This window comes from Rhinolophus hipposideros (genome assembly GCF_964194185.1).
Source record: "Rhinolophus hipposideros genome assembly, chromosome: X".
NCBI lineage: Eukaryota > Metazoa > Chordata > Mammalia > Chiroptera > Rhinolophidae > Rhinolophus > Rhinolophus hipposideros.
In genome coordinates this window covers 81080984-81369341 of record NC_138046.1, presented here as the reverse complement: position 1 = coordinate 81369341, position 288358 = coordinate 81080984, and the positions used below count along the sequence as shown (strand labels likewise).

The 288358-nt window shown below is 39.1% G+C and overlaps 3 protein-coding genes across 7 annotated transcripts; 2 read left to right on the top strand and 1 right to left on the bottom strand.

Annotated features, from left to right (window-relative positions):
* The first annotated feature begins 24853 nt into the window (after nt 1-24853).
* Nucleotides 24854-61000, top strand: ZC4H2 (zinc finger C4H2-type containing). Of its 2 annotated transcripts, XM_081042290.1 has the most exons (5): nt 24854-25011; nt 48774-48945; nt 50683-50855; nt 51724-51886; nt 58798-61000. In XM_081042290.1, exons 1-5 carry the CDS (start codon nt 24866-24868, stop codon nt 58909-58911), a joined length of 768 nt encoding a protein of 255 aa, XP_080898416.1. In that variant the 5' UTR covers nt 24854-24865; the 3' UTR covers nt 58912-61000. The 2 variants fall into 2 exon arrangements, with proteins under 2 accessions (XP_080898416.1, XP_080898417.1); XM_081042291.1 differs by lacking the exon at nt 51724-51886 and having other exon boundaries at nt 58798-59072.
* A 29040-nt stretch (nt 61001-90040) lies between these two features.
* LOC308495068 (profilin-2-like) lies at nt 90041-90502 on the bottom strand (the record flags this gene model as incomplete). The annotated part of the gene is made up of 1 exon (XM_081043032.1): nt 90041-90502. One exon carries the CDS (start codon nt 90500-90502, stop codon nt 90041-90043), a length of 462 nt encoding a protein of 153 aa, XP_080899158.1.
* Nucleotides 90503-95148: 4646 nt separating this feature from the next.
* On the top strand, nt 95149-277383 carry ASB12 (ankyrin repeat and SOCS box containing 12). 4 transcript variants are annotated; one of them, XM_081042042.1, is made up of 15 exons: nt 95149-95287; nt 128253-128375; nt 134861-135023; nt 142717-142874; nt 147323-147451; nt 148618-148752; nt 163144-163276; nt 164630-164739; nt 171217-171342; nt 173080-173129; nt 175946-176146; nt 183657-183785; nt 239255-239381; nt 275456-276305; nt 277110-277374. In XM_081042042.1, exons 1-15 carry the CDS (start codon nt 95264-95266, stop codon nt 277241-277243), a joined length of 2592 nt encoding a protein of 863 aa, XP_080898168.1. In that variant the 5' UTR covers nt 95149-95263; the 3' UTR covers nt 277244-277374. The 4 variants fall into 4 exon arrangements, with proteins under 4 accessions (XP_080898168.1, XP_080898169.1, XP_080898170.1 ...); XM_081042043.1 differs by lacking the exons at nt 134861-135023; nt 164630-164739 and having other exon boundaries at nt 95172-95287; XM_081042044.1 differs by lacking the exons at nt 95149-95287; nt 128253-128375; nt 134861-135023; ... (8 more) ...; nt 183657-183785; nt 239255-239381 and adding an exon at nt 246692-247852 and having other exon boundaries at nt 277110-277383.
* Nucleotides 277384-288358: the final 10975 nt, after the last annotated feature.

Below are 288358 nucleotides of genomic sequence, written 5' to 3'. Positions count from 1 at the left end.
CCTTCCTCCTTACCAATTTGAATGCCTTTTTATTTCTTTTTCTTGTCTGATTGCTGTGGCTATATTTCCAGCACTATGTTGAATAGAAGTGGAGATAGTGGGCAATCTTGCCTTGTTGCTGATCTTAGGGGGAATGGTTTTAGCTTTTCCCCATTGAGTATGATGTTAGCTGTGGGTTTGTCATACATGGACTTTATTATGTTGAGATATGATCTGGCTATTCTCACTTTCTTAAGGGTTTTTATCATAAATGGTTGCTGGATTTTATCAAATGCTTTTTCTACATCTATTGATATGATCATGTGATTTTTATTTTTCATTTTGTTAATGTGGTGTATCACATGAATTTGTTTGCAGATGTTGAACCACACTTGCATAGCAGGGATGAATCCCACTTGATCATGGTGAATGATCTTTTTAATGTATTGATGAATTCTGTTCGCTAATATTTTGTTGAGAATTTTTGCATCTATGTTCATTAGAGATATCGGCCTTTAGTTTTCTTTTTTTGTGGTGTCATTGTTTGATTTTGGGATCAGACTGATAGTGGCTTTGTAAAAAGTGTTTGGGAGTCTTCCCTCCTTCTAGATTTTTTGGAAGAACTTGAGGAGAATAGGTGATAATTCTTTTTTGAACGTTTTGAAAAATTCACCTGTAAAGCCATCTGGTCCAGGGCTTTTGTTTTTTGGGAGATTGTTGATTACTGATTCAATTTCCCTGATGGTAATCAGACTGTTCAGGTTCTCTGTTTCTTCTTGAGTTAGCATTGGAAGGTTGTACGCCTCTAGAAAATTGTCTATTTCTTCGAGATTGTCAAATTTGTTGGCATGTAGTTGCTCATAGTAGTTTCTTAAATTTTTTTGTATTTCTGTGGTGTCTGTTGTCACTTCTCCTCTTTCATTTCTGACATTATTAATTTGGGTCCTCTCTCTCCTTTTTTTAATGAGTCTGGCTAAAGGTTTGTCAATTTTGTTTATCTTCTCTAAGAACCAACTCTTGGATTCACTGATCTTTTGTATTGTTTTTCTGGTTTCTATTTCGTTTATTTCTGCTCTGATCTTTATTATCTCCTTCCTTGTGCTCCCTTTGGGCTATTTTGCTGTTCTTTTTCCAGATCCCTTAAATGTGAATATAAACCATTTGTTCCGTCACTTTGAGTATCTCCTGCCACTCCCTCCTAGACTGCAATGTTTCTGTAGAAAAGTCATTTGATAGTCTTATAGGAGTTCCCTTGTATGTAACCCTCTGTCTTTCTCTTCCTGCTTTGAGGATTCTCTCTTTGTCTTTAACGTTTGCCACTTTAACTATAATGTGTCTTACTGTTTGGGTTTATCCTGGTTAGAACTCTCTGCACTTCCTGGGCTCGTATGTTGGTTTCCTTACCCAGGTTAAGGAAGTTTTCAGGCATTATTACTTCAAATATGTTCTCGATCCCTTGCTCCCTCTCTTCACCTTCTTGTATTCCTATCATCTGTATGTTGTTGCGCTTGATGTTATCCCACAGGTCTCTTAAACCATCTTCATTTTTTTTTATTCTTTTTTTCTTTTTGTTCTTCCGTTTGGGTGATCTCTGCTAACTTGTCTTCTAAATTGCTGATTTGATCCTCTGCTTCATCTAACCGTCTGGTAATTCCTTCAAGTGTGTTCTGTATTTCAGTTATTGTATTCTTTAGTTCTAACTGGTTGTTCATTATGATTTCTCTGTCCTTCTTTATGTCGTCACTAATCTCCTTAAACATTCTTTTCATCAGTGTTCTGAACTCTATCTCTGATAGTTTGGTTACCTCTATTTCATTTGGTTCCAATTCTGGAGATTTCTTTTGTTCTTTTATTTGGGACATGTTTCTTTGTTTTCCCATTCTGGCTGACTCTCTGTGTTTGCTTTGATGTATTAGGTAGATCCCCTAGGCTTCTTAATTTTTGCTGGGTGTCTTATGTAGTATGTGTCCTTTATTTTTGACTTGCTCCTCTTTCTTCTTCTCCTCTGAGTGTGCTCCAAAGGTGACTCTTGTGTTGTGTATATTGTCCTGTTAAAGTTGTTCTTTAATTACTTTTAACTTGCGAGTAAGTGGGATTGACTCCTACCTGACTAGTTGTGTGGCTTGGCTCTGTCCACAGCAGGATGTTCTGCTGCGTGAGGGTTGACCACTTAAATGAAGCTTGGCCTCTATGGGCTGTTGTGCCTGTAGAGAATTCCCTCTGGGTGTGTCACTTGTAGGTCAAACCCGTTAGGACTCTGGTTTGGTCTGGAGTTGGTCTCTGAGTGTGTTGAATCTTGTGCCTCTTGATCTGGGCCCCGGTGTAGGGCAATTTCAAAACAAAGCAAATCAACAAGAACAACAACAACAACAACAACAACAAAGAATAACCAATACATTCACATGTAAAAACAACCGATAACCCACACTCAACACAGGCAAAAATATCAAACAGACAAAAATAAAACAAAACAAAGAAAGCAGCGCCAGCCTTGGCTTAAGCCCACCAAGTAATCTCCAGGTTGTCCTCTGCTGTACCAAAGAGTCCTTGGCGTATTGTGCAGGAAGGGCCGGTCACCTGGTGCCCAAAGTGACCTTGGGACTGCAGATTTAGATGAGTAGTGCTAAGAGGTCTGGATGGTAGTTTCTACAAAGTCAGTGCAGTTTCTGCTGTTGCCTACAGATATGTGCACTGGGAGTAACACAACCAGCCCTGTGTCCAGTTCTCCTGAATCTTAGGGCACTTGTGTGTGTGTTTGTGTGTTTGTGTGTGTGGTGGGAGGGAGATTTCTGAGCTCCTGAAAGCCCAGAGCTGCCTCTGCCACCTACTGCTGATTCCTGGGAGTGTCTCCACAGTTGTAATTGCCCTGCACTAGGCAGGCCAGGTAGGGTGGAGGCTGGGGAGGGAGGGGCCTAGTCTCTCCCAGCACAGCAGTGACACCCTTCCCACAAGCCAGAAAAGGTGGGGGCTAGGGGTGGAGGAGTCTTCTCTCTCCCAGCCCAGCAGTGTCACGCTCTTCCCAGCCTTTTCCCTGTGTCACAGCAGCTGCAAACCAGGTCCTTCCAGATCCTGAGCACCATTGCTCCTCTGTAATCTGACAGTTCTCCTCAGTTCGGGGGCTGCCTTCAGTATCTGAAAGGGCGAGGGTAGGATTGGAATTGGGGGGGAGAGGCCCGGGTGTTGTATTTACTTCCTTTGTCCAACCTAGGTCCCAGCTGGAGGTCCCAGCTGAGGTTACTGCCTCAAAGTCTGGATATACTGCTCTCTCTGCAAGAGAGATCAGCTGTGGGACACAGAGAAAGAGTCCACCTCCTGGCTCTTGTGGTCTCTGTTCCGTCCTGAGATCCCCTATGTCTCCACAGCCGTGCATGTGGGACGCGTCTCTACTCCGCTCCTTTCCCTCTTGCCCTGCTCGCCCAATTTGCCCACCTTCAAGCAATCCTCGTAGAGATCTCTTAGCAGTTCTGTGTGATGAGCTGAGAGTCCTTTAATGAGTTAATGATGTTAACTTTGTGATAAGCTCCGGAGGAGAACTTAGGAAGTCGGCCTTGCTGCCGCCATTCCTATCTCATAGTATTCTGGATGATCCTTTGTATTTCTGTGGCATCCGTGATAACTTTCTCTTTTTCATTTCTGATTTTGTTTATTAGTGTCTTCTCTCTTTTTATGTTAGTCAGTCTAGCCAAGGGTTTGTCAATTTTGTTAATCGCTTCAAAGATTCAGGTCTTTGTTACACGATTTTTTCTATTGACTTTCTGTTATCTATTTCATTTAGTTCTCTCTGATATTTACTATATCCTTTCTAATGCTGACCTGGGGTTTCATTTGTTCTTCCTTTTCTAGTTCTTTAAGGTGTAACATGAGGTTATTTATTTGGGATTTTTCTTGTTTCTTAAGATAGGCCTCTAATGATATAAATTTCCCTCTTAAAAGTGTTTCACTGCATCCCAAAAATTTTCGTAGGATGTATTTTCATTGTCATTTATTTCTATGTATCTTTTGATCTCTCCTCTTATTTATTCTTTGGCCTGGTCGTTCTTTAAAAGCATGTTGTTTAATCTCCTTGTATTTGTGATTTTTTTCCAGCTTTCTTTTTGCAGTTGATATCCAATTTCAAAGCCTTGTGATCACAGAATATGCTTGGTATGATTTCAATCTTCTTAAATTTGCTGAGACTAGTTTTATGTCCCAACATATGGTCTATACTTGAGAAAGTTCCATGTACACTAGGAAAAAATATATAGTCTGATGTTATAGGATAAAGTGCTCTATAAATGTCAGTTTTGTCCATTGGATGTACTGTGTCGTTTAGGGCTTCTATTTCATTATTTATTTTCTGTTTGGATGATCTATCCATAGCTGTCAATGATGTATTTAGATCCCCTAGTATAATGGTGCTTTGGTCAATTTCTCCCTTTAGTTCTGTTAGTACGTGCTTGGAATATTTCGGTACTCCCTGATTGGGAGCATAAATATTGATGACTGTTATGTCTTCTTGTTGTACAGTCCCCTTTACCATTACGAAATGTCCATCATTCTCTCTTGTTACATTTTTCACCCTGAAGTCTGTTTCATCTGATATCAGTACGGGTACACTTGACTTTCTTTGGATACCATTTGCTTGGAGTGTCAATTTCCACCCTTTCACTTTGAGTCTATGTTTGTCCTTGTAGTTGAGATGTGTCTCTTGGAGACAGCATATGGTTGGGTTTAGTTTTTTGATCCAATCTGCTACTCTGTGCCTTTTGATTGGTGAGTTCAGTCCATTTACATTTAGGGGTATTATTGATGTGTGAGGATTTCCTGACATTCTGTCTTTAGTTTTCTGGTAAGACTCTGTCTCCATTGTTTCTTTGCCTTTTTGTTGTCTATTATTTCTGTGTGGTGGTACTCTATGATGTTTCCCTCTGTTTCTTCTTTTATTACAGTATATATTTCAGTTCTAGATATTTTTGAGCGGTTACCATTAAGTTTATGGAGAAGTAATTTTGATGTTTAGAGTATTCTATTTTCTTCAGCATGCTTACTTTCTCCATTCCCATGTTCCGGTTCAGGCCTTTACTCTCCCCCTTTTTACGTTTTGGTTGCCACAAATCGTCCCTGTTGATGGTGGTCAAATAGCCTCATTTATTATTTCTTGTGGTACAGGTCATGTATTCGAAATTTCCCTCAGCTTCTGTATGTCTGGAAAGGTCTTTATTCTTCCTTCATATCTAAAGGATATCTTTGCTGGATATATTATTCTTGGCTCATGATTTCTCTCTTTCAATAGTTTGCATATTTGGTTCCACTCCATCCTGGCTTGTAGAGTATCTGCTGAAAAATCAGATGATAATCTAATGGGCTTTCCTTTGTAGGTTACTGTCATCTTTTCCCTGGCTGCCTTGAGGATTCTTTCTTTGTTGTTGATTTTTGACAGCTTCAATACCATGTGCCTTGGAGAAGGCCTATTGCGATTGAGGTAATTAGGTGTTCTATTTGCTTCTTGGATTCGAGATTCCAGTTCTGTCCACAAGTTTGGGAAGTTCTCATTGACTATTTGTTTCAATATATTCTCTGTTCTCTTCTCTCTTTCTTGTCTTTCTGGTATGCCCATAATCCTTATATTGCTTTTTCTGATGGAATCAGGAAGTTCTTGTAGAGTTGTTTCATTTCTTTTAAGTCTCAAGTCTCTTTCTTATTCCATCCGTGTCATTTCCAGGTTTCTATCTTCGATGTCACTGATTCTTACCTCCATCTGGTCAACTCTACCTAAGCTGACTATTTCATTCTTCATTTCTTCTATTGAGTTCTTAATCTCCAGAAATTCTATTTGTTTCATTTTTAAATTTTCAATCTCTTTGGTAAAATGCTCATGTTGTTCTTTGATTGTGTTTCTGAAGTCATTAACCTGCCTTTCTGTGTTTTCTTGCATCTTGCTGAGTTTTTTCAGAACTGCAATCTTGAATTCTCTGTCATTTAAGTGACATATTTCCACATCTTTAAGTTCATTTTCTGGAGACTTTTCACTTTCTTTCTGAGCTGTCTTGTTGCCTTGGTTATTCATGGCCATTAATGATTTATTATTTCTCTTCCTAGACATCTTCAAGAGTGGGTTCTACCACAGGTTGATGTGAAGAGTTCTTTCTTTTGTTTTCCAGTGGGTGTTGGTAGAATGTTTTATTTTATCTCTGACTGCAGCTTTTTTTCTCTCTCACACTGTAGTGTTATGTTTTCTCTTCACTATTCCAGCTTCTCACACAATGGGTGGATTCCCTGGAAGGCGGGCTTTTTCTCTGTTAACAATTCACCTGGGTCATAAGGCGCCGCATCCGTGTAGGGATGCGGTGAGCTTTTGAATTTTCAAAGCTCTTCCTGCGCCAGATTCAGAACCCTTGTGTTTCAGCAGTTCTGTTTACTCCTGCAGGGATCCATCCAGATAGGTGTGGACAGGAGCGGGTTGGGTGTGAGTAGTGGCCCAGGGCAATGGGGGCGACCTCCACCACAGCCAGTCCTACTTGCACAGCTTTCTCCCCTTTGCCAGAACTAGTTGGGCTGAGAATCTGTGTCTGCAGACCACAGTTCTCAGAACTGCAAATATTCTGTTCTTTTGATCTGACACTGCTACTCTTCTGCCTCTAGCACTGGGCAAGTGTGGGCGAGGTGATCTCTGGGAGGGTAGCGAGGAGGCAACTAGTCTCAGTGACTAAGGCTTCTGTTCTCTGCTGGGCAGTGAAGGCTTAAACCATGGTTTTCAGCCTTCTTCCCTCAGTCTTTGCTCCAAGGTCTCTGCCATGAGCCTTGGGTTCAGCAGTGTTATATGGTGTCCCTTCAGTCTTGTGGCCCATAAGTGGAGCCCTAGCAGTCCGAGTTCTTCCCTCTCCCCCACTGCAGTAGTTCCAGGATGCAGTGAGCTCGCAGCACTGAGCTAGGTCTGCGTCCTGCTACTGCTAGGCTACTTCTCTGCACTTCTTCCTTCCTTCCTCCCCTGCTCACTCAATTTGCCCACATTTAGGTTCTTTCTGTAGTGTGCCTCTTAGTCTTGCCTGTGTGCTGCACAGGGAGTCCTTTGTGGATTTATAGTTGTTCAATTTGTTGTAAATTCAAGGGAAGATTTCAAGAGGCTCACCTCACGCCACCATTTTTATGACCTCAGTTCTCACCATTTACTATTTTTCTCCTCTCAGGGAACAATTGAGGAGAAGAGTAAGGAAGAATCTGGGCATCCTTGGGTATTCTAGCCAATACCAACAAAATCTCTTCACATCCCCAATACTATTTTCTTCTAACATTTTTGTATCAAGTACCTATGGGATTTTCTACCCAAAAACTTTCTCTAGGAGTTCTGCTCTCCTTATGCTGTTCCTTTACCCTACCATCTACAAGGTTGAACAACAGCTGCCATGCTCTTGGAACATAATCATAACTCTTAAGCATACTTGAATGGACCAGGGATGACCACCTTATTTCAGGTGGTCTTTTCTTCAGGGTAAGAAAGCAGCACCAGCTACATCTTTCCATCTTATTAGAAAAGCAAAAGCTTTCCTGGGAGCCCCCTTAAGCCAATTCCCTTATTATCATTGGTCAAAACTGGGTGCATGGCCACCCTGAATTTAAGGAAGCTGGAAAAGTGAATATCTTGCTTGGGGTCAGTAACATTACTTCTCAGAACAAGTTTCGGATTCTGTTGGCAAGGAAAAAGGAGGAAAGCAATTAACAAGGTCGGTCACACTCATTCATTTATTTATAGATATAATATAAAATTAGATTTGCTAAATATAAACCCAACTTTCTTGCAAAGTGATCTATTTAAAAAGGAGGCTCTTTTGTTGTTGAGTTGTATGACTTCTTTATATATTTTGAATATTCACCGTTTATCGGATGTGTTGTTTGCAAATATCTTCTCCCATTTGGTTAGTTGCCTTTTTGTTTTGTTGATGGTTTCTTTTGCTGTGCAGACATGTTTTTAGTTTAATATAGTCCCATTCATTCATTTTTGCTTATACTTCCCTTGCCTTTGAGGTCAAATTCATAAAATCTTTTCTGAGACCAAGTTTCATAAGTTCAGTACTATATTTTGTTGTATGTATTTTATTGTTTCAGATCTTATATTTTGGACTTTGATACATTTTGAGTTAATTTTTCTATGGTGACAAATAGTGGTCCAGTTTCATTCATTTGCATGTAGCTTCCCAATTTTCCCAGAACCCTTCTCCATTGTATGTTTTTGGCTCCTTTGTTGAAAACTATTTGCCCATATATATGTGGGTTTAAAAAATGGGCAGAGGACCTAAGCAGACACTTCTCCCTAAAAGACATACAAATGTCCAACAGATATATGAAAAGATACTCAGCTTCAGTAGCTAGCAAATCAAAACCACAATGAGATACCACCTCTCATCTGCTAGAATGGCTATCATCAACAAGACAAGTAATAACAAGTGTTTGGAGAAATTATAGAGAAAAAGAACCCTGATACACTACTGGTAGGAATGTAAATTGGCACAGCTACTATGGAAAACAGTATGATGTCCCTCAAAAAATTAAGAATAGAGTTACCATATGACCCAGCAATCCCTCTTCTTGGTATCTACCCCCAAATTTTGGAAACATTTATTCATAAAGATATATGTACCCCTATGTTCATTGCAGCATTATTCACGGTGGCCAAACATGGAAACAACCAAAGTGTCCTTTGATAGATGATTGGACAAAGAAGATGTGGTACATATGTACAATGGAATGCTAATCAGTAACAAGAAAGGATGAAATACTTCCATTGTCACAACGTGGATGGATCTTGAGGTTATAATGCTAAGCAAAGTAAGTCAGACATAAAAAGTCAAGAACCATATGATTTCACTCATGTGGGATATAAAACTGAATGCAACAAAGGAACAAGACAAACAAAGAAACAAAAACTCATAGACACAGACAACAGTATGGTGGTTACCAGAGGGAGTGTTGGAGGGGGTTAGAAAAGGCTAAAGGAGGTCAATATATGATGATGGGAGGAGATTTGTATAGTTGAAACCTATATACTTTTATTAACAAATGTCACCCCAATAATTTAATAAAATTAAAAAAAAATAAACAGCATTCTTGTCTTAAAAAATAAATTAAAATGGGGCTCTTTTTTTGGCCACATATCTTTTATGAATTGGGTAAGCAAACTAGCAGGGAGGAGCCAGGGAGGGCAGATGTGGTCTGCAAAACAGAGGAGTGTTTGAAACTAAGGGAGAAATCTGGGAGCGACAGGGTTAAGAGAAGAGATGAGTGGAGGAGAAAGAATATGGTGGAAAGCCATATTCATTTCCTGACCTTTTCCTATTACCTCCAAATCTTTAATAAAATATAGAACTCATGAAAGGATTTTTGTGAATAGATTTCTTATGAAAACTGGTGAAGGACTGAACTGTATGTGTAAATTTTATTGGAATAAAACACAGACAGCATGTGTAGATAGTAGCTATAGACCAGAGTCCAGGGAAAGCAAGAAGGTATTAAGTCCCACAAGTGAGCATAGAAATCACGGGAAGAGTCAGGAGTTCATATATCATGGAATGACAGAGTCAAAACCAATTATTGTAAGATCTCTGAGAAGTAAGGCAAACCCAGCCAATATCTGAGTTATGTGTGTTTCTTGTTCCCACTAAGTGGTGAGCTCCTTGAGAACTGGAATAACATCTTACTCATCATTGCATCCCATCACTCAGCCAGATGCCTGGAACATAGTAGATCGTCTATAAATATTTCTTTAATTAAATTGAACTGACCTGTCCTATATTGTAATTCTCAATATTCCTATCTTAACTCCCTTAGTACATTGGAATCTTTATTAAGAGTATCTCTGATTCATCCTTTTTATTGAATAAGGTGCCTTGAACATAGTAGGTGCTCCAAGGGCCAATTTTCAGAGCCCTGCTTTCATGGAGAGGGATAAAGTCTCCAGTAATCTGAGTCCCATTTCTAGCAGACCAGCTCTGATTTCTTGGCAGCTTGTTTCCCTTAGGCCAAAATGAAAATGAATTTTCATTCCCAAGCAAATATTAAATGATGACAGGAGAAGGGACCACAGACAAATGCTGTGTGGCAGAGGGAATCCTGCTTGGGATTTCAATTTGCCACTAATGATCCACAAAGTAGATAGTCAAGCAGATAATCAAGATTTGGCAGTGTATAGCCATTACTCACAATTGAAACTGTAGTTTATTTATTATAAGTGTAACAGGATGTAGAAAAAGCACTGGAACGATAGACACTATAATGTTGAAAGTGAAAATCTTTATGAAGTGAAATTATGGGTTATTTTTTTTTTCTTCCTTATCCTTTCATGCAATTAGTAAACTGCAGAATATGTTCATAAATGCTCCTTCAAATCAATTCAGTTCATTTTTGTCAACAAAAATAGAATTAACATTTTTTGGGGGGTTGGGGGAATATTGGAGAACAGTGTGTTTTTCCAGGGCCCATCAGCTCCAAGTCGTAGTCCTTCAATCTAGTTGTGGAGGGCGCAGCTCAGCTCCAAGTCCAGTTGCGGTTTTCAATTTTTAGTTGCAGGGCTTGCAGCCCACCATCCCATGTGGGAATTGAACCAGCAACCTTGTTGTTGAGAGCTCGCACTCTAACCGACTGAGCCATCTAGCCGCCCCAGAATTAACATTTATTGAATGCTTATTATATATCAAGCATTACACTATGCTCTTTATAAATGCTATATCCTGTAATCCTTCATAATGTCTTATTCAGCCAATTTTATGGATGACGTAACTGAGTTCTAGAGAAGCAAATACATTTCCTCCAGACTACAGCCGGAAAGTTCAAGGGTAAAAATTTAAACCCAGTTTTGTCTGGAGGACTTGGTGAAACAAGGGTTGCTGGGTCCCATCCCCAGAGATTTACATATAAGTTTACATATATTATCTTACAGTTTCTGTAGGTCAGAAAATCAGGCACAGCTTTATTTTGTCCACAACTTCAGGGTCTCTCACAGGTTGGCCTGAGAGTTTGCATTCTACCATGTTCTCAGATTATCCTGACCCTGCTCTTCTGAGGATCACATCATGAAAACCATTGCTCCATTGTGAAAGCCTTAAGTCTCCAGTCTCGAGCTCCCAAATCAGTGGATTAAGGCACAGTAGTGTGCCATGAATGAACGACAGGTATGCAGAGGTATTGCATCACTTTTGCCCTCGGAATGGTTGAGTGGAACCTGGAGTAACTGGTCACTTTGGGCCACAAGCAGCCTTATTGTTTATCTGCAGTGTGCCATAAAAACACTATTTTCTATAATGTGAAAAGGATTAGAAAGCACTGATCTTGTCCAACCATTCATATGATGCCCTAATCCTTTCCACAAAATCTTTAGCAGATGGTCACATAGCTTTTGCTTGAATACCTCCAGAGATGGGGAACTCATTTACCTATTTTTTTATTTAGTTCCACTTTAAGATTTCTCTAACTTAAATATTAGAAAGTTTTTTCTCTACACAAGCAGACAGCTTGGGGAAGAGAGATTAGAAGAGAAGTCATCTGATTCATGAGTTGTCGGTCCATGGCAAAAAGTTTGATGCCCAGGAGATGTCCATCGTTTCTTTCCTGTGCCATTTTTTATTGTGAAACAAATTGCCCTTGAAATTTAGCAGCTTAAAACAGTTTACATATATTATCTCATAGTTTCTGTAGATCAGAAAATCTGGCACAGCTTGATTTTGTCCACAACTTCAGGGTTTCTCACAGTCACTTAATTATCAAGCTATTGGCTGGGCTGTGGTCATCTCAGAGCTCAACTTTGGAAAATCTACCTCCAAATTCACATAGCTGCTGGCAGGATTCAATTACTTGTGGACTGGGAGTGCCTCGGTTTCTTGCTAGCTATTGGACAGAGACTGCTCTTAGTTCCTTGCTACATGAGCCAGTTCAACATGGCAGCATGTTTCATCAAAGCTGCAAGCTAAGAAGAAGATAGAGTCTGCTAGCAAGATGGAGTCACCATCTTTTGTAACCTAATTTTGAAAGAGACATCCCATGATTTTGACCACATTCTGTTCATCAGAAGCAAGTCACTTGGCCAAGCCCTTATTCAGGTGGAAGGGGTTACACTGGAAATGGATACTAGGAGGCAGGGATCATTGAGAGTCCTCTTAGAAGTCTACCTACTACATAGACCCTTCTATATTCCTTCTTAGAGAAGTTATCCTGATCACAGACCCAATAAGGCAGCCCTTCTCTCTGTTCCCTCATTTCCCTGGGTTGGACAATGCCTTTGATTAGGCTAAACAGAGACTGGGTTTGCTGCAGGGAGTTGAGCTGGCAGGTCATTGTAGAAGAGATCTTTAGCTATCAATATAGTATCCATTTTCATATTCTTCCTTGTTAGCAGACCAGAGCAACAATGCACTTAGCTCACTTTCCCTGCCTCCTTTGCAGCTAGGGGTAGCCATAAGACTTAGTTCTGGCCAATGAAATATAAGGGAAAATTTGATTAACATTTCTGTGAATGCTTTGCTTTCCTGATACAAAGGGACAAAACTGTTAGCACTTTCTTTTATCAATTTCCTTCTTTATTCTTCTATGATCATGGCTATGATGGCTGAAGTTCAAGCAGCCATCTTGCAACCATGAGAGGAAGGTCACTGAAATATTGGCTCTAACATCATTAAACTATTCTATCAATGCCAGTAATCCCCTATATCTAGACTTATTAAATGAGAAAATACCTTATTTGTTTAAGTAACTGTAGCTGGATGTCCTGTTTATTGCTACTGAAAACATGTGTACCTGGTGCAGTCACGCAGCCTAGAGGGCTGAAACTTCCATTCTTGAATAGCCATGATTGGCTATGATAAACTGATGATTAGCTATGATAAATAAGAAGAGGAAGCTGGTCTTCAAGAAGTGGGTTGTTGAGCAGATGTTTAGAAAGAAAAGGTAAGGGACTATGCAGTCCAAGGGAAAATAAGTGAGGGCCAAAGATAGAAAGGGGTTTCCAGTTCCCTGAGACATGCTTGAACTTCTCTGATTGGGTTCCACAAGATTTTCTGCTGTATCATTCCAATAACCTCCTTTTTGCTTGAGTAAATTTCTATAACTAGTAACCAAATATACCTTGCATGAACACTTGAGTGAATTTTAAAAAACAGGATACTGAAAGATGGCAATTAATCTAATGCATTAAATTTCCCAGTGGCTTTTATAGCTCTAGAGCCCGCTGTGACGGAGGTCTACTAAAGAGTCATAACATCACTACAGCTTCTCAAAGATGGCATACTTTATCCCCTGCATCTGATCCTCACTCGTCCAAGTCACTGCAGATTGATTCAACAAGAAATTCTTCAACCTCCACAGAACACTCATTTCCTCGATGTCCATCTGTAGATCTCAATGTCTGTCCATCTCAATTTCTGTCCCTGATCTAGAGGGGTACCACTTTTTTTTACTTCCCCTAATCTGATGGTCAGACAAAGACCATAAACTGAATTTTGGGAGATTACCTTCACTACTTCACACCTTATACAAATAACAGGACTAGGTCCCAGATCTCTCCCTCTTCCAGGGCCTCTCTAAATCCAACTGATTGTCTCACAGACTACTGTGGCAGGAATCAGATCAGAAGAAACAAGCTAAGAGAAAGGGCTGAGCAAAGGGGAACATGTTGTAACGCAGTGGGAAAAAGCATGGGCTTTAGAGTCAGAAAGACTCAAAGCCAAGCTCATCTACTTCTTAGCTGGGTGACTCTAAACAAGTAACTCATCCCTTTGAGCTTCAGATTCCTCAACCATAATGTAGTAATAATTACATTGAGAATTAATAATAGGGATACTAATAGTGAGAATTAAAAGTAGCAATGTTCGTACAAAGCACTTTGCCTTCTCTTATGCATGGTGTAATTAGATGTTCTTTTAGTGAGAATTTTGTCTAAATCTGAGAAAAACGACTGCTTATGATGTTTTTTTCTGCCTCGTGAATTTCCGTCCAACTCTCAAGACCCAACTCAAATCACATTTATTCTGAAAGTCTCAGCATTTAAATTGGAAAAAGACTAATTTCCCAAAAAGGTTATCTAAACTATTGAATTGTTCCGAGTTTAAGTGATTGGACTAAATTAAGTACTACTTTTAATGACTGAAATAATAGTTTGAAAATAGTAACTATAGAAATAAATTCTGTATTTATATAAAATAATCTTTTTATGTTCTATCAAAGATATTTTCTTCATATTGGCTTTAAATTATATGTTTTACTGAATATGTCTAAGGAAATGCATAATCTAAAAGCTGTCAATACATGAACATATATTTTTCTGTAATTATATTAAATGATTTTCTGTGGTTAAAAATAAATATTTTGGAAAACATTTTGCTGACATAGCCTCTGTAAAAGACTAGGTAGAGATTCTCTGAGCTCCAGTAACAAAAAGAGAGATTTGGAAATGAAAACAAGCTAGTTTGTGGGATCTCTTAGAAAGCACCCCATGCCCTAACCCTACCTTCCTCCTACCAAAAAAAGGCTTCAATAACAGTGGCACCTTAACAAAGGTTGGGAATCAAGAACAGAGCATATTCATGCCTGCTTTTCATCTGAAAACATGAGGGTGAGGGACAACCTTGCAAGAGTTCCTGTGACATCATGATATAAGATCTCAAAGCAAATAGGGCTAAGTATGGTTACAAAAGCAGAGGTAGCATGAAGCAAAATATTCCATAGGCCTGGAGTGGTAGGAAGAGCACCTGAACTTTCCTGTGTTCCTAAGAAGGATGTGTAACTTAATTAAGAAGAAGAGCTAAAGGGGTCTTGACTTCATGATGAGTTATTTCTACAATAGAGAGCAACACCAGCCTTATTACTAGAGACTAGGATAAATTGTCAAAGCATCAGAAGATTGTACTGTGATGATATGACCATCCCCAAGGACCAAAAAGACATTCCCCTCAGCAATGCCAGCACAGAACACCAGATGTCTTCCTGTGTATGCTATTGGAACTTAAATCAAATCCAATGAAAAACGAGAAGGAAGATTAGAAAATCTTGAATTGTTTGAGGATAACTGAGGAAAAACCCTGATGTGGGTCCGGCCCGGTGGCTCAGGCGGTTGGAGCTCTGTGCTCCTAACGCCGAAGGCTGCCGGTTCGATTCCCACATGGGCCAGTGGGCTCTCAACCACACGGTTGCCAGTTCGATTCCTCGAGTCCCACAAGGGATGGTGGGCTGCGCCCCCTGCAACTAGCAACGGCAACTGGACCGGGAGCTGAGCTGCGCCCTCCACAACTAAGACTGAAAGGACAACTTAACTTGGATAAAAGTCCTGGAATTACACACTGTTCCCCAATAAAGTCCTGTTCCCCTTCCCCAATAAAATCTTTAAAAAAAAAAAAAGGAAAATCTTTAAAAAAAGAAAAACCAAAAAAAACATGATGTGACTTAATATGTCAGGGCTTGACTAGATTAAGTTTTGTGCCACTAGACAGAAAGGGGGCTTGAGGTAATGCTAAGTTTGGTTGTGGAAAAGTAAATTTATATTTTTTGCACATGTGAGTATGCAGATTAAAAATATCATGTCTCAGACAATAATTTAGTGGTTACCAGAGGGTAAGGGGATGGGGGTTGGGTGATGAGGGTAAGGGGGATCAAATATATGGTGATGGAAGGAGGACTGACTCTGGGTGGTGAACACACAATGGGATTTATAGATGATGTAATACAGAATTGTACATCTGAAATCTATGTAAATTTACTAACAATTGTCACCCCAATAAATTTAATAAAAAAAAAGAAAATAGCATGTCTATCATGCATATGAGCAGAGAAGCAAACAATAATAAGAATCGTGAACTAATAAGACAACCAATTCTAGGGAGGAGATCAACAGAACCATAGCAAAGAGAAGAAATTTAGATAGGACCAAAAGAGAAACTAAGGGTATAAACTAATTTGTGAGTGACGAGCACTTAGAAGTTTTATGATTTTTTAAAAATATACGTTAGCATAGGTTAATAGATATTAAAAATTCATATTGTTCTTATTGAAGAATATGAGTTCAATAATTGTCAATATATTCCATTGCTATCTTCACAAATTCTAGAGTTAAATGTGACCTCTCCAGGCTTTCATGCTTAGGTTGTTTAGTGTCAAGAACTATTAAGAGTCTGAGAATTTTACCATTTTGCAACATAGTAATAAGTTATCTTGACACAGTTTCATAGGTGCTGAAAGAAGACATGAAACTCCTGGGTTAAAGACAAAGGAATGTATTACAGCACAGCAAGCATCATGAACATCATATTTGTGTTGGTTCCCCTTGCCACCCAAGTGCTACAGCGGTCACCTAAAAGGATCCAGGTGGGTGTTGCACGTGCAATGGGCTTGCATCAAACATGAGGAACCCTGAGCTTAGTTAGGGAACCAATCTTTTATAATGAGCAGTACGCAAACCTGTCTGACGTTTTCTTTGGAGGGAAGCATTAACTTTATTATACTGGACAGTAAACCAACCTGCCCTTTGCTCTGGAGGAAGGCTTATTTCTATTTTTCAAGGTTGTTCTCTATATAAACATCCTGGAAAAGATAGTTGAAAACAAAAGATTCATTAGTACCTCTGCTTGCAAAAAGTGCAGAAGTATGAGAGACCCATAAAGAATTATCTCCTAACATGTAGGCTCTTCCTTACCATTATGGCCAACATTCTAATTCCCAGAGATGATAAAACTAGGTAAGACCATTTTCAGGATGGTGTCATAATGGAGTCTAATTCTGTTTGGATGTCCCATGTAATAAAAAAGTAGTTACTTGTGGCTGGAGATAAGGGGTTTTCTGGGAAGAGATATGAAATGAGGCTAGAGAGTTAGGCAAACACCAACAAATCAGACACTCTAGATTTTAAGCTGAAAGCTGTAAGGAGATGGAATTTTATGGGCAGGAGAAGAGGAATTAGATAGAAGCAGGTAGATTACAGAATTAGTAGAAGGGCATAATAAAATTAACATTTTAGAGAGAGCACTCTGACAATTGTGTGAGGGATGAACTGAAGGCAAGAAAAAGCAGGTAAGCAAGACTGGAAACTGTCTCAATTAATCAAGATGTGAGATGATGGGGCTTGAACTAAGGTACTAGGAGTCAAGGTAGATAGAGGTGGGTAGATTTGAAAGAGGAATAATGAACAAAACTTGAGATTGAAAATGAGGCATGAGGGCAAAGGAAGAGTCAATGATGACTCTCAGGTTTCTTTTTTGGGTGCTATGGTGGATCTTTGTGGGTTTTTGTTACCCAGCATTCATTGCCCCTTCCTTTGGTAGTGTCATTTTCATTTTATTTTAAAGAATGGCCTCTGCACCATTGTGTGTAGACTTGGTATGATTATCAGTCAAGGAAGGTGCCCTGCCTACCCTAGCTAAAGGGTAGGCTCATGACCAAGGCTTGGACAATTAAACTGTCTTCAGAAATGATGAAACTTGAATAAAGTGATGCATGAATAGGGAAAAACATTTCGAGTTGATTCGTGTAGCACTGTGAGGAAACCTTCAGTTAGTTCTTGGTATCTGATCTCTGGATCTACCCTAGTTCTTATGCTTCTGCAATTTTCCCATTGATTCTGTAGCTCCTCGGTAGCTTTACATTTCCTTTTTATTTAAATTAGTCAGGGTCATTTTCTGTTGCTTGTAACCAAAGAAACCTTGATACAGGTGTTTTGATGAAGATCCTTGATACTCACCATGCTGGTTATTATCTCTCAGCTCCAAACCCACCCATATAAACTCTGCTTTATGAGCTGGGATACTGCAAAACGAATTTTCCTTTGCCAACTGGCTTTCTGTTAGGCTTTGCCAATAGGAGGCACCAAAAGGAGGGAGAAGTGACATTTCCTTCTTGTTATGATTTCTGTTCCTCTTCATGTTGTCCCAGCAGTGGCCTTTCACTAGTCTGTGGCAGTTGGTTTCAGTAGCAAATTGGTTCTAGTCTTCAGTTTCTGCCACACTCCCAAAACTCCCAGAACCAGCCTCATCGTGATCCCTCAGAGACCCCTACACTAGTAGAGCAGGGTACTCATCTCAGGGAACTGGGTGTTAGCTCCCCAGAACTCCTTCTTTAAATTTCTAAAGTCTAATAATCCCAGCCTCTTCCCTTTATTCTTCCAGCCCTAGAGATGATAGCCGCTTCTAGTGGTTACTACCTCTGTGATATCTCAGTGTCTCCTTTTATTTTTATTTTTTTTTTGCCTTTCCGTTTTCCAATACAATTCTTTATATTATATTTTTTGTATAAATGACTGATGTGCTTTCTGGGTATAGTCACTGATATTCAGGAGAGGAAAAGAAGTAAATGTATGTGGGAGAGAAGAGAATTGATGAATTTTGGATACGTTGAATATGTGATGTCTATAGGACATCCAAATGAAGATGGACAGCAAGCAGTTGGATATATGAATGTGAAGTAAATAGAGTTCTAAGCTGGAGATATAGATTTAGGAGTTATCAACAATACAAATAGTTATTAAATCATGGGAGTGGGTGAATCATCCAGGGAGAGCATATAGAGTGTGCACAGTAAATATCTGTTGATTGAATGGAATCCAGGGCACAGGGCTTGAGGCACTGTGCTGTGGGATACCTCTCAAGCCCAAAGTTCTCCGCTCAGTTACTTAGGCTCATTTAAATATACTTTAAATTCTTATTGACTGATGAGAGATTGACTTTTGCTATTATGCAATCAGTAAGTCTTTACTGATTTGACTTGGGATTCTTCTGGTGTTGGGTTTTAACTCAGGAAGGAAAGATACAAGAAAATCTGTTTTAAAATTATGTCAATTGTGGAGCTATACACACATACACACACACACACACACACACATATATATGTATATATGTATATGTAATGCAATTTAACCATTGTTAAGTGTACAATTCAGAAGCATTAATTATTTTCACAATGCTGTGCAACCATTACCACTATCTATTTTGATAGCTTTCTCATCACTCCAAATAGAAAATATCCATTGAGCAATAATCCCCCATTTTGTGCCCCCTCCACCCAGCTCTTAGTATCCTCTAATCTACTCCCTATTTCTATGAACTTGACTGTTCTAGATATTTCATATAACTGAAACTATACAATGTTTGTCCCTTTGTATCTGGTTTATTTCAATAAGCATAATGTTTTCAAGGTTCATCCGTATTGTAGCATGTATCTCAACTCCATTCCGTTTTATGGATGAATAATATCCCATTCTGTGGTTATATTACATTTTGTTTATCCATTCATCTGTTGATGGGCACTTGAGCTGTTTCCATCTTTTGGCTATTGTAAGTAATGCTGCAGTGAACATCGGCATACAAGTGTCTGTTTGCATCCCTGTTCTCAATTATTTGGGATATATGTGTGCCATATGGAAATTCTATGTTCAACTCTGAGGAAACAGCAAACTGTTTTCCACAGAGGCTGTACATTTTACTTTCCTAGCAGCAATGTATGAGGGTTCCAATTTCTCCACAACTTCTCCAACACTTCTTATTTTCTATATTTATTTTTATTTTTACTGAGCTATAATTTACATATATTGAGTGAGTTTAAGGTGCAAAATGATTTGATACATTTATATATTGCAATATGATTACCATTGTAGCATTAGCTACCACCTCTATCACATCACATAATTATTGTTTGTTTTTTGTGGTGGGAACACTTAAGATCTAGTCTCTTAGCAACTTTGAAGTCTATCATACAGTATTATTGTCTATAATCACTATGCTGTGCATTAGCTCTCCAGGATTTAATTATCTACAGGTTGTAAGTTTGTACCCTTAAATAACATCTCTTCAATTCCCACTCCTCCCTAACCCCTGGTAACCAACACTCTAATCTCTGTTACTACAATTTCTGCTTTTTTCAGATTCCACGTTTAAGTGATACCATATAGCATTTGTCTTTCTCTGTCTGATTTATCTCACTTAACATAATGCCTTGGAGACCAATCAACGTTGTTTTACACACACACACACACACACACACACACACACGAGGTCGGACAATTAAATTTGTGAACTCATCCTAGAAAAAGTGCTACATACCTCATTGCTGAATATCACTATGGTCACCTTCGAAGTCCTCCCCTTGGGAAGCTATGCATCGACGCCAGTGCCTAGTCCACCGTTCAAAGCAATTTTGGATCTTTTTTTCTGGAATGGCCATCAGAGCTATTATCATATTACCCTTGATGTTCTGAATGTCATGAAAAGGTCTTCCTTTCAATATTTCCTTTATCTTCGGGTAAAGAAAGAAGTCATTCGGGGCCAGATCAGCTGAGTAGGGAGGGTGTTCCAATGAAGTTATTTGTTTACTTGCTAAAAACTCTCTCACAGACAGTGCTGTGTGAGCTGGTGCATTGTCGTGATGCAAGAGCCATGAATGGTTGGCGAAAAGTTCAAGTTGTCTAACCTTTTCATGCAGCCTTTTCAGCACTTCCAAATAGTGAACTTGGTTAACTGTCTGTCCAGTAGGTACAAATTCATAATGAATAATCCCTCTGATATCAAAAAAGATTAGCAACATCTTTGCAACAAGTTTGTGAACTTAGTTGTCTGATCTCGTATATATAGATATATGTATACTGGGTATCCCCAAAAATAAGACCTAGCCAGATAATCAGCTCTAATGCATCTTTTGGAGCAAAAATTAATTTAAGACCCGGTCTTATATTATATTATATTATTATAAAGACCCAGTCTTATAGTAAAATAAAACCAGGTCCTATATTAATTTTTGCTCCAAAAGACACATTAGAGCTGATTGTCCAGCTAGGTCTTATTTTTGGGGAAACATAGTATTGTTGATACATATATATGTCACATTGAGATATATATGTACACATATATATTATATACATATATGTATATATATGCAAAACACAGCTTATTTATCTGTTGTTTCTAATAGTTTTTTGGTGGAGTCTTTAAGGTTTTCTATATAAAGAATCATGTTTTCTGCAGAAAGTGATAATTTGATTTCTTCATTCCCAATTTGTATGCCAGCTTACATAAATTTTAAGAAAGCAAAATCATTTTAATTAAATGTTTGAATAGAGCTGACAAATTAATTTTGTATCTGATTTCTGATATAGTTGACATATTTTATGTGCTAGTATGCTATATGTAGGATTTATTTGACATTATATTTGATTAGTATGAATAGTAGATCATGCAATCAATCTGAACATTTATGGCCATTTTGTAGAACTAGGGATATAATTTTCCTATTTTTAAATGGTGTCAGAAGTTTAAATTTTTTGTGTCCTCAATTTTATGACAATTGGTGACCATACCAAATATCACTATTATTTGATATTTCCATTCCTAAGCAGATAGATCTGTTTCCTATCAACCCTTAAGATTTAGAGCATAAGGGGAACCTGCCTGGTGGGATAGTTAGGCTGCCAATAGTAGAAAACAAAGGGGTTTTCTTTTTCTATTATTAGTATTCAATATATTCTTCAATAAGAATATCTATCTTTATAATAATAGCAAATATCTCTATCATGCTTACTATGCCAGCAACTAAAACTGCTTTTAAGCCAGTTCCAAATATTAATTTAATTCTCATTGCAACACTTAGTTAGTTATAATTAATATCATCCCCATTTTGCAGATGAAAACACTAAAACTTAGAGAAGGGATGTGATTTGTACATGAGTTAAACAGCTAAAAATATTAGAGCCCAGCCATGAACGCGAGAAGGCTGATTGCAGAGTCTGGGTGCCTTACTACTCTGCATACTGCCATCTGTGCTAAGAAAGAAAGGGATATCTGGGGCAGTTAAGCTGGGCCATCATATGGGCTCTATGCAGAGATTTGGAGGGTTCATGGAAGAGACATTTGCCTTTCCACTCATCTTCCAGTCCATTGCTGATGCCTGATATTTCATTCATTGAGATTCATTCCTTTGACTCAAGATTTAATTCACTGTTTATAATACAACCAATTGGTGAGTGATGTAAACCCAAGACATAGGGGTTATTTATATTTTCCCGGTCTGTTTTCATTTTTATTTTATGAGTGTCACTTTTCATGGTACAGTTTCAATCTTTCTATGGTTGAATTCACGAGGCAGGTAGAAATATAGAAGGAAGGCTTATTAAAGTAAGAGGGTCAGCTGGGCAGAGTCTGCTGGAAACTACTGCGACAAGTCTTTGGTCTCAAGTTTTATATTTTCTAACCAGGATGTAAATTGCTTCGGATATAGTGGAACTTTCTGAGTTTGGCTTTGTCCGTTGGGGTGGAGGAAGGTGTAGTTAAGCTGGTTTCCGCAACCTTTGCATATGTTATGTAGATTTAAGTTGGAGCCGATCCCATACAGATGCAAAATCTCTCCCAAGTCACAGGGCCAGCACTGGGCCCAAGCAAATAGAAACATTGAGACTAGTATGCATAGTAAATGTATAGGAAGCAGAATCAATAAGTCCTGGCAGAAAGGAAGCGGAGAAAGAAAAGCTTTCAAAAAGTCCCAAGCTGAATTACACTTGTTAAATCAAATTATACCATAGAGCCAAATCTCAAAATAGAAGATATATAATGCCACCATTACAATCTCTCTGTCTTACCACTAATCATATCAGTTCTGCATCCAATACTGATGTTTCCAATTAGTCTATATATTTTTTTCCATATCCACTGTTAGTACTACAATCCAAGCCACCATCATCTATTTCCTGGATAACTGCAATAGCCTCCTCGCTAGTTTTCCTGCTTCCATTCTTGCCCCAGTACAATCCATTCTCCTCATAACAGTCAGAGTGATCTTTAAAAACTAGATCATGTTACTCCCCTACTTAAAACGATCAATGGCTGCCTATTGTAATTAGAATAAAATCCAAACTCCTCACCAAGGTTTATGAGACACTGTAGTCTCTGTCTACGCCCCGCCCCCCACACCCCAATCTACTACTGCTCCGCTCAGTCAGCTAGAGCCCTGCCATCTTTCTTTCATAGGCCAAGCATGTTCCTGCCTCAGGATCATTGCACTGGCTATTCCTTCTGCCTGGAATACTCTTTCTCCAGATCATTGTGATGTAGGTGATGTTGGATCTGCTAGCAGTTTCTGAGTGTGGGCTGGGATCTTGTCTCATGAAGCCGAAGAATGAAAACAGGGACCAGGGAGAGGCAAAAAGTTTTAAAAAGAGGATAGTTTATTAGAGGCAAGAGAAGAGGTTGCAGCTCCCGAGAGGGAATGGGTGGTGCCCCATGACTGAGGCAAAAGCTCTTACTTTTATAACTTTCCTTTTTCTGTTTGGGGAAGGGAACTGTTTGAAGAAGAGAACTGGCGCTTTCTAATGAAATTCGTCTACCAGGTTTGTTCTGCTTGCCCATCCTGGAGGAATTAGCCAAGTAACCCACTCTTTGTCTATCAGATCAGCTCCATTTGTCAGGCCAAAATGAATTTTATGATTAACCTCAAGGCCTTGTTACATTATGTCCTGGAGCAAAGGAGTGATTTCAAAACCTGAAGTTTTAGGATATGACTGTCTGTTTATTCCACCAGGGACCTCCCTGTCTACCTAGGGACATGCTAACTGTCCTGTATCAATTGCATGGCTGACTCCCCCTCAGGCCTCTACTCCAGTGTAGTCACTGAAGAGAATCCTTCCCTGACTATCCGATCTAAAACATTCTCCCTTCTGCTACCACTCTATTCCATTATTCTCTTTTAGTTCGTTTATTGACCCTATAGGTACCTGAAATTATGATATTTGTTTTCTTTTTCTTTTCTGTGATTATTGTCTGGCTCCTCTCACTATAATGTAAAATCCATGAGGATAGGAATCTTAGGGAAGCAACAGAACATAGTGGTTAAGAGCATGTTTTCCAGAGCCAGACTGTCTAAATTCAAATCCCAGTTCTGCTACTTATTAGTTGGTTGCTCTGGGAAAGCTACTTAACTTCTCTATGTCTCACCTTCCTCTTCTGTAAAATGGGAATAACAGTAATACTTCATAAGGTCATAAATCAGATTAAACTAACTTAATACATGCAAAGCATCGCATCCTCAGTACCTAGAAGAGTGTCTGGCATGCAGTAGGTGCCTAAGAAATAGTTGATGGCTGATTGCATAAATGAATCCTTGATGTCTCCTGCTCCTTCCCTTCTTTCCTGCCTAGTTCCCCCCTCAGAACTCTTCCTTCAGGAAGCTTTTCCCCCCCTGACTTTTCCCTTGCTATTCCTTTATTGTGGCAGCACACTGAACTCTAATGGGTTACCTTTCAGTCTCTCCTGCTACTCCAAGACAAGGACTTGCTTTTATTTATCTTCGTCTCCCCCAGTAACTCCTTCATTGACTGGCAAAGTCTAAGCTCAGTAACTGTTTTCTGAAAGGATAAAGGGCCTGAAGGAATGAAGTCTCCCTTCCAACCCCCAGCTTTAGCAGCTGCTCCCTTTTCCCGCCTGCCTTTACTCCACCCCCACCATCTCCATCTGAATGCCAAAGCCGTTAGTTCCTTGGCAGCATTCAGCCTAATCACTCAACATCTCAAAGCGAATTCCCCCGCAGGGTACTTCTCTCCAGCCCCGAAGTATCCACTTATTAGCAACTCCTGGTAACCTTTTGGGGGTGAGTAGGCTTGAGGGCCCGAGGAGGGGTGTGTGTCTCTCGTCTTTCCAGTTGTCTCCTGCTGTATTTTTTTCCCCATTTCTTTTGCACACGGGACAGATGAATATCACCCTCCTCTTGCACTTCTCACAACCTTTGACATAATTATTTGTGACAAATTGATTTAAAGTGCGGCTGCAGGAAGAGAAACAGGCATATCTCGCTTGGCCTTCTGGGATTTGTAGTCCTTCAGGCCCTCGAGCTGCCTGGCTGGCCCTGTAACTGCGGACTACAGCTCCCAGGCCTTCTCCGATTCCAAACTGCACAGACTCAGAGCCTCATGCCTGGAGGACGTGGTTACATTGTGTCTATTGTAATCCCTGGACTTGTGTGTTTGTACATTTCTCGGGACGTGAAATTGAGACTGAAAAGCATGGCAGATGAGCAAGAAATAATGTGCAAATTGGAAAGCATTAAAGAGATCAGGTAAGTGGAACGTTGAAGCGCCTCCCAGGCTCCCTCGAAGCCCCTCAAAATCTCTCATTGAGGGAGAGGGCTGAGTTACCTTGGAAAGTATCTATTGTTGGACTACTTGCGGAGGGGGCTGAAAGGAGCCCACATACCACGGATTTCAAGGATGGGAAGGAGGTTGGGGAGAGTCGAAACTGAGACTAGTAGAGAGACAGCGAGACTGACAGAGAAAGACCTCGCCAGATGGTCTGAGAAAGCCAGAGAGAGATACATCGCGGGGCGGGAGCTGTTGATCCCAAGACAGCTTTATTCTTCTTGGAGTGGGAGTTGGGGGCGGCATTCTTGGACCCATTATTTTTTTTCACTGCTTGTTGGCCCCAAGGTGTATGTGGCACCTTGCTGTTTAGGAGTCGAAATTTTTTTCAGTCTCCCATTCAACTTCAGGACGTGGAGCTCGGGTGAGCCTTTTGAGAGCAGAGTCTAGCGCCTTGGGGCTGGTCGCATCTACCAGTGACTGCTGGCGGCGGTTGGGAGGGGTGCGGAGGAATCCCAGCAGGCCGGGATTGGGAGGACAGCGATCGCTCGCGCGTGTGTTATTTCTTGCTTTCACTCATTCAGTACTTTCTACCTCTCCTATCAGGGTAGGGGTATGGGAGCGATGGAAACTGGGGAGGAGGTCGCTGCATCAGATTGTGGAACCGCAGCTGCTGCTCCGAGGCGCCAGAGGTGAAGGGCAGGCAGGCAAAGAGGGAGTTGCCTGCGTCCCCCAACCCCTCCTTTGCTCTGGGAGCGGCTTTGGCTAGGCGATGATGTCCTTGCTTAGAACACAATAGTGCCGGGCAAGTGTATTGCCTGGGCCGGCACCAGGCCTTCCTTCACCTGCCCTCCTCTGCCCGAGCACCACCTCTCCCCTCACCCCAGCTTCCACCCTCATTTTGAGGGTGGTATGGTTCGGGCTATCTCCCGTTAGTGTTTTCCAGGAACCTGGAAAAAAAAGAGGAGAGGATTAGCAAATGTGTCAGTTTAAGAAATAAGACTTTAACCAAGAGATTTAAATTAACCCTTAGAGTGAACATCTAGGATAAGACTCACAAGTTATGGTGGTGGGGAAGCAACTTGACTTTTTTTGTCCTTTGGAGGGGATGCATCTTTACTTTTGCAAACGAATGAAAGGAACGGAACTATTATTTACTGAACTCTTGGTGTGCCAAGCCCTTTGACCTACTATCTCTCATTTCAGCAAGAGTCCTGAGAGCTTCCTGTACCTCCTTTACAACTGGGAAAATAGAGGCTCAGAAAATTTAAGTAACTTTTCCAGAGCTAAACAGCTTGAACATAGCAGATTTTGACAGGAACCCAGTCAGTCTGCATGGAGAGGCTCTGGTCTTCCCACTTTATCCCATGGAGAGTCTGTCCGAGAGGGGGCATGTTTCAAATTATTTTCTGCAAAAGTATCAGGAGATAAAGAGTCAGATACCTTAGTGCAGGAAATGGCCAACTGTCATAATAACAATGCAGCTAATAAGAAGCTTAGGTGTGCAAGTGGAGAGCCTAAACTTCTACTCTTACTGGGCTTTAAAGGAGCCCCTGCCCAACCCCAAGAAAAGGAAAGTTAGGAGCAAGGAAAAGTGATCCCTCCCATTGGGGACTAAATGGGGGCTATGACTTCTACTCTCCCCAGTGGTAAACCAGGCATTCCTACCTCTACTAGCTGGGATGGGATCATCAGAGGCCTGGAGAGAGAGCTGAATTCCCACCCTCAACTAGCAGTAGCAAAACACCCCCGCCCCAACCTGATGTCAACCAGAAACCCTAGACTCCATTTCCCGGCAAGGGAGAATTTAAGAGGAGGCCTGCAAAAGCAAAAGATTTAGAAGAGGTCCAGAGTGTTCAAATTTAATAAAAAAAGATCACTTGCCATGCCAAGATTATCAACTTAAATGACAAAAGACAGTAAACAGATGTCAGCATTGAGATTGAGTATTAGAATTATCTGAAAAGGATTTTAAAGCAGCCATCACTAAAATGCTTCAATGAGCAATTGTAACACACTTGAAACAAACTAAAATAGAAAATAGCATATAAATAGAAATCTCAACAAAGAAATACCAGGGATACCAAAAAAACGAATATACATTGTATTATTCATCTTGGTTATTGGTATATACTGAGTATTACAATTTTAATACTGTTTTTTTCCTTTCTTAAAATGTGTATACATTTTTTTGGGCACCCTCTTTGTAAAACAAAGAAGAGCCATATGGAAATTTGAGAACTGAAAAAATGTAGTAGCCAAAATAAATCTCTAAAACTCTAAAATCTTGCTTAATAGCAAGATAGAGGAGACAGAGGAAAGAATCAGACAACTTAAACATAAAACAATAGAAATCACCCAATCTAAACAGCAGGGGGAAATTAGATACTAGATTTAAAAGACAGAGGAAGAGGGAGAAGAGGAGGGGCAGAGGGAAAGGAAGAGGGTGAGAGAGAGACAGAGAGAAAGAAGAATGAAAGCATTGAGCAGAACCTCTAGACCTGCGGTAGTATTTACATTGAAGAAATAATGGGTAAAAACTTCCCAAATTGAGCAAAAGACATAAACCTCCAGACTAAAGAAGCTAAGCAAACACCATCAGGATAAACCCAAAAAAATTCACACCGAGACACATCATAGTCAACTTTCTGAAAGCAAAAGGCAAAGAAAAGATCTAGGAAACAGCCAAAGAGAAACAACACTTTACCTATACTTTCAGAGGAAAAAAAAAGAATAGAATGACATTAGATTTCTCACCAGAAACTGACGAGGCCCTAGTGTGAAGTGCCACATTTTTCAAATGATGAAGAAAAAGAACCATTAACCCAGAATCCTATGTCCAGTGATAATATCTTTCAGGAATTAAAGAGATAATCAACACATTCTTAGATGAAAGGAAACGGAATTTATTAGTAGGAGATCTACTCTATAAAAATGACTAAAGTAAGTTCTTAAAACAGAAAAGAAACAGAAAGAACCTTGGAACAAAGAACATAATAAGCAAAAATATGGGTAAAAACAATTTCTTTTCCTCTTGAGTTGTCTGAATTGTTTGATAATTGAATCAAAATTTATCAGTCTCATGTTCTCTACGTAGAAGAAATATTTAAGACATTTATATTATAAACGGGAATGTAAAGGGTTGTAAAAGGTTGGTAAAGTTTCTATATTGCATTTGAACTGGTAAAATGACATCAGAAGACTGTGATAAATTATGTATATATAATGTAATACTGAGAGAAAACACTAAAAAAGCTATAGAGATGCACTAAAAAAACATTATAGATAAACCAAAATGGAATTTGAAAAAATATTCAAGTCATCCACAGGAAAGCAGGACAAAGAAAACAAAAACTGAAAACAGAACAAACAGGTAACAAAAAATAAAACAGCAGACTTAGCCTTAACATATCGATCATTATGTTGACTATAAATGGTTTAAATACACCATTTAAAAGACAGAGTAGATTTAAAAAACATGACTCAACTATATATTATTTATGAGATAAACACTTCAAATATAATGATCAGTTAGGTTTAGAGTAAAAAGGATGAAAAAGATGCCATGCAAACAATCAAAAGAAAGCAGGAGCAGATATGTTAATATCAGATAAAGCAGATTTCAGAGCAAAGAACATATTCAGGGACAGAGTGGGGCATTACATAATGAGAAAGGGTCAATCCCCAAGAAGACATAACAATTGTAGATGTGTATGCACCAAAAGTGATTTAAATTACCCTGCTTTTAACAATTTTACAGTATTGTACAAAGGTTACATCACTTAGTTTAAGAATTTAAAATGGCGCTAAAGTACTACAAATATGTACTTGATGTTCACATGTGGACAGGTATACATGTATGAGGTGGCGAGAAGGAACTGGAGAAAGGAACTAACGTTTGTTGGACAGCTACTAATTTAAAAGCTCCTGGCTCATTTAATACTTAATCTTCCTAATGGAAATCTGTGGTAGAAATTATCCCCATTTTACAGATAAGGATACTGAGGCTCAGAGAGGTAACACATCTAGGAAAGAATATATTTTATTCACATGGCATATGCATTTCCGACAAATGCTGATAATCTGATTAACCATTATTCACAATTCTTCTATTGCTCTACTGCTAAATCCCATAAAAGGAGCTGCCTATTTCTGTTAAAAAATAATGTTATTTCTGGGCTGAAGTAGTAAGGATGATGGCAATAGCACTTAAAGACCTGATTAAGTCAAACAGAGCCAAACACAGCCCCAGGCACAGGCCCAGAAATATACATGTTCAGTGCTCACATACTCCAATGGCAGAATTTGAAGTGGGAAATGTTTCAGGAATGGATCCTCCCACTACAGACCATTCCCTACTCCTGACTCTGACCACGTGCCCAGCCTTGTTTATCCTCCCAATCCCAACCACACTCCAACACTGCTCCAGACTGGTCTATTTTACTCATCCATTCCTTAAAGTTTTAAGTGGTGATGAAGGAACATGTGGAAAGGGAAAGAGAAGACTGGAACAAAAAAAGGAGATGGAAAAGGGGGAAGAAAGGGAGAAGAAACCATGAGGCAGAGAAAGTAATTTCAGTCACCACTACATGAACCAGAGCCCTTCACCGGCTCCCCAAATGGATACTAATATCTCCTTAACATGAACATGCCATCTATACACACACATTGCATACACCCATACCCTGATGCACACATAGCCATACACTATGAGTTTCCCTCACTTAAGAAAGGAAAAACTCATTTTGGAAGTAAATATTGTGGTATTAAGTAGATGCTCTGAAGTGTAAGTTTCTGCCGAAGGTGCTCTTTTTCTCTCTGCACATTTTTTTCTGTGTGACTTCCTTTATTCCCATGGCTTCAGATATCCCCCAGATCCCCAGTCTCTCTATCTACCCCCTAACTTCCCAGCTTCAGGCCAATAATCCCACAGCCTACTGAGCTTGTCCACCTTGTGCCACAGACAACTCAAATTTGCCAACTCTTAAGACTTTGTCTCCTTGCCCCAATCCGCCCCAAACCTCTGGTTTAATGCTATCATTCTCTGCACAGTTACCTCAGACTGAAACCTGAATGTCAGTGTTGATTACCTTTTTTTTTTATAACTCACCTCTGATCATTTAGTAAGTTCTACTGTTTCTACCGTCAACATCTGACTCAAATTCCTGCCCCACTTTCCACCTCCACACTCACTGCCCCATTTTAGGCCTTCATCATGACTGGCCTGGATATTTGTAATGTATCCATTTTCACCTATAGAATTACTTTTGTCTTCATTCCCCCTCCCCCCACCATCCATGCCATCCACACTGCTATGAGAACGACCTTCATAAAGCACTGGTGTTGTTATATTATTCCTTGAACACATTCATTGACTTCCCATTGCCTGTAGTAGTATTTTTTCAAAACACAGGTCATAAACCATTAGTAGATCATGAAATGAATTAGTTGCTCATAGCAGTTTTTTAAAAGATTTTTTAAATAGAACAAAGTAAGATAGAAAATACCAGCATAGGCTGCATAAGAAACAGTAGGTATTTGTGGAAACTTTTGTTTCAATTTTATATCTGTGCATGGGTGTATTGGGTCACAATGTGAAATTCATTTTTCACTGTAGATCATTTACTGTGTATCAATTGGACAGGCATTTGCCTATAGTTGTTGCCATGATATTCATGCCCCTCTCCCCACAAGTCTGGCCCAGACCCACCTTTCCAATCTTATCTGCTACTGCTCCTTTCCATTTACCCTATCCTTTGTCCACACACAAGTTCCTAACTGTTTCATACATTTCCATTCCTCTAGGCCTTTGCCAATGTTTATCCCTTATTCTTGAATGCCATGCCTTCCTTCCACGGCTGTAAATCCTAATTCATTCTTCAAGGAAGACCCAGCACAAACACCACCTCTTGTTTAAAAACTTCTCAAATTCCCATGTCAGTGAATATCTACCTGTTTGGGTTCCCACAGGGAGATTTATTATAGCACTCAAGTTATTCTGCATTATGCCAAGTTTTGAATTGACATGGGTCTCCTTCCTTCCTTCATTCAGTTACTGCTGTAGCAGTTTCAGAAGGTTCCTCTGTCTTCTGGCTTGAGAATTGACTCAGCTCCCGTTCTCACTCAACAGCAAGTCCCAGGACCACTGGTACCTCTGGGACTTAGGCATGGGCAGGTCAAACCAAACAATGCTAACCACAGGAGAGAATGGAAAAGCATTGACATTTTGTAGTGATCAATAAGAAATTCTTTAAGGCGAACTGTTCTTAGAAACCTGCTGTTTTGACAGTAGCTGTTTTCTCAGATGAGCAAATATGAAATGGAAGAACACTTGGTATTTAGGCAGTGTTCTCAAGAAACTACAGGAAGACGGAAAAGCTGGGGTTTTTCTTCATTTAATGACATTTATCAAGCACCTGCTATGGGTCATACACAAGGCTGGGATATTATGTGGGGACCGCTAACATGAATTAGACCTGTTCTCAAGGCTCAGCACACTGGATTTTCCACTTCTTGGCTCTGTGATCTTGAGCAACTCATTTTTTTCTCAGCTTCAAATTTTTCATCTGTAAAAATGAAGCTAAGCATACCTTTTTCATACAGTCACGATTAGGATTAAATTAGCATGAAAGTGTCTAGCACACTTGCATTAATGTAGTAGACCCCCCCCATAATAATAAATATTGTTATTAAATAAAGACTTTCTTAACACCCAATTCCTTCCCAGTTCCTGGCACTTTATATAATAGACTCGTAATGAATGTTAACTGAATGAATGAACGCCCCTCCCCCATGGTAATGTTTTTCATTCTCTGAGTCTACTGAAATTACAATCAGTACCCTGGATTTACCACCTGTTTGTATTCATTTTTATCCTCCAAATGTAATTGTTGAGCCCCACTGATGGCCAAAGCAGTGTGATAGATGATATGGAGTTTACAGAGAGAAATACGGTATAGTGCCAGTCTCTCGAAGGCTCTTGTGTATGTAATTATCTGGATTTCCAATTGCTTCATGCATAAGTCTGTACATTTAGAAGATCCAGATGACCGTACCTGCATGCTCTTGGGCTAGTGCCTTTTTCGTTCTGGACACTTGTTTCTTCAGCTCTGAAATGAAGAGGATGGAGCTGATTGGTGGCTTGGAACTAATGTTCTGAGGAGCCCTGGGAGTGCCAAGGTGGTATATCAAGGGCCACTCTGATAGAGTCAGCCAGGGTTAGATTTGAAGAGAGAACTCTAAAGGACTCTGGGAGACTCACTTCCACTTCAACCATAACAGTTATGATTTGATCTACTTTCTGTATTGTATCACAATCAATTATTTTATTTGAAAGAAAAGGGTCTTATCTGTCATCCACAGGATCCACATTGTTGGGTAAATGGTGCTTGCTTAGTGAAAGTTTTTGGTCTGGTTGATTGGTAGAAAATGGAAAGAGAAGGAAGTTAGTGTGTGTGTGTGCATGTGCGCTCATGTGTGCAGTTAAGCAGTGGCTGGCATGATGCCCACTGTAGATTTGAGAAAGGAAGGACATTTTATTTAGATTTAGTCTTAGCCCAGACAACCCAGTTTCTGGACAGAGCATGGAAGGCGGGCCATTAGATACTAAGCCTGAAGAGCACAAGGGCAATGGGTCCCCATTTCTGTTTTTCATTATTAATCCTCTTCCCATTCCTCTTGGGGACCTCAATTGACTAACTCAATTAAAAATCTATTTCCTTTACAGAAACCTTTGACAAGTCATTTATTGTCCTGGGAAAACAGGAGCAGAGGAGTAGAAACAGCTTAGAATTTGGGTTTAGGTGGTGGTGTGTGCTTAGATTTAATTCTGTGTGTAGTAACAAGCCATTAAAGGATATTTTATTAACAGCTTTATTGGGTTATAATTTGCATAGCATAAAAACCATCCATTTATGTGTACAATTCAATGACTTCTAGTAAATTTAAGAGTTATGCAACTATCACCACAGTACAGTTTTAGAACATTTCTATCATCCCCAAAAGAATCCTTATGACCAGGTTCAGTCCATCTCTGTAATCCACTCACAGCCCCAGGTAACCAGTAATATACTTTATACAGATCTGCCTTTTCAGGACATTGCATATGTTAGGTTGGTGCAAAAGTAATTGGGGTTTTTGCAATTGTTTTTAGCCTTTTAAACCGCATTTACCTTTGCACCAACCTAATAACTTAGCATATTGTTTTTGAGGCTCATATACATAGTGGCATATATCAGTATTTTCTTTCCTTTTTACTGACCAGTTGTATCCCAGGCTGTGGGTATACCACATATTGTTTATTCTCTCACCAGTTGACAAATATTAGGGATGTTTCCACCTTTTGGCTCTTACGAATAATTCTGCTCTGAACATTTGGATATAAGACTTTTCATGGAGATATGTTTTTATTTCTCCTGTTTAGATTCTTAGGAGTGAAATTTCTGGGTCATATGATAAGATATACATACACCTTTTTGAGATACTGCAAAACTGTTCTCCAAAGCAGTGGTGCCAGTTTCTGTCCTCAGAGACAGAGTATGAAGGTTTCAGTTTCTCTACCTGTTTAACACTTGTATTGTGTGTCTAAAAAGGACATAGCCACCCCAGTGGTGTGAAGTAGTCATTTTTGTCATTTTAACTTGCATTTCCCTAATGACTAATCCTGTTGAGCATCTTATTCATGGGTTTATTTGCCACCAATATATTTTCTTTGGTGAAGTGTCTATTCAAACCTTTTCCCCATTTATCAATTGGCTTGTTTGTTTACTTATTGTGAATTTTGAGTGATCTTTATATGCGTATTCTCGATACAAGTCCTTCATCAGACACATGGTTTGCAAAGATGTTGTCAGTGTGAGATTTCTTTTCATTCTCTTAACAGTGCCTTTTGAATTGAAGAAGTTTTTAATATTAATGAAGGAGTCCAATTCATTGGTATTTTTTATGGAGTGATGTTTGTATCGTAAGAAAGAAATCTTTGCCCAAGCCAAAGTCATAAAGATTTTCTCCCATGTTTTCTTCCAGAAATTTTATTTGTAGGTTTTAAACATAGGCATATGATCCATTTTCACTTAATTTTTGCACCTGATATAAAATATAGGTTGAAGTTTGTTTATTTATTTATTTATGCATGCAGATATCCAGTTGTGTCAGGACCATTTGGCAACAAGGCCATCCTTTCTCCACAGCATTGCCTTTGCACCTTTGTCAAAAATCAGTTGTCTATATATTTGTGGGTTTATTTCTGGACTCTTTATTCTGCTCCATAGGTCTGTTTGTGTATCTTTATGCCAGTACTTAACTGTTTTGATTACTGCAGCTATAATAATTCTTGAAATCACGCAGTGTGAGTTCTCTCTGTAATTCTTCTGCAGAATTGTTTTGGCTGCTTTAGGCTCTTTGCATTACTATATGAATTTTAATTCCAGTAGCAATTTGTACCCCCAAAAAAGCATGCTGCAATTTTGATAGGGTTGTATGCATTACTTATATAGATTAATTTGTTGGATTTCACTAGTGTTTCAAATAATGTCCTTTTTCTGTTCTACGATCCATTCCAAGATACCACACTGCATTTAGCTAGCTTTCTTTTGAATACTGTTAGCATGGTGTGTGTTCTTCCATCCTTTTACTTGGTTTTTTATACTTAAAGTGGGATTCTTACGGGCAACTCATATTCTTGTTTTTATTTTGTTTTTAATCTAATCTGTCTGCTTTTTAATTGGGGGGTGTTTATGTTTAGTCCATTTATATTTAATGTGCTTGGTGATACGGTCAGGTTTAAATCTACCACCTTGTTGCTTTCCATAGATCTCATCTGTTTTTGTTCCTTTTTCTGTCCCTTGCTGCCGTCTTTTAAATTAAATATATTTTGTGGTTCCATTTGATCTTTCTGACTTACTAGTTATTATTCTGGGTTTTTTGTTGTTGTTTTTTTTCTGTTAGTGATTGCTTTAGAGTCTATAATATACTTATTTAACTTGTCATAATTTATCTTCAGTTGATGTCATACTACTGCAGATATACCATGTTTCCCCGAAAATAAGACCTAGCCAGATGTGTCTTTTCAAGCAAAAATTAATTGTAATATAATATATTGTATTATATTGTAATATAATATTAGACTGGGTCTTATATTGTATAAGACTGGGTCTTATAGTAAAATAAAACCTGGTATTATGTTATGTTATATTTTATTATGTTGTACCCGGTCTTATAGTAATTTTTGCTCTAAAAGAGATGTTAGAGCTGATTGCCAGCTAAGTCTTTTTTTTCGGGGAAACATGGTAGTGTAAGAAACTTACAACATTGTACTTTCATTTCTTCCTTTCTGGTTTCTGTGCTGTTACATTGATGTACTTCTTGGTTGATTATCTTTTTTAAGTAATTTAAATAATGAGAAAAAAATGTCATTAGATTTTTTTCATGTTCAGTACTCTGTATTCCTCTGCTATCATTTTCCTTCTGCTTGAAGGACATCCTTTAACATTTATTGTAGAGCTGGTTTGCTGGTGATGTAGCTTTCCAGCCTTTTCAGATCTGAAAAAGGCTTTGTTTCACCTTTGTTATTTTCATTGTGTAAAGAATTCTGTGTTGGCAGGGTAATGTTTTTTTTTTTTTTATCTCAGTACTTTAAGAATGATGTGCCACTGTTATCTTGCTTCCATTGTTCTTTGTCCTGTGCCTGTTTTCCTCTGGCTACTGTTAAGATTTTCTTTTTATCATTGGTTTTGAATAATTTGATTGTGATATGACTTGGTGTAGTTTTCTTCTTGCGTCCTGTGCTTGAGGTTTATTGAACTTTTTGGTTTGGTGCATGTATAGCTTTCATGAAATTTGAAACTTTTTGTTGATTAACGTTTCAAATATTTTTTATTATTTTCTCCCTTCTTCTTGATCACCAGTTACCTGTATTTTTAGCCACTTGAAGTTGTCCCACTTTGCTGATGCTGGTTTTTGTAAATCTTTTTGTCCTCTACATATATAATTTGGGAAAATTTCTAGTATTGCTATGCCTTCATGTTCATTAATCTTTGCTCCTTTGTTGTCTAAATTGACTAATGTAGTTTTCATCTTAGAAATTATAGTTTTCATATCTAGATATTTCGTCTTTTTTTCATCTCTCTCATGTCTCTACTTAATGTGGCTGGTATTTCCTCAAGCTTTGTGAACATATGAAATGCATTCATAATAACTATTAGTGTCCTTGTTGTCTAATTCTATCAAGTACTGTGTTTCTCCAAAAATAAGATCTAGCTGGACAATCAGCTCTAATACATCTTTTGGAGCAAAACTTAATATGAGACCCAGTATTATATTATGTTATGTTATGTTATATATATTATAGTATATTATATTTATTATACCCAGTCTTATACCGTTTCCCCGAAAATAAGACCTAGCCGGACCATCAGCTCTAATGTGTCTTTTGGAGAAAAAATTAATATAAGACCAGGTTTTATCTAACATAATATAAGACTACGTCTTATATTAACTTTTGCTCCAAAAGATGCATTAGAGCTGATGGCCCATCTAGGTCTTATTTTCGGGGAAACATGGTATCACAGTAAAATAAAACTGGGTCTTATATTAATTTTTGCTTAAAAAGTTGCATTAGAGCTGATTGTCTGGCTAGGTCTTATTTTCTGGGAAGCACGGTATGTCCACGTTGGTCAGTTTTGATTTATTATTCTCCGTTTTATGGGAATGCTTGCGGACGATCTTCTGAAGCTTGTAGCATGCTCTCTCCACAGGTCTCCCTTCTCCAAAACTTGTTCCACTGAACTCCAGATGCCCTTGGCTTCCCCAGACTCATAGGTCCATTTCCTTAATTAAGGTAGATCACCAGACTGTCTATATAGGTAGACACCAGACTGATTAAGGTAGATCACCAGATTGATCACTTCCCTGTCCCTGTCTTGTAGCGTAGACTATTTCTCTAGGCAGAAAGATGGGGCAATCTTTGGGCCCATGTAAGCTTTTTCATCTCTCAAAATCACTGACCTTTCTTGCCTGATGTCCAGTGACTTGAGCACTGTTGTTTCATATATTTTGTCTGGTGTTTTTGTGGTTTGTTTTGTTTTAGCTATTTTGCATGAGAAGATAAGTCTGGTCCCTGTTACTCTGTCTTGACCAGAAGCGGCAGTCAAGATTATTCCCCAAATTTGGTTTAAAAATACCATGCTTCTCCATCTAAGATACACATATTTTATAATTTAAAAACATAAAGTCACAATGTGTCTTAAATACAATGCTACCTTTCAATTGCTGTTGGCCAAGAGGTAATTATGTTGTTATCATTGAGAGAGCACATGTGAACCTGGCCATGGCTGTTCATATTATCATTCTTTTAATTGACTTATGCGCATGATTGCCACTGTATGTGTTTAGTTTAATTGTCATTTAAAATATCTTCAAAAAGAGTTCACCGTGGTTCTCCTTGAAATGAAAAGTTATTGTGTAGGAGGAATGACTCAGACTAGAAACTTGAGATAAAAATAGTGTCTTAAGTAAGTCTACAAGAGCTCTTTCAACAAGTATCAAATTGACATTTAAATAATAAGAAAACATTTTGTCATAATATAATTGGTCGCATTTTTTCTCAGTAGTGAATAAAATAATGTGTACCTTATGTTCAGTGTCATCTTAAATTAAATTTAATACAATAACCAATTAGCCAGGGTATTGGTAAAGCTAATGCAACAGGGTTCCAAAATAACAGTGGTTAAAACAAGAAAGATTTTTCTTTCACATAATCAATCTGGGAAAAAGCTGGTTTGTTGATTGCTCAGTGTTGGGGACTCAGGTTCTTTTTATTTTGTTGCTTCACCATGTATAGGGTGTTACTCTCATCTCCATGGTTTAAGATGGCTAAATGTTGTGTGCACATTTTAGGCAGTGGGAGTAAGGCAAAGGTGAAGTGAATGACATGCTTCCATTTAGTAGAGTCACAGCCTAGAAGCTGTACATATCACATGTGTTTTCATCCATTGGCCAGAATGTTGTCACATGGCCACAGATAGCTGCAAAGGAGATAGGGAAGTATAGTCTTTATTCCAGGCAGCACATGCCCAGTTGAAAATCAGCGGTTCTATTACTATCGAAGGAGGGGAGAATGAATTTGGGGGGACAAGGGGCATTTGTGTTCTATGACCCTAGGGTTTTTAAATTGTTGGAGCTGCCTACGGATGGAATATATTGTCTAGAGAAGTAGTGAGAGCTCCATGACTAAATTGTTTAAGGAAGGCCTAATTAAACTCTTGGCAGTGGTATTACAAAAGGCATTTAAGTAGTGGTTGGGGAAAGAACAATAGATGCCTTTGAAGGTCTTTCCCAGCCTGGAGATTCACATGTGCTCAGGTCCTACCCACAGTGATCTGGAAGTCCCTGGAACAACTTTCTGCGTGTGAATCACTTGGCTGCTGTCAGAGTCCAGCATTGTCCTCGTTTGGCTTCACTGCAGATATCCAAATAAATACAGAGACCTTTGGATAAAATTCTTATTTATCCCTCAGGGATTAAGGATTGGGCAGTGGGGGGCAGAGCCACAATAACTAGGCAAAGTTCTTAATCAGATCTTGGTGGTGGTGAGGTAGAGCTACTAGGTGAGTTGGGCAGAGGTTATGTAAGAAAAATGAGACCAGCTCAGGGTGTACTCTGTTACAGGTGTCCAGTTGGGTGGATCCCCCAAGCTTCTCCATTGCTTCTGCTTTCTGAGTACAAACACAGATACAGGAACTCACACGCGCTACTGGTAGGAGTGTGAACTGCTCTAGCCATCCTACAGAGCAAATTGGCACTGCTTAGAGGAAATAAAAATATGCATTACCTGTGTCCCATAATTCCCACTCCTGGGATACATCACCTTAAATTTACTCAGAAAAGTACAAGGATATGCATTGAAGTGTTTTATGTGGAGGGGGTAAATGAAAGCAAAGTGAGTCCATCCTTGGAAGAGTGGACAGGTAAAATGTATGGATGGCCACACTTAGAGGCAAATAATCCTGGATCTTAACATCAGAGTGCTATTTGAAAATTATATATTATCATTTGTCTACAGTGTGTGTGTGTGTATGTGTATATAATATTAATCTGCTTAGTCTGCCACAATGAAAGATATCATTGTAGTTTTAATAGCAGACATTTATTTTCTCACAGTCCTGGAGTCTAGATGTCTATGATATAGGCGCCAGCAATTTTGTTTTCTGGTAAGGGTTCTTCCTGTCTTGTAGATGGCTGCCTCTTTCCTGTGTCCTCACATGGCTTTTCCTTTGTTCTAGTGTAGAGATAAAAAAGCTCACATGTCCCTACCTCTTCTTATAAGTGCACCAATATTATCATATTAGGGTCCCCCACATTAGAGTATCCTTATAATTCCCTAATAGTCCTCTCTCCAAATATAGTCACATTGGAGATCAGGGCTTGAACATATGTATTTTAGGGGAACACAATGCATTTTATAATATTCCACCGTTCCCCCGCAATGCATGTCCTTCTCTCATGCAAAATTAATTTATCCCCTCCCAACAGCCCCAAATGTCTTAACCTATTCTGTCATCAGTGTCCAGTCCAAAGTCTCATCTTAATATCATCTAAATTAGGTTTGGGTGAGACTTGAGGAATGATTAATTCAGAGACAAAATTCCTTTCTAGCTGTGAAACCAGACAAATTATATGCTTCCCAAGTATAATGGTAGGATAGACATTCTATTTTTAAAAGGGGGAAATCAGAAAGAAGGTAGGGATGACAGGCACCAAGCAAGTGCAAAACATAGCAAGGCAAACACTATTAGATTTTTATGGCTCAAGAATAATCTTCCTTGAGAAAGAAATTGAAGAAAATGCAAATAAATGGAAGGATTTACTGTGCTCAGGATGGGAAGAATTAACATCATTAAAATTTCCATGCTACCCAAAGCAATCTACAGATTCAGTGTAATCCATATAAAATTATCAATGACATTCTTCACAAAACTAGAACAAATAATCCTAAAATTTATATGGAACCATAAAAACCCCCAAATATCCAAAGCAATCTTTAGAAAGAAGAAAAAAGTTGGAGGTATCACACTACATGATACCAAATTATAATGCAAGGCTGTCGTGATCAAAACAGAATGGTATTGGCATAAAAACAGACGATGGATCAATGAAATAGAAAACAGCCCAGAAATAAACCCATACTTGTAGGTTCAATTAATCTATAACAAAGGAGGCAGAAATATACAAGGGAGAAAAGACAGTCTCTTCAAGAAATAGTGTTGGGAAAACTGGACAGATACCTGCAAAAAAATGAAACTAGACTACTTTCCTTCACGATATACAAGAATAAACTCAAAATGGATTAAAGACTTAAATGTAAGACTTGAAACTATAAAACTCCCAGAAGAAAATAGGCGGTAAACTCTGAAATTGCTCTTAGCAATATATTTTTGGAATGTCTCCTCAGGAATGAGAAACAAAAGAAGAAATAAACAAATGGGACTACAACATCAAAGTAAAATATTTTTGCATAGTGAAGGAAACCAACAAAATAAAAAGACAGCCCACTGAATGGCAGAAGGTATTTGCCAATAATCCATCCAATAAGGGGTTAATGTTCAAAATGTACAAGGAACTCATACAACTTAACACCAAAAACCAAAAACAAAAACGAAAAAACAAACACCCCAAAAATACAATTGAAAAATGGGCAGAGGACCTAAATAGATATTTATCCAAAGAGGACATACAGATGGCCAATAGTCATATGAAAAGATGCTCAACATCACTAATCATCAGGGAAATGCTAATTAAAACCACAATGAGATATCACCTCACTTCTGTAAGAATGTCTATCATCAGTGAATCAAAAAACAAGTGTTGGAGAGGATGTGGAGAAAAGGGAACCCTGTGTACTGTTGGTGGGATTGTAAATTGGTGCCATCCTGGAAAACAGTATGGACATTCCTCAAAAAATTAAAAATAAAACAACCATATGACCCAGCAATTCCACTGCTGGTATTTATCTAAAGAAATCCAAAACACTTATTCGAAAAGACATATACACCCCTATGTTTATTGCAGCATCAGTTTCAATAGTCAAAATATGGAAGCAACCTAAATATCCATCGATAGACTAATGGATAAAGGAGAAGTGGTACATATATACAATGGAATATTACTTAGCCATAAAAAGAATGAAATCTTGCCATCTGCAACAACATGGATAGACCTAGAGGGTATTATGATAAATGAAATAAGTAAGACAGAGAAGGACAAATACCATATGATTTCACTTATATATGTTTTCACTAAAAAAAAAACAAAACAAAATAAATGAGCAAACAAAACAGAAATAAACTCTTAGATACAGAGAACAAATTGGTGGTTGCCAGATGGGAAAAGACATTGGACGGATGGGTGAAAAAGGTGAAAGGGATTAAGAAGTATAAATTGCCAATTACAAAAATAGTCAGAGGGATGTAAAGAACAGCATAGGGAATATAGTCAACAATATTGTAATAACTGTATGGTATTAGATGGGTGTTAGTCTTATTTGGGTGATCACTTTGTAAGGTGTATAAATGTCTAATCACTATGTTGTGCACCTGAAACCAATATAATATTGTATGTTTTGTAATCAGATTTTATAATTGGAAAATAAATTAATTGAAAAAAAATGTTTGGCTGGATGCTTTGAGCAGCATCACACCCATGACTATTTGTGGCAATCCCACCCCCACAGCTCTTCAGTTGCCTTTCTTCTGAGGCACGAGTCAGAGACATCTTGACCCGCTGAAACTGAGGAGTGGAGCTTATCTTCTGAAACTCAAGAGGAAAATTCCTTGCCCCTTGGGCCTGTTAGGTGTGGGCCTACAGTGGGAGTGGCATACCTGATAATTGAATGAACTTAACTTTAAAGAGAAAGCATATTTGCAGCAAAATAACGTTATTATCTTGTCCTGTAGCATCCCAGAAATCCAAAAACTTTTACATACTTCATCCTCTCCCTGCTCCCCTTGGTTCATACTGATAGTGTCTATACCTCTATAATCCCATCTCTATTCCTGACTTCTGCTGAGATGCCTGATTAAAATCATGAGGCCTCTCCTTATGGAGTGATTTTTCCATCCCCACACTTAGTGTTCTCACCAGAACATGCTTTATTATTTTTTGCAATATCAATAAAATGAGAATTTTCCAAATCTTCAAGTTCTAGTTATTTTTTGCTTAGTGATTCTTTTGATTTATCTCTCTATATATCACATTGTGTGTTCACCACCCAGAGTTGGTTCTCTTTCCATCACCATATATTTGATCCCCTTTACCTTCATCTACCACCTATCTCTCTATTCTTGCATTTTACTGTGAGCAACAAGGAGAATCCAGTCCTCATCTTCACACTTGGCTTAAAAATTTCATCAGCTAAATACCTAATTTTATTGTTCACAAGTTATATCTTCCACAAAACACTAGAACGACATTCAACCAAATTCTTTGCCACTTTATAACAAGGATCATCTTTTCTCCAATTTCCAATAGCATGTCCCTCTTTTCTCTTTGAGACCTCACCAGAAGCATCTTTAATATTTATATTTCTATCAGCAGTCCCTTCAGTGCAATATAGGCTTTTTCTAGCATGCACCTCAAAACTTTTCCAGCCTCTGCTAATCATCCTGTTCCAAAGCCACTTCCACATTTTCAGGTATTTATTAAAGTAGAACCCCACTTCACAGTACCATAATCTGTATTAATCTGCTCAGTTTTACAAAACAAAATACCACAGGCTGGATTACTTAAACAACAGACATTTATTTTTCTCGTAGTTATGAAGGCTAGAGGTCCATGGTCAAAGTGCCAACAAATTTGCTTTCTGGTGAGGGCTCTCTTCCTCGCTTTTAGTTGGCTACCTCTTGCTCTGTTCTCACATGGTCTTTCCTCTGTGTATGAACAGAGGGAACAATCTCTGGTTTGTATTCCTCTTCTCATAAGGGCAGCAGTCCAATTGAATTGGGGTCCCATATTTATGACCACATTTAACCTTAATTACCTCTCTGAAGACCCTCTCTTCAAATGCTTTCACATTGGGGGTTACAGCTTCAGCATACAAATTTTGGAAGAATACAATTCAGTCTATAAGAATCAATCTCTCTCTCTCTCTCTCTCTTTCTCTGTCTCTCTCTCCCCGCATCTGTGTATGACTATGAAGTCTGACAAGTTTGCGAACTTGTTGCAACCATGTTGCTAAACTTTTTTGATATCAGAGGGATTATACATTATGAATTTGTACCAACTGGACAAACAGTTAACCAAGTTTACTATTTGGAAGTGCTGAAAAGGCTGCATGAAAAAGTTAGATGAAAACAACCTGAACTTTTTGCCTGCAATTCATGGCTCTTGCATCACGACAACGCACCAACTCACACAGTACTCTCTGTGGGAGTTTTTAGCCAGTCAACAAATAACTGTATTGGAACACCCTCCCTATTCACCTGTTCTGGCCCCCAATGACTTCTTTCTTTACCCAAAGATAAAGGAAATATCAAAAGGAAGACATTTTGATGACATTCAGGACATCAAGGGTAAACGACAACAGCTCTGATTGCCATTCCAGAAAAAAAGTTCCAAAATTGCTTTGAAGGGTGGACTAGGAGCTGGCATCGGTGCATAGCTTCCCAAGGGGAGTACTTCAAGGGTCACCATAGTGATACTCAACAATGAGTTATGTAGCACTTTTTCTAGGATGAGTTTGTGAACTTAATTGTCCAACCTCATATATATTTGCACGTGAAACAATATTATACTGTTCAGAACAACAAATGAAACAAAGAACAGACATTAAATACTTTTGAATGGTTGCCTATGGTGGGGTGGTAAATGGTATAGGGAATGAGGATAAAAGGGAAGGAAAGAAGGAAGGAATTAGATAACAGAGAGGTCTTGTCTGCAGAGGAAAAAGGGTGGAACTGAAAAAGTACTTGAAACAATAGCATAAAACTGCCCAAATTAAGAGACATAAACCCACTGATTCAAATACCTTTATGAAACATAAACAGGATAAACCCATAAAAATCCATTCCATGACACATCATAGTTAATGTCTGAAAACTAGAGAAAAATAACTTGTTAAACCAAAGAGAAATGACACCTTACCTATAGGTGAAACTATTGGAATGACAGTACTTTTCTCATCAGAAAATATAGAAGCCTAAAGGAAGTGGCACATGATTTTTCAAGTCCTGAGAGAAAAGAATCAGCAACCCAGATTGTAGCAAAAATATGTAGCAAGGGCCACCGGATGGCTCAGTTGGTTAGAGCGCGAGCTCTGAGCAACAGGGTTGCCGATTCGATTTCCACCTGGGCCAGTGAGCTATGCCTTCCACAACTAGATTGAAAGCAATGAGCTGCTGCTGAGCTGCTGGAGGGGCGGCTGGATGGCTCAGTTGGTTAGAGCGTGAGCTCTCAATAACAAGGCTGCCGGTTCAATTCCTGCATGTTATGGTGGGCTGTGCCCCCTGCAACTAAAGATTGAAAACGGCAACTGGACTTGGAGCTGAGCTGCGCCCTCCACATTTAGATTGAAGGATGACAACTTGGGGCTGATGGGGCCTGGAGAAACACACTGTTCCTCAATATTTTCCAATAAAATTTTTTTTTAAATGTAGCAACAATATCCATCAAGAATGAGGAACAAATCAGACATTCTCAGATGAAGGAAAACTAAGAGAATTTGTCACCAGCAGATCTACCCTAAAATAATAGCTAAAGGAATTCCTCTGAAAAGAAAGGAAGCAATTAAAGAAGAAAAGAAAAACCAACAGAAAGAGTAGAAATATGATTAAAATACAATATAGTTTCTTTCTGCTTAGTTTTCTAAATTATTTCTGGTGGAGGTAGCAATGATATAGTGCTGTCCAGCATAGTTCTCAATGAATGTGGAAGGAATAGTTAAGAGAGTTATAAATGTTGGAGGGTAAAGGCATTAAGGGGAGGTAATGTTTCTAGCCTTCGCTCACACTAATAAAATGATGACACAGTACTCTGATAAATTATGAAATATACCTAGACCAACCATTACAAACCATAAAAAGAGATACAGTTAAAACACTGTAGATAAAATGTAAAAAAAATGAATCACAGGAACTCAGCAAAAAATAATCAAATAAGGAAGAGATCAAATAGTAAACAAAAATACAATGATACATTTAAGCTCTAACTTATCAATAAGTACCCTACATATAAATAGCATAAATACTGTAATTCAAATATTGATTACACAAGAGGATTAAAGAAACATGGCACACTATATGCTTTCAACAAGAAACTTCAAATATGAAGATATAGGCATGTTGAAAGTACAAAAATAAGAGAAGTTGTGCCATGGAAACATTAATCAAAGGAAAGCAGAAATGGATAGATTAATAGTAGATAAAATAGACTTTAGAGCAAAGGAAATTACTAGGTACAGAGAGGTACGTTACATAATGACAAAAGTGTTAATCCATCAAGAAGACATAGTAATCCTAAATAAGTATAACTAAACAACAGAACTGCAAAATATGTGAAGCAAATATGATAAAACCAAAGGAAGAAATAGACAAATTCACAATTATAGAGTCTTTAACATGCTTCTGTCATTTGATAGAACTAGGGTATAGATCTCCACAACACCATCAATGACAGGATCTAATTAACATTGATAGAACACACCATTCAACAGCAGGATACACATGCTTTTCAAGTGCCCATGGAACTTATACCAAAATCGATAGAACATATCCTGGAATGCAAAATAATCCTCAACAAATTTAAAAGAGTAGAAATATAAGACTATTCTTCGATATTAATTAATAAAATCGAACTTGAAATCAAGAAATCAGAAAAAAATACCAGGAAAAATCTACAAACATTTGGACAGTAAACAACATATTTCTAAAATCTATATTTCAAAGATAAAGGGAAATAAAAATACATTAAACTGAGTGAACGTGAAAATACAACATAATTCAAAATTTGTGGGATGCCACAAAAACAGTCATGAGAGGGAAATCTTTAGTAATAAATGCTTAATTAAAAGAATAAATGCCTTAAATTAGTCATCTAAGCTCACACCTCAAAAAAACTAGAAAAAGTTCAAGTAAAGTCATGGCAAGCAGAAAACAGGAAATAATATAGATAAGAGCAGAAATCAATGAAATTAAAAGTAGAAAAAACAATAAGAAATCAATGAAATACAAAGCTGTTAGTTGAAAAATATATAAAATTGAAAAAAACCTCTAGCGACACTATCAAAGAGAGTAAGTAAAGAGAAGACACAAATTATTAACCTCAGGAGTGAAACAGGATATTCACTGTATACCCCACAAACTTCAAAAGGGTAACAAGAGAGCACTATGAACAACTCTGCTGATATAAATTGAACAAGTTACATGAAATAGACTGATTCTCAAAAAACTCAAACTACCACAACTCACCCGACGTGAAATAGATTCTTTGAATATCCCTGTAACTATTGAGAAAGTTGAATTTGTAATTTAACAATCCCCAAAACCAGAATCTTCATGCGTATATGCTTTCATTGGAGAATTCTACTAAGTAGTTAAAAAATAATTAATTTCTTCTGAGGCCCCTCTCCGTCTTGCACTGGATGCTCTAGCCACACTGACCTTTGTTCAGTTCCTCTAATGTGCCATGTTCTTTTCTGCTCCAGGGCCATTGCTCATGTTAGTCTCTGCCTGGACTGCTCTCCTCTGTGTCTACCTGCATTCTCCTGCTACCTCCTACTCATTCTCCAGGTGTTAGCATACTCAGAGATGTCACATCCTCAAGTCTCAGGGAAGTTTCCAGCGACTGCCCCCTTTATTCTACGATGTCCCTCAGACTGTTAGATCCCTTTGTTGTGGCCTTCTGTTGCATTCTCCATCTTATCCCTACTTATCACATAGTTTTACATGTAACAGTGTATTCAGGATCTTTGTCCTCATTGGATGAAGCTTCCTGTCATAGACTATTCTCTGCTTTATCCCTAGCACCTAGTACAGTGTCTGGCACATGATACATGTTCCATAAATACAGAGGATGCCAAAAAAAGTATACACATTTTAAGATGACATCTCTTTAAATGTGTATACATTTTTTGGCACCCCTGGTATTTGTCGAATTAATATTTGTTTAAGATATCTATAATTGTTACATAATAGATCCTCAATATAAACTATAAATTAAACTATAAATATAGTTATTATTGTCCACGGGCAAATACCTAGTCAGGGGCAGAACCAGGATTTACACCCAGGTCTGAATCTAAAGCCCATGTTCCTGTCACAATTTGGCTCTGCCTGCAGAAATGGGTTCTAGGCTCAGCACTGCCGCAACCTGGCTATATGACTTGGGGTAAGACACTATATCACTCTGAAATTCAATTTTCCAGTTTGTAAATTGGGGTATGGATAGGCAAAGTTCAGATTGTTCTTCATGTAATCGAGAGGAGGAGAATAGAAGTCTAGATAGGAGAGGCTCTAAATAGTTACTTAATTGATGAACACAAAATCAGTAACATCCCTCTGCAAGACAGTTAAACAGGTATGCCAAGAACCCTCAGTATGTTTATGCCCTTAGCCTGGGTAACCCCACTCAGGCAATGTGGAGTAAAGGGTGGTGTTAGAGAGTCCTGGCCGTAAGTCCTAACATCCCTTTTGCTAGCTCTGTGGTCTTGGGCAAGTTAATACCCTGCACCTGAATTTCCTTCCTTATAAATGGTATAACAGCATCTATATTTTTACCCTTTTCTAAGATAAAAACAATAACATGAAAATGAAATTTTCAATATAGAATGAAAGATTTCTCCCATGATCCTAGCCACACAATTTTTGTGTGGTTCTGTGCCATTGAGGGCCACCTCATGAGTGAGAAGCCACAGGCAATACTGAGAAAGGAGAGAGAAACTGAAGACAGAAGCAGGCTGTGGTTTGAGGCCAGAATCTAGGGTGTGTAGCAAGGGCCCCCATGGTATGGGATGGAGCAGATGAGAAAGCTAGCTATTGAGGCAGAAGAAAGGAAATACCAAATCTGAGTAATGGATAGTGGCTAGGTTATTTCCATAGAATAAATTCCCAGGTATAGGATTACTGAGTCAGAGGGCATGCAACTGGGATGTAACAACCAGAAACAGGTTTTATTTTTCTAAGAAATGAGTTATAGTTCTTCTTTTCCCCTTCCATTTCTGGAACTGATGAGAGGACCTACAGAGCTGTGCTGTCCAATATGAGAGCCGTTAACCACATGGCTGTTTAAATTTAAAATTTGATGAATTAAAATTAAATAAAATTCGAAATTCAGTTCCTCAGTTGCACTAGCCACGTTTCAAGTGTTCACTAACTACATGTGCCTAGTGACTACTGTATCAGAAAGTATAGATACTGTTCATTTCCATCATTGTTGAAAATTTATTGGATAGTGCTGCTCTAGAGTTTCTCAAGAGGTGATGGATGGCATCTGGGGTGGGAGCTAAAACCTGTCCAGTGTTTGCAAATGCCCCATAAAGGAGCAAAATTATATCCATTTGAGACCCAAGAGCTTTTATCTTAGAAAAAAGAATCTCCTAACTTTTTTGGGATGGCTTCGGGTTGGTTCTATTTGGAGAGAGGGAAGCTTAGAACGACGGCTTAGAAAGATAGCCCTGGCTCAGAGTGTAACTCTATACTTCATTCCCATTTTCCTCCCATCTCCTGTTGGTCTGTATCCTTGTTTTGGGGAATTGCAGGAACAAGACCCTGCAGATGGAGAAGATCAAGGCCCGTTTGAAGGCTGAGTTTGAGGCCCTTGAATCAGAGGAGAGACACCTGAAGGAATACAAGCAGGAGATGGACCTCCTGCTACAGGAGAAGATGGCCCATGTGGAGGAACTCCGACTGATCCATGCTGATATCAATGTGGTATGTGGCTGGCTGCCTGAAGTCTATCTCTGGGCCCTTTGAGGAATAAATAATACTTTGTTTCCCCGAAAATAAGACCTAGCCGGACAATCAGCTCTAGTGCATCTTTTGGAGCAAAAATTAATATTTTACTATAAGACGGGGTCTTGTATAATAGAAGACTGGGTCTTATATTAATTTTCGCTCGAAAAAACACATTAGAGCTGATTGTCTGGCTAGGTCTTATTTTCGGGGAACCACGGTAGCTTTTCTTTAAAATGTGGCAGCTTTGGGGAGTAGACATCAGACTATGGTGGAGTTGAAGTATCTAGGAGTTCTGAGATCCAGCCCTGGCACCTTTACTGATTGACTATATATCACTGGAAAAGTCCCTTCTTCTCTCTGGACCTCATTTCCTCTTTCTGTACTATGAGACGGATTCAGTCATATCTAAGGTCTCTTTCAGCTCTGATATGATTATTCTGAGAGTCTGGGAGTTAGGAGCTAGCCTTGGTGAAAAGCAGAGCAGGCAGCTGCCTCTGGGATCTAGCCTAAAGGGTTTCAAGTCTTCTAACTGGGCCAAACAAATCATCTCTGCCCCCTGCCAAAGTGGGGCCACTCATTACAGTCTCTGTTTTGGAGACTCTTCGAACATGGGGAATGAACTGTCTGCTAAGGCGGTAAGTTTGCAACTTTTTGGAGTTGCTCAAGCAGAATCTGAATGATTACCTATCTGGACTGCAGTACTAATGATTCCTTCACCCAGAGAGACGCGGGAGGTGCTGATCTATAAGGTCCTTTCCAGTTCTTAGAGCCTATGACAATCAGAAGTCTATTTTAAAAAACTACATTTGAGTGAGTTAAATTTCTATTCTCAGGAAACACATTTCTGTGGCAATACTTATTTCCTGATTTGCCAGGCCTAAAATTTTTTTAAAGAAAATATAAATGCAATTTGGGCAGTAGGTATTTGGGATTTTCTGTGTCATAAGATCACAGGATTCCAGGGTCTCATGGGGAGTTGGCAGTTCTGCTGCCAGATAACCTAAGGATACAGAGCCAATGAAATGAACAAGAGGGGCTGAGAATCTAGGCCATTGGGTCTCAAACTTGAACATGCATGAGAGTCACCTGGAGGTCCTGTTAAAACAGATTGTTGGACTCCACCCTAGAGTTTCTGATTCCGTATGACTGGGGTGGTACCTGACAATTTACATTCCTAGGTGATTCCCAGGTGATGCTGATGCTGCTGATCTGGTGACCACATTTTGAGAAACATTGATCTAGAAGAAAGGCCACTGGCTTGGGAGGCAGAAGCCCTGAGTTTTTAATCTAGTCTTTGTCCCTAAGAAGTATTTCTCCGAGGAGGTTTCTTCTCTGAGTCTCAATTCCCTGATCTGTAAAATGATGGTGGGGTACACTAAATGAGCTCTAAAGGCCATCCCAGCTCTAAGATGCTGTATTTGAATAATTGCCATTTATTGTCTTTACTCTGTGTTAGTCCCTGTACTGAGAACTTTATAAGAATTCAATCATTGAATCCTCACCAAGGATTCACCAAGGTAGGTACTATTATTATAACCATTATACAGGTGAAAAAAACAGGCTTGACAAGAGTCACATAGAATACATAGCAGATTGAGGACTTGACTATATATTCGTATGGCTCTGGAGATTGTGCTATTATCTACTCACATGTACAGCTTCATCGAATATCGTGGAGTCTTTTCTCTATGCTTACCTCACTCTGTGTTCCAGATGGAAAATACCATCAAACAGTCTGAGAATGACCTAAACAAGCTGCTGGAGTCTACCCGGCGTCTACATGATGAGTATAAGCCACTAAAAGAACACGTGGATGCCCTGCGCATGACTCTGGGCCTGCAGAGGCTCCCTGATCTATGTGAAGAGGAGGAAAAGCTCTCATTGGAGTAAGTTGCCTGTCCCTTGTCCCTGTAACATACACACCACACACACATATACGCACACGAACATACATAGAGCCTGGTCTGAATGTCAGGGTACTCAGGCCTGGCCCCAGGCCTGTCAGTAGCTAACTCATTGCATGACTTTGGGCATGCCTCTGTGCTGGGTTGTTAAACCAGAAGGAGGATGATTAGACTTGAATTACTAGATGGCTTTTAAAATTCTTTGTGCAATTTTAACAATACAAGAATATGTCTATGACTCTGTGTGTGTGTGTGTGTGTGTGTGTGTGTGTGTGTGTGTGTGTGTATGTATATGGCTCTCGAGATTACTTCCCAAGTGAACGCCTAGAAGGGGTGTCTAGAAACTTGAAAACACAGAAGGCTGAGCTTTCATGGTCTCTAGGGTCTAGCCTGGCACTTCATGTTAAGACCCAGAGTTAAGAACTAGGCTCACCTTACAGAGAGACAGTTAAGTTCAGTCGAAGGAACTTCCTTAAGATAGAGCAGGCTGCCTGTGGAAGTGGTGAGTTTCTTATTTCTAGAGGTATGGCAACAGAAGCCTGAGGACAGACACTTAATAGAAATACTGGAAAGGAACGTAGGATGGACGGTAGTTGAATACCTTTTGAGGAATTTGCTAGCCTTGGAATTCCTTTATTTTTCTGGATCTGTCAGAGCCAAGGAGCAGGAAGATTACTAGCAGGCAATGGGTCTGGTACCCAGGGAGAAGAACCTTGTGCTGGGGAGCGTGCAGGAATCTTCTATAATGAGCCACAGCCCAACACCCTTGGTTCTGTGGCATAGAGTCCTTAAGAGGGGCAGGTTCTCCTTGTTTTCAGAATGATCCAGCTAATGTCTCTCATCTCCAAAGTTACTTTGAGAAGCAGAAAGCAGAGTGGCAGACAGAGCCTCAGGAGCCCCCCATACCCGAGTCCCTGGCCGCTGCAGCCGCTGCCGCCCAACAACTTCAAGTGGCTAGGAAGCAGGACACTCGGCAGACAGCCACCTTCAGGCAGCAGCCCCCACCTATGAAGGTGAGTGAGCTGGGTAGTGGCTGTGGAAGAAGCAAGTTACCCTTAAGTAGCCCCATGGAAGGCTGATTTGGGAGTATAGGCTTTACTTATCTGGGGCTTTTCTAAAACAGTCTTTGCTTGGGACACAGAAGAAGGGGTGTGGTGTATGTGCTGGAGTGGACCTTCTGGTTTTGTTCCTCACATTCCCAGAGAAGTTAGAATGCAAGAAGACTGGCAAGCTCTGCTAAAATATAATTTTCAAAAAGTTACAAAAATGATTCTTACAAATACAGAGGGTTCCAAAAAATGTATACACATTTTAAGAAAGCAAAAAGGTGGTACTAAAATTGCAATACATAAAAAATTCCATTGAGTGATGTCATCAAAATGGTGCTGTGAAGTGAGCCTCTGGAAATCTCCCATGGAATTTACAACAAATTGAACAACTATAACTCCAGAAAGGACTCTGCACAGCAGGCAGGCAAGAAGAGGCTTACTACTGCGTTCACCTAGAGGTGGGCAAGTTACCGAGCAGGGGAGGAGGAAAGGGAGAAGTGCAGAGATGGAGCCACACTGGTGCAGGACACAGACCTAGCTCAGTTCTCGAGCTCGCTGCATCCGGAAACTAGTGCAGCTGCGGGAGAGGGAAGAAGTCAGACTGCTAGGGTTTCACTTATGGCCCACAGGGCTGAGGGGACAGCATATAAACGGCTGAACCCAATGCCCATGGCAGAGACCTCGGAGAAAAGACTGAGGGAAGGGGGCTGAAGATACTGGTTTAAGCCCTCAATGTGGAGCCCAGAATAGAAGCTTTAGGCACTGAGACTGGCTGCCTCATCCTTACCCTCCCAGAGCTCGCCCCGCCCCCACCTGCACAGTACTAGAAGTGGAACAGTGGCAGTGTCAGATCAAAAGAACAGAATATTTGCAGTTCTGAGAACTGTGGTCAGCAGACACAGATTCGCAACTCAACTAGTTCCGAAAAAGAGGAGGGAACTGTGGAAGCAGGACCAGCTATGATGGTGGTCGCCGCCATTGCTCTGGGTCACCTCTCACAACTCACCCCGACTATGTCCCCACCTCTCTGTGTGGATCCCTGAAGAAGTAAACAGAACTGCTGAAACACAAGGGCTCTGAGTCTGGTGGAGGAAGAGCTTTGGAACTTCAAAAGCTCTCTGCATCGCCACAGGGACGTGGCTCCCCATGACCCAGGCGAACTGTTAACAGAGGAGAAGCCGGTCTCCCAGGGAACACCTCATTGTGTGAGAAGCTGGAATAGTGCAGAGAAAACATAGCACTACCGGGTGACACAGAAAAAAAGACTGCAATCAGAGAGAAAATAGAACATTCTACCAACACATACTGGATAACAAAAGAAAGACCTCTTCCTATTAACCTGTTGCAGAACCCACTCTTGCAGATATCTAAGAAGAGAAATAATAAATCAGTAATTGCCATGAATAACCAAGACAACAAGACAAATCAGAAAGAAAGTGAAAAGTTTCCAGAAAATGCACTCAAAGATCCGGAAATATGTGACTTAAATTACAGAGAATTCAAGATTGCAGTTCTGAAAACAACTCAACAAGATGAAAAAAAAACAGAGAAAGGCAGTTTAATGAACTCAGAAACACAATCAAAGAACAACATGAGCATTTTACAAAAGAGATTGAAATTTTAAAAGAGAACCAAATGGAATTTCTAGAGATTAAAAACTCAATAGAAGAAATTAAGAATGAAATAACCAGCTTAGATAGTAGAGTTGACCAGATGGAGGAAAGAATCAGTGACATCGAAGATAGAAACCTGGAAATGACACGGATGGAAGAAGAAAGAGACTTGAGACTTAAAAGAAATCAAAGAATTCTACATGAACTTTCTGACTCCAGAAAGAGCAATATAAGAATAATGGGCATACTAGAAGAAGAAAGAGCGAAGGGAACAGAGAATATATTCAAACAAATTGTTGATGAGAACTTCCCAAACTTGTGTACAGAAATGGATCCTCGAATCCAAGAAGCAAATATAACAACTAATTACCTCAACCCCAACAGGCCTTCTCCAAGGCACATTATATTGAAGCTGTCAAAAATCAACGACAAAGAAAGAATCCTCAAGGTAGCCAGGAAAAGAAGATGGTACCCTACAAAGGAAAGCCCATTACATTATCATCAGATTTTTCAGCAGAAACTCTATAAGCCAGGAAGGTGTGGAAACCAATATTCAAAGTATGGAAAGAGAAATTATGAGCCACGAATAATATATCCAGCAAAAATATCCTTTAGATATGAAAGAGGAATAAAGACCTTTACAGACATACAGAAGTTGAGGGAATTTTCTAATACACGACCTACTCTAACAGAAACACTAAATAAAGGAGTCTATTCGACCACCATCAACAGAGACAGTTTGTGACAACCAAAACTTAAAAAGGGGGAGAATAAAGGCCTGAACTGGAAAATGGGAATTGAGAAAGTAAGCATGCTGACAAAAATGTGATACTCTAAATGTCAAACTTTCTTTTACATAAATTTAAGGGTAACCACTCAAAAAAAAATCCAGAACTGAAATATATACTGTAATAAAAGAAGAAACAGAGGGAAATAGCATAGAATACCACCACACAGGAATAGTAGACAACAACAAAAAGGTAAAGACACAATGGAGACACAGTCTTACCAGAAAACTAAAGGTAGAATGAAAGGAAATCCTCACATAGCAATAATCACCCTAAATGTAAATGGACTGAACTCACCAATAAAAAGGCACTGAGTAGTAGATTGGATCAAAAAACTAAACCCAACCATATGCTGTCTCGAAGAGACATCTTAGCTACACGGATAAGCATAGACTCAAAGTCAAAGGGTGGAAATTGACACTCCAAGCAAATGGTATCCAGAGTAAATCAGGTGTAGCTATACTGATATCAGATGAAACAGATTTCAGGGTGAAAAAGGTATCAAGAGACAAAAATGGACATTTCATAATGGTAAAGGGAATTGTACAACAAGAACATAACAGTCATCAATATTTATTCCTCCAATCAGGGCGAACCAAGATACACCAAGCATCTACTAACAGAACTAAAGGGAGAAATTGACCAAAAGACAATTATACTAGGGTACTTAAATACATCATTGTCAGCTATGGATAGATTATCCAAACAGAAAATAAATAACGAAATAGCAGCCCTACATGACACATTAGATGAAATGGACATAATTTACACATATAGAGCACTTCATCCTAAAACATCAGACTATACATTCTTTTTGAGTGTACATGGAACATTCTCAAGGATAGACCATATATTGGGACATAAAACTAGCCTCAGCAAATTTAAGAAGATTGAAGTCATACCAAGCATATTCTCTGATCACAAGGCTTTGAAATTGGATATCAACTGCAAAAAGAAAGCAAGAAAAACCAGAAATACATGGAGATTAAACAACATACTTTTGAAGAATCACTGGGTCAAAGAAGAAATCAGAGGAGTGATCAAAAGATACATAGAAACAAATGAGAATTAAAATGCATCCTACCAATATTTTTGGGATGCAGCGAAAGTAGTTTTAAGAGGGAAATTTATATCATTACAAGCCTATCTCAAGAAACAAGAAAAATCCCAAACAAATAATCTCATGTGACACCTTAAAGAACTAGAAAAAGAAGAACAAATGAAACCCAAGGTAAAAGGAAGAAAGGAAATAACAAAAATCAGAGCAGAACTAAATGAAATAGTGAACAAAAAGACAATGGAAAAAATTAATGTGAAAAAGAGCTGGTCCTTTGAAGAGAGTAACAAAATTGACAAACCCTTGGCTAGGCTCATGAAGATAAAAAGAGAGAAGACACTAATTAACAAAATCAGAAATGAAAAAGGGTTTGTTATCACGGGTGCCACAGAAATACAAAAGATTGCCCAAGAATAATATGAAGAACTACATGCCACCAGTCCATTTTTTCTAAGTTATTGAACTGGGAAATAAGAAATAAAAGGCATCCAAATTGGGAATGATGAAGTTAACCTGTCACTCTTTGCAGAGGCATGATGCTATATATAGAAAACCCTAAAGAAGCTGTTAGAAACAATCAATGAATACAGTCAAGTTTCCGGCTACAAAATCAACGTACAAAAGTCCATTGCAGTCCTATATACTAACAATGAAATCTCAGAAAAAGAAAAAGAAAATTCCTTTTGCAATTGCAGCAAAAATAATAAAATACCTAAGAATAAACTTAATCAAGGATGTGAAAGACCTATATGCTAAAAACTGTAAGACATTTTTAAAAGAGATTGAAGAAGACACAAAGAAATGGAAAGACATTCCATGCTCATGGATTGGAAAAATCAACATCGTGAAAATGGCCATATTACCCAAAGAAATATACAGATTTAATGCAATCCCCATTAAAATCCTAATGGCATTTTTTTTCAAGAAATAGAACAAAAAATCATCGAATATGTTTGGAACCACGAAAGACCCCGAATAGCCAAAGCAATGTTAAGAAAAAAGAGCAATGCTGGAGGTATCATTCTCCCTGACTTTAGCTTATACTACAGGGCAACAATAATCATAACAGCATGGTATTAGAAGAAAAACAGACACGTAGACCAATGGAATACAATTTGGAACTCAGAAATAAAGCCACATAAATATGGACAGACAGTTTTTGACAATGAAGCAAAAAACATACAATGGAGAAAAGACAGTTTCTTCAATAAATAGTGCTGGCAGAATTGGAAAGCCACGTGTAAAAGAATGAAACTGGACTGCTGTCTGTCACCATGTATCAAGATTAATTGAAAATGGATCAAAAACTTAAACATAAACCTGAAGCAATAAACTGCATAGAAAAAAACATAGGTACTAAACTTATGGTCCTTGGGTTCAAAGAGCATTTTATGAAATTGACTCCAAAGGCAAGGGAAGTGAAAGCTAAAATAAATGAATTGGACTATGTCAAAATTAAAAGCTTTTGCACAGCAAAAGAAACCATTAACCTAATAATGAGGCAACAACTGAATGGGAGAACATTTTTGCAAACACTGCCTCTGATGAGGGGCTAATATTCAACATGTATAAGGAACTCATGCAACTCAACAACAAAAAAACAAACAACCCAATTGAAAAATGGGCAGAGAACCTGAAGAGACATTTCTGCAAAGACGACATACAAATGTCAAATAGACATATTAAAAAATGCTCAACATCACTAACCATCAGAAAAATGTAAATATAAACCACAATGAGATATTGCCTCACTCCAGTTAGAATGGCTATCATCAACAAGACAAATATTAACAAGCGTGGGAGAGGCTGTGGAGAAAAAGGAAACCTTATACAATTTTGGTGGGAATGCAGACTGGTGCAGCCACTATGGAAGGCAGTATGGAGGTTCCTCAAAGTTTACGAATAGAATTACCGTATGACCCAGCAATCCTTCTCCTGTGTATCTACCCAAAAAATCTGAAAACTTTTATACATAAAGACACTTGTGCTCCAATATTCATTGGAGCTTTGTTTCCAGTTGCCAATACATGGAAACAATCAAAATGTCCTTTCATAGATGAATGTATAAAGAAGTGGTACATATACACAATGGAATACTCTTCGGCAGTAAGAAAAGATGATATAAGACCATGTGACAACATGGATGGATCTTGAGAGTATGATGCTAAGCGAAATAACTCAGACTGAGAAAGCAGAGAACCATTTTATTTCATTGATGTGTGGTATATAAACCAAAAACAACAAAAGAACAAGACAAACATGAAAAACAAAAACTCATAGACACAGACAGTAGTTTAGTAGTTACCAGAGGGTAAGGTTGTTCAGGATTGGAGATGAGGGTAAGGGGGATCAAATAAATGGTGATGGAAGGAGAACTGACTCTGGGTGGTGAACACACAATGAGATTTATAGATGGTGCAATACAGTATTGTACACCTGAAATCTAGGTAACTTTATTAACAGTTGTCACCCCAATAAACATTAATTTTAAAAAATTGTAATACTCATTATATATGAATAACCAAAGATGAGTACAAGTCATGTGTATACATTTTTTGGCACCCCTGGTATATAGTAAGCATGTATGATTAATGAGGGAGCTGGTAGGATCGCAAAATTTGTTCCAAGAGCACTTGAGGAACAGATTATTGTACAGTCATGAAAGGAAAAGAATGCTGAAATAGTTTGCAAAGTTAAATACAGACCTCGTTAATGTCCTACAGGCCAAAACTGTAACTGTAGTGATTGTCTTTTCTACACCACAGAAATTGCATCTCTACTGGGCAAAAAGCATTTGTAGTTTATCAGCATAAATCACAGAGTCTGGGCCCTGATCAATAGTAAAAAGTCAAACAAAAGGACATTCTCCTAGAGCAGGGTCAGCAAACTAGAACCCACTGGCCAAGTCTGAAGTACTCCCTGTTTTTATAAATAAAGTTTTGTTGGTCCACTCACATGCCTGTTTATGAATCGTCTATAGATTCTTTCATGTAAAACAGTTAGTGTTAAGTAGTTACAACTAAGACCATATGACCTGAAAAGTCTGAAATATTTACTATTTTGGCCTTTACAGAAAAAGTTTTCTGATAGATATCCTAGAGAATTGATACTTATGGGCTTATTAAACCATGGTGTAGTATAATGCTAAATGGATACGTAATTCTCATTTTGCCTTATTTCCAAGTTTTGGATATTTTCCTTCAATATCCCTTTTTGACCCTCACTCCCTTATATTTTTTACATCCCTTACATCCAGCACTGATCTCTCTACTTGGGTGTCACTTACTGATTACTGCTCCTTCCTGTCGGGAAAATCACAATTGCTTTCTGGACCTCTGGGGATCAGAAGGCTGAAGTACAGCCTAGAAAAATCTACTGACAAAAAAAAATCTTTCTTTGTCTTGTGTACCCCACCAGGCCTGCTTGTCATGTCATCAGCAAATTCATCGGAATGCACCTATATGCCCTCTGTGCAAAGCCAAGAGTCGGTCCCGGAACCCCAAAAAGCCAAAACGGAAGCAGGATGAATGAAGAGAGGGAGAACACATAGAGCTCTGCTGCTCATAACCCCTCCTCTTGTTCAGTGATTAATGTCCTGATGTGAAACAACCCTTCCCCACCTCTACCAAATCTCCCATTTAATGTGATAGAAGCACAACCCCTCTCTCACTTTTCTTTCTTTCTGCTCTTGGGAGTTTCTGTTTAGGAAGAGATGTGGTTCAGGTGCTAATGACAGTGTGTCTGATGATCCCTTCTCTGCCGCCCAATTTCAACCCTTGCCCTTGTTTGGAGCTAAGGGAAGGGCAGAAGGCCCAAATTTGATTCTGTTTCTTGTGCCTGAGACCTGGAACCTAAGGTCTAAGGGTTGGGGGAGGCCCATGTTTTGTTTCATGTAACGGTTCCAGTCTGCCACCTCCTTGTACTTTTGCTTTAGGCTCTGAAAGGACAACAGTCATCTTACTGGCCTTTACAGTAGGCTTATATATGTATCTCCCCTACTCTTATCTCATCCTCAAGGCCCAGAGGTAGCTTGAACCAGCTCTCCTCTTTATACTCATTTTGGAAGCCTGGCTGTTATTCTAGAGTTCATCACCCCACCTCCACCCGAAGTCTCCCAGATATACGAAAGTTCTCATGTACCAGGCTGTGTGTCTGCGGATCCTGAGATCTTACAGGCCTTTCTCCCATAGTCCTAGTTTTTACAAATTAGTAGTAGAAGTTCCCCCACAAAATTAGGGAGCTGGAGCTATACCCACTCCATAAGTTCTGCCTAACTTGCTGCCTAAGTCATTGGGCTGAGGGCTTTGCAGTTGGGGCTGCCTTAGGCTGAGAGGGGCCCAAGGCTGATAATAATTGCCTTTTGTTCAACACTGTTACTCTGGTACTTACTCAATGGTAAATCTTAGGCTTCAGAGGAGTGGGTTGAGATTCATGTGAGTGCCAGTTACTTTACACACGCGAGTGGATGGGACTTCCCCTCCATCCCTCCTTCTCTTGGGTCTTCCCTCTTCTACAAGGCAGCCTCAGCTCAGGTCAGCTGCTGGCCGCCTCCTCTCCTGTGGATTGTGCAGGCGGGCTTTCCTCCCAAAGGAAAAAGGCACCAGGCTCCCCAAGCCCTGCAGCTCTTTATTCCACCAAAGCCGGATCTCTAGTAAAGTCACCCTCTGACTTAAGGGACAGGGATGGGGTTGGCTGACCAAAAAAGTTTTAGCTCCAGGTTTCAGTCCCTGGCTGGGGGAGGAGAGATATTTTTCCTTCCTTACTTAACTGCAGTTGTAAGTTGCCACAGTGTCTGTGTTCATAATAAGAGATTCCTCTGCTCTTTGAAAGTAAGAGTGTTATGTCTACAAATCCTTTTAAATAAACATTTGTTCATTGGAGTAAATGCTGACTGAGTGCCTATAAGTACCAGGTAATAGAAAAGATGTAATGCCCTTTCTCCTTCTGGGTAGCTCTTCTTCACTCCACCCTACAAATGAGGAAACCAGGCACACCAGTGCACAATAATTTATCTTACTATTATAATTTCCATTTATTCAGTGCTTACTCTGTGCCAGATCTCTATGCAACATGCTTTATATAAAGGATTGCATTTGATCTTCAAAACAACCTTTCAAGCTAAGTATTCTTATTGCCATTTCCAAAAAAAGTAAACTGAAGTTCAGAGAAGTTCAATAGCTTGTCCATAGTTAAATAGCTAGTAAGACAAGTTTCAGGATTTGAACTTAGGTTGTCTGGTTTCAGACCGTTTTCCCCCCACTTTTTCTGCATAATCATTTTTCTTTAAACTTTTCTCCCTTTTGGGATGCCTTGATGATAGGGGTAGTTGAAATAACTCCAAAGTAGAAATCAAGGACTAGGGTATAGTGGCTGATGCAGGGAATATAAAGGCCTGGTTCCCTGTAGAGATACAATAGGGAACATTGTAACTCTGGAAGGGCCATTCCAGGTTCAGAGCTCCTTCTAGGGTGGCCTGTGGTTTCCATTAAGACTGTTGCAGTCCAACAGCTCCCCCTGTCCAATCCTGCTTCCTTCTCTTCTGCGACTGTCGATCCCAAGGGCTCCCTAATTTATATCCTGTACATTAAACTGTCCTAGTGCTTCCCAGGAAGCCAACAGCTGAAAAAAAAATTGTGCCTCAGTGTCCTCATCTGGATAAGGGGGTAAATAATAGTAGCTACTTCTGGGGCTATTGTGAGTAATACCAAGCACGTAGTAAGCACTCAATAAGTATGAATTTCCTTCTTCCCCTTGTGCCTCTGGCATCAAGGAGATTGAATTATCCTTTGACTAGTACCCACATCGCATTCACTATACGTAGTTATATTCCTTATGCTGTATTTTCTATCCCTGTGACTATTTCATAACTACCAATTGGGAGTTATAATAGAATTTACTTCATTGGACTGTTATGAGGATTAAATGAGATAAAATTTATAAAGTGCACAGAGAAAGCATTATTTGAGTGCTGATAAAGTAAACAAATCAAATCTTAGCAATACTCAGTGTCATCAACTAGAGATGAGAAAATTGAGGCTGGTAGAAGTCAAGTGCCTTCAAATTTGAGTCTGACTACTAAACCACAAAAATGCTTAAAAGAGTTACTGATGTCTGCAATTTATTTTGAAAGGCATCAAAATTTAGGTGCATTGATGGATGAATAGAAGGAGAGATTTATGATAAAATCCAGTAAAATGCTAATTGTAGAATCCAGGTGGGGGTATGCGGGTGTTACATATAAAACTTGCTGTATAGTTAAATATTTTCATAATAAAATATTGGGGAGATAAAATATCTATATGGGGGCGGCCGGGTGGCTCAGTTGGTTAGAGCGCGAGCTCTCAACAGCAAGGTTGCCAGTTCAATTTCCGCATGGGATGGTGGGCTGTGCCCCTGCAACTAAAGATTGAAAACAGTGCCCTCCACAACTAGATTAAAGGACAACTTGGAGCTGATGGGCCCTGGAGAAACACACTGTTCCCCAGTATTCCAAATTAAAAAAAAATTCTATCTGGTAATGTTACTCCTTTGCCTAAAAGCCTTGTGTCGTGCGGGGCAGCCTGCAGGGTCTCTGGTCCAGCTCCCCACATAAGAACACAGGAAACGGTGAGGCCAAAAAGGAACACCCACGGAGCCATAAGTAGGGGAGTCATATTACTATATTCTCGCTGGCAGCATCTGCCTCTCTGCAATCCCGCTCTTGCTAACCCCCATTCTTTTCTGCTAGCGTAGCCACGGCAGTTATATTAGTGGCCAATGGCTCACTGGTTACAGCTGACGGCCAACTAGCCACAGCTGATGGCCATCCAATCACAGTTGATGGCCATTTACTACCTGAGCCAGCACCTTTCTATGTGAGGCCGAGAGCCTGGAAACTGCTTTTTGGGGCTTTGTCCCCACACCTTGGTTTGTTCCTTAGCATACCCATTTTGTAATGTGACCTCTTGTAAAATCAGCATAGCATTTCACTGATCCCAGCGGAAGTGGCAAAGCATCAGGGAGAACAGATGATAATGGAGTAAAAGTCTACAGCTCTGCGCTCCCACTTTTGGTGAACTTGTTCCAGTTTTCCCAAGACTGTTCTGGTTTTAGAACTGAAAATATTACATACTGGGAAACCCCTCAGTCCTAGGCAAACTGGGATGGTTGGTCACCCTACTGCACTTTTGGGCCCAGCTGTGCTAGTAGTTTTAAGGGCAGCTGTCACCAATTGTTTCTAATCCATGCCATACCATGCTCAGGGGCTGTGGGTAGACGGTTTGATATCTGACCCTGACATACTCTGCCATCTGGGCAGACGCTGCCTACTGCTGGTAATGGGGTACACTTGTTACAGAACCTTCCCCACATTACTATTGTTCAGATTGAGCCCAAGTTGTTCCAAGATTTGTGCCTGAGAAGCTGCAAACCCAAAGAACACATCAAGTGGCTCAGTGTGAGTGTGGGGACAGAGCCAGGAGTGTAGTTTCCAGGCTCTCGCTCTCACGTGGAAAGGTGCACACTCGGGTAGTAAATGGCCATCAACTGTGATTGAATAGCCATCAGCTGTAACCAGTGAGACATTGGGCACTAATATAACTGCCATGGCTACGCTAGCAGTAAATGGGGGCTAGCAAGAAGATGGTGGCTTAGTTAGCAAGAGCGGATTGCAGTTAGCACGGTGGATTGCAGCTAGCCAGTGAGGTCGGTTGGCAAAGGAAAGTGGATGGCAGGTTGCAGATAGTGTGGCTTCTGCTTCCTGTGTCTCCAACGCAGCCTCCAGTGAGACTGTAGTGGTGTGACTCCCCTACGTATGGCTCCGTGGGTGTTCCTTTTTGGCCTCACCATGTCCTGTGTTCTTATGTGGGGAGCGGGACCAGAGATCCTGCATGACACCCTGCATGACAGTGAAACGTAGGTTTATTGAGACTTACAGAGTGGGAAGAGTTTCAGGTGGTGGCCGGCCGGAGTGATAGTGCTCTGTGCACAGGCGGAGCAGTGAGGTTATATAGATACAGCAAAGCACGTTCCGTGAGAAAAACCACTTGGCAGGCCCTGCTGGTCTGGGCTCATGCACACAGCGTCCCCATGGAACTGGGAGACCTTGACTGCCTGCTAGCTTATATGACTATGGGCTAGGTCTCTACAGCTGTGCACACCCAGCATGGTGGCAGTCATGCCTGCTCCCTTCTCCATATATCACTGCAGTCCTAGCCTTTTGAGCTTGAAATCCCATATTCCTAATGTTTACAAGGGCACTGAGACACTGCCCTTGATCTCTGGGTCCTACTGCCAACCCTGATTCCAGACATTCTTTCACATCCTGACCAAATAACAGCAATACCCACCAGGAGACATCTGGGTTCCATCCAGAAAGGAGAAGGGATGCCTCCACAGCAGGCAGCTGGCTATATTTGTCCAAAAGGAACAAGGAACAGATACACATATATGGCAGCACCTGGGAAAACTGAAGAGCCAGCCTGGGGGAGCCCAAAGATAAAAATGGCTGCTAATGTGTTTTCAAGAGAAGCCTACAGAGAAGTGCATCCTTATGCTACTACCTAATACTACTGTGACAGGGCACCTACATCCCTTAAAAATATTGCTTGCCAAGACTTTAGATGGCTCCGTATTTAGCCTGATGCCTTCTAATATATTTTCTCCTGTGACAAATGCATTGAGGTGAAGACAGATCTGAAAGAGCCAAAGTATAGTAGCTTCTCTTTATTGAGTGAGCATTTGCTATGATCCAGGTACTGAAATACGTGCTTCACTCAATGCGCACATTTAACCCTTACAGCAGTCTGAAAAGATACATGCTATTCATTATCCCCATTTTACAAAATTCTGAAGCACCAAGTGGTTAGATTTGTTGCCCAAGGTTGAAGAGTGCTACTGGATACAATCCCCATGAACTTAATAACAGATTTGAGTGTCATCCTAAAGCCATAGTAGGACAGGGCAGTGATGATACAATGGAAAGTACTGTTCAGTACTGTCACGCAGGGGACCCTGCTCGCTGCGCTATTTGTCATGCACGGCGTCCGGCGGGGTCTCAGCTCCCGCTCCCCACATAAGAACGCAGGACATGGTGACGCCAAAAGGAACACCCACGGAGCCATAGATAGTGGACTCAAACCAATATATTCTCGCCAGCGGCATCCGCCTCTCTGCAATCCGCTCTTGCTAGCCCCCATTCTTTTTGCTAGTGTAGCCACAGCAGTTATATTAATGGCTTTCGGGATACAGCTGACGGCCAACTAGCCACAGCTGATGGCCATCTGATTACAGTTGATGGCCATTTACTACCCAAGCCAGCACCTTTCTATGTGAGGCCGAGAGCCTGGAAACTGCTTTTTGAGGGTTTGTCCCCCAAGTGCCCTCTTCCTCTCTCATCTAGCCTGTCAACCACAACCCAGGAATAGTCAGAGCCTACAAAGAATGCCTCAACAGTTAAACCTTTTTTTTTTTTTTGACGAATAGAGATTATTTTGAAGTGTGCTACAGAAATTGACCTTGCTACAGAATTTTTTAAAAAAGGACATTCTTCCTTTTTGTTTTTGTTGTTAGAATGGAGAAGACCGTGCAATTTTCCTATAACCACTTGGTTCTTTTCCTCTGTTATGGAGACAATTTCCCAAGAGAGGAGCAACACTCATGGTAGTCGTAGCAAGGAAGAAAAACTTCACTGGTCCCAGGAAAAATGATGCATTCTTCACTCTTCTCCTGATGAAAGGAAATTATGGTTCCATTACTGATTTAAGAAGCTGTCTTTCACAAATGTGGCAAATTTATATCTGTAAGAAATTTAGCTCTTAGTTTCCTGTCCTGGGGAGAGATTTACTTTTCATTGATCATTTCAAGGACAACAGTACCAATTCTTCAAGACTCACAAACCTGCCCCACTATATTTCTTTTCTTCAAGGATAGAATGATGATCCATAATCAAACTACCAATAATATTTTAAAACTTTATGTAATATTGCTGTATGCCAAGCCCTAGTCTAAAAAGTTATACATATTAACACATTTAATTCCCATAAAACCTTTTAAGGCAAGTACTATTATTATTCCCATTTCATAGAGAAAGAAATTGCAAAAAAGTTAGGTATCTGCCCAAGGTCACAAAGAGTCACAAAAAACGCAAATGTTATAGAATTCTCACACTTACTAGATTATAGAATACTATTTCTTTCTTGACACCATCAATAATGCCTTATAAAGACACATGATTAAAGTTATATGAAATAGCCCCCAAAGAAGCAAATAAAGAAAGACAGAAATATGTTGAGACAGAAAAGTAGATGAGTTGTAACCCAGGGATAGAACAGAGAATAACTGTAAATGGGCACGAGGTTTCTTTCCAAGGTGATAAAAATGTTCTAAAATTAGATTGCAATGATGGTTCTACAACTCTGAATATACAAAATATTATTGACTTGTCTCCTTAAGTGTACATGAATTGGATACTTTAGAGGCAACTTTTATTATAGATAAGTTATATCTCAATAAAGCTCTTTAAAAACGTTTAATTAGTACATTTTATCCCAACCACTGTACAAGAGAAGGTAGCACAGTACTTCTTCCCTGATCATGATGGAGATGTTCTTGAAAAATTTCAATAGGTAAAATCAAAGTGTAACAATTTTACACTTTATTGAAGTAAGGAAAGTTACAGGGAAGAAAGTATGACTGTGATTTAAGGATTCCCTTTCTCTGGATAAATAAACAGTTGGGAAACATGTCAAAAAGAAAAAGTGCGGTGTGTGTATGCATAAAAAGACATCAATGCCATTTTATACAGACTGTTTTAAGAAGTTGTAATAATAGATATTTTACTATTAATTTGTATTTACCACTCCTTATTCCCTACAAATATTCTTCTCCCACTTTCTACATAAAGTTTGTAACTGTGTTTTGTGTTGTTTTAGATAACATGCAAACCAAAAAGTATCTTTCCTGTGTTGTGATTCTTCCACTAAATGTTCTACCTCAACAAAGGAACAAGACAAACAAACAAAGAAACAAAACTGATAGACACAGACAACAGTCCCGTGGTTACCAGACGGAAAGGGAGTTGGTGAATGGCAAAAGAAGGAAAAAGAGGTCAAATATATGGTGATGGAAGGAGAACTGACTCTGGGAAGTGAACACACAATGCAACATACAGATGATATATTACAGAAAGTCAACGGTTATACTTACTGGCAATAAGCTTGGTCTACCTATCTTACCACTGATGAATCTGTAAGTATAAATGACTGCTATTTTCCATTCCACACCAATGGTGGCATTTACCCCTGCTACTACTCCATCCCACAGCACACCACCAGCAGCCTGCCAGTACTTACGTAAGCAGCATAGCCTCAAAAATTTCTATAAGACCCGTTGCAGTTTATAGGTAAATAGTATAAAACCAACACTCATCCCTGAACACCAGAGAAGACAATCTCCCTGCAGAGGTCATCTTTATCAACCCCACTCTACAAAAACTGAAAAACAGTTACTAAGGAAACAAACCCCATGGCATTCTATTTTTAGCTGCCAATATCATGAGGACTCGCTTATCTGCTACTGCTGCTCTTCCACCGGGCTTGCCTAGAGCACAGCCCTCTTCTAGCCCAGTGTTCAGCCCCAGTTAAATGAGATGTAGAACTGTAAAGCAGAATGGAAGAAATCTGATCTTACACTAGCACCATAGTCAGCCCCAATTTCTGGTTCAGTAAAAAGTTAGGGGTGACATGAAAGCTTGTGAAAAGCCACCTTCCATCTCAAGAATACCTAAGAACCTATCAAATTCCTTCACTAATAAATCCAAGAAAATCCAGGGCCAGCCCCTAGCAGGGAATAACGTGTGTGTTGGAGATAAGGGTGCTCCATCTTTGCTATGATCATTTAAGCCAAATGGAGAAATGCACAAACTAGGCACCCCATGCCTCATAAATGCTTCTAGACTGTTTATGACAAGCCTCCGCAGCATCCCCTACTTGTTTCTGACCTACATTGGCTTCAATTTCATCCTTTTGGGACACACATTCTTGGCTCTTGACCTTGATTCTACCTCTAGTCTTCCTTGGGTCTTGGGGTTTGAAGTTATTGAGCAATGCTAGGACCTCAGCTCATCCCCTGACATGCTGCCTTGGTGCTTTGTGCTCTGCTTGTGGCCTCTCTAAATACAACTTTGATCTCAGTCACTAGACTTTGTAGACAAGCTGGGCCAGTCCTGGCCTTGTCTTATGAGGGGAATGTTAATCAAACACCCACTCCTTTCCCCTTCCCCTGCCCTGCTTCCCATCATGCCAAGCACTGACCCAGACAAACAGTGGTACAGTTCTGGCTGGAGATACCCAATATCTCTCAACCCTTCCCCTGACTGCCTCTCTGCTTTGACAATTAGTGGCAGGGGGATAGAAGCTGGTAGACATCCAGGTTGATTCTAGGTCTTGCCCTGGAAAAAAATCTCTCCCCTGTACCCAAGTAGGCAACTCTAGAAACCCTATAAACTCCCTTTTGAATTTCCCCAGAAGCATTCTGCAGGATGGGTCACGACCAACCACAATTGTGGAGGAGGCGTTGAGTGAAGCATATAAGGCTATGCTGGAATGCCAACTGAAGAGTGATTACTGCAAGGTTAATGAGGTTTCTTAATGCATCTATTTAGTCCATCTTCTAAATGTTCATTTAGACACTCATCCTTCTCTTACTGAAGTTCAGGGTTGGAGGAAGAAGAGAAGAAAACCCAGTTTCAGTTTTGCCTGAGAGCCTGAGAATACGAAAGGAATTCAACCAACCTAGGGCTTTAGCAGACTCTACTATGTTATCCAACCAGCTTGATCAACTTTAGCATGAAGAAACTCCGCAGCTGTTCCCACCCAACAAGGAAAGCGAACCTCAACATACCTTAAAGCTTCAAAAATAAATTCAATAATCCCTGTATGATCCCACTCAAATTCCTTTAACTTTCCAGACATTAGATCCTGATTCTTACATAGGTGATCCCTTATTAGATTCAAGCTAGGAATTTTAAGCTGGAAAGATACTTAGAGTAATTTAGTCTAACTGATCCTTGTACTAATGGGAATGTTAAATCCAGGGTGGGGAAGGGGCTGGCACAAGGTCATAAATCAGTCCATTGCAGAGGCAGAGCTAGAACCGAGGTCTCCTCCTGAGTACCAGCCCATTACAGGTTCCTGATGCCACTTTTGCCCTGACATCTAAACAACCAGCTGTCCTTCTACTATATCCCCTCTTCTCTGGTGCATCCCTAAACTGTCCTGTTCCCAACATGACCAAAGGAAGCCTCTGGCCATTGTTGCTGCATGCCAGTGAGCTGTGATGGGGAGTCTGGCATAAAGGAGCTCAGCCCCATGGGACAAGCCAACTATGCTTTTGGGGAAATCCAGCCCCATATATCATATAAGAAGACTGAGGCTAAACGAACCCCTTCCAGGGACGGGATGGTCTTTATTGTCTGAGGCTCATCTCTCAAGAAAAGGCAATGGTTCCCTCCAGTTACCGATCAAAGCCTGTTGGACCTTCTGTGCTTCGTCCATCTCAACTCCCAATTCCCAGATCTGTCCACACCCAAAGCGCTCTGTCGTGTGGGAGACCCTGCTCGCTGCACCAATCTGCGGGGTCTCTGGTCCTGCTCCCCACATAAGAACGCAGGACATGGTGAGGCCAAAAAGGAACACCCACGGAGCCATAGATACGGGAGTCATACCACTATACTCTCTCTGGCGGCTGGGTTGGAGACACAGGAAGCAGGAGCCACAGAATCCACAATCCACACTCTGCCACACTCCACAGCTTGCTAGCTCAGCCACCATCTTCTTGCTAGCCCCCATTTTCTGCTAGCATAGCCACAGCAGTTATATTAGTGGCCAGTGGCTCACTGGTTACAGCTGACAGACAACTAGCCACAGTTGATGGCCATCCAATCACAACTGATGGCCATTTACTACCTGAGCTAGCACCTTGCCACGTGGGGCCGAGAGCCTGGAAACTGCACTCCTGGCTCTGTCCCCACACTCCACCCCTACAGGGTCTCGCCTCACAATCTACGTGACAAGCGTCTTCCACAAGGGGCCCTCTGTGAGGAGCCTAGAGGTGAATACAATATCCTGGAGACAGCCAGGCTCTCTGGGCACAGCCAGGGTTTCTCAGTGCACCACCAGTTCTTCTGGGCACAGCCAGATTTCCGGGGCTTCTTAGAGTACCACCAGTCACCCCAGGCACAGCCAAGGCCTCTCAGGGTACTGCCACTCTCTCTGGGCTCAGCCAGACTTCCTAGACAGAGCCAGGGCCTCTCACATATTCTCCACAGTGGCCTGTCGAGACACAAAAGCAACATCTGCCAGTTCCATTACATGGTGGTACGTTCCCAAGCAAACAGTCAAGTGGTCCATTAAATTAGGGATGGAAGGCAATTCCCCATAGTTCATAGTTATTCTCCAGGGCTGTCCTGGGGGTGAGGGACGACCTTGACATCACCCTCATCTCCCACGGAGGACTCAGCATGCGTTTCCTCCTGGGACAAGTCCTGCTGGATGCCTCAGCAAGAACTTCCCAGCCCACAGGACCGCAACGACCTTCGCTTTCTCTGGCGTATGCTGGTTGGGGAACCGTCCATGTCTTTTCACCCCTCCACAGGGCTCCAGCTCTCCAGCAGCTGCTGCTCCTGGTCTTCCTGAGACTGAGTGTTCATACGCACAAACTGTTCCACCACCCTTTGGGGAGCTTTGGCCGGCACCGTACCCTGCTCGCTGCGCCATTTGTTGTGCGGGGTGGTCTGCGGGGTCTCTGCACCCTCTCCCCACATAAGAACACAGGACATGGTGAGGCCAAAAAGGAACACCCACTGAGCCATAGATAGGGGAGCCATACCACCGTATTCTCGCTGGCGGTTGGGTTGGACAGACAGGAAGCTGGAGCCACAGAATTCTCAATCCACACTCCGTCACACTCTCTACCTCTGAAAGCTTATGACTCCATTTCCCCTTTCTGCCTCACACCTCTACCATGTTTACCAGTCTCCCTCTTCTTTCTCTTAGTTCTTCCGGCCAAGCTACTTCTGGACCTACAGAGGCCCCAGGCCTGGGACCCTCACCTGGACAATCTACCCCATCCTGCCTTACTTCTCCAGCCTAGACCTCCTAGTCCATTGCTTCAACACTTCACTTGCCGAAACCTTCAGCTCTTCTTGTACCTGCCCTTCTTCCATACTGCCTGGAGAACCTCAAATCAGTGATCAATGCTGCTGTTGTCTTGGGCAGCCAAATGCTGCTGGTATCACCTCCCAGCCTTGTGTAGCCTGGCCCTGCTTAGCATTCATGGTCCTCACCTTCATCTGGGCATTTAGCACTACACAATTAGCCCCTGATCACCTTCCTTTCCTATTTCCTCAGTGAAAAGGAGTGAAGGATATTACCTAGAGGCCACATGGGTGCTTAGAATTGCATATGTTAAAGAAGCTTAAGTAGGGGAGAAGGGAAGTTTACAGTTAGGCTGATCTGAGTTTGAATTTGTATCTTCCTCCTATTGATTCTGTGACCTTTGACAAGTCAGTAATCTCTCTTAAGCCTCATTTTCCTCTTCCACAAAGTGTGGGAAATGGTGTTGTGAAGCATACATCTAAGGGCTTAGAAGGATACTTGGCAAATAGTTGGTGCTCAATAAATGGTAGTTGTTGTTACTTAGTGCCTTGGGCAGAACTCTGATTGGCAATACATCTTAATTCCAAGTCTGATTGCTTAGTAGGAAGAAGCTGCTGACCAGTTATTACCATTATGGAGACTGGTTCAGGACATGAGGAGCTTAGGGATGACATGGGGGGACCTAAGGATGTAAAGAGTCTAAGGTCATACAGATCGGAAATCTTTGTGACCTAGAGTAAGCCAGGTCACAGGTAAGCTTTCTTTTTCTGAGCTTTAGTTTACCCACATGTAAAATGGGGACAATATTATTGCTTAGCACTCCTGCCAGGGCTTTGGGAATAATCAAATGGTATAATGGATGATAAAGTGCTTTTGCAAATTATAACAAACAAACTGTCCTCTTGTTAGTTGTGTGTGTGTGTGTGTGTGTGTGTGTGTGTGTGTGTGTTCTCTCACAAGGGCTATCTATGCTCTTGGATCCTGACTCAGAATATGGCAGGAGGCAGCACTGGGGTTATCACCTTAAGATGTCACTCTCAGCAAGACCTTCTCTAGATGAACAAATCAAAAAATTTGCCAGAGTCCAGATAAACTAACTGTTCTTTTTTCTATTCTGACAGCAATTTAGGGTGAAAGACTTGAAACCGTTTTCCAATATTGAGGTTACCCTATGAGCTAAAGGCTGACTCATCTAAGAAGCTGATTATGTGAGTTCTGCCTCAAGGGCTAAACTAGGTGACCTTTTGAGGATCCATCTAGCCTCAGGATCTGGTGGTATAATGAAATTCAAATTACAATTATAGTTTCACATCTGCCACTAACTTTCTGTGAGATCTTGTGTGGGTCCCATCTTCTCCCTAGGTTTCAATATTCCTAACTTCAGAACAATAAGAGTCATAAAAAAATCTGTGGTTTCTTTTTTTTTTTTTAATTAATTTTATTGGGGTGACAATTGTTAGTAAATTTACATAGATTTCAGGTGTACAATTCTGTATTACACCATCTATAAATCCCATTGTGTGTTCACCACCCAGAATCAGTTCACCTTCCATCACCATATATTTGATCCCCCTTACCATCATCTCCCACCCCGCTCCCCCATTACCATGTGGTAACCACTAATCTATTGTCTGTGTCTATGAGTTTTAGTTTCTCATTTGTTTGTCTTGTTCTTTTGTTGTTTTTGGTTTGTATACCACATATCAGTGAAATCATAGGGTTCTCTGCTTTTTCTGTCTGACATATTTGGCTTAGCATTATACTCTCAAGATCCATCGATGTTGTCACAAATGTTCCTATATCATCTTTTCTTACTGCCGAATAGTATTCCATTGTGTATATATACCACAACTTCTTTATCCATTCATCTATGGAAGGACATTTTGGTTGTTTCCATGTCTTGGCCACCGTAAACAAAGCTGCAATGAACATTGGAGCACACGTGTCTTTATGGATAAATGTTTTCAGATTTATTGGGTAGATACCCAGGAGAGGGATTGCTGGGTCATATGGTAATTCTATTCGTAATTTTTTGAGGACCCTCCACACTGTCTTCCAAAACGGTTGCACCAGTCTGCATTCCCACCAACAGTGTATGAGGGTTCCTTTTTCTCCACAGCCTCTCCAACACTTGTGACTATTTGTCTTGTTGATAATAGCCATTCTGACTGGGGTGAGGTGATATCTCATTGTGGTTTTTATTTGCATTTCCTGATGATTAGTGATGTTGAGCATTTTTTCATATGTCTATTTGCCATTTGTATGTCCTCTTTGGAGAAATGTCTCTTCAGGTCCTCTGCCCATTTTTCAATTGGGTTGTTTGTTTTGTTCTTGTTGAGTTGCATGAGCTCGTTGTATAATTTGGATATTAGCCCCTTATCGGAGGCACTGTTTGCAAATACCTTCTCCCATTCAGTTGGTTGTCTCTATTTTGTCGTGTGTTTCTTCTTTTATTACAGTATATGTTTCAGTTCTGGATTTTTTTTGAGTGGTTACCCTTAAGTTTATAGAAAAGAAAGGTTGATATTTAGAGTATTCCATTTTCTTCAGCACGCTTACTTTCTCCATTCCCATAGTCCAGTTAAGGCCTTTACTCTCCCCTTTTTTATGTTTTTGTTGCCACAAATTGTCCCTGTTGATGGTGGTCGAATAGCCTCCTTTAGTATTTCTTGTAGTGCAGGTCGTATATTAGAAAATTCCCTCAGCTTCTGTAGGTCTGGAAAGGTCTTTATTCCTCCTTCATTTCTAAAGGATATGTTTGCTGGATATATTATTCTTGGCTCATGATTTCTGTCTTTCAATATTTTGAATATTTGGTTCCACTCCCTCCTGTCTTGTAGAGTTTCTGCTGAAAAATCTGATGATAATCTAATGGGCTTTCCTTTGTAGGTTACCATCTTCTTTTCCCTGGCTGCCTTGAGGATTCTCTTTGGTGTTAATTTTCGACAGCTTCAATACAATGTGCCTTGGAGGTGGCCTGTTGGGATTGAGGTAATTAGGTGTTCTATTTGCTTCTTGGATTCAAGGATCCAGTTCTGTCCATAAAATTCGGAAGCTCTCATGAACAATTTCTTTCAATATATTCTCTGTTCCCTTCTCTCTTTCTTCTCCTTCTGGTATGCCCATTATTCTTATATTGCTCTTTCTGATAGAGTCAGAAAGTTCTTGTAGAGTTCTTTCATTTCTTTTAAGTCTGAAGTCTCTTTCTTCTTCCATCTGTGTAATTTCCAGGTTTTTATCTCCGATGTCACTGATTCTTTCCTCCGTCTGGTCAACTCTACTACCTAAGTTGGTTATTTCATTCTTTATTTCTTCTATTGCGTTCTTAATCTCCAGAAATTCCACTTGGTTCTTTTTTAAAATTTCAATCTCTTTCGTAAAATGCTCATGTTGTTCTTTGATTGTGTTTCTGTGTTCATTAAATTGCCGTTTTGTGTTTTCTTGTATCTCGTTTTTTTTTTTTTTTTTTCAGAACTGCACTCTTGAATTCTCTGTCATTTAAGTCACATATTTCCATATCTTTAAGTTCCTTTTCTGGAGACTTTTTACTTTCTTTCTGAGCTGTCTTGTTGCCTTGGTTATTTATGGCAGTTACTGATTTATCATTTCTTTTCCTAGACATCTACAGGAGTGGCTTCTACAACAGGTTGATAGGAAGAGGTCTTTCTTTTGTTTTCCAATACTTGTTGGTAGAATGTTTTATTTTCTCTCCGACTGCAGCCTTTTTTTCCCCTCTCTCACACAGTAGTGCTATATTTTCTCTGAACTATTCCAGCTTCTCACACAATGGGTGGATTCCCTGGGAAATGGGCTTCTCCTCTGTTAACAGTTCTCCTGGGTCATAGGGTGCCATGTCCCTGTGGGGATGCAGAGAGCTTTTGAAGTTCCAAAGCTCTTTCTGCACCAGATTCAGAGCCTGTATGTTTCAACAGTTCTGTTTACTCCTGCAGGGATCCGCCCAGTTAGGTGAGGCCAGGGGCGGGGTGAGTTGAGAGAGGTGGCCCAGAGCAATGGCGGGGACCACCACCACAGCCAGTCCCGCTTCCACAGCTCCCTCCTGTTTGCCAGAACTAGTTGGGCTGTGAATCTGTGTCTGCCATCCACAGTTTTCAGAACAGAAAATATTCTGTTCTTTTGATCTGACACTGCTAGTGTTCTGCTTCTAGCACCGGGCAAGTGTGTACAGGGCGAGCTCTGGGAGGGTAGGGAGGGGGCGGTTAGTCTCAGTGCCTAAGGCTTTCTTCTCTGCTCGGCAGTGAGGGCTTAAACCACCATTTTCAGCCTTGTTCCCTCAGTTTTTTCTCCGAGGTCTCTGCCATGAGTGTTGGGTTCAGCCGTGTTATATGCTGACCCGTCAGCCCTGTGGGCCACAAGTGGAGCCCTAGCAGTCTTAGTTCTTCCGTCTCCCTCAGCTGCGGTAGTTCTGGGATGCAGCGAGCTAGAAGCACTGAGCTAGGTCTGCGTCCTGGAGCCCACGAGGCTCAGTCTCCGCACTTCTCCCTTCCCTCCTCCCCCGCTCGCGCGATTCTCCCACTTTTAGGTGAATTCGGTAGTGGACCTGTTCGTCTTGCCTGTCTGCTGTGCAGGGAGTCCTTGTGGAGTTATCGTTGTTCGATTAGATATAAAAACCAGGGGAGCTTTAAAGAGGCTCACCTCACGCTGCCATTTTGATGACGTCTCCTGTTGATTTATTGATGATGTCTATTCTGACAGGAGTGAAGGGGCATCTCATTGTGGTTTTTATTTACATTTCTCCGATTATTAGTAATGCTGAGCACCTTTTCATATGTCTGTTTGCCATCTGTATGTTCTCTTTGGAAAAATGTCCATTCAGGTCCTCTGTCCATTTTTTTAATTGGATTGTTCTTTTCTTATCTTTTTTTTTTGTGTGTGTTGAGTTAGATGAGATTTTTAACAAATTTTGGATATTAATCCCTTATCAGATTCTCATTGGCAAACATCTTCTCCCATTCAATAGGATGTCTTTTCATATGTCTATTGGCCATCTGTATGTCTTTGTCTTTAACTTTTGACAGTTTTAATATAATGTGTCTTGGAGAAGGTATTTTTGTGTTGAGATAGGTGTTTCTGTTAGCTTCTTGTATTCAAATACATCTTTTCATAAGTTTGGGAAGTTCTCATCAATTATTTCTTTGTATAAACTCTCTGTTCCTTTCTCCCTCTTTTCTCCTTTTAGTATACCCATTATCCTTTCTCTTTCTAATGAAGTCAGATAGTTCTCATAGAGTTCTTCATGTTTTTTTAACTTTTATTTTTCTCTCTTCTTCTTCCTGAGTCATTACTAGGTTTCTATCCATAATGTTGTTAGTTCTCCCTTCCGTCTTGTGTACTCTATTTCCAGCGCTCTCTAATGCGTTCTTTGTCTCATTTATTGTGTTCTTCAGCTTTAGAATTTCTGTTTGGTTCCTTTTTAAAGTTGTAATATCTTTGGTAAAACATTCTTTGAACTGCCTGTCTGAGATCATTGAACTGCTTGTCTGAGTTTTCTTGTATCTTATTGAAGTTTTTCATAACTGCAATCTTGAATTATCTGTCATTTAAGTACAAGGCTTGCATGTCTTTGAGTTTCATTTTTGGAGACGCTTCAGTTTATTTCTGTGCTACCTTGTCATCTTGGTTATTCCTGGTATTTTATGGATTGTTTTTCTGCCTGCGTATTTGAAGAGGTGAACTTTTTTTTTTTTTTTTTTAAATACATTTTTAATTTAATGAGATAAAGAAGAAAAACATTGAATTTAAGGTATTTAGGTTTTAACAATTTAGCAGGCTGAAAAGTAGAGGTCTTTCTTTTGTTTTCCAGTAGATGGCGATATAGCACAAGTTTTGTCCCCCTCCCCCCCTTTTTCGATGATGTCTTTTTAAATTAAATTTATTGGGGTGATATGGTAAATAAAGTTACATGGTTTTCAAGTGCACAATTCTATAATACATCTATATACTGCATTGTGTGTTCACCACCCAAAGTCAAAACTCCTTCCGTCACTATATGTTTGACCTCCTTTACTCTCTTCCACCTCCTCCCTTCCTCTCTTACCCCTTGGAAACCACTAAACTGTTGTCTGCGTCTATGAGTTTTTGCTTGTTTGTCTTGTTATTCTGCTGCTTTCAGTTTTATAGTTCACATACGAGTAATGTCATACGATTCTTAACTTTTTCTAACTTATTCACTTAGGATGATACTCCCAAGATCCATCCATGTTGTCGCAAATGACAGTATTTCATCTTTTCTTATGGTTGAGTAATATTCCATTGTATATATGTACATCTTCTTTATCCAATCAGCTGTCGAAGGACATTTCAGTTGTTTCTAAGTCTTGGCCACTGTGAATAATGCTGCAATGAACACAGGAGTACATATCATTATGGATACATTTTCAGATTGTTTTGGGTAGATACCCAGAAGAGGGATTGCTGTGTCGTATGGCAATTCTATTCTTAATTTTTTGAGGGACCTCCATACTGATTTCCATAGAGGCTGTACCAATTTACATTCCCACCAGCAGTGTATGAGGATTCTTTTTTCTCTGCAACCTCTCCAAAACTTGTTATTACTTGTCTTGTTGATCGTAGCCATTCTAACAGGTGTGAGGTGGTATCTTATTATGGTTTTGATTTGCATTTCCCTAATAGCTAGTGAAGATGAGCATCTTTTCATATATATGTTGGCCATTTGTATGTCTTCTTGGGGAAATGTCTGTTCAGGTCCTCTGCCCATCTTTAATTGTATTGTTTTGTTGTTGTTGTTGTTGTTGAGTTATATGAATTCTTTATATATTTTGGATATTAATCCCTTATCAGAGGTTTTGTTTGCAAATATCTCCTCTCATTTGGGTGATTGCCTGTTTGTTTTGTGGGTGGTTTCTTTTGCTGTGTAGAAGCTTTTTTGTTTGACATAGTTTCATTCATTTATTTTTGCTTTTATTTCCCTTGCCTTTGAGGTCAAATTCATAAAATCCTCTCTAAGACCTAGATCCATATGTTTAGTACCTATGTTTTCTTCTCTGCAATTCATTGTTTCAGATCTTATATTTAGGTCTTTTTTTCCATTTGGAATTAATTTTGGTGTATGATGACAGATAGCAGTGTAGTTTCTTTCTGTTGCACATGGGGGCTGAGGTGTTGGATTAGCACCTGGTGGTGCCCAAAGGCCTGGTGGAGAGATCTGTTAGTGGGTTAATCCAAGAGGCTTGTGGGTGGGCTTTTTGCTGGAGTCCTGAAGCAATTTTCCCAGCATCATTTATTGAAGAGGATTTCTTTTCTCCATCGTATATTTTTGGCTACTTTGTCAAAAATTGTCTGCCCATATATATGTGAGTTTATTTCTGGGTTCTTAGTTCTGTTCCATTGGTCTGTGTATCTGTTTCTCTGCCAATAACGTGCTGTTTTGATTATTGTTGCTTTGTAGTATAATTTGAAGTCAAGGAGTGTGATACCTCTGGCCTTGTTCTCTTTATCTTAGGATTACTTTGGCAATTTGGAGTCTTTTGTGATTCTATACAAATCTGATGATTTTTTGTTCTATTTCTTTAAAAAATGCCATTGAGATTTTTTTTATTAGTTTCAGGTGTACAAGACAAGGTAATACTTAGACGTTCCTCATTTATATCCCTCACACTGTGGACCCCCCTCCCTCAATCCCCCCATCCACTATCCCTCCGACCTCACACTGAGCCATCACATCATATATATAAAATTATAGTTGGCATTCATTAATGTTTAGCTTCTGGTGTACAATGCTATGACCAGGCATCCACAGTATCCCTGAGGTGGTCTCCCAAATAGGACACATGTCCATCGGATACACAACAAAATCTTTACAACATTATTGAATATGTTCCCCAAATTAATTTTCAAAAAAACCCTGAGGCCATCTTATGGTTACCAGCTGCTTCCTAATCCCTCCACCTTTCCCCTTATCCCCACCCCCCCACGCCCATCTAACAACTCTCGGTTTTTTCTTTGTGTCCTCAAAACTGTCTCTGATCAGTTCATTCACATATTCTTTTCTTTAGATTCCGCATATAAGTGAAATTATATGGTACTTGTCTTTCTTTTTCTGACTTATTTCACTTAACATAAAGTTCTCTAGATCCATCCATGTTGTTGTAAATGATAAGATTTCCTTCTTCTTTATGGCTGCGTAATACTCCATTGTATAAATGTACCCCAGATTCTTTTTTTAAATCTTTTTTTTATATATTTTTTTAATTTATCAGTTTCAGGTGTACAAGACAAGGTAATACTTAGACGTTCATCATTTATATCCCTCACACTGTGAACCCCCTCCCCCCATCCACTATCCCTCCGACCTCACACTGAACCATCACATCATATATATAAAATTATAGTTGTCATTCATTAATGTTTAGCTTCTGGTGTACAATGCCATGATCAGGCATCCACAGTATCCCTGAGGTGGTCTCCCAAATAGGACGCATGTCCATCGGATACCCAACAAAATCTTTACAACATTATTGAATACGTTCCCCAAATTAATTTTCAAAAAACCCTGAGGCCATCTTCTGGTTACCAGCTGCTTCCTAATCCCTTCACCTTTCCCCTTATCCCCAACCCCCCCCGCCCCCACCCATCTAACAACTCTCGGTTTTTTCTTTGTGTCCTCAAAACTGTCTCTGATCAGTTCATTCACATATTCTTTTCTTTAGATTCCGCATATAAGTGAGATCATATGGTACTTGTCTTTCTCTTTCTGACTTATTTCACTTAACATAATGTTCTCTAGACCCATCCATGTTGTTGCAAATGATAAGATTTCTTTCTTCTTTATGGCTGCGTAATACTCCATTGTATAAATGTACCACAGCTTCTTAATCCAGTCATCTACCGATGGGCATTTTGGTTGTTTCCATATCTTAACTATTGTGTAAAGTGCTGCAATAAACATAGGAGTGCATACTGATTTTTGAATTGGAGTTTTGGATTTCTCCGGGTACATGCCTAGGAGTGGAATTACTGGATCATAGGGTAGTTCCATTTTCAGATTCCTGAGATACCTCCATACTGTTTTCCATAGTGGCTGCACCAATCTGCAATCCCACCAACAGTGCACTAGCGTTCCCTTTTCTCCACATCCGCGCCAGCATTTGTTGTTTGTTGATTTATTGATGATAGCCATTTTGACTGGAGTGAGGTGGTATCTCATTGTGGTTTTTATTTGCATTTCTCTGATGGTTAGTGAGGTTGAGCATTTCTTCATATGTCTTCTTGCCTTCTGTATGTCCTTTTTAGAAAAATGTCTCCTCAAGTGCTCTGCCCATTTTTCAATTGGGTTGTTTGTTTTTTTGGAGTTGAGTTGAGTAAGTTTTTCATAGATTTGTGATATTAATCCCTCATCAGATATATCATTGGCAAATATATTTTCCCATTCAGTAAAATCCCTTTTTGTTTTATTGATGGTTTCCTTTGCTGTGAAACAACTTTTTAGTTTGATGTAATCCCACATGTTTATTTTTTCTCTTACTTCCCTCGCGCGAGGGGATATATCACTGAAAATCTTACTTCGGGTAATGTCCATGAAGTTTCTTCCTATATTTTCTTCTAGATATTTTATGGTTTCAGATCTTACATTTAAGTCTTTAAGCCATTTTGAATTTATTTTTGTATATGGTGTAAGGAGGTGGTCCAGCTTCATTTTCTTGCATGTGTCTGTCCAGGTTTCCTAACACCACTTATTGAACAGACTGTTCTATGTATCTTTTGATCTCACCTCTAATTTCTTCTTTGACCTAGTCGTTCTTTAAAAGTATGTTGTTTAATCTCCATGTATTTGTGTTTTTTCCTGCTTTCTTTTCATAGTTGGTATCCAACTTCAAAGCCTTGTGATCAAAGAATATGCTTGGTATGATTTCAATCTTCTTAAATTTGCTGAGGCTGATATTATGTCCCAATATACGGTCTATCCTTGAGAATGTTCCATGTACACTCGAAAAGAATGTATAGTCTGATGTTTTAGAATGAAGTGCTCTATGTATATGTCAATTATGTCCATTTCATCTAATGTGTCATTTAGGGCTGCTATTTCGTTATTTATTTTCTGGTTGGATGATCTATCCATAGCTGTCAATGATGTATTTAGGTCCCCTAGTATAATTGTGTTTTGGTCAATTTCTCCCTTTAGTTCTGTTAGTACTTCCTTGGTATATTTCGTTGCTCCCCGATTGGGGGCATAAATATTGATGACTGTTATGTCTTCTTGTTGTATAGTCCCCTTTATCACTATGAAATATCCATCTTTGTCTCCTGTTACCTTTTTCACCCTGAAGTCTGTTTCAGCTGATATCAGTATAGGTACACCTGATTTACTCTGGATACCATTTGCTTGGAGTGTCAATTTCCACCCTTTCACTTTGAGTCTATGCTTGTCCTTGTAGCTGAGATGTGTCTCTTGGAGACAGTATATGGTTGGGTTTAGTTTTTTGATCCAATCTGCTACTCTGTGCCTTTTTATTGTTGAGTTCAGACCATTTACATTTAGGGTGATTATTGATACGTGAGGATTATCTGTCATTCTATCTTTAGTTTTCTGGTAAGGCTGTGTCTCCATTGTTTCTTTGCCTTTTCCTTGTTGTCTATTATTTGTGTGGTGGTATTCTATGACGTTTCCCTCTGTTTCTTCTTTTATTACAGTATATATTTCAGTTTTGGATTTTTTTTTGAGTGGTTACCCTTAAGTTTATGTAAAAGAAAGTTTGGAATTTAGAGCATTCCATTTTGTTCAGCATGCGTACTTTCTCAATTCTCATATTCTGCTTCAGGCCTTTATTCTCCCCCTTTTTATGTTTTGGTTTCCACACATTGTCCCTGTTGATGGTGGTCGAATAGCTTCCTTTAGTATTTCTTGTAGTGCAGGTCGTGTATTAGAAAATTCCCTCAGCTTCTGTAGGTCTGGAAAGGTCTTTATTCCTCCTTCATTTCTAAACGATATGTTTGCTGGATATATTATTCTTGGCTCATAATTTCTCTCTTTCAATAGTTTGAATATTTGGTTCCACTCCCTCCTGGCTTGTAGAGTTTCTGCTGGAAAATCTGATGATAATCTAATGGGCTTTTCTTTGTTGGTTTCCGTCTTCTTTTCCCTGGCTGCCTTGATGATTCTTTCTTTGTCGTTGATTTTAGACAACTTCAATACAATGTGCCTTGGAGAAGGCCTGTTGAGATTGAGGTAATTAGGTGTTCTATTTGCTTCTTGGATTCGAGGATCCAGTTCTGTCCACAAGTTTGGGAAGTTCTCATCAACAATTTGTTTGAATGTATTCTTGTCGGAAGCCATAGAAATCCCCAGGCCTTGCCTAGGCAGAACTTCCTGGTCACAAAACCCAAAGCCCGCGCGCGCCAAACCCAGAGCCCGCGCGCGCCAAACCCAGAGCCCGCGCGCGCCAAACCCAGAGCCCGCGCGCGCCAAACCCAGAGCCTGCCCATTTCCTTGTACCTCATATGGCATCGCCCTGTCCTAGCCTATCAGCCCGCGACAAGTACCTCGCCACCCTATGACATAGCATATCCCACCCCCATCTGACATAGCTATATATATAACCCGCCATCTTAATAAAATTTTGAGGCTTGATCAGATCCCTGTCTTGCCTCCATTCTTCGCGTCTCCTGTCTCCCCCTTTTTTTTTCATCCTCAACAGGTTTCTTCCCCTCGTCCCACGTTGCATTGTCCTGCCGGTCGGGACATATTCTCTTTTCCCTTGTCTTTTTCTTCTTTTTCTGGTATGCAAATTATTCTTATATTTCTCTTTCTGATGGAGTCAGAAAGTTCTTGCAGAGTTCTTTCATTTCTTTTACGTCTCAAGTCTCTTTCTTCTTACATCCGTGTCATTTCCAGGTTTCTATCTGCGCTGTCACTGATTCTTTCCTCCATCTGGTCAACTCTATTACCTAAGCTGGTTATTTCATTCTTAATTTCTTCTATTGAGTTCTTAATCTCCAGAAATTCTATTTGGTTATGTTTTAAAATTTCAATCTCTTTCGTAAAATGCTCATGTTTTTCTTTGATTGTGTTTCTGAGTTCATTGAACTGCCTTTCTGTGTTTTGTTGCATCTCGTTGTGTTTTTTCAGAACTGCAATCTTTAATTCTCTGTCATTTAAGTCACATCTTTCCATATCTTTAAGTTTGTTTTCTGGAGACTTTTTACTTTCTTTCTGAGCTGTCTTGTTGCCTTGGTTATTCATGGCAATTACTAATTTATTATTTCTCTTTCTAGACATCTACAGGAGTGGGTTCTGCAACAGGTTGATAGGAAGAGGTCTTTCTTTTGTTAACCAGTACTTGTTGGTAGAATGTTTTATTTTCTCTCCGACTGCATCCTTTTTCTCTCTCACACGGTTGTGCTATATTTTCTCTGCATTATTCCAGCTTCTCACCCAATTGGGAGATTCCCTAGGAGATGGGCTTTTCCTCTGTTAATAGTTTGCCTGTGTCAGAGGTCGCAGTGTCCATTTGGGTATGTGGAGAGCTTTTGAAATTCCAAAGCTCTCCTGCACCAGATTCAGAGCCCGTATGTTTCAGTAGTTCTCTTTAGTCCTGCAGGGATCCGTCCAGATTGGTGGGGTCAGGGGCGGGGTGAGTTTTGAGAGTTGGCTCAGAGCAATGGCAGCGACCACCACCACAGCCGGTTGTTTCCACAGCTCCCTCCCCTTTCCCGGAACTAGTTGGGCTGCGATTCTGTGTCTGTGGTCCACAGTTCTGAGAACAGCAAATATTCTCTTCTTTTGATATGAGTCTGCTACTGTTCCGCTCTAGCACTGGGCAGGTGGGGGAGGGGCGAGCAATGGGAGTGTAGGGAGGGAGTGGTTAGTCTCAGTGCCCAAGGCGTCCGTTCTCTGATTCACAGTGAGGGTTTAAACCATTGTTTTCAGCCTTCTTCCCTCAGTCTTTTCTCTGAGGTGTCTGCCATGAGCGTTGGGTTCAGCCATGTTATATGCTGTCCCCTCAGGCCTGTTGGCCATAAACGAAGCCCTAGCAGTCCTTGTTCTTCCCTCTTTCTCAGCTGTAGTAGTTCCGGGATGCAGCGAGCTCGGAGCACTGAGCTAGGTCTGCGTCCTGCGCCTGCGTGGCTCTGTCTCCATACTTCTCTATTCCGTCCTCCCCCACTGGCGCGTTTTCACCCACATTAGGTGAATTCAGTAGTGGGCCTCTTCGCCTTGCCTGTTTATTGTGTAGGGAGTCCTTTGTGGAGTTATAGTTGTTCGATTATTTGTAAATTCCAGTGGAGATGTACAGAGGCTCAGCTCTCGCCTCCATTTTGATGACGTCTAATATTTTTTCAATTTAAATATTCACCATATATATATATATATATATATATTTATTTATTTATTAGTTTCAGGTGTACAAGACAAGGTAATACTTAGACGTTCATCATTTATATCCCTCACACTGTGAACCCCCCTCCCCCCATCCACTATCCCTCCGACCTCACACTGAACCATCACATTATATATATAAAATTATAGTTGGCATTCATTAATGTTTAGCTTCTGGTGTACAATGCCATGACCAGGTATCCACAGTATCCCTGAGTTCACCATATATTTTTAATCACACCATGTATATCTGACTCACATAATCAAACACCTATTTAACATTTATCATTTCCACTTGGATATCTAATAGGTATCTCAAGCTTAACATGACCAAAAATGAGTTTCTTATCAGCAACTCCCACACCTTCTTCACCACAGATCTTTTCTTCCTGTTTTGTTTATTTCATTAAATGGTTAATTTCTCCTATTGCTCAGGGCCAAAACATTGGTGTTATCGAGGAATATTGTTTCTCTCACTTCCCACATTCAATCTATCATAAAATTCTGCTTGTTTTATTTTCAAAACATGTTCAGAATCTGACTGCTTATTTCTATCTTCCCTTCTACCACCCTACTTGGTCCGGCCACCTTCTCTCACCTGGATCATTGCAGTACTCCTGGAATGGTCTCCATGCTTCCTCCTTTGCCCTCCTTCAGTCTATTCTCAACATAGCAGCCATTTGGTCTCATTAAAACACAAGTCAGATCATACCACCTGCCTGCTAAAAATTCTCTAAAAGCTCTCGATCTAATTCAGCATAAAAGTTAAATTCCTGAAAGGACATGTAAGATCTAGCTCACATAACTTTTCTGATATCATCTCCTACCTGTCCCCTCCTCTCCTTGCTCATTCCACTCCAGCCTTCACTCTAGCTTCAAATATATCAATTCTGCTTTCACCTCATAGCTCTTGCCTTTTCCTGAAATACTCTTTCCCAAGATATTCACAAGACTTGCTTCCTTACCTCCTTTAGGTCTTTTCCTCAATGTTGCCTTTGGGTGACATACCAGCTGTGGTCTGAATGTTGAAATTCATAATGTTGAAATTCATATATTGAAATCCTAACTCTGAAAGGTGATGGTATTAGTAGGTGTTGCCTTTGGGAGATGACTAGTCATGAGGGTGGAACCCTCATGAATGGGATTAGTGCTCTTATAAAGGATACCATAAAGCTACCTAGGCTCTTCTACCAGGTGAGGGCACAGTAAGAAGTTGCTGGCTATGAGCCAGGAAAAGTGTCCTCACCAAAACACAACCATGCTTTTCTTTCTGTCTTGACACTTAATCACCATCCGATGTACCTTGTAATTTACTTAATTTTGTGTATTATCTGTCTCGCAGACTAGAATGTAAGCTCCATGAGAGCAGGGGCTTTTCTCTAGTTTGTTCACTGTTGTGTTGTCAGTGCTTAGAACAGTGCTTGAAACATAGTGTGTACTCAGTAAATATTTGAATGAATGAATGAATATACTCTCTAATACCACTGACTACATTGCATTATCATTTATCTATTCACAGTAAGTACATGGTAGGCACTCAATAAATATTTTTTGAATGAATGAATGACAAAAGACTTTTATAAACTGTAAAGCACTCAGTGCTTTATCATTAGGAAATGGCCACTCTTTTCTCCTCTAGGCCACAAGGATATGTTTGCTACTGTTCCTAAGAACCACCTCTACCCTTCACACAAGAGGCAACCCTTTATTCTTATCCCCTCACCCCCACCCCCTGGCCACCTCAAAATCAGTAAAGACCTCTGATATAACTGGCACTTCAAACCCAGTCTCCAATTCTGTTGTCAACCACATAGGAACTCAGCTTGTGCCCCAAACCTATTTCTAAGTACCTTCCTGAAGACAGATGGCTCTAATTTAATCCCCACCCCCACCCCCATGGTTGACCTGATATCTAAAGCATTTTATGCTTTTCAAAGCACTTAGTAACCAATTTTTTAAAAATTTGATCTCCACACCAACCTTGCAGGTATCAACATCTCCATTTTCTTGGTGAAGAACCAGAGGCCTATAAAGGTAAGTGATTAGCTCAGGATTATGTACCTAATAAGTGATAGCTCAGGATTGGGATTCAGATTCTTAGAATTCAAGCCTTTTCACCTCACTTTAAATGCTGTTATGAACAACCCAACAATAAAATAAATAAACATATGAATAAATGAGTATACTGCATGTAAAACTCTTAATTCGCAGAGAGTATGCACATTCCATACAATAATGACCAAGGACAGCACCCAAATGGAATTTTTCACTCAATTCCTATACCATTACCATTCACTTGGCATGCAGCTCACCCTATGCAAGGAACATAATCATATAAAACCTCAAAACCAGAGCTAAAGATTTCAGAGAGTGAGATGCCCCACTTCCTAGAGGCAAGGGAGTTAGTGACTGGTGCTGGGGAGAAGGGGAGATGAGGGACAAAGAACAATCATCAACAACTTACCTTCATCTTCCAATCATTTAAACGGTGGGAAACCAAGGAAGGAGTTTGGCTGGAAACTTATTCGTTTATCCATTAATTTGTTATGTCCGTCATTCATTTAATCATCCTGCAAGTTGTGTATTCATTGAGAACTTCCTAGCGCAAAAGCCTGCTATGGGGTTTACAGCCAAATAGTCATTTCTAGGGGAACTTGCAGGTAATAAGGGAGAGGAGGTATGTACCATGTTTCCCCCAAAATAAGACCGGGTCTTATATTAAGATTTGCTCCAAAAGAGGCATTAGGGCTTATGATCAGGGGATGTCATCCTGAAAAATCATGCTAGGGCTTATTTTCCAGTTAGGTCTTATTTTCGGGGAAACATGCATAGTAATGTGAAAGAGTTAAGTGTCATAGGAGAGATGCAAAGAAGGAGGTGGGCGATTCCAAGGCACTGAGGGCACACCTCCAAACTTGGGGAATAAGGAATATCCTTAGAGGAATGGGTCTGATGGCTGGGCCTAGAAAAATGAGTAGAATATGGGCTTGAGATTGTTAGAGAATGGGAGGGGGAAGGCAGGTGGTGAATTCTGAGAACACCATGGGGGAAATTGTGAAGCATGTCGTCAAAACAATGAGTTTTTCAGTGTGGTTGGACTGCAGGGTGCAAGACAGGAAATTTAGGCTCCAAGGTTGCAGAGGAAAGTTAAGATTAGCTTCTGAATCCCACTGTGAGCACCCCAAACGCTACGGGAACACAGGGTGGGTGGAGAGGTGATGGGTCCTCCCAACAAATTTTGAGCTTCCTTGTCTTGACCCTGAACCCTGCTATGATGGCCTCCACCTGATGTCTTTTGGGAATAGAACAGCCTGAACAAGTTTCTCTCCTCATTCAGTTCCAGTTTATTTTTATGCAAGGCACATTCAGTCTCTAGGGAAAGACTTCACCATAGCAACAGGCCATGGCCATGGCCTTGTCCAGTGCTTCTCTCTGGCCAGGAATGGCAGGATCTCTGCTGGGTGGTCACTACCTGGGCTCCCTTCTCCTTCCCAGTTTATCACCTAGGGACTTGGTCAGCCATAGGCCCAGTGGAATTTCTTGTTCATCAGTGCATCTGGGTCCTTTAGCTTGTCTTCAAATGAAGGATTTGCCTGGGGCCCTCTAAATGACAAGGCCATTTTACCTCAGTGGCCTTATCTTCTGAACACATCTCTGCTTGGGAGATCCAGGCTGCAAAGAATAATGTAGAAGGCTCAATTACCTTAAGGATTCACCTTCATCATCCATTAGCTCAACTCCCTCTCTTTCCCTTCAAGGATATGTATCACGCCACAGTGAAATTCTGTCCAAGATGAAGGCTCCAGTGAAGCCACTTCCATGTGTAATGTTTTCCCCTGGCTTACTGCCCTTCCACTATTTCAAACTCTTTTCTTAACAGCAGCCAGAATGAAAAAGCCTTAGGGGTTTTAGTTAACTAGGAGCCCAATGTGAGTCAGAAGTATGATGTGGCTGTCAATTTAATTAGAAAGAGAGGGCCCAGAAGGAAGGCAATGAGAGCTTTTGTATTGCTTTGCTGCTCCACCCTGGGAGGCAGCATCAGCACCATGTCTGAGGATGCGGCAGGTGGGGAGGGAAAGGGGGCATTGTTATCGGAGGCTACAACCACATTGGCCTAATGATAGTTCCTCAACAGACCAGACACACTTCTGCCTCAGGACCTTTGAATGGCTCTTCTCTCTGCCTGCAACACATCTTCTGGTTCTTGGCATTGCTCACTTCCTCATTAGGCCTCTGCACAGATATTGTTTCTCCAGAGAGGCTGCTCCTTACCTGCCTATGTAAAATAGTCCCCGCTGTCTCTCTCTATCTCCCTTTATACTGCTTTCATTCTTTTCATGACACTTATCATTTCCTGATACATATTATCTGTTTCTCCCATTAGAATGTAAGCTCCGTGAGCAATGAATTTTTGTATATTTTGTCCACTTCTGTGTATAGGACAGTGCCTGACACATAGTGGGGCCTCAATACATATTTGAAAACAAAAACTTTTTATAGCATTTACTTCATTGTACTGTAATTTATCTTTTCACTTGTCCCCACTAGAATTTTACCTAAGAAACCTCTTTTTCCTCTCTTGTTATTTTAATTAGTTACTTAGTCAATATCTGGCGTGGAGTGTGTTGGTTGGATGGATGGATGGATGGATATGTTGGAAAGGATGTTGCAGAGCCTAGACTATGCTGCACAATATGGTAGCCACTAGATACATGTGACTATGGAACACTTGAAATGAGGCTTATCTGAATTGAGATGTGTTGCAAAAGTAAATACACACCAGGTTTTGAAGTTACGACATAAAAGCATGTAAAATATATCATCAATAATATTTTTATGGATTGCAAGTTTAAATAATAATATTTTGGATGTACTGGGTTAAATAAAACATGTTCCTAATATTAATTTCACCTGTTTGATTTTTTATGTTGTTAACTAAAATTTTTAAAATTATATGCGTGACTAACATTATATTTGTATTGAATCGCAGAGCTGTAGAGATTTTGACAAACCCCATGTTGAAACCCTGACCTCTACCAGCTTATGAGGGTGCATGTTGGGGGGGTGGTAAAAGTGATTCCTTGTAATTAACACAGAAGAAGGTTCTCCATAACCACTGCTCCTGAGGACGGGTGACAACAGAGTCAAATAAGCTTATGTTTTTTTACTAAACCTCATCTTCCTCATTCCTTCCTTCTCTCACCCCAGCTTACCTAAAGTTGCTAGCAACAAGGCAGATCAAATAGTTATAATTTTCCACCTCCTTTCTTAACTCCTGCTCACCCATGCTTTCCCTGATGGTGGCAACAATAAATAGATAAATGGTCCCAAGGTGAGCTATAAATTGGAAGAGGGAAATCTGGCCATAAGCACCCTGGATCATCCCCACCCAGCAGAATCCCCACTTAGGGAAATCTCTCTTTTGCTGATAAGTGGTTTTATGCATATACCCAACACCCCTGGCAGAGCCCCATGCTGGGTTATCCCAAGAGGGAAATACAGAAGTAGAAGACAGGAAGAGGATGTTGCAGTCTTGCCAGACCATCTGCCCTTTGGGGGATTATAGTCAAGTTGGGAAACAAAACTAACATGTATGTGAAAAGTTAAAAAAGAAAATAGAACAGTCATCCAAGAAATGTTGGGCAAAGTGTGAGTAAGGGCCAAACAAATGACCCAGAGAGTTGTTGCTCTGGGAGTTAAAATCAGGATTAGCCTCAAATATTGAGGCAGGTGAGAAAGCTTCCTTGAGGAGGTGGTACATGAGCTGGACTTTGAAGGATGCGGTAATATTACAAAATTATAGATTTCCAGAGCTTGAGGGCCCTTAGAAACATATTGAACTCCTCATTGAACAGATAAGGAAACTGAGGCTAAGAGAAAGAAAGATCTCAGAGTAAGTCAGGAAAAAAATGGTGTTAAAATCAAGGTTTTCTAGTTCCCTGTCCGCTATTCTCTTCTCCAAATGCTAAGAAGGGAGGGGTCATGTTTGAGGTATAAAATAGGCCCAGAACCTCAAATGCCTGACCATCCCCAATACACACACCAACGCACATACACCATCTCCAAACCAGATCTGGGATCTCCCTTTCTTTTTACCTCAAGATCATGTTAATTTAGCAGGTGAAACAGGCAATACTGAACTCAAATTCCAGGTCAAACATCATCTCCTTTTTATTTAGAGGCGGGCCATGTGTTGGTGAATGGCCTCTTTGATGTAACCTGCCATCTCAAAAGCCTTGAGGTTGAGAGGCCCTCCTTCAATTCCTTTTTGTCCTATCACCACAAAGTATACAGACTCCATTTGAAGTATCGTCACTGCCTGGCTGCTCCAACTCTGGCCTTTGGTGCGGAGGTCCATGGTGTTGTTGCCCTCAGTGTACAGGTTGTCTCGGATCAACAAGCATTTAGTCCCCGCAAGAGTGACTCCCTGAAGAAACAACTTCTCTCTTTCCTCTCTCGCCAGCAAGATCTGAATTTCTTCCTGGGTCAACTGGAACAAGTTGCCTTCGGGATAAGAAGCTAACAACCAGGGTGGAGAATTGGTGACAATTGCTGCATCACAGCAGATCCCAGTCTGTAGGAAGAGGGTGATGCAGTCTTGCCAGACCTCTTTGTTGATATCCCTCATGCACTGCATGATTCAAGTAGGCTGTCTATAAAAGATAAAGTGCTTTCTAGCAAGATGGTCTTCGAAAGACGTTGGTTGGCAGTTGACTCAAGATGACTGATAAGCAGAGACTGAAATAAGCTTAAAATGCAGTCTGTTTCTAATGATCTCTTCCAGCAGCAAGGTGGAGGAGGTCAGCTCCTCTCTGCTGTGATTTATAAAGCTACCTCTAGAGCAGGAGTGAGGTCACAAAGGCTCTGTGACTTTTTAAATAGTCATCATCCACCACATCACGGGTGACCTTTGGCAGTAGGTTTCCGAGGCTGTATCTCTAGCTAGTGAGATAATGGGACAAAATACACTTCCTTCTTTCCTTGGATACCATGGGAAGAACACCAAACCCCAATAGTAAAAAAACCCTCAAAGTAGAACATAAATGAGCAACAAATGAGTTGGAGGTTTGTATATAAGGCAGGACAGGTGAGATTTACTGCAGCAACTAGTATGTCAGATAGTGGCTAATCATGCTGAGACCCGAGATCTAGGTACAAAGTCCCAAAACCCACAGGCTCACTGGTTCACAACTTCCTTTAGTATGACCAAAAAGCCTCCAAATTGTTTCCCTGCCTCCAGACTCTCTCCCTCTAGTCTATCTTCTGCCCCACATCAGCTGTGAATCTAGAGTCATTCATCCTCATCTAGTCACTCAACAAGTATTTATCGAGCATCCACTATGTGCCAAATACTTTTCTAAGCACTGGGGTGCAATAGTCAAGAGAAAAACGATATGGAGCTGACATCATAATGGGAGGAGACAAACAAATAAATAGATAATAGTAGTATCCCTTTGACTGAAAATATTTTATGAGTCTAATATTTTCTTCTTCCAGATTTTCCCTTTTATTCCCAGGCTTCCTCTACTCCTGTGAGGTCCAATCTGACTTCTGACTCTTGTATAGCCTTGGGAAAATCATTGCCTGTGCCTTAATTTCCTCTGAAATGACACCAACTTGCCTTAAGGAGGGAAAGTTAGGAGGATGGCTAAAATTAATGGTGGCAAAAACCTGGGATAGCTTTGAAAATTCATTTATTCAACAAATATTTATTGAATACTTACTGTGAACCAGGTGTATAGAATTTGGAGATCCAGCAATAAACAAAAAGTCCCTGCCCTCATGAAGCTGCCATCCGAGAGGGGGAGACAAATCATAACTCACAAAGACATTTATAATGTATCAGGTGGTGCTGATAACTATAAAGAAAAAGGGTTAGGAGGGTAGAATGTGTAGGGCTGAAGTGGTGGTGGTTTTATATTATATCAGGTGCTCAAGGAAGGATTCTCTGATATGGTGACATTTGATCAGAAACCTGGCAGAGATGAGGGAGTGTACATGTGGATATCTGGGGGAAGGGCATTCCAGGCAGGGGGTTAACAGCAAGTGTAAAGGCCCTGCGGCAAGAGCATGTCTGGAAAATTTGAAAAACAGCAAGGAGATCAATATGACTTGAACAGAGAGAGAATTGAGTGATAGAAGATGCAGTTAGAGAGGCACTGGGCTTAGATCATATGTAGGGCTTCACAGGCCATAATTAAGGGTTTGGCTTTTACTCTGAGATGGGGAGCCATTGGAATGTTTTGAGAAAAGGAGTGACATCACTATAGATTCTAGAGTCTAGAAGATGCTACGTAGAGAATAGATTTTAGAGATGGCAAGGACAAAACATAGAGACTAGACTGTGACAATAATCCAGGAAAGATAAATAGAGGCTTGGGCTAGGGTACAGGGTTGAGAAGTGGTTGGATTTGGAGAACATTTTGAAGGATTTGATGATGAGTCAGGCTTGGGATATGAGAGAAAGAGGATGTCTCTAAGGCTTTTGGCCTGAGCAACTGGAAGGATAGAGTGGTCATTTCCTGAGATAAGAAATACTATGGGAAGAGCAGATTTGAGGATGCAGGTAGAAATCAAAAGTTCTGTTTTGGATATGGTTAAGTTTGAGATGCCTCTTAAACATCCAAGTGGACATGTAAAGTAGGCTATTGGATATTGTGTAAGCTTAAGAGTTAAGGGGGCAGATCAAGACTAGAGACAAAATTTTGACAGTTGTCTAGAAATAAATAGTATTTAAATGCATGAGACTGGATGACAGCACCCAAGAAATAAGAGTAAACAGAAGACTACGGTCTGAGCCCTGGTAGCACTGCAACATGTAGAGATAAGTAAGATGAGGGATAAACAGCAAAGGAGATTGGCAAGAGAAGTCAGAGAAATAGGAGAGTAGTATCCCTGAAGTCAAGTGCAAAAAAAATGTGTCAAGGGAAAGGGAGTGATCAAATACTGCTAAGAGGACAAGAAGAGGTGAGAATTGACCAATAGATTTTGCAATATGGAAATTACTGGTAACCTTAACAAAGGCAGTTAAGTGGGGGTAAAATCTGGTTAAAGTTGTCTCAAGAGAGAATGGGAGGAGAGGAAAAGAAATGGGGGGAATGAGTGAATTTAGAAAAATCTTTGGAGGAGTTTTGCTATAAGGTGCAACAGAGAAGTGGGGGCTGGTAGATAAGGGAGAGTAATGTGGATCAAGGAAAGTTGTTTTTTTTTAAAAATTGGAAATACTATAGTATGTCTTTTGTGCTGATGGAAATGATCTGGTAAAGTAGAAATGTTTTGTGATAAAGGAAAGAAGGGGCAACTGAATAGATGAAGGAATATGCAATTGAGTAGACAATTGTCTTAGGAATGCTCAGGAACAGCTGAGTCACTGAAGGCAGATTATAGGTCCACATGCAGAGCAGCAAGATTTGGTTGTGAGAGGATGTGAAAGTTCCTTTCTGATGGCTTGCATTTTATCAGCAAACTATTAGGAAGCAAGGTAATCATCTGAGAGAGAGAACAGACATGTTTAATAATTGAGTTGAGGAAGGGAAGGTAATCACCAATATTCATTGTGCCCCTATGATGTTCCTGCCACCTTACTATGTATGTTACCTTGTTGAATCCTCACAAATACTTTATTAGAATAGGTTTACAGGTGAGAAAACTTAGACCCAGAGAGGCTGTGTAACTTGCCCAGGATCATGTACCATTAGCAAATAGCAGAGTCCATACACCCCTTTTCACTATCCCAAACAGCATGGAAATGAGGTTTTGAGTTTGAGAAACTGGGTGTATCGTGGTGGCAATAATAGGGATAGGGAAACCTTGAGAAAGAGCAGGAGTCAGGAGGAGGGTGCCTTCAATATGCTAGTGGGAACATCCAAAGAGAACTCTCAGGGGGACAGTTGGAAGTTTCAAATTTGAACTCAGAAGAAAGGTCTCCAGACTTAAGATATAAATTTGGGAAATCCCTACCAGGGGGTAAGAACTGAACTTGAGTAATAGATCAAGATTACCAAGGGAAAGAAAATAGTGAGAAGAGGAATGAGGACAGAAGCCAGGCAAATGGCTAAAGAAGGACAAAGAGTAGCTGGGAAGGAGACAGAGAAGGAACAGTTAGGGATGTAGGCATTGAGTCTGCTTTATAACATAATCCAAGGGAGGAAAGAGTGTCAAAAAGGAATATGAATCGACAGTGTTAAATGCTGCAAACAATTGGAGAGGGAACACTGAGAAGAACTATTGAATGTAGCAATTGGAGTTCAGAATGACACAAAAGAGCTAACTGATTGGAATGGTTAGGAAGGAGTGAGTGTGTTATGAAGAAGTGGAGGCAATGATAAGTGTAGACTACTGTTTTGAGAGGCTTGGCAGTAAAAGGACTGATATTCATGGAATGACTGCTCAAGGGATAATTGGCCAATAGATTGAGGGAAGGGCTTTTAGGCTAGGGAAGAAGGCAGAGTATGATGAATGAGTAGTTTAACTAGCCAGTGTTATAGACACTCAAAAAAGAAAGAAATCACTTTGTAGGGGAAGTGAGATTGCAAACCATAGCATCACAATAGCAGAGCTAGAATTGACCCTAGAGATAGTGGCCAATACCCTCGTTGTAACCTTGGTCAGCTTAAGGCCCAGAGAGGTGATATGATTTGCTGAAAGTCACAGAGCAAGTTAGTGGCAGTCCTGAGAGTAAAACCCAGGTTTTTCAACCGTCAGACTTCTTTTCTCCATCACAAATTTGATTCAGAGAACACCACTGAGGGACTGCACCTATTGTCACCTCATCCGAGATGTGGCCCAGTGGGCCATTGGTCCTTTTCCCATATCTGTGATGACAAAAGTTATGAGGCTACTGCAATTGTCCAGGCCTTAACTAGGTTGATGGCAGTAGACTTGTAAAGGAGGGGAGTGAGAGGAGGATATGCTTACAAACAATTTCAAAAAATATTCTAGGGTGACTTGCCCAAGGTCTTTCAGCTAGGAAGCTCTTCAGAAATTCTGTTGCCACCAAGGGACAGTCTTCTATCTCTGCAGGGTGCCTTCACTGTTAACATTAAAGAGTAGTGAAATTATATCGGTGCTCAGAATCCTTACAGCATCAAGGGGTGTGGGAAGGGTGGCGGTGCTCGAGTCCGGGGCTTAAGAAGCTCAGGGCGAAACCTAGAGCTTGAACGAGAACAACTCCCCCAGAGAAAAGGGCATTTACCAGAAAGCAAGATGGCGGGAGAGCCCACAGGCGAAGTGTCGCGATAGGACTTTCCGCGAGGATCAGGTGACGAGATCTCGAGCCAACATAGGGAAGGCGGGGCCAGGAGCCCGGGTTTGACAAGGAAGGCAACCGCAAAGGCGACGCTGGCGGTGGCGCTAGCTTTAGGAGCACTGAGGGCTTCAGGTGGCGGGAACCACGATCATGGACCATATCACGGTGCCCAAGGTAAGGAGAAGAGTTAAGCGAGGTTGGGAGCCGAGAGCTCCCTCTTGGTGCCTAGCCCGTAGCTTAGGCACACCCCCTCAAGCCTTCTCCGGGTGCTCTGTGACGCCCCCTTCCCGCGCCGAGACTCGCGTTCTCTTCTCGGTTTACATACCATTTCAACCAAACTGAACTCGTCTCTGGGCGGGCTTGCGTGCGGCGGCGGGCGGAGGAGAGGTGGTATGCGCCAACCGTCCCCTTTCGGACGGTTGCCTCCGCGCCTGACGCGAGCCAGCCGGGTCCCTCCCTGCCCTGTGCCTCTGACCCCAGCTCTTCCGGGTATCCCAGCCGTTACTTCACACACACCCGTTTTACACACACTCGCCTCACTTTTAACTGCCTTTCTTTTTTTCTTTTTATTTATTTTTTATTAGTTTCAGGTGTACAAAACAATGTAATAGACATTGTTGAATACCCCACATGGCGTGGCCACTCGGACAGTTACTTCCTTTATCCAGCGTTACCCTACCCTCCTCTTGGCTCCCTCTGCCCCTAAGCTGCTGGGAGGGCTGCCGAACCACTCACTATCACTGTCCGGACCCCAGCTCTCCCCGGCGTGCGTGTGTGGGTTTTGGGGGTGACAGCATCTCTCTAGCCCAAGCTGGACTATGTGAAAAGAAGGCGGTGCAGTAGAGTGGACCTGGCCCTGCTCTGCTAGGAGGAAAAACCCAAAAGGTGGCATTGCCGGGCCAGTTGGCGCCTGTTTACAGCAGGCTCCCAGTTAGAGCTATTTCTGCTTTTCTTTCCAGATCCTACTCTTCCTCCCCTATGACAGTCTCTTTCCAAAGCTACCGACCCCGTCAGTTTTCTTTCTACCATCTGAGACTGAGGATCAGGGAAGTGTTCACACCTAGTCTCTGCTTAATTTTTTTTCCTATCGGTTGTAACAGACATTGCCCAGACTAAGTGAAGTCCTCACAAAAGCCCAGTATGTTGTAAACAAAAGAGCATGGATTTTGAAGCCAGAAGACTTGAACTAGAATGCTGGTCCCCCCAACTACTATTAGGTTGGTGCAAAAGTAATTGCGGCTTAAAAGGTTAAAAACAATTGCAAAAACCACGATGACTTTTGCACCAACCTAATAGCTGATGATTTTGGACAAATCATTTAACCGCTTTGAGCCTTTCCTCCTCTATCAAAGGGGGATAATGAAATTTGCTTTGCTCACTTAGGGTGGTTGTGAGGACTAAATAAAAGGATGTGCATGAGAGCTTTTTTATTTTTATTTTTAACTAGAAAAGTGTTCTGCCCACTTGTTGACTTAAGATTATGATGCTGCCTGATGGCAAAGCAGGAACTCCAACCTTCAAACCTCTTCTTTCCTGACACCTTCGGGCTCTGTTGAAGATAACCACATCCCTTGCAGCATCCAGCCTTAGCTTTTTCTTGGTCCCTTCCTTTCTAGGTCATGTCATCTGCGTCAGTTTCCCTGGCATGGTATAGGAACGTGGCACCATCAAAGCAAAGGGGCTTCTGCTATCCAGCCTCCCTTTTTTATCTATGCACCTAACCCTGGGCCACCCTGTTTGCTCAGTTCAAAATTAGCTCATCTCAATACTCCCTTTGTTCTTTCCCTGGAGAAGAGGGGGATGCAAAACTGCCCTTATGCTTGAGTGTTATAATATTCAAATATTAAAATCCCATTATTGGGGGATTAAAGCTATATACTGGGCTAGCTGTATGGTAGAAGAGAAGATACCATTATCCTGCCCATATCAAAATAATAATAGCAAGTAACTCATTGAATATTTAGCTATGTGGCAGACACTGTGCTAATTGCTTTACATGAAATAGGTCTTAAATCCTTACAATGATTTATAAGGGAGGTACTTTTATTATTTCTATGTGACGCATGAGGAAACTGAGACCCCTTGAGGTCAGGTAACTAGGAGTGCTCAGTGTCAGGCTGGTGTGGAGATCGGGTTCGTGCTCAAGAAAATTTTAACTGGCATCCTGGCCAGATTCCATTTGTACTGCATGGATGGTATTGTGAGTCTTGGAATACAGATTAAAACTCCAAATGAAGACTTAGTTTTTAAAAATAAAATTGGTATTTCTTTTGGTGCCTGGCAGGGCTACAGCAGGAGTAGGTATGCTGCCACAAGTCTGTTTCTTTTGTTATAAGTTTCTGGGAAGGATTAGGGTTTCACTAATGGCTAGGGATTAAAATGCCCTCTTTCTTGTTAACTCATTGTTTCCACAAAAGGGAGAGAGTTGTCCATTTCAGGACAAAGAGATAAACATGAGCTTCTAAGTTATTAGTTCTGCATGTCAAGTGCCAAAGTGACTTTTATTTTTGGTTCTTGCTTGAATCTTTTTCTCTTCTTTGGAAGACTTTTCTTTTTAAACTGTATTAAAGTGTAACATACATATAGAAAAGTTTATAGATTGTAAGTTTATATTCCATGAATGTTCACAAACTGCACATACCCATGTAATCAGCACCCAGATCAAGAAACAGAAGTCACCTCATTCCTCTTCTAGTCAATAACCCTCTTAAAGGTAACCATTATCCTGACTTTTAACAGAATACATTGGTTTGCCCTTTTTTTGTACTTAACAAATGAATTCATATAGTATATACTCTTTTGTGTCTGGCTTATTTTGCTCAAAATTATGTTGGAAAGATTCATCTATATTGTTCCTTATAGTTACAGATAATTCTCATTGCTGTATAGTATTCCATTTTGGTAACATGCCCCATGTGATTTATCTAGTCTTCTGTTAATGGGGTCTTTCCTGTTCTGGCTATTACAAAATAGAACATTTTTTTGATGGATACATATGCATTTTTCTTGGGATATATTATATAGGAGTGGAATTTCTGGATCATAGTGTATATATACGTTCAGCTAGAGTAGACACTATCAATTCACCTAGAGTAGACACTATCAATTTTTCATTCCCACCACCTATGTGTGAGAGGAACTGTCTTTTTAAGTTATAACCATACGATTTAACAATGACTTTTGTGGCACCACAGGCCTACCCAAAAGTTCAATGACTCCTATCTGAACCAGAATTTGTTCTCTGTACTTTTCTCTACCACTGACACTTCTGTGTCAGTTAGCACCTAGAATTTTTAATTATTTTCCTTTCTGGAATGGAACATTATTAATTAGGATTTTTCAGTTAACATTAATTGAGTTTCAGCTGGCATGGAAATTTATTGTCATGGTTAAATTAAGAGTGTATGCTTTGGAGCCGGACTGTCTGACTTTAAATTTCAATTAGATTTTGTTGGGGGGAACAGTGTGTATTTCCAGGACTTTATTGGGGAACAGTGTGTTTTTCCCAGAACCCATCAGCTCCAAGTCAAGTTGTCCTTCAATCTTAGTTGTGGAGGGCGCAGCTCAGCTCCAAGTCCAGTCGCTGTTTTTCAATCTAGTTGCAGGGTTGGGGGGTGAAGTGGGTGAGGTGCAGCCCACTATCCCATGTGGGAATTGAACTGGCAACCTTGTTAAGAGCATGCGCTCTAACCAGCTGAGCCATCCTGCCACCCCTTGGCAGCTCAGCGGCAGCTCAGCTCAAGGTGCTGTGTTCAATCTTAGTTGCTGGGGGCGCAGTCCACCACCTCATGCGGGAGTTCAACCGGCAACCTTGTTAAGAGCATGCCCTCTAACCAGCTGAGCCTTCTGGCCCCTCAGGGAGCTCTGGAGCTCCGCGGCAGCTCAGCTCAAGTTGTTTTCAATCTAGTTGCAGAGGGCGCAGCTTACACCCATGTGGGAATCCAACTGGCAACCCTGTTGCTCAGAGCTGGTGCTTTAACCAACTGAGCCATCTGGCCGCCCCTCAAATTTCAATTCTTATACTTAAATAACTTTGTGATCTTGAGAAGTATGTAACTTCTCTGTGCCTCAGTTTCTTCATCAATAAAACGGTGGTGATAAAAGTAGTATTTATCTCACAGGGTTGTTACAAGGATTAAATGAATTAATATCTGTAATAGTGCTTAGTCTAATGCCTGGTGCATCATAGATGCTTAATTTAGCTACTAATAACTATCATCATCATTATTTGTTATTATTTACAAAACCCCCCATTGGGAATAGTTAGGGATACATAGCTGTCTTAGATACACCAACTGCCTTCTAGGAACTCTTAATCAAGTAAAGTGATGAGATGCCAAGAATGAAAGTGAGAGCTTTCATAAGACGGACAAATGAAATAGTATTGGAGTTTAAAGGCAAATATGGTTGAGTTCTAGATGAATGGGAGGAGTATGAAATGAAGAAAGCTTTATGGAAAGCTTTATGGCATTTAAGCTGAGTCTGAATAACAGATAGGATTTCACTCTTCAGAGACTGGGGAGGTGAGTGGGACTCGCTACCAAGGGAATCTCAAGAGCGTAAGCTCAGGGACACTTAGCTCACTAGGGCAAGGCAGTGAGAGGAACGTTTCAAGGAATTAAGATGGAGAGAGAGGTTTTGTAGATTGTAGAGGAGGACCCTGAATTAACATTAATAAATTGAGAAATCTGAACTTGGTTCTGTAGGTAGCAAAGAGCTGCTAAAGCTTTGTAAAGTCTAGAAACGTAGAATATAAAAGAAAGGACTTTTTAAAAGGTTATATAAAAGAGGAATGGGAATACAGTTTCTTTTCAGCGTGATGGGAGTGTTCTAAAATTATATTGTGGTGATGGTTGCACAACTCTGTAAATTTACTAAAAAATCAGTGAATTGCGTACTTGAAACAAGTGAATTTCATGGTCTGTAAGTTCAGTAAATCAATCAATCAATCAATCAATCAATCAATAATAAATAAAATCATCTAGTGATAGTCCAAGCCTCTCATTTCACAAATGTGAAAGCTGAGGCTCAGAAGGCTGAAGTTTCCTGTTTTAAAATTCATTTTTATTTTTTTTACTTTTATTATTTTTAATTTTTTATTAGTTTTAGGTGTACAAAACAATGTAATAGTTAAACATTTATCATTTATATCCCTCACACAGTGATAACCCCCCGCCCCCATCTACTACACTTCTGACATCGCATACAGCCATTACATTTTCAGTCTCTATTCCTAATGCTGTACTCCACTTCTTGTAACTACATATATATATATGTATATATATATATATACGTATGTGTATATATATACACATACATACATACATACATATATACATATATATGTGTATATATACATATATATGTATATATGTGTGTGTGTGTATATATATATATATATATATATATATATATATATAAACTTGTAGTTGACATTCATTATTGTTCAGTTTCAGGTGCACAGTGCAGTGATCAGGCATCTACATCATCCCTGAGGTGGTCTCCCAAATGAGACAAGTGTCCATTGGATACCCTACAAAATCTTTGCAACATTATTGATTACATTCCCCAAATTGACTTTGGTAACCCCGTGGCCATCTTGTGGTTACCAATTGTGCTTGAAGTCTCTTGTCTAAGTTCAAACATTTAGCAAGCAGCAGAGCCAACATTGTCTTTTTGTTGTTTAGTACGCATGGCTGGTTCGGACTATGATAAATTGTGTGTAATTATCATTGAAACAAGCGCCAAAAATAATTGGAAGTGCCAGGTGGGTACAGAATGCTATTCTGAATAATAATAATAATAATAATAATAATAATAAACAATAAAAACATGTTATAGTACTTAATGTTTAAAAAGTACTTTTCAAACCACTCTACATACCTGTTCTCAAGATTACAATTTAAGTGAAGTTTTCCTAAAGCAGATAATTTTTGGCTTGACTTCAAGGAAACTAAGAAACAAATTTAGTGTTCAAGAATATTAACTACATTAGTCCTTGTACTTAGCATAATTGCTTCCTCTTCCTTTTCATGGCTTTGATTTTCTGTCCTAATAACCTAATTGTAGACTTTTTATTATAAACCACCTCAAATTAATTTAGGAAAGAGGCACGTTCAGAATAAATGAAGATAAAACTAGGGAAAGTGTTTTTTGTTTTTTTTTAAATTTGTTGGGGTGACAATCGTTAGTAAAATTACATAGATTTCAGGTGTACAATTCTGTATTACATCATCTATAAATCTCATTGTGTGTTCTCCACCCAGAGTCAGTTCCCCTTCCATCATCTTATTTTTTTTTTATGCTGACTTTTTATTTTTTGTTTTATTTTTTTTTACTATTGAATCTTTTTTTTTCCTTTTATTAGTTTCAGGTGTACAAGACAAGGTAATACTTAGACGTTCATCATTCACATCCCACACACTGTGAACCCCCCTCCCCCCACCCACCAGCCCCCCGACCCCACACCGAGCCACCACACCACGTATATAAAATTATAGTTGGCATTCATCAATGCCCAGCCTCTGGTGTACAATGCCATGATCAGGCATCTACAGTATCTCTGAGTCCATCACCTTATATTTGGTACCCCTTAACATCGTCTCCTACCCCCTACCCCCCTTACCCTCTGGTAACCAGTAAACTATTGTCTGTGTCTATGAGTTTTTGTTTCTCATTTGTTTGTCTTGTTCTTTTGTTGTTTTTGATGTATATATCACATATCAATGAAATCATGTGGTTCTCTGCTTTTTCTGTCTGACTTATTTTGCTTAGCATCATACTCTCAAGATCCATCCATGTTGTCACAAATGTTCCTATATCATCTTTTCTTACCGCCGAATAGTATTCCATGCTGTATATATACCACAACTTCTTTATCCATTCATCTATCGAAGGACATTTTGGTTGTTTCCATCTCTTGGCCACCGTGAACAAACCTGCAATGAACATTGGAGTACACGTGTCTTTATAGAGAAATGTTTTCAGATTTTTTGGGTAGATACCCAGGAGAGGGATTGCTGGGTCATATGGTAATTCTATTTGTAATTTTTTGAGGAACCTCCACACTGCCTTCCATAACGGCTGCACCAGTCTGCATTCCCACCAACAGTGTATGAGGGTTCCTTTTGCTCCACAGCGTCTCCAACACTTGTTACTATTTGTCTTGTTGATGATAGCCATTCTGACTGGGGTGAGGTGATATCTCATTGTGGTTTTTATTTGCATTTCTCTGATAATTAGTGATGTTGAGCATTTTTTCATATGTCTATTTGCCATTTGTATGTCCTCTTTGGAGAAATGTATCTTCAGGTCGTCTGCCCATTTTTCAATTGGGTAGTTTGTTTTTTTGTTGTTGAGTTTGATGAGTTCCTAGTATATTTTGGATATTAGCCCCTTATCAGAGGCACTGTTTGCAAAAATCTTCTCCCGTTCAGTCGGTTACCTCTTTATTTTGTCCACGGTTTCTTTTGCTCTGTAGAAGCTTTTAAGTTTCATGTAGTCCCATTCATTTATTTTAGCTTTTACTTCCATTGCCTTTGGAGTCAAATTCATAAAATGCTCTTTGAACCCAAGGTCCATAAGTTTAGTACCTATGTTTTCTTCTATGCAGTTTATTGTGTCAGGTTTTATGCTTAAGTCTTTGATCCATTTTGAATTAATTTTGGTACATGGTGATAGATAGCAGTCCAGTTTCATTCTTTTGCACGTGGCTATTCAATTTTGCCAGCACCATTTATTGAAGAGGGTGTCTTTTCTCCATTGTATGTTTTTAGCTTCTTTGTCAAAAATTATCTGTCTATATTTATGGGGTTTTATTTCTGGGTTCTCAATTCTATTCCATTGGTCTATGTCTCTGTTTTTCTGCCAATACCATGCTGTTTTGATTATTGTAGCCCTGTAGTACAAGCTAAAGTAAGGGAGTGTCATACCTCCAGTATTGTTCTTGTTTCTTAAGATTGCTTTGGCTATTTGGGGTCTTTTGTGGTTCCAAAAAATCTGAGGATTTTTTGTTCTATTTCTTTAAAAAATGCCATGGGGATTTTGCCATTGATGGGGATTGCATTAAATCTGTATATTACTTTGGATAATATGGCCATTTTAACTATGTTTATTCTACCAATCCATTAGCACGGAATGTCTTTCCATTTCTTTGTGTCTTCTTCAGTTTCTTTTAAAAATGTCTTATAGTTTTCAGCATATTGGTCTTTCACATCCTTGGTTAAGTTTATTCCTAGGTATTTTATTCTTTTTGCTGCAATTGCAAGGGAAATTGTTTTTTGTATTTCTTTTTCTGAGATTTCATTGCTAGTATATAGGAATGCAATGGACTTTTGTATGTTGATTTTGTAGCTAGCAACTTTACTGTATTCGTTGATTGTTTCTAACAGCTTTTCGGTGGAGTCTTTAGGGTTTTGTATATTTAGCATCATGTCATCTGCAAAGAGTGATAATTTAACTTCTTGATTCCCAATTTGCATGCGTTTTATTTCTTTCTCTTGACTGATGGCTCTGGCAAGGTCTTCCAACACTATGTTGAAAAGCAGAGGTGATGGGGACAGCCCTGTCGTGTTCCTGAACATAGAGCAGAAGGCTTCAGTTTTTCCCCATTAATTATGAGATTAGCTGAGGGCTGTCATAGATGGCCTTTATTATGTTAAGGTATTTTGCTTCTGTACCTATTTTGTTAAGTGTTTTATTCATAAATGGATTTTGTATCTTGTCAAATGCTTTTTCTGTATCAATTGATATAATCACATGATTTTTGTCCTTTATTTTGTTTATGTGATGTATCAAATTGATGGATTTGTGGATGTTGAACCATCCTTGTGCCTCAGGGATGAACCCCATTTCGTCCTGATGAGTAAACTTTTTAGTGCATTGTTGTATTCGATTTTTTAGAATTTTGTTTAGAATTTTTGCATCTGTATTCATCAGAGATATTGGTCTGTAGTTTTCTTTTTTTGTATTATCCTTACCAGGTTTTGGTATCAGGGTAATGTTGGCCTCATAAAACGAGTTAGGGAGTACTGTCTCTTCTTCAATTTTTTGGAAGAGTTTGAGCAGGATTGGTATTAGGTCCTATTTGAAGGTTTGGTAGAATTCACTAGTGAAGCCATCTGGTCCCGGACTTTTGCTTTTGGGAAGGTTTTGGATGACTGATTCAATTTGTTATTGGTTATCGGTCTGTTTATTTTCCAGTTCTTCATGGTTCAGCCTTGGAAGGCTATATGGTTCTAAGAACTTGTCCATTTCTTCTGGGTTATTGAATTTTGTGGCATATAGTCCTTCATAGTATTCTTAGATGATCCTTTGTATTTCTGTGGTGTCCGTGATAACTTCCCCTTTTTCATTTCTGATTTTGTTAATTAGTATCTTCTCTCTTTTTATCTTAGTGATAAACAGCCAAAGGTTTGTCAATTTTGTTAATCTTTTCAAAGAATCAGCTGTTTGTCACATTAATCTTTTTTATTGTTTTTTTGTTCTCTATTTCATTTACTTCTGCTCTGATTTTTGTTATTTCCTTTCTTCTGCTGAGCTTGGGTTTCACTTGTTCGTCTTTTTCTAGTATTTAAGGTGTAACATGATGTTATTTATTTGGGATTTTTCTTGTTTCTTGAGATAGGCCTGTAATGATATAAATTTCCGTCCGAAAACTGCTTTCGCTGCATCTCAAAAATTTTGGTAGGTTGTATTTTCATTGTCATTTGTTTCTATGTATCTTTTGATCTCTAATTTCTTCTTTTACCCAGTTCTTTAAACGTAAGTTGTTTAATCTCCAGGTACTTGTGTTTTTTCCTGCTTTCTTTTTGCAGTTGATATCCAATTTCAAAGCCTTGTGTTCACAGAAGATGCTTGGTATGATTTCAATCTTCTTAAATTTTCTGAGGCTGATTTTATTTTTCAATATACCATCTATCTTTGAGAATGTTCCAGGTACACTCGAAAAGAATGTATAGTCTGATGTTTTAGGATGAAGTCCTCTATATATGTTAATTATGTCCATTTCATCTAATGTGTCATTTAGGGCTCCTATTTTGTTATTTATTTTTTGTTTAGATGATCTATCCATAGCTGTCCATGATGTATTTAAGTCCCCTAGTATAATTGTGTTTTGGTAAGTTTCTCCCTTTATTTTTGTTAGTGGTTGCTTGGTATATTTTGGTGCTCCTTGATTTGGGGCATAAATGTTGATGACTGTTATGTCTTCTTGTTGTATGGTCCCTTTACTATTATGAAATGTCTCTCTTTGTCTCTTGTCATCATTTCACCCTGTAGTTTGTTTCATCTGATATCATTGTGGCTACACCTGATTTTCTCAGGGTACCGTTTGCTTGGAATGTCAATTTCCACCCTTTCCCTTTGAGTCTATGCTTGTCCTTCTGGCTGAGATGTGTCTCTTTGGAGACAGCATATGGTTGGGTTTAGTTTTTTTATCCAATCTGCTACTCTTTGCGTTTTTATTGGTGAGTTCAGTCCATTTACATTTAGGGTGATTATTGATACGTGAGGATTTCCTGTCATTCTGTCTGTATTTTTCTGGTAAGGCTATGTCTCCAGTGTCTTTGCTTTTTTTGTTGTTGTTGTCTATCACATCTACGTGGTGGTATTCTATGATGTTTCCCTCTGTTTCTTCTTTTATTACAGTATATATTTCAGTTCTGGATTTTTTTTTTGAGTGGTTACCTTTAAGTTTATGTAAAATAAAGTTTGATATTTAGTGTGTTCCATTTTCTTCAGCATGCTTACTTTCTCCATTCCCGTATTCTCGTTCAGGCCGTTACTCCCCCTTTTTATGTTTTGGTTGCCACAAATTGTCCCTGTTGATGGTGGTCGAATAGCCAACTTTAGTATTTCTTGTAGTGCAGGTTGTGTGTTAGAAAATTCCTTCTGCTTCTGTGTGTCTGGAAAGGTCTTTATTTCTCTGTCACATGTAAAGGATATCTTTGCTGGATATATTATTCTTGGCTTGTAGTTTCTGTCTTTCAATAGTTTGAATATTGATTCCACTCCCTCCTGGCCTGTAGAGTTTCTGCTGAAAAATCTGATGGTAATCTAAATGGGCTTTCCTTTGTAGGTTACCGTCTTTTTTTCCCTGGCTGCTTTGAGGATTCTTTCTTTGTCGTTGATTTTAGACAGCATCAAAACAATGTGCCTTGGAGAAGGCCTATTGCGATTGAGGTAATTAGGTGTTCTATTTGCTTCTTGGATTCGAGGATCCAGTTCTATCCACAAGTTTGGGAAGTTCTCATCAACAATTTGTTTGAATATATTCTCTGTTCCCTTCTCTCTTTCTCCTTCTGGTATGCCCATTATTCTTATATTGCTCTTTCTGATGGAGTCAGAAAGTTCTTGTAGAGTTCTTTGATTTGTTTCAACTCTCAAGACTCTTTTTCTTCCATCTGTGTAATTTCCAGGTTTCTATCTTCGATGTCACTGATTCTTTCCTCCATCTGGTCAACTCTACTACCTAAGCTGGTTATTTCATTCTTAATTTCTTCTATTGAGTTTTTAATCTCCAGAAATTCCATTTGCTTTTTTTTTTAAATTTCAATCTCTTTTGTAAAATGCTCATGCTGTCCTTATATTGTGTTTCTGGGTTCATTAAACTGCCTTTGTGTTTTCTTGCATGTTGTTAATTTTTATCAGAACTGCAATCTTGAATTCTCTGTCATGTAAGTCACATATTTCCACATCTTTAAGGTTGTTTTCTGGAGACATTTCACTTTCTTTCTGAGCTGTCTTGTTGCCTTGGCAATTACTGATTTATTTACATTCATGGTAATTACTGATTTATTATTTCTCTCTAGACATCTATAGGAGTGGCTTCTGCAACACGTTGATAGGAAGAGGTCTTTGTTTTGTTTTCCAGTTCTTGTTGGTAGAATGTTTTATTTTCTTTCGGACTGCAGCCTTTTTTTTCTCTGTCACACGGTAGTGCTATATTTTCTCTGCATTTTGCAGCTTCTCACACAATGTGTGGAATTCCCTGGGAGACAGGCTTCTCCTCTGTTAATTTTTCGCCTGGGTCAGAGGGTGCTGTGTCCGTGTTGGTATGTGGAGAGCTTTTGAAGTTCCAAAGCTCTTCCTGCACCAGATTCAGAGCCGTGTGTTTCAGCATTACTTTTTACTCCTGCAGGGATCCGCCCAGATAGTTGAGGTTAGGGGCGGGATGTGTTGTGAGAGATGGCCCAGAGCAATGGTGGCTACCACCACCACAGTTGGTCCTGCTTCTACGGCTCCCTCCCCTTTTCTAGAACTAGTTGGGCTGCAAATCTGTGTCTGCCGGCCACAGTTCTCAGAACAGGAAATATCTGTCCTTTTGATCTGAGGCTGCTACTCTTCCGTTTCTAGCACGGGGCACGTGGGGGCAGGGTGAGCTCTGGGAGGGTAGGGAAAGAGTGGCTAGTCTTAGTGCCTAAGGCTTCCATTCTCTGCTCGGCAGTGAGAGCTTAAGCCACCGTTTTCAGCCTTCTTCCCTCAGTCTTTGCTCCGAGGTCTCTGCTTTGAACCTTGAGTTCAGCTGTGTTATATGCTGCCCCCTTAGCCCTGTGGGACACAAGCGGAGCCCTAGCAGTCCGAGTTCTTCCCTCTCCCGCAGCTGCGGTAGTTCCGGGATGCAGCGAGTTTTGAGCACTGAGCTAGTTCTGCGTCCTGCGCCCGAGCGGCTCCGTCTCCATGCTTCTTCCTTCCCTCCTTTACCGCTGGCGCGATTCGCCCATCTTTAGGTGAATTCATTAGTGGGCGTCTTCGTCTTGCCTGTCTGCTGTGTAGGGAGTCCTTTGTGGAGTTATTGTTGTTCTGTTAGTTGTAAGTTCCAGGGGAGCTTTACAGAGGCTCACCTCACGCTGTCATTTTGATCAGCTGGTAAAATGTTTTTTATTGTCAAGCAAATGTGATTTTCAGAAGTGAGTATTGTATTCCCCTTCCAGTGCTCAAAAGTCCAAATTCAGTTGGCTTCACTTTGATTCTTTCAGTCTATGAAATAAAATAGTACCTCGGTTTTCTCTGTGACTAATGTTTTGGTTTACGAAAACTGTAAACCCGGAAGTAAATGCTTTGGTTTTCGAACATGCCTTGGAGGTCAAACATGTCATGTGGCTTCCACTGAGTGCCAAGATCCTGAAGCCTAGTTGTTGGCTGGTTTTGAACGTTTTAGAAGTCAAACGGTCTTCCAGAGCAGATAATGTTCGAAAACCGTGGTATCACTGTAGTGTCATGTAGTAGGGGGAAATAAAACACGAAAACAGCTGGGTTTGAATTCCGGATACATTATTTCTTAGCTTTGAATTCTTGGCCAAATCACTCAAACGATGTGAATATCATTTTCTTCATTTGTAAAATAGGGATGATATCTACTTCTTGAGAGTATGATGAAGATTAAGATAAGGTATAATTAGGGCCTGGGAAATATTAAATGCTCCATAACTGTGTATACCTTTCTGTTTCCATCAGAGCCAAACAATGATAAAGGCTTTAGTATACATTAGTTCTGGGAGTTCTCAAAGATCAGCCTGTCTCAAAGAGGGAGAGTTTCCTGAGCATCCAGAAAGGCTCTTGGTACTATAGTGTAAAGAGACAGGCTACCCAGGAAGCCCTGTAGCAGTGGTCTGGCATTTTGACCACTATTTCATAGGCTTTGGAATCGTTTTTCTTACCATCAAAACCTCCTCCTTTGACCTCACTTTTCTTGGGAAACCCCACCTTAGCCATTACTCCTAGAAAACCATTGGGATTTGTTTTAGGGGTGTGTGTTTTCTTAGATATCGTTCTGTGGTTTGTGGTACAATACTTAAATGCTTTAGAAATATTTAAATTTTCTTCAATTACAGTTGATATTCAACATTATATTAGTTTCAGGTGTTTTACATAGTGGTTAGACATTTATATAATTTACAAAGTGATGCCCCCGATTAGTCTAGTACCTACCTGACACTATACATCGCCTGACACTATACATAGTTATTACATTGTTATTGACTATATTCCCTATGCTGTACTTTACATCCTGTGATTATTTATTTTATAAATTTTATTGGGGAACGTTAGGGGACAGTGTGCTTCTCCAGGGCCCATCAGCTCCAAGTCGTTATCCCTCAATCTAGTTGTGGAGGGCACTGCTCAGCTCCAAGTCCAGTTGCCGTTTTCAATCTTTAGTTGCAGGAGGCACAGCCCACCATCCCGTGCCGGAATTGAACCGGCAACCTTGTTGTTGAGATCTTGTGCTCTAACCAACTCAGCCATCCAGCTGCCCCTCTGGTAGCTCAGTGGCAGCTCATTGTCTTCAATCTAGTTGTGGAGGGCGCAGCTCACTGGCCCATGTGGGAATCGAACTGGCAACCCTGTTGTTCTGAGCTCGCGCTCTAACCAACTGAGCCATTTGGCCCCTCCATCCTGTGACTATTTTGTAACTACCAATTTGTACTTAATCTCTTGACCTTCTTCACCCAGCCCCCCAACCCCTTCCCATCTGGCAACCATCAGTTTGTTCTCTGTATCTATGAGTGTGTTTCTGTTTTGTTTGTTTATTCTTTAGATTCCATATGTAAGCGAAATCACATTGCATCTATCTTTCTCTGTATGACATACTCCACTGAGAATAATATTCTCCAGGTCCATTTGTGTCGTCATAAATGGTAAGATTTCATTTTTTTATGGCTGAGTAATATCCGTGTGTGTGTGCGCGCGCGCGTGCGCCTGCGCGCGCACGTATCTTACATCTTCTTTATCCAGGTGTCTATTGATGGGTACTTAGGTTGCTTACATATGTTGGCTATACAGCTGCAGTAAACATACAGGTGCATGTATCTTTTCTAATTAGTGTTGTGGGTCTCTGGATAAATACCCAGAAGTGGAATTGCTGGTCATACATAGTTCTATTTTTAATTTTTTGTGGAACCTGCATACTGTTTTCCATAGTGGCTGCACCAATTTGCCATTTCACGAACAGTGCATGAGGGTTCCCTTTTCTCTACATTCTCGCCAATACTTGTTTGTGGTGTATTGATGATAGCCATCCTGACAGGTGTGAAGTGATATCTCATTGTGGTTTTTATTTGCATTTCTCTAAATGCTAGTGCAGTTGAGCATTTTTTTCTTATGTCTATTGGCCATCTGTATGTCTTCTTTGGAGAAAGGTCTGTTCAGGTCTTCTGTCCAGTTTTTAGTTCGATTGTTTCTTTTGATGTTGAGTTGTATGAGTTCTTTATAAATTTTGGATATTAACCCCTTATTGGATGTATCATTGGTGAATAACTTCTCCCATTTAGTAAGTTGTCTTTTTGTTTTGTTGCTTGTTTCCTTCGCTGTGTAAAAAATTTTGGGTTTGGGCCGGCCCGGTGGTTCAGGCGGTTGGAGCTCCATGCTCCTAACTCAAAAGGCTGCCGGTTCGATTCCCACATGGGCCAGTGGGCTCTCAACCACAATGTTGCCGGTTCAGTTCCTTGAGTCCCGCAAGGGATGGTGGGCTGCGCCCCCTGCAACTAGAAACAACAACTGGACCTGGAGCTGAGCTGTGCCCTCCACGACTAAGACTGAAAGGACAACAACTTGAAGCTGAACGGCACCCTCCACAACTAAGACTGAAAGGACAAACACTTGACTTGGAATAAAAAGAAAAAAAAAGTCCTTGAAGTACACACTGTTCCCCAATAAAGTCCTGTTCCGCTTCCCCAATAAAATCTTAAAAAAAAAAAAAATTTGGGTTTGATGTAGTCCCATTTGTTTATTTTTTCTTTTGTTTCCTTTGCCCAAGGAGTGATATCAGAAAAAATATTACTAAGAGCAATGTGAGAGAGTTTACTGTTTATGTTTTCTTCTAGGAGTTTTATGGTTTTGGGTCTTACTTTTAAATGTTTAATCCATTTTGAGTTTATTCTTATGTAAAGTGTAAGGAGGTGGTCAGTTTCGTTTTTTTGTTTGCATGTATCTGTGTAGTTTTCGTAGCACCATTTATTAAATAGACTCTCTTTACCCAATTGCATGTTCTTGCCTGTTTTGTCATAGATTAAATGACCATATAGGCATGGGTTTATTTCTGGGCTCTCTATTCTGTTCCATTGATCTATGTGTGTGTTTTTATGCCAGCACCATGCTGTTTTGATTACTATAGCCTTGTGGTATAGTTGGATGTCAGTAGTGTGATACCTCCAATTTTGTTCTTTCTCAAGATTGCTATGGCTATTCTGGGTCTTTTGTGGTTCCATATAGATTTTAGGATTATTCTAGTTCTGTGAAAAATGCCATTGGTATTTGGATAGGGATTGTATTGAATCTATAGATTGCTTTGAGTAGTATGGATATTTTAATGATGGTAATTATTCCTCATCATGAACATGATATATGCTTGCATTTATTTGTGTCTTCTTCAGTTTCTTTGTTCAGTGTCTTATAGTTTTCCAAGTACAGGTCTTTTACTTCCTTAGTTAAATTTATTCGTACGTATTTTATTTTTTTTGATGTAATTGTAAATGGGATTGTTTTCTTAATTTATCTTTCTGATAGTTTGTTATTGGTGTATAAAAATGCAAATGATTTCTGGGTATTAATTTTATATCCTCCTACTTTATTGAATTCATTTATCAGTTTAGAAAGATTTTTTTTGATGAGCTCCATAGACATTTTCATTATTTGAGAAACCTATGCTAGACAGGGTGTCAGGAGACCTGAGTTCTAGTCCCAGCTCTGATACTGACAGGTTGTGTGACCTTAGATTTCATTTTCCTCATGGGTAAAATAATATCTAACCTTTGTTGAGCAACTACTGTGTACCAGGCAGTATTCTAAGTGTTCTACATAAATATTACAAATTTATATACTCATTTAACACTTATAACAGTACTATTATTACCCTTATTTTAAACATAGGAAAATCAAGACTCAGAAAGCTAGAGCAACCTCCTGAGAGCCAGAATATGAAGCAGACAGTGTGTGACTCAAAAGCCTATGCTCTTAACCCCTGCACTGTACTGCTTCAATAAAATGAACAGATTGAATTATACCATCAATTCCTAAACCGTGTTCCTGATGACTACTAGTCCCACAGGATAACTAGTTTAAAAAAAATAAAGATTCTAAGGTGTGTGGAGATTCATAGTGAATTTTCACTTATTAGTCTCTGGGAAACTCTGCAGTAGAGAAACCTGCTTTTATTTGTTTAACCCAGTGTTTTCTTAACCTGACTGCAGATGTGTGTGTGTGTGTGTGTGTGTGTGTGTGTGTGTGTATGTATATATATGTACACACCGATTAAGGTCCTTAGGAACCAGGGTTCATAGAATATGCTTTGAGAAATGCTGGTTTCAATCTGGAAAATGTATTCTAACTTAAGTGCTTTGAGCACTTAATGATGATAGATGTGTGGACTGAAAAGTAGCATTCCTTTCTGAGTCTCAAATTTGCTTTAATTGGAAAGATGCTGAAAAATAGAGTGTAAGGAGACAGAAATTGAAGGCTAGTTTGGTTTGTGTTTTTAACACTTGGCTCGAATGACCTTGTACATCTTGACACAAAAGACTTCATTTGCCTTTCCTTCCTCCTTAGTTATTACTTTAAAGAAGAGACCTAAATCAGAGATGCTTGTTGCAAAAGTAGGAGAAAGTCTTTTAAATAAATGCAGGGTGCAGTAGTTGTTTTCATGAGGAATGCCCTCTGTTGTCAGAAGGGATGCCACACGAGGCGGGTCTTATGTGGGACATGTGTACGGCTGATGGATATCATTACACTGTCAGTCCTCCTGGAGTCAGATGTCTCATCTCTATTTATTTTTGCAGTGTATCAAAGTTATTATCAGTAATTGTGACAAATCAGAATAGTAAATGGATTCTGAGATCTGAAGTACACCTGATTTCCTCCCTTCCTGGAAGGGAAATGGGAAAACAAACAAAAGACAACAGGATATATTCTATGGCCCATACCTTCTCCAACAACAAAGAGCTTAAATGTCAGTGCTGTCTACACCGTAGGAGTGCAAAACTAACAAAGCAGTTAGGTGGTCTGCTTGGTGGTCAGCTTCTTCCCTCCCTCCTTCCCTGCCTTCCTTTCCTCCTCTGTCCTTCCCTCCCTCCCTTTCTTTCTCTTCTCTGTTCTGTTTACTTTCTTTCTCTCCTTCCTTTTTGTCCTCCTTCTGTCCTTCCCTCTCTTTCCCCCTTTCCATTCTCTCCCCCTCCACTCCCCTCCCCTCATGTTTCTTCTCTCTTTCTCCCTCTCTCTCTCTCTCTTCCCCCTGCCCTACACAAAGACACACATACACATATTCTATGGGATCCAGGTTTCTATGGGATAAAAGCACAGCAGGCAGCGGAACCCTCTTACCACACTCTCAGAACCAGAGGGGACTCTGGTGCCCATGAGTAGAGAAAGGGGAGCGTCTGAGTAACTGCAGGTCTCCTACAAGATCCTACCAACTGATGGACACAGGTTCCCTGAAGTGTGAATCCCTAAGGAAGTACATACCGACACTTTCAATATCAACAGTTTCCCCCTCCTCTATGGCTTCCTCTGGGACTATCCTCTAAGAGGAACATAACACACTTCATACGTGGGCATTGTAGCATTTTGATACGTAGTGCCCTGGCCCTTGGCAGGAACTCCTTCCGAGTGGTCAATTTTTCTCCTTGTCGAGCATGTACTGCCATTCAAGGCTGCCTGTCCTAAGACAGGAGAGAGCTAAAGATGCTTTTTAGTTTAAATTTCTGTTCCTCACCATTTGCCCATTCGTTTCCTGAAGTGTGACTTCTGAGTGTGAGACAGTGAGCCCCTATTCCACCTGGCACTGATTTCTTCTGTTAACCTAACTACAGTAAAGTTTCAAACAGCAACAGCAAACCTACTTTTCCTTTTAACTTTCCTTTTTTTTAAATTAAAAAAAAAATTTTAAATTAGAATTTATTAGGATGAGAAATTCTGTAATACATCATCTATATATCACATTGTGTGCTCACTACCCAGAGTCAGCTCTCCTTCCATCACCATATGTTTGATCCCTTTTACCCTTTTAACGTTTGACGCAATCGTGTGCTTTTACCAAACTATTCCTATCAAGTTTATATAGTCACCTGCATTCAGATTAACAAATACCTACCTGTAGCTTCCCCATCAGGAAAGGAAATGGTATGCACTCATGTTTCTTTTTCAACATTACTTTGTAGCTTTTCCCATGTGCATTTTCTGCCCCGCCCCTCTCTCCTCCCCCCAGCACCCCAACTCCTACTCTTCTGCTTGTTCTGGTTGGCTGATGATTATTGTGGATACCTTTTTTTTCTTTTCTGTTGTAGTCCATTTTGGCTGTTATAACAAAATACCACAGACTGGATGACTTATAAATAGAAGAAATTTATTTCTCACAGTTCTTGTGGCTGGAAGTCAAAGGTTAGGGTATTAGCATGGTTGGGTTCTGGTAAAGTCCCTCTTCCAGGTTGCAGACTGTGCACTACTCACTGTGTCCTCACATAGCAGAAGGGACAAGGAATCTCTCCGGGGCCTCTTTTATAAGGTCACTAATTCCACTAATCCTATTTATGAGGCTCTGCCCTCATGGCCTACTCATCTCCCAAAGGCCGCACCTCCAAATACTGTCATATTGGACATTAGGATTTTAACGTGAATTTTGGGGGGACACAAATATTCAGACCATAGCACCTTCTTTTTTTTTTTTTTTTTTTTTTTTAGTTTTATTTTATTTTTACATCCCTCACACCGTGAACCCCCCTCCCCCAGCACCTTCTTTTTCCATTTGGGTTTTTGGCCTTAAAATGTCTCTTGGGTTCTAATAGTTCTTTTTCCTTAACTTAAACACCAGTCCTTCTCAGTCTGGCTTTTCACTTAATAACTAACTACTCCTTCTCTGGTCTTGTCCTTCTGCCCTACCTCCCTTCTATAATTGGATACATCTTGCTGTCTTTCCCTTCCTCCTTTTTCTCCAGCCACCCCTTAGTCACCTTCTGTATCTGTGCCTCTAACAAGGGTGACTCTGGTGGAAATAAATGCCTTTCTAGCCTGTACAGGAAAATAAGACTAGTTTTTCTTGGCATTAGAAAATAGTGTTTTTTTTTATTGTGATTAAGAAAATAACATTAAATTAACCGTCTTAACCATTTTTGTGTACAGTTCAGTAATGTTATGTATATTCACATTATTGTGCAACATATCTCTAGAACTTTTTCATCTTGCAACATCAAAACTCTGTACTTACTAAACAGTAATTTCCTCTCCCAGCTCCTCCCAGCTCTTTGCGACCACCTTTCTACTTTCTATTTCTGTAATTTTGACTACTTTAGAATACTTTGTATGAATGGAATGATGCAGTATTTGTCCTTTTATGACTGGCTTTCCTGCACATGGCAGGATGTCCTTTTTAAAGGACATGATGTTGTGTATAAATACTACATTTTCTTTATCCATTCCTCTGTGTATGGACATTTGGGTTGCTTCCACCTCTTGGCTACTGTGAATAATGCTGCAATGAACATGGGGGTGCAGATATCTCTTGAAGATCCTGCTTTGAATTGTATGGATATAAATCCAGAAGTGCATTGCTTGATCTATTTGGTAATTCTATTCTTAATTTTTTGAGGAACTTCTGTACTGTTTTTCATAATGGCTGTACCATTTTACATTCCCACTAAGAGTGTACAAGGATTCAAACTTCTCCATATCCTGGCCAACACTTATTTTCTGTTCTTTTTTAATAGTGGCTATCCTAATGGGTGTGAAGTAATATCCTGTGGTTTTGATTTGAATATCTGTTGTAATTAGTGATTTTGAGCATCTTTTCATATGCTTGTTCACCATCTCCTTTGGAGAATTGTCTATTAAGTCCTTTGCAGATTTTTAAGTCAGGTTATTATTATTATTATTTTTTTGGTTGAATTGTAGAAGTTCTTTATATATTCTGGATGTATGATTTGTACAATTTCTCCCCCATTCTATAGGTTGCCTTTTCCCCTAGTTGATTGTTTCCTTTGATATACAGTTAGTTTTAAACTTTGTTATATTCCCATTTGTCTATTTTTACTTTTGTTGCTTGTGCTTTTTGTGTCATATCCAAGAAATAATTGCCAAATCCAATTTCTTAAAGTTATCCCCCATGTTTTATTGTAGGAGTTAATGTAGTTTTTGGTCTTACATTTAGGTCTTTAATCCATTTTGAGTTCATTTTTGTAAATGATGTAAGGGTCCAACTCAATTTTTTTTTTCCAGGTGAATATCCAGTTTTCCCAACAACATTTATTGAAGAGACGGTCCTTTCCCCATTGCAGTCTTGGCACCCTTGTCAAGAATCATTTGGCCATATATACAAGGGCTTTCTATTCTGTTCCGTTGTTCTGTATATCTTTTTTTTATGCAAGTACCACATCATTTTGATTACTGTTGCTTTGGTAGTATGTTTTGAAATCAGGAAGTGTGAGACCTCCAACTTTATTCCTGTCTTTCAAAATTGATTTGGTTATTTGGGATCCTTCTATGAGTTTTAGGATCATTTTTCTATTTCTGCAAAAAATTCCATTGGGATTTTGGTTGTTGGAACTGCATTGAATCTGTAGATCACTCTGGGTAATGTGAGTATTTTAACAATATTAAGTCTTCCAATCCACAAGTATGGGATATATTTCCATTTATTTGTATGTTCTTTGACTTCTTTTAGCAATGTTTTCTAGTTTTCAGTGTACAAGTCTTTTACCTCCTTGGTTAAGTTTATTCCTAAGTATTTTACCTTTCTAGGTGCTTTAGTAAATGGAATTGTCTTAATTTCCTTTTTGGTTTGGTTATTATCAGTCGAAATGCAACTGATATTTGTATGTTGATTTTTGTATCTTGCAACTTTCTGAAAGTATTTATTGTTTACTGTTTTTCAGTTTTCAATATATAAGATCATGTCATCTGTGAACAGAGATAACTTTGCTTCTTTTCTAGTTTGGATGCGTTTTGTTTCTCTTACCTAATTGCGCTGGCTAGGACTTCCAGTACTGGAGAACAATTTTAAGAATGACTTTTCAGGATAGAGTCCTAGGGACAGGTGATCAAAAGAGATTTTTTTCCTCATAATTGCATTGCGTTGTAGTAAGAATCAAAATGAAGTATGACATGTAAAACACAATACTTGGTGTATAGTAACTTCTCTATTTTGTTATTGTAGTTGCTATTCCTATATTTGGGGGTGAATCTTGAAACCTTGCCCTGGAAAATAAGAGGATGAAGTTCTAATACCCTAAAGGTGTGGTGCTCAACCTTGGCTGTACTAGTCACCTGAGGAACTTTTTCAAAATCCTGAGGCCAATTACTTATATATTAAAATGTCTAAGGGTGGAACCCAGGCATCACTATTTTTTTTTCTTTTTCTTTTTTTTTAAATTTATTAGTTTCAGGTGTACAAGACAAGGTAATACTTAGACGTTCATCATTTATATCCCTCACACTGGGAACTTTTGTTGCCCCCATCCACTATCCCTCCGACCTCACACTGAGCCATCACATCATATATATAAAATTATAGTTGGCATTCATTAATGTTTAGCTTCTGGTGTACAATGCCATGATCGGGCATCCACAGTATCCCTGAGGTGGTCTCCCAAATAGGACACATGTCCATCGGATACCCAACAAAATCTTTACATTATTGAATATGTTCACCAAATTAATTTTCAAAAACCCCTGAGACCATCTTCTGGTTATCAGCTGCTTCCTAATCTTTTCACCTTTCCCCTTATCCCCAACCCTCTCCCCCCCCCCCCGCCCATCTAACAACTCTCAGTTTTTTCTTTGTGTCCCCAAAACTGTTTCTGATTAGTTCATTCACATATTCTTTTCTTTAGATTCCGCATATAAGTGAGATCATATGGTACTTGTCTTTCTCTTTCTGACTTATTTCACTTAACATAATGTTCTCTAGATCCATCCATGTTGTTGCAAATGATAAAATTTCTTTCTTCTTTATAGTAGGCATCACTATTTTTTAAAGTTCCCCATTTGATTCCAATATTCGACTAACGCATGAGAACCACTGTGCTAAAATATACAGTGGTACTTTGGTTTTCGAACGGTCTGTTGATGAACATTTCAGTGCATGAATGCTGTAAATTTTATGGATCTATGGCATCATTAGATAGTAAAATTCATGCTAAAATTTGCAGTTTTAGGGGTTGATTTTAAAGGTCTGGAAGGGATTAATCCATTTTGCATTATTTTCTATGGGAAAACTGTGCCTTGGTTTTTGAACGTTTCAGAACTTGAACAGTCTTCCTGAACGGATTACATTAAAAACCCGAGGTACCACTGTATATTTTTTAATGATTTCAGATTCCATGGATTTTCCATGTCTTAAGTTTTTGTCAACCACAAATTTTATTTAGACATGTTTGGAATATTTCAGTGGTTCTCGATGATGACTACACATTAAAATCACCTGTGGAGCTTTTAAAACATTTCATTGCCTCACCCCAAACAATTAAATCAGTTTTTGGGGGGTTGGGCCTGCATATTCCTTTTTTATGCTTGTTTTGTTTTCTTTTAAAGATCTCCTCGTATGTAGCCCAAGTTGAGGACTGTTGCTTTGCATGAAAGGAGGTTTGTGAGGCTAAAACACTGTAGGGTTTTAATTGCTACAGCCATATAAGAATTCTTTTTTTTCTTCTTTTTTATTTTTATTTATTGGGGTGACAATTGTTAATGAAATTACATAGATTTCAGGTGTACAATTCTGTATTACATCATCTATAAATCCCATTGTGTGTTCATCACCCAGAGTCAGTTCTCCTTCCGTCACCATATATTTGATCCCCCTTACCCTCATCTCCCACTTCCCACTCCACTTACCCTCTGGTACCACTAAACTATTGTCTGTGTCTATGAGTTTTTGTTTCTCATTTGTTTTGTCTTGATTTCTTGTTGTTTTTAGTTTATATACCACATATCAGTGAAATCATAGGGTTCTCTGCTTTTTCTATCTGACTTATTTCGCTTAGCATCATACTTTCAAGATCCATCCATGTTGTCACAAATGTTCCTATATCATCTTTTCTTACCACCGAATAGTATTCCATTGTGTATAAATACCATAACTTCTTTATCCATTCATCTATGGAAGGACATTTTGTTTGTTTCCATGTCTTGGCCACCGTAAACAAAGCTGCAATGAACATTGGAGCACGTGAGTCTTTATGTACAAATGTTTTCAGATTTTTTGGGTAGATACCCAGGAGAGGGATTGCTGGGTCATATGGTAATTCTATTCGTTATTTTTTGAGGACCCTCCATACTGTCTTTCATAACGGCTGCACCAGTCTGCTTCCCACCAACAGTGTATGAGAGTTCCTTTTTCTCCACAGCCTCTCCAACACTTGTGACTATTTGTCTTTTGATGATAGCCATTCTGACTGGGGTGAGGTGATATCTCATTGTGGTTTTAATTTGCATTTCTCTGATGATTAGTGATGTTGAGCATTTTTTCATATGTCTGTTTGCCATTTGTATGTCCTCTTTGGAGAAATGTCTCTTCAGGTCCTCTGCCCATTTTTCAGTTGGGTTGTTTGTTTTTTTTGTTGTTGAGTTTCATGAGTTCCTTGTATATTTTGGATATTAGCCCCTTATCAGAGGCACTGTTTGCAAAAATCTTCTCCGATTCAGTTGGTTGCCTCTTTATTTTGTCGATGGTATCTTTTGCTGTGCAGAAGCTTTTAAGTTTCATATAGTTTCCTTCATTTATTTTAGCTTTTACTTCCATTGCCTTTGGAGTCAAATTCGTAAAATGCTCTTTGAACCCAAGATCCATAAGTTTAGTACCTATGTTTTCTTCTCTGCAGTTTATTGCGTCAGGTCTTATGCTTAAGTCTTTGATCCATTTTGAATTAATTTTGGTAATGGTGACAGATAGCAGTCTAGTTTCATTCTTTTGCACGTGGTTATCAAATTCTCCCAGCACCATTTATTGAAGAGGCTGTCTTTCCTCCATTGTATGTTTCTTGCTTCTTTGTCAAAAATTATCTGTCCACATTATTGTGGTTTTATTTCTGGGTTTTCAATTCTATTCCATTGGTCTATGTGTCTGTTTTTCTACCAATAACTTGTTGTTTTGATTATTGTAGCTCTTTAGTACAAGCTAAAGTCAGGGAGTGCGGTACCTTCAGTATTGTTCTTTTTTCTTAAGATTGCTTTGGCTATTTTGGGTCTTTTGTGGTTCTAAACAAATCTGATGATTTTTTGTTGTATTTCTTTCAAAAATTCCATTGGGATTTTATGGGGATTGCATTAAATCTGTATATGGCTTTGGGTAATATGGCCATTTTAACTATGTTGATTCTTCCAATCCATGAGCATGGAATGTCTTTCCATTTCTTTGTGTCTTCTTCAATTTCTTTTAAAAATGTCTTATAGTTTCAGCATATAGTCTTTCACATTCTTGGTTAAGTTTATTCCTAGGTATTTTATTCTTTTTGCTGCAATTGCAAAAGGAATTGTGTTTTCTTTTTCTTTTTCTGAGATATCATTGTTAGTATATAGGAATGCCGTGGACTTTTGTACGTTGATTTTGTAGCCAGCAACTTTACTGTTTTCCTTGATTGTTTCTAATAGCATTTTGGTGGTTGTCTTTAAGGTTTTCTATATATAGCAATAGATATTAATTCTTTTTTGAATGTTTTGGAAAATGCACCTGTGAAGCCGTCTGGTCCAGGACTTTTGTTTGTTGGGAAGTTGTTGATTACTGATTACATTTCTTTGGTAGTAATGGGTTTGTTCAGAATTTCTGTTTCTTCTTGATTCAGTTTTAGAAGATTGTGTGCCTCTAGAAATTTATCCATTTCTTCCAGATTGTCTACTTTGTTGGCATATAGTTTCTTGTAGTATTTTCTTAAAATTTTATGTATTTCTGTGGTATCTGTTGTCATTTCTCCTCTTTCATTTCTGATTTTTTAAATTTGGGCCCTTTCTCTCTTTTTCTTGGTCCGTCTGGCTAAGGGTTTATCTTTTAAAAAAACCAGCTCTTGGTTTCATTGATTTTTTGTATTGTGTTTTTGGTCTCTATTTCATTTATTTCTGCTCTGATCTTTATTATTTTCTTCCTTGTACTCCCTTTAGGCTTTTTTTGCTGTTTTTTTTCCAGTTCCCTCAGGTGTAAAGATAGCCTGCATATTTGAGTTTTTTCTTGTTTCTTTAAATAGTCCTGTATTACTATGAATTTCCTTCTTAGGACTGCTTTTGCTGCGTTCCCATAGATTTTGGGTTGCTGTGTTTTCATTTTCATTTATCTCAAGGTATCTTTTTATTTCTTCCTTGATCTCATTATTGATCCACTCGCTATTTAGTAGCATGTTACTCAGCCTCCATGTATTTGTGTGTTTTCTGGATTTCTTTTTATAATTGATTTCTAGTTTCATAGCACTGTGGACATAGAAGAAGCTTGATATGATTTCAGTCTTCTTGAATTTACTGAGACTTATTTTGTTGCCTAGCATGTGGTCTATCTTGGAAAATGTTCCATGTGCACTTCAGAAGAATGTATATTCTGCTGCTTTGGGGTGAAATGCTCTAAAAATATTGATTAAATCCAACTTGTCTGAAGTGTCGTTTAAGGCCACTGCTTTTGTGTTGATTTTCTGCCTGGAGGATCTGTCCATTGGTGACAACGGGTTGTTGAAATCCACTATTACGATAGTACTGCTGTTGTTCTCTGACTTTATGTCGGTCATAAACTTCTGTATATTTAGGAAGTCCTTTGTTTTGGTGTATAGATGTTTATTAAGTTATGTCCTCTTGTTGGATTCATCCTTTTATTATTATGTAGTGCCCTTCTATGTCTTTTATTGTAGTCTTCGTTTTAAAGTCTGTTTTGTCCGAAATAAGTATTGCTACCCCAGCTTTTTTGTCATTTTCATTTGCATGAAATATCTTATTCCATCCCTTTACTTTCAGTCAGTGTGTCTTCTGATCTGAGACGAGTTTGTTGTAAACAGCATAGGCATGGGTCCTGTTTTCTTATGCACTCAGCCACTTTGTCTTTTTAAAAAAAATATTTTATTGGGGGATTATTGGGGAAGGGGAACAGGACTTTTATTGGGGAACAGTGTGTACTTTCAGGACTTTTTTCCAAGTCAAGTTGTTGTCCTTTCAATCTTAGTTGTGGACGGTGCCGTTCAGCTTCAAGTTATTGTCCTTTCAGCCTTAGTTGTGGAGGGCGCAGCTCAGCTCCAGGTCCAGTTGCCGTTGCTAGTTGCAGGGGGCGTAGCCCACCATCCCTTGCGGGACTCAAGGAATTAAATTGCCAACCTTGTGGTTGAGAGCCCACTATCTCATGTGGGTATTGAACTGGCAGCCTTCGGAGTTAGGAGGCTGGAGCTCTAACCCTGTGAGTCACCGGGCCGGCCCCCTACTCTATGTCTTTTGATTGGAGCATTTAGCCCTTTCGCATTTGAAGTGGTTATTGATAGGTAAATATTGATTGCCATTTTGTTATTGGTATTTCTGATCTTCCTTTGTTAGTTTGTTTTCCCCTTTATTCTGTTTAGAAAAGCCCTTTTCACATTTCCTGCAGTGCTGGCTTGGTGGTAATGAATTTCTTTAGCTTGTTCTTTTCTGAGAAGCTCTTTATCTCTCCTTCAATTTTAAGTGGTAGCCTTGCTGGGTAGAGCAATCTTGGTTGTAGGCCTTTGTTTTTCATCACTTTGAATATTTCCTGCCACTCCGTTGTGGCCTGCAGAGTTTCTTTAGAAAAGTCAGCTGATAGTGTTATAGGAGTTCCGATGTATGTAACCCGCTGTCTTTCTCTTGCTGCTTTTAGGATTCTCTTTGTCTTTAACCTTTGCTCTTTTAGCTAAAATTTGTCTTGGTGTGGGTTTGTTTGGGACTCTGCACTTTCTGGGCTTGTACGTTGATTTCCTTCACCAGGATAGGGAAGTTTTCAGTCATTATTTCTTCAAATACGTTCTCGATCACTTGCTCCTTCTGTTCTCCTTCTGGTATTCCTATGAAGTGCATGTTGTTACGCTTGATGTTCTCCCACAGGTCTCGTAAACAATTTTCATTGTTTTTTCTTTTTTCTTTTTCATTCTTTTATTCTTTTTTCCGATTGGGTGATTTCTGCTATCTTGTCTTCTAAATCACTTATCCAATCCTCTGCTTCATCTAATTTACTGGTAATTCCTTCGAATGTGTTCTTCATTTCAGTTATCGTGTTCTTTAGTTCTAACTGGTTTTTTTTTTAAATGATTTTTCTATCCTTTTTTATATTCTCATTAAGTTCCTTAAACATTCTCATCAGTGTTCTAAACTCCGTCTCTGATAGGTTGGATGCCTCTGTTTCATTTAGTTCTATTTCTAGAGGTTTCTTCTGATCTTTTATTTGGGACGTGTTTCTTTGCTTCCTCATTCTGGCTGTCACTCTGTGATTGCTTCAATGTATTGAGTAGATCACCTATGTCTCTAAGTCTTTTTTGGGTGGTCTTATGTACTATGTGTCCTTTATATTCTGATTGCACATTCTCCCTATTCTCTTGTGCCATGTGTTCCAGAAGTGTCACTGTTATAGTTGACCTTTAATTGCTTTTGGCTTGTCTGAGGGTGGGATTGACCCTCAGGCTGATTAGCTGGGAGAATTAGCTCTGCTCACATTGTATGAACTGCTGTGTGAAAGTTGACCTTCTTAGAGGAGGCTTTGCCCTTGTGGGTTCTTGTGCCTATGGAAAATTTCCTTTGAGAGTGCTGTTTGTATGTTCAACCAGGTAGTGCTGTGGCTTGGTCTGATGCTGGCCTCTGGGTGTATTGGTTCTGGTGTCTCTTGTGCGGAGCTCCCTCTCAGGGCCATTTCAGCCTTGTCTGTTACTGGCCTGGTGGTACCTGGTAGGTGCTCAAAGCTGTATACAGTTGGCTGCTCCCCTTGCTGGACCTGGAGTCATATTAGGGTGATCTCTCTCTGAATTGAGGCTGGCTGCCACCAATATTGGTCCTGAGGTAGTTTAGCAAAAGGCCCAGTGCCCGCTAGGCCTGTTGCCACCTGTCAGTTGCCCATAAGGCCCTACTATTGAAAGAGTCCTCTTTAGTAGCTGGGCTGTTTCACTCGGTGTTGAGGGTGCCCTTGGAGATGCGGCACTAGGTGGGCAGGATGGTGTTCAAGTGAGTTACAAGAAGTGATTAGTGGTTTTTTAGATATTAATGCTGATTCAGATCTTACACAAATGCCTGGCCTGTGACCCCCTTGTACAGTGTCCTGAGGGCACTACAGCCAGCCTCTGCCTCAAGCTCACAAGTTCTTGAGAACTGCTCCCAAGTGGCTGTGGTGCTGGTTTGGGGTCACTGAACACCACCACGATGACTGAGGCTCTGTGGACCATCTGCTATTGTAAAAAACCTTTTTCACAGTTTATGGGGGTGGGGCCAGTCACCCAGATTGCCCCTGGAAATGCCGCTGTAGGTTGGTGAGGTGGTGTTACAGGTAGCTTAAGGCTGTGGTCAGTGGTTTTTATAAATTCAGTGTAGTCTCAGCTTCTGGACCAGTGGTAGGCCCATCCATGTCCACTTTGCAAAACAAAAACAAAGCAAGGCAGACCAACAACACTGAGAAACAAATATACCCCCACAAAAACATGAAATACAACGATAAGTCAGGAGAAACAAAAATATATAAAAGAGACAAAAACAGCAGAATAAGACATTAAAACAGTAACCAAAGCAATAACAAGACAAACAAACCCGAGAAACAACAAAAAGAAAACAGACGAAAGACAAAAAAAAGGGACAAAAAGGTGAAAGAGATAGAAAAAAACAGAAGATAAAAAGAAAAAGGAAAAAATGGTAATATAAAAAAGGGGGTTATAAAAAAAGGTCTGAAAGAAAAGAGAAAAAAAAACAGAAAAAGAACGGAAAAAAAAGGCTCTCCATCTGCTTTAATGTGCAGGCCACTTACTCAGCAATAGAGAGTCTCTGGGCGACTCAGCACCAGCTCTGTTGAGGGGAAGGGCCCAGTGCATCGTGCGCTGGCTGACGTCCCTCTTAGGCTTGTAGTGAGCTGCCCACAATTGTCTTCAGTGGGCTCTGGGGCCTTGCTCACCACCAAAGATCCCCACAGGTTGTAATGGGCTGTCCGCTGCTGCAAAAACCCTGTGGCCTGTGGGGGTGGGGTCCAGGCATCAGGGGCCCAGGGTGCCCCTGGCAACGCAACTCTAGGTGCTCGGGGGTATCTACCCCCAGGGCACCACCATGTCAGAGCAGAGTGCGCCCCTCTACCAGGCACCCAGCCTACTGCAACACGCCACGAATGCGCCAGACAGATTGTGCCACTCCATAGCTCCTGGCCCAACACTCAGGAAAACTCTCTCTGCCTGTCTCAGTCAGCAGCCCATGGATCAGGTAGAGCAGCCTGAAGTCAGGCCTCTCTCCCGTGATGCTGCACAAGCAGAGTGGAGAGCCAGGACCCAAGGCAGCATGCGCATGCACAGGCGCATGCCTGCGTGGATTCCACCAGACCAATGCAGTCCCCAGCCTGACCCTCTGTGGGAGGGCCCAAACCTGAAAAAATGGTGCCCTCCTGTGCACTATGCGTGCGTGAGCTCCACACGGGTAACAATGGTCCCAAAACCTCCAGCTCTCGCACCAAAGGTGCTCAGCTTAGTCTTTCCCCGCAGGCTCCTGCCAACCCCTCGGTACCACTCCCTCCACCAGTGAACAGGTGAGTGCTTACCAGCGAGCGAGTCCATGTGCTGGTTGCACAGGAGGGCGACTGGGCCTCTAGTCGCCCTACATCCCACTGAGTTGAGCAAAGAGAGTCCTCATTGATTTCTACTGCCAGCTATTGTGGAACTCCCTCTCCCAGCAGAGGAACTCTGGGCTGGGGAACCAGGAGTGGGGCTGGAGGGTCCCTCCCCAACAGAAGAAGCCTCCGCCACTGAGGGGCCCCTGGCGGGGTTCGCCCTCTCTCCATGGGCCTGGAGTAAGCCTGCCTCACATCTCCACCCCTCCTACCAGTCTCGAAGTGGCCTCTTCTTTAAATCCTCGGTGTAGAGGTTCTGTTCAGCTTGTGTTCAGATGAATTCCAAGTTTGAGTGTTTTATATAATTTGTAATTCTGGTGTAATCCTGGGAGGCAGTTGGCATGGCACCTGTCTATTCCGCCATCTTAGCTCCTCCTGCAGCTAATCAGTTTATTTTTAACCTTTCTTGTTTCCTGATAAATACAGTGGTACCTCGGTTTTTGAACATAATCTGTTCCAGATGACCGTTCAAGTTCTGAAATGTTCAAAAACCGAGGTACCACTGTATACTTAAAGCTATATTAATATATTTCCTTTTTAGCTCTGCTTTAGCTGTGTGCCTCAGATTCTCAATTGTTGTGTTTTTATTATCATTTACGTTTTAAATATTTCTTAATTTTATTTATGATTTCCTTTTAACACATGGTTAATTTAATATGCTGTTTTGTTTCCAAATCTATGCTAATTTTGGCTATTATTTTGTTATTTCTGATGTCATTAGTTGGCAAAGTAGGCTGTGATATTGAGCCTTTGGAATTTATTGAGGCTTCCTTTACACCCGTTATCGTGGTGTCTTTTTGGAAGTGTTCTCTTTGTTGTCTTGAATGATAATGTGTTCTCTTGTGTTGGCCGTAGAGTTCTACTCTGTATATCTAATGGTTTGAGCTTTTTAGTTATACTGTGCAAGTGTTCTGTATCTCTACTTGTTTTTGGATTTTGTTTTTGTGTATTTATTTGATCTATCAATTCCTAACTAGAATGTTAAAATATCCAAGTATTCTTTTTCTTTCTGTAATTCGGCTGCAGGCAAGTACATCAAGCAAGATGTATTTTGAAACTATATTGTAATATGCATATATGTTTATGATGAATATATCTTCTTGTCCTGTTGTTCTTTGTCACTTAATTGTCTTTCGTCAGATACTGAGAATGCTGCACTGGCTTTGTTTTGGTTCATATTGCCTGGTATATCTTTTTCATCCTTTATTTTCAACTTCTTTACATCTCTTTGTTTTAAATGTATCCCTTCTAGCCTGAGTAATTGTTGAATCTTTTGTTTTAATCCAGTCAGTATTGTATCTTTTAATTGGTAAGTTTAATTCATGTACATTTGTTGTAATTACTCTTACATTGAGACTTATTCCTGGTATTTCATTTTACATTAATATAATACTTTCCATTTATGGTACTTTTTGTTTGTTTGTGTTTTCCTTTCCTGCTTTCCATAGGCTAGATCAGGTTTTCTTCAGCTTTATAGAAAGTTATGTTATATTTTCTTGCCTTTAAGCTCTAATCTCGTGTAATTTATTCTGATTGATTTTTACACATACAATAACTGCAACTTCCTTCCAACAAGATAAGTACCCCAGCAGACTCTTTTTTTTAAAAAGATTTTTATTGAGGAAGGGGAACAGGAATTTATTGGGGAGCAGTGTGTACTTCCAGGACTTTTTTCCAAGTCAAGTTGTTGTCCTTTCAATCTTAGTTGTGGAGGGTGCCGTTCAGCTTCAAGTTGTTCCTTTAGCCCTAGTTGTGGAGGGCGCAGCTCAGCTCCAGGTCTACTTGCCGTTGCTAGTTGCAGGGGGCGCAGCCCACCATCCCTTGTGGGAGTCGAACCGGCAGCCTTGTGGTTGAGAGGATGCGCTCCAACCAACTGAGCCATTCGGGAGGCACCTCAGCTCAAGGTGCCGTGTTCAATCTTAGTTTCAGGGGTCAGAGCCCACCATCCCTTGCGGGACTCGAGGAATTGAGCTGGCAACCTTGTGGTTGAGAGCCCACTGGCACATGTGGGAATCGAACCGGCAGCCTTCGGAGTTAGGATCATGAAGCTCTAACAGCCTGAGCCACCGGGCCTGCCCCCCCAGTAGACTCTTATATCCTATATATCTTCTACCCACAACTACCCCATCATGGTAATATCATCTAGAATTTTAATCCTTCCTGGAATCCATGTTTCCTTCTCACTGTTCATTTTCTCCAGTGCTGATGTAGGAAGAGGGAACATAAATTATACTAGTTTTCCACCTTGCCAGGAACTAGAAAGCCTCAAAAGAAGTTTTGTAGTAAATTAGCAGCATTTATCCTGCTTTGCATTATCTCACTTTAATCACAGGTGGTGAGTTGATGACTTAATCATCATTTCCTTCTCCCTGACTTAATCAACATTTCCTTCCCCCCAAATAACAGGTAGAAAACGTGAAATTACTGGATCGTTATGTGGATAAGAAACCAGCTAATGGGATTTTATATCTTACTGCAACTCACCTGATCTATGTGGAGGCTTCTGATGCAACCCAGAAAGAAACATGGGTACGTTTATGAGAAAATTTCAAAGGGTCTTGAAGAGTTGTGGATACATACTTTCTAATATGGTAGTTCCTTGAAATTTCAAGTAACAGCTAAATTTCTGTAAAACCTTTGCTTCACATAACCTATTCTAGGGGAGTTTTCATAGATTGAATCATATGATTCATTATCCCTCATGTTATTAACTATAGTCATCTTAGTCATTTTAAACTCCATGGAACTTTTCCTGAATATTTTTATGTACAGTAGTCTCTGCTCATTTTCTGAGCCTATTTGATAAGCATTCTGTAACAATTTAAAGCCTTGCTACTAGTAAAATGTCCAATAACCAACAGTATCCATATCACCTGGGAGTTGTTAAAAATGGAGGATCTCTGGCCTAAGATTTCAAATTTTATTTTTTTATTAGTTTCAGGTGTACAAAGCAACATAATAGATATTTAAGCCCCTTATAAAGTGGTAACCCACCCCCCCCAAGCTACTACCCCTCTGATATCTTATATAGCTGTTACAATACCATTGATTATCTTCCCTATGTTGTACTCTGCATCCCGTGACTATATATACATTTATATTTAGTTAGAGTTGACATTCAACATTATTCTACTTCAGTTCAGGTGTATACTGCAATGGTCATCAGGCCTAAAATTTTGAATTTCTAAAAAGCTCTCAGGTGATGATGATGGCCCTTTGACAACACCTTGGGTATCAATGATTTAGACCATCTCTCTGACCTAAGTCAGGGTGTGTGTTGTGTGTGTGTTTCTTGTTAACACCTTTAAACAGTGTCTTCTAATTAGTGTAGCACCCTTATTACTGTATGCTTTCCCCATCCTGAATTATCATTATTTAATCTTAACTTATTCTTTAGCCAAATTTATTCTTAGACCTCTTTATAAGAAGTACAAAGTGCTGCTGGTATACAGTGTAGCATAGTGATTTACAGCACAGGCTCTAGAGCCAGTCTGCTGAGGTGCAATCCTAGCTTCAACGTTTACTACCTTTGGAACCTCAGGCAAGTTGTTTAACTTCTCTGTGTCTTACTTCCCTCATCTGTAAAAAAGGGATAGTAATAATAACCTTGTTATGAGAATAAAAAAGTTAATGTTGTAAGTGCTTAATAGTGCCTGGCACATGATAAATGCTACTGTATAAGTATAAAATAAACTGAATATATCTATATGTGAAATAAGTACAGTTGATCCTCGATCAATGTGGGGGTTAGGGGTCAACCTCTATGTCAACCTCTGTGCAGTTGAAAATCTGCATATAACTTTTGACTCTACAGTCATCCCTTGGTATCCGTGGGAGAGTTGGTCCCAAAACCCCTTATGGATAACAAAATCCATTGATACTAAAGTCCCTTATATAAAATGGCACACAACAATACTTGCAGTTAGCCCTGTATGTCCATGGATTCCCAACTATGGATTGAAAATACTGTTTTCGATCCTCAGTTGAGTCTGAGGATGTGAAACCCATGGATACAGAGGGTTGACTGTATATTTATTGAAAAAAAATCTGCGTGTAACGCTGTATTTTAATACTTCCTTTTCAAATCACCATGAGCTTTCCCCATATGAGATTGTATCTTGCTCCCTTTGGTGTGATGAAAGGAACGCCAAAAGAAGAATCAGGAGAGCTGGTTCTAACTAGATTCAGTTATGCACTAACTGGCTATATGACCTTGAATAAGTGGCTCTTGCTCTCTGGGCTTCAATTTCCTCATCTTTAAGATGAAGTGGTTAGATTATATAAATTAGTAGGAATCCTTCCATTTCTAACAATTTAGGAACCATTTCTTTAGTACTGCACCATGAGATTTGCTCCTTTCTACCTGCATTTATAGGCAGCACACATTTCCCTAGTTATGTTCCTACTGGGTATTATTTCAAACCCAGGGAACTAGATCTGGAAAGGAGAACTTACGTGGATTATTTCTATATATCAAAGGAGGCTTATTTACCCAATTAGTACTACTAATGAAGTTAGCTCTTCTCAGCCTTCATTGTTTCACTTTCCCCCTATTCCCAAATCACCACTTTCTTCATGGCACCTAATTTTAATGATCAGTGTTTTACTACCCCAAACACAGGTCTCACGTGTTGACCAACAGGGCTTTGATTTTCTTGAAATTTGATATATTACTTCCTATTACATTATTAGTAATTGTTGTGGCCCCTCCAAAACTGCCATGGAAGGAACTGAGTTTAACAAAACCGTTAAGACAGAAATTAAGATGGAAAATCCCTGTAGGAATATGTGAATGGTCCCCACACCTGCCCCATTCTTAAATGGTGGATATGATTGAAAGAGTTCCTGAAGGTGTATTTTCCAAATAAATTGGGACTGGAGCATGGAGTATGTAGGGTGGAGGAAAAGAAAAGACCATAATAATTGGAAGGCCATTCCAGGCACAGGACAGGGAATCCAAAGAATGAAAAGAGTACATCGAGGTTCTAGTTGCAGGAGATATCAGAGACACAGATAGGAGGAAAACATCAAAGACTAAAATGTAAAACCATGATTCCATGGCTTTTTTAATCTATAAAGAAAGAATTGTATTATTTGGATACCATTTCTTTGACTAGTTCCATTTCCATGCATTTCTTTTTTTTTTATTTTGTTTATTAGTGTCTTTTCTCTTTTTGTCTTAGTGAGTCTAGCCAAGGGTTTGTTAGTAATCTTTTTGAAAAACCAACTCTTTGTCACATTAATTTTTTCTATAGTCTTTTTGTTCTCTATTTCATTTAGTTCTGCTCTGATTTTTGTTATTTCCTTTCTTCTAACTTTGGGTTTCATTTGTTCTTTTTCTAGTTCTTTAAGGTGTAACGTGAGGTTATTTATTTGGGATTTTTCTTGTTTCTTGAGATAGGCCAGTAATGGTATCAATTTCCCTCTTAAAACTGCTTTCGTGGCATCCCAAAAATTTTGGTAGGATGTATTTTCATTGTCATTTGTTTCTATGTATTTTTTGATCTCTCCTCTTCTTTGACCCGGTTGTTCTTTAAAAGTATGTTGTTAATCTCCATGTATTTGTGATTTTTCCTGCTTTCTTTTTGCAGTTGATATCCAATTTGAAAGCCTTGTGATCAGAGAATATGCTTGGTATGATTTCTATCTTCTTAAATTTGCTGAGGTTAGTTTTATGTCCCAATATACGGTCTATCCTTGAGAATGTTTCATGCACACTAGAAAAAAATGTATAGTCTGATGTTCTAGTATGAAGTGCTTTATAAATGTCAATTTTGTCCATTTCATCTAATGTGTCATTTAGGGCTGCTATTTCTTTATTTTCTGTTTGGATGATCTATCCATAGCTGTCAAAGATGTATTTAGGTCCCCTACTATAATTGTGTTTTGGTGAATTTCTCCCTTTAGTTCTATTAGTAGTTGCTTGGTATATTTTGGTGCTCCCTGATTGGGAGCATAAATATTGATGACTGTTATGTCTTCTTGTTGTGTAGTCTCCTTATCATTATGAAATGTCCATCTTTGTCTCTTGTTACCTTTTTTATCCTGAAGTCTGTTTTTTCTGATATCAGTATAGCTACACCTGATTTTCTCTGGATACCATTTGCTTGGAGTGTCAATTTCCACCCTTTCACTTTGAATCTATGTTTGTCCTTGTAGCTGAGATGTGTCTTTGATGGAGGCAGCGTATGGTTGGGTTTAGCATTTTGATCCAATCTGCTACACTGTGCCTTTTTATTGGTGAGTTCAGTCCATTTACATATAGAGTGATTATTGATATGTGAGAATTTTCTATCATTCTATCTTTGGTTTTCTGGTAAGACTGTGTCTCCATTGTTTTTTTGCCTTTTTGTTGTTGTCGATTATTTCTGTATGGTAGTGTTCTATGATTTTTCCCTCTGTTTCTTCTTTTAATATGCTATTTATTTCAGTTCTGGATTTTTTTTTTGAGTGGTTACCCTTAATTTTATGTAAAACAAAGTTTGATATTTAGAGTATTCCATTTTTTTAAGCATGCTTACTTTCTCCATCCCCATATTCCAGTTCAGGCCTTTACTTTCCCCCCTTTTATGTTTTGGTTGTCACAAATTGTCACTATTTATGCTGGTCAAATAGCGTCCTTCAGTATATCTTGTAGTGCAGGTCGTGTGTTAGAAAATTCCCTCAGCTTCTGTAAGTCGGGAAAGGTCTTTATTCCTCCTTCATATCTAAAGGATATCTTTGCTAGATATATTATTCTTTGCTCATAATTTCTCTCTTTCAATTGTTTGAATATTTGTTCCACTCTTTCCTGGCTTGTGGAGTTTCTGCTGAAAAATCTGATGGTGATTTAATGGGCTTTCCTTTGTAGGTTACTGTCTTTTCCTTGGCTGCCTTGAGGATTCTTTCTTTGTCATTAATTTTTGACAGCTTTAATACAGTGTGCCTTGGAGAAGACCTGTTGGGGTTGAGGTGATTAGGTTTTCTATTTGCTTCTTGGATTCGAGAATCCAGTTCTTTCCACAAGTTTTGGTAGTTCTCATTGATTGTTTGTTTGAATATACTCTCTCTTCCCTTCTCTCTTCTCCTTCTGGTATGCCCATTATTTTTATATTGCTTTTTCTGATGGAGTCAGAAAGTTCTCATAGAGTTCTTTCTTTTCTTTTAACTCTTTAGTCTCTCTCTTTTCCATCTATGTCATTTCCAGATTTCTGTCTTCAATGTCACTGATTCTTTCCTCCATCTGGTCAAGTCTACTACCTGAGCTGGCTATTTCATTCTTCATTTCTTTTATTGAGTTCTTAATCTCCAGAAATTCTATTTGATTCTTTTTAAAAAATTTCAATATCTTTGGTAAAATGTTCATTTTGTTCTTTGTGTTTCTGAGTTCATTGAACTACCTGTCTGTTTTCTTGCATCTCGTTGAGTTTTTTTAAGAGTTGCAATCTTGAATTCTCTGTCATTTAAATCACATATTTCAATGTCTTTAAGTTCATTTTCTGGAACTTTTCATTTTCTTTGTGAGCTGTCTTTGTTACCTTGGTTATTCATGATTTGGCAATTAATGATTTATTGTTTGTTTTCCAAACATCTACAATAGTGTATTCTGCAACAGGTTGATAGGAAGAGGTCTTTTGTTTTCCAGTAGGTGTTGGTAGGATGTTTTATTTTCTCTCCAACTGCTGTCTTTTATTCTTTTTCACACTGTAGTGTTATATTTTCTCTGCACTATTCTGGCCTTTTACACAATGGGGGGATTCCCTGGAAGACGGACTTTTCCTCTGTGATCAGTTGGCCTGGATCATAGGGCGCCGCCTCGTTGGAGGCATGTGGAGAGCTTCTGAAGTTTCAAAGCTCGTCCTCATGCATTTCTTTTTTGGGGGAATTAGCATGGGCAGGAGTGATGAGACTAAAGATTTAATCATCCTTTTTGTTTTTTAAATCAAAATTGTTAACCTGTACTCCATGGTAAACAACTTTATTACCACAGTGCAGTGCTTATGTATATGTCTTTAGTTGTTAGTCTTTTTTAAAAAAAATTTCTTTGAGGAATATTGGGGTGTAGTGTGTTTTTCCAGGACACATTAGCTCCACGTCAAGTTGTTGTTTTTCAATCTAGTTGTAGAGGGGCACAGCTCAACTCCAAGTCAAGTCCTTTTTTCAATGTAGTTGTGGAGGGCACAGCTCTCTGGTGCATCGAACTGGCGACCTTGGTTTTATGAATACTGCACTCTAACCAGGGAGCCAACCGGTCCACCCTAGTTGTTAAGTCTTATAGTTTCTACTCATTTCCTAAGTTATTGAAGTCATTCCCCCCCACCCCATTTCATTGTTTGCTTTACTGTCACTAGAGTCTAAAATGTGGGAGAGGAATTTTCCCCCGAATATTTCTCGTTAAATCCTAATTCCCGAGTTAGTGTTTTTAGAATTGCTAGAGAAAGAATCCTGGGCTTGATGTTAGACTGCCATGGTTCAAATCTTGCTTGTGCCACTTCTTGGCTGTATGACCTCTGGTGAAGAATTCACTTCTCAGAGCTTCGTTTTTTTCATTCTTGAAATAGGGTGATTATATCTCAAAGATTTATTACAGGGATTAAATAAGTAATGGTCATGGATGATCTTGTGAGAAATGAAGCACAATGCCAGTTATTAATCATTTTAATTAGTGATTAGGTAGAATGGAAGGAAGTTCTATTTTTCTCTGTGACAATTATTCTACTATGATTGTAAATTTCACCAGCGCATGCTAGAAGCCATCTATACTGAGCCAATTTACCACAATTACCCCACAAACCTGTTAACCTTATATCCCTGAGAGAGAAGTTTTATAACACTGCAATTTGCTCCTCTTTGCTTTACCACGATTTACTTCTGTTTGAGAGAAAATCAGTTGTGCCTTACAAAGGATGGTTGAAGATTGTAGACGTGATAATGTCTCTGGCAGTGCTTTTACCATTAGTGAGAGTCAGAAGCACGGATGATGATAGAACTAGTGCATGTCTGTGGATTTATTTTGGTTCTTTTCTGTTTTATAGATTGCACTGCATCACATTGCCACTGTGGAGAAGTTGCCTGTCACTAGCGTGGGTTGTGCCCTGATTCTCCGCTGCAAGAACTTTCGGGTGGCCCACTTTGTTTTAGACTCTGACGTTGTGTGCCATGAGGTTTATATTTCACTGCTCAAGCTTTCACAGCCAGGTAGTTATGATAGTATTTTTATCTAAAACCACTTATTTGTTTTTCCAAGAATTGCATACTGGAAAGATCATGAGCTATGCAGTTAAACAGGGCAGAGTTTGGATCTGTCCTCTGCTACTTACCAGCTCCATGGTATTTGGGCAAGTTATATAATCTCTGAACTCAACTTCCTCACGTGTAAAAGTAATGATAATATAAGTTCTCCATGGGATTGTTTTGAGGCTTCAATGCATTTGTGCGTTTTAGTCTGTACTTGTTATATAGTAGACTTAAAACAGATGTTATTTCCTTCTCTCTCCCTCCCTCCTTTTAAGTATCAATCTGTGAATTTTTTTCATCAGTTTAGGAAGCAGGTCAGCTTTGGAGCAAAATTTGTTTCCTGTTGTTCTGCAAGCTTTATGTTTGGCCCTACTATTCCCACCCCTGCTTTCAGTTCTAGCTAGAAGATTAGGGTGGTTTATTAGAGTCCTTTTAAATTTTATTTTTCAGCTACAGTTGACATTCAATATTGTTTTATAGTAGTTTCAAGCTTATAGCATAATGGTTAGACATTTAATAATTTAAGAGGTGATCTCCCCTATTAGTCTAGTACTCACCTGGCACTGTGCATAGATGTTACAATATTATTGACTATGAAGTACAAGTTGGTTATATCAGAGTCTTTAATAATGCAGTTATCTCTGTTTCTTCCATCCTCACCCTCTCATCCACCAGCCCCACCTCTAGCTGGCTAACCCATCACCTTCCTCTGAATTTAGTCTGTGGAATTTCCATGCTCTTACATTTTCCCTCCCATTTTCTTCCACCCTTTCCCTAGAATAATTCCTCAGAATTTGCTGGTATTTTATTGACAGAGGTTATCTGTCAGCCAGCCCAACATTTTGTAAGGCTCTAGCAGATTCTATCCATCTCTAGAAAAGTTGTTGCCACGTAAATTGGTCAAATGAGTTATTTATTGCATGCTGCATGATAAGAGGGAAGGAAGTGGGGTTGACCAGAAGAAGAGAAGAAATGGACATTTATCAAGCAGAAGTAGGTACTGGCCTGATAAGTAGAATGCAAGAACAGTGTTAATGTTTTGTAACGTGTTACAGCAAACAGTACACTTAGGACATTGAAGCTTAGTTGAAAAACTTTTCTAAGGACCACTTTCCCAACATGTGAAACCTTGAAGCTTCAATTCAGTCCACTATACATCAGTTCACAGGAAGCCAGACAGAATGTTCCTGATTTGTATTGGTGTCATAAGAAAATCAGCAATGTTGTAAAGATTACGTAGGCTACCAGATAGGTACTGGACTTATCAGGGGGATCACTTTGTAGACTGTGTAGATGCCTGACCTCTGCACTATATATACTTGAAGCTGAAGTAGAATAATATTGAATGTCAACTGTAAATATATAAATATACATATATATATATATGTTTATATTTATATTGATATTTATTTAGTTATTTTCCTGGGATGTAAAGTACAGCATAGGGAATATAGTCAGTAGTATTGTAACAGCTATATTTGATGTCAGAGACGTAGTCGACTTTGGGGGGTGGTTATTACTTTGTGAGGGGTGTAAATGTCTATTACATTGTTTTGTACACCTGAAACTAATAAATATAAATAAAAGAAAAAAGGTTCAGTTCATGTAATAAATGATAGAATTTAACAAATTTTTTTTTTTTAATTTAAAAGATGATTCCACAGAGGGATAGTGAATGGGGGGAGGAGGGCTGTCACTGTGTGAGGGATATAAATGATAAATGTCTAACTATTACGTTGTTTTTTATTTTTATTTTAATTTATTAGTTTCAGGTGTACAAGACAAGGTAATACTTAGATGTTCAACATTTATATCCCTCACACTGTGAACCCCCTCCCCCATTCACTATCCCTCCGACCTTGCACCGAGTCATCACATTATATATATAAAATTATAGTTGGCATTCATTATTGTTTACCTTCTGGTGTACAATGCCATGATCAGGCATCCACAGTATCCCTGAGGTGGTCTCCCAAATAGGACACATGTCCATCGGATACCCAACAAAATCTTTACAACATTATTGAATACGTTCCCCAAATTAATTTTCAAAAACTCTGAGGCCATCTTGTGGTTACCAGCTGCGTCCTAATCCCTTCACATTTCCCCTTATCCGCCCTCCCCCGCCCATCTAACAACTCTCGGTTTTTTCCTTTTTGTCTCCAAAACTGTTTCTGATTAGTTCATTCACTTATTCTTTTCTTTACATTCCGCATATAAGTGAGATCATGTGGTACTTGTCTTTCTCTTTCTGACTTATTTCACTTAACATAATGTTCTCTAGATCCATCCATGTTGTTGCAAATGATAAGATTTCTTTCTTCTTTATGGCTGCGTAATACTCCATTGTATAAATGTATCACAGCTTCTTAATCCAGTCATCTACCGATGGGCATTTCGGTTGTTTCCATATCTTGGCTATTGTGTAAAGTGCTGCAATAAACATAGGAGTGCATACTGATTTTTGAATTGGAGTTTTGGATTTCTCCGGGTAGATGCCTAGGAGTGGAATTACTGGATCATAGGGTAGTTCCATTTTCAGACTCCTGAGATACCTCCATACTGTTTTCCGTAGTGGCTGCACTAATCTGCAATCCCACCAACAGTGCACTAGCGTTCCCTTTTCTCCACATCCACGCCAGCATTTGTTGTTTGTTGATTTATTGATGATAGCCATTTTGACTGGAGTGAGGTGGTATCTCATTGTGGTTTTTATTTGCATTTCTCTGATGGTTAGTGAGGTTGAGCATTTCTTCATATGTCTTCTTGCCTTCTGTATGTCCTTTTTAGAAAAATGTCTCTTCAAGTCCTCTGCCCATTTTTTAATTGGGTTGTTCGTTTTTTTGGAGTTGAGTTGAGTAAGTTTTTTATAGATTTGTGATATTAATCCCTTATCAGATATATCATTGGCAAACATCTTTTCCCATTCAGTAGGATCCCTTTTTGTTTTATTGATGGTTTACTTTGCTGTGAAACAACTTTTTAGTTTGATGTAATCCCACATGTTTATTTTTTCTCTTACTTCCCTCGCGCGAGGGGATATATCAGTGAAAATCTTACTCCGGGTAATGTCCATGAAGTTTCTTCCTATATTTTCTTCTAGATATTTTATGGTTTCAGATCTTACATTTAAGTCTTTAAGCCATTTTGAATTTATTTTTGTATATGGTGTAAGGAGGTGGTCCAGCTTCATTTTCTTGCATGTGTCTGTCCAGGTTTCCCAACACCACTTATTGAACAGACTCTCTTTACCCCATCGTACATTCTTGCTTCCATTGTCGTAGATTAGATGGGCATATAGGCATAGATTTCCTTCTGGACTCTCTATTCTGTTCCATTGATCTATGTGTCTATTTTTATGCCAGTACCATGCTGTTTTGATTACTGTAGCCTTGTAATATAGTTGGAAGTCAGGTATCGTTATACCTCCCACTTTGTTCTTATTTCTCAAGATTGCTGAGTCTATCCGGGGTCTTTTATGGTCCCATGTAAATCTTAGGATTATATGTTCTATTTCTGTGAAAAACGTCGTTGGTAGTTTGATAGGAATTGCGTTGAATATGTATATTGCCTTAGGCAGTATGGACATTTTAACTATATTAATTTTTCCTATCCAAGAACATGGAATGTGTTTCCATCTATTTTGTCTTCTTTCATTTCTTTCTTCAGTGTCATATAAGTGGTAATCAGACTGTACAGGCTTTCTGTTTCTTCTTGAGTTAGCCTTGGAAGTTTGTGCGCCTCTAGAAAATTGTCTGTTTCTTCCAGATTGTCAAATTTGTTAGGATACAGTTGCTCATAGTAATTTCTTAAAATTTTTTCTATTTCTGTGGTGTCTGTTGTCACTTCTCCTCTTTCATTTCTGATTTTATTAATTTGGGTCCTCTCCTTTTTTTAATGAGTCTGGCTAAAGGTTTGTCAATTTTGTTTATCTTCTCTAAGAACCAACTCTTGGATTCATCGATCTTTTGTATTGTTTTTCTGGTTTCTATTTCATTTATTTCTGCTCTGATCCTTATTATCTCCTTCCTTGTGCTCCCTTTGGGCTTATTTTGCTGTTGTTTTTCCAGATCCCTTAAGTGTGAAGATAAACTGTCAATTAGTGATGTTTCCTGTTTCTTTAGGTAGGCCTGCAGTGCTATGAATCTCCCTCTTAGGACTGCTTTCCTGGTAGCCCATAGATTTTGGGTTGTCGTGTTTTCATATTCGTTTGTCTCGAGATATCTTTTGATTTCTTCCTTGATCTCCTGCTTGACCCATTCATTATTTAGTAATAGGTTATTCAGCCTCCATAACTTTGTGTGTCTTCCAGTTTTTTGCTGTAGTTCATTTCTAATTTCATAGCTCTGTGATCAGAGAAGACAATTGGTATGATTTCAATTTTCTTAAATTTATCAAGGCTTGTTTTGTGGCCTAACATATGGTGTATATTGGAAAATGTTCCATGTATTCTTGAGAAAAACGTGAAATTTGCAGCATTGGAGTGAAATGCTCCGAAAATATCGATTCAATCCAAGTGGTCCAATGTATCATTTAAGGCTGTTGTTTCCATTTTGATTTTCTGTCTGGAGGACCTGTCCCTTGTTGTCAGAGGTGTGTTGAAGTCCCCCACTATGATAGTGTTACTGTTGATCTCTGTCTTTATGTCAGTCAGTATCTGTTTTATATATTTAGGTGCTCTTATGTTGGGTGCATAGATGTTTACTAGGGTCATGTCCTCTTGTCGGATTGATCCCTTTATTATTGTATAGTGCCCATCTTTATATTTGAATATGTTCTTCATTTTAAAGTTTATTTTGTCAGATATAACTATTGCAACTCCAGCTTTTTTCTCATTTCCATTTGCATGAAATATCTTCCTCCAACCCTTCACTTTCAGCCTGTGTGTGTCTTTTGATCTGAGGTGAGTCTCTTGTATACAGCATATACAAGGGTCTTGCTTCCTTATCCACTCAGCCACCCTGTCTCTTGATTGGAGCATTTAATCCGTTTACAGTTAAAGTGATTATTGATAGGTACATAGTTATTGCCATTTTTAAATTTGTAGTAAATTGTTTTCATCTTTCTTCTATTTACAGAAGTCCTTTTAGTATTTCTTGCAATGCTGGCTTGGTTGTAATAAATTCTCTGTTTGTTTTCTGGGAAGCTCTTTATCTCTCCATCAACTTTAAATGATAGCCTTGCTGGATAAAGCAATCTAGGTTGTAGGCCTTTGTGTTCCATCACTTTGAGTATCTTCTGCCACTCTCTCCTGGCCTTCAATGTTTCTGTAGAAAAGTCATTTGATAGCCTTATGGGAGTTCCCTTGTACGTAACCTTCTGCCTTTCTCTTGCTGCTTTTAAGATTCTCTCTTTGTCTTTAAGCTTTGCCATTTTAACTATAATGTATCTTGGTGTGGGCCTGTTTGGGTTTATCCTGGTTGGAACTCTCTGCACTTCCTGGGCTTGTATGTTGGTTTCCTTCATCAGGTTAGGGAAGTTTTCGGACATTATTACCTCAAATATGTTCTCAATCCCTTGCTTCCTCTCTTCGCCTTCTGGTATTCCTATGATGCTCATGTTGTTGCGCTTGATGTTATCCCAGAGGTCTCTTAACCCATCTTTATTGTTTTTTATTCTTTTTTCTTTCTGTTGTTCAGTTTGAGTGATCTCTGCTAACTTGTCTTCTAAGTCGCTGATTCGATCCTCTGCTTCATCTAACCTGCTGGTCATTCCTTCAAGTGAGTTCTTAATTTCGGTAATTGTGTTCTTTAGTTCTAGCTGGTTGTTCGTTAAGATTTCTACATCCTTTTTTAGTTCTAACTGGTTGTTCTTTATGACTTCTATATCCTTCTTTATGTCTTCTCTAAGCTCCTTAAACATTCTTATCACCAGTGTTCTGAACTCTGTCTCAGACAGGTTGGTTACCTCTGCTGTATTTGGTTCCAGTTGTGGAGGTTTCTTCTGTTCTTTTATTTGGGACATGTTTTTTTGTCTCCCCATTCTGACTGACTCTCTGTGTTTGCTTTGATGTATTAGGAAGATCCCCTAGAGCTCTTAGTTCTTGCTGGGTTATCTTATGTAGTATGTGTCCTTTATATTTGACTTGGACTACTTCGTTCTTCTCCTCTGCATGTGCTCCAAAGGTGGCTCGTGTGTTTAGTATATTGTCCTTTTCAAGAAGAACTTTAATTGCTTCTGCTTGTGAGTAGGTGTGTTTAACTCCTAGGCTGTCTAGTTGTGAGACTTGGCTCTGCCCATCGCAGGGTGTTCTGCTGGGTGAGGGTTGGCCACTTAAATGAGGTTTGGCCTCTATGGGCTCTTATGCCTTCACAGAATTCCTTCTGGGTGTGTGACTTGTAGGTCAAACCCGGTAGTACTCTTGTTTGGTCTATGTTTGGGTCCGGAGTCAACCCCTCCTCAAGCGAACAGAATCACACGATAATGCAAGTCACACAGCGAGGTTTATTTCCAGCTAGCTGTGGTCCTAGTATCTGCCCGACACAGCGAGTTTCAACAAGGACCCCAAACACACAAAGCTAGGGGATTTTATAGGATAACATTTTAAGGCTCTCAGTAATTTTTCACACAGGCAAGATATTTACAAGACTTTTGGTCCTGTGTCCTTGCTTACATTTTTGCTGCCAGATAAGCATTTTCTCAACAGAGCTTTCTGACCTTGCAATACGTGGTGTTTATGATTAATGACTAGGTTATTTTGGTCTGGGGGCTGTTCAGAAAAGGGCTTCTTGACCCTTGAGGAGGCAGTTCTGGTGCTACAGTAAAGGGTTTCCTAACCCTTGAGGAGGCAGTTCTTGTGCTACAGTATTCTACAGTCTAGAGTTGGCTTCTGGATATGTTGAATCTTGTGCCTCTTAAGCTGGGCCCTGCCCTTGGCTCCTGGTGGTTCAGCTCTGCCAGGGGATGCTATGAGAGTCAGCCACAGTGCTTCTTCTCTCATCCACACAGCACATTGTCTGTCCCCGAACTAGCACTGCTCACTGCTTTGCAAGTAAACTTCGCTGTCTGCCGCTTGCTTGATTCCTGTCTCTTGACTGAATTCTTTCTTCGAAGTAGACACGAACCGAGGAAAATTGTCATTCCCGGTGACAAAGGAAACCAAAATTTGCCATCCTGAAATTACTTTTTGGGATACTGACTTTAAGCTATTTATTAACAAACAAGACTCAGAAAGAATCTTTGAGCCTCCCCTCCTTTCCTGCTGGAGATTCAGACAAAAAAAAAGTTATTACATTGTTTTGTGTACTTGAAACTAATAATAAAATAGTCCAAAAACTATAAAGGCTCAACTGGACTGAATATCAACACACATTTTGAAGTGAATTGGATAAAAAGAACCAGCAGCATTGTCATTCAGAATAAACAAGGTTTTGCTGCAATAATCAATAACCTCACAATCTCTGTGGCTTAAACAATAAAAGTTTATTTCTTACTCAAAAAAAAACAAACAGGTGATTCGAAAGCAATATTCCAGTTCTCATTCCTTACATAAAGGCAGCCTTGTACACAGATCATTTTCCTTTTCTGGGGCTGTATGACAGACATTCCCTTTGGGAGAAAGAAAGTATAGCCTTTTTTTTTTTTTTGCATTATTTGGTGTTCTCTAAGTTTCACTCATTATTACTTTGTTTTCATGCTTATCTCTCTTCCCTAGCATTATGTGAAGATCTATATGCTTTTTCTTATAATCCAAAATCCTCAAAAGACATGAGAGAGATTGGATGGAAACTCATTGACCCAGTATCAGACTTTGGACGTATGGGACTTCCCAACAGGTACTGGATCATAACAGATGCCAACAGAAACTATGAGGTAATTTTGTCATTGCTGTTTTCCTTTAGGTCCATTTAATTAAAACAGAAGACTATCAGCAAACAAGGTTTTGCAAAAATCAGTCATAATCTCTCCTTTTCATTTAACATTCAGCCATGCAGCATTTATTTATTTAAAAAAAAATTTTTAATTATAATTTATTGGGGTGACAGTTGTTAGTAAAGTTACGTAGATTTCAGGTGTATAATTCTGTATTACGTCATCTATAAATCCCGTTGTGTGTTCACCACCCAGAGTCAGTTCTCCTTCCATCACCATATATTTGATCCCCCTTACCCTCATCTAACACACACCTTCCCCCTTACCGTCTGATAACCACTAAACTATTGTCTGTGTCTATGAGTTTTTGTTTCTCATTTGTTTCTCTTGTTCTTTTGTTGTTTTTGGTTTATATACCACCTATCAGTGAAATCATAGGGTTCTCTGCTTTTTCTGACTGACTCATTTTGCTTAGCATTATAGGCTCAAGATCCATCCATGTTGTCACAGATGGTCCTATATCATCTTTTCTTACCGTCAAATAGTATTCCATTGTGTATATATGCCACAACTTCTTTATCCATTCATCTATCGAAGGACGTTTTGGTTGTTTCCATGTCTTGGCCAGTGTAAACAAAGCTGCAATGAACATTGGAGCACACGTGTCTTTACGGATAAATGTTTTCAGATATTTTGGGTAGATACCCAGGAGAGGGATTCCTGGGTCACATGGTAATTCTATTCGTAATATTTTGAGGAACCTCCACACTGCCTTCCGTAACAGCTGCACCAATCTGCATTCCCACCAACAGTGTATGAGGATTCCGTTTTCTCCACAGCCTCTCCAAGACTTGTTACTATTTGTCTTGTTGATGATAGCCATTCTAACTGAGGTGAGGTGATATCTCATTGTGGTTTTTATTTGCATTTCTCTGATCATTAGTGACGTTGGGCATTTTTTCATATGTCTATTTGCCATTTGTATGTCCTCTTTGGAGAAATGTCTTTTCAGGTCCTCTGCTCATTTTTCAATTGGGTTGTTTGTTTTTTTGTTGTTGAGTTGTATGTGTTCCTTGTATATTTTGTATATTAGCCCGTTATTGGAGGCACTGTTTGCAAAATTGCTGTGCAGAAGCTTTTAAGTTTGATATAGTCGCATTCATTTATGTTAGCTTTTACTTCCTTTGCCTCTGGAGTCAAATTCATAAAATGCTCTTTGAACCCAAAATCCATACGTTTAGTAGCTATGTTTTCTTCTATGCAGTTTATTGTTTCAGGTCTTATGCTTAAGTCTTTGATCCATTTTGAATTAATTTTGGTACATGGTGACAGTTAGCAGTCCAGTTTCATTGTTTTGCACGTGGCTTTCCAGTTCTCCCAGCACCATTTATTGAAGAGGCTGTCTTTCCTCCATTGTATGTTTTTTGCTTCTTTGTCAAAAATTATTCATATTTACGTGTTTTTATTTCTGGGTTCTCAATTCTATTCCATTGGTCTATGTGTCTGTTGTTCTTCCAATACCATGCTGTTTTGAGTATTGTTGCCCTGTAGTACAAGCTAAAGTCAGGGAGTGTGATGCCTCCAACATTGTTTTTTTTTCTTAAGATTGCTTTGGCTAGTTGTGGTCTTTTGTGGTTCCAAACATATATGATGATTTTTTGTTCTATTTCTTTAAAACATGCCATTGGGATTTTTATGGCGATCGCAGCAGCAAACATTTATTAAGTACCTATAACACTCAGGAGACTGAGTCAGAATTCTCCTAAAGCATAGAGCACTGTGGTAGCATAGATGAAGGCTGTGGAATTCAGGCTGGGATGCCAGAAACAGCTTGACGCTTTGAGAAATCATCTGGAGAAGAAAATCTGTCTTAATTTATACTGGGAGAGAAAGACAGAGATCAGGAAGTGAAGTCAGATTATGACGGGCTTCATGCCAAATTAAGGAATTTGAACATTATCCTTAAGACAGGAGTCACTAGACTGTTTTAGGCTGGAAAGGAATGTGAGTATGTTTGCATTTTAGAAAGATGACTTTGGTAGTGGTGTGGAGAATTGGTGTGCTTGAGCTAAGAATGCAGAAGAATGATATGAGAATTGATGAGAACCTGAATTACGGCAATGACTATGGATGGAGAGGAGAAGATGTATTTAAGAGATATTTAGGTGGTACAATTGAAAGAACCTGGTGACAGCTTAATGTGGCTGGGATAAAGAGGGAGAATCTTAGTATGCATTCCGGGTTTCCTGGTTTCTGGCTAAGGTGACCAAATGGGTAATGGATATGTTAGCCAAGATAAGGAGCATAAGAAAAGGGCAATGTCTTTAGTTTTAGACTTGAGTTCAAGGTGATCCAAAAGATATCAAGCATTTAATACCAAGCTTTGAGTCTAGATCTCAATAAAGAGCTCTGGTCCAAATGTATTAGGGGACCCCAAGACCTTTCCTCAGGTTTAGTGATTCACTAGGAGGACTCAGAGGTACTTGTGGTTGTGATTTTTTACAGTGAAAAGATATAAAGCAAAATGAGCAAATGGAAAAGGAGCAAAGTCCAGAGAAAACCAAGCACGAGCTTCAGAGTCCTCTCCCTGAGGAGTCACATAGGACATGCTTAATTCCTGTAGCCAGAAATTGTGACAACGTATGGAAAATGTTGTCTGTAGGGACTCAATGGAGAAACAATGGCCAGGATTTTTTTTGGGGCCTGGTCACACAGGCATTCTCTGCCTAGTGTATGCCAAAGTTTCAGATGGCCTAGAAGGAAAACAGGAGTTTGGCATAAACCACAATGTTTGTACAAACAATTTAGGCATGATGAGTCACTCTTACCAGTTAAGGAATTGTGGGAACCCTTTCCAAATCCAAGTTCCCATGCATCAACCAAGGGCCAACCTTGTAAGCAGGCCTTTCTAAGGGTAGCAGTCAGGCTTGCTATGATAACTTTTCTGCACAGGGAGTCATTGGTGTTAAAGTGGTATCTGTGAATTGTTAGATCTTTACAGCTTTTTACTAGCATGAAAAGACAGCAATTACAATAGCTTTCTGGTAACACAGTGTAGAATATCCACTAGATATGAGAATTGATGAGTTGTCACTTAGTCTGACCATTTGTGAGGTGGCTTGTTAGGGTCATACTTGACAAGAATGATTAGAGATGAGATGAATTCTTTCCACTTAAAATATGTATCTAAGTCCCCCAAATGAGGTCTGAAATATCTGTGTTGGCATCTGGGATGCATGTAACCTTCTGAGTTGTTAGAGAAGTTCCATTTATTTCTCTTTTTATGACCCACTTCTTCAAAGTCTGAGTCCAGGTATGGTGATAGGTAGAGAACTTTTTCAAATATTCTGCGTTTTTTAAAATAAATTTTATTGGGGAATATTGGGAAACAGTGTGTTTCTCCAGGGCCCATCAGCTCCATGAAGTTGTTTTTCAGTCTAGTTGTGGAGGGCACAGCTCAGCTCCAAGTTCAATTGGGGTTCAGAACTGGCAACCTTCTTTTTGAGAGCTTTCACTCTAACCAACTGAGCCATCTGGCTGCCCCTCCAGAAACTCAGTGGCTGCTCGTTGTCTTCAATTTAGTTGTGGAGGGCGCACCTCACTGGCCTGTGTGGGAATCGAACCAGCAACCCTGTTGTTCAGAGCTCACACTCTAATCAATTGAGCCATCAGGCTACCCTGCAAGTGTTCTGCATTTTAAGACATTTACTTTAATGAGTTACATAGAGCCTGATCCACCTCAAACTTTTTTGCCTATTCATATTTTTGTTTGTTTGATCCATTGTCAAAAGTTTAAGGGTGTTCTTTACTTAGAAGAATGATTAGAATTAGGTTTGTTCCATTACAATATTTTGTCACTGTCTCTTTAGAAAGATATATTTTGGTAATCAACCACTAACAGCTGGTAAATTGGAGAAAAATATATCAGTCTTTTTATAGAGTAAGTCATACATAAAATGATAACACTTATACCCCCAGACTAGTGTTTTAAAGGCCCTGAAGATGCATAAATGAGGAACCGAGTATGCATTTTAAGAAAGAGTACATTATGTTTTCTCCTTTTCCACGTGTCTGCCTTATATTTGAGTCTATTTGTTTTAATTTACTTATTTATAATATACATTGTTTGCTCTGATAGGCAAGTGTAGGAATTTCAGTGTATGGTTATATGTGCACTTTTACTTATAACGTGTATTTCTACCTATAATGTTAGTACCTTTTGTTCTTATATACTTCAGTATGTACCTTTCTAGACAATAATAACATACTTGGAAAAGCTATTACACCAAAGATATTTTTGTTCCTATTTCTGAGGGATGGGCGATTCTAAGATGATAAAATACTAGAAAGCTAATGCTTAAGTGATTGCTATTCCAACCTGTTGGTATTAAGTGAAAAAATATAAAAAATATATATATTGAAATTAAAAAATTGAGTTTTTCTTTTAGATATGCAGTACCTACCCTCCTGAAATAGTGGTTCCTAAATCTGTTACCTTGGGAACGGTGGTTGGAAGTTCGAAGTTCAGAAGTAAAGAACGGGTACCTGTGCTCTCCTACCTCTACAAAGAGAACAATGTGAGTTGAGCAAACTTCTCTCATGAGAACTAAACTTGATTCTAGAAAATTTCAGTTTAAGTCTCACCATTGCTACTTACTAGCTGTGTGATCTCAAGCAAGTTACTTCACTGAACTTAGTACTTTTCAGGGTTTTTAAGTGGGTTACATAAGGGAAAATGTATGTGTACTTTGTAAATTGTAATCTGTGATGGTATGCAGATGTTAACTAGCATTTTTAATGTGTTCATTTGTTTCTTACCTTCTCTGTGGGCTCCTGCTTGATGGGAAGCTGTTGAATGCAAGGTTATATGAAAGAATATTTGGGGACTGTGGCCGCCACTACAACACAGACATCCTTGATTCTTTTTCACTACTTATAATTTAAGGTGGTAGGAAAAAGCACTTAACTCCTCCTTTTGGGTCCTCTTCCATAGGATGGGATAATAATTACTGCCTCTTGTGATCATTCTCAGATCTGGAGTTAGACAAATAGTCATGTTCTCAAGTAGGTAACTATTCAGGTGCTAAAGAGTATAGTGATACAAGTGAGTGTCTTGGTGTCAAACCATCAAAGTAAGCAGATTCCTTAAAAAGTACACTGAAGTACAATGCAGTCCATTAGCTAATCATTACCAATATACCTGCTAAATAACTGTGGTTTTTATATTGAAATAGCTCAAAACAAACCAGCCCCTCTGATTTGAAATTAATGAGTAAACCCTGCTCTCTTAAGACACTCTAAATCTCTGCTGTATCTGGAATTCTGCTGCCACTGCCAGCCTCTGGTTTATATGGGTGATATTACTGCGACTATAAAAAGCAGTTTCTGAAAAACACTAGCCTAATACATATTGAGAATAGAATTTTATTAAGGAAGCACTCAAGATGTGATTTTCTTATAGTCTGGATTTGCCAAGACTAGGTTGAGAATCTTAGCCAAGTAGAAGGGAAAAACAAGACTATTCTGAGCAGCAGTTTATGGTAACACAGCCCACATGCCAGGGGGAGGCAGGAGGCTGAGCCCAATGTCAGTGGCACGGCTGCATTTCAGAGCTACACTTCTCTTTGCTGCACTATTCTGAGTTGGCTCATCTTTTTCTGCTCACCAAACCTGGGATCCAGGAGGATTTTTGACCACCTGTGCATATGATCACTCAACTGACACATTTTTTTTTTCCTTACAGGCTGCCATTTGCCGCTGTAGCCAGCCTCTGTCTGGATTTTATACTCGCTGTGTAGATGATGAGCTCTTGCTAGAGGCCATTAGCCATACGAACCCGGTGAACCAGTTTATGTATGTTGTAGACACAAGACCAAAGGTATCTCTCTATCAATCAATGACCTCTTTAATAACCCTACTTCACTCATTTTGTAATCTCCACACCTACATGTTGAACTTCACAATGTTATTGGGAAAATTGGATTTGTGTATATGGGCTTATTGTGTCAGAAATTGTGTAGAATAATTTGAGCAAGCCATTTGGAACTCCTTTTATTGTAGCCTGTCACTGTCAAGCAAGACTGAGATGTCCTTGATGCTTTCAAAGATACTTTGAATAACCTGGATATGTGACCTCCTGAATTGGTGACGTCTGAATTGAATGCCTGGAGGCTCTTTGAAGTTTCCTCATCATTTTCACTAGATCTTTTCGTCGATCAGAATTTTCAGTATTCCTCTTCTGTGGTATAAATTTACTATCAGAGAATGCATTTCATCTTAACACTGGAAATTTATTAATAGCAACGTATCTTTTTGTAAATAATGCATTAAATCACCGTGGATTAGTAATACTTCGGTATCTCCTAAAGGAACTAGGTTCACTAATACAACTGCTATATGATTAACAAAAATTCTTTTTTTTTAATTTTTTTAATTAAAGTTTATTGGGGTGACTATTGTTTAGTAAAGTTACATACATTTCAGGTGTAAAATTCTGTATTACATCATCTATAAATCCCATTGTGTGTTCACCACCCAGAGTCAGTTCTCCTTCCATGACCATACATTTGATCCCCTTTACCCTAATCTACTCCCTACCCCCTTAACCTCTAGTAACCACTGAACTATTGTCTGTGTCTATGAGTTTTTGTTTCTCATATGTTTGTCTTCTTCTTTTGTTGTTTTTGGTTTGTATACCACATATCAGTGAAATCATACGGTTCTCTGCTTTTCCTGTCTGACTTAATTCGCTTAGCATTATAATCTCAAGATCCATCCATGTTGTCACAAATGGTCCTATGTCATCTTTTCATACTGCTGAATAGTATTCCATTGTGTATATACACCACAACTTCTTTATCCATTCATCTATCGAAGGACATTTTGGTTGTTTACATGTCTTGGCCACCGTAAATAAAGCTGCCGTGAACATTGGAGCCCACGTGTCTTTATGGATAAATGTTTTCAGATTTTTTGGGTAGATACCCAGGAGAGGGATTGCTGGGTAATACGGTAATTCTATTCGAAATTTTTTGAGGAACCTCCACACTGCCTTCCATAGCAGCTTCACCAGTCTGCATTCCCACCAACAGTGTATGAGGGTTCCGTTTTCTCCACAGCCTCTCCAACACTTGTTACTTGTCTTGTTATTTGTCTTGTTGATGATAGCCATTCTGACTAGGATGAGGTGATATCTCATTGTGGTTTTTATTTGCATTTCTCTGATGATTAGTGAAGTTGAGCATTTCTTCATTGTTTCTATGCCATCTATCTGTATGTCCTTTTTAGGAAAATGTCTCTCCCTGTCATTTGCCCATTTTTTAAATTGGGTTGTTTGTTTTTATGGAGTAGAGTTAAGTGAGTTTTTTAGACATTGGTGATATTAACCCCTTATCAGATATATCATTGGCAAACATCTTTTCCCATTCAGTAGGATCCCTTTTTGTTTTATTGATGGTTTTCTTTGCTGTTAAATATCTTTTTAGTTTGATGTAATTCTACATGTTTATTTTTCTCTTACTTGCCTCACACGAGGGGATATATCAGTAAAAATCTTACTCTGGGTAATGTCTGTGAAGTTTCTTCCTATATTTTTTTCTAGGAATTTTATGGTTTCAGATCTTACATTTAAGGCTTTAAGACATTTTGAGTTTATTTTTGTATATGGTGTAAGGAGGTGGTCCAGCTTCATTTTGTTCCATCTGTCTGTCCAGGTTTCTCAGCACCATTTATTGAATAGACCGTCTTTAACCCTCCGTACATTTTTGCTTCCATTGTCGTAGATTAAATGGCCATATAGGCATGGATTTATTTCTGGACTCTATTCTGTTCCATTGATCTATGTGTCTGTTTTTATGCCAGTACCACGCTGTTTTGATTACTGTAGCCTTGCAGTATAATTTAACCTCCCACTTTGTTCTCATTTTTCAAGATTGCTGAGGCTATCCGGGGTCTTTTATGGTCCCATATAAATTTTAGGATTATATGTTCTATTTCTGTGAAAAACGTCGTTTGATAGGAATTACGTTGAATATGTATATTGCCTTAGGCAGTAGGGCCATTTAAACTATATTAATTCTTCCTATCCATGAACATGGTATGTGTTTCCATCTATTTGTATCTTCTTTCATTTCCTTCTTCAGTGTCTTATAATCTTCTGAGTACAGATTTTTACTTTTTTGGTTAAATTTATTCCCAGGTATTATGTAGTCTATGGAGCAGTTGTAAATGGGATTGTTTTTTTAATTTCTCCTTCTGATGTTTTGTTATTGGTATATACAAATACAACTGATTTCTGAATATTTATTTTGTATCCTGCTACTTTACTAAATTCATCTATCAGCTCTAATAGTTTCTTGGTGGAGGCTTTAGGGTTCTCTATATAAAGTACCTTGTCATCTGCATATAATGACAGTTTTACTTCCTCCTTACCAATTTGGATTCCTTTTTTTTCTTTTTCTTGTCTGATTACTGTGGCTAGAACTTCCAGCACTATGTTGGGTAGAAGTGGAGAAAGTGGGCAACCCTGCCTTGTTCCTGATCTTAATGGGAAGGGTTTTAGCTTTTCCCCGTTGAGTATGATGTTAGCTGTGGGTTTATCACATATGGCTGTTATTATGTTGAGATATGATCCCTCTATTCCCACTTTCTTAAGGGTTTTTATCATAAATGGCTGCTGGATTTTATCAAATGCTTTTTCTGCATCTATTGATATGATCATGTGATTTTTATTTTTCATTTTGTTAATGTGGTGTATCACATTAATTGATTTGCGGATGTTGAACCACCCTTGCATACGAGGGATGAATCCCATTGATCATGGTGTATGACTTTTTTAATGTATTGCTGAATTCTGTTCGCTAATAATTTGTTGAGGATTTTTGCATCTATGTTCATTAGAGATATTGGCCTGTAGTTTTCTTTTTTCGTGGTGTCTTTGTCTCACCTAGGGGTCAGGGTGATAGTGGGTTCGTGAAAAGTGTTTGGGAGTCTTCCCTCTTTCTGGATTTTTTGGAAGAGCTTGAGGAGAATAGGTGATAATTCTTTTTTATTTTAGTATTTTGAAAGGTTTTTTTTTTTTTTTTTTTTAAAGATTTTATCGGGGAAGGGGAACAGGACTTTATTGGGGAACAGTGTGTACTTCTACGACTTTTTTTCCAAGTCAAGTTGTTATCCTTTCAGTCTTAGTTGTGAAGGGCACAGCTGAGCTCCAGGTCCAGTTACCATTTCTAGTTGCAGGGGGCACAGCCCACCATCCCGTGAGGGAGTTGAACCGGCAACCTAGTGGTTGAGAGCATGCGCTCCAACCAACAGAGCCATCCGGGAGGCAGCTCAGCTCAAGGTGCCATGTTCAGTCTTAGTTGCAGGGGGCAGAGCCCACATCCCTTGCTTGCGGGACTTGAGGGATTGAACTGGCAACCTTGTGTTTGAGAGCCCAATGGCCCATGTGGGAATCGAATTGGCACCCTTCGGAGTTAGGAGCATGGAGCTCTAGCCACCTGAGCCACTGGGCCAGCCCGATAATTCTTTTATGAACGTTTTGTAAAATTCACCTGTAAAGCCATCTGGTCCAGGCCTTTTGTTTGTTGGGAGATGGTTGATTACTGATTCAATTTCCCTGGTGTTAATCAGTTTATTTAGGTTTTCTGTTTCTTCTTGAGTTAGCCTTGGAAGGTTGTACGCCTACAGAAAATTTTCCTTTCTTACAGAATGTCAAATTTGTTGGCATATAGTTGTTCATAGTAATTTCGTAAAATTTTTTGTATTTCTGCGGTGTCTGTTGTCACTTTTCCTCTTTCATTTCTGATTTTATTAATTTGGGTCCTCTCTTTTTTTAATGAGTCTGGCTAAAGGTTTGTCAATTTTATTTATCTGCATTAAGAACCAACTCTTGGATTCATTGATCTTTTGTATTGTTTTTCTGGTTTCTATTTCATTTATTTCTGCTCTGATCTTTATTATCTCCTTCCTTGTACTCCCTTTGGGCTTATTTTGCTGTTCTTTTTCCACATCCCTTAAATATGAAGATAAACTGTTGATTAGTGGTGTTTTTTGTTTCTTTAGGTAGGCCTGGAATGCTATGAATTTCCCTCTTAGGACTGCTTTCGTGGCATCCCATAGATTTTGGGTCGTAGTGTTTTCATTTTCGATATCTTTTGATTTCTTCCTTGATCTCCTGGTTGACCCTTCATTATTTAGTAACATGTTATTTAGCCTCCATGACTTGGTGTGTCTTCCAGTTTTTGTCCTGTAGTTCATTTCTAATTTCATAGCACTGTGGTCAGAGAGGACAATTGGTATGATTTCAATTTTCTTAAATTTATCAACACTTGTTTTGTGGTCTAACATATGGTCCATGTTGGAAAATGTTCCATGTGCGCTTGAGAAGAACATGTATTCTGAAGCTTTGAGGTGAAATGCTCTGAAAATATGGATTAAATCCAAGTAGTCCAATGTGTCATTTAATGCTGTTGTTTCCATAGTGATTTTCTGTCTGGAAGACTTGTCCCTTGCTGTCAGAGGTGTGTTGAAGTCCCCTACTATGATAGTGTTACTGTTGATCTCTGTCTTTATGTCAGTCAGTATCTGTTTTATATATTTAGGTGCTCCTGTGTTGGGTGCATAGATGTTTACTAGGGTTATGTCCTCTTATTGGATCGATCCCCGTATTATTATATAGTGCCCATCTTTGTCTTTTAATATGTTCTTATTTTAAAGTCTAGTTTGTCAGATATAAGTATTACAACTCCAGCTTTTTTCTCATTTCCGTTTGCATGAAATATCGTACTCTAACCGTTCACTTTCAGCCTGTGTGTGTCTTTTGATCTGAGGTGAGTCTCTTGTATACAGGCTATACAAGGGTCTTGGTTTCTCATCTTCTCAGCCACCCTATGTCTCTTGATTGGAGCATTTAATGCGATTGGAGCATTTAATGCGTCTCTTGATTGGAGCATTTAAAGTGATTGATAGGTACATAGTTATTGCCATTTTTAAATTTGTAGTTTGATTCTTTTCAAGTTTTATTTACAGAAGTCTTTTAATATTTCTTGCAGTGCTGTCTTGGTGGTAATAAATTCCTTTAGCTTATTCTTTTCTGGGAAGCTCTTTATCTCTCCTTCAATTTTAAATGATAGCCTTGCTGGATAAAGCAATCTAGGTTGTAGGCCTTTGTTTTCCATCACTTTTAGTATCTCCTGCCACTCCCCTTTGGCCTTCAATGCTTCTGTAGAAAAGTCATTTGATAGTCTCATGGGAGTTCCCTTGTATGTAACCCTCTGTCTTTCTCTTGCTACTTTTTGGATTCTCTCTTTGTCTTTAAGCTTTGCCATTTTAACTATAATGTGTCTCGGTGTGGACCTGTTTGGGTTTATCCTGGTTGGAACTCTCTGCACTTCCTGGGCTTGTATGTTGGTTTCCTTCATCAGGTTAGGGAAGTTTTCGGACATTATTACTTCAATCCCTTGCTTCCTCTCTTTACCTTCTGGTATTCCTATGATGCGCATGTTGTTGCACTTGATGTTATCCCAGAGGTCTCTTAAACCATCTTCATTGTTTAAAATTCTTTTTTCTTTCTGTTGTTCTGTTTGGGTGATCTCTGCTAACTTGTCTTCTAAGTCGCTGATTGGAACCTCTGCTTCATCTAACCTGCTGTTAATTCCTTCAAGTGAGTTCTTTATTTCATTAATTGTGTTCTTTATTTCTAACTGGTTGTTCATTATGATTTCTACATCCTTCGTTATGTCGTCTCTAAGCTCCTTAAACATTCTTTTCATCAGTGTTCTGAAGTGTGTCTCTGATAGGTTGGTTACCTGTGTTTCATTTGGTTCCATTTCTGGAGGTTTCTTCTTTTATTTTTATTTGGGACGTTTCTTTGTTTCCCCATTCTGGCTGACTCTCTGTGTTTGCTTCGATGTATTAGGTAGATCCCCTAGGGTTCTTAGTTCTTGCTCGGTTATCTTATGTAGTATGTGTCCTTTATGTTTGACTTGCACCAATTCCTTCTTCTCCTCTGAGTGTGCTCCAAAGGTGAGTCTTGTGTTGTGTGTATTGTCCTGTTAAAGTTGCTCTTTAATTGCTTTTAAGTTGGTAGTACGTGGGATTGACTCCTAGGGTGACGAGTTGTATGCCTTGGCTCTGCTTACAGCAGCATGTTCTGCTGCTTGAGTGTTGACCACTTCAATGAGGCTTGGCCTCTTCAGGTTCTTGTGCCTGTAGAGAATTCCCTCTGTGTGTGTCTCTTGTAGATCAAACCCAGTAGTACTCTGGTTGGTCTGGAGTTGGTCTCTGGATATGTTGAATCTTGTGCCTCTTAAGCTGTGCCCTGGTATGGCAATTTCAGAACAAAGCAAATCAACAAGCAGAACAACAATACAACAACAAAGAAAAAGTCAAATGCCTCACATGTAAAAACAACCGACAACCCCCACTCAACACAGACAAAGATATCAAAGATATAAAGACAAAACAAATCAAAACAAAACAAAACAAAACAAAGCAGAAAGCAGCGCCAGTCTTGGCTTAAGCCCACCAAGTAATCCCCAGGTTGTCCTCTGCTGTACCAGAGTCCTCTGTGTTACGTGCAGGCAGAACTGGTCGCCTGGTGGCCAGAGTGAGGTTGGAACTGCAGATTTAGATGCGTGGGGCTGAGGGATCTGTTTGGTAGTTTCTACAAATTCAGCACAGTTTTTGCTCTTTCCTGCACATATGTTTACTGAGAGTAGCGCCACCAGCCGTGTGTCCAGTTCTCCTGAGCCTTAGGGCACTTCTGTGTGTGTGTGTGTGTGTGTGGGTGTGTGTGTGTGTGTGGCGGGTGGGAGATTTCTGAGGTGCTAAAAGCCCAGAGCTTCGATTGTGGCTTACTGCTGATCCTTGGGAGTGTCTCTGCAGTTGTAATTGCCCCGCCCTTGGCAGGCTAGAAAGAGTGGGGGCTGGAGATGGAGGGGTATTCTCTGTCCCAGGCAGCTGTGTCACACTCTTCACGCAGGTCAGAAAAGGTGGTGGCTGGGGGTGGAGGAGTCTCTTCTCTCCTAGCCCTGCAAAAAATCACACTCTTCCCAGCCTCTTCCCTGGGTCAGAGCTGCACGCCTGTCTTTCCAGAGCCTGAACACTAAGGCTCTTCTGTAATATGACACTACTCCTCACTCCAGGGGCCAGTTTAAGTCTCTGGAAGGGCAGGAGTAGGATTGGAAGGGGCGGAGGGTCCCAGGTATGGAGTTTTTGTCCTTTGTCTGGCCTTGGGCCCAACTAGACATATCAGCTGAGGTTATTGCCTCAAATGCTGGATATGCTGCCCAATCGGCGGGAGAGATCACCTGTGGGTCGCAGGGAAAGAGCCCACCTCCTGGCTTTTGTGTTCTGTGTTCTGTCCTGGATCCCCGGAGTCTCTACAAGTACGGATGACGGCAGCATTTCCACCGCCTCAGATACGGACCACGTTTCCACCTCTGCAGATGCAGGCCACGTTTCCACCAGTGCAAATGCGGGCCGCGTCCCCCAAGCGCAGGTGCGGGCCACGTATCCACAGCCACAGTTGCGGACTGGGTTTCCACCGCCGCGGATGCAGGCTCTGTCTCCACTCTGCTCCCTTCCCTCTTCCCCTGTTCTCCAAATTTGCCCACCTTCAAGTAATCCTTGCCCGAGTCTCTTAGCTGTTCTGCGTGATGAGCAGAGAGTCCTTTGATGGGTTTTAGATGTCCTGTTTGTGATAAGATCTGGAGGAGAACTCAGAAAGTGCGCCTGCTGCCGCCATTCTTATGACGTCACATCTGTCCATATTTATGTGGTTGTATTTCTGGGTTTTCAATTCTATTCCATTGATCTGTGTGTCTGTTTTCTTGCCAATACCATACTGTTTTTATTATTGTTGCCCTGTAGTACAAGCTAAAGTCAGGGAGTGTGATACCTCCAGCATTGTTCTTTTTTCTTAAAATTGCTTTGGCTATTCGGGGTCTTTTGTGGTTCCAAAGAAATCTGATGATTTTTTCCTATTTCTTTAAAAAATGCCATTGGGATTTTGATGGAGATTGCATTAAATCTGTATATTGCTGTGGGAAATATGGCCATTTTAACTATGTTGATTCTTCAAATCTATGAGTACGGAATGTCTTCCCATTTATTTGTGTCTTCTTCAATTTTTTTGAAAAATGTCTTGTAGTTTTCAGCATATAGGTCTTTCACATCCTTGGTTAAGTATATTCCTAGGTATTTTATTCTTTTTGCTGCAATTGAAAGGAATTCTTTTTTGTATTTCTTTTTCTGAGATTTCATTGTTAGTATGTAGGAATGCATTGGACTTTTGTACGTTGATTTTGTAGCCGGCAACTTTACTGTATTCATTGATTGTTTCTAGTCGCTTTTTGGTGGAGTCTTTAGGGTTTTCTACATATAGCATCATGTCATCTGCAAAGAGTGATAACTTCACTTCTTCATTCCCAATTTGGATTCCTTTTATTTCTTTCCCTTGCTTGATTGCTCTGGCACAGACTTCCAACACTATGTTGAAAAGCAGAGGTGATAGGGGTCAGCCCTGTAGTGTTCTGGAATGTAGAGCAAAGGGCTTCAGTTTTTCCCCATTAATTATGAGATTAGCTTAGAGTTTGTCATATATGTCCTTTATTATGTTGAGGTATTTTCCTTCTACACCTATTTTTTTAAGTGTTTAATCATAAATGGATGTTGTATCTTGTCAAATGCTTTTTCTGCATCAATTGATATAATCATATGATTTTTGTCCTTTATTTCGTTTGTGAGATGTTTCACATTGATGGATTTGAGGATGTTGAACCATCCTTGTGCCCCTGGGATGAACTCCACTTGGTCGTGATGAATAATCTTTTTAATGCATTATTGTATTCGATTTGCTAGAATTTTGTTTAGGATTTTTGCATCTGTATTCATCAGAGATATTGGTCTATTGTTCTCTTTTTTTTTGTGTTGTCCCTGTCTGGTTTTGGTATCAGGGTAATATTGGCCTCATTAAATTTTTGGAAGAGTTTGAGCAGGATTGGTATTAGATGCTGTTTGAAGGTTTGGTAGAATTCACTAGTGAAGCCATCTGGTCCAGGACTTTTGCTTTTGGGAAGGTTTTGGATGACTGATTCAATTTTGTTACTGGTGATCGGTCTGTTTAGATTTTCCAATTCTTCATGATTCAGCCTTGGAAGGCTATATGTTTCTAAGAACTTGTCCATTTCCAGTTCAGGCCTTTACTCTCCCTTTTTTTATGTTTTGGTTGCCACAAGTTGTCCCTGTCGATGGTGGTCTAATAGCCTCCTTTAGTATTTCTTGTAGTGCAGGTCGTGTATGAGAAAATTCTCTGTTTCTGGATGTCTGGAAAGGTCTTTATTCCTCCTTCATATCTAAAGGAGATCTTTGCTGGATATATTATTCTTGGCTCATAATTTCTTTCTTTCAATAGTTTGAATATTTGTTTCCATTCCCTCCTAGCTTGTATAGTTTCTGCTGAGAAATCTGATGATAATCTAATGGGCTTTCCTTTGTAAGTTACCGTCTTCTTTTCCCTGGCTGCCTTGAGGATTCTTTCTTTGTCATTGATTTTAGACAGCTTCAATACAATGTGCCTTGGTGAAGGCCTGTTGGGATTGAGGTAATTAGGTGTTCTATTTGCTTCTTGGATTCGAGGTTCCAGTTCTTTCCACAAGTTTGGAATGTTCTCATCGACTATTTGTTTGAATACACTCTGATCCCTTCTCTTTTTCTTCTCTTTCTGTATGCCTGTTATTCTTATATTGCTCTTTCTGGTGTCCTCAGGAAGTTCTTGTAGAATGCTTTCATTTTCTTTAAATTTCAGATCTGTTTCTTCTTCCTTCCATGTCATTTCTAGGTTTTTGTCTTCGATGTCACTGATTCTCTCCTCCATCTGGTCAACTGTACTTCCTAAGATGGCTATGTCATTCTTTATTTCTTCTATTGAGTTCTTAATCTCCAGAAATTCTATTTGTTTCTTTTTTGTAATTTCAATCTCTTTGGTAAAATGCTCATGTTGTTCTTTGATTGCGTTTCTAAGTTCATTGAACTGCCTTTCTGTGTTTTCTTGCATCTCGTTGATTTTTTTCATAACTGCAATCTTGAATTCTCTGTCATTTACGTCACATGTTTCCATATCTTTACGTTTATTTTCTGGAGAGTTTTCACTTTGTTTCTGAGTTGTCTTGTAGCCTAGGTTAATAATGGCAATTAATGATTTATTTTGTCTTTCTAGACCTGTACAGGAGTGGGTTCTGCTACATATTGGTAGGAAGAGGTCTTTCTTTTGTTTTCCAATACTTGTTGGTAGAATGTTTTATTTTCTCTCTTACTGCAGCCCTTTTCCCTCTCTCACACTGTAGTGTTATGTTTTCTCTGTGCTAGTCCTGCTTCTCACACAATGGGGGGATTCCCTGGTAGATGTGTTTCTCCTCTGTTAACAGTTCGCCTGGGTCATAGGGTGCCGTGTACCTTTGGGAATGCGGAGAGCTTTTGAAGTTCCAGAGGTGTTCCTCCAGCAGGTTCAGATCCCTTGAGTTTCAGCAGTTCTGTTTATTTCTGCAGGGATCAACCCATATATGTGGGGACATGGGCGGGGTGAGTTGTGAGAGGTGTCACAGAGCAATGGGGTTGACCAGCATTCCAGCCAGTCCTCCTTCCACAGCTCCCTCCCGTTTGCCGGAAGTAGTTGATCTGTGAATCTGTCTGCGGACTATGGTTCTCAGAACTGCAAATATTCTGTTCTTTAGATCTGAGACTGCTACTCTTCAGCTTCTAGCACTGAGCAGGTAGGGCCGAGGCGAGTTCTGGGAGGGTTAGGAGGGGGCAGCTAGTCTCAGTTCCTAAGGCTTCCCTTGTCTGCTCGGCAGTGAGGGCTTAAACCACCGTTTTCAGCCTTCTTCCCTCAGTCTTTTCTCCGAGGTCTCTGCCGTGAGCGTTGGGTTCAGCCATGTTATATGCTGCCCCCTCAGCCCTGTGGGCTAGAAGTGGAGCCCTAGCAGTTCGAGTTCTTACCTCTCCTGCAGCTGCGGTAGTTCCGGGATGCAACGAGCTCAGAGCACTGAGCTGGGTCTGCGTCCTGTGCCAGTGCATCTCCTTCTCCGCCCTTCTCCCTTCCCTCTTCCCCTGCTTGCGCTATTCGCTCACCTTTAGGTGAATTCTGTAGTGAGCCTCTTAGTCTTGCCTGTCTCCTGTGCAGGGAGTCCCTTGTGGAATTATTGCTGTTTAATTTGTTGTAAATTCCAGGGGAGATTTTCAGAGGCTCACCTCACGCTGCCATTTTGATGTCTCCGGATTAAATAATCTTAAAATGGTAAAGAGAACCACCTAGTTTTTTTAAAAACTTAAGAATTAGTGCCTTTTGTCCAAACCGTGAACCGAAAATCCCCTTTTTACAGATTCCTTTTTCCTCTCTCAGAAGGCCTGCAAATATCTAGCAATCTACTTCTTTTGGATGGCTAGATCTATACTTTTAGGAGAAACTGAATTGTAATCACAAAGTTACATTTTTTGGAGTCAGACTTTCAGTCCTTATCCATGCGATTCTATTTGACATTGGTTTACCTCTCTGAGATTGTTTTCTTATGGTAATAATAATAGTATTACCTATCTTGATGGGCTGTGGTGAGGACTCAATGAGATAATTGTACTTAAAGGATATATGATGGTGTGTAGCACATACAAGGAATTTAGTAAATATTATATTTCTTCCCTAAACATTTGGCTGCTAATATGCAGCTGTTCCTCAGCTGTCAGACCTATTCCCAATGAGTTTATAGTGGTACCATGAATCTAGCTATCTGTGGGAGCTGGCCTCTCTAGTGCTACCCAGACCTGGATAGGGACTGCTCTAATTGTTGTTTTGTTTGCTGAAGTATTCATCAATCATAGTAAACTTCCTGTTACTAGATGGCTGTTGGTTGTACCTCCACAGATGTTTCTTTTACATTTGTCATTAATGAAATCTCAGTGACATTGTCTGTGTGATATGTAATCAAAATGACCATCACGTTTCTTCCTTTCACAAGTATCTTGCATTCTAACCAGAATATGTTGACATATAGACTTTTTTCCCCTGAATGTGTTAACATGAATTGTTTGTGCTTTTGAGGTTTTAGTAATATTGTTTTCTATTAAGACAAAAACTGCACCCTGTCCACATACATGCTCTTCCTGCCTTCTGAAATGCACAATACTGGGAGACGAAAACACAGGCCCAGGCAAATGAAAATTATTTGATTATTAAGGTAGTTATCATAGAAGGTATTTTAGCTGCTTTCTAGTTATTGTATTAATATCTCCTCTCTGTAAGTCTCATTTACTCCCTCCCCTGACCAACATCTTTCTTATAACATCGAAATACTCTTGATTACCATAAGCTTAATATAATGTTAAAGCATGTCTCGGTATCTTCATTTCAGTTTTATCAGTGGGTGAAAGGCGTTTATCTCATGCATGTTTTAGACATTTTTCTAGAGTAGCTATTTAAAATTAATTGGCCCTGAAGTTCTTAGAAGTCTTTTTAGAGCTTCTCAGTTGTAAAGATTTTTGAACTTTCACGTTTCCCAGTACAAAGCCTTTTCAGCTGAGAAAACACTTGTTTGTGAAAGGAAGCTCAAAATTATTATCATTTCTTCAAGTCACATATCCTTGTAGGTGCCATATCCTTTCAATCTCTTAAGCAGGGTTTTAGCAATAAAACAAAAACACTGAATCTCTCTTTCCCTACACTACGATGTTACTTAAGATACCTGATCTGAAAACCAGTCAAAGTCTCCCCATTCCAGGATGTACCCTGTCTGATTTAACTTCTTTTTTTAAATTACAGTTTACTGAGGTGACAATGGTTAGTAAAGTTACATAGGTTTCAGGTGTACAATTCTGTAATACATCATCTATATATCACATTGTGTGTTCACCACCCAGAGTCAGTTCTCCTTCCATCACCATATATTTGACCCCCTTTACCCTCTTCTACCCTTTGCCCCCCCTTACCTTCTAGGAACCACTAAACTATTGTCTGTGTCTGTGAGTTTTGTTTCTTTGTTTGTCTTGTTCCTTTGTTACTTTCAGTTTTATATCCTACATATCAGTGAAATCATATGGTTCTCGACTTTTTCTGTCTGATTTATTTCGCTTAGCATTATAATCTCAAGATCCATCCATGTTGTCACAAATGGCCCTATTTCATCTTTTCTTATGGCAGAATAGTATTCCATTGTGTACATACACCACATCTTTTTTATCCAGTAATCTATTGAAGGACACTGTGATTTAACTTCTTTTTAAATGGGTAAGATTGCAGATTTTAGTGCAGCCACTATGGAAAACAGTATGGAGGTATCTCAGGAATCTGAAAATGGAACTACCCTACGATCCAGTAATTCCACTCCTAGGCATGTACCCGGAGAAATCCAAAACTCCAATTCAAAAATCAGTATGCACTCCTATGTTTATTGCAGCACTTTACACAATAGCCAAGATATGGAAACAACTGAAATGCCCATCGGTAGATGACTGGATTAAGAAGCTGTGGTACATTTATACAATGGAGTATTACGCAGCCATAAGAAGAAAGAAATCTTATCATTTGCAACAACATGGATGGATCTAGAGAACATTATGTTAAGTGAAATAAGTCAGAAAAAGAAACACAAGTACCATATGATCTCACTTATATGCGGAATGTAAAGAAAAGAATATGTGAATGAACTGATCAGAAACAGTCTTGAGGACACAAAGGCAAAACCGAGAGTTGTTAGATGGGAAGGGGGTTTGGGGAAAAAGGGAAAGGTGAAGGGATTAGGAAGCAGCTGGTAACCACAAGATGGCCTCAGGGTTTTTTGAAAATTAATTTGGGGAACGTATTCAATAATGTAAAGATTTTGTTGGGTATCCGATGGACATGCGTCCTATTTGGGAGACCACCTCAGGGATACTGTGGATGCCTGGTCATGGCATTGTACACCAGAAGCTAAATATTAATGAATGCCAACTATAATTTTATATATATGATGTGATGGCTCGGTGTGAGGTCCCAGGGATAGTGGATGGGGGGAGGGGGGTTCACAGTGTGAGGGATATAAATGATGAACGTCTAAGTGTTACCTTGTGTTGTACACCTGAAACTAATAAATTAAAAAAAAAATAAATGGGTAAGATTTAAAACTGTTTAGAATAAGGCATTGAGACTGATGAACCCTTGAGATTATTCTGTTTAGAATAAGGCATTGAGAATATTTCATCCTCTTCCTAATCTGCTCTATTATGTCCTCAACTATTGCAGTTGAATGCCATGGCCAACCGAGCAGCAGGGAAGGGGTATGAAAACGAAGACAACTATGCCAACATTCGCTTCAGGTTCATGGGCATTGAGAACATCCATGTGATGCGGAGCAGCCTGCAGAAACTCTTGGAAGGTACAGGGATTTCACCTTGGTTAGGCCAGAAGCCGTAGCTTTGCATTATTGTATACACAAGAAGCATGCTTGATTTGGGGTGGAACATAAAAGCAACCAGGTGAGCAGAGTTAATAGGTGATAAGGTTTTTGTCTTTCGTATGATCCCAGCCTTCATAATACTGAATTATAACAGTGTTGGTCTGGCAGAGGAACTGAGATGTTGTGCAGTTTCATAACCCATTGGAGTCCCTCGGGGTTTACTTGCCATGGAAATAATTTCTCTCTATAGAATTACAGAGGCTGGTGTTTAGGGGTGGGTAGGTCAACATATTTATAAATGAATTTGGGATTCATTGCATCATCCTCAAGGTAAGAAATAACCTCATTTAATCCACTGTAAGGAGTCAGTCTGATTTCATCACTGTGATGATGAAGGGGATGAATTTAGACTTCAGTGGAATGAAGCTGATATCAGACAACTTGGGTCATCAGTCATCACTGCAAAATAATTGGAGTCAGAGTGAGGGCAAGATGAGATTAGGGCCCTACAGAAAGGACTCTTTAGTCTAGAACATGTCTTCCAAAGGCACTACCCAGGATTTCATGATACGGGTGTGTCAACTCAGGAAGAGATAGTGAAAACCTGCCTTCTTTAGTGAACTCCCCGTTCTTCCTCTCTTTTCTTCAATTTTGTATTAGGGTGTAGGCCAGGACCTACCTGTCTGTTACATGACCCTTATTAGATCCTGTTTCCTCTGTCTGCAACCTTTTTAGGACATCAGTGCTCCACTTCCTTGGATGTCTTCTTCCTCTCTTTTTTGTCCCAGAATATTTCACAGTATAGGAGAACAGGACTTTTTACGGATTTTTGAGGCAAATGATTGTCCTCTGCTGGATAACCAATGCAAACTGCATGAAAATTAACCAGTATACATATGAGTATATATGCATTTCAATCTGTTGAGACTGCACGGGGCTCCAGGGTGTAGGTAGGGGTGTGGGAGTACAGACGGATGTTAAGGGCCTGCAGAGTTAGGATGAGCGGGTGGAATTAGGATCAAAAGTGTTTCCTAATCAGAGATGTGATTTCCTGTGGACGCTGACTCAGTCATCTGGCTCTTCTCTGCAGAGATTTCTGTGGGCTTGGGGGTGGGTTCTACAACTCAAGAACGCAGAGACCCAACCTGGAAGATATGGTAGGCTCTAGTGCTGGTACTGTTCCTGACTCACTGTGTGGTTTCCAACTAATCATTTAAACTTTCTGTGTCTCAGCTTCCTCATTTAAAAAACTAGGATCCACTTTGTCCCCTTTCTTGGTGAATAAACTGAGGTGATTGTGAATTTCAATCTTTGCTTCCTTTTCCACCTTAGTTTGTGAATTGAAAACTCCAACAATGAGTGAATTTCTTAGCGGCCTGGAGAGCTCAGGGTGGTTGAGACACATTAAAGCTATTATGGATGCTGGAATTTTCATTGCAAAGGTAATAATCAGGACTTTTAAGAACTTGTACTAACTTTAATTATGGGATCTTTTGAGGTAGCAGTTTACCATGGCGGAAAGAATATTGAAAAGAAACCTAGTTTCTAGATTCAGCTCTGCTACTCACTGTGTGACCTTGGCAAATCTCATCCCTTCTCTGGGCCTCAGTTTCTTCATCTGTAAAACAAGGTGGTTGGACTAGAATCTAATGGTATAATTTTGGGGGGCCCACAGAACTCTTTAGGAATACAGTTGGCCCTCTCCCCCTTGCAAAAATGTACGTATGGCTGTACATACAGAAAATGGACCTCAATTTTAGAGGGCCCACAGACGCCTAAACCTCAGATTAAAAACTCTTAGATGATCTCTAATGGTCCTTCCAGCTCAAATACTCTATGTTGCATTTTTGTGTTGATTCTAAGGTATCAAGTGGAAGTAAAAGTGGGTGTAAAATAAATGCGGAGTTTGTGTGTCTGTGGGTGTTCAGAGCCCTGAGTATAAAGCAGATCTTTTTGACTTCTTTGTACAGGACTGCCTCTGAATGCAATCCAGCCGGGCAGGCTTCATCACTCATTCATGGTGACTCACTTATTTTCTGACTTCCAGCACTTTGGCTCCTTTATCATTTGTTAGGTCATGTAAAAAAAAAAAAAGAAATTGAGAGTGTGCATTTTCTCATTTTGAAGTTTTGTTTATGTATATTCCTACATGAGAATTCTCCCTGTTCACACCATCCTTGTTGTTTGGTAGAAGTAAAGAAAAGGAGAGAATGACTTTTCATCCCTCTGCTGTCATTTTCTCAGTTGAAGGTAATGAGATATAGAGCTTCTGGTTTAAAAGATTTGAATTGTATGCAATTAACTGCCTTAAATATCCAGCCCTCTTGCTTTTTGGCTTTCCTAGTCCTGTTGCCTACATTTTTTTTTTTTATCATTATATGTTACTAATGTTTACTATGTGACCTCTTCGGTTGTTTCAAGGCCACTGTTCTAACCATTCTTCATGCTGTTCCTTTTTTATATGCCCTACATCTATACGTCTATATTCCCTTTCTGAAGCAGACTTTATTAAACCAAAGAGTGAGGATGGAGAAGAGGGATCAATTTGATAGACGCTACAACCTTATAAGTATTGATTGAATTAAAATGAGTGGATGAAAAAATAAGCAGTCTTGGGATTGCATAATATATCCTGTGTTCCCCATCTCCGTCATCACCTATCCCTTATCTCGAATTTCAAAACTCAGTCTGCCTTGAATTCTCTCTCTAGCCCTCCATCGGGGAATTGCCTACTCCTGTCATTTCTAACTCAAAAGTGTTTCTCAAATCTGTCCTTTCTTCTCAGTCTCTACTCGTACTTCCCGAGTTAAGGCATTCATCATCCTTTGGTTAAAGTACTATAATAACTTCCTCACTTGTTCAATTTGTACTAATTTGCATTTTTCTTACTCTCCAGTTTGGCCACCAAATTGCTTCTAAAATCATCTTTCTTGACCACATCTGATAATGGCACTTTAAACTCAAATTCTCCAGTGGCTGCCCGTTGCCCATCAAACTCTGGCAAAAGTGAACTTTTTGTTCTCCAAAACATTATAGTACTCCTCCCTCTGTCTTTTTCTCTGTCATTATCTTTATTGTTTCCTCATTACAAAAGTTGTACATGTCCATTATCAAAGAAGTAAACATTTCAGAAACATACAACATCAAATGTAAATGTTCCCTGTAGTTTGCTCCAGAGCATGCACACCATTGTAATAGTTGAGTGCCCCTACAGCAGCACTATTCAGACTTTCTGTGATGATGGGAATGTTCTAGATCTGTACTAATACAGTAGCGACTAGCCACATGTGGCAATTGTATACTTGCAATGTGACTAGTGGGACTGAGAAACTGCATTTTACGTTTTATTTGATCTTAGTGAATTTGAATTTAAACAGCCTCTTGTGGCTAGTGAGTGCCATATTGGACAACGCAGCTCTAGAGTTTTTCAACATACCTACATATGTGTATGTATGTATGTATGTATACATATGTGTATATATATATATATATATATATATGATTACTACTTTGTAAAAATGGTATTATACTGTTCATATTGTTCTGCATCTGACTTTTTATACTTAATGTATGATGAACGTTTTTTCCAGGTCAGTCAGTACTACTTCATTCTTTTCAATGACTGTATCATATCCCATTAAGTGAATTTACTCTAGTCCCCTGTTAATGGGTAATTCGCTTATTCCCAGTTTTTCACCAGTGTAGGCATTATTGCACCAAATACCCTTGCACATATATCTTTGTATGTGTGGACATTCCTATGAGTGGATTTTATGTGTCAAAGAGTATGAATATTTGAAACTTTACTAGACGTGGCCAAGTTGTCTTTCAAATAGGTTGCAGCAGTATCCATGTCTACCAACAATGCCAATTTCTCCACATTGCCAGTAATGGTTATCATCAGTCCTATTAATCTTTGCCAATACGATAGATTATATATTTTTGTCATGTTTTAATATGCATTTCTTTAATCATTAGTGAAGTTGAGCATCTTTTCCTGTCCATCAGTGACTTTTCATTCCATTTGGAGCCCTTAGGAAAGCGTAGTTGCTACTTTCAGAACTCTGATACTACCTGAGGTATCTGGTTAACTGAGAAATTAAAAAGGTTGAGAAATTTTTCCCAATCTCTCTAACTCTTGTCTTACCTGCATGCTAGCTATCCTTCTAGGAATATCACTTCTTTTGTATCTTCTATAAAGGTCACTTACTTTCTCCCACCCCATGAATCACAGGACCCGTGGCAGGTTCAGTATTCTCCTCGTTTCTTACAAAACTCTTTTCTTCTTTCAGGTCTGTTTCACTTAGCTGTACCTCTATACCTCTCGAATTACTCTCTTCTTTCCATTAAGAGCTTTGGGATACTACCTTCCTCTCCATCCTGATTCTTGTTTCTATCCCAGGAGATTTGAATGTCCTTATATAATTTATTAAACACTTTGCACTGATAGTTCTTTGAGCTTTTATAGTCCAGTTGTCACATTCCTACTCCATCCAGCCTATTCTTCTGTCCCATAGAGACCTACCTATACACTTTTAACTTCTCTTTTTCCACCTTTTCCCACATTCTTCCCTATCTAGCCAAGACCTGGTGGTATAGCACTTCGTCCATTCCACCTTGCCCCTTATCCTTCCACTCTACCTGCCCTGGTAATCCTAGTTATTCTCTACATTTTCTGCTCTTACACCTGACTACTAAACATTGCTACAAAGAAATAAATCCCATAGCCATGTTAATTGGTACTATCACAGGTTTGTCGTCCGTAATCTTAGTTGTAGTTATGTAGTCTTAGGGCCACTTAATAGTCATTTTGTGTGTCCCGGTTGGGTCCCTGTCCTGTTCCACCAAGCAGCTATTCCTAATTTGTGCCTTGCTTTCAAGCTAGCTACACTACTGTTACTCCTCTGTCTATAAATACATATCCAAGAATGTATCCTTCTTAATGGAAAAATCAAGGTCATCTCTCATCTACTACTACTAATATCCTTACTGGCTATTTTTTTTGTCTCCTTCCTTGCTACCTCAGAGGAAATGGTGCCCCATGTTCTGTGTAAGACTAATCCCTCTATCTGTATTCTAAATCCCATCCTCTCTTCCTTCAAGGAACCTCGTACTCCACATTTTCAATCTATTCCTTTCAACTGGCTTCATCTCTCAGAAATACGCTCAAATACTTTCTCATTCCTAAAGAAAAATAGCTTTTCTTATCCTCTTCTAGCTGTTGTCCTCTTTTTTCTTGGGTAGAGCTTTCTTGAAAGTAGTTGACCTTCCCTATGAACACTTCCTCATCCACCTTCACTTTTCAGTTCACTGTGATAAGATTTCCATACCATTATTATGGCTCCTGCTGAAGTCACTAATGGCCTTTGACTTGTTAAATCTAAGGGTCACTCTTTATTCTATTTTGACCTCTTTCCTGCATTTGGTGCTGTTAATCCCTATATCTTTGAACCATTTTTGTAGTCGTGGTTTTAACCCTCCTCTTTGTACCTTTCAGGCTACGTCTTCACAGCCTGAATCCCATAATATCACTCCCCCCCCGTATTTTCCCTTTAAAAATCACTGCTTCTTCAGGTTTTTCCATTTCTTGCTTTGGTCTCTGCTTGGACAGCACTAGCCATACCCAGTTTCCACTATCATCTCTATTCATATAGTAGTCAAATCTACACTCTGGCCCAGTTTCCTCCCTCTCCTGGACTTCCAACTCACATATCCAGTTGTCCACTGAGTTCTCCATTGGATGTCCCTCAACTGGCTCACACTCACCATGGCCCAAACTGAAATCTTCTTACCTACTCCCCAAACCAACTAGAACTTGTTTCTTCTTCTGTGTTCACTATTCACATTAACGGTGCTGTCATCCACCAAGTTATTAAGCCACACTTTTCATAGTCATGTTCGGCTCTTCTCCTTCATCCCGTATCCTTTTTCATTCTTAGCATCACTCTTCTCCTTTTCAACCTCACTACTACTACTTAAGTTCAGGCCCTCATAGCCTTTTACAATTTTAGTAGCTCTGTGACTGTTCTTCCTGCATCCAAATTCAAGTCTTCTCCGTAACTGCCACCACAGTGAGAACATCTTATCAAGGCACTCCTCTGCTTTTAACAGTTCAGTGACTCTCTGTTGCCACCAAATAAAATGCACACTTGTTGTTCTGACCCTGGCCCTTCTGGGCAGGCCTGTCTCTCCTCAATCCTAGCCTAGCCTCAACCATTACCAAGGTACTTAAGAGTTCCTCAACTATATCATACCTTCTTGCATTTCTGCATGCTCTCGTCTTGAGCCCCTGTCTGGAATGTTCTTTCCTCATCTGTCTGACAAATGCCTACTCATCTGACAAGCCCACTTTAGTTGTCTCCTCTTCTTTGGTTATTTTGTGCCTTTGTTGTAGCTGGTATGGACTCTTACTGTTTTAGTGGTGATTGGTTTGTGGTTGTTCATGTAAGTGTTTGTCTCCTTTGTATCCCCAGTGCATACCATAGTGTTTCTTATATAGTCACTCAGTAATTATTGGCTAGGTGGTTGGATAAATGAATGAGTGAATACGAGGTCGGACAATTAAGTTTGTGAACTCCTCCTAGAAAAAGTGCTATATACCTCATTACTGAATATCACTATGGTCACCTTTGAAGTACTCCCTTTGGGAAGCTATGCACCAATGCAGGCACCTAGTCCGCCCTTCAAAGCAATTTTGGAACTCTTTCTGGACTGGCCATCAGAGCTGTCGTCGTATTACACTTGATGTCCTGAATGTCATCAAAATGTCTTCCTTTCACTATTTAAGAAAGAAGTCATTGGGGGCCAGATCAGGTGAGTAGGGAGGGTGTTTCAGTACACTTATCTGTTTACTGGCTAAAAACTCCCTTACAAACAGTGCTGTGTGAGCTGGTGCATTGTTGTGATCCAAGAGCCATAAATTGTTGGTGAAAAGTTCAGGTCGTCTAATAACTGTTTCACACAGGCTTTTCATCACTTCCAAGTGGTAAACTTGGTTGACTGTTTGTCCACTTGGTACAATTCATAGTGAATAATCCCTCTGCTATCAAAAAAGGTTAGCAACATCATTGCAGCAAGTTCGCAAACTTAATTGTCAGACCTCGTAAATTTCCTTCTTTTTCCTCACCTGATGAAATGCTGCTCTTTCTTCAAGGCTCAAGCTTCCCTGGATGCTACAGGATAAAGTTACTATACATTACTCTATAATAGCAGTTTTTGCACTATATTGTATTTATTTATTTACATTTGGTTACCCTAGTTTGTGATTTCTTTTATGGCAGAAACTAAGTCTCGTCTTTGTATCTCTAATACCTAGCACATACTAGGCACAGAGAGGTACATAATTGTTAGAATAAATAAGTGAATGCTCAATATCTATCATTGCCAAAATTGCCCAGATTGAGTAACTGCCCACATGTTTACATCATTCTGATTGTACAGAAACTGACCTAAGACAGGTAAACCTCTCCATCTTAAGTCGGAAGGATTTATATTAGTAAGACTAAATGTCTAAAGACTCCAGAAGAAATCATTGTTAGATCTGGGACTGGAATGCAGAACCGTCCTATCCGTGTTTGGGGGCATGTATTCTTCCTCTTGCCTACTCCTCTCTCTGAGAATTGATCCTGTCTACTTTAGAAGTTTTGTAAACTTAGAACTCCCTTGTTTTTCTTTTTACCCTGAATTATATATTGGTTTTGATTTTCTATACCTGTTAGATAATCTCTCCTTCTTCTATTGCACTCCTTTATTTTCTTTTTCATTCCCCATAGAGGATGTCATATTATGAGAAGAAATTAATGTAGCCCAGTAAAACCAGATTCTCTGTGCTGTAGAGATAGTATTTTGTGACCCTATTTATTAACCCAGCATACTATACAAAAGTTGTTTATGCTACTTTTTGCTTCTTGTCTTCACAGGCAGTGAAGGTAGAAAAGGCCAGTGTCTTAGTTCACTGTTCTGATGGGTGGGACCGCACAGCACAAGTCTGCTCTGTGGCCAGCATCCTCCTAGATCCGTTTTATAGGACATTCAAAGGTCTCATGGTAAGAGAGCAAGCAATTGTATTTTACTTTGCATGAGTGACAGATTGTGGATTAATCAAAAAGAATGCTCAACCAACTTGTTTTGTACAAGGAGTTCCAAATCTACAAAAATAGCTGTTTTTCAATTTAGCTTTTTTTCTACTAAATTAGGCATTTGCACTATATATGAGGTTTGATCAAACAATACATTGAATGTTTAAATAAAAAAAATTATTACAGTAAATGACACATTTCCATTAATCTCCCTCAAAATATGTCCCCTCGCTTCAAACACACTTACTCCATTGTTCTTGCCACTTTCTGAAGCAGTTCTGGGAGTTGTCTTTTGTGAGAGTCTTTAGTTGTGCTGTCATTTGACTTTGGGGAAGAGCCAGAAGTTGCATGGTGCCAGATCCAATGAATAAGGTGGATGAGGACACACTGTAATGTTTTTGTTTGACAGAACCTTTTATTTGACACGGAACCTTTCCATTGTGATCAACAAATATGGTGAATTCTGCTGCCGAGTGCCATCCAATGGAAAGACAGAGATCTTTAATATGGAAAGTGGCCCGTCAAACCTTAGTTACAGTGTGTGATAAGTTTCAACTTGTTCGGTGTAGTCAGTTGGGTGTGAGCTACAGTTGAGAGAAGGTGTGTTTTAAAGTGTGCCATAAATCATCCTCCATCGTGACAATGCTCCGTGTCACACATCGCTTCTGGTACAGCAATTTCTGTCAAATAAAAACATTATGGTTTGTCCTCATCCACCTTATTCACTGAATCTGGCACCGTGCAGCTTATGGCTCTTTCCCAATGTCAAAATGACCATGAAAGGTAAACGTTTTGAATCAATTCAGGACATCGAGGCAGCCACAACAGCGTAACTAAAGACCCTCATGAAGGAGGACTTCCAGAACCTCTTTGGAAAGTTGCAGGAACGATGGGATACGTGTGTTCGAAGCAAGGGGAATTAATGGCTATGTGTCTTTTACTGTAGTAATTTTTAAAATTTAAACATTTACCATATTGTTGGATCACACCTCGTATACTTTTTGTTGTACATTCAGCATAGTATCTTACCTATCAGAAGGTAAGTTATATGTAATAAATGTAATACACTGCTGTAAGGGCTACGAGTGACTCAAAAAGTTTGACTGGAGGACTGTTAAATAGACTGTCTGTTGGGTTCATCATCTTCAACATGTCAGCTGTTTGGATGTCAGACTCATGATTGTATTCTGGTGTTGAATCCAAGGCTTCTTAGTTGATCTTCCTAAGAAACAAAACTCACATTGGAGTTAATCCTCATTTTTTGGAAAAAAATTTTTTAAATGATTGCAAATACGTTTGTGCCAAGATTTGTTCTTGGTACATATCTGAATACTGATTTTGAAGTCCTGTTTTCTTCATCAGTTGAATTTAATATTGTGTTTATCAGTATTTCTTTTAGTTGTAGATCAAATGGCTTGTCACACATCGTGTAAAAGCCAAAAGAAATGTGACACTGGGTACAAATCCAGAATAATTTCTTCTGAGAGCATTTGAATTTTGAAAGCAGCCTGTGCAGGCCTTTAAAGGAAATCCAAGTTACTTACTTAGTTATCATTTGGGAAATTTACTTTATTTATTATCAGTCCACCCAAACTTGTACAAAATCTGTTTCATGAAAAAAGTGTTTTGATATTTTTATATTTATAACTAATTCATTTTATGATTCTCCTAATGCAAACTTTTATTTTTGTGTAAAACATGAAGATCCTGATAGAGAAGGAATGGATATCCATGGGCCACAAGTTCTCCCAAAGGTAAAAATATCCTCATTTTAAAGGAGGAGTCTAATGAAAGGTCATTAGCTTGAGGTTTATCAAAATCCAGTATGTTCTGGCATATGAAGGAGCAGAAAGTTGAACATGGCGTAAATCCCTTTTCATCAAGAAACAAGTATTCCAGACACTATGCTAGGATACTGAGGCTGAATAGGTGACTAGAATATTATCTCTGCCTTCAAAGTGTGCAAATAATTATATCAAATTGTTAAATATTTCAGGAAAGAACAAGGTATCATGGGTCACAGAAGAAAAAGTACTTAACTCTGCTTGAAGAATTCAGGATAGGTGTCCAGGAATAGGCAGCATTACAGATGAATTTTGGGGGGATGAATAGGAGTTTGCTAGACAAAACAGTGGGATGAGGAGTTCATTCAGGCAGAGGGAATAACATCTAAGACAGTGCGCCTTTTAACCTTTTATATGAAAAAAGACAGGAGCAGATTTGCAGATTTCTCTTCTTTAGTAAGGAAAGGGTGGTGCAATGTCTTAACATTCATGTAATGTCTGCTATAAGCAAAACAGCCTCACTGAGGCTTTACCTATGTTATAACAATCAACAAATATTGACCAAATATTTAACAGTATGCTGCATACCGTATCAAGACACTGAGCGGTTTACAAAAGGCACATACAATGTTTTACCCTCAGGGAAGTTACAGTTCAGGTTGTATTCTTCTTCATTGGTGTGTATCCATTTAATTTCATTTGATTGTCACTCTCTAGCCTTTTGGGTCTATCCATTTATTCGTCCTTCATCAACAAGCTTTGGGCCAGGCTGTATGCCAGGTTTTAAGGAGATTATGTTGAATCAGATATGGTTTCTGTCTCTTCTACAGAAAAGAAAATTGATGATAGTATAGTATGATAAATGGTAAGACAAAAAGGTAAATATAAACAAAAGCACCTAACCCATTCTGGGGCAACGAAGGCTTCCTGAGATTGGTGGCATTTTAGAACATTAAAGAATATAAGGTTGAAGACTTGAAAGAGACAGTGGGTGTTTGGTAGAATAAGATTCCTGAGGAGACAAGGGGGAGTAAAAGCTAAAATTCAATTGAAAAGGTTAGCATTAGCTATAATTAAGAACACATCTTCCATGGAGACTGGGTGGAATGACAGGCAATGAAGGAAATAAGTGTGCAAATGTCAGAGGCAGAAGTTAGGTATTTTTACTTGAGAGCTTGTTTTTTTTCCAGTGGTACTATAGACACCAGTGTGAAATAGGTTAGGGTTTTGAGAAGATAGCTTAAAATTTGCAAGAGCTATAAGTTTGATGGGAAAGTGGTGTTAAGGACATACATGAAGATTATTTGGGAGCAATTTCTAGATGATTATGGAGACTTAATTTTAAATGGCATCAGTTTGCATGCTTCCATGATATTTTCATGTAGCATTCATCAGTCAGGACCTGTGAGCAGAGAACATTGTACTTTAGGCTTATCTATAGCTGGATTTTGAAGGTGAGTAATTAAAGAAAGACCAGAAAGTTGAAGAAAATGGCAAGAGAATAGTAGTTGATAGGGCAGACCAAAGAGTATAGGCTGGATAATAAGGACGAAAGGGAAGCCAATAGGAATCTGGCAGGCTGAGAGGTTCAGAGATAAGGGCTGGAAAGGTAAGATAAGCAGCCTTTGGAAATATATGGTGGTCAGAGTAGGATATTGAGATTAAAAATTTTAAGTGCAGTATGAACCTCTATGTAATTTAAGATCCAGCCTATGGCCATGGATATGGGAGGATGATAGTGGAGTAGAGGTAAAGAGCAGTGAAGAGAATTGGATTTGAGTTAGTTGAGGAACCTGTTAAGCCAGTGCAAGTCATCTGCATGGATCCCAAAGATAAGGCTTAAGATAGGAGTCAGATTCCTCAGAAAACATGAGGAAGTGACCCAGAGACTTCTAGAGGAAGGGGAAGAGAGTATAAGCTAAACAGCATGACTCATAATTGAAGTATTTTTAAGAATGAAAAGAATAGTAGAAAGCAGTGGTAGGAGCAAGGAGAAAGCTGATCCCACCTCTGCCTTGTTTTAGGATTATGATATGTGGAGAGTGGAATGATGAGCATTCTCTATTTGATTTGGGCCCCAGGAAGAGGTGATGTCCTTGGTGAGGCATATTTCAGTTAAATCAGAAATTAGAACATACCATGTAGAGGCTAAAGATATTGTGTTTATTTCCAGTGGAATGTGGTTTCCAATGGAGTATGGTTTCCAGTGGATGGTAGAGTTGGTAAATAGGGCATCATGTGGGAGGAAACATTAAACAGTTCTAGTATGAGTTTGTTCATTCATTTAATAAATGTTTATTAAATACCTATTTCATGTCAAGAACTGTACAGTAAACAATGGAAGTATGGTCCTGACTCACAAGAGTTAAACGTGGCTGTTTAAGTTTAAATTAATTATAATTAAATACTGCAGTTAAAAATTCAGATCCTCAGTCACACTAGCCACATTTCAAGTGCTTAGTAGTTAGTGACTACCATATTGGACAACAGAGATATGGAACATTTCTATCACTAGAGAAAGTTCTGTTGTAAAGAGGGTAGAGGGTGTAGGAGGAAATAGAATAGATGACCAAAGGGCTTACAATCTGGGTGATAGTGAAGGATACCAGTAGCTAAGAGATGTGTTGGGATTAACAAGCTTTGAGATTCTGGGTGGCATTTTGGCATGAGGTGTTTACTTGCCAGTGACAACAGAGAAAAAAGGTGACCTCGTTGTAGCCTATTCCAAACAGTGTAATCCCAGATGTGAGCTGTTGTCTTTCTTTACCTTTATTTGCATCTCTCAGGTGTGGCCATCTGGATGGGGACTCTAAAGAAGTATCCCCTGTCTTCACCCAGTTCCTAGACTGTATCTGGCAATTAATGGAACAATTTCCCTGTGCCTTTGAGTTTAATGAAATTTTCCTGCTGGAGATCCATGACCATGTTTTTTCTTGCCAGTTTGGGAACTTCCTTGGAAACTGCCAGAAGGATCGGGAAGCTCTGAGGTGAATACAGTTTGTGACAAAACACTAAATAGGGAGAGGGGCTCAGTCCAAAAGGAATGTGTACACCACCCTGATTTGGGGAGAGGAGTTCAGGACAGGGGAGGAGATAACAACTATAAAAAAGAACTTTTGAGGTGTAAAGCACTCACTGTTTGCATGGGGATTCCTCAGAACCTCAGATTCCTCATCTGTAAAATATGGATAATAACACCTACTTTTTGGAGCAATCATGAGGAACCGATAAAAAATGGATATGCAAGGACTTTGTAAAGAATCAGTTACTGTGCAGATATGAGTAGCCGTTATCTGCAGTCCTTCATCATTTGTATTAGAGAGCATGAAATGGCAGCTCATAAGCCAAATCTGGCTCAACAGGCATGTTTAGTCTGTGGAGTATTTTTTTAAACTGTGAATTAGTTGTCAACATTTTAATACCAGGATATTTCACATAAAAATATAGTTATTTTAGGATTTTGTCCTAAATAGAAAAGCCATTGTGCCAAGATACTGTCCTGAAAAATCAGGAGGTCTGGCAACAATGGACCTGTGTTTTCTCTTGGCCATTATCAGCTAAAGCTGAATAGCAGCTTCTCAGAGTGGATGAGGCAAACTCCCTTGTGTTTTCCACAGTCTCATCACCCCCTATAATTTATTCTCAGCCCTTTTCTAATATTATCTTCCCAGCTCCTGTAGGTGGTTGAATTTTCATTCAATTTAAACTCTAACATCCCTACAATATCCAAAGTGTAAACTTTTCTTGAGGTAGACACGATAAAGTTGCTGTGAGCAGTATTCTATGTTTTATAATTAAAGAGATAGACAAGGAAGAAGCTGTCTTACAATGCACTCTTATTTCACAGCTGTTGGATAAGTAGCAGTTAGCTGAAGTTCTCAGGCCCCTTTATGACGTATCCTGGATGACATCACTTCTCTGTGATTCCATTTTGTTGTCAAAACAGAGAACAGTGATGGATCTTGATGCTTTAACATTTGTACTCACTTGGCAGCTTCTGTACATATTTCTCTTCCTTTTTGCAACCAGATCTTTCTTACCCTCTCCCTAAATGCTTTTAGACACATTCATTCTCTCTAGCATTAAATAACACCCATTATTTTTTCCATCTTCTTTTTCTACCCTCTTAAAATGATATAGCCTAATATATCCTAGACCCATTCCACAATCAAATTTGAATCTCCATATAAAAGTACAAAAGTTCAACATTTTAACACGTATTAAAATAGTGATTACTTAAAAGAGGCAGAGGTTTAGGGATAAAATTTAATGAGGTATTTTAGGTAGAGTCTGGAACAGTGTTTGAAACATAGTAGATAATAAATGTTAGTTACCTTATCTCTGCAAGATTTTTTTTTCTGTTTTAACCAACAACAAATGAGAAAGACAGATATACAGGGCTTTAGGCCACACCAGAATGGTCTGAGGATTATAAAAGTTAAAAGACTACAATTTAGGTTCTGCCACCTATGCCATTCCTCTTTGTTGTCTTCCTTGAGACGGTATGTTCCAAATGACCTTCCCCTGCATGGTTATATGCAGCTTTCATTGGGGACCACTGCAACCCATGATTTTTAAGGTGTTAACTAAGGGACTTCCTTGCTTGGTGAGCAAGGTTCCATGGTCTCAACTAAGGTATGAGAAATAATGTTGCACATAAATATCGCAGTCTGTAGCTGCCCATCTAGGATAACTTACAAATATTTGCTAATATATGTTACCATTTGGAAATGACATCATAGAAATGGCAGTCTGAGGTGAGCCTCTTGAAATCTTCCCTGGAATTTACAACAAATTGAAGAGTTATAATTCCACAAAGGACTTCCTGTAAAACAGACAGACAAAACTAAGAGACGTAGAACTGAAATCATCTAAAGGTGGGCAAACTGGGCGAGCGGGTGAGGAGGGAAAGAGGAAGTACAGAGACATGACTGCACAGGACGCAGATCGGATTTCGGAGCTCTGAGCCACCTGCATTCTGGAGCTACTGCATTCGCAAGAGAGGGAAGAATTTGGACTGCTAGCGCTACCCTTATGTCCACAGTCCTGCCTGAGGCATCAGCATATGACACGTTTGAACCCCACCCTCATGGCAGAGAACTCGGAACAAAGACTGAGGAAAGAAAGGTGAAAACTGGTTTAAGCCCTTACAGCCAAGGAAAGGATGGAAGACATAGGCACAGAGCCTAGCCGAACCACCCCCCTCCCAGAGCTCTCCCCACCCGTCTGTCCAGTGCTAGAAGCAAAACAGTAGCAGTGTCAGATCAAAAGAACACAATAATTGCAGTTCTCAGAACTGTAGCCCACAGCCATGGACTGGCTGCCCAACTAGTTCCAGCGTAGGGGAGGAGGCTGGGGTGCAGGATTGGCTTTACTAGTGTTCACTGCCATTGCTCAAACCCACTTTTCACAACCCAACCCACCCCTTCCCCACCTATCTGGGTGGAACCCTACAGAAGTAAACAGAGCCCCTGAAACACAGGCATTGAGACTGATGCAGGAAGAGCTTTGAACTTCGGAAGTACTCCACATTCCGCATAGATGCGGTGCCCTGAGAACCAGGTGACCTGCTCACAGAGGAGAAACCCACGATCCAAGGAGTCCCACCCCCCGGCCCATTCTGTGAGAACCCGGAACAGTGCAGAGAAAATATAACACTTCAGTGTGAGAGAGAATAAAAGGCTGCAGTTGGAGAGAAAATAAAGCATTCTACCAACACGTACTGGAAAACAAAAGATTAAGACCACTTCCTATCAACCTGTTGCAGAACCCACTCCTGTAAATGTCTAGGAAGAGAAAAGTAATGCACTAATTGCCATGAATAATCAAGGTGACAAGGCAGCTCAAAAAGAAAATTAAAAGTCTCCAAAAAATGACTTAAAGACATGTTAATATGTGCCACCAATGACAGAATTGAAGATGGCAATTCTGAAAGAAAAAAAACACTCAGCAAGATATAAGAAAACACAGGCAGTTTAATGAACTCAGAAACACAATCAAAGAACAAAATAAACATTTTACCAAAGAGATTGAAATTTTAAAACAGAACCAAACAGAATTTCTGGAGACTAAGAACTCAATAAAAGAAATGAAGAATGAAACAGCCAGCTTAGGTAATAGAGTACACCAGATGAAGGAAAAAATCAGTGACATCGAAGACAGAAATCTGGAAATGACATAGATGGAAGAAAAGAGAGACTTAAGAGTTAAAGGAAATGAAAGAACTCTATGAGAACTTTCTGACTACACCAGAAAGAGCAATATAAGAGTAATGGGCATACCAGAAGGAGAAGAAAGGGAGAAGGGAACAGAGAGTGTATTGAAACAAATAGTTGATGAGAACTTCCCAAACTTGTGGAAAGAACTGGATCCTCGAATCCGAGAAGCAAATAGAACACCTAATTACCTCAATCCCAACAGGCCTTCTCCAAGGCACATTGTTTTGAAGCTGTCAAAAATTAACAACAAAGAAAGAATTCTCAAGTCATCCAGAGAAAAGGAGATGGTACCTTGAAAAGGAAATCCCATTAGATTATCATCAGATTTTTCAGCAGAAACTCTACAAGCCAGGAGGGAGTGGAATCAAATATTCAAATTATTGAAAGAGAAATTATGAGCCAAGAATAACATATCCAATAAAGATATCCTTCAGATATGAATGAGGAATAAAGACCTTTCCAGACGTACAAGAGCTATGGGAATTTTCTAAGACACGACTTGCACTACAAGAAATACTGAAGGAGGCTATTCGACGTGAAAAAAAAAAGCAAAAGAATACAAAGTAAAAGAATACAAAATAATATTACAAACAGACAGACTGGACAGTAGGAACTGGCAACCCACACACCAAATAAGACACAGTACAATTAAACACATCAGTCAGGGTAAGAAGAAAAAGAAAGCACTTAAGAAAAAGGAGGATAAAAAAGTAACTTGCTAATGCAGTGCAGAGGTCAACTCACAGCATAAATAGGGATAATTTGTGACAACAAAAATATAAAAGGGGAGAAAGTAAAGGTCTGAACCAGCACAGGGGAATGGAGAAAGTACGTATGCTGAAGAAATTAAAATATTCTAAATGTGAAACTTTTGTTTGCGGGAACTTAATGGTAAGCACTCAAAAAAAAAAAAAATCCAGAACTGAAATATATAAAAAAAAGGAGAAATAGAGGGAAAAATCATAGAATAACACCACACTGAAATAGTAGACAGTAACAAGAAGGCAAAGAAACAATGGAGACACAGTCGTGCGAGAAAACGAAAGATTGGTTATAGGAAATTCTCACATATCAATAATCACCCTAAATGTAAATTCATTTACATTTCATTTACATAAACTCACCAATAAAAAGGCACAGAGTAGCAGATTGGATCAAAAAACTAATCCCAACCATATACTGTCTCCATGAGACACATCTCAGCTACAAGGACAAGCATAGACTCAAAGTGAAAGGGTGGAAATTGACACTCCAAGCAAATGGTATCCAGAGAAAATCAGGTGTACCATACTGATACCAGATGATACAGACTTCAGGGTGAAAAAGATAACGAGACAAAGATGGACATTTCATAATGGTAAAGGGGACTATACAACAAGAAGACGTAACAGACATCAATATTTATGCCCCCAACAGGGACCACCGAAATATGCCAAGCAACTACTAACAGAACTAAAGGGAGAAATTGACCAAAACACAATTATACTAAGGTACTTAAATACATCATTGACAACTATGGGTGGGTCATCCAAACAGAAAATAAATAACGAAATAGCAGCCCTAAATGACACATGTGATATAATGGACCTAATTGACATTTATAGAGCCCTTCATCCTTGAACATCAGAGTATACATTCTTTTCTAGTGTACATGGAACATTCTCAAGGATAGACCATATATTGGGACATCAAATCAGACTTAGCAAATTTAAGAAGCCTGAAATCATCCCAAGCATGTTCTCTGATCACAAGGGTTTGAAATTGGATATCAACTGAAAAAAGAAAGCAGGAGAAATCATAAATATGTGGAGATTAAACATCATCCCTTTAAAGAAGGACCACATCAATGAAGAAATAAGAGGAGAGATCAAAAGATACATAGAAACAAATGAGAATGAAAATACATCCTACCAAAATTTTTGGTATGCAGCAAAAGCAGTTTTAAGAGGGAAATTTATATCATTACAGGCATTTCTCAAGAAACAAAAAAATCCCAGATAAATGACCTCATGTTACACCGTGAAGAACTAGAAAAAGAAAAAATGAAATCCAAAGTCAGCAGAATAACCTAAATAATAAAAATCAGAGCAGAACTAAATGAAATAGAGAACCAAAAGGTAATAGAAAAAATTGTGACAGAGAGCTGGTTCTTGAAAAGATTAATAAAATTGACAAACCCTTGGCAGGGTCACTAAGATAAAAAGAGAATAGACAGAAATTCAGAAATGAAAGAGGGGAAGATACCACGGATGCCAAAGAAATACAAAAAGATTATTCAAGAATATTATGAAGGTTTATGCCACGAAATTCAATAACCTAGAAGAAATGGATAAGTTCGTAGAAACATAGCCATCCTAGGCTGAATCATGAAGTATTGAAAATCTAAATAGAAGAATCAACAGTACAGAAACTGAAGCAGTCATCTGAAACCTTTCCAACGCAAAAGTTTATGACCAGGTGGCTTTACTAGTGATTTCTACCAAACATTCACGTAGGATCTAATACCTGTCCTACTCAACATTTTCAAACAAATTAGAGAATATAAAATATAGGTACTAAACTTAAGGACCTTGCATTCAAAGTTGATTTTATGAATTTGACTTGAAAGGCAAGGGAAATAAAAACTAAAATAAATGAATGGGACTATATCAAACTAAAAAGCTTCTGCACAGCAAAAGAAACCATAGAGAAAATAAAGAGGCAACCAACTGAACGAAAGCAGATGTTTGCAAACAATGCCTCCGATATGGGGTAATATCCAAAATATACAAGGAACTCGTGCAACTCACCAGGAAAAGAACAAACAATCCTGTTGAAAAATGGACAGAGGCCTGAAGAGACATTTCTCCAAAGAGGACATACAAATGGCCAATAGACATATGAAAAAATGCTCAATTCACTAATCATCAGAGAAATGCAAATAAAAACTACACTGAAATACCACCTCACACCAGTTTAAATACCAGTTTAAATACCACCTCACACCAGTGTATCATCAAGACAAATAATAACAAGTGTTGGAGAGGCTGTGGAGAAAAGGAACCGTGATACTTTGTTGGTGGGAATGCAGATTGTTGCAGCTGGTACGGAAGACAGTGTAGAGAGGCCTCAAAAAATTAAAAATAGAATTACCATATGATCCAGCAATCCCTCTCTTGGGTATCTACTGACAAAATCTGAAAACATTTATCCCTAAAGATACATGTGCTCAGATGTTCATTGCAGCTTTATTTATGGTGGCCAAGACAGGGAAACAACTGAAGTGTCTGTCCTTCGATACGTTCAAGGATAAAGAAGTTTTGGTATATATACACAATACTATTCTGCCATGAGAAAAGACGAAATAGTGCCAGTTGCGACAACATGGATGGATCCTGAGATTACAATGCTAAGCAAAATATGTCAGTTGGAAAAAGTCAAGAACTATATGATTTTACTGATATGTGGTATATAAAACTGAAAACAAGAAAGCAACAAGCAAACAAATGAAGAAACAAAAACTCATAAACACAGACAATAGTTTTGTAATTCACAGAGGGTCTGGTGGGGTGGTAGATGAGGGTAAAATGGATCAAAAATATGTTGATGGAAGGAGAAGTCACTTTGGGTGGTGAACACACAAAGTGATATATAGGTGATGTGTGACAGAATTGTACACCTGAAAACTATGTAACTTTATTAACACTTATCACTCCACTAAGCTTTAATTTTTTTTTAAAAATTACCGTTTTCTCTCTGTCTTATACCTTCTGAGAGAAACAGAAGTTGCCTTGAAATAAAATGAAATACGAAAGAGCCAGAAATTCACCCTCTAGGCTGTGTTTTTACTTTAACTTAGCAGAATTTTAAACATAATTCCAATTTAAAAAAAATTGAAAGGTGATCAGTCCATAGAATTCCAGATTTGGAAGAGACCTTAGAGGTCACAGTATTTGAATGGGAAGACAGTCACAGAAAATGGTATTGTCATTCCTAAGATCTTTAGCTACTCCACAACAGCAGCTTTACCTAGCATCTCCTGCTCTCCAGTGTCAAAGTCTGTAACTTCTTATTCATTAAAAAAACTGATAAATTCAAGTCCAGATAATTCATTATTCTTATAATTCTAATAATTCTTATTAGCCACTTATTTCTATTTTCTTTCTATCATGTCCTATCACTATGTGTTGAATTGAGTTACTTATTAGTAAAATTTGGCTGATTATCAAGTTCTGCAGAACTGTTGAGATTACTTACTTGCTGCTGTTAATTTGTTGCCTTGTTTTTCTTTTTTTGACAGAGTCTGTGAGAAAACCCATTCTGTGTGGCCTTTCTTGGTTCAGAGGAAACCAGATTTCAGGAACCCTCTCTATAAAGGCTTCACTATGTATGGTGTGCTCAATCCTAGTACTGTGCCCTACAACATTCAGTAAGTTCCTAAGCTGTCTCTTCCTTTATACCAGCCAGCCCCAAGGCCTCAGCTGCTTTGCCTTTCCTTGTATATCTGCCATCATCTTCATAAGCATGACTGTGGAGTAGGACATTCTCCCCAGATCACCCATTCCTTGCTGCCTCTGAAAACAAGACCACTGTCCTTTTGATTTTCAGGGCTTTGCTGTTACTTGCTTAAGGAAATAAACAAGAAATAATAGTTGATTAATAGTAGTACTACCAGTCAGGATGTGTGTTGCATCTTTTTTTTTTCTTTTTTCTGTTAAAATTTATTGGGGTAACAATGGTCAACAAAGCTACATAGGTTTCAACTATACCATTCTATAATGTGTCGTCTATATATTGTGTATGTGTTCACCACCCAGAGTCACTTCTCCTTCCATTACCATATATATGACCCCCTTTCTTGTAACCACTAAACTGTTGTCTGTGTCTATGAGTTTTTGTTTCTTTGTTTGTCTAGTTCCTTTGTTGCTTTCAGTGTTATATCCCACATATCAGTGAAATCATAGGGTTCTCGACTTTTTCTGTCTGACTTATTTTGGTTAGCATAATATTCTCAAGATCCATCCATGTTGTTGCAAATTGCACTATTTCATCTTTTCTTATGACAGAGTAGTATTCCATTGTGTATATATACCACATCTTCTTTATCAAGTTATCTGTCGAAGCATACTTTGATTGTTTCCACCTATCTGAATGTTTATTAATTCTAATAGTTTATTTTGTGTATTCCTTAGGATTTTGTTTATATAAAATCATGTTGTTTCTGAACAAAGATTGTTTTACTTCTTCCCTTCCAATTTGGATGATTTTTTTTTTTTTTTTTTTTTTTTACTTTTTTTTTTTTTATTAATTAATTTATTTATTAGTTTCAGGTGTACAAAACAAGGTAATACTTAGACGTTCATCATTTATATCCCTCATACTGTGAACCCCCCTCCCCCCATCCACTATCCCTCCGACCTCACACTGAACCATCACATTATATATATAAAATTATAGTTGGCATTCATTAATGTTTAGCTTCTGATGTACAATGCCATGATCAGGTATCCACAGTATCCCTGAGGTGGTCTCCCAAATAGGACGCATGCCAATTTGGATGATTTTTATTTTCTTGCCAAATTGCCGTCTCTAGAACTTCACAGAGTATTTTTTAAAATTCCATCATGACTTCTTTGATCAGTTGGTTTTTTAAGCATGTGTTGCTTAATTTCCACATATTTGTGAATTTTCTAAGTTTCCTTTTGTTGCTGTAATTTAATTCTAATTTTATTCCATTATGGTCAGAGAATACAGTTTTTATGATTTTAATCTTTTTAAATGTATTAAGATGTGTTTTAAGACCTAACGTAAGTTATATGCTGGAGAATGATGTCTGTTTTGCAAATGATGTGTATATTTTGAGAAGAATGTGTGTTCTCCTGCTCTTAGGTATAGTGTTCTAATATGTCTGTTAGTTCTAATGGGTATGTAATATTGTTCAAGTCTCCTATTTTCTTATTCATCTTCTGCCTCGTTGTTCTGTTCATTATAGAAAGTGGGATATTGTAGTCTCTAGCCATTACTGTAGAGCTGTCTATTTTTCCCTTCAGTGCCATTGCATGTCTATTTCTCCCTTCAGTTTCATCAATTTTTGCTTCATATATTTTCGGCTTCATTATTTGGTGCATATGTGTTTATAACTTACATATTCTTGAGGGATTGACCGTTTTTATGACTACGTAGTGTCCTTTTTTTCTCTTGTAACAGTTGTTGACTTACTATTTTGTCTTTATTAGTATAGCCACACCAGCTCTCCTTTGGTTTCTATTTGTATGGAATATCGTTTTCTATCCTCTCATTTTTTTCCACTTTGAGTTTAAAGTGAATCTCTTGAAGACAGCATATAGTTAGATCATGTTTTAAATCATGTTTTTTAAATCCATTTTGTAAACTTCTGCCTTTTAATTGGATAATTCCATTTACGTTTAAAATAATTCCTGATGAGAAAGGACTTCTCCCACTTCACTATTTATTTTCTGTACATCTTATCTTTTTGTTCCTTAAGTTCTCCATTGCTACTTTGTTTTATATTACATTGATTTTTTAAGTGATTTATTTTAATTCTCTCATCTTTCATATTCTATGCATTTTTTATATACTTTGTTACTTGTCACCCTGGTGACTACAATTAACTTCTTAAATTTATAACATTCTACTTTCAATTTATACTAACTTTGCTTCAGTTGTATTTAAAATCTCTATTCCTATACAGCTCCATTCCCCCCCCTTTTTTTTTTTACAAATTACATCTTGTACATTGTGTGTCTATTAATGTAGACCTGTAATTATTGTTTTGTAATTTGTTTAAGGAAGAAAAGAGGAATTACAAATAAAAAATACAATATTGCTGTCTTGTGTATTTACTTAATCAGTTGTCTTTATCGGTATTCTTCATTTCTTTGCATGGGTTAGAATTACTGTATAGTGTCTCTTTTAATTTCAGCCTATAGGTCACTTTGTTGATTTTTATTCTAGAGCAAGTGTATTGATGATTAACTCCAGCTCTTGTTTATATGGCAATGTCTTAATTTCTTCTTCACTTTTAAAGGATAGTTCTAACCAGATATATAATTCTTGGTTGACAGTGTTTTTTTTCTTTTAGCAATTTAAATATGTGATCCCAGTGCTTTCTGACTTTTGTGGTTTCCAATGACAAATCAGCTGTTAAGCTTCTTGAGGATCCCTTGTATGTGGTGAGTAGCTTCTGTCTTGTTGCTTTCAAGATTCTCTGTCTTTTGATGGTTGATTGTGTCTCAATGTGAATGTCTTTGAATTCATCCTACTTGGAATTTCTTGAGCGTTTTAAATGTGTAGATTCATATCTTTCATCAAATTTAGGATGTTTGTGACGGTTATGTCTTTGAATATTCTTTCTGCCTCTTTCTATCTCTTCTGCCGTTCTGGGACTACAATTATTTGTGTGTTGGTATGCTTGATAGTCTCCCACAACTCCCTTAGGCTCTGTTCACTTTTCATCATTGCTTTTTCTTTCTACTCCTTAGAGTGGGTAATCTCAATAGACGTATCTTCCAGTTAATTTATTCTTCTGCCTGCTCAAATCTGTTGCTGAATCCCTCCAGTGAATTTTTCATTTCACTTATTATACTTTTCATCACCAGAATTTCTGTTTGGTTTCTTTTACTAGTTTCTCTCTTTATTGATACTCATTATTTGATGATATTTTATCTTCCCGGTTTTCTTTTGTTCTTTGAGCATATTTCAGACAATTGATTTAAAGTATTTGTCTAATAAGACCAATGTCTGGGCTTACTCATGAGCAGTTTCTATTAATTTTTTTTTCCTGTGAATGTGCCATACTTTCTTGTTTCTTTCTGTTCCTCATAAGTTTTTGTTGAAAACTGGCAGTTTGAGTACTTTATGATAATTCTGGAAATCAGAGTCACCCCTCTTCAGGGTTTTTTGTTGCAGTTTGTTGTTTGTTATTGTTATTTGATTAGTGACTTTTCTAAACTGTATTGTTTTTCATGTGTGATGACTGAATTCTCCTTCCATTAGCTAAGTGGTCAGCTAGTGATTGAACAGAGATTTTCTTAAATGAAAAAGAAAAGTTTCCTGTCTTTGCACATTGGCTCTGTGTTGTGTACACCTTCATTGCTTAGCAAGGCCATTTGTAAATCTCCCTTAGTCATCACTTCCTGCTGTGCAGAGTCTGAAAGTCAGCCACTGGTAAAGCTTAGGGTCTTCTCGATTTTTTTCTGATCGTATATGTAGCCCTGGGCATGTACTTGGCCTTTTACATGCCATGATATATACAGGAGGATTTCAGTGCCCTTGTTTTCCCATGTGTCTTCCTCCCAAACCTCCTTCTTTTCAGAATTTTCAATATTTCTGCTGCTTGCCCCATCTGTTATCTCTTGCCTCAGATTCCTCTATCTAGTATATTTGCCTTTAAGTTATTTTAACACTGTCCATAAGGTCACTTCAGCTTTGAGGAAGTTCTAAGGTGGGCAAAACAAGCCCCTGAGCCCATCTTTCAGGAAGATACCAAGGAAGTCAATGTACAAACACAATATTTTGATAACAAGGTCAGTATTGCCCGCTCTGGCATCAGAAAGCCACATTGGTTATGTGAACTGCTATCCCCAAAACTGCTGCTAAATTGGGGAGTGAAGGCTGGCAGGTCCATAAGTCAAAATGTGGTAATACTCTCTTACCAAAATTAATCTTTGTTTTTCATTAAACATCCCCCTGGTTGTTCTGAGTTTTGATTAGATTCTGAACTTTCAAAAAAGTTGACTATTACAATTTTTGCCTGCTTAATCATTGCTTTTGTGAAGGGACAGAGTTTTGGAAATCCCTACTTCACCATTTTCAGTGATGTCACCAATGATAGATATTTTTTCTTGCCACCATTACTCTTCTTAGCTTTGGATATTCCAAATGAGAAATTCTAAGTGAAGTGATGCTAGTTTACAATGCTTCTTGATAATTATAATGCCAGAAATTCTTCTGTATTTCTTTGAGAAGTGAAAACCAGATAAAGGGCAACACATGATAGACACATTTTTTTTTCCCACTAAGTAAAACTGAAACCCTTGGACATTATAAAACCAACATTAAACTTTGGACAGTGGAGAGATGAAGGCAGGCTAATTATGGTGCACAGGACTAAAGGAACAACGCAGTTGTGAGTTCCATGGGTTTTGTTTTTGCTTCATACAAGTCGCCAGACCTGGAGCTGGAGAAGCTGGCAATCCAGAAACATCAAGAAGACAAAAAAAGCCGTAAGAAAAGCTTGTTTTTTCTAGCCAAAGGACCAGAAAAGGGACAGCATAGCAAGACAGAAAACTTAGACAATAAGTTTTAGTGAAACACTACAGAAATAAACTGTGACCCTACCCAGCCAGCAAAGGCCAAGTAGGGAGCCTACATTTGTATCCTTATCAAGCTGTAAGAAAGCACCCAAATGTCCCCACATCCACTCCTTCTGTGTGGTGTCACAGAAGGTCAGCTGGGAAGCTTGGATTTTTTTCCCCACTAGAGACTGTTCCTGGCAATATCAGTAGAGATCATGTGACAGCCTCACTTCAAATACCAGGGGTGCCAAAAAAAATGTATAGAAGTGGAAACTTTGGTCAGCGTTGCTCAAGTAGTAGTTTCCTGTAATCAGAAGTGTCTGGACACTGATGGTAACCACTTTGAGCACCTGTTGTAATTGCAGAAGTCAAATGTGACTTGTATTCATCTTTTGGTATTGGCATATATTGAGTATTGCAATTTTAATATAGTTTTCCTTAAAATGTGTATACATTTTTTTTAGCACCATCTATATAATGGTAAATGTACATTGGAAGTAAAAGAATGGAAGGACATATCATGAAAACACAAAGGAAAGCAGGAATGGCCATATTATGAATGGATAAAGTAGACTTCAGAAGAGAGAAAATCACCATAGACAAAATTACCATAGACAAAATTACCATAGACAAATTAGAAAATTACCATAGAAAATTTACCATAGAAAATTACCATAGACAAAGAGGGGCATAACATAATGATAAAAAAATTCAATCCAATAAAAATAAAGAGCAACCTTAAATTTATATGCACCAAGCAAAAGACATACAAAATATATGACACAAAAATGGATAGAACTGAAAGGAGAAATAAATAAATTTACAGTTAGAGTTTGAGACATCAACACCCCTTTCTCAACATTTGATGTAACAGGCAAAATGAACAAGGACATAGAAGAACTCAACAATACAATCAACAGTATCTAATACACGTTATATAATACCCTAACCAATAACAGAAGAATACACATTGTTTTCAAGTGCGCATAGAACATACCTAGATAGACCATGTTCTAGGCCATTGAAAAAAAGCTCAACAATTTTTTAAAAAAACTGATATTATACAAGATGTTTTCTCTGACCACAATAGAATCAAACTAGAACTCAATAATAAAAAGATAACAGGAATGTGTACAATAGATTTTCTACTACTTAGAAACTAAACAACATGCTTCTAAATAATCCATGCATCAAAGAAAGTCTCAAGGGAAATTAAAATACATTGAAATAAATGAAAATGAAAGTACATTCAAATGCAATCAAAATTTGTTGGGCTCAGCTAAAGCAGTGCTGAGAGGGAAATTTATAGCACTAAATGTTACATTTGAAAAGAGAAAAAGTCTCAAATATTCTAAGCTAGCTCATCAATAACTTATAAAAAGAATAGAAAAGTAAACCCAAAATAGGAAAGAAAGGAATAAAGATAAAAGCAGAAGAATGGCAAATTAAAAAGAGAGAAGACACAAATTACCTATGTCTGAAGTGAAGCAAGACATATCATTATAAACCATACAGACATCAAAAGGATAATAAGGGTATACTACAAACAACTTTAAGCCACATGAATTTGAAAACTTAGATGAAATGAATCAATTCTTTAAAAAGCACAAATTACCACCACTCACCTAATATGAAATAGATAATGTGAATAGCCCTGCAAGTATTAAGGTAATTTAATCAATAATTTAATAATTCCCAAGAAAGAAATCTCTATGCCAAGATTGTTTCTTTGGAGAAATCAATAAACTATTTAAAGAATAATTAGCACAAACTACAAATCTTTTCTAGAAAATAGAGTAAGAAATACTCCCTAATTTATTTTATTAAGCTAGTGTTATTCCTATACCGAAAGTAAAGACACTACAACAAAAATATAAACTAATTATCCTTATGAATAAAACATAAAAATCCTCAGCAAAATGTTAGCAAATGGAAACTCACTGATATTAAAAATGTAATTTTATACCGTGACCATGTAGGGTTTATTAGTGATGCAAGGCTGATTCAATATTTGAAAATTAATAACCATATTAACAGACTAAATAAGAAATGTCACATGATCATATCAATTGATTAAGATAAATCATTTGACAAAATTTAACGCTCATTCATGATGAATACACTAAAAAGATGGAAGAGAGTGGAACTTCCACAAAATACCTACAGCTGACACTGTACTTATGATGAAAGACTGGATGCTTTATACCTGAGATGAACAAGGCAAGGATGTCAGTTTTTCCATCTTTTCCAGCATAATAATGGAAGTCCTAACCATCACATTAGGAAAAAGAAAGAAAAAATAATAATACACATTGGATAGGAAGATATAAAACACTCTCTGTTTGGAGATGAAATGATAGTCTATGTAGATAATCCAAGGAATTGAATAAAAAATTAAAAAACCTCTTAGAAATAATAGACAAGCTCAACACAGACGCAGGATCCAAGATGAACATATAAAAGTCGGTTGTTTCTACTGTTATTATTAAAAGCCAGGATTTGATGCTGAGCTCCACACAGAAGATAATTTAATTTAATAAAAATTTTAAATAAATTTCGCCTCTAACAAAACTGCAAATAAATATATGTACAGTTGAAGGAAAAGCCAATTGTGTTCACATACGCTAGTGATGAACAAAGAGGCAAGGAAATAAAAAAATGTATATACCATTTATAATCACTCCCTGCAAAAATGAAATACTTCAGATCCCAACTAATCAAAAAAATCTTGAAATAAAAGAACAAAGTTGGACGATTTGCACTTTCTCATTTCAAAAGTTACTACCAATCTACAGTAATGAAAATACTGTTGTGCTGGTGTAAGGACAGACACGCACACCGATGGAATAGAAGAGAGAGCCTAGAAATAAACCTTTGCATATATGGTCAGTAGATTTTTGACAAGGGTACCAAGAAAATTCAGTGGAGAAAGGACATCCTGTTCAAAAAGGGTGCTGGGAAAATGATATCCACTTGCACAGGCATGCATTTGGACCCCTACCTTACACAATATACAAAAATTAACTCAAAGTGTATTAAAGACCTACATGTACGAGCTAAACTGTAAAATTCCTTGAAGTAAACATAGGGACAGTCTTCATGACATTGGATTTGGCAATGATTTCTTGAATATGAAATCAAAAGCACAGGCAGCTAAAGAAAGAAATAGGTAAAATGAGCTTGATCACAATTTTTGTGCGTATATCAAAGGGCATTATCAAGAGTGAAAAGGCACACTAGAGAATGGGAAAGAATATTTGCAAACCATATATGGTAAGGTTTTAATATCCAGAACATATGATATACTGCTAAAACCCAACAAAAAAACCCCAGAACAATCCTATTCAAAAATGGGCAGAGGACTTAAATAGACACTTCTTCAAAGGACATACACAGATGGCCAGTGAGCACAAGAAAATATGCTCAACATTACTGATCATTATGGAAATACAAATCCAAAACCACAATGAAATACCACTTCATAATCATTAGTATTGCTACTATCAAAAGATTGGAAAAAGAATCAGCAAGTATGTGGAGAAATTGAAACCTTGTGCATTGCTGGTGGAAATATAAAATTGTGCAGTCACTGTTGAAAACAGTTTAGCAGTACCTCAAAAAATTATGTATAAAATTACCAAATAGATCCAGCAATTCCACTTCTGGATTTATATCTAAAATAATGCAAAGTAAGATCTCAAAGAGGTATTTGCACACATGTTATGCAATATTATTCACAATAACGAAGAGGTGGAAGCAGCTCAAATGCCAAAATGTCCATCGACAGATAAATGGATAATAAAGAAGTGGTATATACAACATGATGGAATATTATGCAGCCTTAGAAAAAGACATCCTGTCACATGCTACAACATGAACCTTGAGGACATTATGCTAAGTGAAATGAGCCAGTCACAAAAGGACAAATACTGTATCAATCCACTCATGAAACATCTAAAGTAGTCAAAATCATAGAAGTAGAAAGTAGAAAGGTGGTGACCAAGGTGTGGGGGCAGGTCAGGAGGGAATTAGTGTCTGGGAAGTGTGAGTTTCAGCGTTGAAAGATAATGTTCTAGAGATCTGATTCACAATAATGTGAAGATACTTAACACTACTGAACTGTATACTTCAAAATGGTTTAGATGGTAATTTTAATGTTATATGTTTGTTAACACAATAAAAAATTGTATTATAGATTCCACATACAAATCAGATCGTATGATATTTGTCTTTCCCTGTTTGACTTATTTCACTTAGCATAATATCTTCCAGGTCCATCCATGTTATTGCAAATGGTAAGATTTCATTATTTTTTATGGCCTAGAAATATCCCATTGTAAATATATACCATATCTTCTTTATGCAGTTGTCGCCGGATGGGAGGGGGTTTGGAGGATGGGTGAAAAAAGTGAAGGGATTAAGAAGTACAAATTGGTAGTTATGAAATACTCAAGGGGGTGTAAAGTAAAGCATAGGGAATGTAGTCAATACTATTGTAATAACAATGTATAGTACTGGGTGGGTACTAGACTAATCGGGGGGAATCACTTCTTAAATTATATAAATGTCTAACCACTGTGCTGTACACCTGAAATTAATATAAAATAATATTAAATACAACTGTAACTGAAAAAAATAAATAACTGAAAAATACTCTATATGATACTGTAATTGTGGATCCAGGCCATTAGATATTTTTCCAAATTTATTGAATGTACAACACTAAGAGTGAAATCTAAGGTGAAGTATGGACTTTTGGTGATTATGTACATCAGGGTATGTTCATCAATTGTAACAAATGTGGCACTCTGGTTGGGGATCTTAATAATGGGGTAGGCTAAACGTGTGGGGGTAGGAGGGTATATGGGAACTCTGTTCCTTCCCTTCAATTTTGCTGTGAACCTAATAGTGTTCTAAAAAAATACTAAAGTCTTTAAATAATAGAAGTGTAAAGTGGGAGGAATTACTGTGCCCAGTTTGAAGACTATTATATTATACAGGTATTGGTGAAGGGATAGACACACACTTCAATAGAGCCGAATAGAGAACCCAGAAGAAGGCATACACAAATATATCAAGCTTATTGCAAAAACAGCTCAATGAAGTTATCCTTCTCAACAAATAATGATTGGACATTCATTAGGGAAAAAAAAAACACCTCCACCTAAAACTCATACTTTTATAAAATTTAATGCAAAATGGATCATATATTTAAATGTAAAGCACTAAAATATAAATTATTTTTTTAATTGATGTACTACTGGTTAATAACATTTATATAAGTTTCAAATGTACAATATTATAATTTGGTATCTGTATACACTATAGTGTGATCACCTCCAAAAGTATGGTTTCCATCCATCACCATATAATTGACCTGCTTTACCCATTTCACCCTATCTCCTACCCCTCTTTCCTTCTGCTAACCACCAATCTGGTTGTTTTTTTTGGTTTTGTTTTTGTGTTTCTTTTTTGTTTTATATTCTACACATGAGTGAAATCATATGATTTTTGTCCTCTTTCATCTGACTTATTTCACTTAGTATAGTACCCTCAAGATCCATGCATTTTGTCACAAATGGCAATAGTTTATCTTTTTATGGCTGAGTAGTATTCCGTTGTGTGTGTGTGTGTGTGTTTGTGTGTGTATAGCATATCTTCTTTATCCATTCATCCACTAATGGACACGTAGGTTGTTTTCATATCTTGCTATTGTGAATAATGCTGTAGTGAACATAGGAGTACATATATATTTTCAAATTAGTATTTTCATGTTCTTTGTTCGGATAAATACCCAGAAGAGGAATAGCTGGATCATATATTAGTTCGATTCGTAATATTTGAGGAACCTCCATACTGTTTTTTATAGTGGCTGTACCAATTCACAATCCTACCATCAGTGTATGGGGGTTCCCCTTTCTCCACATCCTAACACTTGTTATTTCTTGCCAATTTGATAATAGCTGTTCTAAGAGGTGTGAGGTGATGTCTCATTATGGTTTTGATTTACATTTCCGTAAAAATTAGTGATGTTCAACAATCATTTCATGTGCCTGTTGGCCATTTGTATGTCTTCCATAGGGAAATGTCTATTCAAATCCTCTTCTCAATTTTTTAAAAATTAAAGTTCATTGGGGTGACAGTGGTTAGTAAAGTTACATAAGTTTCAGGTATACAATTCTGTAATACATCATCTATATATCACATTGTGTGTTCACCATCCAGACTCAGTTCTCTTTTTATCACCATATGTTTGACCCCATTTACACTCATCTACCACCATCCCACTACCCTCTGCTAACTACTAAACTATTGTCTGTGTCTGTGAGTTTTTGTTTCTTTCTTTGTCTTGTTCTTTTGTTGCTTTCAGTTTTATACCCCACATAACAGTAAATTCATGAGGTTTTTGACTTTTTCTGTCTGACTTATTTCGCTTAGTATTATAATCTCAAGATCCATCCAAGATGTAGCAAATGGCACTATTTAATCTTTTCTTATAGCAGAGTAGTAAGTATTTCATTGTGTATGTATACCACATCTTCTTTACCCAAGCATCTGTTGAAGGACACACTGGTTGTTTCCATGTATTGGCCACCGTAAATAAAGCTGCAATGAACACTGGAGTACATATATGTTTATGGATAAATGTTTTTAGATTTTTGGGGTATAGACTCAGGAGAGGGATTGCTCGGTCATATGGTAATTCAATTCTTAACTTTTTGAAGAACCTCCACACTGCCTTCCATAGCGGCTGCCCCAATCTGCATTCACACTAAGAGTATATGAGTGTTCCTTTTTCTCCAGAGCCTCTCCAACACTTATTATTTGTCTGGGTGATGGCAGCCATTCCAACTGGGGTGAGGTGATATCTCATTGTGGTTTTTATTAGCATTTCTCTGATGATTGATGATGTTGAACATTTTTTCATATGTCTATTTGCCATTTGTATGTCCTCTTTGGAGAAATGTCTCTTCAGGTCCTCTGCCCATTTTTCAATTGGGTTGTTTGTTTTTCTGTTGTTGAGCTTCATGAGTTCCTTGTATATTTTGGTTATTAGCCCCTTATCGGAGGCATTGTTTGCAAAAATCTCCCGTTTGCTTGGTTGCCTCTTTATTTTGTCAATAGTTTCTTTTGCTATGCAGAAGCTTTTAAGTTTGTTATAGTCCCATTCATTTATTTTAGCTTTTACTTCTCTTGCCTTTGGAGTCAAATTCATAAAATGCTCTTTGAACCCAAGGTCCATAAGTTTAGTACCTATGTTATCTTCAATGCAGTTTATTGTTTCAGGTCTCAAGTCAGGGAGTGTGATACCTCTGGCATTGCTCTTTTTTCTTAGGATTGCTTTGGCTATTCAGGGAATTTTGTGGTTCCAAACAAATCTGATGATTTATTGTTCTATTTCTTTAAAAAATGCCATTGGGATTTTGATAGGGATTGCATTAAATCTGTATATTGCTTTGGGTAATATGGCCATTTTAACTATGTTGATTCTTTCAATCCAAGAGCACAGAATGTCTTTCCATTTCTTTGTGTCTTCTTCAATTTCTTTCAAAAATGTCATAGTTTTCAGCATATAGGTCCTTCACATCCTTGGTGAAGTTTATTCCTAGGTATTTTATTCTTTTTGCTGCAATTGCAAAGGGAATTGTTTTCTGTATTTCTTTTTCTGAGATTTCATTGTTAGTATATAGGAATGCAATGGGCTTTTGTATGCTGATTTTGTAGCCAGCAACTTTACTGTATTCGTTGATTATTTCTAATAGCTTTTTGATGGAGTCTTTAGGGTTTTCTACATACAGCATCATGTCATCTGCAAAGAGTGACAATTTAACTTCTTCATTCCCAATTTGGAAGCCTTTTATTTCTTTCTCTTGCCTGATTGCTCTGGCAAGGACTTTCAACACTATGTTGGAAAGCAGAGGTGATGGGGGACAGCCCTGTCGTGTTACTGAACATAGAGCAAAGGGCTTCAGTTTTTCACCATTAATTATGAGATTAGCTGAGGGCTTGTCATAGATGACCTTTATTATGTTAAGGTATTTTCCTTCTATACCTATTTTATTAAGTGTTTTAATCATAAATGGATGTTGTGTCTTGTCAAATGCTTTTTCTGCATCAATTGATAGAATCATATAATTTTTGTCCTTTATTTTGTTTATGTGATGTATCACATTGATGGATTTGCGGATGTTGAACCATCCTTGTGCCTCGGTGATGAACCCCACTTGGTCATGATGAATAATCTTTTTAATGCATTGTTGTATTCGATTTGCTAGAATTTTGTTTAGGATTTTTGCATCTGTATTCATCAGAGGTATTGGTCTGTTGTTTTCTTTTTTTGTGTTGTCCTTTCCAGGTTTTGGTATCAGGGTAATGTTAGCCTCATAAAGTGAGTTAGAGAGTACTGTCTGTCTCTTCTTCAATTTTTTGGAAGAGTTTCAGCAGGATTGGTTTTAGATCCTCTTTGAAGGTTTGGTAGAATTCACTAGTGAAGCCATCTGGTCCCAGACTTTTGCTTTTGGGAAGGTTTTGGATGACTGATGCAATTTCGTTACTGGAGATCTGTCTGTTTAGATTTTCCAGTTCTTCATGGTTCAGCCTCGGAAGGCTATATGTTTCTAAGAACTTGTCCATTTCTTTTAGGTTATTGAATTTGGTGGCATATAGTCCTTCATAGTATTCTTCGATGATCCTTTGTATTTCTGTGGTGTCCGTGATAACATCCCTTTTTTCATTTCTGATTTTACTAGTGTCTTTTCTGTTTTCGTCTTAGTGATTCTAGCTAAGAGTTTGTCAATTTTATTAATCTTTACAAAGAACCAGCTCTTTGTTATGTTAATTTTTTCTGTTTTCTTTTTTATCTCTATTTCATTTAGTTCTGCTCAGATTTTTACTATTTCCTTTGTTCTGCTGACCTTGGGTTTCATTTGTTCATTTTCTAGTTCTTTAAGGTGTAACATGAGGTTATTTATCTGGGATTTTTCTTGTTTCTTGAGATAGGCCTGTAATGATAAAAAATTTCCCTCTTAAAACTGCTTTTGCTGCATCCCAAATATTTTGGTAGGATGTATTTTCATTGTCATTTGTTTCTATGTATCTTTTGATCTCTCCTCTTATGTCTTCTTTGTCCCAGTTGTTCTTTAAAAGGATGTTGTTTAATCTCCACATGTTGGTGATTTGTCCTGCTTTTTTTTTTTTTTTTACAGTGGATATCCAATTTCAAAGCTTTGTGATCAGAGAATATGCTGGGTATGATTTCAGTTTTCTTAAATTTGCTGAGACTAGTTTTGTGTACCAATATGTGGTCTATTCTTGAGGATGTTTCATGTACACTAGAGACAATGTATAGTCTGATATTCTAGTATGAAGTGCTCTATAAATGTCAGTTATGTCCATTTGGTCTCATGTGTCATTTAGGGCTGCTATTTATTGCATTATTTATTTTCTGTTTGGATGATCTAGCCACAGCTGTCAATGATGTATTTAGGTCCCCTACTATAATTGTGTTTTGGTGAATTGGTCCCTTTAGTTCTGTTAGTAGTTTCTTGGCGTATTTCGGTGCTCCTTGATTGGGGGCATAAATATTGATGACTGTTATGTCTTCTTGTTGTATAGTCCTCTTTATTATTATGAAATGTCCATGTTTCTCTTGTTACCTTTTTTATCCTGAAGTCTCTTTCATCTGGTATCAGTATGGCTACACCTTATTTTTTCTGCATATCATTGTGGATATGCATATTCTGCATATCATTATTTACATTTTTCTGTTGATTAGTGATGTTTAGCATCTTTTCATATGCCCGTTGGCCATCTGTATGTTCTCTTTGGAGAAACGTCTATTCAGATCATCTGCCCATTTTTTTAATTGAAGTGTTTGTTTTTTTGTTGTTGAGTTGTATGAATTCCTTATATGTACATGAAACAATAAACAGCGTAGAAGAAAACATAGGTACTAAACTTACGCACCTTGGGTTTAAAGAGGATTTTATGAATTTGACTTCAAAAGCAAGGGAAGTAACAGCCAAAGTAAATGAATGGGACTGTATGAACCCATAAAGCTTCTGCACAGCAAGAGAAACCATCGACAAAATAAAGGGGCAACCTGCCGAATGGTAAAAGATTTTTGCTTCCGATCTGGGGCTAATATCCAAAATATATAAGGAAGTCATACAACTCAACAACAACAAAAAACAAACAATGCAATTAAAAAATGGTCAGAGGATCTGAATAGACATTTCTGCAAAAGAGGACATACAGATGGCCAGTAGACATATGAAAATATACTCAACATCACTAATCATCAGAGAAATGCGAATAAAAAACACAATGAGATTTCACCTCATACCAGTTAGAATAACTGTCATCAACAAGATAAATAATGACAAATGTTCGAGAGGCTGTGGACTGAAAGGAACCCTCTTCTCATTTTTTAATCAGGTTATTTATTTTTTATTGTTGTTGAATTGTATGAGTTCTTTATATATTTTGGATATCCACCCCTTTTCAGGAAATATCATTTGCAAATATCTTCTCCCATTCAGTTGTTTGCTTTTTTGTTTTGTTGCTGGTTTCTTTTGCTGTACAGAATCTTTTTAGTTTGATATAATCCCATTTGTTTATTTTTGTTTTTGTTTTTCTTGCCTTTGGAATTAAATTCACAAATATACCTGTAAGACTGATATGCAGAAGCTTAGTGCGTATGTTTTCTTGTTTGTATTTTATTGTTTCAGGTCTTATATTCAAGTCTTTAATCCATTTTGAGATAATTTTTATATATTGTGTAAAATAGTGGTATAGTTTCATTATTTTGTATGTGGCTCTCCAGTTTTTCCAGAACCATTTTTTTATGTAAGAGACTTTCCTTTCTCCATTGCATGTTCTTCTTGGCTTCTTTGTCATAAATTACTTGTCCATATACTCATATGTGTGGGTTTATTTCTGGGCTCTCAATTGTCTTCCATTGGTCTGTGTATCTTTTCTTTCTTTTTTTTTTTTTTTTGCCAATACCATATACTATTTTGATCACTATACCTTTGTAGTATAGTTTCAAATCAGGGAGGTTGATGCCTGCAGCTTTATTCTGTCTTCTCAGGATTGCTTTGGTTATTCGGTGTCTTTTGTGGTTCCATACAAATTTTAGCATTTTTTGCCAACGCATTGGGATTTTCAAAAGGATTGCATTGAATCTGTAGATTGCATTAGGTAATATGGGCATTTTAATGATATTATTTCTACCAATCCATGAACACAGAATACCTTCCTATTTCTTTATGTCTTCTTCAATTTCTTTCAGCAGCATCTTGTAGTTTTCAGTGTAGAGGTCTTTTACCTTCTTTAAAAAGTGTGTTTGTAGTAACTTTTGAAGTCAGAAAATGTGAGTCCTCTAACTTTGTTCGTGTACTTCAAAATTGTTTTAGCTATTTGGGGTCCCGTCCGATTTCATACGAATTTTGGGATTGACTTTTCTATTCTTGAAATAAATGCCACTGCGATATTGACTGGGATTGCATTGAATCTGTAGATCACTTTGGGTAGTATTGGCATCTTAACAATATGAAGTCTTCCAATCTGTGAACATGGAATGTCTTTCCATTTTATTTATGTCTTTAATTTCTTTCACCAATGATTTTTAGTTTTCAGTGTACAAGTCTTAGACCTCCTTGGTTAAATTTATTACTAAGTGTATTATTCTTTTATCTTTTGTAGATGGAATTATTTTCTTAATATTCTGTTCAGATTTTTCATTGCTAGTGTATAGAAATGCAAATGCAATTGATATTTTCATGTCGATTTTGTGTATTGCAATTTTGCTGAATTTTTAAATTAGCTTTGATGTACATGTGTGTGTGTGTGTGTGTGTGTGTGTACAATATTCAGCATATAAGATCTCTTCTTATAAGATTGTATAATCTGTAAACAGAGATAATTTTGCTCTTTCCTTTCCAGTTTGGATTCCTTTTGTTTTTTTCCCTTGACTAATTGCTCTGACTAGACTTTAAGTACTATGTTGAATAGAAGTGGTTAGAGTGGGCATCCTTTCCTTGTCCCTGATCTTAGTGGGTGGGGGGGAGTTTTTAATTTTTCATCATTGAATACATTGGTAACTGTGGGTTTTCCTATATGGCATTTGTCATGTTGAGGAATTTTCCTTCTGTTCCTGTTGTATTGTTAATTTTTTCATGGAACTGTGTTGAATTTTGTCAGATACATTCTTAGGCATCAATTGAGATTATCATGGTTTTTTTTGCCTTTGTTCTATTTATGTGGTATATTACACTGATTGGTTTTTATATGTTGGACCATCCTTTCATTCTGGGAATATATCCCACTTGGGTTATATTCCTCATGTATGCTGCCAAATTTGGTTTGTTTATATTTCTTTTGTGGGCCATTGCATCATTGTTCATAAGAGATTGGTGTGTAGTTTTCTGTAGTGTCTTTGTCTAACTTTGGTTTCATGGTAATGCTGGCCTCATTGAATGAGTTAGGAAGTATTCTCTCTTTAGTTTTTCATCATTGAAGAATTTGTCTTTCGGAAGAATTTGAAAAGGATTGGTTTTAATTCCTTTTAAATGTTTAATAGAAATTACTAGTGAAGCCATCTCATCCTAGGTTTTTGGTTGTTTTTTTTTTGCCAGGAAGTTTTTGATTACTGATTCCATCTCTTTAGTAGATATAGGTCTATTCAGGTTTTCTGTTGCTTCATGGGTTAGTTTTGGTACATTTTTGTTGCTAGGAGTGTCCATTTCATTTAGGTTATCAAATTTATTGGTGTACAGTTGTTCATAATATATCTTATAATCCTTTTTACTTCTGTAAAATCAGTAGTGTTCTGTAAACATCAGTAGTGTTGCCACTTTCATTTATGGTTTTAGTAGTTTGAATCTTCTTTTGTTATTTCTTAGTCTAGCTAAAAGTTTGTCAATTTTGTTAGACCAACTTTTGGTTTTTTTGATTTTCTCTGTTGTTTTCTAGTTTATATTTTATTAATCACTGCTATTTCTTTATTATTTCCTTCCTTCTGCTAGCTTTGGTTTTAGTTTACTGTTATTTTTCCCTTCCTTAGTTGTAAAATTAGGTTCTTGATTTGACATATATATATTTTAAAGTGTGTATTTACAGCATTAAATTTCCCTCTTTACACTATGTTTGCAGCATTCCAAATGTTGTGTTTTTGTTTTCATTTACCTCAAGTTGTTTTCTACTTTCACTTGTGATTTTTTTTCTGTGACTCATTGGCTGTTTAAAAATATGTTGTTTAATTACCACAAATTTGTTAATTTTCCAGTTTTTCTTATGCATTTCTAGTTTCATTCCATTGTCATCAAAAAAGATACTTTGTATGATTACAGTCTTTTTTATGTGTATTCAGACCTGTTTTGTAGCCTAACATATGTTCTATCCTGGAGAATACTCCATGTACACTTGAGAAAACTGTGTATTCTGCTGTTTTTGGGTGGAATTCTCTGTATGTGTTTATAAGGTCTGATTGCTTATAGGGTTGTTCCAGCCTTTTATTTTCTCATTGATATTCTGTCTGGTCATTCTAACCATTACTGAATGTCGGTCATATGTAGTTTTATAATCTTAAGTTGTATGTTACTTCATAATGCCTAATTTTGGAGCCATTGATACGAGTAAAGCATCTTAAAGACCCAGAATTCTATAAGGAACCATACTAAAATTTCAAAGCCTGTTCACAATTAGTTTGCCCATTTAGTGGGGAAAAGCCAGGAGAACAGATCAGAAAAGGAAAATACTTTGATTTGTTCAGTCTATTTAGTTAGCACAGTGATGTTATGTCCCCTTTGATGCATGTCCCTGATTATCTGTAAAACTTGGTGAACGTTATCTACCCACAGGCAGCAAAATGTATTAACAAATGTGCCAGCCTCTCTTTTAAGCAGGTAATAAATAATGTAGGGCTATGCAGTTATCTATTACCATAGCTCCAAATGATTTAGCCCAGAGTTCGAGCCCTGTGGTCCATGTATTAACTTCATGTGGTTACTTCCTTGGACATGTGTATCTGTGTTTCTTTTTATTACTGTATGGTATTCCACACTTACACTGTTTCTACTGCTCCCCAAATTAGCAATGCCAGGGTGATCAGTACCAGGGGGATAAGCAGGTAACCTCATTTGCAGCATTGAAGAGCTTCAGGTAGCATGTTTGTGGGGGAAAGTACTGGGAGTTCCTCAGGTGAGTAAAATCCACTGGGATTTTGAGACAAACCCAAGTTCAGGAAATACTGTCCAGTTTGGAAAAGGTGAAGCTTGTGGTAGGGGAATCCATTTTCTTCCCTTATGTGCCCAGCAGGCTTCTTCTACTGCCTATATTCTTTGAGTTCCTTTGAAGGTAAGTTTGTATTACTTAGCAAAATTTACAATTCTAGCTGGTAATAGGAGCTTATAATGTGGTTTTTTTCTTTTTTAGGCTTTATTGAGATATAATTGACATATAACATTGTGTAAGTTGAAGGTGTACAGCATAGTACATTTATATATGTATATATTTCTAAATGATTACCATAATAATATTAGCACATCCATTACCTCACATAGTTACAAATTTTTGTATGCATGGTGAGAACTTTTAAAATCAGCTCTCTTGGCAACTTTCATATATACTCGTACAGGACAACAATATTAACTATAATCACTATGTTATACGTTACATCCTCGTCTTATAACTGGAAATTTGTACTCTTGACTACCTTCACTTATTTCCCCCAGACCCTATTCCTGTTCTGTTTCTAGGAGTTTGGTTTTTGTTTGATTGCTTTTTTTTCCCTAAAATAATTTTGTACAACTTATTTCTAGTCACAGCAGGTAAAATTTTTTTCAAAGCCCTTCAGACTAATTCTGTTGCCATTATTGCTATAGCACAAATGCAGGATTTAAAAGGCCAAGTTTCCATGTAGGCTTTCATTATCCCACTGAAATAATCTCTACTATGTCTTGGAATACAGCCTTAAGTCAAATAAAAGGTAGACTTAATTGCACTGAGAATGTCCAACAATCTGATGGAAATGGAAAGGATGGGAAGAGGAAGGGAAAGACTTCACAGATTTCCCTTAGCAGAGACATTCGTTTACCAGTCAGAACACCTTGGGTTTCTGGACAGGTCAGCTGATAGCATCCTTTGACATTCAAGGCTTCCTATTGGGGTCTGTATTTGGGCAAGGACACTCCCTGTGCCCTCAGGCTGAGGGGAGTGCCACTAGCTCAGCTCCATAGTTGGGTGAGCTTGCTGGCTGGGCTCTGTGTTCATGCAGGGCCTCTGATTTGGTTACCTGTACTGCTTGTTGTGCTACTCGGTCAGTTGGGGCCACTAAGTGCTCTGCAATAACCTCTAGTCGGTAAAGGTCTGCAACTGTGTTCTCTGTTAGTGTGATGCCACTGGTCGAATTCTTTGATTGGTTAGGGCTATGGGCTTGGTTCTGCATTCTGTCCTGGCTGGGTGGAGTCTTAGGCTGTGACCCCCAACCAGGTGCTGTTGGTGGCTAGACTCTGTTTCAGCAGGGCCACAGACAGGGCTTCAAGGTCAAACAAGGACTCAAGCAGTACTCTGCAAACAGGCTGCGATACAGACCGTGACCCAATGTCTGGGCCATAGAATGGGCTTAGCGATCAGGTATGCTGCTGGCTGTGCACCACAGTATAGCAAGTTTGCCAGCTGGGCTCTTTGGTTGGGAGGGGCCTCCAGTTATATCCCACAGGTGGGAGGGGCTAGAGACTATGATCCACAGTTGGGCATGGTCACTGTTCAGGCTCTCTGCCTGGACGAGGACACAGGCTGCGTTCAGCAATCAGCCAAGGCTGTAGTCTGGGCTCTGTGTCCTGGCTCCTTGGCTAGGCAGGGCCAGAGGTTATGCTTCTTCATTTGGCATGACTGCTAGATTGGTTTCTTACCCAAGCATGGCTTTAGCATTGGCTCCATAGCTGCCCAGGATCTCTGGCAAGGCTTCCTGGTTAGACAGGACTGGGGACTATATTCAGCAGCAGGTAGGTCTTTGAATTTGTTTCCCCACCAGGGTGAGTCTGAGAAACAAGCTTCATGGACAGCTTGGCTTACTGGCTGTCCATGAGCTCCCCAGCCAGATAGGGCTACTGGCTCAGCTCTGCAAGTGGGTAGAACTGATGGGTAAGCTCTCTGCTTGGGCATTTCTGAATGCATGACTGTAGGATGGGTTACGCAGCTGCCTCGGTTCTCTAGTTAGGCTTAGGTACATATAATGTGCTAGTCAAACAGCTGTGTGTGTTATCCACCTTGCATTCAGCACCTGGGTCAACTATATTGGTTATTGTTTCAGCCCACCATTGCTCACACATTTATGTGAGATAAGCCTCTGGATTTAGTTATTGGGTATCGATAGTTATGGGAACAGGCTCATCTTGATAAGTGAGATTGATGGGAGAGCTAGGCTAGGGGAAAGTTATGCTGCGTGTACTAAAATCAGGTTGGTGGAAACAGCCCAGCATGTAGTTAAAGTTGCCATCTTATGTATTTCTGTGGCTAAGCATATATGTAGGTTTGATTTGGTGGGCAAGTGTATATTCGTCCTTTTTCAGATGGGAATACATTAGTGTTTTCGCTTCTTACCAATTGCCAATGGTACATAACATTGAATGTGTTTCCATGATGATGGAATAAGCTCTGCAGATCTCAGAGGTGGTTTTTCTTTTTTTTCTTTAAGTTGGTAATTTAGCCACATATAAAATTAGATCCTGACCTATAGGGTGCTCAATATGGGATCCTCAAAGGTGGATCACCTTATTTCAAAAGTAGACATCAATTGTATTGTACCTTTGGCCTATTTCTCTCCCTTTTTATCATAACAATACAGTGTTTCAATGTGGAACACCTGCCCCAATGCTTCTCTTCTGGGGGAAATTTTTCCAGGACAGCCATTTGTATAGCTTTAATAGCTGTGTAGAAGCCTCTTGGGAGGTAATGATGTGACCAAACGAATGAATTTCCTCCCAGGTTAGCTTTGCTACTAGGCTTCTTATTATCATTTCTATCTCCCATAAGGTGAGGTGTATATGTTTATAAGACCCCCCACAGAAGAGTAATATTGCATGTCAGTTTCCCTCAACTATTTCCCAAGTCTTTATTTATTTCATTTTAATTTTTTTCTTTTTCCTTTATAAAGATTTTATTAAAGTACAGCTAAATGCAGTATATTACTTTCAGGTTACACCATAGTTATTCAATATTTTCTTCAACAATAGAAACTGATGATTTTATTTTATTTAAATTTTCTTTTAATTTATTGGGGTGACAATTGTTAGTAAAATTACATAGATTTCAGGTGTACAATTCTGTATTACATCATCTATAAATCCCATTGTGTGTTTACCACCGAGAGTCAGTTCTCCTTCCATCACCATATATTTGATCCCCTTTACCCTAATCTTACACACTCCTCCCCTCTTACGCTCTTGTAACCACTAAACTATTGTCTGTGTCTATGAGTTTTTGTTTCTCATTTGTTTGTCTTGTTCTTTTGTTGTATTTGGTTTATATACCACATATCAATGAAATCATAGGGTTCTCTGCTTTTTCTATTTGACTTGTTTCACCTTGCATTATACTCTCAAGATACATCCATGTTGTCACAAATGTTCCTATATCATCTTTTCTTACTGCCGAATAGTATTCCATTGTGTATACATACCACAACTTCTTTATCCATTCATCTATCAAAGGACATTTTAGTTGTTTCCATGTCTTGGCCACCGTAAAAAAAGCTGCAATGAACATTGGAGCACACGTGTATTTATGGATAAATGTTTTCAGATTTTTGGGTAGATACCCAGGAGAGGGATTGCTGGGTCATAGGGTAATTCTATTCGTAATTTTTTGAGGAACCTCCACACTGCCTTCCATAACGGCTGCACCGGTCTGCATTCCCACCAACACTGTATGTGGTTCCTTTTTCTCCAAAGCCTCTCCAACACTTATTACTATTTGTCTTGTTGATGAAAGCCATTCTGACTGGGGTGAGGTGATATCTCATTGTGGTTTTTATTTGCATTTCTCTGGTGATTAGTGATGTTGAGCATTTTTTCATATGTCTATTTGCCATTTGTATGTCCTCTTTGGAGAAATGTCTCTTCAGGTCCTCTGCCCATTTTTCAATTGGGTTGTTTGTTTTTTGGTGTTGAGTTTCATGAGTTCCTTGTATATTTTGGATATTAGACCCTTATCGGAGGGACTGTTTGCAAAACTCTTCTCCCATTCAGTCGGTTGCCTCTTCATTTTGTCGATGGTTTCTTTTGCTGTACAGAAGCTTTTAAGTTTCATATAGTCCCATTCTTTATTTTAGCTTTTACTTCCCTTGCCTTTGGAGTCAAACTCATAAAAAGCTCTGTGAACCCAAGGTCCATAAGTTTAGTACCTATGTTTTCTTCTATGCAGTTTATTGTTTCAGGTCTTATGCTTAAGTCTTTGATCCATTTTGAATTAATTTTGGTACATGGTGACAGATAGCAGTCCAGTTTCATTCTTTTGCACATAGCTATCCAATTCTCCCAGCACCATTTATTGAAGAGGCTGTCTTTCCTCCATTGTATGTTTTTAGCTTCTTTGTCAAAAATTATCTGTCCATATTTATGTGGTTTTGTTTCTGGGTTCTCAACTCTATCCATTGGTCTATGTGTCTGTTTTTCTGCCAATACCATGCTGTTTTGATTATTGTAGCCCTGTAGTACAAGCTAAAGTCAGGAAGTGCGATACCTCCAGTATTGTTCTTTTTTCTTAAGATTGCTTTGGCTCTTCGGGGTCTTTTGTGGTTCCAAACAAATCTGGTGATTTTTTGTTCTATTTCTTTAAAAAATGTTATTGAGATTCTGATGGGGATTGCATTAAATCTGTATATTGCTTTGGGTAATATGGCCTTTTTAACTATGTTGATTCTTCCAATCCATGAGCACGGATTGTCTTTCCATTTCTTTGTGTCTTCAATTCGTTTTAAAAATGTCTTGTAGACAGCCTCTTCAATAAATGGTGCTGGCAGAATTGGATAGCCACGTGCAAAAGAATGAAACTGGACTGCTATCTGTCACCATGTACCAAAATTAATTCAAAATGGATCAAAGACTTAAGCATAAGATCTGACACAATAAACTGCATTGAAGAAAACATAGGTACTAAACTTATGGACCTTGGGTTCAAAGAGCATTTTATGAATTTGACTCCAAAGGCAATGGAAGTAAAAACTAAAATAAACAAATGGGATTATATGAAACTGAAAAGCTTCTGCACAGCAAAAGAAACTATTGACAAAATAATGAGGCAACCAACTGAATGGGAGAAGATTTTCGCAAACAGTTCCTCTGATAAGGGGCTAATATCCAAAATATACAAGGAACTCATGAAACTCAACAACAAAAAAACAAACAACCCAATTGAAAAATGGACAGAGGACCTGAAGAGACATTTCTCCAAAGAGGATATACAAATGGCAAATAGACATATGAAAAAATGCTCAACATCGCTAATCATCAGAGAAATGCAAATGAAAACCACAATGAGATATCACCTCACCCCAGTCAGAATGGCTTTCATCAACAAAACAAATAGTAACAAGTGTTGGAGAGGCTGTGGAGAAAAAGGAACTCTCATACACTGTTGGTGGGAATGCAGACTGGTGCAGCCGCTATGGAAGGCAGTGTGGAGGTTCCTCAAGAAATTACGAATAGAATTACCATATGACCCAGCAATCGCTCTCCTGGGTATCTACCCCAAAAATATAAAAGCATCTCTCTATAGAGACACGTGTACTCCAATGTTCATTGCAGCTTTGTTTACGGTGGCCAAGACATGGAAACAACCAAAATGTCCTTCGATAGATGAATGGATAAAGAAGTTGTGGTACATATACACAATGGAATACTATTCGGCGTTAAGGAAAGATGATATAGGAGCATTTGTGACAACATGGATGGATCTCGAGAGAATAATGCTAAGTGAAATAAGTCAGACAGAAAAAGCAGAGAACCCTATGATTTCACTGATATGTGGTATATAAACCAAAAAGAACAAGACAAACAAATGAGAAACAAAAACTCATAGACACAGACAATAATTTAGTGGTTACCAGAGGGTAAGGGGGTGGGGGGTGGGTGATGAGGGTAAAGGGGATCAAATATATGGTGATGGAAGGAGAACTGACTCTGGGTGGTGAACACACAATGGGATTTATAGACGATGTAATACAGAATTGTACACCTGAAATCTATGTAAATTTACTAACAATTGTCACCCCAATAAAATTAATTAAAAAAAAAAAAAAAAAATGTCTTGTAAAAAAAAAGAGTCTTGTAGTTTTCAGCATATAGGTCTCTCACATCCTTGGTTAAGTTTATTCTAGGTATTTTTTTCTTTTTGTAGCAATTGCAAAAGGAATTGTTTTCTTTGTTTCTTTTTCTGAGATTTCATTATAGGAATGCATATATAGGAATGCAGTGGACTTTTTGTACCTTTATTTTGTAGCCGGAAACTTTACTGTATTCCTTGATTGTTTCTAATAGCTTTTTGGTGGAGTCTTTAGGGTTTTGTATATATGACTGAATGTCATCTGCAAAGAGTGACAGTTTAACTTGTTCATTCCCAATTTGTATGTCTTTTATTTCTTTCTCTTGCTTGTATGCTCTGGTGAGGACTTCCAAGACTATGTTAAAAAGCAGAGGTGATAGGGGACAACCATGTGGTGTTCCTGAACATAGAGCAAAGGGCTTCAGTTTTTCACCGTGAATTATGAGATTAGCTGAGTGTTTGTCATATATGGCCTTTATTGTGTTAAGGTATTCTCCTTGTGTACCTGTTTTTTTAAGTGTTGTAATCATAAATGGATGCTTTATCTTGTCAAATGCTTTTTCTGCATCAATTGATATAATCATATGATTTTTTTCCTTTGTTTATGTGATGTATCACATTGATGGACTTGCATTGTTGAACCATCCTTGTGCCCCTGGGATGAACCCCAATTGGTCGTGATGAATAATCTTTTTAATGCATTGTTGCATTCGATTTGCTAGAATTTTGTTTAGGATTTTTGCATCTGTATTCATCAGAGATATTGGTCTGTAGTTTTCTTCTTTTGTGTTGTCCTTACCAGGTTTTGGAATCAGGGTAATGTTGGCCTCATAAAATGAGTTAAGGAGTCCTGTCACTTCAGTGTTTTGCAAGAGTTTAACCAAGATTAGTATTAGATCCTTTTTGAAGGTTTGGTAGAATTCGCTAGTGAAGACATCTGGTCCAGGATTTTTGCTTTTGGGAAGGTTTTGATGACTCATTCAATTTCGTTACTTGTGATTGGTCTGTTTATGTTTTCCAATTTTTTGTGGTTCAGCCTAGGAAGGCTGTAAGTTTCTAAGCCCTTGTGCATTTCTTCTAGGTTATTGAATTTGGTGGCATATAGTCCTTCATAATATTCTTGGATGATGCTTTGTATTTTTGTGACATCCATTATAAGTTCCCAGTTTTCATTTCTGATTTTGTTTATTAGTGTTTTTCTTTTTATCTTAGTGAATCTAGTCAAGGGTTTTTTCAATTTTGTTAAGTTTTCCAAAGAACCAGCATTTTGTCACATTAATTTTTTCTATTGTCTTTTTGTTTTCTATTTCATTTAGTTCTGCTCCGATTTTTATCATTTCCTTTATTCTGTTCACCTTGGGTAACATTTGTTCTTCTTTTTCTAGTTCTTTAAGGTGTAACGTGAGGTTATTTATGTGGGATATTTCTTGTTTCTTGAGATAAGCCTGTAATGATATAAATTTCCCTCTTAAAACTGCTTTCGCTGCATCCCAAAAATTTTGGTAGGATGTATTTTCTATTTTGTAAAATGCTCATGGTGTTCTTTGATTGTGTTTCTGAGTTCATTAAACTGCCTTTCTGTGTTTTCTTGCATCTCGTTCAGTTTTTTCAGAATTGCAATCTTGAATTCTCTGTCATTTAAATCACATATTTCCATATCTCTAAGTTCCTTTTCCGGAGACTTTTCACTTTCTTTCTGAGCTATCTTGTTGCCTTGGTTATTCATGGCAATCACTGATTTACTATTTCTCTTCCTAGACATCTACAGGAGTGGCTTCTGCAACAGGTTGATAGGTATGCGAAGAGCTTTTGAAGTTCCAAAGCTCTTTCTGCACCAGATTCAGAGCCTGTATGTTTCAGCAGTTCTGTTTACTCCTGCAGGGATCCGCCCAGATAGGTGGGGCCAGGGGCGGGGTGAGTTGTGAGAGATGGCCCAGAGCAATGGTGGCCACCACCACCACAGCCAGTCCTGCTTCCATAGCTCCCTCCCCTTTGCGGGAACTAGTTGAGCTGAGAATCTGTGTCTGTGGTCCACAGTTGTGGGAGCAGCAAACTGCTACTTTATGGCTTCTAGCACCCTGCAGGTGGGGGCGGGGCAAGCTCTGGGAGGGTAAGGAGGGGCGGCTAGTCTCAGTGCCTAAGGCTTCTGTTCTCCACTGGGCAGTGAGGGCTTAAACCACGGATTTCAGCTTCTATCCTCAGTCTTTGCTTCGAGATCTGCCGTGAGCGAGCGCTGGGTTCAGCCGTTTTGTATGCTGCCCCCTCAGCCCTGTGGGCAGTAAGCAGAGCCCTAGCAGTCCAAGTCTTTCCCTCTCCCGCAGCTGCAGCTGCGATAGTTCCGGGATGCACTGATCATGGAGCGCTGAGCTAGGTCTGCGTCCTGGGCCCGCGCGGCTTCGTCTCTGCACTTCTCCTCTCCCTCCTCCCCCGCTCGCGTGATTCACCCACCTGGAAGTGGATTCAGTAGTGGGCCTCTTCGTCTTGCCTGTCTGCTGTGCAGGGAGTCCAGTCCTTTGTGGAGTTATTGTCCGATTTGTTGTAAATTCCAGGGGAGCGCTACAGAGGCTCACCTCACGCCGCCATTTTTCCCCCTTCTGATAGGATGTATTTTCATTTGTTTTTGTGTATCTTTTGATCTCTCCTCTAATGTCTTCTTTGACCCAGTCTTTCTCTAAGAGTATTTTGTTTAATCTCCAAGTGTTTGTGGTTTTTCCAGCTTTCTTTTTGCAGTTGATATCCAATTTCAAAGCCTTGTGATCAGAGACTATGCTTGCTATGATTTCAGTCTTCTTAAATTTGCTGAGGCTAGTTTTATGTCCCAATATATGTTCTATCCTTGAGAATGTTCCATGTACACTAGAAAAAAATGTATAGTCTGATGTATTAGAGTTAAGTGCTGTATAAATGTCAGTTATGTCCATTTCATCTAATGTGTCATTTAGGGCTGCTCTTTCATTATTTATTTTCTGTTTGGATGATACATCCACAGTTGTCAATGATGTATTTAGGTCCCCTAGTATAATTGTGTTTTGGTCAATTTTCCCTTTAGTTTTGTTAGTAGTCGTTTCGTACATTTTCGTGCTCCCTGATTGGAGGCATATATATTGATGACTGTTATGTCTTCTTATGGTATAGTCCCTTTTACCGTTATAAAATGTCTGTTTTTGTCTCTTGTTACCTTTTTAACCCTGTATTCTGTTTCATGTGATATCAGTGTGGATGCACCTGATTTTCTCTGGATGCCATTTGCTCGGAGTGTCAATTTCCACTCTTTCACTTTGACTCTGTGTTTGTCCTTGTAGCTGATATGTGTCTCTTGGAGACAGCATATGGTTGGCTTTAGCTTTTTGATCCAATCTGCTACTCTGCCTTTTTGTTGGTCAGTTCAGTCCATTTACATTTAGGCTGATTATTGATATGGGAGCATTTCCTATCATTCTATGTTTAGTTTTCTAGTAGGAGTGTGTCTCCATTGTTTCTTTGCTTTTGTTGTTGTCTATTATTTCTGTGTGGTGGTATTCTATGGTTTTTTCCTGTTTCTTCTTTTATTACAGTATATATTTTAGTTCTGGATTTTTTTGGGGTGGTTACCATTAAGTTTACGTGATAGAAAGTTTGGTATTTAGGTTATTCCATTTTCTTCAGCATGCTTACTTTCTCCATTCCCATATTCCAGTTCAGGCCTTTACTCTCCCCCTTTTTATGTTTTGGTTGCCACAAATTGTCCCTGTTGATGGTGGTTGAATAGCCTCCTTTAGTATTTTTTGTAGTGCAGGTTGTATATTTCAAAATTCCTTCAGCTTCTGTATGTCTGGAAAGGTCTTTATTCTTTCTTCATTTCTGAAGGATATCTTTGCCGGGGTATTATTCTTGGCTCATGATTTCTCTCTTTCAATAGTTTGAATATTTGGTTCCACTCCCTCCTGGCTTGTAGAGTTTCTCCTGAAAAATCTGATGATATTCTAATGGGCTTTCTATTGTAGGTTACTGTCTTCTTTTCCCTGGCTGCCTGGAGGATTCTTTTCTTTGTCATTGATTTTTGACAGCTTCAATACAGTATGCCTTGTAGAAGACCGGTTGGGGTTAAGGTAATTAGGTGTTCTATTTGCTCCTTGGATTCAAGGTTCCAGTTATTTCCACAAGTTGGGAAGTTTTCCTTGACTATTTGTTTTAGTATACTCTGTTCACTTCTCCCTTTCTTTTCCTTCTGGTATGCCCGTTATTCTTATATTGCTTTTTCTGATTGAGTCGGAAAGTTCTTGTAGAGTCCTTTCATTTCTTTTAAGTCTCCAGTCTCTTCTTCCATCCGTGTCATTTCCAGGTTTCTATATTCGATGTCTCTAGTTCTTTCCTCCATCTGGTCAATTCTACTACCTCAGCTGGCTATTTCATTCTTCATTTCTTCCATTGAGTTCTTAATCTCCAGAAATTCTATTTGGTTCTTTTTTAAAATTTCGATGATCGTTAAAATGTTAATTTTGTTCTTTAATTGTATTTCTGAGTTCATTAAACTGCCTGTTTGTGTTTTCTTGCATCTTGTTGAGTTTTTTTCAGAACTGCAATTTTGAATTCTCTGTTTTTTAATCACGTATTTCTATATCTTTAAGTTTCTTCTATGGAGACTTTTCATTTTCTTTGTTAGCTGTTTTGTTGCATTGGTTATTCATGACAATTAATGGTTTATTATTTCTCTTCCTAGGCATCTATATGCGTGGGTTCTGCAACAGCTTGATAGGAAGAAGTCTTTCTTTTGTTTTCCAGTACGTATTCCTGGAATATTTTATTTTCTTTCCAACTGCATCCTCCTTTCTCTCACACTGTAGTGTTATGTTTTCTCTGCACTATTCCAGCTTCTCACTCTTGCACATGGCAAGAGTTCATTCTTTTTTATTGCTGAGTAACATTCCGTTTGAATATGTGAGGTGTGATCATTAAATATGGTTAATGTTTAAGTTAAAAAATTATTACAGTAAAAGCCACATCACCATTTATCCCCCTCAAAACTCTCCTCCTCACTTCAAATTCACTTATTTCATTGTTCTTGCCACTTTCTGAAGCAGTTCTGAAAGTCGTCTTTCAGGAGTGTCTTTATGAGTGTTTAAGAAACGATGTGCATAGATAACAGCCTAACAAATGGGCAAATGGTTTCATCTTCCATGATGACAACGCTGCATGTCACACATCACTTCTGGCACAGCAATTTCTGTCAAATGAAAAAGCATTATGGTGTGTCCTCATCCACCTTATTCACCAGATCTGGTACTGTGCGACTTCTAACTCTTCTCCAAAGTCCAAATGATCATGAAAGGTAAATATTTTGAATAGATTCAGGACATTGAGGCAGCCACGACAGCACAACTAAAGACACTCACAAAAGAGAACTTCCAGAACTGCTTCAGGAAGTGGCAAGGATGATGGGACAAGTGTGCTCGAAGGAAGGGGGAGTATTTTGAGGAGGATTAATGGCAATGTATGTTTTACTGTAACAATTTTTTTTAGTTATTAGTTTTAGGTGTACAAAACTAATAATAGACATTATTATATAATAAGAGAATATAATAGACATTTCACCCTTCACAAAGTGATAACCCCCCTACTCCAGTCTATTGCCTGTCTGACATGGTATATATCTATTACAATTCCATTGACTCTATTCCCTATGCCGTAGTCCATTTCCCGTGACCATATATATATATACATACATACATATATATTAAATTATAGTTGACATACAATATTATTCAGCTTCAGCTTCAGGTGTACAGTGTGTAATATATATATATATTTTAATTTCAGCATTCACTGTGTCTTTTTTTTTATCATACCCCCTCTTTACCCATTCATCCATTCAGGGACACCCAGGTTGCCTTAAAATCTTGGCTATTGTAAATAATGAACATATGGATGAGGATGTCCCCTCAAAGTAGCATTTTGGGTTTCTTCAGATAAATACCCAGATGTGGGATTACTAGGTGCTTCTTTGTCTCTTGTGTGTCTTTGTTTTAATGTCTTATTTTTTCTGGTATAAGTATTATTACCTCAGCTATTGTTTTTAATTTCAATTTTCATGAAGTATCTTTTTCCATCTCTTTATTTTCGTTCTCTGTGTCTTTTGATCTGAAGTGAGTCTCTTGTAGGCAGCATATATATGGGTCATGTTTTCTTATCCATTCAGCCACCCTATGTTTTTTGATTGGAGCATATAATCCATTTGAATTTAAAGTAATTTGGATAGATATGTAGTTATTGCCATTTTGCGTGTCACGTGTTTTATTTTTTTTTTTTCTTCTTAAAGAAGTCCCTCTAACATTCCTTGTAATACTGGTTTGGTGGTGATGAACACCTTTAGCCTTTTCTTGTTTGGGAAGCTCTTTGTTGATTCTAAAGGATGCACAGAGTGGGAGCCAATGTGGTGATTTTCCCCCCCATATCTCTTTACCTCAAATGTCTCAGCCTTGTATTTTCTTTCTTTTTTATATTTATTTATTTGTTTGTTTTGAAAATTTTCTTTAACTTTTTTTATTAGTTTCAGGGATACAAAAGAATGTAATAGTTAAACGTTTTTCATTTATATCCCTCACACAGTGATAACTCCCCTCCCCCCATATACTACCCCTCTGACATCACATACAGCCATTACATTTCCACTGCCTCTATTCCTAATGCTGTACTACTTCACCTCTTGTAACTATATATATATATATATATATATATATATATATATATATATATATATATATATAAATATATATATATAAATTTGTAGTTGACATTCATTATTGTTCAGCTTCAGGTGTACAGTGCAGTGATCAGGCATCTACATCATCCCTGAGGTAGTCTCCCTAATGAGACAGGTGTCCATCGAATACCCTACAAAATCTTTACAACATTATTGGTTACATTCACCAAATTGACTTTCGTATCCCTGTAGCAATCTTGTGGTTACCAATTGTGCTTTCTAATCTGCTCACCTTCCCCCTTATCCCCACACCCCCCCCCCCCATCTACCAACCCTCGGTTTTTCCTCTATGTCTCTGAGGCTTGTATTTTCCAACCTTGATTTTGCTGAAGTCCTGACCAAGGAGTTAGCCCACTAGCCACCATCCAGGGATTAGTGAAAATATGAACCTTAGGAAAATATTTGTCAAGGGCATGCTCTATTGCTGGGAGTATTACATGCAGTTCAGCCCATTGGGTATTTTGGTCTATTTTTATAAGTAAATTGAAGTGTTTGAATAAGGGTGAATTGAATTATCTGGTGCCCTTATATTACGTGCTCACTCCATCAGTAGAGAAATGCTATTGCTTTTCTTGTTCTCTGAGTACTGACCATCCCCACTTCAGTCCCCCCTGAACAAGAGCCAGAAGCATTTCTCAGGGTTTTGATAAGTTAACCTCAGTGGCAAGGTATGTGGCTATTTCTTTGTGGAGTTGTGATACTTTGGTAGAGCTGGGTTTAGCTTGATTTTGTAGATGCAATTTCTATTTTAATTAGGAGACCTCTGTTGCTTATCTATTTTTATAGGGACCTTTTCCCATTATCTAGGGCATAATAGGAATCTTGGTCTGTGGAGTAATTGGCTCTGCCCAGGGCTTCAGTTTTGATAAGTACAGAGTATACCACCAGGAGTTGTCTGTCTAATGGTGAATACCTTTGAGCTGAGACTGGGAGTTGCTTACATTAAAAGCCATTGATAGGTATTTATCTGTCCTTTTGGTCAAGAGGCTCAAGTTAGCAAATCTTGAAGTGTCAGAAACTTCAATTTGTAAGGCCTACCCTCAGGGCACTAGTGGGAGAAGCAAAATAATAACTTCCTTTAGTTTATCTAGTACCCATTATTGCTTATATCCCCACTGAAAAGTAGAAGACTTACAGGTGACTTGATAGGTGGGGGCCAGCAATTATTGGAGATGAGGAATACTGTCGCATTCAGCGCGAGGAGGGTTGTGGGGAGCGAGGAGGGCGGCACAGGGTTAAGACCCACAGTAGCCAAGAATAGAATGCAAGCTGGACAATGGACTCCACCCTCAAGGACTGAGCCCTGAATAGGGCCTACGCATAGCTTTTATTAGTTAGATGGGGAAGTAAAGGACAAAGCTCGTCAATCTCAAAATCTGTGAATCCCATACATTATAATAGGAAACTGATTCAGGACAATCACCCTTGTGCTGGCAAGGAATGTATGTACTTCCCCAAGGGACAAAATCTTTATGCATATGAATAGATGGAGAACACATCATTGAATCACTTCCCCTGCAGATTGTGGGAAGGAATGCAGCCACAGAGGCAGAGGCTCTCCTTAGCTGGGGGAAGGTGGAGGGCTGTGCCCACCTCTATGAACCCCGTGGATTCTCTTGTTGGTCCCCACATGACTGTGCCTGGCATGAGTTGTCCCCCGCATGGGGAATCTTACTCGTCATTAGCTAACCAGCCATCTTTTGGGGCCAAACAGGGAGACATAAGGTGCAAGCACAAAGGTGAAGCAAAGTCCTTGAAAGGATCCATCTCACAGACTCTCCTTGCTTTAGGGGCAGGTACGAGGAGACAGAAGGGTAGGCTGCTGCGTGGCAAGAGAATACATTGAAGCCAGGATCAAAACATTCCTATCAAATGTCGGACTTTTGTTACCAGTGTTGGAGGTTGAAGTGCTAGGGGTTTGTTTTTTTTACCAGATTGGAAATTCCAGTTCACCCTTCTGAATTCCAAATGTAGTCTCCCAATTTAACAGATCAGGAGAAGTCTTGTACCTTATGGAAGGCATTTGCCTGTCACCTCACAGTGAGGTGTTTGCTCACAGTTGTGATGGCCTATGAGACAGTCTTGGTCAGGTCCGCTGAGGAGGATGTCATCCATATAATGGCAAAACCAAGTTTCTAGCGGGATGTGGAGCAGGCATTTAGGTCCTGTCTACAAACCACATGCATGATCACAGGATTATTTACGTATCCCATAGGCAACCAAGAAACGATATACTTTGACTCAGAGATGAAGATAACAATTGTGGTTGACTGTTCTGAAAAATGTTTACTCAATAGAACATGTTAGTCAAGTCTGTAGCTCCAAAGCATTTACCTGTGTTGCTTTGAATGTTAAGGTGAAAATATCTGGTAGAAGTGCTCTAATAAAGAGAACGGCCTTGTTCCACTCTCTATAGTTAGTCTCCAGTTATTAATAATAGCTTTATAGCACAGGCCATACCAGGGAATTGAAAGGTGACACAATAGGAATCAGTACCCCTTCTTTAACTAAATCAGCTTTGATAGGCCATAATCCTTCAGTGCCTTGCCTTAGCCAATACTGAGCCATATTTACCACCTGCACCATTAAGGGGAGGTTAACTAGTTTCCTCCGCATGGTGCCCACCAAAAGCATAAAAGCCTTAACCTTGTTCCATGAAGTACTTGCTGACTGAAGGGGTCCATTCCAGTAATGGGAAAAGGGATGATCTTGGTGTGGCAGGGAGAGGGTTACAACCAGGACAGAAGCCTCTTTTTGCAGAACTGGGCCAATTTTAATAATTAACGTGGGTAATTACTCTGCTAATTAATCATCTTTCCAAGTTGATTAACTCCTGGGTGGAGAGGGGGTTGAGGGGCCCCTTAAAATCATGAATGTGATTCCTGGGATTAGGGACATTTGGGCAACCACGTCCATTGGAGCTAGCCAGTTTCGTTTACTTTTGGAGCCCAAACTATTGTTAATATGGTAAAAGGGTGATTGTCTACTAGAAGTGGCCAGCTTCTACAACTGCCCCTTCTGTGACTACCAGATCCCTATGTGGGTCAGGCACCTGCCACTGGAGGAGATCAGGGGTAGGCTTCAGAGGGGAGGCTGTCTTCAGGGGTGACATCTGCCAAGGATTGTAATCTAACCCTAGTAAATATTGTAATTGCTCCACCAATTAACCATAGATCACCCAATTTGAATCCTCTTGTCTCTTATGATCCAAAATTATCTCTTTCTAAGTTGATCAACTCCTGGGTGGAGTTGTTATTCATCTGACAGTTCACATTTAAGTGGGGGCCTGGTTGTAGGTTTTTTGTCTGGCCTAGAGGAGAGAGGCATCACTGTTGACAGCAATTTTGATTTAGGCCAGATGGGGTATTGTTTATAGGATTAGCAAGCAACACTTGACACCAAGTTTGTCTTTCATGAGTTTCTATTAAATACAAGATAGCTATGACCTCTTGAATTGTTTTAGCATTAGTTGTCGTAGCCCATAAAGAGGACTTATACTTATCTGGGGCCCCCCTGAGAAACAACTGGGCAGACTCTGGACTCAATTCAGTCTCCTCTGGACTTGCCAAGTCATCATACTGCATTGCCATACTGCATCCATCTGTCGCCTGATAAGGCCCCAGCTAATGGAGGAGATCTTTGGCCTCAGCTAATGTTTTCCATTGACAGCGTGCCCAGGCTTTTTTGAGGCCTAACATAGGGTGGGCAGCCCTCCAAGCCATAAAAATCCATATCAACAAGGTATATTGGTTGAAAGCCTCCTCTGTAGGTCATTCCCACCTTTCACATTAATTGTGTAGGATCCTTTAGTAGGGACACCACTTTTCCATTCTGAACTATGGCCACCAAATTGTTTAATTTCAGCCCCCTTTAGGTGAAGTTTGTTTTTTACCAGATCCATTCTATGTAACCAGGAAGCCCCTGTTTTACTTGGCTCCTGGTTTTAAGGAGAGACTGGGCCTCATGGCAAGAGAAAGGAAGTCTCTTTCTTCAACTGAAAATCAGGCTCCTCCTTCTTGGCCCTCCCCTTTGCCTTTTCTATATATTTTTTAATTTTATTAAATTTATTGGGGTGATATTGGTTAAAATGATATATTAATAGGTTTCAAGTGATATATATATACATATACATACATATATATACATGTATACATATATATGTATGTGTGTATATATATATACACACACATATCACATCATCTGTATATTGCACTGTGTGCTTACCACCTAAAGTCAGATCTTCCGTCACCATATATTTGACCCCCTTTACCCTTTTTACCTCCCTCCACCCTTCTTTCCCTCTGGTAACCACCATACTGTGGCTATGAGTTTTTGTTTGTTTGTTTTTCTTGTTTGTTTGTTACTTTCAGTATTATATGCCACATATGAGTGACAGCATCTGACTTATTTCGCTTATCATGATACCTCATATAAGTGGAAACGTGCATTATCTGTCCCTTTGTGTCTGGCTTATTTCACTTACTATAATGTAGTCAAGGTTAATCCATGTGGTAGTATATGTCAGAATTTCCTTTATAAGGCTGACTAATGTTTCATTACTGTATATACCACATTTTCTTTATCCATTCATCCGTCCATGGACACTTGGGTAACGTCTACCATTTAGCTCTTGTGAATAATGCTGCTATAAACATTGGTGTAAAAATATTTTTGAGGACCTACTTCAGAATTATTTTGAATATACTGTTGACCCTGAACAACGCAGGTTTGAACTGCATGGGTCCACTTAATACATGGATTTAAAAAAAATACCTGTACTGTTTTTGATCCACGGTGGGAATCCACAGATGCAGGGCTGACTGTATGCATTGATCTACACCATTTTATATATGGGACTTGTATTTTGGTATCTGCAGGGGTTCCTGGAACCAATCCTTCTCAGATACCAAAGGACAATTTAAGTTTTGTAGGAGTCAAGTTATACATGGATTTTTGACTGCCTGGGGGTTTGGCACCCATATCCTTCATGTTGTTCAAGAATCAACTCTATACTGAAAAGAGGAGTTGATGAATTGTATGGTAAATCTATTTTTATTTTTGAGGGAAACCACCACCATAGTGTTTCTTACAGTGGCTGTATGTACCATTTTACATTCTCACTAATGCTGCACACAAGTGCCAAAGTTCCAGTTTCTCCACATTCTCACCAACATTTCTTATTTTCTGTTGTTTTTTTAAACAGTCGCCATCCTAATAGGTGTGAGGCGATATCTTTCTGTGGTTTTTATTTGAATTTCCCTAATGATTAGTAATGTTGACCATCTTTTCATATGATTATTGCTCATGTGCATATTGCTCATATGTCTTTTTTGGAAAACTGTTTATTCAAGTTCTTAGCTGGTTTTTTAATCTGATTGTTTCATTGTTTTTGAGTTGTAGCTGTTCTTTATATTTTCTAGATATTAACTCCTTACCTGATATATGATTTGCAGATATCTTCTATTCTGTAGGTTGTCTTTTCAGTCTGTTGATTATAGCTTTAGTTACACAAAAGTTTTTAATTTTTAAGTAGACCAATTTATTTTTTACTGTTTTTGCCTGGGCTTTTGGTGTCATGTCCATTAAATCCTTGCCAAATCCAGTATCATAAAGTTTTTCCCCTAAGAGATCCCTTCTAAGAGATTTCCCTTCTAAGAGATTTATAGTTTTAGCTCTTACTTTTAGGTATTTGTTCCATTCTGCATTAATATTTGTATGTGGTGTGAGGTAAGTGTCCACCTTCATTCTTCTGTATATGGATATCTCATTTTTCCAGAACCATTTGTTGAAAAGACTGTCCTTTCGCCTTTAAATGATCTTGGTATCCTTATTAAGAACTATTTGACCATATATGTGAGGGTTTCTTTCTGAGTTCTCTATTCTATTCCATTGGTCAGTATGTCTGTCTTTATGCCAGTAACCACACTGTTTTGATTACTGTGGCTTTGTAGTAAGTTTGGAAGTCAGGAGGTGTTAGACCTCCAACTTTGTCTTTTTCAAGATGGTTTTAGCTAGTTGGGGTCCCTTGAGATTCCAAATGAATTTTAAGATGTTTTTTTCTATTTCTGTAAAAACCACCACTGGGATATTACAGAGATGACATTATATCTGTAGATTATTTGGGTAGTATTGCTATCTTAACAATATTAACATTTTCAATTTATAAATACGAAATGTCTCTCCATTTATCTGTATCTGTTTAAATTTCTTTCAGCAACATTTTATAGTTTTCTATGTACAAGTCTTTTGCCTCCTTCATTAAGTTTATTTTTAAATAGTTTATTTTTATGGTATTATAAATAGAATTGTTTCTTTAATTTCATTTTTGGATGGGTAATTTTTAATGTATAGAAACACAGCACATTTTTTGTGTTGTTTTGAATGATGAAACTGCTGAATTTATTAGTTCTAAGTGTATGGAATCTTTGGGGTTTTCTATGCATAAGATCATGATGTATGCAAAGATAGTTTTACTTCTTCCTTTCCAATTTGGAAGGCTTTTATTTATTTTTTCTGCCTAATTGCTCTGGATAGGAACTCCAGCCCTATTTTAAACAAAAGTGGCAAGAGTAAGTACCCTTGTCTTGTTCCTGATCTTAGAGGAAATCTTCCAGTCTTTTACCATTCATATATGACTTTCATTATGTTGAGGGACTATCCTTCTATTCCTAGTATGTTGAGTGTTTTTTTTTGTCTTTTTTTAAATATCATGAAAGGATGTTTAATTTTGTCAAATATTTTTCTAATATTCAGGTGTTTTTCCCCATCATTATGTTAATGTGGTATATTGAACTGCTTTTGCATATTTTTAACCTTCTTGCATTCTAGGAATAAATCCCACTTGGTCATGGTATATAATCCTTACATTATGCTATTGAATACTGTTTGCTAGTAATTTGTTGAGGAATTTTACATCAATATTCATAAGAGATGAATATTGTAGTTTTTTGTAGTGTCTTTGTTTGGCTTTGATATTAGGGTAATGCTGGCCTAATAGAATGAGATAAGAAATGTTCCCTCTTTAATTTTTGGGAAGAGTTTAAAAAAGATTGGTGTTAATTCTTCTTTAAATATGTGTAAGAATTCACCAATGAGCCCATTGGTTCTGGGCTTTTCTTTGTTGGGAGGTTTTTGATTGATTACTGATTCAATATTCCTACTAGGTATAGGTTCATATTTTCTATTTCTTCATGATTCAGGCTTGGCCACTTATATATTTCTCAGAATTTACCCATTTCATCTAGGTTAGCCATATCATTGGTATACACTTATTCATAGTGTCATCTTATGATACTTTTTTCCTAAAATAATTGATTGTAATATCCCCTCTTTCATTTATGATTTTAGATATGTGAGTCTTCTCTTTTTCTTAGTTGATGTAGCTACATTTGTTGATTTTTGTTGATCTTTCCAAAGAAACTTCTTGGTTTATTGATTTTTTTTCTATTGTTTCTCTATTTTTTCTTTTAACTCTGCTTTAATTATTATTATCTGTGTCTTCTGTTAGCATTGGTTTTAGAATGTTTTCTTTTTCTACTTCCTGAAGTTGTAAAGTTAAATTGTTCATTTGAAATCTTTTTCCTTTATGATGTAAGCATTTACAGCTAAAAATTGCCCTCTAAGCACTGTTTTTGCTGCATTTCATAAGTTTTGATACATTGTAGTTTTGTTTTCATTTGTGTCTAAATGTTTTCTAATTTGTCTTGTTTCTTTTTTGACCCATTGGTTGTTTAAAAATATGTTGTTTACCTTCTCTGTATTTGTGAATTTTCCTTCTATTGATTTCTAATTTTATTTCATTGTTATTGGATAAGATGCTTTGTATGATTTCTTTTTTTTTAAAGTTTATTGAGGTGACAATGGTTAGTAAAGTTACATAGGATTCAGGTGTACAATTCTGTAATATATCATCCGTATATCACATTGTGTGTTCACTACCCAGAGTCAGTTCTCCTTCCATCACCATATATTTGACCCATTTACCCTCATCTACCACCCGCCACTCTCCTTACCCTCTGGTAACCACTAAACTATTCTCTGTGTATCCAGTCATCTACTGATGGACATTTCGGTTGTTTTCCTGTCTTGGTGATTGTGAATAGTGCTGCAATACACATAAAGGATGCATATATTTTTTCAAGTTAATGTTTTGGATTTCTTTGGAGATATACCCAGGAGTGGAATTTCTGGGTCACAAAGTAGTTTGATTTCTAATTTTTTGAAGTACTTCCATACTGTTTTCCATAGTGGTGGTACCCAATCTGCAATCCCACCAACAGTGCACGAGGGATCCCTTTTTTCCACATCCTCGCCAGCACTTGCTGTTTGTTGAATTATTGATGATAGCCATTCTGACAGGTGTGAGGTGGTATCTCATTGTGGGTTTTATTTGCATTTTTCTAATGAATAGTGACATTGAGCATTTTTTCATATATCTGTTGGCCATCCATGACAATGGAAGCAAGAATTTACATTGGGGTAAAGGCAGTCTATTTAATAAATGGTGCTGGGAAAACTGGACAGATACATGCAAAAAAAAATGAAACTGGACCATCTACTTATGCCATATACAAGAATAAATTCAAAATGCATTAAATACTTAAATGTAAGACCTAAAACAATAAAACTCTAGAAGAAAATATTGGAAGTAAATTTGCAGACATTACCTTTAGTAATATTTTTACTGATATATCTCCATGGGCAAGGGAAGCAGAAGAAAAAATAAACATGTCGGACTACATCAAACTAAAAAGTTTTTTCACAGCAAAGTAAACCATCAATAAAGCAGAAAGGCATCCTACCAAGTGGGAGAAGATGTTTGCCCATGATACACCTGAAATGGGTTAATATCCAAAATTTATTTAAAAACTCATACCAGAAAAACTCGTATCAAAAAAATAACCATATTAAAAAATGGGCAAAAATAAAAATGGCCAGAGCACAAGAAGAGGCATATCCCCCTTGTTTTTAAAGAACTCCTTTTAACATTTTTTGTAATACTGGCTTGGTGGTAATCAGTTCCTTTAGCTTTTTCTTGTCTGGGAAGCATTTTATTTCTCCTATAATTTTAAATGATAGCTTTGCTGGGTAGTGTAGTCTTGGTTGTATCCTTGTTTTTTGTCACTATTTCATGCCGCTGCCTTCTGGCCTGCAAAGTTTTTTGTTGTAAATCGCCTGACGGTCTTATGGACCTCTCTTGCTGTATTTATTAGGTCAGTGCAAAAGTAATTGCGGTTTTTGCAATTATTTTAACCTTTTAAACCACAATTGCTTTTGCACCCACCTAATAGAATTCTTTGTCTTTAACCTTTGGCATTTTAATTATGATGTGTCATGGTGTGGGCCTGTTTGGGTTCATCTTGTTTTGTTTGGACTCTCTGTACTTCCTGGGCTTGCATGTCTATTTCCTTCACCAGGTTAGGGACATTTGCAGTCATTATTTCTTCAAATAGGTTTTCAATCCCTTGCTCCCTCTCTTCTCCTTCTGACACCCCTATGATGTGATTGTTGATATGCCTGATGTTGTCCCAGTGGTCCCTTAAATTGTCTTTATTTTTTTAATTCTTGTTGCTGTTCCAATTGGGAGTTTTCAGCTACCTTGTCTTCTAAATCGCTGATTCGATCCTCTGCTTCATTGAATCTGATGTTGAATCCTTCTAATGCATTCTTCATTTCAGTTATTGTATTCTTTATTTCTGACTGGGTCTTTTATGGTTTTTATGTTTTTCATTTTGCTCACTATCTCTGTTGAAGTTCTCACTAAGTTCCTTGAGCATCCTTATAACCATTGTTTTGAACTCTGTCTCTGATTGGTTGCTTGCCTCCATTTCATTTAGTTCTTTTTCTGGAGGTTTCTCCTGTTCTTTTATTTAGGGCATGTTTGTTTCCTGCTTCTCTGTGTTTGCTTCTGTGTATTAGGTAGATCTCCTATATCTCTGTCTTTGCCAGTTGGTCTTATGTAGTATTTATCCTGTGTGATCCAGTGACGCAGCCTTCCTCATCACCTGTGAATGTGTTCCAGCAGTGTCTCTTCTGAATGTTGTATGTAGTCTCCTGTTGTAGTTCAACCTTGATTGCTTTTGGTGCGTCAGTGGGTGGGAGTGACTTCCAGGCTGACTGGCTGTGAGGTTTGGCTATGCCCACAGTATATGAGGTGCTGTGTGGGGGCTGACACCTCAGAGGGGGTATTCACCCCCGTGGGCTCTTCTGCCTGTTGAGATCACTCTTTGGGTGTGCCGCTTGTGGAGCTGACCGGGTAATGCTCTTGTATGGTCTGAAGCTAGCCTCTATGTGTTGTTTTTAGTGTCTCTGGGGAGGGGTTCCTTTGCAGGCAAATTTTAGTTTTCCCTGTGACCCGCCTGAGGCTACCTGTAGGAACTACAATGCTGTATGTGGTTGGTTGCTGCCTGTGCTAGACCAGGAGGCATATGGGGGTGGCCTTGCTGTGAGCTGTGGCTGGATGTCACCAATATTGGGCATGGGGCAACTTAGCAAAAGGCCCAGGGCCCCCCTAAGCCTGTTACTACCTGCTGGCTGCCCATAAGACTCAGTCGTTGAGAGAGTCTATTAGGTGCATAGGTCGGGCTGGTTGACCCAGTGTTGAGTGTCCCTGGCGATGTAGCACTAGCTGGGCAGGACAGGGTTTCAGGGAGTCACGGGGTGTGGGCTGTTGTTTTTATAAAGTTAATGCAGATTTGATTCTTGCATCAGTACCAGGCCAATGACCACTTAGCAAAATGCCATGAGAACTCCGCAGCTAGTCACCACTTGCCTTAGGCCCATATATCCCCGAGAGCTACCCAAGAGAGCCTGCAGCACAAGTTGTGGCTGAGTGTCCTACATCAAAAGTTTTCCAGGCTGCCACTGGCTGTCTGCTGCTATAAAGGGCTTCCAAAGCATGTGGGGCAAGTCCGGCCCCTCAGTAGCTGAGAGTGCCCCCATACGAGTAGCAGTAGCACTAGCTATATGGAGTGGGGACCCAGGGTGTCACCAAGGCACTGCGCACACGGGGATTTTACCAGACCAGTGTGATCTCAGATTTGGCCCTTTGGGGGAGGGTTTAACGTACAGAAGTTGGCAGGCACCCTCCTGTACGTTACACATGAGGCAGGCTGCACACAGGAACAATAGCAGCTGTCCCTCCAGCCCTCACCTGAAGCCACACAACTCAGTCTTTCCCCATATTCTTTGGTGCTTCTCAAGTTGCCGCCCCTTCACTGGAGCCCAGGTGTTTTCAAGAGAGTGAGTCTGTGTGTGTGCCCTTTAAGAGGACATCAGGGTTTCCAGCTTCCTTCTGTCTCACTGGGATGGACAGACACAGTTCTTGCTGATTTTCAGTGGCACATGTTGTGGGGACTCCTCTTCCTGGTGTAGGACCCCTGGGCTGGGTAGACCAGTGTAAGGTTGGGACCACTTCCTTTTCCGGGAGGACCTCCGCCATTGAGGGGTCCTTCCCAGGGTTCATTCACTACATGTGGGTTTGAGGTCACTCCGTTTTGCGTCTCCACCCCTCCTACCAGTCTCGATGTGGCCTCTTCTTTATATCCTTAGTTATAATGGTTCTGTTCAGCTAGTCTTCAGATGATTCTAGAAGTTGATTGTTTTATAATTTAGTTACAATTTTTGTGATCCTGGGAGGCAGCAGGAATAGCATTTAACTAATCTGCCACCTTGGACCTTCTTGATACTGTTTGTGTTTTTTTTTAATCCACTTTCCAATCTATGCTTTTTAATTGGAGAGTTTCATTTTCCATTTCAAGTAATTACTGATAGGGAAGGAGTTATCATTTTATCATTTGTTTCTTGTGTGTCTTTTAGCTTTTTGTCCTTTATTTCCTCTATTATTACCTGTCTTTGTGTTTAGTTGACTTTTTGGTGTTGTACTTTCAATTCTCTTCTGATTTCATTTTGTGTGTACATTTGATAGGTATTTTCTTTGTTATTACCATGCGGAATACATGAAAAATCCTAAAGGTATAACAATCTATTTTAAACTGATACCAAATGTTATGGGCTCTATTGTGTCCTCCCAAAAATTTATATGTTGATGTCATAACCCCTGAAATGTGACTGTATTTGGATATGGAATCTTTAAAGAAGTAATTAAGATAAAGGAGGTCATATAGATGGTCTTTAATCCATTATGACTGGTGTCCTTGTAAGAAGAGATGATTAGGATACAGACACACACACAAGAATGACTATGTGAAGAAAGAGGGAGAAGATGGCTATCTTCAAGTCAAGCAGAGAGGACTCTGACGAAATTAACCCTGCCAACACCTTTATCTTGGACAATGAGAAAATAAATTTTTGTTGTTTAAGGTACCCAGTCTGTGGTACATTCTTTGGGCAGTCTTGGCAAACTGATAACACCATCTTAACTAGAGTCACATATAACAACTGTACTCCTTTACAGCTCTATCCCCCAGTGCTTTATTATTTTTTATTTTTTTTTTAATTAATTTTATTGGGGTGACAATTGTTAGTAAATTTACATAGATTTCAGGTGTACAATTCTGTATTACATCGTCTATAAATCCCACTGTGTGTTCACCACCCAGAGTCAGTTCTCCTTCCATCACCATATATTTGATCCCCTTTACCCTCATCACCCACCCCCCACCCCCTTACCCTCTGGTAACCACTAAATTATTGTCTGTGTCTATGAGTTTTTGTTTCTCATTTGTTTGTCTTGTTCTTTTTGGTTTATATACCACATATCAGTGAAATCATAGGGTTCTCTGCTTTTTCTGTCTGACTTGTTTCACTTAGCATTATTCTCTCGAGATCCATCCATGTTGTCACAAATGTTCCTATATCATCTTTCCTTAACGCCGAATAGTATTCCATTGTGTATATGTACCACAACTTCTTTATCCATTCATCTATCGAAGGACATTTTGGTTGTTTCCATGTCTTGGCCACCGTAAACAAAGCTGCAATGAACATTGGCGTACACGTGTCTCTATAGAGAAATGCTTTTATATTTTTGGGGTAGATACCCAGGAGAGCGATTGCTGGGTCATATGGTAATTCTATTCGTAATTTCTTGAGGAACCTCCACACTGCCTTCCATAGCGGCTGCACCAGTCTGCATTCCCACCAACAGTGTATGAGAGTTCCTTTTTCTCCACAGCCTCTCCAACACTTGTTACTATTTGTTTTGTTGATGAAAGCCATTCTGACTGGGGTGAGGTGATATCTCATTGTGGTTTTCATTTGCATTTCTCTGATGATTAGCGATGTTGAGCATTTTTTCATATGTCTATTTGCCATTTGTATATCCTCTTTGGAGAAATGTCTCTTCAGGTCCTCTGTCCATTTTTCAATTGGGTTGTTTGTTTTTTTGTTGTTGAGTTTCATGAGTTCCTTGTATATTTTGGATATTAGCCCCTTATCAGAGGAACTGTTTGCAAAAATCTTCTCCCATTCAGTTGGTTGCCTCATTATTCTGTCAATAGTTTCTTTTGCTGTGCAGAAGCTTTTCAGTTTCATATAATCCCATTTGTTTATTTTAGTTTTTACTTCCATTGCCTTTGGAGTCAAATTCATAAAATGCTCTTTGAACCCAAGGTCCATAAGTTTAGTACCTATGTTTTCTTCAATGCAGTTTATTGTGTCAGGTCTTATGCTTAAGTCTTTGATCCATTTTGAATTAATTTTGGTACATGGTGACAGATAGCAGTCCAGTTTCATTCTTTTGCACGTAGCTATCCAATTCTGCCAGCACCATTTATTGAAGAGGCTGTCTTTTGTCCATTGTATGTTTTTAGCTTCTTTGTCAAAAATTATCTGTCCATATTTATGTGGTTTTATTTCTGGGTTCTCAATTCTATTCCATTGGTCTATGTGTCTGTTTTTCCGCCAATACCAAGCTGTTTTGATTATTGTAGCCCTGTAGTACAAGGAAAAATCAGGGAGTGTGATACCTCCAGTATTGTTCTTTTTTTTTAATATTGCTTTGGCTATTCGGGGTCTTTTGTGGTTCCAAACAAATCTGATGATTTTTTGTTCTATTTCTTTAAAAAATGCCATTGGGATTTTAATGGGGATTGCATTAAATCTGTATATGGCTTTGGGTAATATGGCCATTTTAACTATGTTGATTCTTCCAATCCATGAGCACGGAATGTCTTTCCATTTCTTTGTGTCTTCTTCAATTTCTTTCAAAAATGTCTTATAGTTTTCAGCATATAAATCCTTCACATCCTTGGTTAAGTTTATTCCTAGGTATTTTATTCTTTTTGCTGCAATTGCAAAAGGAATTGTTTTTTCTATCTCTTTTTCTGAGATTTCATTGTTGGTATATAGGAAAGCAATGGACTTTTGTACGTTGATTTTGTAGCCAGCAACTTTACTATATTCATTGATTGTTTCTAATAGCTGTTTGGTGGAGTCTTTAGGGTTTTCTATGTATAGCATCATGTCATCTGCAAAGAGTGACAATTTAACTTCTTCATTCCCAATTTGGATGCCTTTTATTTCTTTCTCTTGCCTGATAGCTCTGGCGAGGACTTCCAACACTGTGTTGAAAAGCAGAGGTGATAGGGGACAACCTTGTCGTGTTCCTGAACGTAGAGCAAAGGGCTTCAGCTTTTCACCATTAATTATGAGGTTAGCTGAGGGCTTGTCGTATATGGCCTTTATTATGTTGAGGTATTTTCCTTCTATACCAATTTTAGTAAGTGTTTTAATCATAAATGGATGTTGTATCTTATCAAATGCTTTTTCTGCATCAATTGATAGAATCATATGATTTTTGTCCTTTATTTTGTTTATGTGATGTATCACATTGATGGATTTGCGAATGTTGAACCATCCTTGTGCCCCGGGGATGAACCCCACTTGTTCGTGATGAATAATCTTTTTAATGCATTGTTGTATTCGATTTGCTAGAATTTTGTTTAGGATTTTAGCATCTGTATTCATCAGAGATATAGGTCTGTAGTTTTCTTTTTTTGTGTTGTCCTTACCAGGTTTTGGTATCAGGGTAATGTTGGCCTCATAAAATGAGTTAGGGAGTACTGACTCTTCTTCAATTTTTTGGAAGAGTTTGAGCAGGATTGGTATTAGATCCTCTTTGAAGGTTTGGTAGAATTCACTGGTGAAGCCATCTGGTCCAGGACTTTTGATTTTGGGGAAGGTTTTGGATGTCTGATTCAATTTCGTTGAATCAAATTTGAATCAATTTCGTTACTTGTGATTGGTCTGTTTAGATTTTCCAGTTCTTCATGGTTCAGCCTTGGAATGCTATATGTTTGTAAGAACTTGTCCATTTCTTCTAGGTTATTGAATTTGGTGTCATATAGTCGTTCATAGTATTCTTGCATGACTCTTTGTATTTCTGTGGTGACCGTGATAACTTGCCCTTTTACATTTCTGATTTTGTTAATTAGTGTCTTCTCTCTTTTTATCTTAGTGAGTCTAGCCAAGGGTTTGTCTTTTTGTTAATCTTTTCAAAGAACCAGCTCTTTGTCACATTAATTTTTTCTATTGTCTTTTTGTTCTCTATTTCATTTAGTTCTGCTCTGATTTTTGTTATTTCCTTTCTTCTGCTGACCCTGGGTTTCACTTGTTCTTCTTTTTCTAGTTCTTTAAGGTGTAATATGAGGTTATTTATTTTGGATTTTTCTTGTTTCTTGAGATACACCTGTAATGATAGAAATTTCTCTCTTAAAATTGTTTTTGCTGCATCCTGAAAGTTTTGATAGGATGTATTTTATTGTCATTTGTTTCTATGTATCTGTTGATCTCTCCTCTAATTTCTTGTTTGACCCAGTCGTTCTTTAAAAATATGTTGTTTAATCTCCATGTATTTGTGTTTTTTCCTGTTTTCTTTTTGCAGTTGATATCCAATTTCAAAGCCTTGTGATTACAGAATATGCTTGGTATGATTTCAATCTTCTTAAATTTGCTGAGGCTGATTTTATGTCCCAATATATGGTCTATCCTTGAGAATGTTCCATGTACACTCAAAAAGAATGTATATTCTGATGTTTTAGGATGAAGTGCTCTATATATTCAATTATTTCCATTTCATCTAATGTGTCATTTTGGGCTGCTATTTTGTTATTTATCTTCTGTTTGGATGATCTATCCATTGCTGTCAATGATGTGTTTAAGTCCCCTAGTATAATAGTGTTTTGGTCAATTTCTTCTTTCAGTTCTGTTAGTAATTGCTTGGCATATTTTGGTGCTCCCTGATTGGGGGCATAAATATTGATGACTGTTATACCTTCTTGTTGTATAGTCCCCTTTACCATTATGAATTGTCCTTCTTTGTCTCTTGTTACGTTTTTCACCCTGAAGTCTGTTTCATCTGATATCATTAGGGCTACACGTGATTTTCTCTGGGTACCATTTGCTTGGAGTGTCAATTTCCACCCTTTCACTTTGAGTCTATGCTTGTCCTTGTAGCTGAGATGTGTCTCTTGGAGACAGCATATGGTTGGGTTTAGTGTTTTGATCCAATCTGATACTCTTTGACTTTTTATTGGTGAGTTCAGTCCATTTACATTTAGGGTGATTATTGATACGTGAGGATTTCTTGTCATTCTATCTTTAGTTTTCTGGTAAGGCTGTGTCTCCATTGTTTCTTTGCCATTTTGTTGTTGTCTGTTATTTCTGTGTGGTTGTATTCTATGATGTTTCCCTGTGTTTCTTCTTTTATTACAGTATATATTTAAGTTTTGGTGTTTTTTTTTTGAGTGGTTACCCTTAAGTTTATGTTTAGAAAGTTTGATGTTTAGAGTATTCCATTTTCTTCAGCACTCTTACTTTCTCCATTCCCATATTCTGGGTCAGGACTTTACTCTCCCCCTTTTTATGTTGCCACAAATTGTCCATTTTGATGGTGGTCGAATAGCCACCTTTAGTATTTCTTGTAGTGCAGGTCGTATATTAGAAAATTCCCTCAGCTTCTGTATGTCTGGAAAGCTCTTTATTTTTCTTTCAGATCTAAAAGATGTCTTTACTGGGTATATTATTCTTGGCTCATAATTTCTCTCTTTCAGTAGTTTGAATATTTGGTTGCACTCCCTCCTGGCTTGTAGAGTTTCTGCTGAAAAATCTGATGATAATCTAATGGGCTTTTCTTTGTTCATTACCATCTGCTTTTCCCTGACTGCATTGAGGATTCTTTCTTTGTTGTTGATTTTAGACAGCTTCAATACAATGTGCCTTGGAGAGGGCCTGTTGGGATTGAGGTAATTAGGTGTTCTATTTGCTTCTTGGATTTGAGTATCCAGTTCTGTCCACAAGTTTGGGAAGTTCTCATCGACAATTTGTTTGAATATGTTCTCTCTTCCCTTCTCTCTTTCTTCTCCTTCTGGTTTGCCCATTATTCTTATATTGCTCTTTCTGATACAGTCAGAGAGTTCTTGTAGAGTTCTTTCATTTCTTTTAAGTCTCAAGTCTCTTTCTTCTTCGATCTGTGTAATTTCCAGGTTTCTGTCTTCGATGTCACTGATTCTTTCCTCCATCTAGTCAACTTTACTACCTAAGCTGGTTATTTCATTCTTGATTTTTTGTATTGAGTTCTCAATCTCCAGAAATTCCATTTGGTTCTTTTTTAAAATTTCAATCTCTTTTGTAAAATGCTCATGTTTTTCTTTGATTGCATTTGTGAGTCCATTAAATTGTCTTTCTGTGTTTTCTTGCATGTCGTTGAGTTTTTTCAGAACTGCAATCTTGAATTCTCTGTTATTTAAGTCACATATTTCCATATCTTTAAGTTCCTTTTCTGGAGACTTTTCACTTTTTTCTGAGCTGTCTTGTTGCCTTGGTTTTTCATGGCAAGTACTGATTTGTCATTTCTCTTCCTAGGCATCTACAGGAGTGGTTTCTACAACAGGTTGATAGGAAGAAATCTTTCTTTTGTTTTTCAATACTTGTTGGTATAATGCTTTATTTTCTCTCTGACTGTAGCCTTTTTTTTCCTCATCTCACACAGTAGTGCTATGTTTTCTCTGCACTATTCCAGCTTCTCACACAATGGGGGGATATCTTGGGAAATAGGCTTCTCCTCTGTTACCATAGGGCGCCATGTTCCTTTGGGGATGCGGAGAGCTTTTGAAGTTTCACACCTCTTTCTGCACCAGATTCAGAGCCTGTATGTTTCAGCAGTTCTGTTTACTCCTGCAGGGATCCACCCAGATAGGGGGTCCAGGGGCGGGGTGAGTTGTGAGAGGTGGCCCAGAGCAATGGCGGTGACCACCACCACAGCTGGTCCCACTTCCACAGATCCCTCCCCCACGCTGGAGCCAGTTGTGTTGCGAATCTGTGTCTGCCGTCCACAGTTCTCAAACAGCAAATATTCTGTCCTTTGATCTACACTGCTACCCTTCCGCTTCTAGCACCGGGCAGGTGGGGCAGAGCGAGCTCTGGGAGGGTAGGGAGGGGTCGGGCAGTCTCAGTGCTCAAGGCCTCCGCTGTTTTCTCGGCAGTGAGGGCCTAAACCACCATTTTCAGCCTTCTTCCCTCAGTCCTTTCTCCGAGGTCTGTGCCGTGAGCGTTGGGCTCAGCCATGTCATATGTTGCCCCCCCAGCCCTGCGGGCCACAAGCGGAGCCCCAGCAGTCCGAGCTTTTCCCTCTCCTGCAGGTGCGGCAGTTCTGGGACGCAGCAAGTTCGGAGCACTGAGCCCCATCTGCGTCCGTGCCTACGTGGCTCCATCTCCACACTTCTCCCTTCCCTCCTCTCCCACTAGCAGGATTCTTCCACCTTTAGGCGAATTCAGCAGTGGGCCTCGTCTTGCCTGTCTGCTGTGCAGGGAGTCCTTTGTGGAGTCATTGCTGTTTGACTCGCTGTAAATTCCAGGGGAGCTTTACAGAGGCTCTCCTCACGCCGCCATTTTGATGATGTCCTCCTATACTTATTGTTATGGTTTTATCTATTAAATCATAAAAGAATTGAAAGGGGAGCTAAGAACCAAAATTACAATAAGTTTTTATATTTGTCTATGGTTTTACTTTACCACAGAACTTTATGTTTTTGTATAGCTTGTAGTTACTGTCTAATGTCCTTTTGTTTCAACTTAAAGAAGTCCATTTAGCATTCTTCATAGGGTAGATTTAGTGGTAATTAGTCTCTCAGCTTTTGTTTACCTTGGACTGTTAATTTCTCCCTCATTTTAGAAGGACAGTTTTGCTGGATAAAGTATTCACAGCTGACTGTATTTTTCTTTTAGCACTTTAAAAATATCATCCTCACTGTTCTGGGCTGCAAGGTTGCTGCTGATAAATTTACTGATAATCTTTTAGTGGCTCTTTTATATATAACTAATCAGTTTTCTCTTGCTATTGTCTTTGTTTCATTTTAATGTGTTTAGTGTGGATCTTTTTGGATTTATCTTATTTGAAAATTGCTGAGCTCTTATATTTTTTATTCTTGTATATTATTTATTCTTGTTATTCTTGTATAACACCAAATTTGTAGATAGAAATGAATATCCATTTCTATCTTCAACTTTGGGAAGTGTTCATTATTTCTTCAAATAACTTCCCCCCCCTTCTCTCTCCTTCCCTCCTTCCCTCCCTCCTCCGTCTTGGACTACCATTATGCTTATATTGGTACATTTCATGTTCTCCCATAAGTCTCTTAGGCTCGGTTCACTTTTCATTCTTTTTTCTTTTTGTTTCTCAGACTCAATTTTATTTCAAATGACCTGTTGCCAAGTTTGCTGATTCTTTCTTCCGCCTGATTAAATTTGTTTTGAACCTGTCTAGTGAATTTTTCAATTTTTGTTTTGTTTTTTTAAACTCTACAATTCCTGTTTGGTTCTTTTTTATCACTTGTATCTCATTGATTATATTTTCATTTTGTTCCTAAATCAATTTTCTGATTTTGTTTATTAGTCTGTCTGCATTCTCTTTGAACTCACTGAGCATATTTAAAACACTTGTCTTAAATTTTTTGTCAAATAAGCCAGATGCCTCTATTTCTTTAGGGTAAGTTTCTGTTTATTTATTTTGTTCCTTTGAATGGACTATGTTTCTTTGCTTCTCTTTATGCCTCATTATCTTATGTTGAAATTCATGCATTTGTAAATTGTCTACATCTCCCAGTCTTTGAGGACTAACTCATTTAGGGGAAGACCTACACTAATCAGTTAGTTTAAAGGCTCAGGGTCCACTCTAACCTTTTGTCAACATGTGTCTTCTCTGGGCCTGTGCATGTGCTTTTATTCCCATTACCCATATACGCAGCTGTTTTTAAATAAATGAGCAAACAAAACTGAAATAGACTGAGAGATATAGGAAAAATAACTGATGGTTGCTAGATGCGAGGTGGGTGGGGATGGGGAAGAAGGTGAAGGGATTAGAAAGTACAAATTAATAGACACAATATAGTCATGGAGATATGAAATACAGTATGGGGAATATAATCAGTAATGTTGTGAAGACTACATAGGATGCCAGATGGGCACTGGACTTATCAGGAGGATCACTTGATAGACTGTGTAGATGCCTGACCACTGCGCTGTACACCTGAAGCTGAAATAAATAATATTGAATGTCCACTATAGTTAAATATATATGTAGAACATACATATATATATATTGAATTCAATATATATTTATAATGTCAACTATAATTATGTGTGTGTGTGTGTGTGTGTGTGTGTATATATGTATATATATTTTTAATTTTCTTTCCACGGGATGTAAAGTACAGTATAGGGAATATAATCAATGGTATTGTAACAGGTATATACAATGTGTCAGAGGGGTAGTAGATTGGGGGGTTATCACTTTGTGAGGGGTGTAAATGTCTATTACATTGCTTTGTACATCTGAAATTAATAATAATAAAAAAGATAAAGAAGTAAAAAATGTACTAGTTACCCTAAGAGTTTTACCCGTTTTATAGAAGCCTTGGAAGTTTCTATTGTATTCCTCTGTTCATAATCTCTTGCCCATAGGCACCTTATGCCTGCAGACCCCCTGCTCCTGTTACCTGCCACTGCTTTGACCATTCCAGTCAGTGCTTCAAGGCAAGTGAGACAGAAATCAATCTTTCAGGCTGCCCATAGACAGGCCAGAGCATTGCAAGCAACTTCTGCTCTTTTCCTTCCATCCTGATACAGGAATTGGGAATTGGGCACAATCCTCCCAGTTGCACCATGCTGGGGAGGGGGTGGGGCAAGGATGAGCAAAAGCAGTATGAATTTTTCTCCCATTTTCGGTACAGTTTTTCTTGGTTAGGCATTCACTTGGTTGCTGCAGCTTCTTACCTGGCTTCTAGAGTGCTCACAAAGCTACTTTGGTCCATCTATTATTGTTTATTTAGTGTTTCCATGGGGAACAAGGGCCTAGAGCTTCCAAGTTTGTCATCTTGCTGATGTCACTCTCTATTATTTGTTAAAACTGCATTTGCAGCAACATGGATGGATCTAGAGAACATTATGTTAAGTGAAATAAGTCAGAAAGAGAAAGACAAGTACCATATGATCTCACTTATATATGGAATCTAAAGAAAAGACTATGTGAATGAACTAATCAGAAACAGTTTTGGGGACACAAAGAAAAAACCGAGAGTTGTTAGATGGGTGTGGGGGGGTGGTTGGGGATAAGGGGAAAGGTGAAGGGATTTGGAAGCAGCTGGTAACTCAGGGTTTTTTTGAAAATTAATTTGGGGAAGGTATTCAATAATGTTGTAAAGATTTTGTTGGGTATCCGATGGACATGCGTCCTATTTGAGAGACCACCTCAGGGATACTGTGGATGCCTGATCATGGCTCTGTACACCAGAAGCTAAACATTAATGAATGCCAACTATAATTTTATATATATAGTGTGATGGTTCAGTGTGAGGTCGGAGGGATAGTGGATGGGGGGAGGGGGGTTCACAGTGTGAGGGATATAAATGATGAACGTCTAAGTATTACCTTGTCTTGTACACCTGAAACAAATAAATAAATAAATAAATAAATAAATAAATAAATAAATAAATCAGTTTAAGACACTCAAAAAAAAAAAAAAACTGCATGTGGCGGCTGGTGACCACAGGATGGCCTCAGGGTTTTTTGAGAATTACTTTGGGGAACTTATTCAATAGTGTTTGGAGATTTTGTTGGGTGTCCGATGGACATTTGTCCTGTTTGAGAGACCACCTCAGGGATGCTGTGGATGCCTGGTCATGGCATTGTACACCAGAGGCTGGACATTAATGAATGCCAACTATAATTTTATGTGTATAATGTGATGGCTCGGTGTGAGGTCGGGGTGGTGGTGGATGGGGGGAGGGGGGTTCACGGTGTGAGGGATGTAAAAATACAAAAAAATAAAAAAAAAACTGCATGTGAATGTATAATTATTTCAAAATAAAAAGTTTAATTTCATTTTTAAAAAGAAGGTCAAATTTGCTCAAGTCCCAAGTGTCTCAGCAGAGATCTTTCTTTTCTTTTTTTTAATTTATTAGTTTCAGGTGTAGAAGACAAGGTAATACTTAGACGTTCATCATTTATATCCCTCACACTGTGAATCCCCCTCCCCCCATCCACTATCCCTCCGACCTCACACTGAGCCATCACATTATATATATAAACTTATAGTTGGCATTCATTAATGTTTAGCTTCTGGTGTACAATGCCATGATCAGGCATCCACAGTATCCCTGAGGTGGTCTCCCAAATAGGACGCATGTCCATCGGATACCCAACAAAATCTTTACAACATTATTGAATACGTTCCCCAAATTAATTTTCAAAAAACCCTGAGGCCATCTTGTGGTGGTTACCAGCTGCTTCCTAATCCCTTCACCTTTCCCCTTATCCCCATCCCCTCCCACCCACCCATCTAACAACTCTCGGTTTTTTCTTTGTGTCCCCAAAACTGTTTCTGATTAGTTCATTCACATATTCTTTTCTTTAGATTCTGCATATAAGTAAGATCATATGGTACTTGTCTTTCTCTTTCTGACTTATTTCACTTAACATAATGTTCTCTAGATCCATCCATGTTGTTGCAAATGATAAGATTTCTTTCTTCTTTATGGCTGCGTAATACTCCATTGTATAAATGTACCACAGCTTCTCAATCCAGTCATCTACCGATGGGCATTTCGGTTGTTTCCATGTCTTGGCTATCATGTAAAGTGCTGCAATAAACATAGGAGTGCATACCGATTTTTGAATTGGAGTTTTGGATTTCTCCGGGTAGATGCCTAGGAGTGGAATTACTGGATCATAGGGTAGTTCCATTTTCAGATTCCTGAGATACTTCCATACTGTTTTCCATAGTGGCTGCACTAATCTGCAATCCCACCAACAGTGCACTAGCGTTCCCTTTTCTCCACATCCGCTCCAGCATTTGTTGTTGGTTGATTTATTGATGATAGCCAGCAGAGATCTTTCTGCTAGGAACTTTACTCTTCCATTCTTTTCAGTGTTATCAAAATTACCTTACTTTTGAGATCTGCCCAGCTACCAGGCTGATATTTTCTTGACACAAGGAAAACAAGTAATCTATTCCTCCAGCTAAACTAAACCCACTATTTTTTTTCTTTTTGTTTATTCAAGGTTCTGGTGTGGGATGTATAACCGCTTTGACAAAGGGCTGCATCCCAAGCAGAGTATGCTTGAGAGCCTCCTGGAAATTAAGAAGCAGAGAACAATGCTGGCGGCAGGTGTGCACAAACTAGAAAAGGTATGGAGAAAAGTCTCAAAATGAGGTCCTCTTGCCTGTTCTGGGTAGGCCCAGCCCACTTGGAGTTGAATTGTTACTTGTGGGAAGCTGCCTGGCTGGCTTGTTATAATTTCTGGCTTCCAGGTGTCCTGTATCTACAAAGCTCTGAGGCACAACATTTTCTCTTACTCCACATAGAAAGTAGTAAATATCACACTCAGCTAGTTAAACAAGTGGATTGGTTCCCTTTTTTGATCTGGATGTAATCATTAGGAGAAACAAGAAGGAACAACAGGGAGGTCATACTGGCATTTGTTATCTATTAAGAGAATAAGTATAACATCTTGGGTGTACTGATAAGAACAAGGAAATTGTTATATTTTCAATTAGGAAAACCTTATAAAAATTCTCATTTCCTTCCCATGTAGATTGCAAACTATTCATTGAGTTGTCATGCAATGCATGTTGATTTTGCTTTACAATACCAGCAAAACCAAAGTCAGACACGTTTCTTTAATTATAGGTTAAACAAGTCAACAAGGATTTCATTTCAAAATATGGACAATGCTGAGCTGCTTCTGGAATCTAGGGGTCCTTCAGGGTGTGTTTGAAGGAGAAGGGAGGAGTGCCTCTTATAAAAGAATTCTTGGAAAGGGTGTGCTGTTTAGGAACTGGGTGTGACCCACTGTAGGCTAGATAAGGCATAGCTTTTCTTCTCCCTATAAGTTAACAAATATCCTTTTATTATGAAAATAAATGTACTGCTATTACATCAGATCCCAGAACTTGGGAATGTCCTCTTAGGAGGCAAAAGTCAGTTACTTGGTTCCATTTCAGAAAGAAGAAGAAGAAGGAAAACTGGAAAACTGAAGCATAACTTAAAAATCATAGGAAACAACCAAAAAAAATCATAGGAAACAAGGGAAACAAGCAGCCCTGAGAAGACCAAGCCATAGGCAGAACTGAGAAGTAGGAAAACTTTTTCCTAAGGTCTCCTGCCTTCTCTTTTAGCTATTAGCAGCAAGGTATCCAGAGTAGTTCCCTTATTTTAGCTAGACTCAGCCCTCTCACTTATTCCTGCCTATTTCTTGAGAGAGAATCAGGTTCATTCTAGATAGAATCAGATCATTCTTCGATCTTAACGTAAAAAGAAAAATTAAGGAAGGCTTCCTTTTAAAACATATACATAACAATTATTAGCATTCTTTTTTAATACAGAGAAGAAAAACAAAAGTGGCCCATAATATTATTACCCAGATAACTCTGTCATTGTTTTTAAAAGGCAGTTCACATGTGTGGGGACAGAGCCAGGAGTGCAGTTTCCAGGCTCTCGGCTTCACGCTAAAAGGTGATGGCTCAGGTAGTAAATGGCCATCAGCTGTGGCTAGTTGGCCGTCAGCTGTAACCAGTAAGCCATTGGCCATTAATATAACTGCTGTGGCTACGCTAGCAGGAAAATAGGGGCTAGCAAGAAGCTGGTGGCTGAGCTAGCAAGAGTGGATTGCAGTTAGCACGGCAGATTGAAGCTAGCAGATGAGGTTGGTTGACAGAGGAATGTGGCGGAGTGTGGATTGCGGATTCCGTGGCTCCTGCTTCCTGTGTCTCCAACCCAGTCTCCAGCAAGAGTATAGTGGTGTGACTCCCCTACCTATGGCTCCGTGGGTGTTCCTTTTTGGCCTCACCATGTCCTGCGTTCTTATGTGGGGAGCGGGACTAGAGGCCCCACAAGCTGCCTCGCATGACAACATGTAAAGTTTTAAATGCAGAGTACAAAAACATACAAAATGAAGAAAAGTTTAAGAGACTACATCAACCATCTATCCACTTAGTTCTCCTCTCCAGAGCTTATCTGTGTGTGTGTGTGTGTGTGTGTGTGTGTGTGTGAGAGAGAGAGAGAGAGAGAGAGAGAGAGAGAGAGAGAGAGAGAGGGAAATTGATTTTGTGATTTCTGGAAAAATAAAAATGATATGCCTATTTCCTAAGGCAGGAACACTTAACTGGAGTCCATGAATCCATAGGGGTCCACAGATGCCCAGTGGGGCATCTGTGAAGCCCCTGAAATTATACCTAAAAACTATATGTGCTGTCTCATGTACACACATGTGTATGCATGTTTTTTTTTTTTTTAGAGGAAAGTCCATCATTTTTTTCAGATTTTTAAAGGGGTCTATGACTGCCAGAAAGTGATGAATCACTGTTGTAAAGTGTCAGTGAATTATTGTATTATCCCTGAAAGTGAAAATATCCATTGGAGGTAGTATGGGGTAGTAGACAGATTATAGACTTTGGCATTAAGAAGAGGCAGGGTCAGATCCCAGCTCTACCACTTCCTAAATGTGTGAAATTGGGTGATTCATTCAAATTCTCTGTGCCTCAGTTTTCTCATCTGTGAAATACAGCTAATAACTAATTAATAGGATCCTTATGAGTATAAAAGGAAGTATTATATGTAAAGTGTCCAGCACATAGAGGTATTCAATAAACATTAATGAGCCTCTCCCTTGCGCTCCCTGCTCCCAATAGTAGCATTTTTGAGAAAAGAGGACTGTTATAGACGCAACACCCTTGAGGATCTTTAATGGTCTGGCTGTTTATCACTCTGTCAAGTGATGAAAAAAAAGATGTTTGGGGTACGGAGCGGGCAAAAGGTCATTTGTTACCATGTAAGTGACAGCAGGCAGGATCCCTGCAGGTCAGTGTGATATTTTCCCAGTTTTTCTCCTGTTTTTAATTCTTTTTACCCATTCCTTGCTCCCATGACAGAAATTGAAAGCCCATGATGAGCCAACAGAAGAAGTCTGTACCTGCTCTCAATTAGGGAATTTATTGTCTCAGCATCTGGGAAGTCCTTTGACCAATCCTCTCGGCTTTATGGGGATTGATGGAGACCTCAGTACCTTGATGGAGAATGGCACCCTGTCCAGGGAAGGAGGCCTCCAAGCTCAAATGGATAAAGTAAAAAGCGAGTGTGCCGATCATCACCATGACTCTTGTAGAATCATGGGTAGCTTTAGGGCCATGAACATTTCTGAGGACGTAGGCCTCTCTGGAGAGACAGGCATCTCTGGCAACATAGGCATCTCTGAGACCATGGGCTCCTGTGGAGACATCAGCAGATCTGGAGCCATGGACTTCTCTGGAGCCATGGGCATCTATGGGGAAACGGACATCTTGGGGAACACAGATATCTCAAAGGCTAGCACCAAGGAGACAGGCAGCTCTGAGCAATAGTGAGCTGCTCAGTCTGCTTCCATTCTAGGTACACCTGCATCACCCACAATGATTATTGTCCCAAAGAAGACTGTGCTGATTTTCTAATTGCTTAAATGGGTAAGGCCAGGGTACCCTTCCTCCCACTTAAGAGTCTGGAAGGGGATTTAGGGCTTTTACTATTGATCAAGTGACCAGTATATGCATGCCAAGCAGCCCAGAATATAGGCAAGGGAAAGAATATGTTATTGTTCTGGAATGGGATTTAACTTTAGAAATGTCACCTTTCAGCTGAGATATTAGCCTGGTTCTATTACTCTGTTTTCCTTAATGACCCACCTTCCCTACTTTTCCACCCTCACTGCTGTAGCATGAGAATTAAGTGGAAATACTGCCATAGTAGAGAATTAAGACCCTGTTGAGGGGATGGAGAGATGGTATGCAACAGGTAACTGAATTGTAGAATGGTTTAAAATTTTACTTTCAGGTATGCTTAGTCATAAGATGTAAGCTAATGTTATTGCCTATAGAGACCCCAACATTTGCCTGAGAAATAAATCAAAATGATCCTTAACTGTTAGCTTGGGTGCATGGGTACTTGGTAGTTTCAGACATATAAGGAAATAGTTTTCCTAAGTTACACTTGCTGTCCCCAGCTAGGTCTTGTAATATTCACTTAGCCAACTCCCCTTTTCATGGATGGTCCATAGGTAAATTTGAATCCACTACATTCTAAAATGATCAATTCCAAATTAGCAGGATTTGAATTAATAACATTGATTAATATTATTCTCAACATCAGTTCTGGAGAGAGTTGGAAATCTCAGTGCTTTAGACCCTAGTTTACACATGGCCTGTGTGCTCATCTGAGTTTTCCTGAAATAAACTTCTTTTTAGGTCTTTTTTATGAAAGACAGTAGTTTTACTTCCCTAGACATCACATCAGGTTTGTAGATTTTTAGATACAGTTGGCATTACTTTTAAAATCTGGTCGGTTCATCACCTTGTGCCAATGTACACTTTTGAAGAAAGTCCATTCTTATAGCAGGCCTAAATACTCCTGGGGTAAGGGATACGTTTCTTGTTGTTTAAATACCAGATTTTCCCCTTGGGATTGATGCAGTTGATGTACTTTCCTGTTGGGTATTCAGTCAGGGTTTACCCACTTTCACAAGCTGGGGTAGGATAGACCTCTGGCAGTTTGGTTCATGCACTATATATTGTCAGCATTTTCAGAACGCCCATTCCCATCAGAATCCAGGTCCTCATCCAAAATGTCTGTTCTGAATATTCTGTCTGGTTTAAGCTCAAATATTAGTTGTCTTATTGAAAGAGCCATCTCTGTTACCACATCGAGTTGTAAACACAGACATTTCTAAAGGCTCATCTTATTAGTTACTTTTCTTTGTAAGAAAGAGGTGCCTTTTAATTTAAGTGTTAGAAGTAGGAGAGAAGAGCCAGGATAGCTCCTTGATTTCTCACCCATAGCTAAACTATGGACCCAAAAACAACTTTCTTCTTTAGAGGAAGAACAATAAATCATTTTGGTTGTCTTTTTTTCATATGTAAATAGGAGTCACATTTTTACTTACCACTTCTTGGTAGCTGTTTTAATTCTGTGCTTTTGAAGAAGTAATTCATTTGAATCTTTTCAATTAATAAATAGGGACCAGTTTTTAAATTTACGCTTTCTTGATAGTTGCCTTGTTCCTGTCATTTTAAAGCGATAAGGTGATTTTCTATTGTGTCTTCTCTAATCCCCCCTTTCCACAATTTGGTTCTTGACTTATATAACCCTAATCATCAGATGTTTCCAGTTATCCTTTGACTTCTTATTTCTGGGAAAAAAATATTTGTGCAAATCATTTTGATCTGGAAACTCCATCTAACCCTGGCTTTGTGAAGGAAGATGTCAAAGAAGATGACAGTACCGATCATCTGCCACAAGTGAGTCTATCTGGGTCTTGCTTGTACCCATGGGCCTTCTCCCATACCTCATTCTGAATTTTACAGTCCATTAACTAGCATGATATTCCAAATACAGTGTGTTCAGGGTTTTTTTTCAGGGAAAGGAAAAAGGCAAATGGCAAGACATAGTTATTTTGCAAATCCTGTAAAAAGTTAAAGATTTAAAAGTCTCATATTTATTTCTACAGAACTGAAGTAAGACAGTACATAGTACCAAACTTTATTTCTTAGATGTAAAACAAAATTAATCAGTAGTAAACAGATCTTTTCAATATAGTTCTAAACTGAGAAGTGGTAGAGAGCCACACTGGTATTACCAAAAGCAAAAACAAAACTTTTAAAAAGACTGTCTTATTTTGTTGAGCATTAAGGTCATGGAATCAATTTCAGCCTGAAGATCTCTGAGGTCAATTTATTTGGTCTTTTTTTTTTTTTCATTTTATTTCCCAACATATTCCATTAACACTTTCCTGTTTTTCAGTTGGATTTGAAAATCTGAGAGAGGAAAAAAGTTCAATGGGATCCAAATATTTATGCACTGCTTAAAACCCAGTAACTATCTGTAGTCGGGAGCCTCGTCATGGAGAGGAAACTCCTTAAGTAAACTTGCTGGGTATACTAGAAAAAAATGATCTATTAATGGCTTTCATTTCATATCCTCATATAGCACCTACACTGTTTAAGAAATGTGACTCCTTCCCCCACTGTCCTACCTTCCAGTTCCCTGAGTAGAAATTCCATTCTAATGTGACTGCCCCACTTAAATAGGAGGGCATTTAACCACCTGCCACTGTCTCATCCACTAACCTGACCTCTGCCTGTTTCCTACCCAAGTTTCACAGGCTTGGGATCACTGCATATCTTTTCTAAGCATGAGGCAGGCTCTGTGCCTGTGCTTGTGGCCATGAGGGTAGGAGAGATTCTGCATGGACACCTTTTTAAAGAATTAATTATTAGTTTATAGAATGACAGATTCAGATTCCTCATGGTAATAGATAAAACAATCCTAAATAACAAAGCTAAGTTACAGCTAATAATCTGATTTTCAAAGAAGAAATTCAGGGATAGGGTTTGCGGTATGAAAGAAAACCTGAAACACTATTTGGAATTAACAGGGCAAGAATCTGAAGCCTATGATACATGTATTGGGCCATATATCTTTGGAATGTCACTCTAGAGATTGTGTTCAATTCGTACCAAGTCAGTTATTGCCTGTCAACATGCATGGGCACCTTTTGTCGGAAACGCACCTTTAGTCGGAGACACACCTCACACTTCACTGAAAGTAACATCTTTCCCTGAACACTTAATCCAAGTCTTTTTAAGAGGACTTTCCAAACCAAATTGGTAAATATTTAAGGTTGGCCTGAATTTAGCCAGAAAGAGAAGTCTAATCAATACTGTGTTTCCCTGAAAATAAGACCTAGTCGGACAATCAGCTCTAATGGGTCATTTGGAGTAAAAATTCATATAAGACCCGGTCTTATTTTACTGTAAGATAAGACTGGGACTAACATATAATATAATATAATATAATATAATATAATATAATATAATATAATATAATATAATATAATATAAAATACCCGGTCTTATATGAGACCGGGTCTTATATTAATTTTTGCTCCAAAAGACGCATTAGATTTGATTGTCCGGTTAGGTCTTATTTTTGAGGAAACAGGGTACATCAGATCTTTGTTATTTACTAGCTTTTATGAAACACAATGCCTTTTCTTGACACTTTTAAGCTTTGATAAACCACTGGGAAATCTTTCTATGAGAGCAGTTTATCAAGTGGCGTTTTTTTCAAACAGTTGTGTAGGGAAATGTCAATTGCCTTTAAGAAAAATAGTTCTCTCAGGAGGTATACTATACTTCAGATCGGTTTATACTTAGGAAGGTTGTTCTCAATTCCTCTCTTCATTTCCCATGTGTGTGGTTAGGTGATATTCTGTTGTACCAAATCTTTACCCCACTCCCAGGCCTTTCCCTCCCAGAATTCTATGTATGATACAGATAGATATGATTCCAACCAAATCTGGTTGCTTTCTTCTAAGTGCCACATCTAGACTTGACTTTTGATATAGACATTTAAAAACAAGCAAAACATAGACATGGATTAAGCCTTAAAGTTTTTCCTATGGGCTTATTTTATACAGATAAATAGATAGATAGATAGATAGATAGATAGATAGATAGATAGATAGATAGATAGATAGATAGATAGATAGATAGATAGCTGATAGATAGATAGATAGATAGATAGATTAGATTGATAGATGATAGATAGATAGATAGATAGATAGATAGATTAGATAGATAATGTGAAAAAATGGCTTGCTGTTAGGTGACACCAAATAGACAAAGGACAAGGGAAAAGGTTTGGGGTTGTAAAGGACTCTTTGTTTGTTGTTCTTTTATAGGCAGTTCTGTTTTCAAAGCATTCGATGGTAGCGTAGAAGTTCTTCCAAGGCAAAAAAAAATAATAATTTCAAGCCATAGAGTATGTCTTCTCTGATTCCCTGGCTGTGAGACCAACTTCTGTGCCTTCCCTTTAAATACGAAGTATTGGTTTTGTCACCAGTTACAGCAGTCCACATCATCTTTATATGTCACTGCAAGTGAAAGTTTGTTACATGCTCTGTGATTTGTGACTTGTCTTCACAAAAGGCCAGTATGCTTTGAAAGCTGCTGTCTAATTTAGGCCTGTGTCTTTCTGGGGATAAACAAAAACATGTTCAGAAGTTGGCCTGTATGAAACTAACATGTTAGTCCAGTGTCCTGTTTCTTGGCGTTTTCTAAAGCTTTGGGGATGTTCTAAAAGCCTCTTTCTCTTCTAAAGCTTTGTTGCCTTTCAACCATTTTCGAGGCTTTATGCTCTTCTTTAGAGAGCCCTACTACACCAGCCCTCACAGAATCCCAGTTGTGGGGAAGGTGGGAGAAGGGCAGGAGAGAAGAGAAAGTAACACAGAAATACACCTGGCCAGTTAAGAAAAAGGAGTATAGGCCAGACCAGGAAGACCAGCATTCCAGTTATTTAAGTTTGCATGTGATCTAGTAATATCCAAAAAAGGTTCTCTTTTTCAGGCAGTAGTGTGGGTGATTTATTTTCTTTTAAGGCTGTGTCTTCAAAAACACAGAATCTTTTACACTGGTAGCAACTCTTTTCTTTAAAATGCTCTGAGTTGTGTATTTTCTTTTTAAACACCTTTCTCTGCTGGGGTATTTGGTCCTGTTTTTTGTTTTTTGTTTTTGTTTTAAAGGGTCAAGGATGATCGATGATATTCTCCCTGCTTTATATGTCCCTCGGGCAGGTGAGTGCTGGGCCTTTTCTTTGCCTCTTTGTAGCTGAAACATTGGACCCATCACTAGTCAGGTGAGAATACAACAAAGTCACTAAGTGATTGCTGTTCAGATACATGTCTCTGATCCCACCTCACATGCAGTTGGCCTCACCAATTCACATAAAGTATCTCCATATCTTCACCTAACTCACATTTGCAGACAGGGTTATTTTTGCATTTTGTGAATGCCAGTGGGAATGCAGGGCACATATCCTAGTTCTGAAATAGAGCATGTTCTATATTCTAGTTAATGGTGCCTCACCATTGGAAAGAGCTAACAAGGTTAGTCATTTTGGAATGTAACTCATAATAAGAGTATTTGTATATGTGTATGTATTTACTGTAACTTTAGTATGTGGTCTCACAGGTCATTTGGGCATTCAGATGAGAATGTATCCAAGATTTAAAAGCTCTTTTAGTGATAGACCTTTAACTTTGATATTGTCCAGCTAAGTGCCATGCAGACTTTAGGACATGTTAAGCCAAGCCGGAGTTACAAACCAAAGTGATGGTGAAGCAATTAGCCTTTTCTCTTGGATGTATTAATCATGCAGCTTTAGAAGTAGTGTTATCTGTAATGTGTTCATGTTAGCCACATACCTGCATGGACATCCTGCAACTGATATATAAATGAGAATCCAAGCTGTATATGTTCTTTGAGAATCTAACTTTTTATTAGCCCCATGTTTATAGAATGACACTGTCACAGCAGCTCGTCTGAACTTGCCACGGTACAACAGTGTCTGTGATTGACTTTAAACTTCCTGTTGTATATTATTTTGAACCTGTCATACTACTGAGATATGGGTGTTTGACCCCATCACGATGTTCACTGCCAAATTTCTCACTAGTTCCCTTCTGCAGTTGTGTTCCAATTTGAAGATGTTTGTTCGATAGAGTTGTGGGTTTTCTTGGTCTAAAATTAAAAACTTTCAATCTTTTATGTGTGTGAGGTTGCTATGTAATAGCTACAAATGAAGCGAGGCATACCTTCAAAAAAAGGTGTCCTGGCATAGTCTTAATGGAAAAAACCACTGTATAAAGACAGAGAATCTGCAGGTAAGTTAAAATATGCACTGTTGATGTTAAAATAAGGCAGGTGCCAGGATGCCTGGCTCTGGATAACACTATGGAGTGCAGGGTCTAGCTGTCATTGATCAGCTGAGGACAAGACTGATACGAACTTAACTCACGAAGCATACTGTCTGACTGATACCAGTTTGTTTTTTCATACTGGGGGATAGACCTGTTCAAGGATCAGGCTCTTTATTCCCATCCAGGGCTCCTTCTTCCCTACCCCCCCACCCCCAGCAAGAATCCTCACACATGGAGCCTCATGAACTCAGGTGTTGTTTCCTCCAGGCCACAAAAGAGGCCAGTGATATCTCCTTGCCCCTCAGCAGAGCCTCCCTCTCTGGGAATCACATGCCCAGGGCCTCCAGTGGGTAGAACAGAGAGAGACCTGGGTTCTACTCCTGGCTTTGCTGTGGCAAGTCACTTCCCTTCTCTGAGCCTCAGAGGACTCACCTGAAAAATGGGGGTAATAATTGTACTTTTCTTCCACATGGTGGTTATGCAGATTAACTGAGCTAACATGTAAAGTACTACCTGGTAAAGAGCCTGGCACATACAAAAGCAAATCAGAATACATCAGTCAGCCTCCTACTTTTATCCCTGTTGCTGCTGATTAAAATGATTAATTCTTAGGCTTTTTTTTTCCCTAGCTCCATTCAGCCCCCTTCCTACTCTTGATGCATTGTGTTTAGACCATCAGGTTACATTACAATACAATTTCTGTCTTAGCCTATTCAGACTACTATAACAAAATAGCAGAGTTTGGGTGCCTATAAACAACAACCATTTATTTCTCACAATCTGGATGCTGGGAAGTCCAAGCTCATGCTGCTGGAAGATTTAGTATCTAGTGAGAGCTCACTTTCTAGACAGCTATCTCTTTGCTGTAACCTTACAGGGAGGTGAGATGCTCTCTTATGACTCTTAAACTGGCACTAATCCCACTCATAAGGATTCCACCTTCATGACCTCATCTAATCCTAATCATGCCTCAAAGGCCCCATCTCCTATTACCATAATATTGGGGAGGTTAGAATTTCAACATGAATTTTGGGAAGACACAGACATTCAGCCATAACAAGTGGATTAGGCTATGGCTCTCTTTTATAATTTACCAAGAAATCTGCTCATTATAGAATATTTTTAAAATATAAAGAACCCCCCAAAAGAGGGGCATCATAATTTCTCTGAGCAGAAATAAATCTACATGCATGAATACAGAACAAAAATAAGATCACACTCCTATTTAAGTGTCTTGCCTAATTTTGAACTTTTTGTTTCAATAAATATAGATCAATCTCATCATTTTTAATGGCCACATAGTATTTCACTATGTGAGCTATAGTTTATTCAACCAACTCCCTATTGTTTGCCCAAGCTACAGCTTTCTTCTACATCAAATTATAATCTTACCTTCCTGAATTATACCCTATTTCCCTTTATTGGAATTCAGCAACCTCTTTTCTAATCTAAGATTCCACCCGTTTCCCTGAGGTGACCTAAGCAGATGGTAATTTTGTCTATCTAGGAAGATATTATTTTTACCAGCAAGCTCTCAAAGGGTGATTTGAACTCCCAAGTGTTCAGGGTACTTACTATAAATGGAAAAAAAGCTGAACTTGGAATCCATCCACTCTGTAATTGCAAGGTAACCCACTGCATTAGCCCAAGGACTAATCACTCCACTGAATAACATGTTACTAATAATGAAAAGTTGGGAGCCCTAAAATCAACTATTTCCACAGCCTCATTTTATCCAGTAAGTACCCGGTTTCATATGGAAAAAGTATCAAGGGAAGACCCTGAATGGGAAATCACTTATGGGTGAATCTCAGCCCCTCAACTGAGTTTCCTTATTTGTAAAATACGAATAATCTCTTTCCTGTTAGTCTAACACCGTGATTGTGCCAAACAAGGAAAATTGTAACTTTAAATGCACTTTGTAAATTTTGAGGCACTTTTCACATATAAATTGGTACTTTTTGTTTCAATCTTCAAATCCTGTCCAATTGAACCAGAACTACCATGTAGAAGCAAGGAACCAAATAATCAAGAATTGACAGTATGCTTTTGGGCTTTGCACAAAATAATGTTGCTTGGCTATATGTGTGTCACAGCACATTAGGCTCCTGCATTTATCTAGGCCTCTGATGCCTTATGTTTAAAATAGCTGGTTTGAACTAGATGATTTCTAGGGAAAGATATTGAATACCAATTGAGTGGCTCGTCTGTGCTGGGCCTTCAGCTGGGAGCTCTAAGTATATCTCATGTGGCTTAAATAGCCGAAGTTCTGTGTCTAAGTCACCAAACTCATATCTAGCTAGTTAGAACCCAATACTGACTCTAAAATATTGTGTCTCTTCAGAATTTTGTACTATAGAATCCTGTTGGTTGGACTTCTGGTCTAGACAAGATGTAGACTCATTTCTCACTGCTCATTCTGACTAAGTACCACTATAAATCCTGGAAATGATACAAGAAGCAACCAAAGGAGAACTCCAAAAGATCTTAGAACCGGTTTGGGATTCCAGGACCGGAATAACAATGCAAAAGAAGACAGTCCACTTTGGGTATTTCCTGACCTCCAAACTAACAACAGAAGGCAGTCCAGACAGGCTCATTTCTCCCTCAGATCAAACAGGAATCCCTGTGAAGAGAGGTGAGCCTGGTAGTATCAGCAGGGAGAATTGATCAAGACCCTAACCCCACTAATAACCACCTAAGCAGAAGGTTCTCCATCCCTGCGTTTCCCACCCAGAGACACTGAGGCAGCCAGGAGACATTGATAAGAGAGGCCCTACCACAACAAGTGCTCATTCCAGGAAGTCCTCACCATCTCCACAGGTGGGGGCGGGAGGGTGACCCTGTCAAAACAAGGATCTGCCATAGAAGCCTCTTCATCCTTGCAGGCCTGACACTTATAACCCACTCAGAGACACTGAGCAATGGACCTGGGTAAAGCCATTCCACCCTTTGAGTTAGCACAAGCAGAAACCAGCAAGAGCCCCAATGGCACCAGATAAAATAAGCAGACCAGAATAACACCAGAACCTCTTCCAGTGGCTTCTCCAAACAAATAGCCTGACTCAGATTATGCTGCAGAATTACCTAAAATCTCTCAAAGGTCCACAAATCACAAATCACAAAAAAGAAGTGGCAGTCCTCGGTATGCCTTGCTCCTCTTGCTAAGCTACCCCAAGCCCAGCAAAATCAGCGACTGGTCTCAGCTTGCATTATAACACTCATCAGGTCTCCCCAAGCCTGCCATAAGCAGCAGCCACTCTTGGCTTGGATTGTAGCCTCAACTAAGTGGCCACAAACCCTGTACAAGTGACAGCTGGCTTCAGCTTACATCATAGTGCCCACTAAAGGGTCCCAAGCCTGATACTAGTGGCAGCCAGCCTCAGTTCGCAGAACAGCCTCTTCCAAGTGCCTCTAAGCTCAGCACAAGTGGCAAACAACCAAAGAACACTTTGTACCTCTTACCAGACAGGCCACAGCTGGGCTCAAGCAGTGGCTGAACTTGACCCGCACAAGAGTCCCTATTCAGAGGGTCTAGAATCACCAAACCTGGTGGACATCATTAGATCACACAGCACTACCTAACCAGCTCCACAAATGGCACACCCAAAGGGTGGACTTGTCTGACACTAGAGCCCCAATAAAGCAACTCCCACAGTGTGGGGTCTGTCGGTCTGCACACAACATCTCATTCACTGTAGTCATGGCCAGCCCTCATAGGTAGTCAGCCTGAGGGTCACTCCCACCCACTGACATGCGAACAGAAATCTAAGCTCAACTACAACAGGAGAGCACATACAACGCACACAACGGACACTCCTGGAGCATCTAGATTTGTGACGAGACAGAATGTACCACTGGGACCAATAGGATACCTATTACATAAGGCTACTCTGCCAAGACTGGGAGACAGCAGATCTACCTAATACATAGAAATAAACACAGGGAGTCAGCCAAAATGAAACAAAGAAACATTTGCTAGAGAACAAGAGAAACCGCACCCCCAAAAAAAAAAAAAAAAAAAAAACTAAACAAAATGGAGCCAAGCAATCTAACAGATGCCGATTTCAAAATACTGGTTATAAGGATGCTCAATCAACTTAGGGGAGGAATAGATGAGCTCAGTGAGAATTTCATCAAAGATATAGGAAACGTAAAAATAGACAGAGAAAACGTTTAAAAAATCAGTTGAAGACTATAACAACTGAAATGAAGAATACAGTAGAGGGAAGCAACAACAGATTTAAGTGGAGGAAAGAATCCAATCAGTGATGTGGAGACGTCATCAAGGTGGCGAAGTGAGGTGGTCCTCTGTGGGTCTCCCCTGGAATTTACAACTAATCGAGAGGATGTGTCTCCGTGTGGGACTCCCTTGCACAGTGGACGGGTGGGACAAGGAGGCCCACGGATGGGTTCACCTAGGGGTGGGCGACTCACGCGAGGGAAGGGGAGAGAGGTGAGGAGACAGAGAAGCGCGGCCGTGGGACGCAGAGCTGGCTCGGTGCTCCCGACTCACTGCATCCCAGAGCTGCCACAGCTACGCGAGAGGGAGGAGCTCGGATTGCTAGGGCTCCGTTTGTGGCCCACAGGGCTGAGAGAACAGCATGTAGTGCGGCTGAACCCACCGCTCACGGCGGAGACCTCAAGAGGGGACTGAGGGAAGAAGGATGAAAGCGGTGGTTTGGTCCCTCACTGCTGAGCAGAGTGCAGAAGCTATAGGCACTGAGACTGGCCGCCACCTCCCTACCCTCCTGGAGCTCGCACTACCCCCACCTGCCTGGTGCTGAAGGTGGAGCATTGGCAGTGTCAGATTGGAATAGCGGAGTATATGCTGTTCTGAAAGCTGTGGACAGCGGATGCAGATTTGTAGCCCGGCTGGATACGGGGTGGGAAAAGAGAGACGGGAAGATGTGAGGGCGGAATCGGCTGTGGTGGTAGTCCGTGCCATTGCTCTGAGACACCCCGCCCCTGGCCCCACCAGCTAGGCAGATCCCAGCAGAAGTAAACAGAACTGGTGAAACATATGGGCTCTGAATCTGGTGCAGGAAGAGCTTTGGAACTTCAAAAGCTCTCCGCATACCCACACGGACACTGCGCCCTGTGACTGCGGCAAACTTAACAGAACAGAAGCCCGTCTCCCAGGGAATCCCCCCAGTGTGTGAGAAGTGGAATAGTGCAGAGAAAAAATAGCACTACCGTGTGAGAGAGAAAAAAAAGGCTGCAGTCGGAGAGAAAATAAAACATTCTACCAACAAGTACTGGAAAACAAAAGAAAGCTCTGCCTATCAACCTGTTGCAGAAGCCACTCCTGTAGATGTCTACGAAGAGAAATAATAAATCAGTAATTGCCACGAATAACCAAGGCAACAACACAGCTCAGAAAGAAAGTGAAAAGTCTCCAGAAAAGGAACTTAAAGATATGGAAATATGTGACTTAAATGACAGAGAATTGAAGATTGCAGTTCTGTAAAAACTCAACAAGATGCAAGAAAAGACAGAAAGGCAGTTTAATGAACTCAGAAACACAATCGAACAACATGAGCATTTTACCAAAGACATTGAAATCTTTAAAAAGACCCAAATAAAATTTCTGGGGATTAAGAACTCAATAGAAGAAATCAAGAATAAAATAGCCAGATTAGGTAGCAGAGTTGACCAGATGTAGGAAAGAATCAGTGACATCGAAGATAGAAACCTGGAAATGACACGGACGAAAGAAGGGACTTGACACTTAAAAGAAATGAAAGAACTCTACAAGAACTTTCTGATTCCATCAGAAAGAACAATATAAGAATAATGAGCATACCAGAAGGAGAAGAAAGAGAGAAGGGAACAGAGAATATATTGAAACAAATCGTCGATGAGAACTTCCCAAACTTGTGGACAGAACTAGATCCTCGAATCCAACAATCAAATTGAACACCTAATTACCTGAATCCCAACAGGCCTTCTCCAAGGCACATTGTATTGAAGCTGTCTAAAATCAACAACAAAGAAAGAATCCTCAAGGCAGCCAGGGACAAGGAGATGGTAACCTACAAAGGAAAGCCCATTAGATCATCATCAGATTTTTCAGCAGAAACTCTACAGGCCAGGAGGGAATGGAACCAAATATTCAAACTATTAAAAGAGAGAAATTATGAGCCAAGAATAGTATATCCAGCAAAGATATCCTTTAGATATGAAGGAGGAATAAAGAACTTTTGCGACATACAGAAGCTGAGGGAATTTTTTTTTAATTTATTGGGATAACAATTGTTAGTAAGATTACATAAATTTCAGGTGTACAATTCTGTATTACATCATCTATAAATCCCATTGTGTGTTCACCACCCAGAGTCAGTTCTCCTTCCGTCACCATATATTTGATCCCCCTTACGTTCATGTCCTATCTCCCAACCCCTTTACCCTCTGGTAACCACTAAGCTATTGTCTATGTCTATGAGTGTTTGTTTCTCGTTTGTCTTGTTCTTTTGTTGTTTTTGGTATATATACCACATGTCAGTGAAATAATAGGTTTCTCTGCTTTTTCTGTCTGACTTATTTCGCTTAGAATTGTACTCTCAAGATCCATCCATGTTGTCACAAATGTTCCTATACCATCTGTTCTTACCTCTGAATAGTATTCCATTGTGTATATAACCCACAACTTCTTTATCCATTCATCTATCGAAGGACGTTTTGGTTGTTTCCATGTCTTGGCCACCGTAAAAAAAGCTGCAATGAACATTGCAGCGCGTGTATCTTTATGGATAAATGTTTTCAGATTTTTTGAGTAGATACCCAGGTGAGGGATTAGTGGGTCATATGGTAATTCTATTCGTAATTTTTTGAGGAACCTCCACACTGCCTCCCATAACGGCTGCACCAGTCTGCATTCCCACCAAAAGTGCATGAGGGTTCCGTTTTCTCCACAGCCTTTCCAACACTTCTTACTATTTGTCTTGTTGATGATAGCCATTCTGACTGGGGTAAGGTGATATCTCATTGTGGGTTTTATTTGCATTTCTCTGATGATTAGTGTTTTTGAGCATTTTTTCATATGTCTATTTGCCATTTGTATGTCCTCTTTGGAGAAATGTCTCTTCAGGTCGTCTGCCCATTTTTCACTGGGGTTGTTTGTTTTTTTCTAGTTGAGCTTCATGAGTCCCTTATATATTTTGGATGTTAGCCCCTTATCGGAGGCACTGTTTGCAAAAATCTTCTCCCATTCAGTCGGTTGCCTATTTATTTTCTCGATGGTGTCTTTTGCTGTGCAGAAGCTTTTAAGTTGCATATAGTCCCATTCATTTATTTTAGCTTTTACTTCCATTGCCTTTGGAGTCAAATTCATAAAATGCTCTTTGAACCCAAGGTCCATAAGTTTGGTACCCATGTTTTCTTCTATGCAGTTTATTGTGTCAGGTCTTATGCTTAACTCTTTGATCCATTTTGTATTAATTTTGGTACATGGTGACAGATAAAAGTCCAGGTTCATTCTTTTGCACGTGGCTATCCAATTCTCCCAGCACCATTTATTGAAGAGGCTGTCTTTCCTCCATTGTAGGTTTTTAGCTTCTTTGTCAAAAATAATCTGTCTATATTTATGTGGTTTTATTTCTGAGTTCTCAATTCTATTCCATTGGCCTAGGTGTCTGTTTTTCTGCCAGTACCATACTCTTTTGATTATTGTAGCCCTGTAGTACAAGCTAAAGTCAGGGAGTGCGATACCTCCAGTATTATTCCTTTTTCTTAAGATTGCTTTGGTTATTCGGGGTCTTTTGGGTTCCAAACAAATCTGATGATTTTTTGTTCTATTTCTTTAAAAAATGCCATTGGGATTTTGATGGGGATTGCATTAAATCTGTATATTGCTTTGGGTAATATGGCCATTTTAACTATGTTGAGTCTTCCAATCCATGAGCATGGAATGTCTTTTCATTTCTTTGTGTCTTCTTCAATTTCTTTCAAAAATGTCTTATAGTTTTCAGCATATAGATCCTTCACATCCTTGGTTAAGTTTATTCCTAGGTATTTTATTCCTTTTGCTGCAATTGCAAAGGAAATTGTTTTTTGCATTACTTTTTCTGACATTTCGTTGTTAGTGTATAAGAATGCAATAGACTTTTGTACATTGATTTTGCAGCCAGCAAGTTTACTGTATTCATTGATTTTTTCTAACAGATTTTTGGTGGAGTCTTTAGGGTTTTCTATATATAGCATAATGTCATCTGCAAAGAGTGATATTTTAACTTCTTCATTCCCAATTTGGATGCCTTTTATTTCTTTCTCTTGCCTGATTGCTCTGGCAAAGACTTCCAACACTATGTTGAAAAGCAGAGGTGATAGGGGACAGCCCTGTCGTGTTCCTGAATGTAGAGCAAAGTGCTTCAGTTTTTCTCCATTAATTATGAGATTAGTTATGGGCTTGTCATATATGGCCTTTTTATGTTAAGTTATTTTCCTTCTATGCCTATTTTATTAAGTTTTTAATCATAAATAGATGTATCTTGTCAAACCCTTTTTCTGTATCAATTGGTATAATCATACGATTTTTGTCCTTTATTTTGTTTATGTGATGTATCACATTGATGGATTTGTGGACATTGAAAGATTATTTTGCCCCATAATGAACCCCGCTTGTTCGTGATGAATAATCCTTTTAATGCATTGTTGTGTTCGATTTGCTAGAATTTTGTTTAGGATTTTTGCATCAGTATTCATCAAAGATATTGGTCTGTAGTGCTCTTTTTTTGTGTTCTCCTTACCAGGTTTTGGTATCAGGGTAATGTTGGCCTCATAAAATGATTTAGGGAGTACTGTCTCTTCTTCAATTTTTTAGAAGAGTTTGAGCAGGATTGGTATTAGATCCTATTTGAAGTTTTGGTAGAATTCACTAGTGAAGCCATCTGGTACCGGACTTTTGCTTTTGGTTAGGTTTGGATAACTGATTCAATTTCGTTACTGGTGATTAGTTCGTTTAGATTTTCCAGTTCTTCATGGTTCAGCCTTGGAAAGCTATATGTATCTAAGAACTTGTCCATTTCTTGTAGGTTATTGAATTTAGTGGCATATAGTCCTTCATAGTATTTTTGCGTGATCCTTTGTACTTCTGTGGTGTCTGTGATAGCTTCCCCTTTTTCATTTCTGATTTTGTTAATTATTGTCATCTCTCTTTTTATCTCAGGGAGTCTAGACAAGAGTTTCTCAATTTGGTTTGTCTTTTCAAAGAACCAGCTCTTTGTCACATTAATTTTTTCTATTTTGTGTTTGTTCTCTGTTTCATTTACTTCTGCTCTAATTTTTGTTATTTCCTTTCTTCTCCTGAACTTGGGTTTCACTTGTTCTACTTTTTCTAGTTCTTTAATCTGTAACATGAGGTTATTTATTTGGGATTTTTCTTGTTTCTTGAGATAGGCCTGTAATGATATCAGTTTCCCTGTTAAAACTGCTATCGCTGCGTGCCAAAAATTTTGGTAGGATGTATTTTCATTGTCATTTGTTTCTACGTATCTTTTGCTCTCTCCTCTAATTTCTTCTTTGACCCACTCGTTGTTTAAAAGTATGTTGTTTAATCTCCATGTATTTGTGTTTTTCTTTTCCTGCTTTCTTTGCGCAGTTGATATCCAATTTCAAAGCCTTGGAATCAGAGAATATGCTTGGTATGATTTCAGTCTTCTTAAATTTGCTGAGGCTGCTTTTGTGTCCCAATATATGGTCTATCCTTGAGAATTTTCCATGTACACTCGAAAAGAATGTATAGTCTGATGTTTTTGGATGAAGTGCTCTATATATGTGAATTATGTCCAATTCATCTAATGTGTCATTTAGGGCTGCTCTTTCGTTATTTATTTTCTGTTTGGATGATCTATCCATAGCTGTCAATGATGTATTTAAGTCCCCTAGTATAATTGTGTTTTGGTCAATTTCTCCCTTTAGTTCTGTTAGTAGTTGCTTGGTGTATTTTGCTGCTCCCTGATTTGGGCATAAACATTGATGACTGTTATGTCTTCTTGTTGTACAGTGCCCTTTACCATTATGAAATATCCATCTTTGTCTCTTGTTACGTTTTTCACCCTGAAGTGTGTTTCATCTGATATCATTATGGCTACACGTGATTTTTCTGGGTACCATTTGCTTGGAGTGTCAATTTCCACCCTTTAACTTTGAGTCTATGCTTGTCCTTGTAGCTGAGATGTGTCTCTTGGAGACAGCATATGGTTGGGTTTAGTTTTTTGATCCAATCTGCTACTCTATGCCTTTTTATTCGTGAGTTCAGTCCATTTACATTTAGGGTGATTATTGATACGTGTGGACTTCCTGTCATTCTATCTTAAGTTTTCTGGTAAGGCTGTGTCTCCATTGTTTCTGTGCCTTTTTGTTGTTGTCTATTATTTCTGTGTGGTGGTATTCTATGATATTTCCCTCTGTTTCTTCTTTTATTACAGTATGTATTTCAGTTCTGAATTTTTTTTGAGTGGTTACCGTTAATTATGTAAAAAAGAAGTTTGCTTTTTGAGTATTCCATTTTCTTCAGCATGGTTCCTTTCTCCATTTCCATATTCCGCTTCAGGCCTTCACTCTCCCTCTTTTTATGTTGCCACTAATTGTCCCTGTTGATGGTGGTCGAATAGCGTCCTTTAGTATTTCTTGTAGTGCAAGTCGTGTATTAGAAAATTCCCTCAGCTTCTGTATGTCTACAAAGGTCTTCATTTCTCCTTCATATCTAAAGGATATCTTTGCTGGATATACTATTCTTGGCTCATGATTTCTCTCTTTCAGTAGTTTGAATATTTGGTTACACTCCCTCCTGGCTTGTAAAGTTTCTGCTGAAAATCTGATGATAATCTAATGGGCTTTCCTTTGTAGGTTACCGTCTTCTTTTCCCTGGCTGCCTTGAGGATTCTTTTTCTGTCGTTAATTTTTGATAGCTTCAATACAATTTGCCTTGAAGAAGGCCGGCTGAGATTGAGGTACTTAGGTGTTCTACTTGCTTCTTGGATTCGAGGATCCAGTCTGTCCTCAAGTTTGGTAAGTTCTCATCAACAATTTTTTTGAATATATTCTTTGTTCCCTTCTCTCTTTCTTCTCCTTCTGGAATGCCAATTATTCTTATATTGCAGTTTCTGATAGTCAGAAAGTTTTGTAGAGTTCTTTCATTTCTTGTAAGTCTCAAGTCTCTTTTTCTTCCATCTGTGTCATTTCCAGGTTTCTATATTCGATGTCACTGATTCTTTCCTCCATCTGGTCAACTCTACTTCTAAGCTCGTTATTTCATTCTTAATTTCTTCTATTGAGTTCTTAATCTCCAGAAATTCCATTTGGTTCTTTTTTAAAATTTCAATCTCTTTCATAAAATGCTGACGTTGTTCTTTGATTGTGTTCCTGAGTTCATTAAATTGCCTTTCTGTGTTTTCTTGCATCTCGTTGAGTTTTTTCAGAGCTGCAATGTTGAATTCTCTGTCATTTAAGTCACATATCTCCATGTCTTTAAGTTCCTTTTCTGGAGACTGTTCACTTTCTTTCTGAGCTGTCTTGTTGCCGTGGTTATTCGTGGCAATTACTGATTTGTTATTTCTCTTCTTAGACACCAACAGGAGTGGCTTCTGCAACATGTTGATAGGAAGAGGTCTTTCTTTTGTTTTCCTATACTTCTTGATAGAATGTTTTATTTTCTCTCTGACTGCAGCCTTTTTTTCCTCTCTCACACAGTAGTGCTATGTTTTCTCTGCACTATTCCAGCTTCTCACACAGTGGGTGGATTCCTTGGGAAACTAGCTTCTCCTCTACAGTTTGCCTGGGTGCCTTGTCCCTGTGGGGTTGTGGAGAACTTTTGAAGTTCCAAAGCTCTTTCTTTACCAAATTCAAATCGCATGTGTTTTAGCAGTTCTGTTTACTCCTGCAGGAAGCCAGCCAGATAGGTATGGTCAGGGGCGGGGTGAGTTGTGAGAGGTGGCCAAGAGCAATGGCGGAGACCACCACCACAGCCAGTCCTGCTTCCACAGCTCCCTCCCCTTTGCCAGAACTAGTTGGGCTGTGAATCGGTGTCTGCGGTCCACCGTTCCCAGAACAGCAAATATTCTGTTCTTTTGATCTGACACTGCTACTGTTCCACATCTATCACCGTTCAGGTGGGGGCGGGTCAAGCTCTGGGAGGGTAGGGCGGGGTCGGGTAGTCTCAATGCCTATGCCTTCCGTTCTCTGCTCGGCAGTGAGGGCTTAAACCACCATTTTCAGCCTTCTTCCCTCAGTCTTTCTCCGAAGTCTCTGCCGTGAGCGTTGGGTTAAGCCGTGTTATATGCTGCCCACTCAGCCCTGTGGGGCATAAGCGGAGCCCTAGCAGTCTGAGTTCTTCCCTCTCCCGCAGCTGCGGTATTTCCAGGATGCAGCAAGCTCGGAGCACTGAGCTATGTTTGCTTCCTGTGTCTGTGCGGCTTTGTCTCTGCACTTCTCCCCTCCCCCACTTGCACGATTCACCCACCTGGAGGTCAGTTCAGTAGTGGGCCTCTTCATCTTGCCTGTCTGCTCTGCAGTGAGTCCTTTGTGAAGTTGTTGTTCAATTCGTTGTAAATTCCAGAGGAGCTTTACAGAGGCTCACCTCACGCCCCCATATGATGACCGAATCTGGGAATTTTCTATACACGACCTGCACTACAAGAAATACTAAAGGAGGCTATTCGACCATCTACAGGGACAATTAGTGGCAACCAAAACATAAAAAGGGGGAGAGTAAAGGCGTGAACCAGAATATCGAATGGAAACAGTAAACGTGCTATTGAAATTGAATACTCTAAATATCAAACACTCTTTTACATAAACTTAAGGATTACCACTCAAAAAAAATCCAGAACTGAAATATATAGTGTAATAAAAAAAGAAACAGAGGGAAACATCATAGAATGCCACCCCACAGAAATAATAGACAGCAACAAAAAGGCAAAGAAACAATGGAGACACAGCCTTGCCAGAAAACTGAAGATGGCATGACAGGAAATCCTCACGTATCAATAATCACCCTAAATGTAAATGGACTGAACTCACCAATAAAAAGGCACAGAGTAGCAGATTGGATGAAAAAACTAAACCGAACCATATGCTCTCTCCAAGAGACACATCTCAGCTACAAGGACAAGCATAGACTCAAAGTGAAAGGGAGGAAATTGATACTTCATGTAAATGGTATCCAGAGAAAATCTGGTGTAGCCATACTGATATCAGATGAAAGAGACTACAGGGTGAAAACGGTAACAAAACACAAAGATGGACATTTCACAATGGTAAAGGGGACTATACAACAAGAAGACATAACAGTCATCAATATTTATGCCCCTATTCAGGGAGCACTGAAATATCCCAATCGGAGCACCTAGCAACTACTAACAGAACTAAAGGGAGAAATTGACCAAAACACAATTATACTAGGGGACTAAATACATCACTGACTACTGTGGATAGATCATCCAAACAACAAATAAATAATGAAATAGCAGTCCTAAATGACACATTGAATAAATGGACATAATTAACACATATAGAGCACTTCATCCTAAAATGTCAGAGTACAATTTTTTTTCTAGTGTACGTGGAACATTGTCTAGGATAGGCCATATGTTGGGACATAAAATCAGCCTCAGCAAATTTAAGAAGATTGAAATTATACCAAGCATATTCTCTGATCACAAGGCTTTGAAATTGGATATCAACTGCAAAAAGAAAGCAGGAAAAAACACAAATACCTGGAGATTAAACAACATACTTTTAAAGAACGACTGGGTCAAAGAAGAAATTAGAGGAGAGATCAAAAGATACAGAGAAACAAATAACTGTAAATACCTCCTACCAAAATTTTTTGAGAGGCAGTGAAAGCAGTTTTAAGAGGGAAATTTATATCATTACTGGCCTATCTCAAGAATCAAGAAATATCTCAAATAAATAACCTCATGTTACAACTTAAAGAACAAGAAAAAGAAGAACAAGTGAAACCCAAGGTCAGCAGAAGCAAGGAAATAACAAAAATCACAGCAGAGCTCAATGAAATAGAGAACAAAAAGACAACAGAAAAAATTACTGTGACAAAGAGCTGGTTCTTTGAAAAGATTAACAAAATTGACAAACCTTTGACTAGACTCAATAAGATAAAAAGAGAGAAGACACTAATTAACAAAATCAGAAATGAAAAAGGGGAAGTTATCAGGGACACCACAGAAATACAAAGGATCATCCAAGAATACTATGAAGGATTGTATGCCACCAAATTCAATAACCTAGAAGAAATGGACAAGTTCTTAGAAACATATAGCCTTCCAAGGCTGAACCATGAAGAACTGGAAAATCTAAACAGACCGATCACCAGTAACGAAATTGAATCAGACATCCAAAACCTTCCCAAAAGCAAAAGTCCGGGACCAGATGGCTTCACTAGTGAATTCTACCACACCTTCAAAGAGGATGTAATAGCAATCCTGGTCAAACTCTTCCAAAAAATTGAAGAAGAGGCAGTACTCCCTAACTCATTTGTGAGGCGAACATTACCCTGTTACCAAAACTTGGTAAGTACAACACAAAAAAAGAAAACTACAGACCAATATCTCTGATGAACACAGATGCAAAAATCCTAAACAACATTGTAGCAAATCGAATACAACAATGCATCAGAAAGATTATTCATCACGACCAAGTGGGGTTCATCCCAGGGGCACAAGGATGGTTCAACATCCACAAATCCATCAATGTGATACATCACAGAAAGAAAATAAAGGACAAAAATCATATGATTATACCAATTGATGCAGAAAAAGCATTTGACAAGATACAACATCAATTTATGATTAAAATACTCAATAAGATAGGTCAAGAAGGAAAATACCTTAACATAATAAAGGCCATATATGACAAACCCTCAGCTAATCTCATACTTCACGGTGAAAACTGAAGTGCTTTGTTCATCGTTCAGGAACAACCCAGGGCTGTCCCCTATCACCTCTGCTTTTCATCGTAGTGTTCAAACTCTTGGCCAGAGCAATCAGGCAAGAGAAAGAAATAAAAGGCATCCAAATGGGGAATGAAGAAGTGTAATTGTCACTGTTTGCAGATGACATGATGCTACGTATAGAAAACCGTAAAGACTCCACCAAGAAGCTATTAGAAACACTCAACGCATATAGTAAAGTTGCTGGCTACAAAATCAACATACAAAAGTCCATTGCATTCCTATACGCTAACAATGAAATGTCAGAAAAAGAAATACAAAAAACAATTCCTTTTGCAATTGCAGCAAAAAGAATAAAATACCTAGGAATAAACTTAACCAAGGATGTGAAGGACCTATATGCTGAAAACTGTAAGACATTTTTAAAAGATATTGAAGAAGACACAAGGAAATGGAAAGACATTCTGTGCTCATAGATTAGGAGAATTAACATAGTTAACATGGCCATATTACCAAAAGCAACATACAGATTTAATGTGATCTCCCTCAAAATCCCAATGGCATTTTTTAAAGAAATGGAAAAAAAAATCATCAGATTTGTATGAACCACAAAAAACCCTGAATAGCCGAAAATCGTAAGAAAAAAGAACAATGCTGGAGGTGTCACACTCCTTGACTTTAGCTTGTACTACAGGGTAACAATAATTAAAATAGCATGGTATTGGCAGAGAAAGAGACACGTAGACCAATGGAATAGAATTGAGTACCCAGAAATAAAACCACATAAACATGGACAGATCATTTGTGACAAAGAAGCAAAAAACATACAATGGAGAAAAGGCAGCCTCTTCAATAAATGGTGTTCGGCGAATTGGATAGCCACTTGCAAAAGAATGAAACTGGACTGCTATCTGTCACCATGTACCAAAATTAATTCAGAATGGATGAAAGACTTAAGCTCAAGACCTGAAACAATAAACTGCATAGCAGAAAACATAGGTACTAAACTTATGGATCTTGGGTTCAAAGAGTGTTTTATGAATTTGACTCCAAAGGCAAGGGAAGTGAAAGCTAAAATAAATGAATGGAAATGTATCAAACTTAAAAGCTTTTTCACAGCAAAAGAAACCTTCAGCAAACTAAAGAGACAACCAACTGAATGGGAGAATAGTTTTGCAAACTGTGCCTTCGAGGTGGGGCTAATATCCAAAATAGACAAGGAACTCACGCAACTCAACAACAAAAAAACAAACAACCCAACTGAAAAATGGGCAGATGACCTGAAAAGACATTTCTCCAAAGAGGACATACAAATGGCAAATAGACATATGAAAAAATGCTCAACATCACTAATCATCAGAGAAATGCAAACAAAATCCACAATGAGATATCACCTCACCCCAGTTAGAATGACTATTATCAACAAGACAAATAGTAAGAAGTGTTGGAGAGGCTGTGGAGAAAAAGGAACCCTCATACACTGTTGGTGGGAATGCAGACTGGTGCAGCTGTTATGGAAGTCAGTGTAAAGGTTCCTGTAAAAATTATGAATAGAATTACCATATGACCCAGCAATCCCTCTCCTGGGTATCTACCCAAAATATCTGAGAACATTTATCCCTAAAGACACGTGTGTTCCAATATTCATTACAGGTTTATTTACGGTGGCTGAGACATGGAAACCACCAAAATGTCATTCGATGTATGAATGGATAAAGAAGTAGTGGTATATATACGAAATGGAATACTATTTGGCGGTAAGTAAAGATGAAATAGCAGCATTTGTGACAACATGGATGGACCTTGAGATTATAATGCTAAGCGGAGTAAGTCAGACCACAAAATCATGAACCATATGATTTCACTGGTATAGGGTATATAAACCAAAAACAAGAAAAGAACAAGACAAACAAATGAGAAAGAAAAACTCATAGTCATAGACTATAGTTTATTGGTTACCAGAGGGTAAGGGGGGAGGGCGGTGGTAGATGAGGGTAAAGAGAATCAAATATATGGTCATGTAAGAAGAAATGACTCTGGGAGTTGAACATACAATGTGATTTATAGATGATGTGGTATAGAATTGTACACCTGAAATCTATGTAACTTTACTAACAATTGTCACCCGTTATAAACTTTAACTGAAAATAAAAAGATTTAAAAAAAGAAAATGAAATAGTTAGGTATACCCATAACAAAATAGGTACGTCATTCATATGCTGAAAACTACAAAATGCTGATGAAAGAAACTAAGGACTTCAGTAAATGCAAAAGCATAGTATATGCATGGGTTGGAAGAGGCAACATAACAAAGCAGTCAATTCTTTATAATCTTGATTTATAGATTAAATAGAGTTCCTACCCAAATCTCAGCAAGGCTTTTAGTAGACATAGACAAGTTTATTCTAAAATGCATACAAAAAGTCACAGGACCTAGTATAGCTAAAACAATCTTGACATGGAAGTGTAAAGTGGGAGTAATCACTCTGCCCAATAATAAGGCCTATAAACATAGTGTTAAAGACGTGTACACAGATATTCATAGAAACGTTATTCTTGATAGCCAAATACAACCCAGATGTTCTTTACCCAGTCAATGGTTAAACAAATTATGGTATATACGTACCACAGAATCCCACTCAGTAACAAAAATAAAGTTCATATACGCAACAATTTGGATGAATCTCAAGGGCATGTTGGATAAACAAAAGCTAATTCCAAAGGTGTAGTTTAATTTATACCATGTTTCCCCGAAAATAAGTCCTAGCTGGGTAATTAGCTCTAAATGGGTCTTTTGGAGCAAAATTAATGAGACCCAGTATTATGTATTATATTGTATTGTATTATTCTATTTTATTATTAAGACCCAGTCTTATAGTAAAATAAAACCGGGGCTTATATTAATATTTGCTCCAAAAGATGCAGTAGAGCTGATTGTCTTTCTAGGTCTTATTTTTGGGGAAACGCGGTATAATTTTGAAATGGCTAAATTATAGAAATGGAGAACAGATTAGTTTGCCAGAGGTTAGGGACCAAGGGTGAAGGAATGGCAAGGAAGTGGATATGGCTATAAAAATGCAACATGAAGTATCTTTATTGTGATAGAACTATTCTGTATATTGTCTGTGGTGGTGTACTCAAGAATCTGCATATGTGTTAAAGTTGTATAGAAATAAAATACACAAGTGACTACAAGTAAACCTTGGGATCTGAGATGGGTGAATTGTATCAATATCAATATCCTGCTTGTGATATTGTACTATAGTCTTGCAAAATGTTACCATTGGGGAAAATGGTAAAGTGTACAGGGGATCTCTGTATTATTTTTTACAAGTACATGTGACTATACAAGTGTATCAATAAAATTGCTATTAAAAGCCTAGTAATTTGTTTTTTCCAAGAATCATGCCCTACTCTGTCATCTTTAACATAATAGCTTATTTTTGGCTGCTAATCAGGTTTGCATGATGCTTCAGATAATGAACAGCTATAGGCCTTTGGCTCAAACTAAGCTGAAGCAGATATGCTTTTTGTTGATTTTTGATGTTTCCTATCTTCGGCGTCACTGATCACACCAGGACACTCTGACATTTTCTGAAGGAGTCATCTATCCTCCTGTGGACTCCCTGGTGCTGTAAATGTGTAGGCAGTGACCACTTCATGTGTGTGGGTGACAAGACTGGGGAAGGGACAGAATAGATACCAGCTTGAAAGAAATAGTTGAAGGAGCTGGGCTGTTTTCCGTGAGATAAGGTGATACGAAGGATAGAATACCTGAGTTCAGACCCCTAAAGGGCTGTTTTGGGGTAAAGAAAGTGGCTGGGTTTTCTGAGGTCCTAAGGGTGAGAGAAGATAGGATAAGATAGGATCAGCAGTTAACCTTAGGTGTGCTTTATACATGCAAATATAGACTTAGGAGAAAAAAGGACTAACTGAGCTGCCCAATAATGAGATATGCTGCTTCTGGATATAGAGTGCCATATTATTGGAAGCATTTAAGCAGAAATCATTGAATATCTCTCAGGACTGTGGAAATTTCTTTTTTACATTAAATTTATTGGGGTGATGATTGTTAGTAAAATTACATAGGATTCAAGTGTGAATTTCTAGGATACATCATCTGTATATCACATTGTGTACTCACTACCCAGTCAGTTCTTCCATCACCATATATTTGATCCCTTTTACCCTCTTCTACCATCTCCCCCCTTACCCTCTGGTAACCACTAAACTGTTGTCTGTGTCTATATTTTTTGTTTCTTTGTCTTGCTCCTTTGTTGCCTTCACTTTTATATCCCACATATGAGTGAGGTCATATGGTTCTCGACTTTTCCTGTCTGACTTATTTCGCTTAGCATGATAATCTCAAGATATATCCATGTTGTCACAAATGGCAATATTTCATCTTCTCTTATGGCAGTTCATTGCAGCATTATTTACAGTGGCCAAGACATGGAATCAATCAAAGTGTCCTTCGATGGATGATTGAATAAAGAAGATGTGGTGTATATACTATACACAAAGGAAATTTTTTTTCAATTGTAGATTCTATTACCAAAATAATCATGTGAAACAGAGCTGCTAGTGCTTTATCCCAGCACATCTCTGGTCCCCTCACTGACTTTTCATTTTTTCTTGATTGGGACCTTCTCTTCCTTGGTGTTTGGAAGGGAAAGAGGAGGACTCTGAGGTCTCGGGACCAGTGTCTGTATAGACTGAAATTTCTTTGCAGGAAAAGTCAAAGTATTATTGTTTGGGGTGGCATGTAGGGACATAGAACCTTGCAATAACCCCTGGACTAATTTGAGAGATTGACATGGATACAGGATAACCATCGGCAGGTTTTAGTTCTGGTATTTTTGCATTATGTGAAATATAATTGTTTCCGTGTCTGTTGTTTTCTAATACATAAACTACAAGCTCTTTCAGGGACTCCATATCTTACCTTGATTTGTGTTCTTCTGGCATCTAGAACCTTACACATAGTGGCTGCTTTATAGTTTCTCCGTAGAGTTTCTCAGTATGACCAGATTATTTGTGATGTAGTTTGTATACCAAATGATGGGCTGGCACTTCCTCACAAAAGAAAGAGGGAGCTGGCTCCCAGTTTCTTTTTGGGTGACACCTCATATAGGTAATATGACTATTTCTAAAGGTATCTCCCTATTCCTTCATTTAAAGGCAACCAGGGAGATAAAATGATACGATTAAAAGCTGAGCTTTTGACAAAATTCCCAGTGCTGGATGCATTCATCTGGTTTGATGATGCTTTAGGTGTGTGAAGAGTAGAGGGGTCTGTGGGAATTTATTCAGGCTGAGCCTGGTGGGTTAGTGGAATGAAGAGTCCTTTATAAATGATCAGGGCCTTTTTAAACTTTAGAAACCCTTACTGATACACATCACTGTATGGAAGTCTCTGCTTCCCACTGTCTTCCTCACTCTTGGGAGGGGCCTGAGGTGTGGAGGAGAAGGCGATGTGTTGATGGATCTTCAAGAAAGGAAAAGAAAATCCAGAGAGGGTAAGTTGAGGAGAGAAAAAAAGAGGGCCCTGACCGGACGAAAGAGTGGCCCAGAGGAAGCTCAGGGGTCTAGCAGTGTAGCCCATTTGAATGGTGTGGAGGGGTACACTGGGACACACTAAGAGCCTGAGCCCTGGCCTCACCAGGCACCTGTCTGTCAGTCAGTTCTTCCAGGACTTCCCCATGCATGGCCCCCCTCTTCTGGCTGAGATCACTCCCAGAATGGCACTTGTAAGATAACACGGCCCTGGGAATTGGAGGAGGGAGAGTAGCCTAAAATTAGCCTCTTGGACCTAGTCAGCCCCAGAACAAACGCCTAGCCTTTAAGTGGTGTTTGTTAACAGTGGGAACTGAGAATCTAGCGTGCTCTGGCCTTGGGGCAGGAGGTGCTCCCTAAGGAGCGGCCACCAAGTCCCAGTGCTTCACAGAGGGACAGGGGCAGTGGTGACCCTAGGCTGCGCGGCCTCAGGTGGAAGCCTGGTGAGTACCTGGGGCTAGGACCCCATGACACTGGCAGGGAGGAGTGAACCCTTAGGCCTGCAGGCCCCTGGATCTGTGGCTACCACCCTTTGTAGGTTATTCCCACTGGGTCTGGTTCCTGGGGGCACTTGGGAGGTCTGTAGGGAAACCTATTCACAAAAGGAAAGAGGGATATGATGATGGCTTCCTGCTGTGTCTGTCCCAAGCGGGTGTGTCTGCCTAGGCTTTGGAGTCCAAATGGACCTGCTTCTTGAGGGAAATTGCCCTTATACAATACAGGGAGCATGAAGGTTTATCTTTGTGTCCTTGTGTGGTATTTGTAAGTATGTGTGGGAGTACGGCATGGTGGGCTCAAGGGTAGAGGGGTAGATAGAGCTCCTTAGGGTGTGGGGAGGAAAGTGAGGCTTCAAAATAGTTTACTAATGCCCGGAGGACTGTTCCAGAGCTCACAGAAACCAGCCACTCTCCTGTAAGATCTCTTAAGCTGGATTCATAGACCCTCAAAAGGTGCTTAGATAGAATTCAAAGAATCCAAAAACACAGATGGGGCAAACAATTACCTTTTATCCCCATAATCTCTAACTAGAAATTTACCGTTTCCTTCAAGGATGAATGCAGGCAGCAAATGGCAATACTATTACTAGTTCCTGTAACTTGGTCACCAGAAGAAATGACGGACATTTCTTATCATATTACAGTGATGGCACAGATCTGGAATTGTCATTTATGCTCATCACCACATAAAAATTACTCATAGATCTTGTTATTTAATGTGTTAATAAGGAACATTTATTACTATATCATACAGTTTAAAAAATATTTGGATAGCTGTATTTCAATATAATTTGTTTCCTTTAATCCTATGTACTTTATGTATTAAAACCATTCTGAGAGGTGACCAGAGATTTAACCAGATTGCCATAGAAGCCAGTCTCTCTCTCTCTCTCTCTCTCTCTCTCTCTCTCTCTCTCTCTCTCTCTCTATCTCTCTCTCTCTCTCTCTCTCACACACACACACACACACACACACACGCACGCACACATACACACACACAGGTTTAAAACCCCTGCAAATTTGGGATCAGGAAGGGGAACTTTGCATGGAATTGTCACATAATAACTCTTTGATTAATAAACCACAAAGTGAGTTTAAACAGAGTACTTAGATTTGGTTATCCTACCTACTAAGAGTCAATGCACTTAAGTGCCCAAGCTAGCTGGGGGCCCTGGCTTGATTTCCCTCTGGAGGTTCATTAGATGGGCCCTCCTGTGGGCTTATGGTATGACCTTGGTGAGAGCTTCAACATTTTCTTCCACACTCCCTGCCTTCTTCATCTCCCTGGACACAACTCCCCTAAATAAAATAGTAAGAAGGGGATTTTTGCTGGCTGTCAGAAGAAATGATTTGTAAAGAAACCTTCCATGACTGAAGTCCCTGGAATTCAGCATAGCTCTCAAAGCTGAGGATTCTGGGAGCTGCAGTGTGACTGCTTCAGGCAAGGGGGAGGGTCATGGTTCATTTTTCAGGTTGCAATACAAAAACAGAATCGGGAGTAGGGAAACATGGATTGTATTTCTGGCTCTGTCATTGCCTTGATGTAAGGCAGCTGGAAAATCCCTTACTCTCTCAGGCCTCAGTTTCCCATCCACAAAATGTGGACAATACAGTATTACCTCTGAAAAACACAAGACTATAGGTGTGTTCTGGGTTCTTGCTAATGAAACAACTGACAATATCAGCTATGTGACCTTAGGAAAAATTCCCTGCTCTCCTCTGAGGCTTGGTTTTCCCATCTCTAAATTGAAGAAATTAAATTAAATGATTTATTAGGTGCATTCCAGCTCTGAGGTTATAAGACTTTAAGTACAGAGCAATAGTTTCATAAGACCTAAGTGAAAATTATTTGGTACTCCTTCCTTCAAGAGATGAAACCTAATTCCCCTCCCCATGAGTGTGGGTTGGACATAGTGACTTACTTCTAACAAATAGAATAAAGTTGAATTGATGCTATGTGACTTCTGAGACTAGATCATAAAAGACACTTCAGCTTTCTCCATGTTGGCTCTCTCTGGAATCACTTGCTTTGGGGCAAGCCAGATGCCATGTCATGGGGATACTCAAGCAGCCTATGGAGAGGCCTATATGGTGAGAAATGGAGGCCTATTGCCAGGAGCAGTGAGGACCTGAGGCCTTCTGCTAACAGCCATATGAGTGAGCCACTGTGGAAGCAGATGAATCTTCCAGCTATAGTCAAGCCTTCAGGTGACTGTAGCCCCTGCCAACATTCTGAATGCCACCACCTGAGAGACCCTGAACCAAACTATCCAGCTAAGCTGCTCCTCAATCTCTGACCCACAGAAACTGTGAGGTAATAAATATTTGTTGTTTTAAGTAAAAAAGAAAAAAGTCCTAAGTGATAACAATTATCACAGTTAAAGTGGTAACTGAGTACTACATTCAAGTGCTATTCCAAACACTAAGTATGCATTGACTCATTTAATCCTAACAATAACCATCTGAGGCAGGTACTACTATCATCCTCTCTATACCGATGAAGAAATGGGCACAGATAGGTTAAGTGATCTGCCCTAGATCACACAGCTAAGTGGCGGACCTGAGAAACAGAATGCCCGTCCATGTTTTACCATAACCCTATATGACCCCTTAGTCTGCAGTAGGAGCAAAACAGAAGGAGTTACAATATGGTATGATGACTTCTATAGTGTTATAAGAGCACAGACTCTGCAGGAACTAATCCATCAGAAGAAACTGCACGTGACAGAAGAAAGCATGATACATACATGGAGAGCCATCATTTCTCTTATCACTGGATCTTGGGGTCTAAGTAGAGGAGTAGTAGGAAGTAAGGCTAGAGATGTTGGGCAAGATTTGCTTATGAAGGACCTCTGAGCCAGGGTAAGGCATCTGGGCTATAATCTGAAAAAAGGCAAGCCATTAAGGGGTTTAAAACGGGATTGGCACACACAAGATTTGTATTTTTAAGTGATCACCTTAGCCAAAAAGTGTAGAAAATATTGAGAAGGGAAACTAGCTAGGAGACTATTATAACAGTTGAGGCAAAAGATGATGGGAGCCTAGATAAAGCACTAGCGATGGGGTATGGACTTCAGGGGCATGTATGTGTGTGGCTTATACAGGTATCTCTAAGAAGTGAAATCCACAGGATTTGGTGACCAATTGGATGGCAGTGGATGAAGAGATAAAAAGACTGAAATGAGTCTTGGGTTTTGGTTTGGTTGACCAGGTAGGTGGTGAGGAACTAAGATATGGATCAAGTTTTGTGATAGCGGTGGTGTGATACTGCTGATTTTGAAGTGCCCGAAGAAACTCAGTGAATGTATAGTTCTTCCTAAAGAGAGAGCTGAGGGGCTTGGAGTAATAGGCTTGAAATCAAAATAAAAGTGAGAGCTATAGCTCTGAGACTGGAGAGAAAATGATCAAGGAGAGAACAAGGGGAACCAAACTATTTCAGGGAAGGACAAAGGGGAGAAAAATCAGGAGAGTGTGCTGGCCAGGAAGCCAAGGGAAGACTATGTAGGAGGAAGTGGTCAGTGGAGAGAGATGTCCCAGAAAAGTTTGAGGAGGAAAGATCTGAGAAGCAGCCTGTTGATTTAACCACAAGGATGACTTTTTAAAGAACTACCTCAGTGTGTGATGGAGGGTGGGTGGAGTCAGACTGAAAATGGTAAAGAAGTGAATGAGAGATGCGAAAGTAGACAGTAGGCAACTCTTTGGATATATTTATGAAGAAGAGAGAGATGAAGAGAAACGTAGCTAGAGTAGGACAAAGGACCATAGAAGTGTTTTGTTTTGTTTCCTAAGACGGTTAAGGAGGAGCCAATGAGGAGGTTGAAGGTGCAAAGAGAGGAAGCTCACCTTTAAAGAACTAAATATATAGTAGCTCTCTTCCTCTTAACAGATCCATGCGGCAGGGACTATCATTTCTGTCTTGTAGATGAGGAAACTGAGTCCCAAAGAAGGGAGACTCTTGCCCAAGTTTACTCAGCTAGGAACTGGGGTTGCTAAATCTCTAACTTAGGTCTGCCTGATTTCTAAAATCTCTTCTTGTAGTTGCACCCAAAAGTGAATAAATAGTAAGCCCATGTGTTGAGTTGATGCTTGTGGGGGGAAGAGGTCTAAAGTTGAGGGAGACCCTACGCATCTCACAATTTTTTTTCTATAAAGTGTGTACATGAGGTCCCAGGCTAACAAAGAGGGGTGGAGGTGGACAGTGAATAAAAGAAGGTGTTCTGGCTCTGCCAATGACTGCTTTGTGGCCTTGAACATGCCCTGTCTAGGCCTCAGTGTGTCCTCATTGGTACCATGTATTGAGGGGAGGATGGGGGACATTTCTCAGAAGGGAGAAAACATTTAGTGCTGCAGTAACCAGGGCAGGAAGAATGCAGCCTTGGATGGGAGAGCTACCCTGAGAATTGCCCCAATACCATGGCTGCAGGGTATGGGGAGAGCAGGGAGACTGGAACTCTGAAAAACCTACCAGCTTACCCTGATGATGACATTACAAACCGAGGTGGATGATTTTGACTTTGATGCACTAGAAACAGGACTATTAAGGTCAAGTCTAGGTTGAGTCAATCATTGGGTCATGGGTGATTTCATAGGGTCTGGGGATAATGGGGAGAGATGAGTTGAGGGTAGAGACAAGGCTGGATGAGGCAGAGAGGATGGGAAAAGGCTTGATCCAGAGGGATAGGGAAGCCATGTTTCCAAGGAGGCGTTGGCAATCAAAGAGCCTCCTGGATGGAAGTGGTCGGAAACCAGTTGTCACCAGAGAGGAAGACTTGCCCTAGAAACCTCAACTATTTCCTGCCATCTCTTTGACTTCATTTTACTTGGTGTTTGTTCTTCGTAAAGCCACTTTTTTATTTGATCAGTAAATGTCATTCAACATCCATTTCCTGAGCAACTCTGTTGCCTGAAGCATGGGGTATAAGTCTGAGGGAAGGTCACACAGGAGGGGCTGTGAAGAGGTTGAACTTCATCTAAAAGACTGAGAGATGGTGTTGATGTCAGAGTGCTCAAGCGTGAGATCTTAACTTCACAAAGCACCATTCTGTTGGCCTAGCAACTGCCAGACTAGAGCCACCTCATTAGTTCGCACATTCTGAACTAAGGAAGATGCATCTACTAAGTCCATGATGTTGGCCCTACTGGGGGTGGAGGAATACAAGATGAACACAGGCGCCCACTCTGGACTTTACACACTAAGGATGCACAGATAAGTGGAAATGTTATGTGAAAGTTCATAGCTAAATTCTAGTTGTGATCCTTTGGAATCCCTGAGAGTGGGAGGAAGAGATTAGGGAGGGCCTCCGAGAAATAGGAGTTTGAAGGGCAGGCAGAACAGCACATGCAAAGGCACCAAGTTGTGAAAAGGCCTGATCCATTTTGTCAGCCAGCTCTGGGGCCTGAAATAAGATGGCAGTGGGAGTTATCGGCAGGAGACCTGATGGTGAAGGGTGGGGGCAAGGGCTGGCATCTAGGCTTTTGATGGGGGCCCTCAGTCTCTCTCATTTCTGTCACCCACAGATCTGGCATATCCTCCTCCTCATAATGAGAATAGTTCTGCTCCAATCAGCTAGGATGAACCTCATGGACATCACCAAGATCTTCTCCCTCCTGCAGCCCGACAAGGATGAGGAGGATGCTGACACAGGGGAGAAGCAGGCTCTCAATCAAGCAGTGTATAACAACGACTCCTATGCTTTGGACCAGCTTTTGCGCCAGGAGCGTTATAAACGTTTCATCAACAGTAGGAGTGGCTGGGGCATTCCTGGGACACCCTTGCGCTTGGCTGCTTCTTATGGCCACCTTAGTTGTTTACAGGTCCTCCTGGCACATGGAGCTGACGTTGACAGCTTGGATGTCAAGGCACAAACACCACTTTTTACCGCCGTCAGCCATGGTCATCTGGATTGTGTGCGTGTGCTTTTGGAAGCTGGTGCCTGTCCTAGTGGTAGCGTCTACAACAACTGCTCTCCCGTGCTCACAGCCGCACGTGATGGTGCTGTTGCCATCTTGCAGGAGCTCCTAGGCCACGGTGCAGATGCCAATGTCAAAGCTAAACTACCAGTCTGGGCATCAAACATAGCTTCATGTTCTGGCCCCCTCTATTTGGCTGCAGTCTATGGGCATCTCGACTGTTTCCGCCTGCTTTTGCTCCATGGGGCAGACCCCAACTACAACTGCACTGACCAGTGCCTATTAGCTCATTTCCCACGGCCCCGCACCCTCCTTGAAATCTGCCTCCACCATAATTGTGATCCAGAGTACATCCAGCTGTTAATTGATTTTGGTGCTAACATCTACCTTCCATCTATCCCCCTGGACCTGAACTCACAAGATGATAAAGCCACTGCATTGCTGCTACAGGCCCGAGGTGAGTGTCAAGCAGGCCAATCCTATAGGTTTCCTGGTGTGGCAGTTCCAGGGCCCCAAACCAATCTTTCTGGGATGAAATGGAGAAAACACCATCTTCTTCCCTCTTCTGGGGCCCCACTGGAGAAGAGGTTACATATTCCTTATTATGGACAGGATCACTAAGGTGAGGTGGGGGGATGGCACTAGCCCAATATCTTTTTTTTTTTAACAAGTATAAATTTTATTTCATTTAAAATAAAAAATTAATGATTAGAGGTGAAGATGAAAACTTTTCTTCTTTCATCATCAGGGACTGAATCTTTATTAAACGCTTTTTAAAAAACATGTTTTAGATTAAAAAACATTTGTTTCTAGCCTGTTGTAATCAGAGTTACACAATTAATGGTAGAAGTGACAAGAGACTATATTATAGGTGTTCTTTTTTTCACCTTTTTTTAAATTAGTTTCAGATGTACAAAACAATGTAATAGTTACACATTTATCATTTATATCCCTCACACAGTGATAACCTCCCTCCCCCAATCTCAATGTCAACTATAATTATATATATAGTTACAAGAAGTGGAGTATAGCCCAATATCTTGTTCTGGCTCTGCCGATGACTGCTTTGTGGCCTTGAACATGCCCTCTGTAAGCCTCAGTGTGTCCCTGTTGGTACCATGAATTGAGGGGAGGATGGGGGACATTTCTTAGAAGGGAAAGAACATTTAAGGCTGCAGTAGCCAAGGCAGGGAGAATGCAGCCTTGGATGAGAGAGTTACCCTGAGAATTGCTTTTCATGACCTGTTTCTCCTTGCTGTAGCTACTCCACGGTCACTACTGTCACAGGCTCGTTTAGTTATCCGCAGAGCCCTGCGCCAGGCCAACCGGCCACAAGCCATCGACAAGCTGGATATTCCACCTGTGTTGATTAGCTACCTTAAACACCAATTGTAAACTTTCAGTCTACCCAGAAACCCATAATGCTTCCAAAAACCTCCTGGGGACCCAGGTAGCTGGAGGGCACTATAGATCCACCCACTCACTTGGAGCTGCTTTCCTGTATTATCCTCCACAATAAAGTCATCAACAAAATCAATCCTGGTGGCTGTTGTGTCTGGTGTGTGTGGGGAGCTAACTGGGGGGTAGGGGTCTGGTTGGCCATGAGGAAGGATGGTAATGATCTGGTATTTGACTGGTATAGGGGTCCTTGCCACTGAAAGAGAAAAAGAGAAAACTAACTCAATGGCCCACACCTCCCCATCCAAAATCCTTGAGAGAATTTGGAGCTGTGATGCTCTAGAAGCAAGGTCCTGAAGAATTGAAGTGGGTGGAGGGATAGCATGAGCTTGCTCAGCCCTTTATCATCCTCCATTTCTCTGGCTGGTGAAATGCACCTTTTCAGGAGCTATCACCAAATCCCCTTTTATTTTGAGTCAGGTGGCCAAGGAGCCTCCCATTCACTCACCTTGAATCATAGGCTGCATTCCCACTAGTCCAGTTTGTAATCAAGATCAAACTGGGAAAGCAAACTACCAAATATGATAGAATTTAATGCAGAAAAGAAACTGGTGCTAGGCAGAGAATCCAAGCAGAACAGGAAGGGAACCAAGAAATTACTGGCATCAGGAGGCCAAGACCATCCATAGGCTGAAGAAGTGAGGGAGAATGTACAGAGTCCAGAGACAGGGGTCACCTGATGGAAAGTGGAATAACAGGCCTGTCCATGGGTGCTAGAACCATTGACGCTTCCCAAACTATAGGAAAGGAAGAAATACCCTCTCCTTTCCCTCATTCTTGCCCTTCAATCTGCCTCCAATGTCTCTCTCATTGGAGGAAAATGAAGTCAACTAATACAAGAGCCTGGGAAACAGAATCTATAAGGGTCAGGCCCCTTGCAATATAAGGCAGAACAGGGGAAGGTGAGAAATGGAGGAGCAGAGGGAGGAGATGGTGTGACCTGAGTCTGGAGCTGGGATCACACAGCAGAACCAACCAGAAGTATATTGACAGCAGGAGCCATAGAATATACAAAGCAGAGATACTACCAGAAGCACAAAAAGCGGAGGCCAAATACACTGGCTTCTCCATTTTTCCTACCCTCCCACCAGTGCCTCCCATTGGTTGAACCCAGCCAGAAGATGATTGATGGGGGCTCCCAGGAAATGCAGTGGTCAGTCCCCTACAATGTGCAGAAGATCAGGGGAAGGAGGAAAACAAGACCAGCACAGATAACCACCCACATTCAGATCCAGGCATCCTCATTTTGCTAAATCTTTATCCTTCCACAGTACCTTCTTTCATTTCTCCTGTACAACACCTGAGTGGGATGTGGATAACAGTGAAAGATACAAGATGAAGGGCTGGGTAGGAGAGCCCAGATAATTTGTTCCTGGGAAGCATTATAGATGTTTAAAGCTCTTCCTGGGAGCGACCTTCACAGACCCCCTACATCATGATCTCCTATCATGGGGAAAGGGAGGCAGGTAATGGGGTTTTGCACTGACCTGTCTCTCCCACCTCTTACTTCTCCCACTCTCCCTAGCTCCTAGTGCCTGAGAGACTTTAGGAAGGAAGGCAAGAGAACTGGTTATCTGTCTCCATGGTTCTGTACTGCTCAGCTTCCAGACTTTCATTCTTAGGCATTTTGGAGAGTAGTGCAACTGTTTATCTCCAAGGAGTAAGATAACTAAAGGACTAGGCTGTAAACATAGACAGAGGTCTTCAGGGCAGACAGCCCCAGCTCTCTTCCTTAGGAGTGAGTTCCCCTGGCTCTGCCCCCCATTCCCTAAGTCAGGGCCGTTGGGCATTAGTAGTCAACCTCAGCAATCCCATCTGCTATAGGCCCCCAGGAAAGTGCACCTTTCAAATGGGTCCTGGCCAGGGTGGCCTCCCCTGTGCCATCTGGGACACAGACTCTCTGATTGACCTATGAAAGCATGTGAATACGGTGGGAATTTCAAAGGACTTGCATGTGAGGAGGATGTAGAAGCATACAAAATTCTAGGCAGGGAGAAATGACTGAAACTCTTAGCCCCATTTCTCAGATGAGCAGACTGAGACCCTGACAAAGTTAAGTGGCCATGTTATTGGCTGTTATATTCTCAGTTGCCTGTGCTGCTGGTGGTCCTGTGCCTTAGTCCCTTCCACTCCCCAGGCCTAACCATTCCTATCCAGACAAAAGGCAAGGGGTTGGAATGGATCATTTCAAATTCTGATGACGAATCTTCTGAGACAACATTCCTCGGGAGGTGTGAGGAGGAGGCAGAGGTGAGGTCATTGTTCCTAGAGTGAAATCTCTCCCTTGGCTGTTGAGTCTCTTGTTGGTCTCAGATGATAATCTAGTCTCCTCCACCCTCTAATTCCCATTTACAGCCACCAACTTCCAAGAAAGCCAAATCTTAACCCATTTCAAGTGACTTAGGTCCCTTCCTTCCCTCCTTCTCTCCCTCTCTCCCTGTCTCCGCCTAACCTCCCTTTCTTGCCTTCCTTCTCCCCTTCCTCCTTCCCTCCCCTACTTCCTGGGGTTGCCTCTGCTCTTCACATGCCACTGATAAGTTTGCATTCTCTCCTGCAATGGAAAAATTATTTTCCTTTATTCAGAAAGGTGGCCCCCAAGACTAGATCCAATGTGCAAAATGGCCTACTGGAACTCAGAAACCAAAGAGATCTTCTTCAGCTGTGACCTTGAGGGAAAGTCTGATGGAAAAGGTGGTATTTGATCTTGGCCTTGACTGGGGGAAAGGGTTTTAATCAGTGCAGAGGAAAGAAAAGTTGTGACTGGAAGGATACTCAGTGAGCAAAGACAGAAGTGAGAAAAAAGCAGGGCAGTTTGGATAATCAGTTAAGTTTGGTTCGAGTTCAATATATTTGAATAAGAACTAGGTTGAGGAGTAGACTGGAGAGGACTCTGAATACCTTGGTCTTTTATTTTTTTACTTTTTCTTAATTTTTTTTGTGTTTCACATATTTATTTTAATTCTTTTTTTCTTTATTAAAGTTTATTGGGGTGACAATTGTTAGTAAAGTTACATAGATTCATGTGTACAATTCTGTATTACATCATCTATAAATCCCATTGTGTGTTCACCACCCAGAGTCAGTTTACCTTGGTCTTTTAGACGTGAAGATTTCAGTTCTTAGAATAGGGCATGCACAGTCATAGGATTCACTTGCTGGAAGTATGGAGAACATGTTCTCTAATTTGCCAGGGCAAATCTGGCAGCATTACATTTTTTAAAAATTGAGATATAATTGACATATAACATATTAGTTTCAGGTGTACAACATAATGATTCAATATTTGTACATATTGTTAAATGATCACCATAATAAATCTAGTTAATATTTATCACCAAACATAGTTACAATTTTTTTTCTTGTGTTGAGAACTTTTAAGATTTATACTCTTAGCAACTTTGAAATATGCAATATGGTATTATTAACTATATACACCATGCTGTAAATTACATTCCCATGACTTATTTATTTTGTAACTGGAAGTTTGTACCTTTTAATCCTCTTCAACCATTTCACCCAGCCCCCCAACCCCACCTCTGGCAACCACATAAAAATGAGATTATACATTATTTGTCTTCTCTGTCTGCTTTATTTCACTTAGCATAATGCCCTCAAGGTCTATCAATATCCTTGAAAATGGCAAGGTTTCATTTTTTATGAGTGAATAATATTTCATCATATATATATATATATATATATATATATATATATATATATATATACACACACACACACACACACACACACACACACACACACCACATTTTCTTTACCCGTTCATCCATGGATGGGTAATTAGGTTGCTTCCATATCTTAGTTATTATAAATAATGCTGCAAGGAACATGGGGTTACATATATCTTTTTTGAGTTAGTGTTTTCATTGTCTTCAGATAAATACCCAGAAGTGGAATTGCTGTATCATAAGGTAGTTCTAGTTTTTAATTTTTTTGAGGAATCTCCATACTGTTTTCTATAGTGGCCATACCAATTTTCATTTATACCAACAGTGCTCAAAGGTATCCTATTCTCTACATCCTTACCAGTACTTGCTATTTCTTGTCTGCTTTGATGATAGCCATTTTAACAGGTGTGAGGTGATATCTCATTGTGGTTTTGACTTACATTTCCCTGATGATTATTGATACTGAGCACCTTTTCATGTACCTGTTGGCCATCTGTATATTTCATTTGAAAAAAAGTCTCTCCAGCTCCTCTGCCCATTTTAAATCAGATTTCTTTTGCTATTGAGTTGCATAAGTTCCTTACATATTTTGAATATTAACTCCTTTATCATATGTATATGATTTGCAAATACATTCCCCCATTTTGTAGGGTGCCTTTTCATATTGATGGTTTCCTTTGCTGTGCACAAGCTTTTTAGTTTGATGTTGTCCCATTTGGGTGTTCATTTTTTCATTTTTTTTGATAATCTTTTTATTTTTCAATTACAGTTGACATACAATATTGTGTTAGTTACAGGTGTACAACATAGTGATTAGACACTTATATAACTTACAAAGTGATCACTCTGATAAATCTAGTATCCATCGAAAACTATACATAACTACTACAATACTGAGATGTCATCAAAATGGCGGCATGAGGTAAGTGTCTGTAAAGCTCCCCTGGAATTTACAACTAATAAAACGACAATAACTCCACAAAGGACTCCCTACACAGCAGACAGGCAAGACGAAGAGGCCCACTACTGAATTCACCTAAAGGTGGGCGAATCACGCAAACAAGGGAGGAGGGAAGGGAGAAGTACGGAGATGGAGCAGCGCGGATGCAGGATGCAGACCTAGCTGAGTGCTCCCAGCTCACTGCATCCTACTGCAGCTGCAGGAGAGGAAAGAACTTGGATCGTTAGGGCTCCGCTTATGGCCCTCAGGGCTGAGGGGACAGCATATAACACGGCTGAACCCAACGCTCACGGCAGACACCTCCGAGCAAAGACTGAGAGAAGGCTGAAAACGGTGGTTTAAGCCCTCACTGCTGAGCAGAGAGTGGAAGCCTTAGGCACTGAGACTAGTCAGCCACCCCCTCCCTAACCTCCCAGAGCTCTCCCCACCCGCACCTGCCTGCTGCTAGAAGTGGAACAGTAGCACTGTCAGATCAAAAGAACAGAATAATTGCTGTTCTGAGAACTGTGGACCGCAGACACAGATTCGCAGCCCAACTAGTTCCGGCAAAGGGGAGGGAGCTGTGGAAGCAGGACCGGCTGTGGTGGTGGTCGCCACCATTGATCTGGGCCACCTCTCACAACTCACCCTGCCCCTGGCCCCACCTATCTGGCTAGATCCCTGTAGGAGTAAACAGCACTGCTGAAACGTATAGGCTCTGAATCTGGTGCGGGAAGAGCTTTAGAACTTCAAAGCTCTCCGCATACCCACCGGGACACTGCGCCCTGTGACCCAGGTGAACTGTTAACAGAGGGGAAGCCCATCTCCCAGGGAATCCCCAGATTTTGTGAGATGCTGGAATAGTGCAAAGAAAAAATAAAACTACCATGTGAGACAGAAAAATAAAAAGGCTACAGTCGGAGAGAAAATAAAACATTCTACCAAGAAGTACTGGAAAACAAAAGAAAGACCTCTTCCTATCAACCTGTTGCAGAAGCCACTCCTGTAGATGTCTAGGAAGACAAATAGTATATCAGTAATTGCCATGAATAACCAAGGCAACAATACAGCTCAGAAAGAATGTGAAAAGTCTACAGAAAAGGAATTTAAAGATATGGAAATATGTGATTTAAATGCCAGACCATTCAAGATTGTAGTTCTGAAAAGACTCAATGAGATGCAAGAAAACACAGAAAGGCAGTTTAATGTACTCAGAAAAAAATCCAAGTAAAACATGAGCATTTTACGAAAGAGATTGAAATTTTCAAAAAGAACCAAATAGGATTTCTGGAGATTAAGACTCAAAGGAAGAAATCAATAATGATAAAACCAGCTTAGGTAGTAGAGTTGACTGATGGAGGAAAGAATCAGTGACATAGAAGATAGAAACCTGCAAATTACACAGATGGAAGAAGAAAGAGACTTGAGACTTAAAAGAAATGAAAGAACCCTACAAGAACTTTCTGACTACATCAGAAAGAGCATTATAATAATAATGGGCATACCAGAAGGAGAAGAAAGAGGGAAGGGAACAGAGAATACATTCAAACAAATTGGTGATGAGAACTTCCCAAACTTGTGGACAGAACTGGATACTCGAATCCAAGAAGCAAATAGAACACCTAATTACCTCAATCCCAAGAGGACTTCCCAAAGGCACATTGTATTGAAGCTGTCTAAAATCAATGACAAAGAAAGAATCCTCAAGGCAGCCAGGCAAAAGAAGACAGTAACCTACAAAGAAAAGCCCATTAGATTATCATCAGATTTCTCAGCAGAAACTCTACAAGCCAGGAGGGAGTGGAACTAAATATTCAAACTATTGAAAGAGAGAAATCATGAGCCAAGAATAATATATCCAGCAAAGATCTCCTTTAGATATGAAGGAGGAATAAAGACCTTCCCAGACATCCAGAAGCTGAGGGAATTTTCTAATACACGACCTGAACTACAAGAAATACTAAAGGAGGCTATTAGGCCACCATCAACAGGGACAACTTGTGGCAACCGAAACATAAAAAGGGGGAGCGTAAAGGCCTGAACTGGAATATGGGAATGGAAAAAGTAAGCATGCTGAAGAAATGGAATACTCTTCACTATCAAACATTCTTTTACATAAACTTAAGGGTTACAACTCAAAAAGAAATCCAGAACTGAAATATATACTGTAATAAAAGAAGAAACACAGGGAAACATCATAGAATACAACCACACAGAAATAACAGACAACAACAAAAAGGAAAAGAAACAATGGAGACACAGCCTTACCAGAAAACTAAAGATATAATGACAGGAAATCCTCACATGTCAATAATCACCCTAAATGTAAATGGACTGAACTCACCAATAAAAAGGCACAGAGTAGCAGATTGGATCAAAACACTTAACCCAACCATATGCTCTCTCCAAGAGACACATCTCAGCTACAAGGACAAGCATAGACTCAAAGTGAAAGGGTGGAAATTGACACTCCAAGCAAATGGTACCCAGAGAAACTCAGGTGTAGCCACAATGATATCAGATGAAACAGACTTCAGGGTGAAAAAGATAACAAGAGACAAAGATGGACATTTCATAATGGGAAAGGGGACTATACAACAAGAAGACATAACAGTCATCAATATTTATGCCCCCAATCAGGGAGCAGCAAAATACACCAAGCAACTACTAACAGAACTAAAGGGAGTAATTGACCAAAACACAATTATACTGGGGACTTAAGTACATCATTGACAGCTATGGATAGATCATCCAAACAGAAAATAAATAATGAAATAGCAGCCCTAAATGACACATTAGATGAAATGGACATCATTGACATATATAGAGCACTTCATCCTAAAACATCAGAATATACATTTTTTTCGAGTGTACATGGAACATTCTCAAGGATAGACCATATATTGGGGCATAAAAGCAGCCTCAGCAAATTTAAGAAGATTGAAATCATACCAAGCATATTCTCTGATCACAAGGCTTTGAAATTGGATATCAACTGCGAAAAGAAAGCAGGAAAAAACACAATACATGGAGATTAAACCACATACTTTTAAAGAACGACTGGGTCAAAGAGGAAATTAGAGGAGAGATCAAAAGATACATAGAAACAAATGACAATGAAAATACATCCTACCAAAATTTTTGGGATGCAGCGAAAGAAGTTTTAAGAGGGAAATTTATATCATTACAGGCCTGTCTCAAGAAACAAGAAAAATCCCAAATAAATAACTTCATGTTACACCTCAAAGAACTAGGAAAAGAAGAACAAGTGAAACCCAAGGACAGTAGAAGAAAGGAAATAACAAAAATCACAGCAGAGCACAATGAAATAGAGAACAAAAAGACAACAGAAAAAATTAGTGTGACAAAGAGCTGGTTCTTTGAAAAAATTAATAAAATCGACAAACCCTTGACTAGACTCACTGAGATAAAAAGAGAGAAGACACTAATTAACAAAATCAGAAATGAGACAGGGGAAATTATCACGGACACCACAGAAATACAAAGGATCATTCAAGAATACCATGAAGGACTATATGCCACCATATTCAATAATCTAGAAGAAATGGACAAGTTCTGAGAAACATATAGCCTTCCAAGGCTGAACCATGAAGAACTGGAAAATTTAAACAGACCAATCACCAGTAAAGAAATTGAATCAGTCATCCAAAACCTTCCCTAAAGCAAAAGTCCGGGACCAGATGGCTTCACTAGTGAATTCTACCAAACCTTCAAAGAGGATCTAATACCAATCCTGCTCAAACTCTTCCAAAAAATTGAAGAAGAGTCAGTACTCCTTAACTCATTTTATGAGGCCAACATTACCCTGATACCAAAACCTGGTAAGGACAACACAAAAAAAGAAAACTACAGACCTATATCTCTGATGAATACTGATGCAAAAATTCTAAACAAATTTTAGCAAATCGCATACAACAATGCATTAAAAAGATTATTCATCATGACCAAGTGGGGTTCATCCCTGGGGCACAAGGATGATTCAACATCCACAAATCCATCAATGTGATACATCACATAAACAAAATAAAAGACAAAAATCATATGACTATATCAATTGATGCAGAAAAAGCATTTGACAAGATACAACATCCATTTATGATTCAAACACTTAATAAAATAGGTTTAGAAGGAAAATACCTTAACATAATAAAGTCCATCTATGACAAGCCCTCAGCTAATCTCATAATTAATGGTGAAAAACTGAATCCCTTTGCTCTACGTTCAGGAACAAAACAGGCCTGTCCCCTATCACCTCTGCTTTTCAACATAGTGTTGGAAGTCCTTGCCAGAGCTATCAGGCAAGAGAAAGAAATAAAAGGCATCCAAATTGGGAATGAAGAAGTTAAAATATCACTCTTTGCAGATGACATGATGCTATATATAGAAAACCCTAACGACTCCTCCAAAAAGCTGTTAGAAACAATCAATGAATACAGTAAAGTTGCTGGCTACAAAATCAACGTGCAAAAGTCCATTGCATTCCTATATACTTACGATGAAATCTCTGAAAAAGAAATACAAAAAACAATTCCCTTTGCAATTGCAGCAAAGAGAATAAAATACCTAGGGATATAAACTTAACCAAGGATGTGAAGGATTTATATGCTGAAAACTATAAGACATTTTTGAAAGAAAGTGAAGATGACACAAAGAAATGGAAAGACATTCTGTGCTCATGGATTGGAAGACTCAACATAGTTAAAATGGCCATATTACCCAAAGTAACATACAGATTTAATGCAATCCCCATCAAAATCCCAATGGCATTTTTTAAAGAAATAGAACAAAAAATCATCAGATTTGTTTGGAATCACAAAAGACCCCGAATAGCCAAAGAAATCTTAAGAAAAAAGAACAGTGCTGGAGGTATCACACTCCCTGACTTTAGCTTGTACTGCAGGGCTACAATAATCAAAACAGCATGGTATTGGCAGAAAAACAGACACATAGACCAATGGAATAGAATTGAGAACCCAGAAATAAAACCACATAAATATGGAAAGACAATTTTTGACAAAGAAGCTAAAAACATACAATGGAGGAAAGACAGCCTCTTCAATAAATGGTGCTGGGAGAATTGGATAGCCACGTGCAAAAGAATGAAACTGGACTGTTATCTGTCACCATGTACCAAAATTAATTCAAAATGGATCAAAGACTTAAGCTTAAGACCTGACACAATAAACTGCATACAAGAAAACATAGGTGCTAAACTTATGGACCGTGGGTTCAAAGAGCATTTTATTAATTTGACTCCAAAGGCAATGGAAGTAAAAGCTAAAATAAACAAATGGGACTCTATGAAACTTAAAAATTTCTGTACAGCAAAAGAAACCATCGACAAAATAAAGAGGCAACCGACTGAATGGGAGAAGATTTTTGCAAACAGTGCCTCCGATAAGGGGCTAATATCCAAAATATACAAGGAACTCATGAAACTCAACAACAAAAAAACAAACAACCCAATTGAAAAATGGGCAGAGGACCTGAAGAGACATTTCTCCAAAGAGGACTTACAAATGGCAAATAGACATATGAAAAAATGCTCAACATCACTAATCATCAGAGAAATGCAAATTAAAACCACAATGAAATATCACCTTACCCCAGTCAGAATGGCTATCATCAACAAGACAAATAGCAACAAGTGTTGGAGAGGCTGTGGAGAAAAACGAACCCTCATACACTGTTGGTGGGAATGCAGACTGGTGCAACCGCTATGGAAGGCAGTGTGGAGGTTCCTCAAAAAATTACAAATAGAATTACCATATGACCCAGCAACCCCTCTCCTGGGTATCTACCCAAAGAATTTGAAATCATTTATACATGAAGACACGTGGGCTTCAAAGTTCATTGCTGGTTTGTTTACGGTGGCCAAGACAGGGAAACAACCTCAATGTCCTTTGATAGATGAATGGATAAAGAAGTTGTGGCATATATACACAACGGAATACTATTCAGCGGTAAGAAAAGATGATATAGGAACATTTGTGACAACATGGATAGATCTTGAGAGTATAATGCTAAGCGAAGTAAGTTAGACAGAAAAAGCAGAGAACCCTATGATTTCACCGATATGTGGTATATAAACCAAAACCAACAAAAGAACAATACAAACAAATGAGAAACAAAAACTCATAGAGACAGACAATAATTTAGTGGTTACCAGAGGGTAAGGGGGTTGGGGGGAGGGAGATGAGGGTAAGGGGCATCAAATATATAGTGATGGAAGGAGAACTGACTCTGGGTGGTGAACACACAATGGGATTTATAGATGATGTAATACAGGATTGTACGTCTGAAATCTCTGTAATTTTACTTACAATTGTCACCCCAATAAATTTTTAAAAAGTGATATATTCATAAAAAACATTACTACAATATTGTTGACTACATTTCTTAGGTTAT

What these genes read in the sequence shown, in the direction of transcription:
- ZC4H2 (XM_081042290.1), top strand. Translation starts at nt 24,866, where the DNA reads ATGCCTGGAGGACGTGGTTACATTGTGTCTATTGTAATCCCTGGACTT. An exon ending in GAAAGCATTAAAGAGATCAG is followed by an intron (nt 25,012 to 48,773) that starts GTAAGTGGAACG and finishes GGGGAATTGCAG; the next exon opens with GAACAAGACCCTGCAGATGG. An exon ending in GAGGAAAAGCTCTCATTGGA is followed by an intron (nt 50,856 to 51,723) that starts GTAAGTTGCCTG and finishes TCATCTCCAAAG; the next exon opens with TTACTTTGAGAAGCAGAAAG.
- ASB12 (XM_081042042.1), top strand. Translation starts at nt 95,264, where the DNA reads ATGGACCATATCACGGTGCCCAAG. An exon ending in CCTGCAGAAACTCTTGGAAG is followed by an intron (nt 163,277 to 164,629) that starts GTACAGGGATTT and finishes TTTCCACCTTAG; the next exon opens with TTTGTGAATTGAAAACTCCA. An exon ending in ACTGTGCCCTACAACATTCA is followed by an intron (nt 183,786 to 239,254) that starts GTAAGTTCCTAA and finishes TGTTTATTCAAG; the next exon opens with GTTCTGGTGTGGGATGTATA.